The sequence below is a fragment of the Crinia signifera genome, chromosome 8 (assembly GCF_055691185.1).
Source record: "Crinia signifera chromosome 8, ASM5569118v1, whole genome shotgun sequence".
NCBI classification, from domain to species: Eukaryota; Metazoa; Chordata; class Amphibia; order Anura; family Myobatrachidae; genus Crinia; species Crinia signifera.
In genome coordinates, this window is record NC_139224.1 from 50,684,632 (window position 1) to 50,920,267 (window position 235,636).

General features: G+C 44.1%; 1 protein-coding gene and 1 long non-coding RNA gene across 5 annotated transcripts; both read right to left on the reverse strand.

Annotated features, from left to right (window-relative positions):
- Window positions 1-45,404: 45,404 nt before the first annotated feature.
- CACNG2 (calcium voltage-gated channel auxiliary subunit gamma 2) lies at window positions 45,405-168,881 on the reverse strand. Of its 4 annotated transcripts, XM_083156344.1 has the most exons (6): window positions 167,327-168,881; window positions 67,412-67,495; window positions 62,196-62,261; window positions 54,591-54,719; window positions 54,092-54,232; window positions 45,405-51,776 (listed from the first exon to the last, which is right to left on the reverse strand). In XM_083156344.1, the coding sequence occupies exons 1-6, from the start codon at window positions 167,535-167,537 to the stop codon at window positions 51,247-51,249; spliced, it is 1,161 nt and encodes a 386-aa protein (XP_083012470.1). In that variant the 5' UTR covers window positions 167,538-168,881; the 3' UTR covers window positions 45,405-51,246. The 4 variants fall into 4 exon arrangements, with proteins under 4 accessions (XP_083012470.1, XP_083012471.1, XP_083012472.1 ...); XM_083156345.1 differs by lacking the exon at window positions 62,196-62,261 and having other exon boundaries at window positions 167,327-168,871; XM_083156346.1 differs by lacking the exon at window positions 54,591-54,719 and having other exon boundaries at window positions 167,327-168,868.
- A 53,046-nt stretch (window positions 168,882-221,927) lies between these two features.
- On the reverse strand, window positions 221,928-224,111 carry LOC146026027 (uncharacterized). The gene is made up of 3 exons (XR_014454342.1): window positions 224,054-224,111; window positions 222,635-222,747; window positions 221,928-222,346 (listed from the first exon to the last, which is right to left on the reverse strand). It is a non-coding gene; the product is annotated as an uncharacterized LOC146026027 (long non-coding RNA).
- Between the last annotated feature and the right edge of the window lie 11,525 nt (window positions 224,112-235,636).

The window sequence follows — 235,636 nt, forward strand, 5'->3', positions numbered from 1 at the left end:
CTCCGCCCTAATATATATATATATTAATTAGGGATGTGCACCGGCCACTTTTTCGGGTTTTGGGTTCTGATTACCTTGAGGTTTTGGGTTCTAATGGGTTTTGGCAAAACACCTCCTAATTGTTTTGTGTTTGGATTTTTTGGGTTTTGGGTTCTGTTTTTTTGGTTAAAAAAGCATAAAAACTAGGGATGTGCACCGGCCACTTTTTGGGTTTTGGGTTCTGATTACCTTGAGGTTTTGGGTTCTAATGGGTTTTGGCAAAACACCTCCTAAGTGTTTTGTGTTTGGATTTTTTGGGGTACTTATGTAGTATCTGGGCGCCCGATTTAGAAATCAGGTCGGATCGGGCATATTGCATCGCATGCGACCAAATCGGATGCGATGCGATGGACCCGATTTTTCCATAGGATTCAATGTTAAAATGGACTGAGTCCATTTTAACATGGAATTCAATGGGAAAAGGGGTCCTTTTCATACCCCTACTATCCAAGTGGGCATGGAGTTGGATATAAACCTGTGGCGAGCCCGAAGCGTGGCGAGCGTAGCGAGCCCCGCGCGGGGACACAGAATACCGTCCCCACGCGGGGCTCGCTTCGCTCGCCACGCTTCGGGCTCGGTGGCTCGCTACGCTCGCCACAGGTTTATATCCAACTCCATGCCCACTTGGATAGTAGGGGTATGAAAAGGACCCCTTTTTCCCATTGAATTCCATGTTAAAATGGACTCAGTCCATTTTAACATTGAATCCTATGGAAAAAATCGGGTCATCGCATCGCATGCGATATGGTCGTATGCGATGCGATGCGATATGATTGTATGCCTTAAGTTAAGGCATACAATCAAAAAATCGGGCGCCCAGATAATACATAAGTACCTTTTTTGGGTTTTGGGTTCTGTTTTTTTTTTTGTTAAAAAAGCATAAAAACGGCTAAAATTGCAGAATTTTTTTTTCGCTCCTACGCTATATTAACCTCAATAACACTCATTCCCAGTCTATTCTGAACACCTCACAATATTGTTTTTAGGGCAAAAGGTTGCACAGAGGTAGCTGTATAACTATGCTAAGCCACACAAGTGTGCAGCACAAACACATGGGTCATGTAAGATTGGCACTGCAGCGGTAGATACGGCAGTACTAGGCACCAGACAGGTAGATACAGCAGTACTAGGCACCAGACAGGTAGATATTAAAGTAGAATTAAAGGGCCTGAATTGCTTAGAAATAAAGCACGGATCGCTCAGTGTGTATGGTCCCAGGCTATGGGCGGTCCCACACAATGCTATCACAGGCAGAGATCGCCTGTGCTTGCACAGCTCCCCGTCACCCCGTGTGTACATGGCTTTACATGTTAGGCATTATTGAGCCATCATGGAAGTACAACTCTTCGGAAAGTTGGTGAAATCTCTTGACGGAATCCAATGTAAACTTAACAACTAATGTATGTTAGCAACATACCTGGGTTTGTTTATTAAAATGGTGGTGATTTTTCCAGTGTCAGAATATTTAGGGGGAAATTTACTAAGATCGAATGCGTACAAATGCACCCATCCCATCCATTCAATCCTATATGCGGCTGGTAAATTTACAAAGGGCCAAATTTTCGGACAATTTGCCTTTTTTTTAAATGTTTGACAGGATCAGCCAAATTTTAACTTACGGATGAATAGACCAGTGGTTCTCAAACTCGCTCCACACATTTTTCCAGGTCACCCAACAGGTGCACTCCTTACTGACTGACACATTATAAAAGATCCACAGGTGGAGCTAATTATTTTGTTTGAGAGGAGATCTGCAAAAACATGCACTGTGTGGGGTCTTGAGGACCGGCTTTGAGAACCTGTGGAATAGACCATTGACAGAACTTGGCCGCAAATGGTCCGAGAATTCTCAAAATATGAATGGAAATTACACATTCCCCCCTCCCCCAAGTGTATCCACTCTTGGATTGGTCTTGGTTATAAATACTGGTTAACTATGTTTATGGCTAGGCCTTACTGCCGGGTGTTATATACTGCAGAGACATTACATTGGAGGTTATTCTGGTTGGTGTGTACATTTCCGAAATCTTTCGGAGCGGTCCGCACGCCACACTGTGCGGACATCGTCCGAACAAACGGCCACCGGACCTCTGCATACGGACGGACTCACACTAGAAGAACAGGGCGTGTTTACGGACGACATCCAAACCTTGCGTGTGCGGTGGACACACACATATTCTGCACGGTCTTACAGCGTTTGCACGGTCTTACCGCGTCAGAACGGACGGGAACCTGCAAGTACGCACCGATGCGGTGTAAAAGTGACATATATATTTATATTAGTGATAGGAAGTTCTGTCCATTGCTTGCAGTGTAAGGGCCTTATTCTGATCGGAGCGGCCAAACGTGCGTACGTTCGCCATTAACGTACGCTAGCTGTACGCGGCCGTTAGGGTTAGGTCCACCCACAAATCAGCCGCTTACCTACGGGCAGAAATACCGTAGAAGGGGAGTGGCGTACAAATGAGCGTACGGCAACGTACGCGGACGGCCCAGCCCTTGCACTCCGACAACAGGCGTACAACTGAGCGTACGCCGCCGTTTACGGACGTCTCTCGTCCGTCTTCCCACCGCCTTCTTGCGGAGATCTGAGCGTACGCCAGCTTGCACGGACGGGTCCCTATTGTTTTCAATAGAAAAGTCAGCTTATGTCACCGCTCGTGAGAGTGAGCGTACGTCCGTGTACGCTGACATACCCTTCATATATATGGACCTGCAAATCTTGCCTTTCAACTATAATTATGAAAATTAATTAATTGATTGAATTAATTAATGTGCAAAATAGTGGTCATGGGCTTAAAACATTGCTGAAACATCCTTTGTTGGTGTTAGATGTGGTTTATGTTATTGTATCCTAAATACAAAACCTATGTTTGTATTAGAGTGAACACGTTGACACATGTCGACTTGTGTAGATTGAGTGTGCTACTGTGTAAAGTCTATGAAAGCACGTAGTGAATGTGTCTAACTGTTTAGCAAATAGCTACCTTAGCATATATAAGCAGGTCTTAAAAAGATTCTTACCTTAAATTAAACAAACCTTTAAATGTCGAGAAGTATAGAAAGATAAGCTTCCAATGTGTTTGAGTGCTGTGTGTGGCTTGCAGGTAGTGAAATCATGGTTTGGACTTAATAGACTGCAGCATTGGTTATTACATTCAGGTGTATGTGTTTGAGTAGGAATCAGCGTTAATTACAAACTCAGGCGCACGCTGGCATGCGGTATCTGTAGGGGTGGTTTGAGATGGCGGTTGGCGGCCGCCTGTTTTGTGTCCGAAATGAACGGTGCCTTAGTCGATCGTGCGGTAGTAGCACCGCTCATTTTTGGTGCAATGAGGGTGTGGATTTCATTCTAACCACAGCCTCAATGTGTAGTTTGTATGTTCTTCTTGGTATTTTCCCGGTTGTTCCAGTTTCTACACACAATCCAAAAATATACCAGTAGGTTAATTAACTTCTGACAAGAAATAAACCTTATTGGACACATATTCTCCGTGAAGTGCAGTGAAATATGTATGGTCTATATTAACACTGGTAATAAATATTAGCTCCATCCTTTTGTCAGGAATTGGACTTGGGAATGAGTCTTATTATTCCCCACTGTAGGTTTGTCTGTCTAAAGTGTCTCTTGTGACTTGGAAAATGCTATCTTAGATTTCTAGATACATTTATGAGCCCGTTGTTTGTTCTTTATGGGAAGCTGTAAAATGGAATGCAGCATATATTTATCTATTAATATGTTATTAATATCCACCCATTATTTAGTTCAGGTAGGATATGCCAGGGACATTGAATTGGGTGCCATGTATTATTTATTGCATACTGGAACACAATCCCTTCCTAAATTTGTGTCTTGTCACAACATGAATTTGCTGTACTGTTTATTGAGCCAGATTGTAGTTTTAGTGTGGTATAGGGGTCCGACAGTCGGGATCCCGACGTCGGGATCCTGACTGGCCGGACCCAGACAGCATGGTGCCTTGCGGGCTTGCTACGCCAGCCACCTATTCTATTCTCCCTCTATGGCGGTCGTGGACCCCCACGAGGGAAAACAACAGGTGGCCGTCGGGAACCCGGCTGTCGGTGTTTTGACAGTCGGGATCCCGACGTCGGGTGAATGCCTTTTGAAATCCAAACTGTCAGGACCCCGTCCGGCACCCGTAATTTTTAAGGATTAAAAAAAAAGTAACTGGGCAAACCCATTTGCACTGCACGTGTGGCGGGTATAATATACAGAGAAAGTAAAGGCCCCCATACACTTGTGCAATTGGGCCTTTTTCACTCGATTTCAACATATTGAGCCAATAAATCAAGTGAAAAGTGTCAAAACGTATGACACTACAGATTCTGTTCTGATGCGCATCGAATCGGATCCAGAAACTGTCAGTGCTGCAACAAGGATTTATCATATTCCTGGATGGTGAATGGGATCACATGCGATACATCATATAGTAAGTTGGATGTATCGTATGTGATGCAGCCACTGGGGAGCTGCCGGATCATTTTAAGAGGTATCGTATGCGAGACTTGCATGCAATACCTTGTACTAGTGTATGGTGGCCTTTAGATCTGGGTGTGGTGTGTTCAAACTGAAATCTAAATTAAAGTGTAAAATAAAGCTAACTAACATTTTTGGGCTACATGCAAAATCAGCCATTATTAACCCTGCACAAAAAAAAAATACACATGTATTTGCATCCCCAACACAGTTTGTTCTAAACACTAAAATTACTTGCTGTTCATTACAGGTTGAGTATCCGGAATCCGAAATGCTCAGGACCACGAGCATTTTGGATAAGGGATTTCTTTGAATTTTGGAATATTTTTTGGGGCTTTTAATTGCTTGTATCAAATAATCTCTGGTTAAGCCATGAAAGGGTTCTTACAGACTTTTCCACAAGAATAACATTGAGTTCACCTCTTGCTGTACAGTATTAATCTGTCCATAAGCGTGTGATGACTGCTGAGTTTACGTCAGTGTTCCAGGGTATCAGATTATTAGTGCAACCTTCCTAAACCTCAGACGGGGAGCTCAGAAAAAGTGTTATACAAATACTTCTACTATGTTGCTAAAATTCAGGGCCTAAACCATTTTTATATTTCTAGCAAGAAGACACATTGAACGTTACAAGATTTTAGACTGAATCTGATATCTGATTGGTTGCCATGGGCAACATCACCTTTTTTGCATTTTTAGAAGCTGTAGTAAATGCTTTTAATTGCATCCCACCAAAGTATAAGCAATGTAAAAATATTCTGAATGGAGTCGAGTTGCATCCTGCCTTTCCCATGGCAAACTTTCCCTGCAAATTGTGGGATGGTTGATTTTTACCAAATTAAGAAACATTTGGTTAAAACGTTTTTTATTTTTTAAATATATAATGAAATAATATGAAAGTGTCGGATAGATAACTACCCATGTGGGCCATCCCTCCTAATGACTAATTGGGCATTTGGAAGTTTTCAATTAGCTTAACCCGGCATCAGTACAGTAGAATATTTTTGCACCGGCAGTCAGGTGGGTCAAAATTACCCTGAAATATTTAACCCCACATTTCTTTTTTTTTTTTTTTTTAAAGATTTGTAAATCAATTGGTATATTTTAGTTAAAAGACTAAATAAAAGTCTTTATTTTACTTTGAAAGATAGTCTGCTTCCTTGTGATTGCCTCTGTGTTTGTGCATGTGTGAGAGAGAAAGAGATGTAGTTTCATTCAGTCTGGTCTCTGGAGCATGCATCGTGGCGGAAGCGTCCGGGTTGCGTGTTGGGCGCACCTGTGACGTCTTCAGGTGGGCGCTGTCAGTGCACGCGGCCTGCGTTCCATAGGTGAGCCGCGTGCGTTCCAGGACCCAGAAGTAGGGATATTTAAGTGTCTGGCCACTGTAAGAGGCGCTGCTGCTTCCTAAGCATAACAACGTGGCTGCAGGATTCCACAGAGTGCTTGAGCACTAAATCTAATTTACCGCTGCCCAGGTCAGTCCTCAAGCTTGAGGACTGGTTTTGGTTTCTTTATCTTTTTAGTGCAGTTAGTTAATGGTTCTTTTTTCTTTTGTAGTGTGCCCTCGGCGGCTAAGAAGAAAATATGCAAAAATAAACATTCTACTAAGAATTTCCCTATGTGTGACAAGTCATTATGGGAGAAGAAACTCTGTGTCAGGACTGTACTAACGGAAGAGCATCAGGTCCTAGTGAAATGATGTCTTGGATGAAAAAGAAGTTTGTGACCAAGGATGAATTCCTTAGTAGTAAAAGATCCCGGTCTCAGAAGTAGTAAACCAGGCATGTCCAACGTTGGCCCTCCAGATGTTTTGAAACTACACATCCCAGCATGCTTTGCCACAGTTTTGCTAATAGAGAATGCTAAAACTATTGCAAGGCATGCTGGGATGTGTAGTTTTAAAACATCTGGAGGGCCAACGTTGGACATGCCTGTAGTAAACGATCCCGGTCTCAGACTAGTCTGGATCGTGATGGAGAAATTTAGTCTGGTTATGTTGGGTCTGATAAAGATGGTTCTAGTGATTCCAGTGCAGAATCAGGAGAATTAGTGGAAGATTATCGTTTGTTTCATCTGGAATTGGTTGAGGTTGTATTGAAGGATCTCTATAGAACTCTGAATTATAAGCAACCTGTGAAGTCAGAATATGATTTCCTCTATGGCTGAACATTGATAAAAGGGTAGGATCATTTAAGAGGATTGATCGCATATACCCTATAGATGACGAGGAATTTTTAAAATGGTGGGGTATTCCCAAGGTGGATGCGGCCGTAGCAGAGGTTACCACATGAACAACTATACCCCTGGAAGATGGGGCTACGTTGAAGGATGTCATGGAGAAAAAAATGGAGACTGCCCTGAAGAGATTACATATCTCAAATTCAGTATAAATGAAGCCAGTGGTGGCTATAGCCTCTCTGGGTAGGGCTCTCCGAATATGGGCCTTTATTCAGATCTGATCTCAGTACAAATTTGTTTGGAAAATGGGCAAAACCATGTGCACTGCAGGTGGGGCAGATGTAACATGTTTCTGTGCAGGGTATATACTGGTTGCATTATTTTTACTCTGCAATTTAGATTTCAGTTTCAATACACCTCACCCAAATTTAACTCTCTCTGCACATGTTACATCTGCCTCACCTGCAGTACACATGGTTTTGCCCATTTTCCAAACAAATTTGTACTGCGATCAGATCTGAATAAGGGCCATGGTGTGCATCGTTACAGGAGGACTTACAGGATAAGACCTCACGTGAAAAAATTAGTAAAAATTTGGCTCAAGTACAGTTGGCAGTGGATTATATCTGTGAAGCTTCACTGAATGTCTTAGGGCCAGATGTATCAAGCTTCAAAAAGTGATAAAATGGAGAGTGATAAACAACCAGCCAATCAGCTCCTACCTGTCATGTCACAGGGTGGTTTTGAAAAAAGACAGATAGGAGCTGATTGGCTGGTTGTTTATCACTCTCCATTTTATCACTTTTGAAGCTTGATACATCTGGCCCTTAGACTTCTCGGCTAAATCAGTGACAGCGGGAGTAGTCGCCAGAAGAGCTTTATGGTTGAGATTGTGGGCTGCAGACTCACATTCAAAGATGAAACTTGCCACCCTCCGATATGAAGGTGCTTTTCTTATTGGGAGCAAGCTGGATCAGATGATCCAGAGTATGTCTGGAGGCAAGTCAGTGAGACTACCGCAAGACAAAGAGGGAGATTTTCTGACAAGCTTTCAGACAAGCGAGATCATACAGTTTAGGCCGGGCAGGCCTTTTCGTGAGAGGTACGCGTCTGGTACAACCAGAGCGTTTTTTCGCCAGTTCGTTAAGCGGGGTGGCCAGAAACAGCGACGGTGTGTTTCCCGTGGAGCTGGCCCCAGTGGCAGGAAGACTACTGAAGTTTGCAGAATGGGTAATACAAGTGGTCGCCACGGGGTATCAGCTCAAATTAATTTCAATGCCAAGATGGGAAAGTTCAAGGTTTCGTCCTCCGGGTTTAGAGAGGGAAGCCCTAAAGTTAAGTTTAAAAGGGCTTATCGACTCAGGTGCAGTCGAGTTAGTTCCAGAGGCAGAAAGGGATTCAGGTTTTTATTCCCTCCTCTTCATCATAAACAAGGTCTCTGGATGTTTCAGGACCATTTTAGATTTAAGAGGTCTAAACAACTAAACGAGGTCAAAATAAGAAATTTCACATGGAAACTACAACATTGATTCTGATGGGTCTAAGAAGAAACGACTATCTGGTGTCAATTGACCTCAAAGATGCTTATTTCCATATTCCCATCGCAGTGACCGACAGAAAGTATTTAAGGTTTTGCGTAGGAAAAGGACATTATCAGTTTACTTGTCTGCCATTCGGCCTTTCCTCTTCACCTCGAGTCTTCACAAAAGTTCTAGTAGTATTAATCGAGTGTCTCAGAAAACGAAAGATTATGATTCGGGCATATTTAGACAATCTGCTAATATCGGCAAAATCAGAAAGCGAAGCTATCGCTGCAAAGGACTACGTCATTCAATTTCTACAGGAACATGGATGGCTGGTCAACTGGGGAAAAAGTCAACTTATTCCCACGCAGAACATCCAGTTTTTAGGAGTGATGATAGATACAGTGGCCTTTCAAATATCTCTAGCCAAAAATAGGTGCGAGAAGATATAACATTTGATTATGTTGGTTCAAGGAAATTTCCGAATATCGTTAAGACTGGCAAGTAGTTTACTAGGTATGATGGCCTCCACGGTGGATATTATCCCTTGGACGAGGTGGAGAATGAGACCACTTCAATGGTAAGGTACACCAAGAGGCAAGTTTCCCTGGACCGGCAAATAAAGATTCCAGATTCCGTAAAACATTCCCTAAACTGGTGGGAGGAAGATCGTCTAATGATCAGAACCTCTTCACTGATGTGCCCGCAATACCAAGTGATCACGACAGATGCAAGCGCCACAGGATGGGGATCACACAGTTTAGGAAAAACCTGTCAAGGAGTTTGGTCTCCCCTAGAGGCAGAGCTGTCATCCAATCAAAGAGAACTGATACCGGCAGGACTGTCAGTAAAATTCTTTCACAAAGACATAATAGGGTCTCATTTATGTATCTTCTCAGACAATGCAACCACAGTGTCCTACATCAATCGGCAGGGAGGCACACAAAGTCAAGCTTTGTTGGAGGAAGTGCGAGCTACTATGGTTTGGGTTGAAGAAAATCTTCAGTCAATATCTGCTCTGCATGTAACCGGAGAAGAAAATCAGGTGGCAGACTTCCTGAGTCAAAAGAGTGTGATGCCAGGAAAGTGGGATATAGAAGATTCAGTATTCCAGCAGATTGTGTGTCATTTCTTTCACCGGGAGATAGACCTGATGGCAGACAATAAGAAGCTTCCAAGGTTTTTCTCCAGGTATCCTGCCCAGGGTTCTTGCAGGGTGGATGCCCTGTCTCAGAAATGGCACTTCTCCCTAGCATATGTGTTCCCACCGTTCTCTCTAATCCACAGAGTGCTATGGAAGATAAGAACAGAACAATGCCAGGTGATAATCGTACTCCCGAACTGGCCCAGGAGAGCCTGGTTTCCGATGGTGGAGAGCATGGTGGTGGCAGAGCCATTGTCCCTCTGGGACCAAAGGAAGGATTTGCCCCGTCAAAACAAACGATCTCAAGGTGGCTCAGAGAGGTAATTTCCTTTAACTACAAGAAGGTCGGACGCATCGTACCAGAAGATATAAAAGCACACTCGACCAGGGCAATGGCGGTTTCATGGGCAAGAGAGGCGAAGGTTTCAACTCTCTCATCACCTGCAGTGCACATGGTTTTGCCCATTTTGAGAAAAAATGTGTACTGTGATCAGATCTGAATAAGGGCCTATATATGCAGGGCAAATAAACTTATCCATCTCCCTGCACAGTCGCACGTTAACTAAGCGGTGGTGAAAAACAAGAAGTGAGGGGTCTTATCTCCAGCAACTGAGAAGTTTGGCAACATCACATTACACTCTCCAAAAATAAAGACAAGTAAAAACTGCCCAGGTCCTAATGACCTAACCTGACTGACGCCGAGATAGCTGGGCCAATAATGTCATCAATGGGGCTTAGACAATGGCCTCAAATTGCCCCAAAATCAACTTTCATTTTTCATGTGACTCAAATATAATAAAAATACTTATTTTAATAAAATAATTTTGCTTTTGATCAATTTTAATTCTATTTATTTATATATTAATATATATTTGCATTTTAAATTTATTTGATTTATATCAATTTTTTACTTAAAAGAAAAATATCCGTCAGCCATTTGACACCATTTATGAATGGAAAGGAGGGTGGGCCGACTGCACACCCCAAATTTTTTAACATAATCAGAGGTGCTACCATGCTGGGACTTGTAGTACCATCCAGGAAAGTAAAATGCAGGTGCATGCTAGTCTAAGCACTAAAAATACTGGTAGTCCAAATTATTTTGATACACTCCATGTTAATTTTAAGAGTTTACCTCACTTATGCTTCATGTTAATTGTAAGAGTTTATCAAAATGATTTAGACTATCAGTATTTTTAGTGGTTAGAGTGTGCACCTGCATTTTTCTTTTACCTTTTAAGAACATCCAGTACTTTCATGATATTTACTAAGGGGCCAATTCAGACGAGTTTGTTTGGGTCCGACATTTATTCCTAACACCCCCCCTCCCCCCACTCGGTGGCCATGTGCACTGCAAGCGAGGCAAATGTGCAGATAGAGTTAAGGTCCATACACACTGGGCGACTATGCCCAGTGTGTGTGGACAGCGATGATCGCGTTTATCGCTGGGGGGGGGGGGGGAGCCGCTCAGTGCATACACACTGAGCCGCTTTCCCCCTGCCCAGCGCAGACGGAGGGGGGAGGACTGCTTTGCATAGTGCAGTGCTATGCAAAGCCGTCCTCTAAGCTGCTCATCTGCTGGTATAACCAGTAGATGAGTGGCTTTCCCAGCGATGATGCGGGAGTGCGCAGCTGTGCTCATTGCCGGGGCATACACACTGGCCGATTTTGAGCTGAAAGCTGCTCAAACATGCTGTTTTGAGTGACTTTCAGCTCAAAGTCGCCCAGTGTGTATAGGCCTTTAGAATTACTTTGTTTCTGTGCATAGCTGATTTATTTTTACACTGCAATTTATAATGGGTGTGGTACCAACAGTCGGGATCCCGACTGCCCGGACTCAGACAGCATGGTGCGGGCACGGTGGCTCACTACACTCGCCACCTATTTTATTCCTCCTCTATGGGGGTCGTGGACCCCCACGAGGGAGAATAGCGGGTGGCCTTTGGGCAACTGTCTGTCGGAGTTTTGACAGTCGGGATCCCGACGTCGGGTAAATGACTGTTGGGGTCCTGACAGTCGGGACCGCGTCCGGCACCCATTTATAACAGTTTGAGAAAGGAAAGGGCCTATGAGCAGGTGCTCTCTGGCAGTGCAGGTTTTCTCTACTGTGCATGCGAAGTTGTCCAGGAAAATGGCCACCACGTCATTGCCCTGGTGATTCCTGTCTGCAGAGAAGGAAGTATGATATATGGGTGCAGAGTACAGTAAGCCAACCTGCCTCCTCCAGAGAGGCTTAGCTGCTGGTACATCCATGTTACCTCCTACATTTCAAAACCAACAATAACCTTGCAAGTGTTTATTCACACATTCTAGGGGCAATTTATAAATAATATACATGGTTTATACCCCTTTCACACCGCACAAATAACCCAGGTTGATCCCGGGTTGTTGCCAGGTTGACCTAGGTTGGTGTGCGGCAGTGGCGTAACTATAGACCCGCAGCCCCTGCGGTGGTGGGGAGGCGCTGAGAAAGTGTGGGCACCGGGGGGTCTGAGGGGGTATTGTTACCCGCTGCCGTCTGCCAGTACCTGGCCTGCCTCATCTGTCTGCGGTCACGGCTCTCCAGGCTCCTGCTGCTAAAATAAAAAATGTAAAGTGACATGCACAAAATGGCTGCCCCCATATGGCGGCCTCCTCTGGCATCCTTAAAAATGGTCTGCTATATGGGGGCAGCCATTTTCTGAGTGTCACTTTTCATTATAGCAGCAGGAGCCGGGAGAGACAGGACCGTGACCGCAGTCAGATGCGGCAGGCCAGGTACCGTCATAATGCGGGTTTCGGGGGGCAGCAGGGGGGAAAGCGTCTACTTGGGGGGCACTGAAAAAAATTGCGGCGGGGGGAAGTGTCGAATATTCAATAGTTACACCACTGGTGTGCGGTGTGAAAGGACCATGCCAAATATCCTGTGTCCAGCAACACGGCAAACCGACCCGCGATAAAAGCAGTGTTCCGGGCTGTTGTTGTTAGACCCGGGTTTTTGGGCAGTGGGAACGGAAACCCGGGTTGACCCGGCTGCCGTTCACTTCTTTCTATGGAAATGGCAGCAGCGTCACCTCAGTGCTGCCTCCTCCCCTGCCTCCTGGATGACTTCAACGACCCAGCAATAAGCGGCAAACAGTGCAAATGCTGGGTCACGAATCCGTATCCAAATCCCAGGTGCGACCCGGCATTTGCAATGTGAAAGGGATATACAAAAGGTTACATGTGTGACTGAAATATTGCCTCTGCATTTCACAACGCAGATCTGCCCTTCACCAAAGCACACAAAGGCACACTATATCATAGTCTGACCTACAGTACAGACTGATTATACCAGCATTGGCTGCACTAACCACACTCACCCAGTATGACAGCATATTATTATCCTCCCCTCTGTACAGTATATCAAAGTTGAAATTCATTGGATCATTGTTCATCAGTATCCTGCAGGTACAGTGCTGCTGTTAGAGCCTCAATCCTATGTTTGCTGGAAGCCCAGTTATGCCCTGACTGGGATTTCCTTATAACAGTGCATCTCTGGCAGAGGTAATAGCAGATTGCATTTTAACACTGTTTCGGGAGCTATAACTGTCAGGAACCAATGTTAATGGTCCCTGACTGATACATGGGGAAGAAGCTGTATTCTGGTAGGTTGTGGTGGTGGTAAGAGGCTTTATCGGTCGCCAAAGTTTTTTTCTTTAGCTACCCCACGGACCAGTACTGTCCAGCCATGAGGAATTCCAAATGAAGCCAAATTGCTAATTAAACCAGTCTAGCATTAACTGTGCTGTTGTTACTGATACAATAAAGTTTTACCCTTTCACCTTTCATTTCCAAGATTCCTGATACCTGCTACTGTATGTTTGTTGTAATTACATTCTGTTCCCATATTAATGCTAAGGGCCTTATGGCTGATTCTCAGGGGTAAATTTATTAAAGCTTTTAAAAATAAAGAGGTGATGCACTCTCTTCCAGGCACTGCCTAGTGAATTTTATGTTACTCGCTGGAAATGTCTGGAGCCACCGGAATGGACTAGGTTAAAGGACATTTTGTTCCACCCCTCATATTGAACCCCCAAATCGCAGGCGTTTCCCTATGTTGGGGACAATAATAACGAGACAATTTAGCCCCACCTCCTGATGTGCTCTGCAGTGAGAGGTAAGTGTGTACAATACATATACTTGCGGTGTGTCACACACACACACACACACACACACATTATCGCTTGTAAAATGAAAATATGTTAGGATTTTAAGCACTATTATATAAATTATATATTTTTGCTATACACTTTGATATTCATAGCCTTTTTCAAAAAGGAAAGCTGCCAGCCTTTCAGACAGCGATGTCTTGTGATGCAATTCAATCTGTGTAGTCCGGAGTGTGATCTAGGTGGCACCTGCCTGTCAGCTATAACCAGTGCTACTTTGCACTTACAACAAGCCTCGGTATGTATAAAAAGCAGATAACATAGAGAAAAATCACTTTTCTCTATGTTATCTGCAAACATCTAATTGTTTTGCCATCACCATACTATCGTTTGGAGATATGGAAAATCTTTCAGCTGTATTAAAAAAACATTAAGTGCACTTTTGCTGCTCATATTTGTCACATATGGCCACGTCATATTTATGTGAGTTAAATTTGTTTGTAAACGTACTGTATCTAGCCACTACTGTCTACAAATACAGATATACACTTTGGCCCTTATTCAGATCGCATTGCTCGGATGCGAATTCGGACAGTGTACCGATGTTGTGCGTATATGCATGCGCATGTCTGTACGCGGGGAGCATGTGAACCTCAGCAAAGTTTTTGCTCACTGCCTTATTTTGAGTGACCCTCATCAGGACCCATTGTGCCCCCCCCCCCCCCCCCCCCCAAATGACACACATCTTCTGGATATCCTCCAGTGGCCCAATCAATCTCTAGCAACCCTTGGGAGAGGATGTATTGATTCCAGTATTGAAGTGCCCGCATACACCATCTCTCATTGGCTACTGGGGGTACCGCACCTCCAGGGAGGATTCTGGGCACCACCTGTTGGGGTTGTTTCCATCTGCCTTCCACCATCATATTGGGACACCGCACCAATAGAGAAGATCTGGAACATCTGCCTGGGACTCATCCCCACCACCTATAGCAGTGAAGCATTAGCAAGCAGCCTTGGTAAAGTGAACTTACCTTATACATCTAACTGCCTTAAAAATTAAAATTTGTTGCATTACATGTTTATTAATTAAGTGGCAAATAATATATAATCAGTAACATTTTTACCTTTTTTTACCCTGTTTTTGTCATTAATTCACTGTAGTACTAGTGCTGCTTCTTTCGTGTTTTTTTCTTGTACTAACCAACAGTGGCTGCCGGGGTCCAGGCTGTATGCTGGAGATCTTACAATGGTTGCAAGATCTTGCTTGCTCCGTTGGTGAAGGATGGAAGGTGAGACACAGGCTGCTGCGGTGTGGCGCTAGCAGGGAGCTGGCAGGAATTAGTAAGAGGCAAATCAGGAAGAGCTAGCAGCACTGTAAAGCATTGTACACACCAGGCAATTCTAGCCTATATCGCCGGGGATATGGTCGCTGAGTGACCATATCCCCGTGTGTACCGGGCGCAGTGTTGCAAGTAAGGGGGTACGGCGTGGTACGGAGTACCTGTAAGAAATATGTTGCAGGTACGCAGTACCACTTACCCTCTGACCCACTGTCAATTCTATTTTTATTTTAAGTCTAAATATAATGCATCCGCATCCCGCCCACCCAGCGTTATGATTGGTGCTTAATGCAGCTACCGGCTACTGCTGATTTAGCCTGTCACACTGACAGGCATCAGCGGCGCTGACAGCATGAAGAGCAGGCTCCACAATTGTAAGCACAAGCTGCCCGGCTCTACCCCAAGCAAGAGCCAACCCACCCCCAGTCATTCCCTGTTTCTCATTCACTATCTCCTGATGCCACGCTACTATTGTCGTTTAGTCACTTCTCTAGCTTTGTGTGACCACGCCCCCTCATGACAAATGGCCACGCCCATTTTTTGGTGGAGGCTATCAGTACCACCAAGAAAAAAATTCTACTTGCACCACTGACCGGGCGACTGTTGCCGGGAGTGCGCCCCCCAGCAGAGAGTCTTGTTTTTATCAGCGACCAGAGATCTTTCGTCGCTGATGAAAATGGGACACTGAGCAATATATTGCTCAGCGATCATATTGCTCCACGTGTACGGAGCTTAAGTTTTGCTATAGTACATCTCCCCAGAATCCTACAAGGTGATAGGGTAGAACTATGTGGAAGCCATGCATGGTTGACACCTGATACTAGTTTACGTAAATGCCCAAAAGACCATTTAAAGTCAGGGGTTATAGTGTAGTGACCCACTTCTTATTCATATTTAAAAGTTGCTTATTTGGTATATACTGTATATGTGATGTCACCCATATATGTCAAACAAAATTGATAATGTTCAGGAAAGGATGACGCTGGAGTAAAGGAGTTAATTGAGGAGTCTTTGCTAGGCTTAAGCACCATGACCGTGCAAACACGGCTACATTGTCTCCTCAGTCTGTGCCATCAGCAGACAGGCTTGCAGATAGTCATTAATCTAGCATGTTGTTGTCTTCCATCAATTTTCAGGTCTGTCTCATTTAAACTAAAAATTGTCTCTTTTTGTTACAGCCCAACACCCTGATATCCCATCTCATTTTGTTGCTGTGATATATGTCTTTCCAGAGAAATGACTTTTTAGGGCGTTTTAACTTTCTATACATTCATCACTGTACTGCAGTTTCATAGCCATGGTATTTATTGTTGAAAATGTCAGCATTTTTTATTAAATATTAGTGAGTATGGCGTTTTTAGCTTTTAAACATAATGCATTTACCGAAATCCTGTGTGCTACTGGAAATAACATTGATGGTAACCATGTTTTGCAGCAAGTCAGCAGAATTTTTGCTTTAAAGCCTAATGCTGGCCATACATTAGAACGATTTAAGGGCCGAATGCTCGATTTCAACGGCTCGTGTGATGCATTGTGTGTGTTTATGTGCACACTGGGAGGTACGATTACGATCTGATGCATGGGCTCATGGGTTGTGAGATGGATCTTATGTGATGCACATAAGATCATGTGGATCGGTGGAATAGCCACAGATACGACCAGTATGCTGGTAGTTGCAGATCTTACGATAGATCTTATGGGGTATGTTTAATTGGAGTCGAAACTGCCATCTTGTTGGAACGATGGCTGAAGGGGTTCCGATCTATTCAGTAAGGCTGTTTTTTTTCCCTACAAGTTGTGACTTCCTGACTTGACGGAAAACATGTAGATCGGTGAAATAGCCACGGATCCACGTGCTTTGGTCGGAAACCCGGCCACATCTGACAATCTCAATCTGACAGTCCCTAGCCGTCAGGCAGCTACACGGCTGAGTGCGGCTCCCTCAAGCAGCTCTCTGTGAACTCACACACGGGGAGCTGCTGACAGCAGCAGGACGGTACACCGGGAATGGCCAAATCTGACAGTTGGATTGAATGAACACATTGTTGGATCCATTCTGTGTGTCTGGGAACCCTTAAATAATATCTGTAATCTCTCTCTCCTTTTATCTTTCCTTTACTGTTTAAGCATGTAATGATTACTCCCGTTCTGAAAAAATAAATAAAAATTGGGACATGCCTACACTCGCCACACACACTTTCTTAACTTGCACAACTTTTTGGACTCGCTTCAGCCAGGCTTACGGTCCCAAAACTCCACAGGGACATCACCATAGGCATGCGCATGGGGGTGCCAGGTGTGCCCAGGCACCCCCTAATGGCTGGCACACCCCCGCCACCTCCTCCAGCCTGCAACCCAGGTCCCCCAGGCTTCCCAGCCTTCCGCATTGTCTGTATTGATGACCAGACGAAACCTCTGTGGAGATTAGTCAGACACCCCAAAGAAGAAGGGGATTGTGTGGAATTGATGACCTAACATTCTGAACTTCATTAGGATTGACACTCATACCACCTATTGTTGTTATATTCATATGTGTGTTTTCTTCCACAGGACTTGTGTGTTCACTATGTTTACTGTTTCCAGGTTAAACTCATTACATCGGTATCTCTGCCTGTATCTCTACTGTATCTCTAATTCCATTGCGCTATATATCTCTAACCTCATCTCCATTCATACACCCTCCTGCCCTCTATGGTTGACCGACCACTGTTGTCTCTCCTCCACTCTGATCACTACTTCCCACGCTAGAGTACAGGACTTTGCCCGTGCTGCACCCCTTCAGGGGAACGCACTCCCTCGCTCCATTAGACTCTCCCTGACCTTGTGAAGCTTCAAACGGGCACTGAAAACTCACCTATTCACCAAAGCGTACACTTCCGCTGCATAAACTAGTCCTGAAGCTGGTTCTCCGACCACCTGCCTGCTTACATCCTGCTATGAAGCCACCTCCTACTTGCTTGCTCCTTATGTAATCTGTCTCTCTCCCCTTCCTACTAGATTGAAAGCTCCTCAGAGCAGGGCCCTCTTCCCTCCTGTTGTCAAAGCCCTCTTCTCTTCACATTTCACTCACAGCTCTCCCATACTCAAACACTCAGTAACCATCTCTGTTTGCCTACTCAACTCCATCATTGGCCACAAGCCTCTAGTAGTACTGTATGTTGATTGAGTCCTCACTACTTATATTGAAGCTGTGATGTATATTGAACTGTGGTGCTCTTTACCTGTACTCTATGTTTGTTATCTATTCAATGTAATGCCCAGTTTTGTCTCCCTGTAATGTTCCTTTTTAAGGCGCTGCAAAACACTTGTGGTGCCTTATAAATATAATAATAATATCTCTGTAATGGCCCTGACCATACACAGTATTATTGTTCAAAGATAGGATGTGTTAGCAAAAAATGTTTAGTATCATTGTGTTTCTTATCACATTATATAAATGAAGTAGTGATTTATGTTATGATAGCTTGTTATAGATAAAACTACTAGATATTAGTCACTTTTTTGGAAAAGTGAAGTGTTTTGTGTAAGATTCATGCATTAATTTGGGCATCATCAATGGGGACAAAAAAAATGGACTGCTATCCAACCAGCAGCCAGCTTCCCAGAATGCCTTGCGAAGACTGACCAATGGAAGAACCCAAAGATGTGACCTCATCACTTTTTTGTTTATCTGTTAATATAACCAATTACCTGTGCCCTGAAGGCCCAAGCTGTAATTGGATTTTTGTTTGGATAAGTATAAGCTGTTAGGATGTAAATGTTTTTCCAGTTATGCTGGAATAAAAACCTTTATTTTGCTCAGAACACGTACCTGTTTTTTTTTTTTTTCTTTATCTATTGTAGCAATAACTATTTTTAAGCTAAACAGAATCCCCTGGCATTGAGCAATATACCTCTGACAATGAGCATGTATGTACATGGCATAATGTGTAATAGTCATTACAGTGTGTGGTATAATGTGTAATAGGCATTACATTATGTGGTATAACATGTAATAGGCATTACGGTGTGGTAAAATTTGTAATGGGCATTATAGTGTGTGGTCTTATGCGTATTGGGCATTATGGTGTGTGGTATGTGTAATGGGCATTAAGGTGTATGGAATTATGTTTAAAGGGCATTTTGGTGTGTGGCATTATGTGCAATGGGCATTACTTTGTGTGGCATTATGTGTAATGGGCATTACAGTGTAAAAGTTTGTAAATTATTTACTCTGAAGCCCATATATACGGTATAAATAAGTCACCTTCGATTTAGTTTGTATTCATGCCAAAAAGGTGGTAATAGACACGCCCAGTAGATGGTAATAGACACGCCTCTCCAATGGTGAACCCCGCATAATAAAATGTGCACGCCTATAGACATCACAGACTAAAGTAGTGAATGAGCTGGTCACTGCTAAGTCTAAAGGTCGTAACTTACTTCTTGTTGTTCTATATCTCTCTGCAGCTTTTGACCTTGACAACTCTCTTCTCACACAAACACTAAAATCCCTAGGTATTCAGGACACAGCCATTTGTTGGTTTACATCCTACCTATCTAATCACTTTTTCAGTGTCTGCTTCTCTGAAATTTCCTTGTTGTTACCTCTATCAGATGGAGTACCGCAAGGCTCAGTCTTAGGTCTTCTGCTTTTCTCAATCAATTCTACATCTATTTGCAAACTAATCAGCTTGTTTAGATTTTAGTATCATCTGTATGTGGATGATACATACCTCCCAACAGTCTCGAAAACCGCAGGAATGTCCCAGTTTTCAGGAACATTCCCGCGTCCCTCCCGCGGCCGGCAGTGTCCCGCGGCGAGGGTGGGCTGTTGGGAGTCTCCCCCTGTCGGCTGCTGAGTAGCGGGGAATAGACGCTGTGCGCATGCGCACAGCGTCTATTCCCGCAACCAGGGGGCATGGCTAGAGGCTCACAGAGCCTCTGGGTCATGCCCCCTTAGCGTCAAAACAGGGAAATTAGGCCACGCACCTACGGCGTGCAACAGTCTGTCCCTCCTCCATCTCACGGAACGTTGGGAGATATGATGATACCCAAATCTACCTATCCTCCACAGATTTGTCACCAGCTGTATTGGTCCATGTCACTGAATGTCTTTCTTCCGTTTCAACTCGGATATCCTCTCTTCACCTCAAACTTAATGGCTGGATGTAATGGGAAATGATTTTAGTGGCCTGGAAAAGGTTGCTCGAAGTCAGACGTTATAATATCCGACTTTTTCTGAGAACAATGTAATGGCATGCGTCTTTAATGCTTCAAATGCAAACCGGATCCAAGTTCTTTCTGTATTTTTAGATCATGATGCATCCAACTTTCCAAACCTATCGGAATGCATCATATAGTGTAACAGTTGTCAGCCAGGATGTAATAGGAGCCAAGTTAGAAAGACACACACAAAAGAGCTCTGTAAAGTCTGACATAAATAGAGCTGGTTTTTGTGGATAATTTGATTTTGGTAATTATGTAAATCAATAACAAGTTCACAATTAGAACACTTTTGCAAAAAAAAAAAAATGTTTTTTTTTCAATTATTTCTAACCTTAGAAATAATGACAAATTTACTGTCAAAATAGGTTATGTACTGTACAAGTCGTTTTTTCCCCTTTTTCCCTGTAAAATGCGTCATATGCATCACTATGCAAATTGGACATACAAACAGCTTCTGATGATTACAATTATATTACATGACCAGGGCTATTTTTCTGCAGGCTCCAGCAGGGACTGTGGCCCTTATTCTAGTTCACTCTTTCTGACATAATATTTCTTCGATGGACAAAACCATGTGCACTGCAGGTGAGGCAGGTGTAAAACCCCACCCAAATCTAATTATCTCTGCACAAGTAACACCTGCCTCACCTGCAGTGCACATGGTTTTGTCCATCTAAGAAATATTTTGTCAGAAAGAGTGAACTAGAATAAGGGCCTCAGTTCCTGCTGGAGCCTGCAGAAAAATAGCCCTGTACATGACTATATTCTTTTTTGTAATTGCAACTGTATCTGCATAAATATGTTATGCTTCAGTGTTTTCCAGACAAACACTGGCCCTTATTCTGGTTGGTGCGGTAATATCCGCGTGCGTTCGCGCCGCCGATGTTTTGTGTCTGCGCATGTGCAGAGGCGTCTCTGCGCATGTGCGAGCGGGGCGTATGGACAAATTCCGCATGAAATGTGAACACTCCGAACAGGGGGTGGAGAGGGGCGTGAAGGGCTATTTGGGCTCATTACCATATGCATACGCCCCTCGTTTCATGGGCGTTCCCATGCAAACGCTGGGCGTATGTATGGTAATGCGGCCGTGACGCACGTGTAGGGGGCAGTCATATGACATCGCCGGATGTCAGCTGCCCGCCCAGATCCCTGATTTTGCACGGAAAAATGTCCGTGTGGTCTGAAGTTGCGGGAGCTGGTGGACCACTCGGTCCTGCATTCGATGGTCTGCGACCATCGAATGATGGGGGAGGTTCCCTGAGATGGAGGAGGCGTATTCCATGTAAAATACACGTGCGGTCCATTCGTCCAGCTTCTTACCGCGTACGGACGGAGTTGGCGATCCGTATAGAAGGCGGGGTTTCGCACGCACGGTCCTGGCCGCATATTCGGATCCGGCCGCACCGATCAGAATAAGGGCCACTGTGACATAATTATATAATTTAGTATTCAGATATGGTGCAATTACATACAGAATATAGGCATACTGTATTTCATCGTATGTGATGGTATTTGCATACCAAACTGAGTTACAGTGCTTGGTTGAAAAACACTAGCGTAAGTTTTTTTATGCAGATTCACTTGCAATTATATTCATAATATAGACAAGATGCATATCATTTTAATCAACAGAAGCTGCTTGTGTGTGCAATTTGCACAGCAATGTGCAAACTATGCATTTTATGGGGGAAAAAGTGAAAAGAAAATGAAACTTTCAATGCATGAGCTATTTTTTTTATTAAAATGAATTATTTGTTAAGAATTTCCACTGACCAATAGTAGTTACCAAAATATATATCTCTATATCACTGTTGAGAATTTGCCAATCAATCCTACCAACCAGGTCACTGCCTGGGTGTGTTCCTTGCCATTGTTACCCACATTTAATTTGTCTCAAAATCATGTTATATGCATCTGAAAAAGGTATCCAAAAATACAACCTTACACAAGATATTACAAAAAACTCTAACTCAATGCTCTTATTATCTACTGCATTGAATTTTACAATAGTCTTCATACCAGTCTTGCTAAAAAGAGACTCTCACCACTGCAATCCATCCTCAATGCAGCTGCGAGGCTGATCTTCCTTGCTAGACTTCATCGTCTGCATATCTGCTCTGTTGGTACCTCCATTGGTTAACTGTATTCTGCTGTATTCAATATAAAACACTTTCACTCCCACACAAAGCCATAAACCAAACTACACCGACATACAACTCTTCCCTTATCTAAAAATATCTCCCAACCTGAGCTCGGTGCTCTTCACAAGATCTACGTCTCTCTTTCACAAGCATTACTCACTCCCAATCACAATTGCAGGACTTTATTCGGGCTGCCCTCCTACACACAATGAGACTTTCCTCTTGTCTACAAACCGTCACGTCTTCCCTGAAAACTCACCTCTTCAGGCAAAATCAAATTCCAGACCCACCCACATAACTTTCCTAATACAGAATATTTTCTATCCAAGTGTATCATCATACTGTATGTTTTCTCTTTCTCGCTGTCTCATGCTCCGGACCCCAAACCAATATTGCTGGGTGATCATATCATACGACCCACCAAGAACCTTTGCTTGCTGGTAGACCATTACACAACACCTATCCGTGTGTATCATTGCCTAATTTCCAATAGATTGTAATATTTCAAGCAGGACCTTCCTGCCTGTATTCCTGTCTTTATTAACCAGTTTTGTTTTATCACCGTTGTTTCCAATTGGAAAGCACAACAGAATTTGCAGACCTATATAAGAAAGGAGTAGCACGCATGTACTCAGAATGTGGCCACTGCACATTTTCCTTCTCTAGTGGTGGTACTGTGTCAGATGGAAGAAGTGCCATGCTACAGCCGGAGGAATACCCACTGTTTGTGTGAATTGGATGTGTCTGAAGAATCCTGTGATTATAAGTAACTGCATGGGTTTGCAGAACTTGCTGCAGAGCAATGTGTCTGGTGGGTGTGCATTATTAGATAGACAGTGTCTAGACAGTCAATAGGTCAATCCCAAAAGGTCAAAGTGCAACAGGTCAATAGAGTCAAAAGCTCAACATAGGAGAGGTCAACAAGGACAAAATGAAAAAGGTAAACACTTGAAAAGGTTGACATGAATGTTGCACATTTTTTTTGGTGTTAATGTCAACAACTGTCAACATGGACCCCCAATTAATGTACCACATCGCCTCACATGGCTCCCTTTGCTTGTTGTGCTTCAGGATTGGTGTCTAGCTACACACGGCACACTATTATATTCTCCCTCTATGCTGCTATGGTAAAGAACAAGCCAGTTTACAAAAAAATCATGAAAAACTCATGTTGACATTGTCATGTGTCTGCCTCTTTCATGCTGACCTTTTAACCCTGCAGACCATCTGATCCTGTGGACCTATCGCTTGTGGTCCTTTTTTAGTCAACCTTTTGACCCTGTCAACCATGCTGACCTTTTGGGGTAGACCTATTGACGGTCTATCTAGACACTGTAGATCTATCAACCGGAACCAGTGTCTGACAGTGTGGGTGTCCACACACTACTATAAATGATAGCCACATCCTGGCCGGCTGGATGAATAAACTCCTTTTAATAAGTTCAGTAAACACAAGCTGTTACAGTATGTCTACTTGCCATATATGACAGCACTACAGATCCCAACTCTCTACATTTCAAGACCCAGTAGAAAAAGTTCAGACCTTACTGATTCTAAGTAACAGAAATGCCCTAAGACTCCAGAATGGTGGATGTATGAACAGGGGCATTGCCAGTGATTCGTACGTAGCAAACTGATCTGCTATGCCCACTCTTTTGAGTGTTTTCGTCCTACTGCAAGTTTCCACATGTACAGCATTATGGATTAAGGCCCTTATTCTAGTTGACTCGCAAGGATGCAAATTCGCACCCTTTCGAGTCCACCAGAGCCTGCCCTGTGAATGGCAGGCTGGCCGCCCTCATTTGCACGCTGTGTACGTTCGCAAGGCCTGGAAATGGATGTTTTACATAAACTTCCATTCGCAGGCCGGGGGGAAACTCCCACATGTGGTGCGTGCATGCATATATAAAGTGACTCTCAGGTCACTTATATATGTGTGCACATTCAGGAGGAACTGGTGCGGTGATGTCATCTGCCCACCCATGTCACCCAGCGTTTTCATGGGAGTGCCATGAAACGCTGGGTGTTCCCATGGGCGAGTACCCTGGCTCATCGTCCCCAAAGCCCATTTTCAAGATTTTGCTATGGGGCACACAAAGTTTTAGTTATGCCCCTGTTACTACCCTAATCCTAATCCATTCTTGCCCATTTGCCTGTGTGAGACTGCCAGGTGAATACATCTCATATCTGTCCCATTGTATAGGCCATACTAATCACCCACTGCCCCTGAATGCTGTGATTGTAGCACAGAAGGGGCCAACCACCATGGAGTTATGGTTAGCATTGGCCACGTCTGGAAGCCGTACCCTGCCGGTAGCAGCTCCTCTTCCCACATCTGTGCCACAGACACAGGAGCACAGCTATAGCCAACACCAGCTGCTCATTGAGGTAACGGAGCCATGACCAGGGGAGTTGACAAGCCAGAGCTGCAGGAGAAGGTAAGAGGGGTGTAGTGAAGGTGGAGCTGGTGTGAGATCAGGAAACAGGAAAGCTATAAACAACCTGGTATGTATGATTGTATGGATGCGCATGGGTAGCTAACGGCAGAGACACGGGCTGGGGGCACTGCGGAGCTCTGGACTACCTCATGGTGTTGCTATCAGCCGACTGTCACCTCTTTCTGCAGCCCTTTTCTGTATCCTTGTTGATGTCACTGGCCCACTTGTCCCTCCTCCCGTCACTGTACAGTTGGCAGAGGGAGGCTGGTGCTCACTAACATTTTTTAAGGAGAGCTGACTTGAGGAGGGGAGCTCATGGGCATGTGCCAAGGAACCACCTCTCTGACAGCCCCACCTGTTGCTGCTGCCTAATGGGCCCCATACATCAGCAATCACAATTTATGGATTGCCAGATACAGGGATTTTTTGGCCAGATAAATGGATTTTACAATCTATCTGACTTTGCCCACACATTACAGATTTATTTCAGTGATCGGCAGATTTTTCCATCTAAAGATTGCATCTTCATATCTGGAAATTGCCCAATCGATTGCTGTTCATAATGTAAATAGATGAAGAAGACGAATTGGGAATGCCCACACATATAAAAAAGATCTGTAGATAATACCAGATTATTAAACATGTTTAAAATCCTGATTAAGCAATCGATTGGCGATTTTGATTGGGATTGCCAAAAGGGGGAGCCCACACATCTAAAATTAATTGTGGCAATCATCTCCATATCTGAAAATTGTCACAATTAATTGCTGATGTATGGGGCCCTTAACTTGCTGCTGGCAGTTTATTTACTTTTTATATAGTTCTGGCTCCGGGGAGTAGTGGTCTAACTGTATACAGCACCTGTCTCCTCCCTGACCTTCCCTGTGAGTGTGTCCTGCCTTCTGACTGCAACTGTCTCTCACATACCCTCTCCATACCTCCCAACTTTTAGAAATATATTATCGGGACACAAGCACCTGGAAAGGGGTGTAAACTCACAAAAAGAGGGAGCAGCTTTACTGCAAGCCTCATCCCATTTGCCACTCTAGCCTCATGGGCAGTGCTCTATGAGCTGCTGGCATTCCCCCAGTCCCTCTGTTTATCTGTTATTAGGGACTGTGCTAAGCTAAACAGAGCAGCAAGGGACAACAAGACTTTCAACTGCCCCCATTCCCACCCTGGGACACTGCAGCCCAGCAAAAAATAGGATTGTCCCGCCCAAATCATGCCAATTGAGAGGTATGCACTCTTCCCCTATCTTTCTCTCTCTCTCTCTCTCTCTCGGTGGAGGCGGGGCTTATGGTGAGAAGACTTGTTAGGGGATGGCCAAGTGATCATGTCATTGTGAGTCACTCCACTCGCTCCATAATGTTTGTATTCAGCATGAATCTTGACATTCGGACCTGGGGGTTGCGACTGACTGTATTTCGGGGCAGATGCCCACCTTTCCAGGGGCCAGGAAGCAGACCCAATTTTCGTGAGTCTCCTGGCCATTCTGGGAGGGTAGGCAAGTATGAGGTGGACGCTACAGGGCACTGCTGGTGGACTAACTAGAACCACGGTTGGTGTGTCAGCATGCACATAAATCAAGAATATCAATACCACTTGCAACTGGGGCACACTCCTTAGTAGTGGTAGGTACGCCCATAGGTGGAGTTAGACATACACGTTGGGATATATATGTATATATATATATATATATATATATATGCAAAAAATAGTATAACCAGCGCACTAAGTCCAAAGTCCTTGCATTTTTCAATGTCCACTAAGACTTCGAAGTCCGAACCTGTGACGAAACGTGTTGGGCGTGGCTTCCTGTGATCCTGACGTTGTGACTTCCCCTTGGTCCATGTCGATTGTGAGGAGAAGTTCTAAGTGAGCGGCTGCTGGGCTGGGTCCTGCCGGCGACTGATCACCGCGTGTACGGCTGTTCCGTCAGGGCCTTCCTGCAGTGCTGCCCTACTCCTCTATGGCAAGCTATGCTATTCATACCCCAATGTATATCAGTATTATATAAGTAAAGTTGTGTTTATTTTTATTGCTGATTGGTGCGCTTCATTTTATTCTTTTCCACATATATATATATATATATATATATATATATATACCTGTATACTGTAAATGTATACATGTACAGTATGTTGAGGTTGTATGTATGTACAATTATTAGTGTACTGGCCCCAAGAATTCTGTTGCTGGCCCTGAGGTGATGGAGAGGAGACAATAATTACAGTAACCTTTGCTTGTTGAAAATCAACTGCAACAACAATGGCAAATTTAAGTTTCTATCTAGGAGGCTATGGGCCTGATTCATGAGGATCGCATATGATAAACTGATGGTGATCCTTAGCAATGCAAATGCATACCATCTCCTGCAATTGCAGGACCCATTGTGCACATGCGCACTGAACAAACATCAGGGAACTGTGGGTTAGATCACCAACCCACAGGGTTAGTTACCAGGCTTTGCATGTTAAATTCGAAATTATTAACAAAAAAAAAAGCATCATAGTTTGTGTCTATAATATGTAACTAGAGAATTGGCTACTTTATTTAAAAGTAAAACAAAGCATACAGTCTGTGTCATTTTCCTATGCGCTATAAACCACTTTATAATCAGAGTCACTGCACTGTGGTGTTGTGAGAGTCTTATTGGCAGTAACGGATTGAAGCTAATTGCAACAGACTAATAGGATGACGGATCTAGCTGCTGGGCAGAAGTGTGACTGCCTATCCTGCAGTATTTCTCTGTAACCACAAGACGGCACCCTTGTTGGTAGATCCTTCACATTGAATGTTGTTGGACTTGTAAATGGATGAATATACACTCTATATACATTGGTTTTTTTTCCCACATAAAATCCATTTGTGTTTTTATATCTATGCACTGGCATATATCTATTATGGGTGCAAGGGGTGCGGTGTACATGAGCCCCTGGGGGCCCGCACACCCTGCAGCCATTTAAACAACATCACCGCTAGGCAGCAGCAAAAATTACTGGAAAAATAGCTGCTCTGACTATTTTCCATTCATTTGCCCATGCGATGTGTCCTCAGGTACTCGAAATGGGGTGCCATGTTTGTGGAGACCATCACATGCACAGTAGACTCTGGCACAATGTCAAAGTCTACTGCACCACCGAAGAGGAGGGGTCCCAATCCCAACTGTCCCAATTTTCACAGGACCATCCCTTTGTTTGGGACTTTCCCGCATCCCGCCCAGGACTGGTAATGTCCCACAGCAGGGGGGGGCAGTTGAGAGTCCCCCCTGTCACCCGCTGGCCATGTTCCCACAGCAGCAAAATGGGGGGGGGGGGGGTGTCCTCGCGGGAGTAAAGGGATTAGTAGACATGCCCCCTTGACGCCAGGCATTATTCTAAAGTTGGGAGGTATTCAATCGGAGCCTGCACATGGGCCCCTCCTCTCTTAAAGCAACTTGTAGGTATGTATGTGTACATGTGTGTGTGTACATGTGTGTATGTGCAGGGCCGGCTCTACCATTAGGCAGCTTTAGGCACCACCAAGTCTGCCTATCAAAAAAATCAATGATGTCTATGGGGATCCTTGTTGTACTTAATGCAGGTGACGGCTGTGGAACCTCTAAGACTTCACTTCCATACTTGGTGCATATTTCCCTACTTTGCTGCCCCTCCTCCTTGTACTCTGTTGTGGGTGGCAAAGGGGGGCCTACAGGGAAAGCAGGGGACATGCCCACCTACCGGGGGGGCTGGGAGGACCACCCAATTTTTGGGAGCCTCACCACCATTCCAAAATATTAGGCAAGTATGCCTTAAGGGGTTAGAACGTGAGTATCGGTGGCAGTGTTGGGTGGGGGGCAGTAGGTTGAACTTGTGCCTAGTGTGCTGAGAAGCCTTGCACCGGCCCTGTGTGAGTGTGTGTATATATGTGTGTGTGTGTGTGTGTGTATATATATATATATATATATATATATATACTGTATATATTTATAATTACACAAGCAAAATAGTCTGGTGTATAGTGCACATTTTGTACACTGCAGAGGTGATACAGTTAGACTATTCTTTGATTTTTGTTATCATTTTTCACATATATAATTGGTATACAGATGGCGCCGGGCTTGTCTTTGCTGGGGATGGCGGAGGACTCGCCACCCGCCATCCCCCGCCCCTCGCCATCTGTATGTCGGAAGGGGACGCGCGTGCACGAGGTGCACGCGCGTCCCGTTCCGACGGTGCCTTTCCCCGGGTCCCCGCCGGCTTCCCCGGGTCCCCGCCGGTCCACACCGCCCCCCCGCAGCCCCCCGCAGCCCTGCCCGTCTCCCTGAAGCTGGAGACGGGCAGGACTGCACCCGCCGCGCCGCCTCGCCGCCCGGCTATTGAGACGCTCGTGCGTGGGAGACGCACGAGCGTCTCATTCAGCCAGAGCGCCAGATTGCTGGCGGATCGCCAGGGACACGGTCCTGGCGCTCCGCCAGCAATAATAAGGCCCGCTCTATCTGTATCTTTAGAGAAATGAATAATGATAGAATTGTTATACACATGAATAAGCTCTGGGTAACCTTTATGGGCTGAATGAACTTCAGATCACAAGTTTTCCTTGTCTGCACTTCAGGATATTTATTAGACCAATAATATTACTGCAAAAACATACCTGGTTTTGCATTGAATATTTTATTGCCTTAGAAGCAAAACCAAACACCACTTGCTTTCAAAACCCAACCCAAGCTAAATGTATTCCATGATCTCAGACTTACCTTGCACCCCATGATCTCAAACATACATCGTACCCAGTGGCGGCTCTTACCATTTACGATGAGGGGGGCTGCCACAATGCGCACCCCCTCCACTGTCACTGCCCCTGCCGCGGTCCCCACGCTATCCCGGCCGCCAGTCCTCTGCACGTGGCCAGCGCATGCGCAGTAACTTCATACATGCTACGCATGCGATGGCCCAAGCCTCAATGGGCTGCCTTTGCTGCAGCCCCCAGAGGTTTAAGACGGATCCCGGTATGGCGCATTCACAGTATTTTCTGCTGTACTGTGCATGCGCAGAACCCGATTTGGGGGCTGCCGCACATTTGCGCAGAGAGAGGAATCCTGGAGGGAGGTAACACCTCCCAATGGGACTGCCTTGAGTGACTGGCAGGTTGGACTTCCAATAGGAAGTCACTGCCAGTCACATTGAAGCCAGAGCAGTCTGATTGTACCCAATGATCTTTAAAATTACTTTGTACCCCATGATCTCAAATATACATCGTACCCATGATCTTAAAGTTACCTTGTACTCCATGATCTGAAACTTACCTTGTACCCCATGACCTCAAACATACATCGTACCTCATGATCTCAGATTTACCTTGCACCCCATGGTCTCAGACATACCTTCTACTCCATGATCTTAAACTTACCTTGTACCCCATGATATCAAATATACCTTGTACCCCATGATCTTACACTTACCTTGTACCCCATGATCTTAAACTTACCTTGTTCCCCATGATCACAAGCATACCTTTAATCTGGGAAACTGCCAGTGCTTAGTAGGTGTAGACACTATGGAGGAACTTAAGGTTAGGCTTCAGGAAAGAAGGGGGGGGGGGGCAAGGGGATGGTGGTTATACTTACTGCACCAATGTTGGGATTCCCTGCACCGGGATGCCGGCGTCAGTATTCTGACCACTGTCAACCACACGGCCGTTCATTTGTACGTATTCCCTTGAGACGGTAATCATAAACATTGAGATAAGGTGAGTGTACAGCAACAGGTGTGTGTCTGTCTCTAGGGTCATACATGAGAGACAGCCCAGTATAAGGCTCTGTGCGCTCCTCCATAGACGCGCATGTTATGAATTTAACATGTTTGTCTTTGGCCGGTTTCCACAATAGGCGTCTATGTTAAGACTTTAACCCCCGGCTGTGGCATTACACTGCTAAACGTTGGAGCCCGGTACTGGCCGCACCTATTTCTTTTGTCCATTGTATTTTTGGAACCAGGACACATTCAAGAGCCCAGTGCTGGTTTCTGAAATACAAGGGGACCTTATACATTTTGAACCCCATATTTCAGAAACCAGCACCGGCTCAAAGAGACTGGTTGTCTGGTTATACTTGGGACGGGGATCCTATATCGTTTTATTTGTCTATTTAATTTTTACACAGGGAAGCCTGCACGGATCTGACTGATCTGTGCAGGCTTCCGCAAAATACGGATGGAACATGTGGTCTACTGTATTTGCCATTCGTATTTTGAGCTGAATTCATAAAAACAGCAACTTTTTTTAATTTGACGGCCACCAGGTAAGGTATAAAAAAGTCCCCCCAAAAAAGAGAGGGGGAAAAAATCATGTCAACCTTCTGCTTGTGTCGATCTTTTGTCTGTCAACATCTTGCATGTCCACTAAATGGTGTCGACCTATTGACTGTCGAACTAGACGCGCTCAACCTATCGATCGGATGCCAAACTATTGGCAACATCATGGATGTGTTGCAGACGTCACATAATTCAAAGTAATTGTAGTTATTGAATCTAATTGCATCAACTGTAAAAAATAATATCACATGTGGGATCTGATTCTGATTTGTGCACAATACTGTTTACACAGATGGTTGATGTTTTGGTAATGTGCGACTGAATATCCTCCTGCGTTTGTAAGTGCGCACATAGTTACGTACCGATAGAGCAGCTCTCAATGGAGCTGCTCCTGGTGATAGAATCGCCAACCGCCGCTGTTCGCCATCCGACAGAAGGGCGCACGAAAGCACAAGATGCTCACATGCCCTGATCTGTCGAAGCCTGCGGCGGCTCCCCGCTGCGCCCCTCCCCCATAGTCCATAGTCCCCCGCACCCTGCCCGTCTCCCTGACAGGCAAGGAATCTGCTCCCCGCTGATGGGGAGGCGTGAGCGTGTGAGACGTTTGCGTGTCCCCATCAGACGGAGCTCCTGTCTGCCAGCCTGCGCCAGCTCAGGAGATCTGGCGACTCTAAAAGCTGACTGACAGGCGCTTCTTCTGTACTTGACTGCAAGTACATGAGAATTTGAGGCATTTATTTTATTTTAATTAAAACCAGTTCCTTACAGTATATAGCGCACACATATTCCGCAGCGCTTTACAGAGTATATTTTAACATTCACATCAGTCCCTGCCCCAGTGGAGCTTACAATGTATGGGCCCGATTCAGACCTGCTCGCTACGCAGCATATATTCGCTGCCTAGCGAGCATATAAATGCTGCCCCGCCGAAGACACACCCCCTCCGCCAAGCACATTCCCGCACTAGCATGCGACTGGGTGTGTATGCTTACACATCCGCTCACATGCGAACCACGGAGGAGGAATCATTCGATGTTCGCCTACCATTGGATGATTTATCAGCCTTCGCTCTGAGAGTCAGTCTATACTTACTGTACAGTTATCCGCTCTTTGCCGAAGGGCGGGCGCTGATATCCTGTGATATCAACCGCCCGCCCGAGGATGCATGGGCGCACTTGTGTTCACAGGGGTACGCCCAGCGTTTCCATGGGCATGCCCAACGTTTTTGTGAGCACACCCATAAAACGATGGGTGGTCCCCTGCATCCGCCCCCTTCCTGCCCACCATTGAGCGAATGCCCCGGTGAGTGTGAAACTTGCCGAAGGCGTTCACTCGAGGGGCTTGCACATGCGCATATTCTCCCATCGGTCAGGGGAGCAAATTCGGACCTGAACGATCACCCCCTGTAATCCCAACCACATTCTGAGGTATTTTTTGGGGGGCGGAGTACCCTAAGGAAACACACACAAGCACGGGGAGAATATACTAATTCTGCACATTGTTGGGGATCGAACCCATGACCGCAGTGCTGTGAGGCAGTAATGATAACCATTACGCCGTCCGTGCTTCCCAATTAAGAATGTATTTGGGAATATGGGTGGGGACTGAAGGTAAGGTAACCAAAAAAAATCCCCAAAATAGGCTGTAATAGAAGTGTCATGGGCATGCGTTCGATCTGTGTGACCCAGTACTCACGCAAGCCAACAATGTTGTAGTGTGCACGGTCCATCCAGTGGATCTGCACACTACTCAGACACACTGTACAATTATCTGGCAGATCTGGACAAAACCTCGCAGTGACACAAATTGGTAAAAAACGTGATTAGACCAATTTTTTTGGAGCAACAGGCTTTGTCCATTTTCCAGTATTTGGGAGCAAAAGGTTTATTGTTATTTTCTCACATCAGCTAGATCTGGCAGATAATTGTACAGTGTATGCTCAGGGACTGTGGATAATTGCATTTGCATATAATGGTGCTTTAGCTGCATGTGGCAGCATTAGCGCACAAATCAGGCCCATGGTCCAATCCTGATGATCTACTGACAGGATTACTGTTTACATGGATGGCCAAATTGTATTCTGATTATCTTCATCATTCCTGCCTCCGATGCAGCCTGCCGGTATGGTGGGAAGATGATTGACAGCTTCCGTAAGCATTTTCTGCCATAGCCGAAAAGGTTAAACTTCCAGGAGATCCGTTTTGTAAATCACTGTAGTTTTCAGCCCACATACCTTGCAATATGATGTCCATTTATTGGCTGCAATTTGACAGCATGTGTGTTGGACTTAAAGGATTAATATAAAAATCGGCAAAGGTAAAAGACACAGATAAAACGGATGCAGTCAAAATACCAACAACCATTGGCAGACAGTCAGAATACTGACACGTTCAAAATGCTGACATTCATTATGGCCACACTGTCAAAATGCCAACATTTAAATTAGTGGTACTTATGTATTATCTGGGCTCCCATGTTAAATGCACCCCATTTTTTCATACCCCTACTATCCAACTACGCACGGAGTTGGTTTTATATAGTGTAAACGAAGCGTGGCGAGCGGACGCGGTCTCATAAGAAAAACGGGAGCCCAGATATTACATAAGTACCAAATTAGTTTTTCATGTTTTTTTTTCTTTGAAACCAACTTGATCTTACTTTGCAATATAAGTGGACATAGAGTTAGATTCAGCCAGCGATTATTGAACAACTGCATATGGATCCTACTGTGTATGTCCAGTGCTTCCCTGCAAAGAAAGTCAGCTTTTTTCTTTGCTGGCTGTACGCAGGGTGATTGACAGGTGCTCTGCATTTGTCGGGGGCACCTGGACATTTTATGGTAGTGTCAGGGAAAAACCACAGGTGTGGACAGCCTTCTAGAGAGAGGATCTCTGATGTCAGCTCCGGCCTCAATCTCCCTTCTCCATCACAGCCACCAAGTAAGTCCAGAGCTTCTCAGCCAGTGCACATAATGAGGGAATCCTTCAATGGTGAGTTATGAATAGATTTGCCTCTTTCCGCAGGGCTGCAATATTATCGCAGCACATTCGCAGGCTTGCACATTGACGGGGTTTCACTCTTGTGGTGCAGTGGCTACAGGATTATCTGAATCAGGCCCATAGCTCTTAGCAGTTACGTCTGCTGCCAGTGGGCTGCAGTGTAGACCAATATAAACGTACATGAAATATATTTCATTGATTAACAGTATTTTATATAGCGCACACATATTCCGCAGCGCATTTGAACATTCACATCAGTCCCTGCCCCAGTGGAGCTTACAATCTATATTCCCTACCACATGTACACGCACTCACAGCCATTCTAGGGTTAATTTTGTTGGAAGCCAATTAACCTACCAGAATATTTTTGGATTGTCGGAGGAAACCGGATTACCCAGCGTAAACCCACGCAAGCACGGGGAGATTATACAAACTCTGCACAGTTAAGTCCATGGTGGGAATAGAACCCATGACCTTAGTGCCGTGTAATATATGTGATTGATGGTTGCCCTAACCCAGGGACTGGCAATGCCACTGGTTTTCAGTGAACTGCTGCACCCGAGATTCAGGATTGGGATTTACTGCTCCATCCTCTATTAGCCTGCACCCAGACTCATGTGAAACTAGCCAATGGGGGTCTGGGGACGGGCTTATAGAAACAAACCCGAATGTTGTGTCCTGGGTGCTGCAGCGGCTGTGAAACATATAGTACTGCTGATCCCCAGAGCAGCTAGCACATACAGTTACAACTTTACATGTAGGTTTATATGTGATACTGTGCAATATGTGGCTGGTGCTGCAGTGTACGGGCAGCAGCCGCCCCTGGTCCTTAGTTTGAAAGGCTTAGGGCCTGATTCCAGGATCATATAGTGGTGATCTCACAAGCAAGTGACCAATGGTTTAAATCCACATATAATAGGTCGCACAATGCATGTGTCCTAATGGTTACCACTCTGAGATGCCGATCAAAGAGAGAGTCATTTACAGAGGGAGATAAGTGAGTCAGCCATTGTGTCAACGATGCACTGACACAGGAGGCAATAGGGCTGTTGCAATATTTAAGTTTGCGACCAACGGTGCACCAAGAAAGAATAGCCAATGGGCATCTCTGTATGCAGAGAATCGTTTGCGGCATTAACATATACGCAACTATAGCTGTATCTACGTGACCTCTGAAAAAGGCCCATAATGTGTCAATGAATAAGATATCTAGAACATGTGCAAGATAAAGATGCAGTATGCTGCATATAGTATCTGTAGTAGCATGGGGTGTATGCCTGTGACATAAACTCCTGCACGTCCTCCTTCATAAGCTACTGTGTAGGAAGAGTGGTGAGAGGGAATCATGGTGGTGAGCTCCATCAGTTCCAATAGCAGTCCTTCAGCTGTGAGTGTATGTGTGTCTCAAACTCCCTATCTACCTTCCCTGTTTCTCTTAGCCTTCCCATGTGTTTCTCAGCCTCCCCATCATGTGGGCCTCTCAACCACCCCTGTTTTTTCCAGCTTCGGCCTGTATCTGTCAGCCCCCCTCCCCATTACTCTCAGTCTCTCACTGTGCATTTCAGCCTGTCCCTGTGTCTCTTAATTATCCTGTGTCTTGCAACCTGGCTCTGTGTTCTCAGCCTCCCCCTGTGTCTTTCAGCCACACACTTACCTTCTGCCACACATTTAGACTGAGTCCACTTTTGGGGGGTATTCAATTAGGTCTCAACAATGTCCCGATCGGCAAAAAGAGGGCATGTCTGTGTGGATTGTTGAGATACGGCTCCTGTTGGAAATAGCCATGGGGATTGAATACCCAGCATAGTGTTTTAGCGGGTCCCGTTCAGTGGGACCTGCTTGACAGGAAGGAGACTGTACATATTCAGATCTGCTTGGTAGGCTGCCTATATTCGGAGCCTAGCGAGCAGGTTAACACCCCACCGAATGCACTACCCCCTCCAGACTGGCTGGATCCCCTAGCTACACTGCGAGCAGATGTGTTCTCCTACACATCCGCTCGCAAGTGCCCGCAAAGAGGAGAAATCCTGACTTCTCTTCTGTTCACAGCAGTAGCCCAGGACTTACTTTCCTGCTGTGCGATTTTCTCAGTGGCGTAACTATAAATTTTTCTCCCCCCTGCCAAAAATGTTGGCAGTGCCCCCCCCCCAAATACAGTTAATCCCCCCCCACCATGTTACCCCCCCGCACCTTACCCCTCCCGCGTCCGCCGTGTCCGGCAGCTGGTCTGGTCTGCGGTCCCATCCTGGCTCTCCTGGCTCCTGCTGTTAATAAAAAGGGACACTCACAAAATGGCTGCCCCCATACATCAGACCATTTTTAAGGATGCTAGAGGAGACCACCGCCGCCTCCTCTAGCATCCACAAAAATGGTCTGCAGTATGGGGGCAGCCATTTTCTGAGTGTCTCTTTTTATAAGCAGCAGGAGGGAGCCGGGAGAGCCGGGAGTCCATGACCGAAAACAGATCAGCCGGCAGCAGGTCATGGCGGATGGCGGCAGGTCACGGTGGATGGCAGTAACTATAACTATAGCCCCGCAGCCCCCCTGGCGCCCACACTTTCTCTGCGTCACCCCGCCATGGCGGGGGCTGCGGGGCTATAGTTACGCCACTGGATTTTCTCCAAATTGGAGGTGGGCGCTGATATCATGTGACAGCAGGCCAGGAAACGCCTGCGTTCCCAGGGGCCCACCCAGCATTTCTATGGGCGCACCCACCTTTTTTTTGGGCACATCTATTTATTTTTGTTTCTTATATAGCGCAGCAGATTCCGATGCGCTTTACAATTGTAGACAGTGATAAAACAAACTGGGTAACAACAGACAGACTTGGAGGTTAGAGGGCCCTGCTGCAAGCTTACAATCTATAGGGATATAGGAGGGAAACACAAGGACAGGCACCAGTAATACCATAGCAGTCCCGTCAAGTTGCAAGTCCAGAAGGGAAGCTATATAATACATAAGTGCCTCTGAGGGTTATGCGTATGGAATTTAAAAATGTTAGGCTTGCCTGATGAGATGAGTTTTCAGGGAACGCTTGAAAGTTTGGAGGCTAGCGGAGAGTCTTATTATGCATGGAAGGACATTCCAATGGATGGGAGCAGCCCAATGAAAGTCCTGTAATAGTGAATGGGAGCTGGTGATCCGTGCAGAAGAGAGACGCAGATCCTGTGCAGAGCATAGTGGTCGAGATGGGAGATATTTTGTGATAATTAAGAGACATATGCTGGTGCAATATGGTTAATAGCTTTATATGTGAGTAGAGGTTTTTCTTATTGAATAGGGTAAAACACAGGCAACCAATGGAGGGACTGGCAGAGCCAGTATGTGAAAGCACAGTCCTTCACCATCAGAGACAGGGTCAAACTTGAACCTGGTAGGATGAGCGATGCTGTACTGTGTCCTGCTCGTTATCCGGTTGGCAGTGGCCGGATCGTGTTCTGTAGGTTCCTGCCGAAAGGCTGTGTGTGTGTGTGTGTGTGTGACTCCACACAGCCTCCTCCTGAACGGCATCTGCTCTGGGTTACTCAGACCAGATCGCTGCTGTGTGAATTCACAAGTCGATCGATTATCGAATGCTGTGCATGCGCCCAGGGCCGGTGCAAGGCACCGGAGCGCCCCAGGCGAGTCGGGGTGGGGGCGCCCCGGTGCCGGTGGGAGGGAGGGGGTGGTACCTGTGTAAAAAAATTGCTGCCCCGGCGTCCCTGCAGTGCTGGGGCGGTCAGGGGTGTCCGTGCCGTAGGGGTATCTGCGGCGCCGTCATGTGTATAAAACTGGCTGCGGCCGGCGGGGTCCCTGTAGTGAATAGCAGATAACTAGCGCCGCCGCGCGCATAGCGCTAGTTATTTGCTATTTACTACAGGGACCTCGCCGGCCGCAGCCAGCTTTATACACATGACGGCGCCGCAGGTACCCCTACGGCACGGACACCCCTGACCGCCCCAGCACTGCAGGGACGACGGGGCAGCAATTTTTTTACACAGATCGCTGGGGGTGAGGGGCGAACTGCCGCCCTCCAGGTGCCGGCGCCCTAGGCAAATGTCTAGAGCTGCCTAGTGGTGGCGCCGGCCCTGCATGCGCCTTGGCTGCAGCACGAGTGTGCGATGGCACATAGTGACAAAGATTGGCAACTTTTTTTTTTTGCAACTCGGCCACAGTTTGATTGACAGTAAGTCGCCATTTGTGGGTGGTAACCACCCATTTTATAAGAGTGCCAGAAAAAACACAGGCATGCCCAGCCTGTATCTGTCACAGAGTTGTGGCAGGGTCAGAGTTACGCACACTTGCACAGACTGGGAAAATCACTAGATGGTGAGTGAGTGGATGGATTTGCAGCTGGCCACAGACTTGCACAGGGCGGTAATTCACTCTGGCGGTGGCAGCGACTAACTGGAATCTCGGGCCCGGTACAAATGTCCCCCTTTGTCCTCCCCTGTCACTGGACCTGCACCACCTACATGACTAGGAAAAGGAGGTCTGAGGGGGGTGGGCAAAAAGTGGCAAAATCTATGCATGATTAACCTTCAACTCTATCAGCCAAGTCATAATCGCTAGGCTGCTAATTTTTGGAACCCTGAGTTCAGGTATACGCCACCCCGTCAGGGTGAAATCCTGCCCTGTGCAAGCCTGAAAACTGTTTAGAAGGCTTCCAAAAATGACCTGTATCAGCGATTAGCTGCAAATCCATAGGCGAACCGCTCACCATCGAATGATTCCTCCAGTGTGTGCAGTCTGTGCGATGCCAAGGACTTACTTGACAGCTTCGATAGAATCAGTTGGATCGAGGCCAGAGCTGACATCACACACCTTCCCTTAAAATGCCTGGGCACGCCTGCATTTTTTTTCTGGCACTTCCAGAAAACATCCGGTTACCACCCAGGAACGGCAACTTCCTGTCAAACTATGGCTGTGTTGCGAATAAAAAAGTCACTGATTTTTGTGGCTATGTGTCGTCCTGGTGCCCTAGGCTGCAGCCTAATCAGACTATTGGTAAATCAGGCCAATGCTGGGCATCAAGGCCTAACGATGTGAAGAGTCCAGTCAAACCCTGATCAGCCGTCAGCAGCATCTCCCCGATTGGTGGATACAAAAGTTGCGTATGGGTATGAGTGTACAATTTGCGATCAATGGATCAATCTGGTTGGCTCGCTAAACGGCAGTTGTTTGCTGCTTAGCGAGCCTTTAAATGCCGCCTGCCATATGTGCAAATGCCCGTCTCCCGCAGCCCAGCAAATATACCTGCCGCACTGTGAATGGATGTTTGGCATAAACATCCATTCGCAGGGTAGCGTGCGGGCCAGGTATAATTTGATGGTCCCCGACCATCGAATGACTTCTCAAGTGATCGCAAATCTGACAGTTTTGCGGGCAGCAGACGTCCGGTTACATCAGCCGCCCGCCCCCGGCAGGCAGGTTGCTGCCTGCGTTCGCATGGGGATGCCCAGTTTTTTTCCTGGGCACACCAAACTTTTTGGTGGGTATGCACAGAAAACGCAGAGCTTTCACATGCGAACGCCCAGAATCAGGGCCTATGTGCATTTCCAGAGCTTTCACATGCGAACGCCCTCTGCCTGCTTCCTTCACGCCCCCTTCCCCCTGTGCTAGTGCCACAGAGACTATGCAAGTCTCCGAAGGTGCCTGCACAGAATCCCTGCAACTGCACATAAGCGAATATGCGCATGAGCAGAGCTTCAACATTGGTCCCCGATGCGTACACGTGGGGGACCGATCAGACCAGAATCAGGGCCTATGTGCGTTTCCAGGTCCTGTATGTAAGAGTCTTGCAAGTTGCCAGTGGCGCATACGTAAACCATAAAGATCCAAGAGGCTGTGCAGCTAGCAGGCGTCTGAGTGTTCTCCGTGCAATTATTGTGCAAAATATCCTATCCTATCTGGTTCTATCCTGTCTGCACTCTGCATTCTCTATTAAATAAAGCCAACTGATAAATGATTTAGTTGCGCTGAATGTTAAATATTCTGATGTACCTACAGGGGCCACTCTCTTACTATATAATATGTTTATAAATTAAAATACATTTATAGATTCTTTGTACCTACAGTATTCATGTAATTAAGATTAAAATCAGCATTGTGCTAAATCTCTTCCTGCAGGTATCACTAACTCACACAACACAATTTATAATTCGCAAAACCGGGAGACTCAATGGGGGACATTTACTAAGATGGGAGATCTATTTTACATGGGATGCTGCTATGGGCAACCAATCAGATACTATCTACTATCTTCTAGAAGGTGCTAAAGGTCACATGTTAAATCGAACTCCCATTTTAGCAATTTTCCCCAAACCAGTCTGTGTGTGTATATATATAAATATATAAATATATACGGTATATATAAAAATATGTATATATATATATATATATATATATATATCTGGAAGATTGGCGGGATCCTGATGACGAGATTAAATCTCAAAAGATCTTGAACCTGTGTGGTCTCCAGTTATTTCAAGTCGTCCGAGTGCCGCCAATCTTCCAGTTATATTTGCCAACCCAGTCGGGCTAGTGCTTGGGAAGGCACTGGGCGCCAATATATCACAAAGCAGAGGAGTGACGGCTATTCTACTATATATATATATATGTATGTATACATAAATTGTAGGGGGCTCTGCACTCACTAAATTAACTGATTAGTGGAGATTTAGTTAATGAATTGATCAATGCATTTAAGCCTGCAGCCCCCTTCAGGGGACCCCATTTTTCTGCAGGTCCTAACACTATTGCTCAAAATGGCTACAATACACATAGGGGATTATTCTCACAGAACAGCCGCACACGGATGGTCACAAACACCGACAATGGGGAGTGGCGTACACTTGAGCGTACGCCACCGTGTATGGACAGATCTCCCTCTTAGCCACCAATACCTGGCGTACATCAGAGCGTATGCCAAAGTGCACAGATGGATCTCGTCCGTTTTCCCACCAACACCTTCCGTATATCTGAGCGTACACCACATTGCAAGTAGAAATTGAGCCCAAAAACATCATTGTTGCTCTTAGACGTGGTTTATGTGTCTTTTCCATAATAAAAAACTGGTATGTTTGTGTTACAGTGAAAAAGTTGACACATGTCGACTCCTGTGAATTGAGTGTCCTGCTTTTTAAAGTAGAAAAAAACACTTTCTGAATGGGTGTAGATGGTTATAAAATAACTACCTTGACATATATAACCAGGTCTTAGAATAAATATTACCTAAAGTTAAACAAACCTTTACATGTTGAGAAGTGTAGAAATATACGCTTCCAATGTGTTTGAGGGCTGTGTGTGGCTTGCAGGTAGTGAAATAATGGTTTTCACTTAATAGCCTGCAGCATTGCTTATTACATTCAGGTGTAGTAATCAGCGTTAATTAGCAGACCCAGGTGTCCGCTGTCATACGGTATCTCTAGGGGTTGTCTGGAGCTATCTTTGGTGTCCGCCTGTTTTTGGTCCAAAATGCACGGTGCGTTCGCCGATCAAGGCGGTTGTGGCACCGTGCATTTTGTGTGCACACCCCCGTGTACGCCCATGTTTACGCCCAATTTTCCTCATTATTCCGGCCGCTCCCATAAAAACGCCCACATGCCGCCCACAATGACTGTGCTCTTGCGGACAGGTTTTTTTCGCACGGAGAGACCCGTCCATGAGCGGTGTGAGGTCGCCGCACATGCGCATTGCGAAAGCTACGCATGCGCAGATGTAAAAAAAAAAACGATCCGCCCGTATACGGTCCCACCATACCAAACAGAATAAACCCCATCAGCTGCAGGCTTAAATGCATTGATCAATTCATGAACTAAATCTCCACTATTTATTAATTTCAGTTAATTTAGTGTGTGCAGAGTCCCTACAATTTATGTTTAAACAATGTGGTCCCAAGCCATAGGGCACCCCAAAACTAGGAAAGGTGAGTGCCGATGTTTAGTGTATATAATATATATATATATATATATTCACCGTCTCCGTGGGACACTGCACTCCATGGGTGGAACAGTGCTTGCCATAACATCTCTTTAATACGGAACAAGTATGATTTACACAGGTGCCCAGGATGATTTAACCAAGTGAAATGCAGGCTTGAATTTATCGTGCCATGGAACCTATGTAATTTATTGGTTTTCCAGGTTAAACGGATGTTATTTGCAGTTGAATATCTATCTATGTATCTATATCTATATACTGTGTATGTATGTGTGTGTATATATATATATATATATATATATCACACACACACTAACATATATTTATATATACTGTATATATATAAATATTATGTAGTATGCATTGTAGTATGTAGATACAAGCTATATATGTCTATGTATGTATATATACCCATGATAGCAGTCAGTGTATGTTACAGAAGGCATACTCCTAATGGCAGTGAATGCTGCAGGTGGGTGGACGCTGAGCTGCCCCCACACAGCTCCTGCTGCAGCCTGACATGAGACGCTAGGTGCAGAACATTCCTCACTGTGATAGTGGACTGCAGGGGATAAACAGGCCTGCAGTGCGGGAGAGAGAGGCAGAGCACAAGGGGAGAGGGAGGAGGGAGATAAAGTGAGAAGGAGGGGGAAAGAGACAGAAGGGGAGGGTGGACCAGAGAGAAAGGAAGGATAGAAACAGAAGGAAGAGAAAGGAGAGAGAAAGGACAGAGACAGTGGGGTAGACATGGGTGCTGATGAGGTGGGACTGAAGGAGCAGGGGAGGGGGAGACAGGCAATCCCTGAATGAGACATTTTTAAGTAGTATTTGTTGATATGATTTAACCTCTTATATACATATTTTATCCAACATGTATCTGTCCTCCACCTTTTGGATATCAAAGTGTTAATATGTACAAGTGATAGACATACGAAGGGACATAATAAAGGGTTGTCATTGAGCATTTCCATTTGACCTTCTGGCACCTGATTTACCTTTTCATAAGCTGAATACTAACCCGTTGGGTCTGTGAGGAATATGATAGAGATTGTGTTCTTGGCTACAGGAAGTCCACAACCTCATATGTGTGGAAGCAGCTGCAGGACCACAGTCCCCTTTACAGCAACTGAACAGCCAAGTGCAGCACTAGCAGCAGAGCCTCTGACATCACTATAGCTGTATGCCAGGCTCCAGACAGCAAAAACACTGCCAGCCCCTTTATCTCCGCAGGTGAGCTATAACACCATGACTACCCAGACTTATCCTCAGCACACACAACTATACATCATGAGTCATAACAGGTAGACGCGGATCACAGCAATGCTGGGCTATTATACACAGGATGCTACATGACACTCATCAACTCATTGGCTCAGTACAAGCTCCTGGACCTTCACACTCATTATATCCTGAACTATACATACTCCAAAGCACAAGAGTATTGTCAGGGTTGTAACTCGGAACGTCGTTATTACAGGGCACAGTATACAGAACGCGGCTTATTCACCACTTACACATTTTGGTATGCCACGGCTGATATCTACTCAAAAGTGCTTGCACTTGTGGTGTTCTGGAGCATGGGTCCATAAACTATTTGCTCTGGGACCCCATCAGACAGCACATACATGGCAGCATTGTGGAGGCACAGAGTGATGGGAGGAGTCTAAAATAACAGACAATAAAACAGATGTTTCAGACTCCTTGAATCACTGACTAAGATTAGAAAAGTCATCAGCCTTGATGGTCAGCAACATGGAGTAGCGACCCCATGCTGAGAAGGTCAGGACCCACTTTGGGGTCAGGACCCACAGTTTGAGAACCGCTGTTCTAGAGAATCATTATTATAATTATCATTATTAACATTTCATTGTTTAGGGCAAGCATACTCTGCAGCACTTGCACCATATAGGGGTTGATCCAATAACCAGCCTATCAGTTGTCTATGTACATCAAACATCACAGAGGTATAAGCAAGATGATATCGTCCAGTGACGTCAACGGGACCCGCTGAACAAGCACGTCATTGGCTATATAGCAAAATTGATCTGAATGTTCAGTAGACGCAGGGGTTGGTAACGATGCGGGGAAGCATGCAACGTTAACGATATTGAGTGTACACACTAGAGGATATTGTAAAAAGTATTACTCAGAAGACCCTTTCTGTGCAATATCTTTCACAATATCTAGTGTGTATGGGCCTTTACAATTTCCCAGCCACCACCTGCATTCAGTACAACAAGGATGTCTCATAGGCATTCGGCATTCTTAATTTTGTGATCGGCAGACTTGGTGGTGCCCCACCAGATCCCAGCGACCTAAGCAGCAGTACAAAAGCGATGCTACTAATTCCAAACAAACTAATAAGATGTTATTTTCTGCTGTGTGTTGATTATTGAATCAGCTCAAAATATGGCTGCCTCTACTCCCTTATAACAAAGTACCACAGTCAAACAAATGACTTTAGACTTCCATGGTCATTTGGTAATGTAGCAGGATAATTCTGGTCCAGGTCTTCTGTGAAACAAATATAGAAAATCACATGGCACCTGCAATGTCTTACCTTTTCGCAATGCTACGTAGTTACAGTATTCGGTGATAGGTTGACCCTAATTAAGTTGACAGTCAATAGGTCGACTCTATATGGTTGACACACATTAGGATGACAGTTACAAAAGGTTGACAGGTGTAAATGGTCAACATGATAATGCTTGACACACATATGGTCGACATAACATATATATTTTTTAAATGTTTTACTTTTTAAAAGTTTCTTATACTCTGCCATTTACATAGACTACGATTAAACTTTGCCAATTGCCGCAAACCACCATACCTTAAGCTCGCCACACAAGCTTAAAATGGTATGTCAACTTATTTGTCAACGTATTTGTTTTGACAATTTTCATGTCATTTTATTTACATGTTGACCTAACTACCCTGTTGACCTTTTGACACTGTCAACCATGTTCATGTGGACCATAGGTGGTTGTAATCTTTATATGGTTCTACCCATTGATCCATACACGCTAATTACATGTGCTGAGTTATTTGGTAGCGATGCCTGAGCCCCTGGAATAAGCCGGATGCTACTCAATCACATCACTATCGGATCACATTATTACATCTTCAGGAGAAGACCGCGAGCATGAGCAGATAGCAAATGAGAAAGCACATCTGATTGGCTGGGTTGCTGGTACCTTTTTCTCTCCGCACCATGGCTGTTTTTTCTGAGTTGGCCTTTGTTCTTATAGGCAGCAATGAGATAACAACAACCTATTTTACACAATAAGGTAATACAAGGTTCAGATAGAAAATGTACAGAAGAGACAACAGTACAAATTACAGCCTTTTAGACACACCATAACAACTCGTACACACACCACAGGTATTGGAAACTCTCTCTCTCTCTCTCTCTTTTTCTCTCTCTCGCTCTCTCATTATTTTTATCTCTTGCTTTCTTCTTTTCACTCTTTCACTGTTTCTCTCACACTTTCTCTCAAAGACATTGCTACACCATGACAGGTATACACATCAAAGGTACAGCAAGGACAACTTTTAAACTCATCTCTTGTTTGGATGTCACAGTGTTTAGCGGAGACAAAAAAATAAATAAATAACAATCATGTTATATCCCAAGATCCCATAATGAAATAATTCACCATATCCATCTTCTCTTCAGGACGTCAGTTACATATTTACATTTATTTATATCTGAGTTTTTTTTGTTGTTTTTTTTTTTTTTTATTAAAAAAAGAACAAAAATAAAATAAAAAAAGAAAAGACTGTTTAATTGTTATTGTAAATTAAACGTAGTCAGAAAATCCCTATTATCTTCCCCAGGATTTGCTGTGGGACTGTTGCCTATTGCACCAACCGCTTCCTCCATCCTTTTGTTTCTGCAAACAATACACAAATACAGACGCTACCAGGCCAGGCTTTTAGAACCACGGAAATTATTTCGAATTAATAAATAATAGTCAAATAAATAAATGGTAAAAAAAGAAAAATATTGGGAACGATATTTATGTAGATGGTTTAAAAAAATTTTTTTTTAAATTCCCCAGAAGTAAAAATAAAAATTTGAGGCACAGTATTAATAATGGAGGTACAGATGGAAATCATAACATGAAAAAATATATATAAACAATACAATTGCACATGAACCCACAGAATTGGTTTCTCCCAATTATTATAATCCACATGTGTTGTTATATAATTCATTCTATTGTTTCATATTCCACTGTTTATAACTCTTATTACTCAATTTAAACTTCTCTATATAATCCTCTTATTATGTCACATAATCCTCTCATATAATTCCTCTTACTACTGCGCAGAATTGTTCCCTTTAACTTCTCTATAAACTGCTCCTTAATAACCTATATCTGTAATTGCAAACAATAAATAGTAATTCTGCTATAATTTAACCCCTTGCATTGATCATAACAGGCTCTGTAAGATTCTTGGCTATTGCCCTGTGCAATTCACCCATACAGCTTCTTTTAAATATTGCAATATTCCTTGTAGCCTGTGTTTATATATAACAATACTAAATTGGTACATACATGTTAACAGTGAGATGTGCTATGGTTATATTATTTTAAAGGCACTGTATACTACAGCCCAGGCTACATAGTACATCATGCCTGTGAATGCTACAATGATATTTTCTGGGCTGTAAATAAAATGTTAGGGAACCTAGTACAATACGGGTACCATGTAGAGTAGCATGGCAGAAAGAATGGTAAACCCTAATGTTGGCCACAAATGGCAATACTGTCTGAGATCTTGGTCATGTGACCCATTACTGCATTACAAGAGTCACACCAAAACAAGGGTGATGCCAAACAGCCCAGTTGTATCTACTTGGATTGATATAAAGGCATCCACTTACTGACCCTATAGGTTTCAGAACTCCAACTGCTTACACTTAGTACCTAATGGCTGGACCTTTTCCAAGAGTGGGACCAATTAGGACCATAATTCTGTTTCTTGTCCCTAAGGCAAACAGCAGAATGGATAGGTATTTTTGTTGAGCATTGCATACTGAGCCTACTTAATTCATGCTTTTATGCAAATGAAATTGCCTTTGTGGCTCTCTAGGCTAAGAAACTGCTAATGTTAGCAAGTTAAGCTGCCACCCAGGGATGAAAAGAGATGCCAACTGGACTAGCCGCAATCTCAATCGCAATTGCGTACACATTTGCAGCGTGTACACACTTACGGAGAACTTCAAAGAGTTGATTGCTCTGTTGCGTAAACATCGGCCATTGCATACAAACATGAATTAGGCCCTCAGTGCAAACAGTCTAGATACAACCCTTAATGCCACTCATCATATCCATGTAACAAGTTCACACAAGTTGTAACCTAAAGTAACCAGTTAGACATTATATTTGAATATCTAGACAATAAAAGTTAATGTTTGATTGGTGGCTTAACCCTTTGCAGACCAAATTTTTTTTGCAATTCAAATAGTCTGGTTTAAATGTTTAAATTAATTGTAATTCAATTACATTTTTTATAAAAAAAATGGTCTACATTGAATGTTGAACGATGTTAATGTTCTTATGTTAAAGTGTCTCACCAATGGATCTGCTACTAGCGCTAGGGCTGTTGAGCCTGACTAGACGTTGGACCTGAAAGGGTTAAGGTTACGACATTTACAAAATTTATAAAAAATTGCACATACTCGTGCATCCTTACAATTTGGTCTGACTGTCGCTTTGTCCTGTTATGAGACTCAAGCGTGTGTTTAATTAAGTATTACTCAATAATTTCTAAATAAAAAAAAAATCATAACTTTCTTTCTTGTGCAGCTATATATATATATATATATATATATATATATATATATATACACAGATGGAGCAGCTCTCATCAGATTCTATCGCCATCTGCCGCTTGCCATCCACTAGAAGGGGTGCGCGTGTATAAGATGCTCGCACGCCCGGTTCTGACAGGGCAGCCGCCGCTCTCCAACACCTCCCCACAGCTCCCTGCTGCCCCCCTGTAGCTGGCCGGACCCCGCACTAACCCTTTTCGTCTCCCTGAAGCAGAGGCTGAGAGGCGCTACATCTGTATATAGATATATATACACACATATCTATCTATCTCTATATCTATATCTATATATATATATATATATATTTTGAAATATGCTGTACTCTCAGACTGCATGTTAAAAGGCTTTAATTATGACACTGGGAGTCCTGTTCACAAAGAGACCCTATAATGCTTGACCTAATAATGTTACCAAAAAATATAATGCTTAATATAACACGAGACAAAGTTGTACCTTTGAACAATGCAGTCCATTAACAGCATATTCAAATATATTTATTAAAATCTTAACATATATTGCACTGGTGTACCTTTAAAATACAGTGGTATGTTATAAGCTGTACAGCTATATACTAACATAGGACGTAAAGCTGTACGGCTGTAACCTGTAGTATCCTATCAGAAATATGTTTTCATGAGTCTAGAAATATCAAATCTTATTCCTGATTACTTGCAATATGTCACTGAGTATCTGTGACATTATTCCTTAAGCCTCGGTAATGGGTTTACGTTCTTATTTCTCATTGCAACTCTGCCTTGAGTCTCCGAAGAAGCCTGGTCACCCTATAAAACTATTATATAACTAGGTTACTTTAAGACATTTAATTATTACAATATCTTCATATATTTATTCTTTGCAAGTCTTCTCTGTAAATATACAATTCAGATTACAGTGCTGATATGTCATAGAGATATGGCTCAAGAACTGTCGCTTAATCATGTTAAAGTGTTTATATTTTCAGATCAATCCACTGGTAATACACTTTCCCACAATCCTATTTCATCTGCTCTGATCTGCTGCTTTCATTATATCTATTATAGAGATCTGCTGTTAAAAATCTAAGCTGCTGAATATTTATTTTTTTAGGAATTACAATTTGTCATGGTAATACTATTTTAAAATATAAAGCAACTTTTTTTTTTTAATTTCACTCTTATTTTGTTCAGTATCAGAAATTGCCCAAGTCTGTCACATTTGCAATTTCACAATATTTTGGGGATTTGTAACAATCCTTATAAATTTAATATAATGTTTTAGACATACACTGAAAAATGTAACGGGTATAAATCAATCTATATATATAGATATATTTTACATATTTTAATACATCTCCCAAGCACTGCACTCAAACAATACAGTAACTAGCCCCTCTGTGTTGATGGAAAAAACAGAAATGTTATATATATATATATATATATATATATATATATATATATATGTATATATATTTATTTATATATAAAAAAAATATTGCTCCCTATTTTAAAGAGCTAAAACAATTTTTTCTAAATTAATTATACTGACTTAACACTATATGACTGATGCATAGAAAAATAAATATATATATTTTAAAATCTATGTACACATACATATATTTATATAGAGAGCGTTATAAATATATACATTTATATATAGATATAGCTATATCTATATATTTATATGTATAAACATCTATATGTATGTGTTTACATCTTTGACAGTTGAAGAGTTGGAGAGCAATTGACTGATACAATATTTTCTGAAGAATAAATTTATTCTTTTTCAAGTCTCTGATGTGGGACTGATTCTTGTCACAGTGCAATTTCTTGTAGAAGTGGTTTAAAAACCTGGCTTGGCATTTTCTGCATCCATTTCTATACAGCCCCTACTGATTTTGTGTAAAAGAAAAAAAATATAAGAATAAATGATAAATAAAATAATTTAAACAAAAAATAAAAATGATTTTTTTTAAAACAAACCCTATTCCCCGCCCACTTCTTCCCACCCCGCAAACCCAACATTGTTTTTTCTTACCCCCCTCCCGCATTTTTAGCCCCAATATTCTCGTCCTTTTGCTTCGATTTTTTTTTTGTTATTTAAATGAATCGATAAAATGAACGGGTACATAGAGGGATTCATGCATTTTTTTTTCGTTTGGTTCATTCTATCCTTTTTCGGGAACTTTTTTTAAATGTGTTTTGATTTTTTTTGTCTTTTTTTTTTAAGAAATCTGTTTTTTTTTCCCCATCGCTTGTTTGTTTCAGTACTTTGTTCTCTGTACTTGCTTGTTCTTGTTCAGTTTGGGTCTCTAGCCCTTTCTGTCTTTGCGCCCCACCGTCACTTCCCTATTTAACCCTTTCACAAGTTGAGAATAATGAAAGGGTTAAATGGTACAGATTGCTTGTACAGGGCATAAGATTTTTTTTATTTTTATTGCATGGAAAATAAAAAATTGTATGAAATACCTATGTATCACTACACTTTATCATGTTCCCAATACTTAATATGCTGCATTATATAATGTGTTTTTAACAGTAATGTTTTAATAAGTATAGCCCCCCCTATCATTGAAAAGTACAATACATTGGGGGTGTGGGATTTTTTCCCCCCATGGTGGGATATAATCTAAAATAGTGTACTCACCCCATACAAGCAAGGCTGTTATTGAGACAGTCTGCATCCTCAGTAAAATGTGACCTCAAAATGTTATATACTAGCATTAATGGCAGATGTTTGGAACAACCTCAATTTGTTTCCAAATCATAATGGTGTTTCACAATACATATATATATTACGTAAGTATATTTCTAGATTTCAGGTGATTCCAGTCTGGTTCTAAAGACTCAAAATAAGTGTCACTTCTTAGCAGTCTGTTTCAGATTTCAGACAGACCCTATAAAGACCATGTGGAACATTAGTCAAGATGTGGATTTGCGTACTACTGCAAAGCGGAAACACCTGTAAACATTTTAAGGAAATTTTCAAAAGGATGAGCACTGTCTTTTACACATATGGATCTGTGTATCAGACTCTGTCTAATGGCCTTGCACAATTCACTTTAATCCAGCTCAGCTGGAAGAAGCATATTGGTTTCATATTTCCACTGACTTCAAGTTTTTGAGTTAGCTTGATGCACTTTAGCAGTTCTGGTTCTTGGTTTTAAACCAATATAGATTGTGAAAATGTGTAGTCCATATCTATATATGTAAAATTATAACCCACAGTGCTGAGAGCGTGGGGCTTTGTATGTGTGAACAAAGTTATCCTGAGGGTTTGGGGTACTAGAGTCTGCTGCAGTTTCAGCTTGAGTTAGGTCCACTTTTAAGAAGAGTTTTTGTTTTAATTTTTAAAACCAAAAGATAATTAGAATTTTTTTTAAAGTTTTTGCGTCTGAATCATTACTAAAAGGACCAGTTTTGGAACTTAGTTTAGAACCAAAAGTGGTCATTTCTTATTTTACAGCCAAAAGCTTGATACACAGATCCCTTGTTCTGGACCACACTACTTTAGCTTTCAGACCCTCTTTGTTCTATCCCTCTGTGTCTTTCTTGTCTTCCTCCATCCTGTTTCATACTGGGGTGGTCCTGCGATTGGCTGTGTTGGTGTGCGCAGAGTCCTTATTATCTTTGGGTATACAGTTATGAACTTGGAGGAAGCTGTTATCCGAGTTATAAGTGGCCGTTGGGGTACCGGCCGACTTGAGAGGGTCGCGGCTCAGCGTGTACATGGAGATCTCAGTGGAGGGGAGGGTGTTGAAGCCCTTGAGGCCCACAGGCGAGGCATCTCGGGAGTGGGATGGCTCCGTAGACCGGGAGCTGGATCGGCTGCGCCTCTGATAACGGTAGCGATAGCTTGGAATGCGTGTGATTGCAGAGGACTGGAGGTAGTCTGTGGCCCGTGCTGTGGCCCTCAGCTGTTTGTGGCGGTCAATAAACATATGAACAGCAAGCACCCCCACCATTTCGGCAATAATGAAGGAAAGGGCCCCAAAGTAAAAGGACCAGCCATATGAGTAGCTGTTCTTCTTTGAGTCGCTTTTGGAAGGATCACCTGCATTGGCTGATATGTAGACAATGATCCCGATGATGTTGCTCAGGCCTGTAAATCACACACAGAAGAAACAAAAAGTGAGAATAAGGTATCAAACTGTATACAAAGTAAAATAAACTAATTCAGAGCAAAACATGAACATGATACCATACATTGAAGCACATATGTGTGAGAAGGAATTTGATAACAGCTTATACAGATGTGTCCTCATACATCATTGCAGCAGTCATGACAAACAGGCCCATTTGACGCACCAGGTCTTTACCTGGCATCTCACGCGCGAAAGGCATCTCACTCTGCATGACATATTAAGGCTAGATATATGAGATTACATCTGTATGTCTTTACACAGGGAGGCAGCCATTTTGTATTGATATTGACCCTATCAATACACTAGGAACTAGTGTTGTGAGTGAGGTGTAAGGCAAGTGGAACCATCCTAATAGTGGCAATGTAGAACCTTTGGAACCTTAGTAGTGGCCTTTGGAACCTTGATTTTTTTTTCACCCTGCGCAGACACTTTGGGTACCAACTGACCTAAATCATCTGCTCTGCATCCTGCAATGAGCAAAATGGCTGACTGCCTCCTTTCCTATTACTCCATTAACATTGCAAGTCATAAAGATAAATATAATGCATAAGACAGGTCGCTATACAGTAAAAATGTATACATATACCACACTTAACATCTACAACATTTATTAGAGATTATAATAGTTTTACACCTAATATTCCTAGGACTCAGATATGGATTAGCATGATATGGTTGAATAATTGTGTAGACTAATATTACTATTCTAGGCCCTATTGAAGGAGAGGAGAGCTGCCTGAGTCCTAGGAATATTATGTGTAGCAATTGAGCGATCTTTGCTTTTAACATCAAAACTAAAACAGCAAAATCTGTATGTACTAACTGGTAGCAACATACCACTGAGATTAAGGATTACTTCAATATTGCAACTCCACTGACCATTTGGAGTATTGTAACCGCGCCACATGTTTATAGAACTTATTGGTGAACTCATTAGCAACATCTGTTCATTCTTATTAATATTGTTGCAACTCTTTTTTTAACTCTTAAACTCTTCTTTTGGCTCATATAGATATGCGTATATTTCTGTTATTTTAATACTGTGTCTAATATATGGGTAGTCAAGTATTTTTATATTAATAATGTAAGTATTTTATATTTATACTATAGGTTATTAACCTTTAATAAAACCAAGTAATGCGGCACTCAGCCTATTGGTTAGTTATTTAATGTAGAACAAGCTAAAACTATTATTAGTTTTATTATAATCTCCACTAAAGAATGTTGTAGAAATTAAGGGGGATATTCAATTTTGGATTCCAACTGTCGGGACATCCCGACAGTCGGAATCCCGCCCGTTTCCGTTGACAATACATAAACAGTTGGAATTCAATGTACTGACGGAAAGTCAATTACTGTCGGAAAGTCAATGTACTGTCGGAAAGTCCGCAGATTGTCGTAAACGGCCGAAAATTGTCGGAAAAGGCTGTGGATTCAACAATCCGTGCCCGTTTCCGACAAAACAGGCCCACTTTATAAAAAGTTGGATCTGACAACATTCAATGCTGTCGGTAACAGCAGCATTGAATAGGTGAGTAACGATATTTCCCCTGTCGGGAAATATTGGCATAGATTGAATACCACACTAAGCCTAATATATGTATACATTTTTGGATTTTACTTTTGTCAGGTTGTGACTAGACCTTACAGAGCAAATTACAACAATACGGTAATTATTTTCTTAAAGGGCCAGGAAATATAGCGGTTCTTACTAGTTTGCTATACAGTGTTTAAAGAAACCTCGTGATTAGTGTCACATGAATGGTATGTGGTCGATAGTAATTAGGTCGACAGTCAATATGTCGACTCCTGTTGTTTGACAGGCAAAAGGTCGACACAAGAAAAAGGTCGAAATGCATTAGGCCAACATGGTCAATAAGCTGACAGAAGCAATAAGTTGACATTTTTTTTAATACTTATATAAGAATATAATAATGTGTCGAGTGCAGCGAGGCACCGCGCCCGAAGCATGGCGAGCGGACGCAGTACACTTATGCGGTGTCCATGTCAACTCATGTCGACATAGACACACGGAAACATGAAAAACTCACGTGGACCCAGACACATGTTGACCTATTGCTTGTGTCGACCTAATTACTGTCAACCCTATGGCCCATACCCACACGAATAAAGCACCATTAGTTTGTGGTGTATATAAATAGACTACTTATAATATATTGAAATACGTTTGGTGCAACAGGCATTTTCAATATAATGTTATTTCAGGTATATAACTTGGTTGTTTTCCATGATAAGGACTAACTTCAGTTACCTGCAGACACAAAGAAGATGCCAGCGCTTAATATGATATTGTGTCGGGTTTTGTAGAACTCGCTGGCTGCAATGCAAAGCCCTCCCATGAAGAGCAGGATCACACTGAGGATAGGGAATATACTGGAAGCCCTCACAGCTCCTGTAGAGAGAGAGTAACAGGTTCACGAAGAGCATATGCCTGCTTAACCTTTAAACATCCACACAACATTAAACCACAATATTGCTGCTGGGCAGTGAGGGGTTTCTTATAAGTGTTTATTAGTGGGGGAAGTGTGCGTGTGTGTGTGTGTGTGTGTGTATGTGTGTGGGGGGGCTGTTCATGAGAATAGATCTTTAAAATATGACTGAACCTTGTAGTGGCAATCAGGACCATTGGGATTAGATTACAGTGGATTAGGTACAGGGTCATACTAACAGGGTATGGCCATATCTGGGAGATGCGCTCTCCCCCCTCCCACTTTAAAAAAAAAAAAAGAAGAAAAATACTATGCACTTGCTGAAAAGGAGAGCGCTTGTGCCCCTCAGCAGATGGCCCGATCCCCTGGCGGGCGCCTTAGAGTCCGCCTCCCTCTCATGGTTCCCGGGTGAAGACAATAAAGGGACTGTGGAGGAGCCTCCAAGTGGGTCTGTGAAAAGATTTTAGCAAAAGGAGTCTTTTCAAAATGGCAGCGTATTGGTGTATCTGTGCAAAATGGCTGCCAATTGAGGAAATAAATAGTCATGTTGGGGGAAATAAGAGCGTAGCTGGAGTGAAAAACCTTGTATTATTTGTAGAGCCTGATTAATCTTTGTTTGGCCCACACAGCGGATAAAATACAGTATCTGCATAATGGAAAATGCAATGAACCATGCTTGTAGTCCTATACAGTAGCTATGCAATTATTTACACTCTGGCATTTTTTACATTTTGTTTTCCAAGATAGTGGAATCAAAGTAGATTCATTTATGAATCCATACTCCTGATTACCATTAACTAGTTAAAAGCTCATCGAAATGACAATTTCTGCCATGTACTTTCACTTTAAACTGTGACAGTTTTTACTTTCACTTAGAGCGGTGACAGTTTTTAGCCAACAAACTCTCTACCCACCCCAGTCCCTATCTGCTCCTACCTCCAATCTCTGTCTTCACAGCTCCCTCTCTCCATACCCAGTAAAGGGGCCCATACACGGTCCGTTAAACGGATCCGTTTGGGTCTTAATTAGCATGCATCGTATCGGATTGCATGTCTAGTGCATGCCTAGTGCATGCAATGCGATCCGATACGATGTTTAGCTAGTACAAAAAGTATGTGCAGCACATACTTTTTGTACCGTACTATGTGATGCGCGGGAGCGCGCATCGCATAGTACAAAACGGACGGTCCGGGAACGGACCGTCTATGGGTACCTTTAGTTTGAAACAGACCATGACCCTGCAAAAATTGCTTTCACTTTCTGTTTTGACACACAAAGGAGTAATTTTGTCTGTCAAATAGCCTCTAGTGGTCAGTGGCGTTACTTTACTTGTGCTCTCTTTTTGTCAGGTTGCATGGGGAAAATTAATCATTCTACAGATTATCAATGGGATTAAGGTCTAGGCTTTGGCTGGGCCACTTAAGGGCATTTCTTTTGTATTTGTGCCCCTCAAAAATGGCTATTACTGTAAACTTTCTTTATTGTCCTGCTAGAAGAAACATCTTATTCCAAGTTCTAAGTCAGGTGTAGACTGCAGCAGTTTTCTTGCAACATCTATCTTGACAAGTTTTCCAGTCCCTGAAGCAGAGTAATTAGCATTTCTCTCCATCCTTGCTCCACAGTAGGTGTAGTAGTTTTAAGATTATAAACAGTATTAGGTTTGAGCCAAGCATGACAGCTAATGATGACGCCAAAGGTTTCATCTTGGTCACTCTCATTTTTAACAATAGATTTAATTTAGCCTCCTACCATAGTACAGATTTGAGAAGTGCCTGGGCTTTTGTCCCATAAAGAGTAGACTGTAACACTTTAAGAGTTGTTATAGGTCTTGATTTTCTTCCTTTGCTCCATTTTAGAGTATAGAATGTTACAGACTAATTGATTTGTGCCATAATGTCCCTCATTTCTCTAATATTTTGATAGTATTATGGGATATATTAAAAGTCATGGTACTTGTGAGTTATCCGGGCGTCCGATTTTTTGATTGTATGCCTTAAGTTAAGGCATACAATCAGATGCGATGCGATGCGATATCGCATCGCATCGCATCGCATGCGACCATCGGATGCGATGACCCGATTTTTCCATAGGAATCAATGTTAAAATGATTCCTATGGAAAAAGGGGTCCTTTTCATACCCCTACTATCCAAGTGGGCATGGAGTTGGATATAAACCTGTGGCGAGCGTAGCGAGCCACCGAGCCCGAAGCGTGGCGAGCGAAGCGAGCCCCGCGAGGGGACGGTATTCTGTGTCCCCTCGCGGGGCTCGCTACGCTCGCCACGCTTCGGGCTCGGTGGCTCGCTACGCTCGCCACAGGTTTATATCCAACTCCATGCCCACTTGGATAGTAGGGGTATGAAAAGGACCCTTTTTCCCATTGAATTCCATGTTAAAATGGACTCAGTCCATTTTAACATTGATTCCTATGGAAAAATCGGGTCATCGCATCGCATCGCATCCGATGGTCGCATGCGATGTGATGCGATGTCCCGATCCGACCCGATTTAAAAATCGGACGCCCGGATAACTCACAAGTACCAAAGTCATATATACAGTACTTCCCTGATGGTGATATTTCATAACTTTGAATTAGATTTGCTTTGAAAGTTCTTTGAACTTCATGATGAAGCTTTTGGTTAGCCAACTGCATGATCTCTCACAGACTGGTGTATTTATTTTAAATCAATTAAAACTGATTGTATATACATTACTGTAAACTGGCACTGATTCATTATTTTAAAAACAATGCTTTAGATTTAATGTTTTTAGACATCATAGACTAATTCAGACATTTTTTAATCTCATAATGTAGAAAAAGAAAATGTAAAGAAAATGCCAAATGAGAGAAATAATTTTTAAATTAACTGGAGGTGCCATGGGGATCATTTTAAAAAGAATAAAATAATACATTTAGCTGGCTTTCATGTTTAGTGAATGGAAAAATTGTTGAAGGACACTGTAAAATGCATTTGATAATTTTATTACAGAATTAACAAAAACAATCTTTATTGCCATATATTTTGCATCCATCTGGTTCTTGAAAATTCAATATTCATTTGAAATTTGTAATTCAACTTAAATCAGCTTATTTACACATAATTGTAATGTAGTAATATATAGACTGCATTGTTTAAGAAATCAATTCTGGTTTATTGTACCTAAAATACAAAACAATTATCTATGGTTGGAATCGATGGGTTTTCACAATCCCATTGTGGAAGTATTATTGCTAAACGATGGCGGGATTTACAAGCTGTAAAACATGCTCCAGGGCCTGAGTCCAGGGCCTACGTATATATCTTCTGTGAACGTGTCAATTGTGCTGTGCCGAAAACTGATGCCATGCTAGGAAGCTCACCTATGTAAACACCATGTGCTACACTGCTTGGGGTTGTGATCCTTTTACGCAAAAGCTAAAAAGGCCACTTTAGAAAGTATTGGTTAGCCAAGAGACAAGAGTAGACACAGGTTTTTAGAGATGTGGTATAGCACAGTCGGGATTCCGACAGTCATTAGCCCGACATCGGAATCCCGACTGCTGAGACTCAGATAGTGGGGCGAGCAAAGCGAAGCCCCTTGCAGGCTTGCTGCGCTCGCCACGCTGTGGTCAATTCTATTCTCCCTCTATGGGGGTCATGGACCCCCACGAGGGACAATAGCCCCTGCCTGTCTGTCAGGGTTTTAACAGTGGGGATTCCGACATCGGTTTTTAGAGCTAGCAATGGATTTAAAAGATCCTATTATTGTAAAATGGTCCATTAATTGCCACAGCAGACTCTCACCCTGCTGGTGTCTGTGACTCTTTGGACTGCAGACCTGTGCAGAGAGCCTGATTATAGGTTCCAGGTGCCCTAAGCTTATACACATGTAGCTCCCCTTGTAATGCTGTAAAGCACACGTGTATGGGTGCTCAAGGACTCACCATTCATATTGCCCATGTGCACATTATACAACGTTATACAACTATATCGACAAAAATAGGAATTGACGTGATCAAGTGGTGCAAATAAAATAACAGTGAACTGATCACTTGATCACGTCAATTCCTATTTTTGTCAATATTGTTTTGTTTAGATGTGGTGACATCTACCCTGGTTTCTGATAGATGAACAGTCAGCAGAGCACCCCAATTTTGATTACTATCAATCCTTTTCACAACGTTATACAACTGGCAACCCCCCTGCTGTAGAGCACAGTGTGAGCACTAGAGGATGCAGATCCCCTGATTTAGGTTTAAAAGAATAAAAACTCCCTCATTATGCATTCTTAAAAAAAAAAAAAAACAGATAAACTAGAAATTTCACTTATGGCAAAGCAATGTCCAGTTTTCCCATAAGACCGTTATTACTTGGAGACCATATTGCTAAGCTACTAAATTTCAGAGAGAACAATCCTGGCTCACTAGATGGGGCTCAAAAGCTAGGGTTGTCTTGACTGACTGACAGGCGGTGGTATCCTTTACTTTCAAGGTCACCTGAGAGAAAGGAAAATCCTGTATGGGATGATCCTTTGATCGACAGAAAGTCTACTTTCTATCACGGAAACAGCCTAGTTTTACACCATGAGAAGGAACAGGTATATTATTTTTTATATTTACAGTTTGTTATATAGCGCAGCATATTCCATTGCACTTTACAATTGGAGACAGTGATACAACAAACTGGGTATTTACATAGATAGATATAGATTCAATCAGAATTGCGGCAGTCAGGATGCCTGCAATACCATCCAAAAGATCAAACTCCTGATGGACCCCAGTAAGTATTTTACCCTTAACTCTGTAACCCACCTCTCCTACAGCCTAACCATCCCTTCCCACAGCCTATCCCTAACCATCCCTTCCCACAACCTAACCCTTATCTCCCACACCCCTACAGCCTAACCATAACCATCCCTTCCCACAGCCTAAACCTTACCTCCCCCACAGTCTAACCCTAACCATCCCTTCCCACAGCCTAACCTTTACCTCCTCCACCCCCACAGCGTAACCCTAACATCCCTTCCCACAGCCTAACCCTTACCTCCCCACCCCCACAACCTAACCCTAACCATCCCTTCCCACAGCCTAACCCTTACCTCCCCCACCCCACAGCCTAACCCTAACCATCCCTTCCCATAGCCTAACCCTTACCTCCCCCACAGCCTAACCCTAACCATCCCTTCCCACTGCTTAACCCTAACCATCCCTTCCCACAGTCTAACCATTACCTCCCCCAACCTGCAGCCTAACTCTCCCCCTAGTACCTAACCCCAGGGGATGTGGTCAGGATCGTAGCAGTCAGAATACCAGCCAGCTGACGGTATTCTGACTGCTAGGATCCTGACCACATCCCCATGAGAGCTTGTTTCCCACTGATTACTGAACTTGTAATATTTACTGGTTTTGGTGTTGAACCCTCTTACCTAAAGTCCTTCAGAATCAGATTCTTATACGACTTGTTTTAAACATAGCTTACCACATTTAGTTGCTATAGGCTCATCAGAGTTTAGGTTAATGAGCAGGGAAGAAAAGGGTCACATGAGGTTTGTTGCTGCATATGTTATTGTGTTTTGTTTTAATGTTTAATGACATTTCGATATGTCATGCAAATGTTAACTGCTTACATTACTTTGTTATGCAAAGCAACTGTGCTATTTACTGTGCCGTATGTCCTGCCTATTTTCTAACCAGATTATGTCTCCTACACATATAGCTTCATGGAACATTAGGGTGCTCAATTTTTAATGGGCCTTAATGTTTCAGCATGTTAAAAGGCTTAGCTTGCACATGCTGCTCTTTTAAATGACATCTGGTGGTCCTGAGTCTTGGGCATCTCATGCTACTTACTCCACGCATTCCAGAGGAGGTGTCTCTCTGAGTCGAAATTTATGTTGATTCTGACCTGATTTTGGTCCACCTTGATCTGTTTTTGTAGTCAAAGTGTTCCATGATTTTCCTCATACTTGTTATGTTCCTCCCCCATTTAGGACAGAACTACCTAGGATGTAATCAGGATGCCAGCATTCAGTATACCAACTAACCACCGGGAGACCGGCCCCGGAATCGTTCAACAACAATCTTCAGTCCCCTCACCTCACTCGTTTTTTTTTATATTTTTTGGCATATTTATGGTGCTGGTCCTATGCTAGTGGTTTACCCACTTCTTAATCACACTTTTTATTCTGTGTATTTTTATACCACATGTATGTTAATGATGCAATATGTGGGCGGTTTATCCTCTTCTAGAGCACGTGGAGTAGAACACCAGTGGTATAAATCTTGTACTCCAAACAACTTTGTCTAACACTCCTCCTGGACATTGCCAAACAAACATATTTTCGATCTACCCTCTCTGCTCAAGCCTATAATTCCAAGTGATTTTTTAATACCTTAAAATAACTTCTTAGCCCTTCCACACCCAACCCAACAGCTGCTACCAATGTGGAAGATCTTCCTACTTCAAAGAAAAGATTGATAAGATATAAAATTAAATGGTATGTTGTTTCTCAGCCAGTAGCCTGCTCAATTCCCTACCTGAACCCTCTGCCACCTTCTGTTCATTTCTACTGTATCTACACTCTTTCTGTCCCCTACCCTACTACCTCTCCTCTAGATCCTATACCCTCACAAATTAGTAAATTTCTGTGCTTATCCCAAACCTAAATAAAATCTGTAATCTTTATCTACTGGTATTTTCCCCTCACTGTTCAAGTATGCAGTGATTGTGAAAACCATCCCATCTACAAACTTCCATGACTCACCTCAAACACTCTCTTAACTCATTGTGGGTGGGATGTACTAAGGGGAAAAAGCTGTAAAACCCTAATTTTACCGCATTTTCCTATGTATTAAAACACCGTTGCCACGATACCTTTGGTTGGCGATACCCTATAGAAGCCTATGGGCTTCCTTTCGCCACCCGACGCCTCCACCACAAACCCGCCGACCCCCCTCTCCCTCTGGCTTACCTGGTCCAGGTCCTCCTGGACCTGGAAAGTAAGCCCTTCCTCCCCCTAGTAAAGCAGCCGGACGTCGTTCCGGCTGCAGGTGGGAGGAGGAAGCGCCGGGGACAGCCTGCTTAGCTATCCCTGGCATAAGGGGGGAAGCAGGCGGCAGGGAGATGACGGAGACCCCTCGCACACCACAGTACAGGTATCGCGCGGGGTCTCCGTCACCGCACCGCAATGTCAGCCGCATATGTTAGTACATATGCGCTGGCATTGCGGCGGGCGGCGAAGGGCTTGCGATGTATTTTAATACATCCCGCCCTAACTTATTGAACCCCTTCAGTCAGGCATTTGTTCCCAACACTCCTCTAAGCCATTACTGACTAAAGTAATACATGAGCTGGTCACTGCTAAGTCTAAAGTCCATTACTCACTTCTTTTTCTAGATTGTTCTGCTGCATTTGAAAAGGTTGACCACTTTCTTCTCATACAAACACTCAAATCCCCAAGTCTCAGCATACCTCTTTGCTCATATCTAATTGCTCTTTCAGTCTACACTTCTCTGAATCCATCTCTTCTTTGCTACCTCTATGGGTTGGAGTACCGCAAAGGACAGTCTTATGGGGTCTACACACAGGGCAACTGTGCTTAGCGATCTGAGTGATGCTAGATTGCTCAGATCGCTCAGCGCTGTGTCAGCGCTGTGTGCTGAGTGATCTGTCAGGGCCAGAACACTGGCCCTGACTGGCGATCTGACTAGATTTATCCTGGATCTTAAATGCCTCTTAATTGCTATGGCCCCTACACACAGAGCGATGTAGGGTCATTTTCTAAGTGATCTAGTCAGATTTGCAAATGGGCTGCAATCGCCCCATCTGTAGGCCCCATTAGGCCCCCTGCTTTTCTCAATCTATAACTCATAATTTGGTAATCTAATCAGCTCTTTTGTACCTCAGTATCATCTGTATGCAGATGATAATCAAATCTACTTTACCTACCCAGACTTGTCACCATCTGTATTGGACCGTCTTTCTTCTCTTTCAACTTTGATGTCATCCCGCCACCTCAAATGTAATATTTACAAAACCAAATTAATTATATTTCTACCATCCACTAGTAGTTACCAACCTGATATCTCTATCACTGTTGATAACTCAACAATCAGTCCTAACCCACAAGCTCGGTGCCATCCTTGACTCCGAACTGACTCCGAACTGAACTTTGTTCCCCACATTCAAACTAACTTAATATTATCTGAAAAACCGCACTTTACACAAGAAACTCTAATCCATGCTCTCATACAGTATCTCCCGCACTGATTATAGTAATCGTCTCCTCATGTCGCATCGCATCTGATCGCATAAGTGTATTGGCAGCATTACAGTACATCTCCCTCCCCTGCAGTGCACATGATGTGAACCAGAATCAGGTCCATAGCCTTCATAAGCTATCCTACTCGATTACATCCCCTGTGTACACTCATACCTCATATATTTTGTCTTTATACTCTTTTATCCTCCTGACCTATGGCCAGGGCCGGCACCACCACTAGGCAGCTTTAGGCATTTGCGACGGCCACTGGAGGGTGGCAGTTTGGAGCAACCCCCCCGATGGAGGTCAGCACCGGCTTTCCCCCTGCCCCCCCCCCCGAGCATCACCCCCCGTGGAGTGACTTCACCCGCACAACCCCGCCCCCAGCAGAGGACCTGGATCGGAGGGATGCAGAGACGCCGGCAGGGACGCAGAGATGCTGACAGGGAGTAGCAGGGATGCAGATACGCTGGCAGCAGAGGTAAGTTTCCCGCAGCGCTCTCTTTGTCCGCGGGTAGAGCAGGAGAATCCCCAGGTCCCTCCCGCACCACATCACCTGGCACACCCCCCCCCTCCGTGGAGCGACAAGACCGAACCCAGGTCCCTCCTGCGCTGCATCACCCGGTACCCCGACGACCTGACACACACACACACCCCCCCGTGGATTGGGTGAGCGCCGGGGCGCCCCCCCTGCCTAGTACCGGCCCTGCCTATGGCCGATATTTCTCTGTGTCAATGGTGCTAATTCAGACCTGATCGCAGGACAATTTTTTTCACAATATGGGCAAAACCATGTGCACTGCAGGTGGGGGGCAAATGCATGTGGGGGGCAAATCTGAGTTGAGCAGGTTAGGGGGATGGGGCAAGCAGGCAGGGAGTGTTGCCGCTTTCCAGGCAGGGGAGCAGAGCTCTGTGAGGAGCTGACACAGCAGGACCACGTGGAGCAGCCGCAGCAGCACCCGGACAGGGTGAGTATGACAGGCGGGGGCGGCGGCTAGGGGGACGGGGGGAGGGGGCGACGACAATCAGCGGGGTGGTCCGGCCGTGCTGAAAGTGGTTGATCTTTCATCCTGGCAGCATACACACACAGCGATGATGGATGATAAACCATCCATCATAGCTACATCTGAACCACATTGCTAGCAATGATGCGGGAGCGCGAATCATCGCTAGTCGGCAATCTCTAGTCATACACACTAGGCGATTTTCAGCTGAAAGTGTGTATGGGCCTTTACTCTCTCTGCAGACGTAACATTTGCCCCACCTGCAGTGCCCATGACTTTTCCCATTTTGAGAACAATTTTGCCCTGCGATCTTGTCTGAATAAAGCCCTATATCATACAGTCCTTTGCAATCTGGCTAGAGAATAAATATCACCTGTCCTTATGTGTCAATGCTCATTCTCCCTATGGATTGCCTCAGGGCATAAAGTGGTCAAGCAGAGGTGGGGAACTCATTTCCCTATGCCACCTAATTACACCCCATCCCCTCCCCCCATTAGGCAGAGACAGGGCCAGTGGTAGTGTTTTGGCATCCCCCTGCAAACCAGACTGCTTTTCTGTGAGAATTCTTGTGCAGGGCCAATGTGGAGGTTCACATGTTCCACCTCACCTTTTGAAAACTAGTTTCAGGGAGATTAGAGTTGGAAATAGAATTTTGCACAGCGCCCCATTGAGGGGGCGTGTCATGCTCCACCCAAAGGGCGTGTCTAGTTAGATATATGGAGAGATTGTGAAAAGAGATTGTGAATGTGGCACCTAGAAGCGTGGGTGTGCACTACTACATCTGAAACTTTTAAAATGACTTATATTCAAATGTAGATGATCCCCAAAGCAGTTAGTAAGAGCTACAATACTTGCTAAAGTGCTGGGAAATGGTGCTGAAGATTCAATGTAAATGTATCTGTCTCTCATTCCTTTTTTCCCCCAAAATGTAACAGTGTAATGTGGGCTAGGTGAAATGAGGGAGATTGTTAGACTATAGAGGGAGAGAGGGAGATTGCTGCTATTTCAGGGAGTCTCCTGCAGAATGCAGGACGGTAGGCAACTATGGAGGTGGTGGAACTCAGTTCCACCCCATTCCCCCTCACTTTAACCCCTGGATTGCCTTCTTCCTCAGGGGACTTCCTTCAGGGGACTTAAAAGCAGGTAGGCAATGTAACAAAGCAATGAAGAAGGCAAGTCAGATGCTTGGTTGCATAGGGAGAGGTATCAGCAGTAGAAAGAAATAAGTAATAATGCCACTGTATAGGTCATTGGTACGACCTCACCTAGGAGGTTATTCTGATCGGTGCAGCCAAACGTGCGTACGTTCCATATTAACGTACGCTCTCCGTACGCGGCCGTTGAAGTTAAGTCCACCCACAAATCAGCCGCATACGTACGGCCAGAAACAACGTCTAAGGGGAGTGGCGTACAATTGAGCGTACGCCAACGTACACGGACGGATCAGCCCTTAGACTCCGACAACTGGCGTAAACAGAGCGTACGCCACCGTTTACAATCATTTAGATTTTATATTATTGTGTGAAGACATCCACCCACACTTAAGCTCGGTGTGAGGTTAACTACTGATTTGCCATACCCCTGACGAAGTCCCTTGTGATGAAACGCGTTGGGTTTTATGAATAAAAGGACTATTTGTGGGAGTCATCTTCTTGTTTGAAAAAGCGGACGGAAGAACAGTGTGTTTTTTAAAATGACTGATAAACATATCAGTGTAATGGACTAAATGTGGAAACTGGCTAGGTGGTACCCCAATTAGCGCACTCCGATAACCCTCGTTTTTGCATTTGGTACTTCACATTGCCATTTTTTCCATCTTTTCCATCTCTCCATATATTTGTCCCATTACCATCCATTACATGTGAGGAGGAGAAGGCACAGGAGAAAAGGTGGAACAGAAGAGCACAATACCGAAGATTTAAGGGAAGTAATAACCCCGTTCCCCTCTTACCCCCACTTTTCTCCCAAACAACCTCGTGTACACTCAGAATAAAAAGGGGAGCGCCCAGTTGTCTATCCCAATACCCATTTTTTATCATTTGACTTTGTGGAGTGAATCTTGGGATACACCTCAAGGGATTGACCAGGCAGATCCCCTGAAGTAGCGCCTCGTTACTCTACTAACAAATTTCCAGTGTCGACCCAATGCTTGTCGACCTAGTTGCTGTAGACAATATGACCGTATACCTTCTGAAAAAAAATATTTGATTTTTTTCAGGGTCCCTTAGTTGTCCCCTTTTAGTGGTCCCCCACAACAGTCCCTATATAGTAGTCCCACTTAGTAGTGCCCCAATAGTAATGACCACATAACAGTGTCTCCATAACAGGCCCCAGAGCAGGCCACCATCGACAGACATCAGATAGTGATTACAGAACCATTCACCACCTGGTTATAAAGTAAATGATGGCTCCATACTACCAGCACACTATATTTATGGTATATTGGAGCTGAGATCCACAATCACTTGAGAGTAGATTGTTACATATACCGAACAACACATTTAGCACACTGCTGCCACTTAGCTAAAAATGCCATGTTGTCAAAACAAACTCGTCAAAGGACCTAATTCAGACCTGATCACTGGGCAAATGTGTTCTCAAAATGGGAAAAAACATGTGGGGCAAATGTAACAAGTGCAGAGAGAGTTAGATTTGGGTGGGGTGTGTTCAAACTGAAATCTAAAAGCAGGCTGTATTTACCCTGCACAGAAACAATATAGCTGACCCAAATCAAACTCTCTTTGCACATGTAACATCTGCCCCACCTGCAGTGCAGTATGGTTTTGTCCATTTTGAGAACAAATTTGTCCTGTAGACAGGTCTGAATTAGTCCCAAAAAGTACACAAAAGCAACCGCCTAATGTCACAACAGAGTTGGACGCAGAAGCAAATTACAAACGGACAAAATAAATTGCATGATCACATCTATTCATAATTAACAAATAGCATCTAATGGTGCTTTAAACAACTCTTCGGGATGTTCTAAAATAATTACATAGGGCGGAAAAAAAACTTTAGAAGGGTGCAGGGGATTACCTGCTGGGACCTCGGGCCAGTAGTTATGCTTCAGTGTAGGGATGGCCATTGAAGATCGATGATCCAATATCATTGATTGTTTATGGCCAATGTTGAATACTTTTGTCATCGATGAGGGAGAATCATATGGTTTCCCTCTATCGATGGCACATCAAAACAAGTGTTCTGTATTTTTTTTGTCAAGGTGACAGGACAGGGAGCATAGCTCCACTCCCCGACAGCCCTAAAGCCCCACCCCCCGCATTCTGATTGGCCCAAGGGCCAGTCAGTCAAAGAAAATGGTTGACCATCGATAGGTAAAACAATGATGCAGGTTTTTGCAGTTTTGCCAACCATCGATGGCCATCGCTACTGCAGTGCTGTTTGCGTTAAAATGTGTATTTCAAATTAGTGTACCGCGTCAACCTTTTGATGGTCAACAGAGATAACCTCGGCCCATTAATTGGATACCCATCATATTCAACCACATTATCAGCAGCAATGCACATAGCCGCACAGTGAAATAAGCACCACATCTGCTCAAGATCATACTTTTCTCTTATGCCAGACTTATTTACCTCAAGGCTAGGACAGTAAGGACCATTGGGTATTATGAACTAGCTTGGCTCATATCAAATTGCTGGGATAGAGTACACGAGTAAAAGGAAAATACTGTGTCTGTGTGAAAGCATAAATATGGGCTTACTTGGATGAGTGCCGACATCTGTGAAACTCAAAGGAAAATATTTGGGAATTGTAAAGGAAGCTGATGGTGAACAGTCTGTGCAAGAAGAAGCTTTTCTTCTCCATCTATTGCACTTAATAAATGAGCATTTTCAACAATACAAAATATTTTTGTAAAAGAAATGAGGCACCGGACTTACGGAGGAAATATTCAGCAGTGTCTGCTTCATAATCTGCATCCTCAGGAAAGTGGTCGATCTGTTTGCAAACGCCTTTAAAATTACCTGGAGAGAGAAATTGGAGAAGGTTTCAGAATTTGCTGCCTCTATGTTGAGCCATCCCATCATACATTCCCATTCACCAGACATTTTAAAGCAGCAATCAATTACATGGCAAAATCAACTGTAATTGATTGCTGCTTTAAAAAACATGGGAAAACTCTCCCAAAATCTCTCACCCTATTACATTTGGCCCCAAGTCTGTAATATGACAAGTAGGAGCTGATTGGCTGGCTGTTTGTGACTCTCCATTTTATCATTTTTTGAAGCTTGATACATCTGGCCCTTGAAGAGATTTTGGCGGGATTTTTTTGTTCAATATAAACTTGCACATTGAAGTTCACCTATACCGCTATAATTTCCAGATCATCCTTATTATTCAGTATCAAAAACCAGATAGAAAACTGACTGATCCCCAATAATGGTCATATTAAAATGCCTCCTAGAATGTTATTCGTGGAAAAAGTCTCTAATAATCTCATTTATACAATAGTTTTACACTGTATGTGGCTTTATTTGATGTAATGCTGTCTTCGATATTTACATGTACTGCACACAGACCAGAACACTTTTTTATGTTTTAGTAAAAAAAATTGAGGTGAAAAATAGTAACAATAAAGTGCCATATAGATGTGTCTGCATAATCCAGCCTCCTTGCGCATTAAACAGCCCTTCTAGTTGTGCTATACCCTGGCGTGACTAGGTAGCACTAAGCATATTTACAGCCAACTTTTTCCATTACAATGCCTTTCATTTTCAAAATGATGCAACTAAGATGCACAAGCAGCTTCAGTTGATTAAAATGATATACAGCATGCCTATATTCTGTGTACGACTGCAACTATTTGCATACAAAATGTCACATTGCAGGGTTTTAAAGTGAAACATTGTAACAAAGCAATTTATCTTATTCATTTTGTGAATAAGATGCACACAAAGACACTCAGCGCTACCAAGTCACACAGAGCTCACACATTGGCCCTTATTCACATTGGCGCGTACGCATGCGAATTCGCACGTTTCACCCTGCAACCCCCATTGCGCATGTGCAGCAAGCGCACTGCGCATGTGCAATGTCATTAAAAAATACTCGCAAGCAAACTTTCGCGGAGATTTCTCAGTGCGAACGAGTGCATCGGTAGTAGGCGTGCAGTGGGCGTTAGCATGGGCGCGACCATTATAATGAGCAAAAGTGGGCGTACACATGGGCGTACACATGGGCGTTCACTATGAGTGGTGGGAGTGCTTTCGCATGAGTGCACGAGGGATTGTACCCCTCCAACGCAAAACTTTTCGCCAGCTCAAAGCAGGTTTTTCGTTTCGCACACCTTGCTCCTTGTAATGTGCTCATTCGCACGGAGCAAACACACGCACGAAATGGCTAAATCAATGGGTGAATCAATGGCACCTGCACACTATTGACACCAATACATCGTTGATTTCATGAGACAATTAACTCAGCACAACTTCTGATTGCATACCACCAGCAATCAAGTGTTAGCAGATACAAACTTCTTCTGTTGCTAAAGTTATTTGGACCAAACCAATGCGCTAAAACCAAACAAATCCCACCCTTATAAATTTGCCTTATGTAACATACCACCACTATTGTCATTTCTACTCTGCTATATTTAGCATGTTGCCCCTGTCAACATTAGTCGACATGTGTCACCTCACATGCAACATAGATATCAGATACTTCCTTTACAACACAACACATGTGCATACTAGTATTTGGTTTGCTAACATTTGGGGAGTAGAGCATGTTCGTTAGCAGCTTGAGGTGAGTGTGCGTGCGCAAATGTGTGGGCGCGTGCGACCAGTTACACGTACGCACAGCGATAGACCACCCCCCTTCTTTGTATGGTTGCGTGCAAATGATTTCGCAAGCACTGTAGGCGTGCCTTCGCCCGATGCGTGCATGTGGTTTTTTCCGTAAGAGTGCTTGCGAATGTGCATGCGAGCGCATGAACCTGATTATGTGTGACACGACTTGTATAGATGCATGTGGACACATTTGTAATATAACTAAAATGTTATACATTTTTATTACACTCAATGTAGTAAATGGAATGGATGGTTTGCCACAATTATATGCCACCATTCCAAGCACAGGAAGCAACTGCAAATCTATGGTTTACAATGCATCATCCTGACAAAGAATGGCAAACAGATGAAACAACCTGTATATGAGAATATTCACAGCAGCACTCAGTGTCTGCATTCTTTTGGTTATATTGATGAGATCAGGTCTTTATATGACATGGGCAGTGCCATGCATTAAGCAGGAAACCTGAGACTGTGTGGAAGCGATGCAGTTAGCAATGCCTGTGCTGGAATCCCCACAGACTGCATTCCGAATGCTGAGTTTGTGCTGCCAGGGAAGGGGGGCTGCGAGGAATTAAAGGTTAGGGTTAGTCTACAGGAAGGTGGCTTAGATTTAGACACTTAGAACAGAGGATTAGGGTTAGGCTATGGGGCTGGGGGGTTAGGTGTAGGCACTAGCAGGTGGACTTAGAGTTAGGCTGTGAGGAATGAAAGGTTAGGCTTAGGCTGTGGGGAGGTGGCTTAGGTTTAGGCACTTAGAACAGGGGATTAGGGTTAGGCTATGGGGCAGGGGGGGTAAGGGTTAGGCGGCGGGGTGCGGGGGTTAGGGTTACACACAACGCGTAGAGTTAGGGTAAGGCTGGTGTGGCGGTAGGGTTGGGCCACTAGAAGGAAGGGCTGGGGGGAAGGGGGGCGTAAGTATACTTACCTGACCCTGTCAGGATTCTCTCCATCGGTATTCTGACTGCTGGTATACTGAACACCGGTCACCAGCATCTATCCTGCATGGAAGAAGGCGGGCCTACCCATAACACAAGAGAGCAATGCAATCTCCTGTGAAGCTGATGTGGAATTGTGTTATCATTCACACCGCCGTATAAGAAAATGTTCATATAACCAAGCTTTTGGCTTTGTTCTACTTTGAAGGGTTATCTGTTGCTTTTGACAGTGATCAGCCTGGATAAATTTGAAAAAGGTTGATGCATTCAGCGAGAGCGGCGTGTAATTGGTTTCAGCTGCCTTCTCAAGCTCACAACCAATTAGATGTCACCTCCCTCTTTCCCATTTCTCCCTGGTCGACCATTGTCAAAAGCAGCAATTGCCATTTAACACAAAGGGAGAATAAAGCTTCTTCAATGGCTGTATCAAATGGACTGTTTTGTACTTGTGTAGCAAAATTAAGTGTCATTGTTTCCCATGAATCAAGCAGCACATTCTACTAGTTGCTCTTTCATAAAACGTAGTGACGTCTGTTCAGATACTACGAGCCAGTGCAGCTTATTGCTAACTTCTGTGAAATGAAAATATATTCTTAAGTGTCTACTGCTGATACACTTAACTTGTTGTTGTTTAGGAGCAAATTTATTAAAGTGGTTACACAGAGGCTTAAATGTGCGTCATTTACGAAGCATGGGCCCAATTCAGAACCTGCACGCTGTGCTGCAAATTCGCATATGTACGAAGACAGCTAGCCTTCGCTGGCTGCACTTAGGGTGATTGACACCCTGTAGCCATTTGGGGGCGGTAACGCAGTGTTTTCTGGGAGTGTCACAGAAAATGCAGGCGGCCTCCTTCTCTACACGGCCTTCGCTGTGCCCAGTAAGTCGAGAGGCCGTGCCCAGTAAGGAGAGAGAGATCCATTCAATGGTGAGTTTCCAAAGGGTTTTCCCCTCATGTGCACAGCAGCGAACGTATTCACAGCCGTACACATGGGTGGGATATCTCTTGTGCGGGGCAAAGTGGGGCGGAGTTTACCTGCTCGCTGGATTCTGGACACTTGCAGCCCAGTGAGCAGGTCTGAATCAGGCCCCATATTAAATACACGCTGCAAAGTGATTTGGTTTCATGCTGGCGTCAAGCGACAAGGCGCATGCTTAGGGGGAAATTTACTAAAGGAAATTTGTAAAAAATAGGTGTATTTGTATCCAGAAATACACTTATTTTTGACATTTACTGTCCCGAAAATACGGCAATTTATATTATTATTGATAGCACATCAATACGACTACGAATTGCCGTATTTTCGGGACAGTAAATGTCAAAAGTAAGTGTATTTCTGGATACAAATACACCTATTTTTTACAAATTTCCTTTAGTAAATTTCCCCCTTAGCGTGCGGACTGGTGAGCCAATGAGATCGGCTGCGTAAGGTCACACCTCCCAAGCTTTAGTGATATGCAATATGATTACTACTGTAAATAGCACAGCTCCAATCCAACAAATCTCTACCTCAATTCACCCAAACCCAGGAAGTAAGATAATAAAATGCTGCATAAACACAAAACCCGTTGCTTGTAATGATGCCCAATGTCTCAGCAATCTCACAATTAGGATATGTACAGTATGGCCCTTATTCAGATCTGATCGCAGTACAAATTTGTTCTCAAAATTAGCAAAACCATGTGCACTGCAGGTGAGGCAGATGTAACATGTATAGAGAGAGTTAGATTTGGGTGGAGTGTGTTGAAATTAAAATCTAAGTTGCAGTGTAAAAATAAAGCAGCCAGTATTTACCCTGCACAGAAACAAAATAACTCACACAAATTTAATTCTCTCTATACTGTACATGTTACATCTGCCCCACCAGTGCACATGGTTTTGCCCATTTTGAGAACAAATTTGTACTGAGATCAGATCTGAATAAGGGCCATAGCCCATACACACATACCCTCCAACAGTACCGAATTTGCCGGTACAGTACCGTTTTTTTACGGTCTGTACCGGCAAATTAAACATGGACCGAATGTACCGAATTGAGAGCAGCGGCAGCATACGTCTCTCGCTGGTTTCAAGGCATTTCTCCCTAGTCTGGAGTGGATGGCCGCGAGCCAATAGGAGCTCGCGGTCTAGCATCCGCTCATGATTGGCTGCCTGACCGCGACCTCCTATTGGCTCGCGACCGCCTAGCTGGAGAATTAAAAATAGTGAGGGATGAGGATGCTGCCGCTGCTTACACTATACAGCTGGGCAGCGCACAGACTGCTCTCTCTGCCCGGCTGTCATTTTATTAAATTGTGTGCATCCGGCGGCTCCCCCTTGACAACGAGCAATTCCCCCCCTTGACAACAGCATTTTCTCCCCCCTTGGCAACGAGCAATTCCCCCACCCTTTGCAATCGGCATTTAATTCCCCCTTGGCAACATGCACATGCACTCCCTCTTGGCAACAAGCATGAAGCCAAAGCCTCCTTGGCATCAAACATGAAGGCCCTGGTATCAAGAAAGAACCCTCTAGCAATGAGCATGTAGGTAAGCAGCATTTATGTGCATTTATTACATAATATGTAATGGGCATTATGGTTTGTTATTTAGTATGTAATGGGCATCACGATGTGTTGTGCAATGTGTAATGGGCATTACGGTGTGTGGCCTTATGTGTAATTGGCATTACAGCGTTTACTAAAATGTATAACGGGCATTACGATGTGTTGTGTAATGTCACGCCCCTTTTGTGTGATGCCACACCCCCTTCCATGTGACCACACCCCCTTTCTGAATGTGTACCGATTTCTGCCCTTCAAATGTTGGAGGGTATGTACACACATACAGTAGCACACAAAGCCCATTCACACATACAGTAGCACACATAGCCCATACACACACACAGTAGCACACATAGCCCATACACGCATATAGTAGCACACATAGCTCATACACACATACAGTAGCATACCTCCCAACTTTGTAGCTGCAGAAATAGGGACACTCGCACGGTGGGACAGTGGGACAGGACCCGGTAATCGGGACTGTCCCGCTGAAATCGTGAGTGTTGGGAGGTATGCAGTAGCACACATAGCCCATGCACACATACAGTAGCACACATAGCCCATACAAACATACAGTAGCACACATGTGATATATTAAATTGCCTATTTGAATGAGACTGGACTCTGTTAAAAGGTAAATACCCCTCCAGGATGGAGGGAATGGACTAACCCAGTGGTTCCCAACCTTTTTTCTCACCCGTACCCCTTGATTAGGCTTTTCATTTATGAGTACCCCTTCTCTCAGTTTGAAATATCCACTGTACTTACGAGTGGAGTGGAAGTGAGTGGTATGCATGTCCTTATATTAAGGAGTAGCGGAGCAGTAGTGTGCAATAAGGAATCGGTTCCCTCTGTGTACTGTCTCCGGGGCTCCCGCTATCGCCTGTAGGATTAATGCCGCTGTTTCCAACACACCGTGTCAGTGCAGGGCAGATGATCGCTGATGTCTGTGGGCAGTACAGGTAGCTCCCAGTGGATTGCTGGTCAGGGAAAAGGGAGATGCTGATGACGCTGCAGATGGAACCGGAAGTAATGCAACATGGTTTGTTCCCATGGCAATGGGAGAGTCCTTCCACCATCGGGAGACTTATTTTTCTTCTTCCGCCATTACCAATATTATTATCAACTACCCCCAACTGGTACTAGTACCCCAGGTTGGGAACCACTGGACTAACCCAGCCAAACTGTGCTTTTTGCATCCTGTTAAATAAAGTTGCAGGACAGAGAAAGGAACCAGGAAGTTGCTGAGCTCATGAGGAGAGCAGAGAACAGTGGGGAGCTATTGGAACAGCAGGTTAAACTGGGATCTCGTGTAAGTTTGTGTAAATGGACACTTTAAGAAGCTAGGCAAACATAATTCATCTTCAAGTGACCCTCTCCCAAATCTAACCAGCCACACCAAGAAAGACTGTCATGTTATTAGACTGTATTGAATAACTCCAGAATTGCTCAGTGGCAGGGGATGGAAGTATCATTGGCCCGTGTTGTTACAGCTTATAGAATAGGCAGCTGAGTTAACCAATATCCTACTGCATTGGTTTGTTTTTAATCTCTTAAAGTTGGATCCTCTTGAAAAAAGACTGCTGCAGGAAAGACATTTAGGGGGAAATTTACTAAGAATACGAATACAAAAAATCATATTCGTATTCTTAATACGAATGACTATGACTGCATACGTCTGTTTCAGCTGTATGCAAAGTCGTGTTCCGGAGGGGAATTTACAAAGCAGTCAAATTTCGACTGCTTTGTAACCCTCCGATGTCATATTAATTCGTATAAGCTGGCCGTATATATAGGCGCTAATACAAATTCGTACAGGCAGTCTGCACGGATCAGTGGCTGCAGTGTGTAAAAAAAAATAATTTTTGTGAAATAAATAAATAAATAATTTAATAAAAACGGCTTGGGGTCCCCCCACGGCTGTAACCAGCACCAGGCTGAAAGAGCCGGGCCGGTAATAAAAAATCAGGAAACCCCGCAAATAGGACTATTTTTATTACTGTGGAACTACAAGTGCCAGTGGGCCCTTTAATGCCCCGCATGCTGGGACTTATGGTTCTCCAAGTCCCAGCTTGCGGGGAAGGCTTGCTGGGACTCATAGTTCCACAGTATTAAACAATAGTTTATTCTATCTTTTTAAACTCAATCAGCCCGGTGACCACCGCACAGGGTCACCGGGGACAGCACCAGGCTTCAGCCTGGTCAGGTAAGTCCTGGAGGAGGGGGGACCCCTTTATTGGGGGGATACCCACTCCCCCAGGCTGACTGGTCAGTAGGGTTAATATTTTGGCCGCGGGACCTTATCTAATAGGTGTCCCCCGGCTGTGACATTACCCTGCTGGCTGGTTTGGCCTGGGGCTGGTTCTTAAAATATGGGGGACCCCTAGTCATTTTGTCCCCCGTATTTTGGGAACCAGTCCCGGACCTGGAGCCTGGGGCTGGTTTTAAAAAATTAACGAAGCCCTATTTGCCGGGTTTCCTGATTTTTTATTTTCGGCCCCCGCTCTTTCAGCCTGGTGCTGGTTACGGCTGTGGGGGAGACCCCACGCTGTTTTTAAAAAAAATGTATTTATTTATTTTTCTAATTTTTTTTACACTGCAGCCTGCACGGATCTGACTGATCCATGCAGGCTAAAGCCAAATATGACAGGAAAATAAAGTGTATTTTCCTGCCGTATTTGGCCGGCCATTCGCGGGCGTTTCACGCCAATTAGCTGCTTAGTAAATCTTTTGAATCTTTTGAATGGTGATTTCTGTCGTATTCTATCGATGGTGTATTCATACGTATTTGTAAATACAAATACGAATTTCCCATCAATTTGAATACGAAATGACAAAAATACGTATACGCCCATTTTTGTATGAAAATACGATATTTTAACAAATTTTGTTTAGTAAATTTCCCCCTTAATATCTCACTACGTATGACCATAACCCAGTGGATTACAAATATTCAGTACAAGTTTATAGTTTAAAGCAGGAACTGACCCTTTGGGATCTCTGTGATAGTCTCTAGACTTTTAAGGGGTGATTGAACTTTCCTCTCCAAGGATTCTATAAGGACTAAAGGTCCCCATACATGTTCCGTTTTGCCGGTCCGTTTTGTACATTTTAAAGTACACATCGTATCGGATCGCATGCCTTGTGCATGCATTGTGCATGCAATGCGATCCGACAGGATGTAAAGCTAGTACAAAAGTATGTGCAGCACATACTTTTTGTATCGTACTATGTGATGCGCGGGAGCGCGCATCGCATAGTACAAAACGGAGCCGCCGCAAAACGGAGTGTGTATGGGCTCCTTAACATTGATATCATCCAGGTACAACCAGTGCACTATAAAATATGTATTATTGAGCAATAATAATTCTCTGTTTATTCTTATGCATGCAATGACATTTCTCTGGTTATCTTTGTCTATGCAATAATAATTATCTGTGTTGTTTTGATTTATGTGAATGTGATGCCCAATATGATACTCTCAATTGAGAGTACCTCCTTGACAGTAGTGCAGTTAACAGTAGCAAGAAGTGAACGGCATTGATTATTTGTTTAACCTGTGTTTTGGAAGAAAAGGGGACGTAGCGATCCCTGTGATCGTAGTTAGATAGCGGATGTGGTACATTATTCAACTGTCATTGGGTATTAATTACTGATATTTAAACAATTGGTTGTTTAGCATGGTGGAAATAAAGTGTTAACACTTTTGAGCAATATCCAGTTTCCTGCCTTCAATTCTTCCCCAAGAAGAAGAAGCAGCACCCTCCAAGTGGCAACACCGGTAAGAGAGCACAACTATCGTACACCTGTGGTTATCACACACATAGCCCATACACACATACAGTAGCACACATAGCCCATGCACACATAGTAGCACTCATAGCCCATACACACATACAGTAGCACACATAGCCCATACACACATACAGTAGCACACATAGCCCATGCACACATAGTAGCACACATAGCCCATACACACATACAGTAGCACACATAGCTCAAACACACATACAGTAGCACACATAGCCCATGCACACATACAGTAGCACACATAGCCCATACACACATACAGTAGCACACATAGCCCATGCACACATACAGTATCACACAAAGCCCATACACACATACAGTAGCACACATAGCCCATGCACACATACAGTAGCACACCTAGCCCATGCACACATACAGTAGCACACATAGCTCATACACACATAGAGTAGCACACATAGCCCATACAGACATACAGTAGCACACATAGCCCATACACACATACAGTAGCACACCTAGCCCATGCACACATACAGTAGCACACATAGCCCATACACACATACAGTAGCACACATAGCCCTTACACACATACAGTAGCACACATAGCCCATACAGACATACAGTAGCACACATAGCCCTTACACACATACAGTAGCACACATAGCCCATACACACATACAGTAGCACACATAGCCCTTACACACATACAGTAGCACACATAGCCCATATAGACATACAGTAGCACACATAGCCCATACAGACATACAGTAGCACACATAGCCCATGCACACATACAGTAGCACACATAGCCCATACACACATACAGTAGCACACATAGCCCTTACACACATACAGTAGCACACATAGCCCATACAGACATACAGTAGCACACATAGCCCTTACACACATACAGTAGCACACATAGCCCATACACACATACAGTAGCACACATAGCCCTTACACACATACAGTAGCACACATAGCCCATACAGACATACAGTAGCACACATAGCCCATACAGACATACAGTAGCACACATAGCCCATGCACACATACAGTAGCACACATAGCCCATGCACACATACAGTAGCACACATAGCCCATACACACATACAGTAGCACACATAGCCCTTACACACATACAGTAGCACACATAGCCCATACAGACATACAGTAGCACACATAGCCCATACAGACATACAGTAGCACACATAGCCCATGCACACATACAGTAGCACACCTAGCCCATGCACACATACAGTAGCACACATAGCTCATACACACATAGAGTAGCACACATAGCCCATACAGACATACAGTAGCACACATAGCCCATGCACACATACAGTAGCACACCTAGCCCATGCACACATACAGTAGCACACATAGCTCATACACACATACAGTAGCACACATAGCCCATACACAGATACAGTTGCACACAAAGCCCATGCACACATACAGTAGCACACATAGCCCATGCACACATACAGTAGCACACATAGCCCATGCACACATACAGTAGCACACATAGCCCATGCACACATACAGTAGCACACATAGCCCATACACATATAGCGATGTGTGCTGAGCGATCTGTGCTGACTAGTGTTCTTTATGCACATGCTATGCAATCTAGCTAGATTTTGTCTGCATGTAAAGACCTGAGTGGGCAATGGAGATGTGCAGGACCATCAATTTGGGGTGTCCGCAAAGAGTGATTTGTGATTAATTTCTAAGTGTTCTCTCTGTGTGTATGGGCCTTTACGTTGATCCACTTAACGGGGGTTATTTAGACCTGAATGATGGGTTGCGAATTCGCAGCCTGTACGATTATTGATCCGCTGTGCATGCACATAGATCATAGCGGACATGCGCAAGGCCATCCTGCGATAAAATCCAGCATCTTTTTTTAATCGCAAACTGTTTTCTGGAGGTGTCAGTGAAAACGCAGGTGTGCTTAGGTGTTTTCACGGAGGGCGTGTGACATCAGCTCCCGCCCCTATCAGCCTGTTTCTTTCGGCTAGGTCCTTGATTCCCTGATGGTGAGGGTTCTGCTAATGGATTAGCAACTATTTGCCAATCTGTGACATTTTCCAGGCCTTTCACAGCCTCGCACAGAGCAAGATTTCACTGTGGCAGGGTGGCGGCTATCTGATTGCCGGGCTCTGTAAATTAGCAGAGAAGCAGTCACATCTGAATAGCCCCCCAATAGCAATACAAAACCCCAGTATGGCTGCTGGAAATTTTGCATCACAACTGCTGCTAGTTTCAGGGAGATTATAGTTGGTAGTAGAATTTTGCACAGTGCTCCATTGAGGGGGTGTGTCATGCTCCACCCAAAGGGCGTGTCTAGTTCCATATATGGAGAGATTGTGAAAAGAGATTGTGAACATGGCACCTAGAAGCGTGGGTGTGTACTGCTACATCTCAGAGGAATCTTTAAAATGACTTATATCCAAATGTAGATGATCCCCAGAGCAGTACTATAGAGCTACTAAGAGCTACAGTGCTGAGAAATTGTGCTGATGATTCAATGTAAATGTATCTGTCTCTCATTCCTTTTTACCCCAAAATGTAACAGTGTAATGTGGGCTAGGTAAAATGAGGGAGATTGCTAGGCTAATGAGGGAGAGAGGAAGATTGCTGTTATTTCAGGTAGTGTCCTGCAGGATGCAGGAGGGTAGGTAACTATGGTGTACCTTAATACCTCCCAGTTGTCAAATCATGCAGACGTGTAGTTACATAGCTGCTAGCAAGCCATCAGTAGCCCAGTCCTTTTATACAGTATAACACCATTGAGAGGCTTACCTCATTGCTTCAAATACAGAGAACCTATCTGCACATCTCTCCCTTTCACCACATACAGTTATGTATTTCTCACCTTTTCAAAGTACACTAGTATCACGAGAACAGCATTTTTCACACTTCTTAATAGAACGTTAGAAGTGAAACAAACCGATCACCTTCTCCAAATACACAAACACAGCTTCTGTCACTGTGAGCTGAGCCAGACTGATTGTACAGTGTATTATCATTACTGCAGTAAGCTGCTGCTAACAGACTACTACTAGCTGAGCGTGTAATACACTGACATTGGGCATAGCTGCCTCCCCTTCTGCATTCTGCAGGAGACTTCCTGAAATAGGAGCAATCTCCCTCTCTCCCTCATTAGTCTAGCAATCTCCCTCATTTCACCTAGCCCACATTACACTGTTACAATGTGGGCTAGGTGAAATGAGGGAGATAGATACAGTTACATTGAATCATCAGCACCATTAAAGGAATGGTGGGGGAAAGGAATGAGAGATAGATACAGTTACATTGAATCATCAGCACCATTTCCCAGCACTTTAGCAAGTATAGTAGCTCTTACTAACTGCTTTGGGGCTCATCTACATTTGGATATAAGTCATTTTAAAAGTTTCCTCTCAGATGTAGTAGTGCACACCCACGCTTCTAGGTGCCACGTATACAACCTCTTTTCACAATCTCTTTATGTATGGAACTAGACACGCCCTTTGGGTGGAGCATGACCCGCCCCCTCAATGAGGCGCTGTACAAAATTCTACTACCAACTATAATCTCCCTGAAACTAGTTTTCAAAAGTAGGCAAGAATGACATTGGGGTGTCGATCTACTGCGTCTAGATCGACAATCACTTAGTTGACCGCTCTCGGGCCAGTGCGTTTAATTAGATTCCTTAAGATATTTGCCCGCGTCTAAATCGACAGTAACAAAAGTTAGACACAAGTTTTTCATGTTTTTTTTTGCTTTAGACCAACTTGGTTCCTACTTTATCATCCAATTGGGCATAGAGTTAGATTATCATAGTGTGCAGAGTGTTGTGAGCAAAGCCAGCCATGTGAGGGGAAATGGTACATTTATTTGGTGTTCGTGTCAACCTATGTCGACATTACCATGTAATTAGTAACACAAGTGTAGTTACAGTCAGTGCAGGGGGTGCAGAGGTTTAGGGCATAAAGGGCCTGATACAAGTGTAAAAAACAATAACAAAAACAAACAAACAGGCAAAGCACTGAATATCAGTACATTTTTTTTCTATTGTTTTTTTTGTGTGCGTGTGTGTTTGCATGTACAGTACGGGTCCTGCGGTCCATACGAGAAGTATGAATGGACTGCTCCTCCACTGCCCAGCACCATATGCAGCACTATTATAGTATGAGGTATCACTGTCCTCATAATCCCAACTATGTCAGCAGGGCCGCTGTCAGGGGGGTGCCAGGGGTACAGCTGTCCCGCGAGGGGGGGTGCCACTGGGGGCCCGGGCTGAAGGTCAGTCCCGGGCCCCAACATTACTAGTGGCGGCCCTGTATGTCAGTATTATGGTTGTGTCACATTGCTTTATTCCTAGACTTCCCTTTTAATGTATGATTGCCATCACCTGTGTTGAACAGGTTAATTTATAAGAAAGGTGTTTCACCACAGGTGATGGTAATCATACATTTAAAGGGAAGTCTAGGAATAAAGCAATGTGTCCCTTCTGTAGAGGGTCATGTTGGGAGGCATGGTTGTATGCAGTGCCAGATTAAGTCTTTGGGGGCCCGGGGCACTTTAGACAGGGGGGTCCCCTTGCACTTGTCATTACTGGCCGCAAACTGCATGGGGGAATATTACACTGTCAAAACACAGAGTAATGGCAGTATAAACTTGGTCAATGGGTAACTTCAGGGGATATATATATATATATATATATACACATACATACATACATACATACATACATACATACATACATACATACATACATACATACATACCACATGAAAAGCCTGTGTTTGTCCCTCTGCACCTTACTCTGTAGGAGACCTCACAGTCCCAGTGCTGCCTCTGATTAAAAACCCTCCCATGTCTAGGCTGCTGCTGCTGCTGTTCTCCATGGGCCTGAGAAGCATGTAATGAGCTCCAACAACCAGAGCTCAGCACAAATGTCTCAGCCTCTGCCCTCTGGTGCAAAGTGTCATGGGACTTAGTCAACTCCCAGTAATGCACTGCACACTTGGCTTCCAATGCTCAGCACCATTAATCATTGTCACATTGGCAGATAGGTGAAGCTGCAGCACTACCCCACTCCCATGCACAAAACCTTTAGCTAAAAAAAATAAAAATTGTTTTTTTGAAAAATACATGCCAACCACAGGGGGCCCCTAGCTAGAGGGGGGCCCAGGGGCACTGACCCCTTGTGCCCCCATTATTATCTGGCCCTGGTTGTATGTTTGTCGCTCTGCAATGGGACATACAGTAGTATCACTGCCACACTGTGCATTGCATCACTGCTGTCTACCTTCATAGTATCACCATCAGACCTGTTATTGGTGTCCCAGTAGTTGTGTCTGTGACATCACTAAAAGTGTAATTGCTGTAGCCAGTGTCTTGTTATGTGTGAGTTTGTCACTCTTAATCATGGGATAGGAGTAACTGCTACACGCTCTGTTACATCATCAGTGCTGCTGTCAGTGCTATGCGATGTGTCTTTACATTGCAGTGAGTCACCTCCATATGTACACATCTGCTGTTTAGAAAATTTACACATTGTACATTCTACCCAACCCGACCCAGCACCAGTGACATACACTACCTCTTTGCTCAAGGAAATACACCCCACCCTACCTATCGGCCCCAGGGATATATACTTATCCCTACTCTGATCCAGGGATAACACACCTCCCCCCTCCATCCCATGGACACAATGACAGCATTGACAGTTCAGATTAGAGACAAATAAAAACACTGCAGTGCTACTAGGCTAGGCAGAAGGTGGTGAGGGATATAGAATTTAAACACAAAAGAACAATATTTGTTTTTTTATTGTTATGCATTGAATTCTAATGTCCCTCTTCCCCCCCTCTGCCTAAACTTTATCTAGCAGGAATAGTGTTTTTGTTTTGTCAATTGTATAAGGAGCACTATTGTGTTATGTAACGTGTATAAGGGGCACTACTGTTGGTTAACGTGTATAAGGGGTACTGCTGTGCGATATAACATGTATACTGGGTGCTACTGTCACGTAAGGGGTACTTCTGTGTTGTGTAATGTAATACCCCTTTTACGCCGCCTCAAAACCCCTGGTCTTCGGCGGGTCAGACCCAGTGTAAATGGAGGAAATCCCGGATCCGAACTTGCTTGGATCCTTCTTCCAAATGCCGGGTCGGATCTGGGATTTTTGGTGTAAAAGGGGTATAAATCAGTAGCACTACTACATGGTGTAATATGAATCAGGGGTGCTGCATGCAGTGTAATGTAAATAAGATTGTGAAATGAGGGTACTATTATACCCTGTCCTTGTGAGACCTCAATCCTTTTGGACAGCATGGGAGAGAGGGCACAAATTTATAGGAGGGCGTCAAATGCCCAGTCTTAAGACAGAGATAATTTGATTACCATTTTTGTCTTTATTAAGCAAATGCCATTATTCTAAACCTGCAACTGTCACATGGTGGAAGTTCATTTGATCATCATAAGTTAAGAAGATTGTCCCTTTTCTAAAAGTATAAATAAATATACATTATATTTAAAAGTAAATAACATGGCTTGTGGGACATACAGCACATACAGTATTATGTCTCAATGGAAAACCAAGCAAATGCCTTTACTTCATTCCTTATTTCTGTTATTCTCCAAACATGGACATTTTTGGACTATTTTATGCTTGAGGTTTTTTTTTTATAAAAGGCTGCAATGCAGGTGCTGGATAACCTCAAACCCCCCCCCCCCCCCATTCATATCCTAAAAGGGCAGTTAGTATGATCCCAAGACCCATTTATGAATAGATAGCAGTCTGTGCTTTCAAATCAATAATTACAATAAATGTAGCTGCTATTATAATAATTCCAGAGGGTGGTGATTAATTGCTCAGTGGTTCAGAGTCTCAGTCACAGTTCCTTAGTATCCCACTGGGGTCAGCAGCAGGAAAGATTGGTAATACATAGAATTTAGCAGCAGGGCTGATTGGGGGCTCTTCCAAAGTCACGGTGGGGAAGTGATAGAAAAATCAAGCAATGGTAAGGAAATAGAGCAAGTGGAAAAGAGAATGGAAAATAATGTATGTATGATTTTATACGCACCAGTAGATTTGACTCATTCAGTGAACAAATGTGTACACCATAAAATCATAACATAGCAACTTGTATGGGTTTATTTACTAAGAGGGGAGTTCTATTGAAGATGGGATGTTGCTATGGCAAACCAATAAGAATCAGCGGCGGCTCCTACCTCAGTGTAGGGGAGGCTGCCGATGGCTGCAATGCTGCCACCGTTGGTCCCTGCTACAGGCACATGCACAGTATCATCCTCAGTACCGCCATGCGCATGCCCCATCTTCTATGGGCTGCTTCGGCAGCAGCCCACAGGAGCTTATTCACGGTCCCAGCACCCATACAATGCAGATGACAGGCACCAGGCCTGGCACATGTCCAGTATCAGCCTCAGTACTGAACATGCGCATACCCCAATTTCTATGGGCTGCAGCTGAAAGAACACCTCCCAATGGGACTAATTCAGGTGACTGGACCAATAGAAAGTCACTGCCAAAGTGAAGCTAGATGCAGCCTCTGAGACTGCATTGGTTTTACTGAGATTGGCAGTACAGTGGCAAATTTTACCTATAATAGATAGATTCTGACTGGTTGGCCATAGCCACACCCCACTATGGATCCCTCCCAGTATGTCCCGCGACCGCCACCATCTCTGCACATGTGCAGAGGGACTCCCAGGGCACAGACCCAGAAGTCCAGACAGCAGCGTGGATTGCTACTGGCAGCTTTTTTATTGTGAGAGCTGCCATTTAAGTTGCTCTAGGCATATGTCAGTAGTGTACATATGTGATGTGCACCGCCATGATGTACTGTCGCTGGTTGGTATATCCTGCCCTTAAAGAGAGAAGAGGGCCCATGTGCAGAATCCAATTGGGCCCCCTCCTCTCCGGCAGTGCAGTAAACTTGTTTTGAGTGAAGACAACACAGCTCAAATAAGTGTATTTTGTTTATGAACTATACAATAATAGCTGCGGAAGTTCTATCATATATAAAAGAAGACATAACAGTTCCTCCACCATGTTTCCATAGGCGTGCGCACATTGAGTGTTAGGGGTGCTCAGACACACCATATTGCTGTGCCCACACTTTTCAACACCTCCCTGCCGCTAGAAATACCAGCAATACCTTTTACCAAAGACTTTTGCTTTTTAGAACTGTATTCCATTTAAAGAAGCGCCAAATAATCAGTTATTCAATATAATCATGTGTGTTTTGCATTGTTAATTGTACTAGACCATTGTCATATCCCTACATACCTGCATCATCTATATATGTTTTTTACTTTATTTGCACGTACTGTTACACAAAGTAATTAGAAGATTAAAACTGAAATAGGCAGGAGATTATGGTGTGGCTGAGAGACATTTTATATTGTAGCGATTGGAGGAGTGTCCCACAGAGGCTCTAAGAAAGCTCTAAGAAATGTATAAAATTATGAGATCCAAAGGAGGTACCACTAATGCATTGTCCAGGGGGTCTTCTCAATCCCCTTTGGAATATGTTTTAAAAGCTTACTTACATAATGTTGGGCTTGCAACAATGATAAACTTGAGGCCCTAACAAAAGGAAATTGTGCGATAGCTTCCTCGCAAGTTATATGTTTAGAAGTTTGAGGTTTTATAAGCTGGCCAATGTTATATAGTGGAAAAAATTAGCGAGGCCTCTCCATTTTGGAAATGTGAGTTTAAGACAAAGGGTACGTGCATTCAGTAATTTGATTTCAATTTATATTTGTGTTTCAATAACAACCATAATTTCCTAAAAGCCATAAGGAATGGATTGTCTAATTTACTGTGGCTTAGGGAATTTATTTTTTATTTTTTAATAAACTTTATTAAGGATTGAGCAAATTTACGTTGTCTTACACTTTTTCAGCAAGGCATTATGTTCGACAAATATTTGACAAACAACATCTTTACATTTACAAAAAAAGAATATATATACCTTTTTTTCTATGTTTTATGTCTTTCTTGATATAAAGAAGAAAAAAAAAACCCATCTTAACACAAAATGTAAAAACAATATAAATTTGGGTGGACTCGACCGTAAAGGCACCTCACCGAACCGGAAGGTCTATTGGACTAGTCCCCGTGAGGGTACGAGTCTTGTACCACTGAGTAGAGCGGAAACATTTGTAAATCTGTGTTTTTAACTCATTGGACAGTGAATCAATAAAGCCTTCCCAAATTTGAAAAAATGTCTCTGTGCGCTCTTCTTTTTGGAGGGATGTTTCCACCCACTCCATATGGAATATGTGAAATAGTTTGTCCCTAAACAAGGACACGGATGGGGGTTCTTTATGTATCCATTGGTGAATGAAATGCTGGACACACTGTTAAATTGGTAATTTTATAAGAAAAAAATACATCAATAAAATACATACATTAGATACATACAAAACAATTAATAATTAAATTTATAAAAATATATCTCGTGAAAATAATTCCTAGGTTTAGGAAAATATATCTATAGCTGGTATATTAACAGCCTAAGAGCTTGTTTTATAGGTTAAATAACCAAAGAATGTATGGAGGGTAGTGGTTATGATGGTAAGTGGAGAATAAAGTCCGGTTTATATACAGTCAAAAGATCATTTGATTTGTGAATATAAATCGCAGGATTGTATTGCTCACCCTTGATGATAAATCTTGCTGCCGTGCCAGTATTATGGGGTATCCAACGAGCTGTTACAGGTGTTAGAGGATGGTAGTTCCTTTTTCTTTTTCTTTTTAATGCGACTTACACTCCTCACGGCTTGTCGCCGGTGTAGCCTGCCTGTAGTCAGGTACGGATTCACCGCACCGACCACGGCGGTGAAGGAGTGTGTCGGACGATTGGTGGAATGTTGCGCTCTTTCTGGATTCCTGGCTCACAGAAAACTGTGGTAGCACAAAAAGAGTTCGTGCTGAAAAAGAAGTTACGCTGTTTGAGTGCACACTATATATTTTGAATGTAATTTGTACTGTATTGTAATGATGAGTACAAAATAAAATTTAACTTTTAATAAATTTATTATTAAAAAGATTTCCTCCTTATTTTTTCCTTTATACTCTTGGGACCAAAAGAGGATTTGGTTGTCTAGGTGAAATATAGGGTTAAAATCATATACATTTAGACATGGTGCTCATACAAAGAGATGAAATGAGAAAGTGTAGAAGAGTAAAGTATTTAAAAATGTCAGAGCCCGTGGTCTGCTGCACTTAATTTGATGTTTTTGATAATATTACTGTAGGTCTCTCCTGGGTCTTATCGTGTCTGTGCACTCTTGCCAATATTTGGCTTGCGCCCGGTTACCTATTCAGATACGTATAGGGATATATGCTGATTGCTTCTGTTGCCTAATTTTCTTGGCGTTTAGTTCAGCATATTCCGATTATCCAAGAAAAAAAGGGGGGGGGGGGGGAAATTTTGTGCGTGGGAATTTTTTGTGTATCTCCTCAGAGTTTGAGGTTATGCCACTCCCTCCAAGCCTGGGGGTTATGCTTGCCCCAGTTAGTAACACTATTGTTGAGATTTTCGGTTTCCAAAAGATTTTTGGGAAAAGAAGGTTTTTTTGTGTATAGTTTTTATGTGCACATATCGCCTTTAGGTTATAACTTTAATATTTAAAGAGTAGTATGGTTTCCTAGTTGGTCTATCACTGTTCACCTCAATATGTGTTCCTATGCTGCCATAAGGGTCCCTGTCTGGACCGACAGTTGGAGCCCTATTGCAGTTTTTTAATTGAATATTTATTTGGGGTTTATTTACAGTGATTCTTCAACTGAAGATACATATGCATTTGTTCTCTCTTTATTTGCACATAACATTTAGATGTTTATTCAGCGCTCACTTGTGGGTTTTGCTGGTATGTTATTTATGGTTTTTGTGTTAATTACCACACTTGTATCATTTTAGTTGCAACAAGCATCTCCTGTCAGAAGATGAAGAATCACTGTAAATAAACCCCAAATAAATATTCAATTAAAAAACTGCAATAGGGCTCCAACTGTCGTTCCAGACAGGGACCCTTATGGCAGCATAGGAACACATATTGAGGTGAACAGTGATAGACCAACTAGGAAACCATACTACTCTTTAAATATTAAAGTTATAACCTAAAGGCGATATGTGCACATAAAAACTATACACAAAAAAACCTTCTTTTCCCAAAAATCTTTTGGAAACCGAAAATCTCAACAATAGTGTTACTAACTGGGGCAAGCATAACCCCCAGGCTTGGAGGGAGTGGCATAACCTCAAACTCTGAGGAGATACACAAAAAAATCCCACGCACAAAATTCCCCCCCCCCCTTTTTTTCTTGGATAATCGGAATATGCTGAACTAAACGCCAAGAAAATTAGGCAACAGAAGCAATCAGCATATATCCCTATACGTATCTGAATAGGTAACCGGGCGCAAGCCAAATATTGGCAAGAGTGCACAGACACGATAAGACCCAGGAGAGACCTACAGTAATATTATCAAAAACATCAAATTAAGTGCAGCAGACCACGGGCTCTGACATTTTTAAATACTTTACTCTTCTACACTTTCTCATTTCATCTCTTTGTATGAGCACCATGTCTAAATGTATATGATTTTAACCCTATATTTCACCTAGACAACCAAATCCTCTTTTGGTCCCAAGAGTATAAAGGAAAAAATAAAGAGGAAATCTTTTTAATAATAAATTTATTAAAAGTTAAATTTTATTTTGTACTCATCATTACAATACAGTACAAATTACATTCAAAATATATAGTGTGCACTCAAACAGCGTAACTTCTTTTTCAGCACGAACTCTTTTTGTGCTACCACAGTTTTCTGTATACCCTTAGTTACCCTGAGTGGCACCCCCGCATGTGAATTGTAAATAGCGGGTAACACGGGTCCTTAAATAAAATACAGACGACCCACTAAGAGTGTGCAGACGAACTCCCTACCCGTCCTCTCCCCATTATTTTCTGGATTCCCGGCTCTCCTGATGTAGCGTGGAGAGCGGCTAGGTGAAGACAGCTGATTGCCGGCAGCGGGGGACGGAAAGCTGCACTTCAGCTATATGGCAGGGTTGGCAGATGGTGGTGAACCAGCGGGTGTGCTGGTGGGGAACGGCTGGGTGAAGACAGCTGATTGCCGGCAGCGGGGGACGGAAAGCTGCACTTCAGCTGTACGGCGGTGGGTCAGCGGGTATGCTGGTGCTGCGATGCGCTTGTTCAGCGCGAAGTGGCTCAAAAACTGGCAGCGTGTAGAAAGCTTCTCCTTGTATGGAACAGGCTTGGAGGCTGGAAATAGGACGGGTAGAACACCTAACCAGGTGTATAGTGACGTCAACGCGTTTCGTTCCCGTGGTCTGCTGGGCTTAATTATTAATTGTTTTGTATGTATCTAATGTATGTATTTTATTGATGTATTTTTTTCTTGTAAAATTACCAATTTAACAGTGTGTCCAGCATTTCATTCATCTTCTCTCAGCCAATTAGTGTGTTGTTTTTAAATAATTATTTTTCAGCAGCGCAATCCACTTCAAATCCCCCCCCCCCCCCCCTGTATACTCTTTTTTGGTGAGTCGAGACGGGCTCACAGGAAGTGTATGCTGCAGCTGTGGAAACTCCATATATTATTAAAATATAACTTTAAAAACTGCTAAGCGCCAGGAGGTGTGTCTCGGAGTGTTCGAACATATAGTCACTTCGATCCACATCCACCCCCTCATGTATCCATTGGTGTAGAATACATTTACGGGCCACAGCTGATATAATTAACATCATCTTTTTGCTGTCACGTATGATCGGTGTCCCAGAGGGAAAGACACCTAAGATCGCCCACTCTGCTGATGAGGGAATTTCTTTATCAGATGAGGAGATTATCAATGAGGATTGATGTAAGAAATTCTGTTGCAATGAAGTGTATAAATTTGGAAGATGTTGGCCAATCTTTAAGATATGTGAGGGATGCTACATGATTATATGTAGATCTGTTCAGAAAGTTAATGTCCCTGTTCCATTTTGGTTGACATAATTTAAATATCCCAATTCTAGCCCTTTTGTTATTACAAATAAAGTTGCAAAACAATCATGAAATGGATAAAGAATCTTTTTTAACAATTTTTTTAAAATGTCACGAAAAAAACATACCTAATAAGTTTGCTCTACCCAAGTAAGACAGCTGAAGATGGCTCAATCTTTCAAATTCTGTAGTAACTTTAGTTATAATTTAATTAACATTCTATTTGTACAAAAGAAAAATGTTCTTGGGAGAGTAATTTCCAAATATGAGATGCGGTGTTTGGCCCATAGGTTAGATAAATTTGCAGCGCATTTCAGTCTTGTATAACTCCTTTTTTAATTATAGAACTCTTGATTTTCAAAATGTATTTAAAAGCCTAAAACTGATCCTAAAAGAGAACGTAATGATATTTTGCGGTGTGAGAAACAAAAAAGGACATCGTCTACAAAGGCTGTAATTCTAATTTCGATTTTATATACTTTGATTACTTCCAATATAGGCCAAGAGTCAATTATTTGGAGTAAAGGGTCCAAAGAAAGACTTAAAAAGAGAGGGGATAAAGGGCATACTTGACGAGTTCCTTTAAAACATTTTTACAGGGTTACTTTTTGTGCCATTATTCGAAAGAGTAGTAGTGTAAAAAAGTATGTGTAAAATAATTTTAATAAATTAATAAAGTCAGTGCCAAAGGATCTTATAAATAATAATTTGAATAGAAAGGGCCAAGAGACCGTATCATAGGCCATAGCATCTAAACTTAGCATCAAATAAAGAGATTGAGGCTTAAGGTTAGCTGCAATTACAGAGGCTAACCTGGTTCGTATACCTTTAACCAAATGGCAAATACTAACAAGTCCTAATTGGTGGAAAGAAACAATAGAAGAGAAAAGGATTGTAATCGAGTGGCAATTATTTTCGAAAGTATCTTAAGATCTACATTTAAAAGAGTTATGGGGTGATAGAATCCAATTGTGCGGGACTTAGCCATGGTTTAGGAATCAATGTCGTAAAGGCCTCATTAAAAGTTGAATAAGGTGGGTTGTTTCTATGTATGTGTCGAAAAAAGTTCCAATAATGTTGGGGTAATTTCAATTTTTTTTTTACAATCTTTAATAAAACATCACCTCTAACAATGAAGGGAAAAGTTACTGTCGAAAAACAAAAAAACTGCCCGCACACCATACACCACAGTGGTAGGGAAAGGCTCAGTTCCTGCTACCACTCATGCTCTAGAATGCCTATTGCGAAAGCCAAAGCCAAGCACAGTCAAGCATCTTCTGTAACCTTGCATGCACCACCTTCTTGCTCTGAGTCTACATGTGTCACCTCTAAAACAGGCAAATCCGGTCACAAAAAGGTCACTAATGTTGAAAAACAAATTAAGCATTCAAGAACTTCATAGATTCTAAGGGGGAATTCAATTAGAGGACAAGAAATATCGGGAGTGAAAGCATTTTGGGCCAGATTCAATAAAGCCAAAAAGCAAGTAATTTTGTGTCTGCAACAAACCATACTGCTATACAAGGTGCAAATGCATTTATATTTTTTCTGTGCAGGGTAAATACAGGCTGCTAGACAGCTTTAAATTTACAGTACAATTTAGATTTCAGTTGTAACACACCCCACCCAGATCTAACTCTCTCTGCACATGTTACATCTGGCCCACCTGCAGTGTAAGATGGTGTTACCCATTTGCATCCTTTTTTGCTTGGCTAACAAAGCTGATACAGGCCCTTTATCCGATGTTTCCCTGATATTTATTTTTCAGGCTATCCAATAAGTTGGCCCACACTTTTCATGAAAACACAAAGGTTCAGTGACAACGGTAGGATTAGTAGTAAAGTAATGATCATTATGATTTAGTCATTCAAAATGACTCTGCAGAAGTTGCAAATGTGCAACAGGATACGGATGATTGTGCATTTGACACTGATGAGAATGTTGATAATTATTGTATTGAATAAGATGACGTTGATAAGAAACAGGATGATGTTTTTTTTTTTGTGTGGAAGCAAGTCATCCATCTGTGAGAGTATGTCATTCCAGTGACAAGAAGTGCATGGGCATGCCTAAAAAAGACCAAACAAGCCCCCTCTTTCATGCTACCTTACTGCAGCACACTGGCGAATATTCACACTTTTGTACAATGTATCGAAAGCATTTGAAATTGTATAAATCATTAATTAAACTACTGCTACAGCAACTAGAGAAGCTAAGGAGGAAATGAAACCAAGTGATCCAATTCTGTCCGGATTATACCAATGCAATGCAGGTTAGATTTTCTTTCAAATCAAATCTGCTTCAATGGAAAATCGTTGCGACTAAAACGCATGGAGCAATACACCGATCCGTGTGTTTCCTGACCGAGCCTATTTTTCTGAGTCAGAAAGTCATCACGGATTGAATACCCGCTATGTATCTTGGACTCATAGTTCTTTGCTATGTTTGATCCTAGGTTTAAGTCCTATGTAGATGCAAAGTGCTCTTTGCGAGGAAGTTGTCATCTCAAGTGACACATGACATGTCTCCTGCTTCATTTTCTCTGGCCAACGTTACTGATATGTACAAACTGACCTTCTTGAAGAGACCCAATGATGATGAGTTAACACAGCGCACCAGAGTGAAACATTGCTACAGCTAGTCAGGCTTAAGAGAAATGCTCACATTTATTGACATCACTACTATGACTCAGTCTGATACAGTAGGCATCAATAGAATGATGGAGGCTGCTTTAATGATAATGAACAAAGTAGCATCTCACACAATCCCTCTGAATACTGAGAGGAAACAAAAGGCAATTTTGAGCCTCTTGTACAAACTAGCTATGGTGTACTTCAGCTGCCCACCCTCCAATGTGTAATCAGAGTGCTTAGCACAGCCAGGAACCTTGTGAGCAATCGGTTTAGGAGGCTTATTTCAAAACAATGTTTTGGAAACCCCAAGTGGGGCCTTCTGATTGGGGGACCACCTCATCCTTTAGAGATAATGTTCCAGACTGTACACTTAAATTATACATATGTTACCTTATACTGCACAGGACTATGGAATATTTTCTACAGTGCATTTCTGGTATTCATCTGATATATTATCATGCATGCACTAGTAGTATTTACTCTATATGTATCAAAGGGCCAAGCCCATGCACTCTCTACTGGCTATGCAAACCAATGTGGCAGTAGGCCACACTCCGTCTGAAGACGGACCACACCCAAAAATGGGCCCCTAATACCGCATTTCCTTCATGGCCCAGGCCAACACTGTTTGTATGCAAACCCGAAGGTTTAGGTAAAAAAACAATGTTTGTGGTCTGAACACATGTGCAGAAAAGGTATTGGGATATTTCTTAAAGAATGATAGATATGCTTGGCATTTAGGGCATGGCAACTGGCACTTCTCTTCAGAAGGAGGTGTGCTGCGACCGTTTTGTACGCAGGGTCTGTGTAGGTGAATGCAGACTTCCTAGATCTGGCTGTCTGGACCCTATGCCCAGTCTGATCAAGCCATGGCTTATGCAGACTACTAGGCTTACTATCATCACGAGTCATGACAGAAGGCTGTGATTGTCTTGATGATGCTATAAATCTGTGTCCTAAGACACAGCACTCGGATCTCGCAGATCCATGCAGGAGCCATTCAGAGCCGTACAGATGCCTCCTGATGCAATTCAATGTTATTTGTAAAGATTTGCACCGATGCTTCCCTGCGGCAATGCAGTTCATTACAAATCAGAATCAAGCCAACAGACTGCAACAGTGGATTCCAGTAGGGGTGAGCTAATATTGTGTGGTGGGGATGATATTAACAACAGTGATGAAGGTGATAAGGATTAGGACATCTTCAACTTTGAGGATGATTAACACTGTAAACCTTAAACCCACTGGTAGCTTGGATTACCCAAACCACCTAAATATATTATTTTGCAGAGGCACAATAGGCAAACGCAGGGGGGTTTCCAGTTGCCCAGAAACAATGGAATATAATACGACTATGGGAGCTGCCGCCACATCATGCAGTATAAGGGACAGAGTGGAGCTGCTGCACATGCCCAGTGGTAGCAGCTTCTTCTACCAAATTTGCTGTGTGTGGATCTGAGTCCTCAATCAGTGACCTTGACCAGAGGACAGCTACCAGGAAGAAGGTACAGGTGCCTTATGATGAGGTGGGAGAATGTGTGCTTAGAAAGTGCAGTACTAGTTCTATTATGTTTGTGTATTTATTCATTATGGTATTTTTAACATTTTCCTGAAAACTTATTTATATTATTTAAAAGTTTGATACAGCCTATAATATAGTATAGACATATATAGTGTTAAATATTAATATTGTATTAAATACAGTATCCAGTGTATAGAAAGACCAATGTGCACATTAATGTTCAGGGTCGTTACTACTTATAATGCTCCCCCAGACTCCCACTCTTACTCTGGCACAGTGGTAATTTGTGTACTGCATTTGGAAACCCCCCTATAGAAATCCTGCGTTTGCCACGGGCACAAACAAAACAGGCACTTCAGCTACAAAAGTGGCAATCCCTGTTCCATGTTTGAGATTTACTTTTCGTTATAGTAATACATGCATTACCTTCCACTAAATACTCTACCTCCAATCATCTAGACTAAGGGCATAGAGGTTCTGGAGAGGACCAAAGAGCATTCTGAGAAAATTAAAGATGGAGTTATAGACATGCACAAGAGAAGCAAGGAATCCAACTATAATGAAGTCACAGAGTTCAGTGGCTGGCTGGTTCAGACTGGAGTGACAGTGCTCCAGTCAACCTTGCCTCCCAACTTTGGTAATCTTGAAATCTGGATCAGTGAGACGTTCTGAAAATGGGATTGGGCTAAGATGAGAGAAGACAGGGCATCGGGTACATGGGTCGGGGCCTAGTGCCCCGACCCTTGTTTTTATCATTTTCAGGGGCGTGCTCAGCGCTCTCCTAGCAACTTGGCAGCCCCAGGCCCCCTCTGTGCCCTCCTTCCCTCTTCCCTGCACTTAAGAAATGCCATGAGCAGGTGCACGGCTTCACCTCAATGGTCACCGCTGCTCTGCAGAACAGCGGTGATCCACTGCTCCTCCACCCGCAGGACATTGCCACCTGTGAGAGGGACAGTGCAACGATCTCCAAATAATGAGACTGTCCCGCTGTAATCTGGACAGTTGGGAAGTATGAGTCAACTATAATAAGACCTCTGTGTACAACTGTTCGTATGGGAGGATCACCAGAAGGAAACCATTACTGAAGAAAAACGCATCTAAGAACATCTGTGATTTGCTAGAAAACATCAGCAACTCCGCTAAAATGTGGAATAAGATTGTGTGGTCACTTATTGAGTCTTCTGGCCACAATGTTATATATGGTGCAAACCAAACATTCTCCATTTCTTAGGAAACACCATCCTGATAGGGAAGTGTGGGGGTGGCAGCAACATGCTGTGGGAATACTTTTCCTCGAAATTGTGCTAAAATTGGTGGACTTATTGATGTTGCAAAATACTTAGAGATACTACAAGACACCCAGCTTCAGTCTGCTGGGAAACTAAAGCTTGGGAGGAATTTCATCTATCAGCCGGAGAGTGAACTCAAGCACAAGGCCAAAGCAACATGGCTGAGCAACAAGATTGTGTGGTCTTCTTGAAAAATTGTCAATATTGAATTTACACACATAAAAATGTATATTCATTTTCTGTCTTGGCATAATTACAATACAATATTTAAGCTTTAAAGAAATCATCAAAAAGAGATTTGTTGATGCCACAACAGATGCATGTACTATGGGGTGGACACCATGTATAATATATAACACCGACTGGCTATGTTCGATCATCCCTGCACTCAGCTGGCCATTTCTTCTGTTATTTGCTTCACTAAAATCATCACTGCTCAGCTTCAGTTGGTCAAAGATTAATATCCAGGCTACTACTGATCAGCAGCTACCAGCCTTGGGGAGGGGTCGAATAAGGGATAGCGACCAAGGCAGAGCTACAAATAGGGAGAGGGGGCCAGAGAAACACATAGGGCAGAAGAGGCTAGAGGTACGCATGGGAAGGAGGGGACAGGGGCATGCTAGGGGAAGTCAGGTGCACATATGGGGAGTGTAGATCATAGTCATACATCCCCATGTAGGTGGCATAGGCACTCAGAGGCAGAGGAGGGCAGAGGCACAATTAGGGATGGGCATTTTTGGGAACATAGGGCAGAGGTACATATGGTAAGGGAAGAATATAGGTGCACATAGGGATGTAGATGGCAGAGACATGCTTGTTAAAGCAGGAGGCAGAGGTGCATATGGAAAAGGGAGATGATAGGTGCATATGGGGATGCAGGAGGCACTACCTGGGGGTGGGGGCAGAGGCACTTATGGGTAGAGGGATTAGAGGCATGATTTGTGAGGCATGATTTTCACTCATGTGAAAGACTTATATTACTGATGATTAACCACTTTGGTGTCATGCCCGGAAATTTCTTGAGCTGAGCTGTGCTGCCTGCGCGGGCTCGCCGGAGAAATTTCCAGTGCATGCCGTTGATTAAAAGGTTTGCGCCAATGGTGCCTCCAGCTGTTCACCACTGGCGCACCACCACTAGGGGCATAGACCCCCCCAGGTTGTCACCTCTGGGCTTTGCCCAGGGTCGACTCCCCCACCCCAGCAATTGTACACTGGGACTCAGTGCTGCTGCCGCCGCCGCCATTCGCAGCAGTGAGCAGGCGGCAGGCCCCGCTCGGCAAAGTTCGGGGTGGCTTGGGAGTTCGGGCACCCGAGCTGCCCCGAACATCCCAGAGCCTGCCGCCTGGTCACTACTGTGATTGGCGGCAGGGGAACCCCGGCAATCCGAGGTGGGGAATCGGCACTGGATGGCGGTGGGAACAGGTGGGGGTAGGCGACAGGGGAGGTGCTGCCCCTAAGTTCTGTGGTGGGTTTTTCTGGGGCAGGACAAACCTGCCCTGATAGATTTGTTCTACCCCAGAAAAACCCACCACTCAATGGAATCAGGTTAAGGAGGAGCATTAAAAAGAGATGGCTCAGGCACATATGTGATCTGTAATGGTTTCTTGACCTCTTCTATGAGAGCACAGCTACTGCAGTACCACTTTTGTCCCCTATGTCCTGTGTAGTGCACTACCATTCTTCCCTTACCGAAATCATCACTAAACCTAAATCGGCAAATGCTCTATAAAATGGTGGAAACCACATCAACATCTATCCTGCGGTTCTCAAGATAAGCCCAAACAGACAGACAGTCGGATATACTAGGTACCAGCCCATCAAACAACAAAACAGTCATGTCAGTACCAGTCGCTGTGGTAGGCCAAAAGAAGCAGTGCAAGAATAGCTCCATCTAGTGGCTGCCGTGTATTAGGACAGCGGGCTTCATACATGTGCATGCATGTTGTACTGGCAGAGGAAGATCAGTTGCATAAACATGCAGACTCAGTAGAGTAATGTCATCCTGATGAAAGTTCGGATGTGTAGCAAGATATGTAATGTCGGCAGGATCTCTGGCGTGTCATTCTGTTCAGTTATAATGGAAGAAAGATCGCCAATTTCTTCTTCCTTTGGATAAATTAACTTTACTCTGCTGAATAAGATTCCGTTGAGATTAATCTTATTCTGCGATAAATTGCTATTGATAAACATTAGCTTGGAATTGTGCATTTTGCACTTACATAGACCAAGTTTTGTAGTTGATAGTTTTATAAATTAAAATACTTGTGTTTCAAAATGCCGATGTGGAAACGGATGTGAGCAGATTTAGGGGTATCTTTGCTAAAGTGCCTGTTTTTCGAAGTGGAGATGTTGTCCATAGCAACCTATGAAATTTTATCTATTAACTTTTAGGAGCTGCTAGGTAAATGATAAGTTGAATATGATAGGTTGCTATGGGCAGTGGCTTTGGGCCAGATGTACTAAGCTTAAAAAGTTATAAAATGGAGAGTGATAAATCAAGAGTCTCTTTATCCAGGCCTCTTTGAAGGGTCTAGTGGGATCCCAGTACACCCCCTCCTCTCTCTTCCACGCTGTAGGTGCCAGGGGTGTGGGGAGAGAGTGGAGTGACTGCTGGGGAGAGAGGCAGCTGCAGCTGTATTAGTCAATGCTCTCTCTACATGTGTGATTTGTGGGGGAAAATGATTGCACCCCTTCCTCCACCAGTCTATGCTGCCCATCAGGCACACACCTGCACCACCTGTGGCACACACAGCACTTCATGGCTGCACAGAACCTAATACATTTCATCAGAGACAGCCCCAGGCATAGGCAAGCTTGGCAAATGCCTAGGGGAATGGCCGACACCACTCTCTTCCTGAAGAAGTGGTGTCGGCAGACACTATAAATACGTTTAAAATAAGGTTGGATAAACATTTGTTGGTTAAAAACATCCACGGGTATGAATAAGTAACAATCTGTCTTTAAAATATCAGAACATACTATACAACAAGGGATTAGCTACTATAAACATAGGTTGAACTAGATGGACGCAAGTCTTTATTCAGCCTCACCTACTATGTAACTATGTAAATGCATTCCAATGATAGGACCGACTCGTAATGACAGGGTAGGGACTGGGATGGGCATATCGTGAGTAAGGTAAAGAGGTACTACTGTGTGGTGTAACAGGAATAAGGTACACTACATATCATACAATGTGATTAATGGACACTACTGTGTGACATAACTATCATGTGATATAATGTGAACAAGGATGCACTACTATGTGACGTCCTTTGGTGTGCTACTGTCGTGTGGTGACACTCCTTCCCAGCAAGACCACATCGCTTTCAGTCCCTATTTAAAATATTGGGGTCTTGCTGGCAGAGACCACTAAAATATCCATTTACAGCTCTGTGGATCAGAATTGCTATTGGTGAGAGTTGATAGGTGCTGTTAGTTGTTGCAGTGATGTGATGCGGTTATGGATGCTGTGCTGGGTCAGAGGTGGAACTGGTGGCGGTGCTAGTAGGCAGTGGGCATCAGTGGTTAAAGTGAGGGGTAACGAGGTGGAACCGAGTTCCACCACCTCTAATTGTAGGGAGAACTGAGTTCCAACTCTATCACAGCCCTGAACAGTAATTCCAACACAAATGCCTTTCCCAGCGGCTTCTCCTGGCACAACATATGTGATGTCATGACATCACCGCTGCTGAAGTGAAGAAGAGCCAATAAGAGGAACAGGCTCTGTGCTTGCTGAAGACAGGGTGAGAGGAGGCTGGAGGGCCTCAGAGGTGGGGAAGCTGCTGGAGGGACACAGCAGCTGGAGCTGCTAGAGGGACACTGTCTATGTCCCTGCTGAGGGACATGGACAGTAAGCTTCTGGAGAAACAGAGACAGATGTGTATAAGCAGCACAACTGTGGACATTATGTGTATAAGGGGCATTACTGTGTGATTTAATATGAATCAAGTGCACTACATGCAGTGTAATATGTATATGATTGTGCTACTGTTCACTGCAATTTTAACTGGCATTACTATTGTGTGACCACACCCCTTCGTTATGGGACCATTATCGCATTATGGGAGGTAGGGCACCCATTACCTGGTACTGATCTAGGCCAGGGCCACTTTAAGCCCTGGTGGGCACCATCCAAAATCTTGTCTAGGGCATCAAATTAGTTTATTAGTGTTTTCTATGTAAGGAACTAGCCACTGAGGTGGGCATGGGTTTGATTCCCACCATGGCCCTAACTGTGCGGTGTTTGTATATTCTCCACATGCTTGCATGGGTTTCCTCTGGGTACTCTGGTTTCGCCCACAATCCAAAAATATACTGGTAGGTAATTGGCTCCCAACATGAATTAACCCTAGAATGTCTGTGTGCGTGTACATGTGGTAGGTTATATAGATTGTAAGCTCCACTGTGGCAAGAACTGATAATAATTACCAAATATTTTCTGTACAGCACTGCAGAATATGTGTGTGCTATATAAATACCTTATAATAAGAAATAATAGCAATACATTTAGAAATAAACCTAATTTATCTCCTTTAGACACTACTTACACAGCACAGTTTGGTTGAGCACTTTGGGCTTGCGTACATTGAAATGATGCATCTTTACATTGAAAAGTAAAATCGGGGCCAGAGAGTAAAAGAATGATAGACAGAAAGGAACATTTATCAGCAGTGCAAAGGATTAACATGTTAAATTAGTTTTTACTTACTGCATATCTAGGGCAAATTCAGCAATTAAAATATGTTGCAGGGTTGAATTTATGATGTGATAAGAGCTGGGTCTCCTCATTAATACTTACTACAAAACCTGACTTTCAATAACCAATAGAGCGTTTTCATAGAATGGTCCTGATTATCAACAATGGACGACCCCCAACCTAAATATATCCCTGCTGCGTTCATTAAATACAAAGAGAAACATACACATCAGGACGTGAGGTTGTGGGCACGACAGAGATATAGAACTGTGGTTGCTTTCTTTTGAAGAGCAAAATCAACAGGACAATGAATCCAGAATAGATTAATTAATTATTAAGGTACTTGTATAGTTTCATGGCGGCACCTCCCTGCAGATTGCATCGTATGCAAATTGCATGCAAATACCGCATGCTATTGGCATACAATTTGCATACGATTCGATAAGGGATGCTATTTAGCATACCCCCACTATCCACGTCACCCCTAAGCGTGGGCGAGCGGATGCGGTACGCGTCCTGGCGACCTGTTCATACCCCCACTATCCACGTCAGACTGGAGTTGATTTTATAAAGTCTGGTGAGCGCAGCGAGCCCCGCGAGGGGACGCGCGAAACGAGCCTAAAGCATTGCGTGTATTCCGCGTCCGCTCGTCACGCTTCAGGCTCGTTTTACGCGTCCGCTCTCCATGCTTCACTTCACTTTATAAAATCAACTCCACACCGGCTTGGATAGTGGGGGTATGAACAGGTCTGGAGGACTCGTACCACGTCCCCTCGCGGGGCACGCTGCGCTCGCCACGCTTCGGACTGACGTGGATAGTGGGGATGTGCTAAATCACATCGCAGATCGAATTGTATGCAAATTATATGCAAATCGTATGCAAACATCACATGCGGTCTGCTGGGAAGTGCCGCCGTGAAACTACACAAGTACCGATTAATAATATAATTATACACATATTCCACATTACATTTCTATTCAATTAAATTAGAGAAATTACAGTTATCCACTATTAACTTACTAAATGTCACAATGTTAGGGTCTGGGTGTGTTTCTAGGCCCTTGGGGTCAACTGCAACATAGTACAGAGGAGTCTTGGGACCTGGAAATGCGCGTGTGCATGTTTCGTGTGCGTGCGTCCACAGTGGACAGATTGCATGCACCCAACATTGCGGCTGAAGGGGCGTGGGACGGTGGGCCGAGGGACTCGTCCATGGGAACGCCCAGGGTTTCATGGGCATTCCCATGAAAACGCTAAGCAGGTAGCATGCACATCTAAGGTTTCTCTGAGCAAACACACACTGCAAATGGGTGTTTGCAAGGCGGGGTTCGGTGGACTCGCAAGGCTGCGAATTTGCAGCCTTGCAAATTAACCAGAATAGCCACCATTATGTATACCTCCCAAATCTAACTCTCTCTGCACATCTGTTACATCTGCCCCACCTGCAGTGCACATGGTTTTGTCCACTAGAGAGAGAATTTGCATTCGCAAGTGAACCAGAATCAGGCCCCTAGTCTCAATCCATGGCAAAAAATGAAAATATGAGGAGGAATTGGCACCCCTACTCAGAACTGCCAGCTGGCCAATGCTGCACAGTCCTTGAACTTAACCCTGACCCCAGCCATGGTACTGGAACCTGAATTCAGAACTCAAACCTGGAACCAACACACACTGGAAATGGTCCTGCAAGACACATAGGGTTAAATGTAATAGGATGAGAGATTAAGAAAGTGAGAGATTTGAAAATAAATCTCCAGGTTTTTTTTTAAAGTGGCAATCATTTACACTGCAAAACCAGTTTGATTTTGCAGTGTAAATTATTGCCGCTTTAAAATAAACTGGAGATTTCTTTCCAAATCTCTCACTTTCACCCATAGTCTGCACTAGCAACAAAACCTCCAGAACATGAAAACCTGTCACTAATCAGCCATATAGTGTGTAACTGGTGACCTCCATGGATTACAAATGCTATTGTCAGTAGGGGCAGGACCTCAAAAGCATATGGAAAGCACAGGGACCCCTGAAGCAACTGCTCAGACAATTGCTGAATACAATCAGGTATTTGCAAGGTCACAGCTGGACCACAGTTTCTTTTTACATTCTGATCATGTACACATTTCATCAGTGTTGACATGAATGTCAACAGGGCCAATATCCACATGCTCAGCATGCATGTCCACATTAGGACCATGTCAACATTCTCATGTACAGTAGGTCAACATGATGAATATCCACAAATTATACCAAACCCCAAAAAATGACTCAAGCTATGTAGTAGTCACTGTATCTCTTGTATAACACTGCACCTATATTGAACAATAGCGACTCACAACAGCAGATGGGTAAAAAATACATATATCTAAGTTTTTACAGTAAAAGTAAAATAGTACAGTACAAAGTTAATGGAGTCAGTTATTAGATTACAGTATTACAGTATACTGAAAAATATACCCATTTATAAATATTATTATAAAAAAATGCCTGTGCCATGTCCGTGCGATCTTGATTACTTTTATCACTAGAGGTTAGAACACAGTAATGGCATATATCCCAATATTTCAATTCAGTGGCGTAAGTTCATGCATGCAGAAAAGATCAGCGGCCTCTATAAACGACCGGCAGGTACGCGCATCATCTGATATATCGTTCATACACACAGAACGATTTGAGCGATTGGTCGTTTCAATCTGTCTGGAACGCCCAGATCTTTTAACAAATCTTTCCGTGTACGCACCATAAGAAGGAACATTCCAGAAATATCCAACTCCTACCATAACCATAAGGGTACTACACTTTTGCTCCCTTGCATACCAACACCATCTTGGCTTAAAAATCCATGCCCATCCCTTGTAATGCTCAGTGTACTGTATTTTGCAAAACTAGGACGTAATTATACAAAATGCCATTTTTGTGATGAGACACTGATTTTGAACTTTCAGATATGATCCTTAAGATCAGTAGTAAGAGGTATAGAAACAAACACAGATAACACTACCATCACCCTTCCTATGTGACAACCAGCTCCTATCAGTGGTGTTTTAAGAGAGGAGGAGGCTTGTGTGGAGCCTCCTCAATCCAGGCCTCCTCCTCTCTACCTGAAGCAGTGCAGCACTGTAGAGCCTGAGCACTAGAGGGCTCAGAATCTAATACACATCCATAGATCTACAGGAAAATAGCATGTCGTACATTTTTTCATTGATTTTCGCAGCGCTGTTGTTGTTGCTGAACTACTTTCTACATGATAGGGACGTGGCAATAATGCAACTTCCAACACCCACATAGAGAGTGCTACCTCCTTCATATGTTTTAAACCCATTGACTAAATGTATTTGCCTGGTAAATGATTTTGTGTTCTTGGTGTGAATCATGTATAAAACACATTGTTATATGCAATAAAGAATAACAGATGCAGTGCAGTCTGATCACTTGTGCTTAGGGTTGCCACCTCAGGCATCATTGATTCCTGGAGATTGACCCCCCCCCCCCCCTTCATGCATGCGCCGAATGCGAGTGCGCTCCTGGAAAAGTGGGTGTGGCATCATAAAATGGATGTGGCATCTTCAGAAAAGGGAGAGTGGCCTCTAATACAGGCATGTACGCAAACATCAACGTAACAATAATAAAATAAAACTTAAAAGTAAAGAAGTTATTAAATGAACAGCAGTTAAAATGATCAATAAAAAAACATGCATTCACATCATATAACAAATTTTACACTGCCTGCTCAGCAACCACAAGGCAGAAACAGTCTTGCAGTCTCGAAGGGGCTGACCTGGTGCTCGATGAACCGCTCAGCCCAGTGGCAGTCCCGCTGGATGTACTGCGGAACGAGCGGGTCTTGGTCCGGGCCAGGATCAGGGACAGCTCGGCATCAGACTTGCACTCTCTGGGGAACATGGTGTAGCCGTACCGGCTCCCTCCATCTCTGTGAGACTGCAGCACAGGAGACAATTCTGCCATCTTCTATGGAGGAGACACTCTGGTAATGAGCACAGGCTGCACAGCACAACATGCAGTGCCTGCTTTCCCATTGCCACACCGCACAGGCCGCTAGGGGGAGTGGGGATCCTGCTGTGGAGGCTTTTTAACTCACCCAGAGAATCCCGGAATCTGGGAGACTGAAAAAGCCTCTTGAAGGGTTGCCACCAAATCCTGCAGAATCCTGGAAATCCGGGAGAGGTGGCAACCCTACTTGTGCTTCTCTGCTTTTATAAGAGAAAACTATTGTCGTTATTACAATTGCTCCAGATCTTTCCAGAGGTCACAAAAGATTTTCTGGGGTAGATTAACTAAGATGGGAGTTCTATTGAAGATGGGATGTTGCCCACAGCTACCTACAGTAATTTTACCTCTCAGAGAGGGAGCTCTAACTATTGTCCTAAATAGACAATTACTTGTTGACCGTTTAAAAATGGTGCCAGATGATTCAATTATGGGATGCATGTTGGGAGGGGGAGGGGTGACTATCCCACATATAGTAGGAATCCCAGGTAGTGGCAGCTGCTGCCCGTGGGCTGCAGCACAGACCACATAGCATGGAGGGACTGGTTAACACATATAAACATACCTGTAATATTGTATGTAACTTATGTACTAGTTGCCTGACCCTTGGGATCAGCAGCGCTGTTTCACAGCCGCCACTCCTCAGCTTACACTTCCTTTATAAGCCCACCGGCATACCCTTGTGAAACTAGATAATGGGAGTGTAGCAGCGGGTTAATACAGGTAGGACAAGCTGACTGCTGTATACCGGTGCATCGGCAGCAACGGCTGTGAAACAGCACTGCTGATTCCTGGAGTCAGGCAGCAAGCCCTATAGCTACCAGTTTTATGTACACGACAGCCAATCAGAGGCAATCTTTTCTTAGACAGACTCATTTTCTATCATTCCCTAAAACTGAAATCTCTGGGTGCTTGGAGGACAAAATTTAGGAATGACTGCATAAGTATGGCCATTCAAATCATCAATGATCTATGACCAATGGTGAATACTTTTACCATTGATGGTGGAGAGCAAGATGGTTTCTGACCATCGATTGTACAAGTCTGCCAATTTTTTGTTTATTTTCATAGTGTCGAGACACCTGCGAATCCCGGTCCCTGGCTCGGATTAGCCTGCAGCTCTTTTAACACTAATGCAGGGTTGACTATCGTCGAGTAAAACCATTGATGGTTCCATAACAGATGGTTTTACACCAATGAGGTTATTCATCAATTGTACCATTGATAGATAACCCCCAGATAGCCATCCCTACAACTGCCCTAGGGAATTCAGCTGTGTGCTGAACAGGATGTGCTTAATGGCAACTTTTTGCTCTTAGGGAGGAGTCATCCTAAATTTGTGATACCAAAAGGAGATTGGTCAAGCCAAGCAGAGGGCACACCTGGCACTATAATGCTATACGATCCATTCCCTCTCCACTCTCATTATAAATGAGAATGGTCCAGTGTGGCTGGTGCCTCAGGAATGATCTCCTGACAAGTGTTGTAGTCAGGACTTAGAAATATTCAATGAGGTTTTTCACGATGTGCAGCGAATCCTGTTTGGGATTTGCTGTACATTCGCAGGGTTCCAGAGGGCTGGAACATTCGCTGCCAGCCCTCCCTGTAACCCTATTCAATGCCTCAGGGGCTCTCTGCCTGTGGCGTTCAAGCCGGGGGACGGCCGCAGGCAGGAAGATGTAAGCCTCCCTGCCTGTGCCGGAATGTGTGGGTGGGAGGAGCGCTCCCGGGGACATAGAAAGCACAAGCTTCCCCCCCCCCCCGATGAGCTGGCAGGGGCGCTGTGGAGGGAGCCGCTGCACTGGTCCCGCGCGTACATATGTAATGTACAGCGTACAGTGTGAAGTGAAAATCTAATGAGCGGCTCCTGCTGGCGAATGTGTAAAAAATAAATAAATACAATTAAAAATTAAATATATATCCATGTGCTGCAAGCACATGTATAAAAATAGCATGTCCCATCATAGAATAAAATTACTGATTTTTTTACACCAAAAAAAACAAAAACCTTTATTTTAAAAGATCACTTTCCAGTTCACCTTAAAAAGATGTTGAACGCAAAACGGTGAATCATGGCGAAAATCATCTTAGCATTGAATACACTCTCAGCGAATCCCAGTGAAAACCCCATTGAAATACACCAGCGAATTGCATTGAGCATGAAAGGGGGAACTGGCTGGCATTAACATTGAATAGGGTGAATCAGATTTTCAGTGAAAAAGATTCACGGAAGGAGTGAAAACAGCCTGATTTTCCAGGAAAAAAAACGGTGAATCGGGAGCATTGAATACTGCCCAAAGTCAAGGTTGCATGAGATAGACCCACTACATCTGGACCATTCTCCTACATATGACCAGTTGAGAGCTATTCATGCATTTAAGCACATATACAATAGTGAACAGCATACATACATACATACATACATACATACATACATGCATACATACAATAGGTTCCCATCCTGCACCATATGAATTACACCTACCCTACACACAATGCTAAGCAATATGCTTTCTGCATAAACATTACCTTTACAATCCCTAAACCAGGCTGGTAATCTAGCTGTAAACATTATATATTTCATCTTTAAATCAATCCTAAAATCTTGGCAACTATATACACTATGTAATGTATGGGTATATATATTCAGTGCTATATTCCCAGAAAAGCAGAGTGCCATGTTGGTAGTTCTATTTAGCAATGAAGTAATCAGAAACATCATTACTCAGTCTATGAAATGGCTTTAGCTACTGAAGTTAAAAGGGAACAGGCTGGGTAAGCGTGGCAAGGATGGTGCTACTATATTATAAAGAGCCACTGGCACTGCCATTCACAGTTATTCCTCTGTTGCCCTCATTCTGTTGATAGGGCTATTCATTGGTGAGGTAACCATCGATGCACACCATCGATACCTAATAACGATATTAGGAAAATCATTGCTAAGGAACCATCAATGGTTTGCACTTAGCAATAGACACTGCTATGGAAAATGGTAGGCCAATCAAGAAAGGGGATAGAGAGCTCCTGGATGGGGCTAAGTTCGGTGCTCCCTGCGCAGAGTATAATAAAAAAAAAAAAGCTTAAGATCAACTATCAGTGAAGGATAACTATTGGATAGCCGCCATTTCTATGATATTAAGACCCTTGACTGTCGGTGGCTAACCATTGAGGGCTGTTGGAATCAAAATCAGATCCTGAAAATGAATAATATATGGGGATTGGCATTTGGGAATAGTTTGTAGAAAAAAAAACACCATGCCCCACCCCTACTGTAAAAATGTCCTCAAACAATAGACTCCACCCCTGACTCCGACCCAGTGCCAGGTTATCCTAACCTAATTTTACCCCAAAAATAGCACAGGAAATGTGTTTATTTAACTAAAGCCTGCAGCTACAGTACTCAAAACATGATTACTCATGTATTATTATAACAAAGAGAGAAGATCAAGTAAGCAACATTCATTTATCCCCTGAGGTCAGTTCTGGCTCCTTTGTCAGTTCATTTCTCACAACCGTGTCATGTATCATTTCAGTTCTCACGCCCCTTTCATGTAATTCATTTAACCCTACCATCTTCCTCTCAATGAATACCCCCAACCAGTGGCGGATTCAAGGGTAGGGGGGGCACCCAGGTATGTGCCCCCCCCCCCGGTAATTTTCTGATATAGCTCATTGTATAGCTAAGGACCTGGCCCCACACCACTAGCCCCCCAGGAACTGGAGATACCGCCGGGCAAAGCTGGAATGTTTTCTCCATAGGATAACATAGCACCCGCTAATTCCGACCCCCACACGGTTCCGATGGCTGCCAGTGTAAATTTTTAATGCACGCATTAGCGCGCAATGTCCCTGTTTATTAAGCATACTAGGTGATTCATCGCGCCCTACGGGCGCTCTTCACACCGTCGTAAGGGGCTGCGCCCCCTTAATTTGTGAAGTTTGTATATGAGAAATATGGTTAGAATTGTATGAAAGATGCCCTGTATTGCAACTTAGGTGTCCGCGAATCGCGGGAGGGGGGGTCGCGGAGGGTGCCTCGAATTGCAGGAGGGGGGGTCGCGGGGGGTGCCGCGAATTGCAGGAGTGGGGGTTGGGGGGGTTGTGGGGGGGTGGATGCTGTGAATCGCGGGAGGGGAGGGATTGCAGAGAATCGCGGGAGGGGGGTCGCGGGGTGGGTTGCCGCAAATCGCGGGAGGGGGGTTACGGGGGCGGGGGTTGCGGCGAATCATGGTAGGGGGGGTCGCGGGGGGTGTGCCGTGAATCACGGGAGGGGGGGTCACGGGGTGGGGTGCCGAGAATCGCGGGGGGGGTGTGTGTGTGCCGTGAATCGCGGGAGTGGGGGTTGCGGGGGGGGGTGGGGGGGGGTGTGACGCGAATCGCCACAAGAAAAAATCAACACAGAAAGGTCAACACATGTAAATGTTGACATAAGTGTGGCACTTCATTGGTGTCCATGTCGACACATGAGAATGAATATAAAAACATTCAAAAAATGAAAAAAATAACTTCAAAAACTCATGTCAACCTTTTTCATTGTCGACCATAGCCATGTCAGTGTTTTCCATGTGCAATTTAATTCTGGAGCTGCCGCGAATCGCGGGGGGGGGGTGCCGCGAATTGCGGGAGGGGGGGTCGCGGGGGTGGGTGCCGCGAATCGCGGGAGGGGGGGTTACGGGGCGGGGGTTGTGGCGAATCATGGGAGGGGGGGTCGCGGGGGTGTGCCGTGAATCACGGGAGGGGGGTCACGGGGTGGGGTGCCGAGAATCGCGGGGGAGGTGTGTGTGTGCCGTGAATCGCGGGAGTGGGGGTTGTGGGGGGGGGGGGTGGGTGGGGTGTGACGCAAATCGCCACAAGAAAAAATCAACACAGAAAGGTCAACACATGTAAATGTTGACATAAGTGTGGCACTTCATTGGTGTCCATGTCGACACATGAGAATGAATATGAAAATATTCAAAAAATAAAAATAAAAAACCTTCAAAAACTCATGTCAACCTTTTTCATTGTCGACCATAGCCATGTCAGTGTTTTCCATGTGCCATTTAATCCTGGGGCTGCCGCGAATCGCGGGGGGTGCCGTGATTTGCGGGAGGGGGGGGTTGCGGGGGGTGGGTGCCGCGAATCGCGGGAGAGCGGGGTTCATGGGGGTTCCGGTGGGGGGTTGCCGCGAATTGCGGGAGGGGGGGGGTCGCGGGGGGGTGCCGGGAATCGCCGGAGGGGGGGTTGCGGGGGGTGTGAAGCGAATCGCCACAAGAAAAAAATCAACACAGAAAGGTCAACACATGTAAATGTTGACATAAGTGTGGCACTTTATTGGTGTCCATGTCGACACATGAGAATGAATATGAAAATATTCAAAAAATGACAAAAAAACTTCAAAAACTCATGTCAACCTTTTTCATTGTCGACCATAGCCATGTCAGTGTTTTCCATGTGCAATTTATTTCTGGAGCTGCCGCGAATCACGGGGGGGTGCCGCGAATTGCGGGAGGGTGTGTCGCGGGGGTGGGTGCCGCGAATCGCGGGAGGGCGGGGTTCACAGGGGTTCCAGTGGGGGGTTGCCGCGAATTGCGGGAGGTGGGGGGTCACGGGGGGTGCCGCGAATCGCGGGAGGGGGGTTGCGGGGGGTGTGACGCGAATCGCCACAAGAAAAAATCAACACAGAAAGGTCAACACATGTTAATGTGTGCCACTTCATTGGTGTCCATGTCGACACATGACAATGAATATGAAAAAATTAAAAAAATTACAAATAAATCTTCAAAAACTCATGTCAACCTTTTTCATTGTCGACCATAGCCATGTCAGTGTTTTGCATGTGCCATTTAATCCTGGGGCTGCTGCGAATTTGGGGGGGGGGGGGGTGCCGCGAATCGCGGGAGGGGGGTCGCAGGGGGGGTGCCGCCAATCGTGCAAGGGGGGGTCGCGGGGGGGGGTTCTTTTTGCCGCGAATCGCGGGAGGGAGGTCGCGGTGGGGGTGTTTTTTCCGCGAATCGGGGGGGGGGGCACAGGGGAGGGTTTGCCGCGATTCGCGGGAGGGGGGGTCGCGGGGTGGTGGTTATGCCGCGAATTGCGGGAGGGGTCGTGGGGGGGTTCTTTTTGCAGCGAATCGCGGGAGGGGGGGTCGCGGGGGTGTTTTTGCTGCGAATCGCGGTAGGGGGGGTCCCGGGGGAGCGGGTGTTTTTGCCGCGAATCGCGGGAGGGGGGGGGGAGGTTTTGCCGCAAATCGCGGGAGGGGGGCGCTCACCTGGTGGCTGTGGAGTAGCAGTGCTGGGCAACATGGGAAGTCAGTGGGTGTCTGGCACTGTCTGTGGGCTCACTGGGCTGGTTCTCTGTCACATACCTCCCAACATGACCCTCTCCAGGAGGGACTCAATGCTCTGTTTCTAGACTTCCCCTTAATGTATGATTGCCATCAACAGTTTTAAACAGGTTAATTTCTCAGAAAGGTGTTCAGCACAGATGATGGCAATCACACATTAAGAGGAAAGTCCAGGAACAGAGCGTTATAGACACAGACACCCACTTTGAGTGACAGATGTAGCCAAATATATAGGAGATTGTGAATTTTGGCTTAATCCATTTGGCATTATGTGAATTTTGTCTCATTCCATTTGGCATGATGTGTAAGGTGCAAGTATAATTTGGTCTAGTATTTTGTTGCATAATGTAGAGAAGTGGTATATGGTGTGGTACACTACACTCAAGGACACCCCCCATCTTTAAATGGCTCGCACAACTACATCCTTCACTTTTGTCGCCAAGGTGGGCCTATGTATTTTAAACACCAGGGCCTATTTTCAATCCCATTCCCGCCCTCTCTGCTCTCCTCTCTCTCGCCGCTCTCCTAGCATGTACACTGGCTAACACCCCCTCCCCAATCCTCTCCTATCATGGTGCCCCCCCTGTAATTTTCTCCTAGATCCGCCCCTGCCCCCGACACCCTGTGACCCATTGAATTTCTTCGTCAGCATTCCCACCCCCAGTTCATCACTAGACAACTAATTATTCTAATGGTTCCCTTGCCACGCTCTTTTCGGTTCATTTCTGCCCCAAAACCCCCTGCGTCAGTTTGTTTTCCTGAGCTTGCTTAATTTCCACACGCACGCACATGGATTTACAGTGATTGCGGACCAGTTTCCCATTGTGGGCTGCCACAATATATGCCATCCAGGGCAACCCCATAAAGCAGCTGGCACATGACAAGGTGGCACATGACAAGGTGGCACTGACGCTTCCAGCCCAGCAATAACGATGTCTCTGAAAGTCTTGATTGTGCCTAACCTCCCCTGAAGCTCCCTGAGGAGACTACAAACCTTACTTCAAGCAGAGGTATTTGTGATATATATATATATATATATATATATATATATATATATATATATATATATATATATATATACTGTATGTACTGTATATACCCCTGCAAGTCTTCCAAGGCACCCCAGGGTGCCACGGCACACAGTTTGGGAACCACTGCCCTATACTAATAATTTCAGGACAGCTTGCACTGGATGCAAAGACAAAAAGCAGGAATAACTTTTATCATTATTATTATTTATTTATTTTTTGTCAAAAACCCTTACTCTCCCTTCTTAGAAGAGAAATCTGAGAGAACCATGGAGATAGGCAGGTCTGGAAGCAAATCAATGACTGAAGAAGAAGGGCAAAATCCAGCAAGCAGTACGTACTGACCCCCCCAAACCGTCACATTCATAGCAGTGTTAAGCTCCGTACACACAGGGCGACCTGGCATCTATTGCAGAGCGACGTGCCAAAGCATGATCGGTCAGCACACATTGCAGCATACATGCAATGCACACCACGATGTGTGCTAAGCACTGTCTATCTCTGTGGGCGATAGTGTTGTGAGGGGCCGTGCATCTCCCTCGCCCGGGGCTATACACATGGAATGTTCCCTGCTTCATTTCTAAGGGGTATGGATCATTCGGTCACCAGCAAGTTGGTCAACAGTCATTAGGTCGACACCATTAGGTTGACATGCATTTAGGTTGACATGAGTCTAGGTTGACATGGGTTAGGTTGACAGGGTCATTAGGTTGACATGGGTTACGTTGACAGTCAAAAGGTCAACTTGAGATTTTTCAAAAAATTTTGTCCCGAATGTCGACACAGTCGACCTGGACACTGATAAGTAGCACCGCATCCCTATGCTCGGCACACTATTTTATTCTCACACCACGCCCTAGTGGATGGTAGGGCATGAAATACCACCTGACGGCACATGTAGGCTCAAAAAAAATGTGAAAAACCCCATGTCGACCTTTTGACTGTCGACCTAACTCATGTCGACCTAATGACCATGTCGACCTAGACTCATTTCGACCTTCCTGCATGTCGACATAAACACATGTCGACCTCAATGTATGTCGACCTAATGGTGTCGACTTAATGACTGTCGACCAACTTGCTGGTGACCCAATGACTGTTTCCCTTTCTAAGAGATCTAGTCAGATCGCTTAGAGATGTGTGTATGCCCCTTTGGATTAAAATATTTTCGAATAGAACCACCCTCACATATTAAATGTAAGGCAGTAATCTATAACAGAAGCAGATATTTCACAATTGTTATGCCTGGTCGTAAGAGGCAACTAGCAGCAATGCTTGTACGTATACTCCAAGGATGCCCAAGTGCCGCATCACACTCTATGTCAGGGATCTGATCTGTCAGCGAGGATCTCTGTTAGCAGAGGCAGTATGAATTCCACCACATCAGAAGAAGGGGCGGCTCACTTGTCAGTGTGAATAGGATTCGTGCTAGCAGTTTGAATCTCTTGATGTCAGGGATGATGTGTTGGGGGGGGAGGTAGCTCTGCTGAGAAGAGCTTCTCTCTGGTTGTCAATGACAACCAGCAAGCAGCTTAATATATCTATTACAGGTATGTATTGTTACATTATAATAAAAGAATGTAGCGGTTAGGTCTGCAGAACATATAATCCTTGAAATATATTTCTGATGGACAAAGCAGGCGAGAGGTAGTCAAAGGGGACACCTATATAGGGCCCAACCTTTTGGGGGCCCCAAGTTTCTGAGGGACTGTAAGCAAGGCTGTGGCAGTGCCGTGACTAGCAATGGTTTATAAAGGTGCTGGACGGCTGCACGCCCCCCTGGATTCCAGGATGGGAACTTACTTGGCCCCATCTGGTAACCCCCCTGGGCCTGGTCACCTGTCCAGCTACCTGTACTAAAAAGCCTAGTGACATTGCGCGACGCACTGACCCGCACGACGCACAATGTTGTAGCCTCACATCTGCCCTTCCTTGTTCTGTCTCTGTAGTGGCAACGGTCTATTCACCGAGGCGGAACAGGACTGCAGGGGAAACACAGGCAGTGTGGAGCGGAACCTGAAGCCTGGAGAGCATCGTAGGCGATACAGAGGTATGTTGGTAAAAGTGACAGTGGGACCAGATGCACTAAGCTTCAAAAGTGGAGAGTGATAAACAACCAACCAATCAGCTCCTGCCTGACATTTTTCAAACACAGCCTGTGACATGGTAGGTAGGAGCTGATTGGCTGTCTGTTTATCACTCTCCATTTTATCACTTTTGAAGCTTAGTGCATCTTGCCCTTGGTATCATGTATGAACAGACCATTATTAATTATAACCCCCCCTATTTGAATTAAATATTCACTATGCAATGTAAATGTAATCTCAGAGCGCGGGTGTTGTTATAGCCCACTGTGCTTGGCGGAAGTGCAGCAGATTTTGTTTTACATTGAATAGGGATCTGTAAATATAATTATAAAAAATAGACATTCAATAATATGCAATGTAATAAAAAATCCACTGCTCAAGGGGGGCCCAGAGATGCCAGTGTACCGGGCCCCAAGACCTCTGTTGCCAGCCCTGGTGATGGAATCGGTAGCCCGGTACTTGGAACCAATAGGACAACGACAGTCTAGCAACCACAACCCTGGCGAGACATATATTATATTCATTACATTTAATTAAGTAAAAGTGGAGTACTGGCAACGTTTCACAGATATAACCTTTGTCTGTTTATCATTGTTAACACTTGGGGGGTAATTGTAATAGGGTCCAAGTTGGCGGACATGCAGGAATTCGGGCGAGAATGTTACATTTACCCCTTAGTTTTTATGTGGTCTATATAAATCAACCGTCATCTTGCATTGTCATAAATGACAGCATGGGGTAAATTATACTAGTTTCTAAAAAAAAAGAGGGGATGTTGCCCATAGCAATCAATCAGATTTTGTCTATTATTTTCTAAGATGCAATAGAGAAATGAAAGACAGAATCTGATTGGTTGCTATGGATTATATTTGCTTTTCATGGCTACTCCCCTTTATCTCTCTCCAAAGCTTGATACGCCAAGCTCTTTTTTCCCCTGGTGTTTTAGCAAGGGGTTGTCACTGCTTCTTCCACATTACCAAGAGTGAATCCTAAGAAAATCACAGATTTTTATTGATATACTATTGATATACAGTATATTACCATATAGAACAGCTTATATTGGGCAGTACGGATGGTGTAGTGGTTAGCATTACTGCCTCACAGCTCTGAGGTCATGGGTTCCATTCCCACTGTGCGGAGTTTGTATATTCTCCCCAGCGGCGTAACTACATTTTGGGCGCCCCCCCCGCCGTTAAAGGGAGGGCGCCCAGCCACTCACCCGCCCCTCCGCCCGCCGCACCAACCTCCGCAAACCCCCCCATCCCCCGCAGTCTTACCTAGGTTCAGTATGCGCTGGTCCCGGCTCCCTTCTTCTGCTATGAGGACCACCACAAAATGTCCGCCCCATACAGCAGACAGTTTCAGAGAACTGTCTGCTAAATGGGGGCGGACATTTTGTGGTGGTCCTCATAACAGAAGAAGGGAGCCAGGACCAGCGTGTACTGAACACAGGTAAAGACTGGGGATGGGGGGGTTTGCGGGGGTTGGTGCGGCGGGCGGCGGGCGGCAGGGTGTAACTATAGCACTGCAGCCTCCGGTGCCCGCACATGCATAGCGCCCCCCCCGCGGTCGCGGGGGCTGCGGTGCTATAGTTACGCCACTGATTCTCCCCGTCTTTGCGTGGGTTTCCTCCGTGTACTCCGGGTTTCTACCACAATTCAAAAATATACTGGTAGGCTAATTGGCTCCCAATAAAATTAACCCTAGAATGTCTGTGTGTGCGTGTACATGTAGGGATATAGATTGTAAGCTCCACTGGGGCAGGGACTGATGTGAGTGTTCAAATATTCTCTGAAAAGTGCTGCGGAATATGTGTGCGCTATATAAGAAACTGTTAATAAATAATAAATAAAGAATAAATTAACAACACCTGCAAACACAGAAAAGCACTTAAAACCTAACGTAAAGGATGAATGATATTAATAAATAATGCGGAGAGTAGACCAGAAAGAGAAGAGGACAGAGGTCCTTACAATGATGGATGGTGTGTTGGACATTCACTAACATGTTCCCATATGAGATCTGCTGACAACGGGAATCCTACACCCTTGAGAGGAGGACTGGTCCATGCATAGCAGTATGTGTTGTTGGAGGACAGTGTTGTGCAGGCAAGACAGAGCACTTTGGGGTAAACCTCCGGCTCATGTATTAACCAATTTCTAGGATGAGTAAAAATTCTGCCCAAATAACAAAAGATAAAGCCAGATATTTCTATTCTGACACTGCTGTTGGTCACAGTTGCCCATTCTGCAGGAGACTCCCTGAAATAGCAGCAATCTCCCTCATGTCACCTCGCCCACATTACAATGTTACATTTATGGGGAAAAAAAGGAATAAGAGACTTTCCTATGTAATGTATTGACTGCTATCTTAGTCCCGGGGGATCGCATTGCATCGCATCGCACCTCCAGCAAAATCGCATGTGATCGCATGCGATTTGATAGGGTGTATGATGCCATTACATTAGCTATACAATATTATCATTGTATGACATACAATGAGGTTTAAGGCACCCCCACCCCCCCCCCCCCCCCACACTATCCACGCCACCCCAAAGTGTGTCGAGCGGCGCCGTAACGTGTCCTCCGACCTTTTCATACCCCCACTATCCACAACGGTGTGGAGTTGATGGTATATAGTGTGGCGAGCGGACGCGGAATACATGTAAAGTAATCTGCGGCCCCTCGCTGGGCTCGCTGCGCTCTCCACACTATATAAAATCAACTCCACACTGACGTGGATAGTGGGGGTATGAAAAGGTCGGAGGACGCGTTCCGCCGCTTCGGGGGTGGCGTGGATAGTGGGAGGGGGTGCCTAAACCTCATTGTATGTCATACAATGATATTGTATAGTTAATGTAATGGCATCGTACACCCTATAAAATCACATGCGATTGCATTCGATTTTGCGGGAGGTGCGATGCGATCCCCGGGGCTAAGAGAGCAGTGAATAAATTACAATAAATTACAGTGAATAAATTACATAGCAGTGGCCCATGCGATGCGATGCGATGCGAATTTCCTAAGTAACTGTACATATGCAAATTGGGCGCCCAGCTACTACATAAGTACCAAAAGTTTTATACAGGCAGGCCTGAACTCATTCCTTTTCCTTCCTCATTTGCACACAGCGCTAGGTATTGTTGTTATTATTATTATTATTATTTTCTTTTATTTATAGGGTGCCACAAGGGTTTGTTTTGAAGCACCATTTGCCTCCTTCTTTGGAGCCAAACCTGAAAAAGTGTACAAAACATAATTGCCCCATGTACATCAAAGGCAAACCACACATCAACCACATAGCTTAAATCTGCCAAAGTTCAAACCTCAATGTCACCTTTAAGATCAGGGTAAGAGAGTTTGTTGTTCCTTATAACTCTCTCTGATCAGGAGGATATTCAGAGGATCAAGACTATAGAAATACGTTGGCGGCTCATAATATCAAAGTGTACCTCTAATTCCTGTTCCACTGTGACTCCTATCAATGAGCAAATGGCAATTGTTTTTTTTAATATGCCACAAGGACTGAGGTTACAATCTTACATCTTTTGTGAGGTCATTTAAAATCACCCTTGATTCACACCATGGGGTTTGGATTCGAATACAGTGGTCATGGTCTCCATAAGGAGGTACAGGGGGTATACTTGTAAGGGACCAACAGAATATTTCCATTCACTCACAACGGCGTAATTGGTTTTTCACTTTGACACCAATAGACAATCCTAACATATATATATAGGTCCCTGGTATCTGGCGACAGGTTCCCATCTCCCCCTAACCCACTCATCTAAAGTTGGGTACCCACCTAGCCTGTGCCTGTCCAAATGAGGTGTCAGTCCCCTATGGTCCCTACAGCAATTGTACAGACAGCGGATGTGTTGCAGGACCAACATGATCTGTCTGTACGTGGTTCACAGATATATCAAGGGTACATACCCACCTACTGAATGGCTGATATATAACGCTTAGTGTCTAGACATTACATGCTGTAGGAACTGTAGGAAAAGTTATCCTATGTCTAGCAGCCAGTGAGAAATGGGAGGGGAGGGATCTGGAGGGACCGCCCTACCTCCCTCCAATGTGCAGCTGTTAGACACAGAACTTGTATTATATAATAGATATCCGTTAACAGAAATAGAAATACAATTTAAGTATACAACACAAATTAATGTTATTTCTAATAAAACAACTTATAACAATTTCTTTGTTTAACGCTCACTACTAACAATGCACAAAGTTATTGGTGTGCTCCTCTACCTCACCAGAGCCCTTTCCCTTGTGGCCATTTTTTCTAGTGCTTTGTCAGCTAATGCAAATACATTGAGTTTGCCACTTTATAATGGCGATGGAGGGATGACTTAGAGAGAGGAACAATCAGAAACAAGAAGCAATGTGGAGCAGCCCCAAGGCTCTGCCTCAGGAGAGGAGCACGTTAGTAACATTAGAAAAGGCTGCAGTGCAAGACTTAAGGGTAGAGGATCCCTGTATTGTAATACCAGAGACTTTCATTGTGGCAAAGTGTTCTAACGCACCTACTCTAGGGCAATTTCTAGTATTTTGTGTTGAATTGTTCCTAATTGTGTTGACAATTTTATTTTCATTTATTATGCATATAAAACTTGTGATTACATCACTTCTACCCACCTCCAACCAGGCTGACAAGTTATCTGCGTAAAACAGGAAAGTGGTCCTGATTCAGCAGTTATTGGATTTGCAAAGTCACAATGCAAGCAGCTTTGCAAATCCATCCACTGAAAATGCAAATGCAGAAGGAGGTGTCAGGCACCTCCTTGCTGCACTTGTGGTCCTGGCACTGCGACTAAGGTTGCAGGATGGGATCAACACCAGGACCGATGGTTGATATGTTTCCTGCAGATGGCCTGCGAAGTAAGTCTCAGCGTACTCAGGCTGGCCATCACAGGGCACCTTGCGATTCCAGGAAGTATGCGTCCAGAGAAGAAAACCCTGACCTTGCCACTGCAAGAAAATGGGATGAACATGCCTTCATTTTCGGAAATGCTGGGTGTCCCCACCCCCAGGATAGAAGGGGAACATAATCAGGCAGTCAGAAGGGGGACTGCGTGCAATCACCTAGGACCCATTTTGTGCATGTGCGGAACATAGTAACATAGCTTGTGAGGATGAAAAGAAACATTAGTCCATCAAGTTCAATCTAATAGGGTGTACACATGGTATGATTTAACCAATTTTCCATTTGATTTTGCTTATACAGGCAAAATCAAATCAAATCCAGCAGGTTTCAGCCGTATTTGATGCTGTTTCGATTCCGATGCGCGTTCCTATATAGTCTATATTGAACAGAAAAATAGACTCTGCAATAGACTATGTACAGATATAGTAAAGATCTGTACTATATCTGTACTATATCTATAATATAGATATAGTGTAGATCTGTACTATATAGTCAAAATGTAAGGTAGTTGTGTCGTTTCACGGCGCCAGTTTACGCCGTCAGCGTAGGGTACCTGTCAGAATCAGTGTACTGTTCTTGCGCCCAGCGTAGTTAGCGTAGTCAGTCAGAAGTAGCGTAGCGTCCCTGGCTGCCTTACTTGTGTAGTTTTGCGGTGGCAGCGCAAGCTGCGTTATCAGCGTAGGCTGGTAACTACCGGGCTGTTGGCGGGAACAGCATCTCTGTCCTTGGCATACCTGTTAAGCGTAGTCAGCGCCTCTCTCACACCAGCAGTGCCGGCATGATCCCCTCTCTTTGTCGGAGATGGGATCACGCTGGCGCCGGCGGAGAGGCGCTCCATCTGTTTGACACATAGGAGCATCTCAGACACTCCATTAATGATACGCTCCTGCGTCTATTGTTGAGATCTATGCTATGGCAGGTGTGAATGTGTTCCTGAAACACCCCCACTATCCACGTCAGCCCGAAGCGTGGCGAGGGGACGCGTTACGTGTCCTCCCGACCTTTTCATACCCACACTATCCACGTCGGCGTGGAGTTGATTTTATATAGTGTGAAGAGCGCAGAGAGCCACCGAGCCAGAAGCGTGGCGAGTGCATGCGGACTACATCTAAGGTCATCCGCGTCCCCTCGCAGGGATCGCTGCATTCGCCACGCTACACAAGTAAAGCAGCCGTTGGGCTACGCTTATAACGTACCTTAGCCTGCCGCAGGCAGCCGTTGGGCTACGCTATTAGAGTAGCTTCAAACGTAGTACCAAATGTAATGCTTTTTGCATGCCTTGCAATTCGATCCTGATTGATCGAAATGGGATCTATTCGCAAGGCAATCTGAGACCACTACAGAACATTATAATTATTATGATTATAACCCTGGATACTATTTTTAGTTAAAAAAATTGTCTAACCCATTTTTTTTATATTTCAATTGAATTTGCCATCACAACCATCTCTGGTAGAGTATTCCATATCTTAACTGCCCTTAATGTGAAGAAACCCTACCCTGGGTGAGAAACTTCTTCTCGACTAACCTTAGGGGGTGACCATGTGTCCTGTGTACAATCCTGCTGGAAAACGTTAAACAGAACACCAGCTAGTTCGCTGTATTGACCCTTTATATATTTGTATATTTTAATCATATCAAGACGTCTCTTCTCCAATGTAAACATACCTAACCTGGCTAGCCTTTCCTCATAGCCAAATTACTCTAAACCCTTAATCAATTTTGTTGCCCTTCTCTGGATGTTTTCAAGTTCCAATATGTCCTTTCTATGGAGTGGTGACCAGAACTGTACACTGTATTGTAGATGAGGCCATACCAATAATTTAATATGGCAAAATGACACTGTCTTCCCTAGCCTCTATGCCCCTTTCTATGCATGCTAATACCTCCTTTGCCTTTGCTGCTGCTTACTGACAGTCCTGCACCTGCATAATTGGCTATCTTTGTGGGCATTTGAATCAGTGTGTACTGCTGAATCAGTCCCACTGGGATTTCGGGGCAGGGGAAGAGGCATGTTGGAGAGAAGGCGCAAGAGAACCAGTTGGCAGAATGTTCTTATATTGCCTCAAGGGAGGAAAGGTATTCATTGAGATCAGATTATATTACATGAGGTCCCTGTTGTGTCTGGTATTTTACAGTCAAATTATCATACCTCCTAGATCCCTAAAATAGCTCCTAGTTGTGGAGATGCCACAATATACCAGATATGCAAATACTTGACAGAAACATGTAGAAGCGAATCAGCTGCGCAGGTGTCCACAATTCAATTCAGCTACACCACTGCTGTGCGGAGTTTGTATATTCTCCCCGTACTTGCGTGGGTTTCCTCCGGGTGCTCCGGTTTCCTCCCACAATCCAAAAATATACTGGTAGGTTAATTGGCTCCCAACAAAATTAATCATAGAGTGTCTGTGTGTGTGTGTGTGTGTATATGTATAGGGACAGGGACTGATGGGATTGTTCAACTATACTCTGTAAAGCACTGCAGAATATGTATGCGCTATATAAGAAACTGTTAATAAATAAATAAATAATTATAATTTTCTTCAATTTAGTTTGCAGTCTGCTAGCACGTGCTACCATGTTACTTTTACAGTAGAAACCATGAGTCTGCTGATCTCTGTCCTCTACTCAGCATCACTGCATTAGCTATGACGTTACAGTATCACCTTACTGGAAACGTTCTGTAAGGGACCGATTCAGACAGGGCTCCTCGGCATCCACATCGCATGCTCAGAAATAGATGCAGATCTTTTTCTGTATTCAAAGTTGGTTGCTTCTGTATTGCCGCACTTAAACTATGTAGCGGATTGTGAAAGCAGATGTCATTACTATCTGTGCGCCTGTCCACCACCCTTATCCTTGGTGCAAGAGGTCCTATCAAGCCTGATGTTTTGTATATACTCACCTCTGTGTGGCCAACAATACCATCTGCACACACACAGGATATTTTTTATTGAATGCCCTTAGCTCAGTTTTGCCATTTGAGATTTCCACAGCGCCCTGCTATGGAAAGTCGTCCACCCCCAGGGAAAAACACTTAGAAATCACTCAGTGTATAAGCACTGAGCGATTTTCAGCCCAGCAATTTTCCCCATCATCGCTGTGCATACATGCTGGGCAAAAAACGCCCAGTATTATGTATGCACTTTGACACTAATTTATTCGTAAATGTGCAATTGATACAAATCATGGGGTTTGTCCAGAAACACTAAATCTGTCCCTAAATATGCAGCAAGAATACATCAAACCCAAAATGAATTACAGAATTCAACCAAATACGAATCAAGATATGCTGCATGGCGTGCTGAGCTGTGAATATTCACACCTGGTGATCGTTACACATATTATGGACAAGCACAAGCACACTATTGGTGGGCACATGAATCGTCTCTGCTATACAGCCATATGTAAAAATCTTGGCAAAGCTGAACGTGGCTACATCTGTATTCAGATCTTTTAGTATTTCCTGGTAAGATTTGTGGTGTAGGCCATACACCATTTTAGTTGATCTGCTCTCTAATATATTTATATTCTCCTGGAGACATGGCCTCCAGAACTGACACAGTTCTAGATGACCTGTACAGTGGTATTGTTACTTATTGACACACGGGGCGAATTCAGGGCAGTTTTGAAGTGATCTTGCTGGATCCCTTAGAAAATGCCTCTACATTGGTCCGTGTGTTGGTCAAGGCCAGTGTTCTCACCGGAGAACACTGGTTCTGACAGATCGTTCCACACACAGCATTGACATCGCTGTATGATGAGCGATCTTGCTGAGCAATCCTTCTTACCGTGTCTAGGCCCCTTTACTTTTGTTCAGATGCGGATTCCTTCTTTACTGACGCAACCAAGAATCTAAGTTGCCTCTCTTATTGCTTTGTTACATTGCTTACCTGCTTTTTAAGTCACTTTGTTCAAACAGTGACTCCTAGATCCCTACAAAAAATAGATTTCAAACCAAAATATCATGCGCTAATCAGCAGCCTTAGTCGCAGATTCCAAAGAAAGAAGAACCACTTCACATGCACATACAGTACCACCAAGATATTGGACAGGCCTTCTAGCCGACCGGTTTTGATACTGTGCAGTATCTTTTTCAAGGCATCTTGCCTTGAAAAAGATACTGCACAGTATCGAGACCGGTCGGCTAGAAGGCAGAGGAGGATCCCGGGGACCAACACCATATACCATATATACTCGAGTATAAGTCGACCCGAATATAAGCCGAGGCACCTAATTTTACAACAAAAAAACTGGGAAAACGTATTGACTCAAGTGGGACCCTCACTCGAGTATAAGCCGAGGGGGGCTTTTTCAGCATAAAAAATGTTCTGAAAAAGTAGGCTTATACTCGAGTATATATGGTACCTGCATCCAGGGACGCCTGTTATGGTTACATCTTTTATGTCTATTTTGTCTGCATTTGCGTGTGGACAAATATTTATGGTGAGAGTCCGCTGTTTCTGTACTCTGCTGATGAAGTTCTTTTAATTCATTTTAATAATTAAATACATTCTGCACTATGATGTTTTTCTCATCCTTTTGAGCCACTTCGTTTTATGGTCAAAGAGGATTGGTGACAATTCTAGTCCCTCAAACAAGCGCTTTTGTCTACTCATCTGGTAGACGAATACTATTGGTACGAGTCAAACGTCATTACGTATATTTTCACTGTTTAAATTATGTTATACAGTGTTGCACTATTGTGTATTTTTCTTTTCTTTTCTGGGGCCATTTCTCCAGGATCATATTAAAAAGAATAACATCCAGCATCCTGAGAACTATCCAACATCTTGGTGGTACTCCTAGATCCCTGTTGTCCTCAGTAGTTTCCCTTATAGTGCTGTTAATATTATATTTAGCCTTTGGGTTTTTTTTGAGACCCAACTGCATAATTTAGCATTTTTTGACATTTATTTACAGTTGCCACATGCTTGACCATTCCTTTAGTAAATCTAGAACTTCACTTCTTTCTTTCACCCCTCCTGGTGTGTTTACCCTGTTGATTACTTTTATGTCATCTGAAAAAAAAGGCATATTTTACCTTGATACGATTTGCGATGTTCCTAACAAAAATATTAAAAAGCACGGGCCCTAGTACAGATCCGTGGGGTACTCCACTGGTAACATTCCCATCCCGTGAATGCAGTCCATCTACTACCATTCTATGTTTCCTATCCTGCAGCCAAGATATTATCCATTAAGCCATCTAAGAATCCAAACTTAGCTTTTGAATTTATTTATCAGTCTACGATGTTGATCTTTGCCTAAACCCTCACTAAAGTCTAGATATGCTACATATGTTATCCATCTCTGTCAAGGGACCAACTGAGGGGTACTACATTTACTAACATGGGATTCTATTGTAGATGGGATGTTGCTATGGGCTCCTAATCAGAGTCTATTCTATTAGCTTCTAAAAGGTGTTACTTTCTATTCAATCCTGATTCGATCCTGATCAAATCAGGATCGAATCGCACAGTGCCTTATATACATTCGATTTAGACTATATGGTGCAGATCTGTAGTATATAGTCTTGCCTGCACAGTCTATTTTTCTATTTGATTTTGATGCCGCGGGGCCGCATATAGGCCGCATTGAAATGAAACACATTTAGTTTTTATCCGATTTTGCTTATACATGTTGAGTACTCCTTATCCAAATATCCCTTATCCATAGTTTCCAGAATGTAATATATATATATATATATATATATATATATATATATATATATATACAACAATGCTTTCTCACTTGTAAGTGGGAAAGAAAGCACTCTCCACAAAGATTCTTTGTGGAGAGTGCTTTCTTTCCCACTTACAAGTGAGAAAGCATTGTTGTATTTACATGGACACAGGTGTACCTGTGTTCCATTAAGGCACCCCACCCCATGCATTTAGTTGAAGGTTTGAGTGCAGGCTTTGTGTATATATATATATATATATACAGGATCAAAGAAAAGGCTGGCACTCCGGGGTCTTTAGAAAACGTGCTGTATTAAGTGGCAAAAAGCGACCAACGTTTCAGGGGTAGTCCCCCTTTGTCAAGGAGCGTGGTGATAACCACCACGCACCTTGACAAAGGGGGACTACCCCCGAAACGTTGGTCGCTTTTTGCCACTTAATACAGCATGTTTTCTAAAGACCCCGGAGTGCCAGCCTTTTCTTTGATCCTGTATACTGACGTATAGACAGGCACCAGGGCAGCTGAACCGCAGCGGTGAGTGCCGGGCCGCATCCATCTATATATATATATATATATATATTATTATTATTTTTTTTATTTGCTAAAAGCACTACTCGGGCATCTGTAACTGGCACTACTGAGGATATGTTTGTAGAAAACAATGGAGGAGGGGAAAGGGGTGGTGCGAGGGGGAGGGATAAGGAGTGTATCCGCACTGATATTTATAAGGTAAGTGTAATGAGAGGAGGTGATGAGTGATCTGTAAGAAACTGACTTGAGTCCTGTTATAGGAAACAGTAGGTCCCAGAGCACTCGGACAGTTTATGTCTTGTGGTGCCTCTGTATGGGACAGTCAGTGGTGCACCCCAGAGTAACAATTGTAATGAAACAATGCCAAGGGAGGAGGAGAAGAAAAGAAAACTCTGGGTGGGGGCACCCTTATGTTACAGATCAAGGTATGTTACATTTAATTAAAATATATCCTTTATTAGGTATGCTTTAAAAAGAATAATTGGTTCCTGTACCATGAATTTTTTTTATAAAAAAGCGCAGCAAAAATATGAATGATAGTGATGTGGAGACTGACACTGGTCCAGGTCAGGGTATCAAAAATCCTCATTAATCCCCTAATTAACACCAGGTTGTGGTCTGTTGTGTTGGGGTGAATAGTTAAATCATAGGATTTTTCTGGACCAGTTCTGTCTTCCAGTGCGGCAGGGATTGCAGCAGTATGCCGTGCAGCAGTGTGACCAAGCGTAGCGAAACGTACGTCAGAGGACTCGCCGGGACACGTGGTGCACACACGTGACCGGCTCACTCCAGGCAGGGACACCAGCAGGAAGCAGCGAGCGCATACATACAGTACTTTCACTCAGCAGCAGACCTCATTCCGGCTTCCCATTACCATACCGGTGGGGTCTCCCAGGTAACCACTGGTTTCGACCAGTGGACACTTTTCATTTTTTCATTTTTTCTTTTTTTCATTACTCTGCTGTACCTCACTGTTATTATTACTATCACGCTGACTTACATGTTCACATATTGCTGTACATTATCTAACACTGCTGCACAGCATACTGCTGCAATCCCTGCCGCGCTGGAAGACAGAACTGGTCCAGAAAAAACCTATGATTTAACTATTCGCCCCAACACAACAGACCACAACCTGGTGTTAATTAGGGGATTAATGAGGATTTCTGATACCCTGACCTGGACCAGTGTCAGTCTCCACATCACTATCATTCATATTTTTGCTGCGCTTTTTTATAAAAATTATTAACCAATTATTATTTTTAAAGCATACCTAATAAAGGATATATTTTAATTAAATGTAACATACCTTGATCTGTAACATAAGGGTGCCCCCACCCAGAGTTTTCTTTTCTTCTCCTCCTCCCTTGGCATTGTTTCACTACTGAGGATATGACATGTAATTGGCACTAAATACAGTATGTGCAAGAAAATTCAGTGTCTGGGATAGGACACAAACTTTGTTTCACACAAAATATATTTCTGTGTATTCCATGTGTTTTTGATGTGTTTCTACAACATAAATGATACCTAATTGAAATATAAAAATATTCCGAAATACAAAATAATCCGTTATCCAAAATTCTTCTGGTCCAGAGCATTTTGGAAAAGGGATACTCAACCTGTATAAACAAAATCGAATAGAAAATTAGAATAAATCGTACCACATAAGTAAATTTACCCCTAAGAGTGCAAAATTTGGGAAGTACAGTAGTAGCCAGTATGGCTAATGCCATCTTTGGATGCTTCACGTTCTAAAGCTCGGTAAATCTATGATGACTGTACTGTACATTTAAAAAAGGAGATGTCTGCTGCAGGCCGGTAATCCTGAATATCCCTAATATTTGCTGGATATACCCCGACAACAGCTGTCATTGGAGGATATGCCGCAAATATTATTTAGTGAATAAGCCCCTCAGTGAACATCAGTGAGGATTGACGCAGCCAAACGCGGGTCCTGATATCCTTGTGATGCTGCAGTGCCGGTGAGCAGCGCTCACAGTAAATCACATCACACAGCTAAATGAAAGATGAGATTCTATATTTTTAGGCCTCTCCTGTTTAATTTTCACATGCAAATTATGGTTCAGATTTTGTTTAGGATTCAGCTGAGTCTTTCATAAAAAGGATTTATTATCCGCCCAAATCCTAAAATATAGATTTGGTGAATCCCTAGTCTACAGCATATCTGAATTAATGAGGAACGCTGCTGTTTTTATTTAATTTATATACGGAGAACTTATAATATTTCAAACATCTTTATGTAAATGTAAGAAGGAATAATAATGCTGCAGTTAACCAATCTTAATGGAAGTACGGAAAATAATGTACTATCTCGTCCTAAATTCCTAAGGATGAATCTTTATTTCACACCTTTAAACAGAAATGACTCCTAATGGCATGGAGATGAAACATGACCATGCTCTGCAATATCCTAACTCAAACTGGCAAACTATTATAAACCATTATTTGTATAGCGCACACATATTCCACAGCGCTTTACTGAGAAAATATGTCCATTCATATCAACCCCTGCCCCAGTGGAGCTTACAATCTATGTCCCCTACCACATGTACACGCACACACAGACATGCTAGGGTTAATATATGGTGGGAGCCAATTCACCTACCGGAATTTTTTTGTATTGTGGGAGGAAACCGGAGTGCCCCCAGGAAAGCTATTCAAGCAAGGGGAGACTATACAAACGCCACACAGAGCCATGTTGGGAATCAAACCCCTGACCTCAGTGCTAGCACCACAATACACGACCTACAGTATGAAGACTTCAACAACTGTAAACAACTGTAAATAATTATTTACTGTAATCAAATAGAGCATTTTAGGAAGCATGAATTATACCCCCGAACGTTACCTGCTGGCAGTGGCACAGAGAGGGGGGTGCGGGTACTTTTTACCGAGGTCCGGGTCACAATTACTGTAGCTTCTGTTTGTCCACATATTTTATGATTTGCAGCCATAACCATTGACCAAAAAATAATTGGAATTGGTCCTTGTCCACCAATCCAAGGCACCCCTACAAGTGTCCTGAGGCACCCCAGGGTTCCACGGCACTCAGTATGGGAACCTGTTGTTTACCAACTTGTAAACAGTTTCTGATACACACATCATTAGCAATGAAGACGTGCAATATATAGAAAATAACTCCTATATTAGAAAAAGAAAGTACCAATCATCTAATCATCTTGTCCTCATTATAAACCAAAATGTGATACATTATACAGAGTATAGCTTTTATGTGGACCAATAACTAATACATGTGACGTGATAATCTTGCACAATTCATTATTTCCTTATAGGACATTTCTACCAAGTCTATATATAATAGCATCATTTTGTCAATCCTACTGTATATGGAGCATTGAAGTTTGAATTGACATCACCGTGCCAGGGACATCTGTAATGCCAGCATACCTCTATGGCAGTGTCCTCTGGACAGACAAGGTAGAGTTTTTGGTTTTATAATGGTGAAATCTCATTCCAACAGTCAAGCGATGGAAGGGTGAAAATACGAGGTTGTTTGCAGCCACACGACCTGGATCTACAATCATTTAATCCACAACAAACTCTTCTTCACACAAGATTATTCTAGTGGAAAATGTGAAACCATCTCTCTCAAAGTAAGTATGTCCAAACTATGGCCCTCCAACTGTTGTGAAACTACAAGTCCCATTATGCCTTGCCACAGTTTTGCCACAGGAATGAGAAAACTATGGAGGGCTACAGTTTGGACATGCCTGCCCTAAGCCCACCAGCAGATCCATTATTACATGAGTGAAAAAAGTTAAGGTTCAGGTCAGAGTCCAGACCTCCACCACATTAGGATGCTGCAAGTGGACCTTCAGCAGTAGATGCAGAAGTGGAATTTCTACAAGGCAACCTAGGCGTCCAACTAGGGACCAGCAGGTCCAAAGGGGCCCCATAAAAATATCCTTCCATTAAAAACATTCAAAGAGGAGTTTTGAGCCTTACTCAGATTTGTACACAATGCCAAGACTGTAATCAGTAGCAAAAATACATCTACATACCTCTGGGTAGATATATGAATCCATCTAAAGAGGACAAGTGGATAAGTTGCCCATAGCAACCAAGCATTTATCAAGTACATTCTACAGCATGATAGTTAGAGGTTGATTAATTGCTATGGAAAATAAAATGTCCTATCATCTGATTTCTACATCAGGTGAACAGAGGAAAAACATATCTACAATAAAACACAAGGATAATTATTGGCAAGGAAAATGTAGGCTTAGGGGGAGCCAAACATCAGTCAATGTCCAGTAACTCAAGGCCAAATGCCAGCCCATCACTAGCAACCCACCATATGCAAACTCACCTATTAATGGCTACTTACAAAGAGGTGGGAGACCTCCCAACTAGGAAATCACTATAATAAATGAATCACTCTGTCACAAAACTCCACCCTTTCACTGTAACAGGAGGACTACATAATTCAGACCATAAAAAGTAGAAACCTGTTCAAATTTTAACCCTTGCTCCCAAATATATTCTGTCATAGTTCAATTCCAGCGAGTATATAAAATGCCTTCATTCTTCCTTCTCTACCTGTACCTTTTAGAAGATTTGACACATCTACCCGCTAAGGCAGCCATTAATGAACATATGCCCTCACACATCAATGAACTTCAGATCCGATCACATGGCTGAAATTCGAATGACCGTGATCAGTGATCAGGTGTGAAACGGGCACTAAGTTATAGTGTAAGACAAAGTTCCTCAAATATTCTAGGAAAGGCTGACAAATGTACACAGAAAAGATTACGTCCAAGTTGTTGCTAGTGAAGATGGTGCTACAATCTACTCATGGGATGTACTTACTATTCTACACAATGCTTATTCATGTTGGCTTATTTTTTTATTGAGAAAATAATGACAGAATAAAATATTTTATCTGCCACATGAGATAAGAGTTATCAAATTTTAGCGCTTATGAGAGCTAGGTGATGTTTAGTTATATTCCAATAATATAAGAGAGTTTTACTTATTTTTAACTAGGGATGTGCACCGGCCACTTTTCGGGTTTTGGGTTCTGATTACCTTGAGGTTTTGGGTTCTAATGGGTTTTGTCAAAACACCTCCTAAGTGTTTTGTGTTTGGATTTTTGGGGTTTTGGGTTCTGATTTTTTTGTTAAAAAAGCATAAAAACTGCTAAATTTTTTTTTTGCTCCTACGCTATATTAACCTCAATAACATTCATTTCCAGTCTATTCTGAACACCTCACACCTCACAATATTGTTTTTAGGGCAAAAGGTTGCACCGAGGTAGCTGGATAACTATGCTAATATATAATTAAATTCATTAAATATTAATAATATAGCAGCCTAGTAGGTAGAGAAACTAAACTACTAGGCAGGTAGGCAGTAGCACTGCCAGTGGCCACCACAAAAGGTAGTTACACACCACCAGTAGCTTTATGCAGTGCACCAGCAGAATTTATAATAATTAATTTCATTATATTAGGTACTGCTTGGCAGTGGCACTCAGTGGCACACGTCAGTGCACCAGCAGCATGGAATTATTTTTTACAGTCACACGAAGCACAGGTATTATTTTTTAATGAAATTATAGCAGCCTAGTATGTACTAGGTAGGTACACTTAGGCAGTAGCATTGCCAGTGGCAACAGTGGACTGAGTGAATAATACTGGCAGATTCAGTGCAGGCAGCACCAGTGGACTATATATATAATATAATTAATTATTAATATAATTTATAATATTACAGCACAGCACACCAGAGGTAGACCGCACAAAGGAGACAGTAGTACTACAAGTACACAGTTAGACTGTCCTCCTTGCTAGGGTGATCTCACTCTAAGCAGAGAGGAGAACAGAGTACACAGCAGCACTGAGAGACAGCCCCAGCGAATAAAAAATATTGCGTTCAAGGTCAAGCTCAAGTTTAAGCCCCAGCAGCAGCACCAACACACCCTCTCCCAACCCACTACTAGACTGGAGTGAAGATGGCGGGAACAGCAGCCGCAATTTAAAGCCTCGCGAAATCCGGCGCCGGGAGATGACGTTCTGACCACGCATGCGGACCCGAGTCAGGCGGGAATCTCCGAGCGCTGCTTGGAACCGGGCTCGGAATGATGACGTCCGTGGGGGCTCGGATCTCTGGAATCCGAGTCTGCACATCTCTATTTTTAACATAGCTATGAAATATATAGATAAAAAATACTAATATATATATATATATATATATATATATATATATATATATATATATATATATAGTTGAAGGAAGAGACTGGCACTCAGAGGTCTTTGTAAAAGCGTGTATTCACAACAAGTGAAAAAACATCCAACGTTTCGGGGCTGCGCCCCTTTGTCAAGGTGTGTGGTTATCATACACACACCTTGACAAAGGGGCGCACCCCCTACACGTTGGATGTTTTTTCACTTGTTGTGAATACACGCTTTTACAAAGACCTCTGAGTGCCAGTCTCTTCCTTCAACTAACCATTCCATTGGATGGGCACCGGGGCAGATGTCATATTAGAGTGAGTGCCGGAACGCATTGCTACATATATATATATACACACACAGATGGAGCCCCTGTCATCCTTGGCCGGGGCTCGCCAGAGCCTCCCCTCTGGCGAGCGCTGGCGAAAAGGGGCTACATTGAACTGGGACGCGCGTGCTTCTCACACGCATGCGCATCCCAGTCTCTTGACGGCGGCGCTGCGGGTCCCTGCCCGTCTCCGTTTCAGGGAGACGGGCAGGGTTAGGGGGGTCGGGGCAGCGAGGGGGACTGGCGGCGTCAGCCGCAGAAGAGGCGGTGGCGAACCGGGGCAAGCTCCGTTGCCATGGGGCGCGCAAGCATCTTGTGCGCATGCGCCCCCTGACGGGAGCCGGCCGTTGGCGATACTTTCGCCAGCCCCTGCAATGAAGAGGCCAGCTCCATCTGTATATATATATATATATATATATATATATATATATATATATATTATATACCAGGGGCAGATTGGCCATAGACTTCACTGGAAAGATTCCCTTTAGGCCCTGCCAGAGGCAGAACTTGTGAGTGATTGGCCGAGGTACAAAAATATAATTTGTACCCCCCTCCTCCATTCCAACCCAAGATGCTGGATCACAGAGATGCTGTGCAAATACTCATCTAAAGCGCCCATCTATATCTATTGTGATTTAAGTGGTGGTGGGAGACCATCCATATCTATTGTGATATGTGGTTGAAGGGACAGGAGTGGGTGCTATCTGGGGTTGTAACAATTTCTGGGGTGTTTATGGGATCCCCTGGGGGACAGGTTAGGATATTTGTGATAGTGTGATTGTTGTAATGCGTTGTTTGTCTGCTTGATGGAGGGTTTGGTGTCTTAGCTTGGGGAGGGGCAGTATTATTTGAAATGTGGAGGTTTGTGGTTTGTCACAGCAGCTTAAAGGTCTGGGGGCCACCAGACTGCCAACTGCTTCTGAACAGGTGCAGCAATGAATTAATCCCAAGTATTTCGGTGTTGGTTTTGCCTAAATTTAATTTGGCACCGCCCCCATGAGACCACTTTTACAGATTTTTTTCCGTATAGGAGTCGGTGACCCTTAGGCTGTGGGTCCCACCTGGGGTTTCCCCTGTGCCCCTCTGGGCTAGTTCGACCCTGAGTATGCAGCTTATCAATTCACTAAGAACCAAAGGTCTTAATATAATGGCGGTGTAACTGTTGGCTGGTTAGCTGTGTAATACAGTATTGCTTTAGCCTGTCTGTATGACAGGTGCAGTGTAAGGCAAATTGGCAGAAAATAAAGGTACATAACGGCATCAATATATTTTGCTGAAAATTTATAGACAAAGTTAAAATAAATTTGTCTTTAATTAAAAAAATGTTTGCCACCCAATAGACTATAGTAAAGTAATTGGTGGTCAGCTACTGAGTCACATGAGAATAATTATACGTCTCTCATTCTTTTTAAGTTGCCATTACACCCAATACATTGTATCAGCTGCAATATTAAACCTGGCCTAATAAACATTGTTTAATTTCAGCTGCTTGTTACTTAGAGAGTTGCTTATTTTCATTATTATAATTACCATTTTAATTAAACTAAATGGATATCCTGCACAATATCCTGATTTACCGCTGCTTGTTAATCACCTAAAAAATGGGTCAGCATAACCTGCAAGAGAGAGGAGGCGGAATGTACTAAGCGGAAAAATGCGGTAAAACACCCGTTTTTGGGGAATTTTATTGCATTTTCAAATCTACTAATACGCAGCCGCAGCATCTACACAGGGCAGGGTATCGCCACCTTTGGCCGCCACCCCTCGTCACAGACACCTACCCCGCTCCCCGTCCTCCATCAAACTCCACTTTCCCGTAGCATATGTCACAGCCGGATGTCCTTCCGGCTGCAGGGGAGAGGAGGAGGTGCCGGGGACAGCCGTGCTGAGCCGGGGATGCGATGGAGACCACAACACATCACATGTATCGCTCGGGGCCTTTGTCACCGCACTGCGATGCTAGCCTCATATGTTAATACATATGCGCTAGCATAGCTGCGGCGCCGTGGTGAAGGGCGGCAATGTATTTTAATACATCCCACCCAGGGTCTGATGCAGAGGTGAACCCAATACATTCACAACTGCGTGATTGGATGAAGTGGATATGCGAAAATATGCTAATGACTCTGCAGATGGGATTTATAAAGAGACAGCCACTGACAGCGTCTCTGATCCGCCAATTCCATACAAAGACATGTCTTTTGCCAGAACAGTGGACCTCTAAGCAACCCTATTAGACACAATGGAATGGTCACGATACACCTGCATTTTTGTAGCCACTCCCCGTTACCTCCCACAAATGCTCACTTCCTGTCACCCACTTCACAAACATATCAACACTACATCCGCCATCACTAATTGATCCCTGTATCTGCACGTTGCAATAAATGGCTTAACATCGCGTCCAACATGGAATCAGTCCCAGAGAACTTTGACACCCTTTTTAAACACAGACAGGACACTCTGTAAAGTTTGCACCACATCTAAGGTCTAGACAGGAAGCCATTTTGAATCAAGAAGATGAAAAAGCAGAAGACACTATCCTCTCAACGGGAAATGGATGAGCTTTGAGAGACATTTTCTGTCACAAAGTATGATGTTTCCACACAACTAGTCAGCAAGTTTGCTTCAGAGCGAAGTGTAGTATCAGTAGAAGCTACATGTACACCTTGCTCGCCAAGTTTAAGAATCATCATACGACAATAACTGTCAGCAAAAAAGAAAACGAATGACCGATCCCCTACAGCTTAGATTGAGATGCAAAAATATTAACCTCATGGGCAGGAATGTAGCCAGAACTTTGTGGGCCCCATAGCAACATTTTGAAGGAGCTCCCCTGTCCCAATGCTTCTAGAGAGAAAGTAGTTGTTCATTTTATACCCCATGATAGTGCCCTAATTCATTTTCTGATTCATAGTAGTGTCTTATTTAATGTTATTTACTTATTTTATCAACCATAGTAGGGCCCTAGTTAATATTATGGGGTACATTTACTAAGATGGGAGTTCTATTGAAGATGGGATGTTGCCCATAACAACTAATCAATGTGGATCGCTAATCAGAGAATTTGCAATCCAGTCGATTATCGAATGACTGCATGTGTGCAATGTCCCCGATGGTCAGGCATGGCCGTAATCAGCAAATACATATCGGTATGCTTAGAAGTCACCGAGTTGTTCACAGGAATCCAACATTTAGGGGTGGAAACATGCTGTTTTCAGGGTGTGTTTGAAAGACACAGGTGTGACCAGACATATTTTGGGAGGGTCTCTGACATCAGCAATGACCATTCACAGCCTAATCCAGCAGATTAGTGGAAGTCAAGACTGGCGCAGATGGAAAAAAATCTATTTGATGGTTTGGTTTTTGGAAATGAATATGAAAATGGTTGCTATTTGCAATGCTTTCGCAATTTTGCAAGAGGTGGTTTTTCCCTCTGGGTGAGATGTACTAAGGTAAAAATGTGGTAAAACCCCCTGCATTTTCGCCGACCAAGGTATAGAGACTTTGGGGGGGGGGAAGGGGGGGCGATACCCTATAAAAGCCTACTGGTTTCTTATTGCTGCCCGTTGGAACCCGCTGATGCCAACCCCCCTCCCCCTGGACCCGGAAGGTAAACTCCTCCTCCCCCTAGCAACGCAGCTGGACATCCTTCTAGTTGCAGAGGGAGGAGGAGATGGGGACAGCTGCCTTCCATGGGGGGGAGGAGGAGGTGCCCAGGGAGGTGAAGGAGAACCCCTGCACACCACATCACAGGTATCGTGGGGGCCTCCTTCACCACATTGTAATCACATATGTCAGTACATATATGATAGCATCGCTGCGCTAGTGTGGCGAGGGGTGGCGATGAATTTTAATACATCCCGCCCTCTATCTGGCTAGTGGCTTTCTGCTCGCAGTCCAGTGCAAATTATCTAATTATCGTATGTTGAATTAGACCCAATGATTGTTGTCCAGGTTTTTTACTTTGCATACTAAACTATGTTGCCGTCCCTGCAAAAACGTACATACCCATCAATGGGGCATTTAACACATTTCAAGTCCGGTATCATACCTCTCAACATGACCCATGCCAGGAGGGACAAAATGCTCTGCTTCTGGACTTTCCACTTAATGTATGATTGCCATCACCTGTTTTTGAACAGGTTAACTCAGTGGTTCCCAAACTGTGTGCCTAGGCACCCTGGGGTGCCTCAGGACTCTTGCAGGGGTGCCTTCGGTTGGTGGACCAAGATCAATTCATATTATTTATGGCCAATGTACCAGGCAAAACCAGTGCTGGTGGCAGCCAGTCATAATATATGTGGACAAACAGAAGCAAATCCTGTCCCTCACCAGATAACTGTGACATATAAACACAATGCACTTAATTTTATATTTTTTTTTTCTGAATTTCTGGATAAGAAGCATTTGGCCTAGGGGTGCCTTGAAAATATTTTGATGCTCTAGGGTGCCGTGATTCAAAAAAGTTTGGGAACCAGTGGGTTAACTAATAAGAAAGGTGCTTCACCACAGGTGATGGTCATCCTAAATTTATTGGAAAGTCCAGAAGCAGAGCATTGTGTCCCTCCTGGAGAGGGTCATGTTGGGAGGTATGCGGTATAAATCTTTGGAAATGTATTCAAATTTGGTTGCATGATACACAAATTGCTACAGACGTGAGAGATGATTTAAGCAATCTTTTAGCATAAAATGATACAGAAATGCCAAAGTCACAAGACAGGAAGGATTTAAGGCACGCACAAGGGGTTCATTTTTTCATCATAAGAATGCAGAACAAAAGAGACTAGATCTGGAGTCTAAATTTGCTAGGGCAGAGAATGATTATATACTTCACCAATCACAATCAGCTTGTCCTGATTGGATGCAGCTAAGGAAAGAATATTCCCTAATTATTAATGATAAAATGTAAAGAGCTTTATTTTACAGAACGGAAAAAAAATACATCATATCTGGCTATGGTGCAGGACAATGAGATTGAGTCCGCTCGTTTTACTATTTTGTCAATAGATAAATCATACATAAAATAATCGATTATTCCACCCTGTAAACATGAATTCTAGAGAATCTTTGAGGTGAATTTACTAAGATGGGTGTTCTATTGAAGATGGGATGTTGTCTTCAAAAAATAAAACACCCATATTAGTAAATTTACTCCTTTGGGGGTAAATTTCAGAGCCGGCCTTAGGCATAGGCAAACTAGGCAATTGCCTAGGGCATTTGGAATGCCTAGGGGCATCAGCAGCTTCTGCTGATTAAAATGATATGCAGCATGCCTATATTTTGTGCGTGAATGAGGCTGTCTCTGCATATGAAATAGTGTAATCATGGAAATCACTGTAACATAGCATTCCAGTATGCAGGTACAGCCACAGTCGCACACAGAATATAGGCATGCTGCATATCATTTTAATCATCGGAAGCTCCTTGTGTATCCTGGTCACATAACAATGCAAGGAATTTTCAGCAAAAAATGCACCAAACGTTAGCAGAACTGGCCAGGAGCTGCATGGCCTATTGAGGCAAGATGTATGAGGAAACATCTGTATCCAAGCAGAGGCAGAGGTCACAGTGAGCAGAGGCAGAGGTCACAGTGTTATCGGCTGTGCGAGTGCTGTCTGCAGGTGGGTAGGTTGTGCAATAGTGTTCGGCATATGTGTAAGGGGCATTATGTGTGTCATGTATAAATGCATTAATAATGTGCGACATATGTGTAACAGGCATTATGTGTGTCATGTGTATAAGGGCATTAATAATGTGCAACATATGTGTAAGGGGCATTATGTGTGTCATTATGTGTATGAAGGGCATTAATAAAGGTTGGCATAATGTGTAAGGGGCATTATGGTTATAAGGACATTAATAATGTGTGTCATGTGTAAGGGGCATTACTGTGTGGGGTACTATTGGGTGGCCATGCCCCTTCCCAGCAAGAATACACCCCTGTTTGGGCTGCACACTGAATGTGTGCACTGTTTCTATTTAAAATATTGCGGGTAGGAGCACCAAAATGATGACTGCTATGATGAGGGTTGATGGTGCTGGGAAAGGGGAGCAGGGTCAGAGGTGGAACTAGTGGCGTTGCTAAGGGGTACCAGCCAAAATCTTGCCTAGGGCATCATTTAGGCTAGGGCCGGCTCTGGTAAATTTACTATGATGGGAGTTCTACTGAAAATGCGAATTTGCGCCCATGCAATCAGGTTTGAATGACCCCCTTTGCGTCTGGAACAAACCCTGTTGCCATGCAAGGGAAGCAAATACAATATTATATTTTGTCTGTGCAGGGTAAACACTGGCTACTTTTGCATGTAGCACACACCACAACCACCGACCATGGAATGATTTCTCCTGCTTTCGCGAATATAATTCAGTGTAAACTGACATTTATTTGCATGCGGCCGGCCGAAGACAGGGCAGGCAGCTGACGTCCTCTAGCGTCAGCCGCCCCCGCCTGGCCGCGTACCCGTGGGAACGCCCAGCGTTTTCATTGGGACACCCATAAAACACTGGGTCCCCAAACCATTGGGACGGGGCCAAACTTGCATTATTGCAAGAGAACTAGATTCACCCTCATTTGGCAGTTTATGGTAGGTTGCAGTATAAATGTGATATGTTAAGAAAGTGTAAAAGTGGCAGGAGAGTCAGATGTTTTTGTGTGTGGTGGCTGTATATTGTAGGTTGTGGCACAGATTGGGTACATGTACTATAGCAGTGCAGGTGGGTTTCTGCATTCTGGGCCTGATTCAGACCAGCATGCTAGGCTGTGTATATTTTGCACGGTTTTCTCCGATTTGGGGACGGGCGCTGGTGTCATGTGGGGTCCGCCCAGCTTTTCTTATATGCTAATTAATATAAGAAAGCCCCGGGGAGTGACAATGTCACCAAAGGCATTTACATGTGCAAACCCCCACCATCTGAGACGGGGCCGAATTTGCAGCTCAACGAGCAGGTCTGGATCGGACCTCTGTTTAATTACAGTACTGTATGTTGTTAGTTGTAGCTTTGAGTATTATGTAGCGTAGGTCTGTTGTTTAGTTGTTATTGGGATGGGAAGTGTGATGTAAAGTTCAGAGATGTAACTCTGGGAGGCAGGGAGCTGCCGCCGGGCTCTTGCTACCAAGGGGGCACCTCTCCTCCCCTGTTTTAATCAGTTAATTGAAAGCTGTCAATATCGCTTCTGTAGCAGAACAATAGACGTCACACTCATTATTCTAAACATAAGTTTTGCAAGTATCACACCCTGTATTAGAACCCATGACCTGTCTTACTGGAGACAGACACCTTACTGATTGAGCTATTTGGGGGGGCACCAATATTTATCTTGCCTCCCGGCAAATGGGACGAACTTACGCCACTGATAAAGTTACTGTATGTATGAGTGTCAGTGCTGTATCCTGGCAGATTATTATGGGTAGCAATAGTAGGGCAGTAGTGTACTGGGTACATTTAAAGTCTCACCTCTTATTAAGCTAAATGTTTAGCTTGTTCCTACAGTACTGCTCAGTATATGTGCCCTCTGCTATCCATCAACCTTGGTGCATCTTCCTGGGAAATTCAGAAAAATGTATTACATGAAGTGAATTGGGTTTATATGTCAGTTATGTGGTGAGGGACAGGATTAGCTTCTGTCTGTCCACATATGTTACAATTGTAAGCTACAAGCACTGGTTTTGCCTTTTAAATTCACCATAAATCATTTTAATTGGTCCTGGACCCCCAACCCAGGGCACCCCTGGAAGCGCTCCAAGGCACCCCAGGGTGGCTAGGCACACAATTTGGGAACCACTGATTTATGTGGCTGCTTTATACTATTGCAGCTTGTAAATGACCTTTAGAGATCCGGTAGCTTAGCAGGCAAGGCTGAAAGATGTGTATGGTCACCTTTACACACAATGGGCACAGCTATTTTGATGCTAAACCAACATTCATTTGAATTCATTCTATGCACTTCAAAACATTTGCTGGACCTGATTTGGAGTTTTGCGCAGGAGAGGGGATTCTGGGGCTGCACAAGTGGAAAATGGTCCTCGTGTTGTTGCCCGTAATCCCTGTCTTCCACTGCCTGATTGACAGGGTGGGCAAGGGTGGAGGTAGGGCTGCATTCCTGAAAACACGGGAGGGGAAAGAACGACTTCCTGCCCTTACAGCCCCCCGCTTAGTTGGCCAGTTATGCAAGTTAATGCTTACTCAGCTGGCCAACTACATGGAACCATTGGTCACAATGTTGGATCCTAGATTGAGATGTCACAGGGCTGGGACTGCAGTTACATACAAGAGGTGTCCCTTCTACTGTGGTGTCTCCTGCATGCCCCCTCAGACCTGAGTCTCAGTCAGGTCTGTATTAGGCCGTTTGACAGATCCCCAAGAGTACTAGAAGACCCTTGCAGTAGCAAAAGATGATATTCAGGGAAGAATCATGAATGGCTGACACCTGTCATCTTTTACCATCAATGACCCAAAGCACTTTAACAATTCAGGATTGAAAGGTAATGATTTATCAGATGATCTGACACCATTCATACATCATACATCACATTATAACCTAGAAGAGCTGCAATACAGGTTCATCTATTGGTGTGTACACAGGTCCCATCCTAGCGGCCGTCGATATTGATGGCTGCCAGGCTCAGCGTGGTGTTGGCATCGGCTGGCAGGGAGGGAGGGACGACATTGAGAAGCATGGCCCTTCTTTCGATCAGGCAGAAATAGACTTGCCTGCATAGTCTATTTCTGCTTTCGAACAAAATGCCGCGGTGCCACACATCAGGATCGAAATCATCCTAAATGACTGTGTGTATTTATATATATATATATATACATTGAAACATAGAAAAATAGAATTTGACGGCAGATAAGAACCATTTGGCCCATCTAGTCTGCCCCTTATTTATCCTTAAGGTAATCTCAACCCCTTTTAATCCTTATTTCTTTGTATGGATACCTGAAGATGGGCAGTTGCCCTAAACACCGTTGATTAAACACAGCACTTTATTATTGATGTGGAGTCCCAGAGTGACGCTCATTAGCCTGTTCAATTTTATATATATATATATATATATATATATATATATATATATATATATATATGTATACTGTATACTGTATATATCTAAAACTACATATTCCTTGGTCCAATTTCCATGAGGTTATGTGATTCTGATCAGTGCTGACTGATGATGGAGTCTCACACAGAAAATGAACAGCTGCTGTGTGTTCTGTCCTCTTACAGAGTGCAGGTGTGCACGTAGGGGACAGCAAAGGACGCAGGAGACAATTACACAAGAGAAAGGTGCACTATGTGGCATCGTTTTATATAGATAACGAATTAGCACTTTGAAAATGGAAGTGAGAAAAGGTAAATTAGAGGTAGACTACTAAATGATCCAAATGCATTGAGGCTTTACATAACCAGTGTAGCAATGCTCCATGTATGTGAAATGTTCCATTTTCACATGCATAAATATGACCAAGCCTCATAAATATAACAGTTTTATCTAATGCTACCCGTAGAGGTAAGTCCCAGCTCACCATGAGAGCCACATGCCAGTGAGGGCTCTGGTGCACATGGCATCTGATATCTGGTATTTATAGATGAGAGGTGTTGCTAATGGTTTAATGATTTGAAAGCACTTGGGACATCAGACACCTCCAGGCACTGTCTTCTCTGAGGGTAAGGATTACCAGGGTATAAAAGGTATATGTAAACAAAAAAACAGGGGCGACACTATAAGGATTTATAAACCGATAGCTTGTATTAGAAAAATATGTCACAACCCCTCACCGACATGTCAGGCCCTATTGCCAAGGTGTACTTGTCCAACATGGGTTCAGAATGGCTCGCACTGCAGTGTAAGCTGGGTAGATGCGCCCTAGAACCCGTTTACAGCATTGGAAGATCTGACGCTAAGAGATGATCTCATCTCCAAGTACCTTCTCAGGTGCGGTGATGTCTCCAGTAATCTGAAAGGGGTCTCAACCGGGTCACACCCGGGATGTACCTGTGTACAAAATACCAGGTGTGACCCGGTATTGTGGTATGAAAGGGGTATAAATAAACCCCTTTACATTATGGGGGTTATTCTGGTTGATACGTTCAACCAGAACCCTCCCTGCAAATGATGGTACGGTGGCCCACCATTCGCATGGTGGGTACGTACGCATGGCATGCGAATGGATGATTTACATATACATCCATTCACATGCCAGTGGGAACCTCCCTTATCTTTTGATGGTCGCTGACCATCAAAAGATGTGCACACGCATATATAAAGCGACTCTCAGGTCACTTTTTGTATGCGTGTACGTGCTCACTGAAATGGGCAGGCAGCTGACATCTGGTGATGTCAACTGCCTGCCCCTGGTGCCCACGTCACTGGGCAATTACCATGGGAATGCCCAGCATTCCCATGGGTGAGTACCCCTTCCCACCCCACCCCCACCCACCGGCCACAAGGTTAGGTGCGTGCATCCAGCGAACAGTTTGTTCGCGGTGGCCGCAAACACCCAGCGTCTGCACATGCACAGATGCTAAACATCACCCCCATACAAACGCATATGCACTAACGAACAGACCTGAATAAGGTCCCATATGTGTTATAGGTGCATCATGGAAGCCGCTCCTCTTGTGTCAGCTATTTCCATTTCCAATTAGACTGTAAGCTCTCTGAGCAGGACCTTGCACGTCCATGTTTTATACATGTTGTCTGTTCCCCGCTATCTAGAACTATGGTGCACTTGTTATAATGGATTCGGTATGAAATCCCAACTATCAAAATCCCGACAGGGTCAAAATCCCGAATGGGTCATAATACCGACAAGGACAAAATCCCGACATTTAAAATCCTGACAAGGTCAAAATACCGACATATAGAATGTACAGGTGAAACAGTCAGCATGACTTTTGGTCAACAGGTCGCGAGATCGACATGGGTTTTTTCACAGTTTTTTTACCCGAATGATGACACAGTCGACATGGACACAGTTGGAAGTGAACCGCAGCCCCTCGCATCACTCACTTCGTTCGCAATGCTTCGGGCACGTTGCCTCACTGCGCTCGGCACACTATTTTATTCTCCCACCACGCCCTAGTGGATGGTAGTGCATGAAATACCGCCTGTCGGCACATGTGGGGTCAAAAAACAGTGAAAAAACCCATGTCGACCTCGCGACCTGTCGACCGAAAGTCATGTTGACTGTTTCACCTGTACATTCAATATGTCGGTATTTGACCTTGTCGGGATTTTAAATGTCGGGATTTTGACCTTGTCGGGATTTTGTCCTTGTCGGGATTTTGTCCTTGTCGGTATTATGACCCATTCAGGATTTTGACCCTGTCGGGATTTTGACCGCATCCCGTTATAATAATGGTACTGTCTTTTTTTGGGTAAGGATGAGAATACTGTGGGTAGCAACATATATAATGTTACATTTTATCCAATCAAATGTAAAAGTAAAAATCTGCATGCAAATCATCACGTGATATACTTTGTAGTTGAATCGATAATCCATGTGCTGGTACGTCTAAGGACGCACAGAATACAGACACGCCTGCTAGCCTTTCTCCTTATTAGGGCACAAACCAGAAGTTACATCATGAGAAATACTCTCCGGGGACTGGGAAAACGTGAAGGAGTGAGGTTTATCTGAGATCAGCAGGAATGATACTCGCAGGAATGAAACCTACACATCTGAGTAATAAACATTAACACCTTAACCACTACACTGCAACACCTCCGCTCACATCCACTCAGGAGAATCTTTTCTTGTTAAATGTTTCTTTAGCTTGGAGCTTTTTCTTCCCTGATCAAACCTTACCCCGTGACAACGCTAGAGACATGATGTTGGCTCCTGGATTCCTGCCTGTGTGATTGCACCAGAATTTGGGTTAATGATAACTGGAGAAACTCACATAAATATAGTAAACTGTTAATTGACAGATTTTTAAAAGTGGTTGGTAGATACCTCATTCCCATGAGTGTACCTAGTCCTTCTGGCCTTTTACAGCAGCAACCACAACCTCTAATGTTAGGATATGACATTAGTGGTCATTTACTATATGTAAACGCACTGGAGCCATGTGAATGTTATTTATTGCCTATTTTTATTATACAATGAGCCTAGTTTTCTACTATTGTGATCATTAAAGAGTGTACGGGAAGGTAAGGCCATTGCAGCTATTTCTTTCAAATCTCCCACACCTGTTTAAATCATCTAAAAGTTCACATCAGCAACATCAGCAACAGAGTGTGCTGGTTACTGTGTGCCTGAGGCAGTGGCCTGTCTACTAAATCTAATTGGGGCCTACACAAGGGGCAATTTGTGGGCATTTTCTAGTACCACTTTTACACCACAACTGCCTGGTCGCACCCGGGTCAATACCAACCCAGATTCGACGCGGCAGTTGTCTCCATTTACACCAGCGTCCCCCGGCAAAATGCCGGACGGTTGACGCTGGCAAAGGTGGGCCCCATGCTGGCGCTTGGAGATGACATCATCTCCAATCAATGGGAAATCCACCAGCCAGGACCTCTCGCGATGGCAACCGACACGCTGGGGGCAAGCCCCAGCCTCCGTGCGCCTCCAGTCTCATTCTGTGAGGTGAATGGATGCCGCACATAGGCATCAATTAACCTCCTCCCAGGCTCTGCTGCTCTCTACATGATACAGCAGACAGCAGCGGAGGCTGTACGCGGCCCCTAGCCAACCTCCAGACTGACAGCAGGACGTTGCAGTCCAGAGATACGGGCTCCCCCATTGGTGGAAACAGGTCCCCGGGTCAGTTGATTTAGGTTATTTACACGGCCCCTGACTCTGGGTATGCCCAGTGTCTGGCCCTGAACATTTGCAGGGTCGGATTCCCATGTAATAGGACCCGCGATATTTTTGTTGTCCCCATTTACACCAAACTTCAACCCGGAGTAGCACAACAATAACCTGGGTTGGGGCTCTGGTGTAAAAGGGGCACAGACGATCTCATTAAAGGGCTTAGAAAATGTTCCCAAATTCCTCTGTGTGTAGGGGCCACATAGTGATGCACCACCCCACACATCGCTATCCCCCAGCATGCTGGATAAATCTATAATCGTCGGTGTCAGGGCCAGTGTTCTTGCTGAGCAAGCTTGCTGAAGCATTCTGAGCAATCTAGCATTGCTCAGAACACTTTAGCATCTCCTCATATGTAGGCCCCAAAACTCTCTCTGCACATGTGACATTTGCCCAACCTGCAGTGCAGCATGGTTTTGTCCATGTTAATAATAATTTTGTCCTGCGATCAGGTCCGAATTAGGCCCTATATTAGTGAGTACATGGAGGTGTCATGTAACAGGGAGGTGTCATGATTTGAGAATTGGAATGGTAGGAAGCAAAGTACCATGGATGGAGAACAAACTAGTGGAAGGAGCAGGGGCGTAGAATGTAAGGGTGTAAGGCACCAGGAGGACTGGGGCGTACCTCCAAACATCACCCATTTCTGGAGGGACAACATGCTTTGGTCCTGGACTATCCTCTTAATTTAAGATTTCCGTCAACTGTGTTGACATGGTTAATTGATCAAATAGGTGTTTCGCCAGTAACGGTAATCCTAAATTAATAGGGGAGTCCAGGAACAGAGCATTTTGTCACTCCTGGAATGGGTCACATTGGAAGGTATGCTGGATAAGAAACACATTTCAGTGTACTATGAAGTTGGCCATGGGGCTCTGCAATGGAAAGGTGGGGACAGTGCAAGAAAAATGGTTTAGAGAAGAAGAAAACGTTTACACTTGAACATGACCCCAGGAGTTATTCTCTCGGAGAGGCCACCTACATGCTCTACAAATCAGGCTCCGGTGCCTGGAATATGTGGTTGCCAGTGACATGTGTCAGGGGCGTTGCACAGTTTGTGCAGTAAGCTTTCATGTCACATGACATATCTACTATAATACATTTTACTGAGCTTCCTAAGGGGCAGAACACATGGGGTGTTGCCATGAGAGAGCAGCAGACAGAGAGAACGTTGCCAGAAATATCTGTATTGTGATTTTTACATCAAATGGGGTTATTTTTAACTTGTACTGTATATGGAACTTGTATTTCCTGCAGTTCTTTCAAAGATTGTGCTTAGGGTTTAAATGTAGTCAGTGGAAGGTGACTCCACTTGCGGTGTGATTTCCTGGACTTGGATCACCTAAACGTATGTATTCTGTGGGGTCAGTTCTATCAAGAATTATGTGAATAGCGCCTGTATGGAGCTCCAGCAGATATTCTAATCAGAGCACTGTTAACGCCGGCTAGTGGATTTCTGCTTGCATCCGACCGGGTGCCAGCAAAAGTCTGTCAAAACTAGGGCGGCATTGCTGTTTTGTGTCATAGCGTGGCGCAAACAACATTCCATGACGCATTTAAGTCAAAAAATGCCGGTACTTGCGACTAAACACCCACGAGTTCAGACATTCTCTGCTGATTAAAATAACTCTGTGAGCTCCCTCCCGATGCTATTAACATTGTTTTGAATAGAATTGACCCCAAATATTTTTTTACCAATATGGCTGTGTACACACTCTCTAGCATTGGTGTTGTCTCAGTGGTGGGGCATCTGAGAGTATAGATTTACCATAGCTTCAAGTTAAAAACTTAATAAAGTTTAAAAAATCTATTCACATGACAATGATTTCCCAAGTACACATTGATATAGCATTGAGCGCCTACAAATGGGACTGTTCTCTCCCTCCAGATCTCCCGGTTTGCCGCTCATGTGTCACAACCATATCGATGGGACGTCGATATAATTCTCCAGTCGGGATAAAGTGGTAAAGATTGGTTTAATACTTACTTTAGCTGTCCTATTTATTGTGGGCAAATTAGAACACCTCTTTGAGCATTGTCTGGAATATTCCCACTTTTTAGTGCATGCCGGACAGTTTCCCGACAGTCGGGATCCCGACAGTCATTACTCAGATGTTGGGATCCCGACAGTCATTACCCAGATGTCGGGATCCCGACAGTCAAAACCCCAACACTCGGGGTCCCGACGGCCACCGGCTATTCTCCCTCGTGGGGGTCCATGACCTCCATAGAGGGAGAATAGAATAGGTGGCCAGCGTAGCGAGCCACGGTGCCCGTAGCATGGCGAGCCCGCAAGGGGCTTTGTTGCGCTGGCCCCGTTGTCTGAGCCCGGCCAGTCAGGATCCCGAAGTCGGGCTAATGATTGTCGGGATCCCGACTGTCGGGACCATATACCACACCCCTTTTTAGTACAAGTATTATTAAGTATTATTATTTATTTATTTATTGTTGGTATATGCACATTTCCTGATTAGATATATGTTCAGTTATTATTATACTCATCTTTTGTGGTAAAGAGTTAAGGGAATAATGAAAGCTCTTCGTCCTAATTCATTCTCTACATTGCTTATAAGCTATGGGGTTGAGAGAGAACTTTGCTTGAAACACGTTTCCACAGCAACAGCAATGCACATGTTACACCGCGGCAAACACATGGAGTAACTGACGGTGGAGATGCAGGATCATCAGGAAGAGAGCAGAACCCATTTTACATTGTCAATACTATATTATTGTCTTCTTCAGTGTTCTCCCTCCAAAATTTTGATAAGTAGCTGTAATCTTGCTAGGCACAGATATCATTTTTAAAACCTCTTTTAATGTAGATATTGCCAATTTGCAGGCTGAATACAATTATCAGTGTGTCCAGCCAGGGCTTAAAGTGGCCCTGGAGAGGTGGTGGAACTCATTTCCCTCTGCCACCTAATAACCCCCCTCCCCCCATTTGACAAAGCCAGGGCCAGTGGTGGAGTTTTTGGAACCCCCTGCAAACTATAATGCTTTTCTGTTAGCATTACTATGCACTGCAGGGCCATGGTGGATGTTGACCTGGTCCCACCTCACTCTTACAGGTGGTGGAACTCAGTTCCACCCCATCCCCCAACAGCAATGTGTCCAGCAATTCCTGCTGATACACAGTGCATACCTGAACTCTCCAACTACCATATATGCAATGTTCACGACTGCCAAAACTGCCTCTTAAAGATGGGAAAGGGAACCTTGTTACTGTGCCTGTCACGTAAGAGAAGCACATCCCTGATTTTGGCTGTCAGACCCCAGCAAGATAGTGCTTGCTGGCATGATAAAAAAAGCCAGGTGGAGATCCTTTGGAGAATGCTGCATTTGGATAGACATGATCAGGTGATTGGTAATACCACGTGCATGATAGACTTCAGAATAAAGGCATCCAGAATGATCCCCACTAAGTAATAGTGAAGCGAATTTTCATCAATAATGTATACAGTAGGATTGGATTTTCATAATGTTATTATACACAATACACAATATCTGGACATTATTCTGCCCGATATTTGAGCGTAGAACACCAGTTTTCTACCATTTTTCTCTCCCGTACCCCTTGATTAGGCGTTTTATTTATGAGTACCCCCTCCTCTCAATATGAAATATCATTAGTACTTAAAAGTGGAGTGGAAGTGAGTGGTATGCGTATCCTTATGTATGTCCTTATATTAAGTAGTGGAGGAGTAGTGTGCGGTTCAGAATCGGATCCCTCTGTGTCTGGCTGCTGTCTGGCCGCTGGCTGTGTACTGTCTCTGGGGTTCTGCTAACGCCTGTAGGATAAATGCCGCTGCTTCCTGCGGCCATGTCAGCATGGGGTAAATGAATGCTGATGTCTGAGGGCAGTGCGGGTAGCTCCCAGTGTATTGCTGAACAGGCAAAAGCACAAGGAGACTCTGATGACAGTACACACGGAACCAGAAGTGACGCACTGTGGTTCATCTCCACGGCAACAGGAGACTACTTCCACCATTAGGAGACTTCTTCCTCCTCTTCTGCCATTACTAATATTATTTTCAAGTACCACCAACTGGTCTGCAGTTTACCCCAGAGGTAGACATAGCCCAGGTTGGGAACCACTGCCGTAGAGGATAAAAGTGCTGTAACTGTAGTTATGGCTATTATAGTAAAATACTAGGAGGCCATGCGGAAACGTTAATAGGGTTGTCCAATAGGGTCAACTGAAAACGTTGGTGTTTTCTTGCAAGAACCAATGCCATCTTGACCATCCTATGGGAAGGAGGTCCAAGTGGATCCATGTGCACTGCAGACTTTTGGCTGTGTACATGTGGGGGCTAGCTGGGTTGTCTCTGGTAAGTATCACTTCTACTACTATAGCAGTGTTAGAAGATTGCAAGGACGGCTGCTTTTAAGAGCTGTCCCGGCACCAGATCAACACTGAATGGTGTCAGTAATTATGTGTCCATCCCTGCAACTCATAGGAAGGTGGATATTTAATTATAAAGAGCCAGATGGCCCCCTATGATGTATAGGCCCCTTAGGATGTAATATTGTTAGAAAACGCACTGGGTTGGTTACAATAATTTTATATTGAGGTTCCAGGAAGACACATTAGAGAAGAATGGATCCACAGTATGCACCATGCATGCAAAAATAAGATATTATAAATAAGTAGGCACGTGAGGTTTTTGGTGCTAAATGTGGCCCTACCCTGCCAGAAATAGGCGTGTGAAGAAACGAATCGGTATACCTCCATTCATTTATATTGATGCGTATGTTGGTATTAAGTAGCTTAATGCTGTAACAGCCTGCGTTCACCGTACTGTATTTGCACATGAGTTGTTGCTCCAGGTCATGGTTACATGCAAAGATAACATTAGCTTAATTTTGCAGGATTCAGTGTTTAGACCCTTGGTTAGTGTAATTTGGGGTAACTCAACCCCCCCAAGTGCCCATCTTCATTATGTCAGTGGGAGTCTGACAGGTGGTTTTGAAAAGTAAGACATCAAGAGCCTGCGAAGGACACAGGGGGTGAGTTCAGTAAAAGACTCTGTTAATATGTTACAGCAGGGAGCATTTGTTTTTTTTAATAAAGTATCCATCCCCTGGTCCCCAGCTCAATTCATCTCAGGTCTGAAACCAGGGGCAGAGAGAGGCGGGGATGCAAGAGGATGAGAGAGCACTGAAAGCAGAGGGGGTGGCAAGGACTTTGGACAGGAGGAAGAAAGGAATGGAAGCGAGAGGAGGTAAGCATAAGGGATCGAAGAGTGGACATGTATTGTGTATATGCAAAGTAAGACAGGATCAGTAAGCAGGCACAATAATCATAATAGCCCGGCAGCTCGAACATTTGCTTCATATAACATCCCTATAATTCCTGCCTGTCTTTATAGCCCTTATGTATGGCTCCATGCATCATATAACTGTTTTCAATGAAGTCATGTTTTGTCCTCTAATCACTTCCTATAACTCCACATTACAATTGCTTATAAATTTTACTGCTACTTCATAAAGACCATTCTATATAACATTTCCTATAAGTCAATAACTGTACAACAAGTGTCCCACGTCTATTAATTTCTCCCACTACATAGTTGCCAGCTGTGTTCCTGGAACACGGTATTCGTATCAAACAGTGCTACTGTGTAACTGCACAGTACCACTACCTCAGTTCTGTAAATTGAACGTAGCTCTGAGTTTTTGCTTTCATTGTAAAATATATAAGTAGGGGTTTATTACATATTGGTTTATTAAACACAGTAGAATAAAATGTTATGTTACTGTTCGGAGGTCATATCAGAGGCTTAACTCTGGGAGGCAATGGAGTCATCTGCCGCTGGGCTCCTGCTCCAAAGGGTGCATCTCTCCTCCTCTGCGAGTTTAAATCAGTTAATTGAATGCAGTCAATATTACTTCAGTAAGTACACTGGTTGGCTAGTTTGCAATTTAGATGGTTACTAGATCAGCTATGTAAATTTGGACACATATTAATTGCTCATGCTGAAGGCTGCATGGACAGAGCACCAGCTTTCTCCTGTGTTTTTACTGCACACAATTTATCATGAGGTAAACTGTTGAAAAATCTAAATTTCTTTCCATGCTTGCTGCTGTACAGCTACACCTTTACGTAGACAACAAGGTGCAAGTTTCATGTTGACCAATGTAAAAAGGTTCAAAGAGAAGTAATATCAACAGTACCGATTGCCCCTCAGTCCCCTAATACATTTAAACTAGGTACTACTTGGAAGAAAGAAAAATGTTAAAATGAATAAAGAGGGGTAGGAGGCATTAGTACAGTAGGTCGGAGTTTGAACTTTCAGGACAGGTTAATTATTATTGGTCAGAACCAAGGTCCAGGAATTGGGCATGCATCTAGGTTCTCAACCAGTGTTGGAACTTGTGGGTGATGGGCCCAGGTGCAAAAATATCATCTGAACCCCCCTCCTCCACTCCAACCCAAGTTCACAATACGCAGCCATGCAGTGGGTGACAGGAAGAGGCAGAGGGTTGCACAGAAAAAAAGTAGGTGACCAAGAAAGGGTGTTGGGGGCAGCAGTGGGCCCCTAATCCTGCAGTGCACCTGCTGCACCTATGGTAGTTCCACCTCTGTACTCAATCAATATGCCTGGGTTCAAATTTAAGGCTCCACAATTAAGGTTTAAGATATTTTTAGAAACAAATATTTCCATGGAGAAAGCTTCAAAAAGTGGGATTGTCCCTAAAAAATGTGTATATGGCTAGTGGCCTCATTGTGATGCATTGGCAGGAGTCAGCCGCAAATTCTATCTCATTAAACCACAGGATCACTTGAGACAAAGGCAAGTGCGTAACTATCATAGGTGCAAGGGGTGCAGCTGCTATGGGGCCCAGAGATGAAGGGGGCCCAGCTTTACTGTCTAAGTAATATGTTTTACATACATTTATCACCATCAATTGCTAAATAGGGGGCCCTTACAAACCTCTGCTATGGGGCCTACAAATATCTAGTTATGCCCCTGGACAAAGGGATTGATTCTGACCTGATCTGCAAATTTGCAGATGACTGTGAGTAAATAGCAGCCGCCTAGACAGGAAAAAAAAATCCGCCATGGTCAAATCTGTGAGTGAATTGCAAAAATGTTGCTATGCTGTCTCACATCCATACGCAAATCATGAACCATAGAATTATTTTTCCAGTCTGTGCAAATGTAAGTACTGTAAGTCTGACCCTTCCACAACTCTGCGACAGAGACAAGATGATCAAGGCCGGCACTGACATCACAGACCCTGTCCTAAGACATCTGGGCAGGCCTGGGGTTTTTTCTGACACTCCCAGAAAACCGTTACCACCCCCAAACCCAGACTTCCTGTCAGTCAAATTGCAAGGGGATTGTGATTAGATCCTTTTACTCTTTTTGGCACTATTTTGGCTCGCACATGCAAAGTCATTCGATAGTTGAACGGGTTGCAAATTTGCACATCAGGGATCAACTTTGAATCAAGTATAAACGCACAGGCCCCACCTTTTCCTATGATGCTTCTGCTCCAGAAATATTCTTATGTTGGATCTTGCCTACTATCTCTCTCCAGCCAGGAACTTATAAAAGGTAAATGCATTTTGTGTTCTTTTCAAGGCAGCTTCCGTCATGCAGGTACAGGTCGGTTCTCCCTTATCCGTGTATTCCAAAAAACTGAAACATTCCGAAAACCTTGGTTTTTCTGAATATTCTTTTTTTTTTTTTAGGAGGGGGAGGGGTGGTGGTACCCACCACCCCTTTTTTCATACTTACCTCATCCCCACGATGTCCACGGTGGTCTTCAGGATCCTCTCCAGCAGCATCTCCGGTCCCATAGGGACATTGTGCGAGTGCACAGGCGCGCCGGTGACGTCACCGGCGTGCCCACGCACTCGGGCAATGCACCCCTGGGACTCGCGATGCCGCTGAAGAGGATCCTGAAGGCCGCTGTGGACGCCAAGGGACACTGTGGCATCGGGGGACCATCGGGCACCACCAGGGTACCAGGAAAGTATGGAAAAAAATATTCCAAAATCTGGAAAATCCCTTATCAAAATTGCTCATGGTCCCAAGCATTTCGGATAAGGGATACTCAACCTGTATTAATAATTGTCTTTAGTAACCCTCTGTGAGAGGGTTATATCAGCAAAAAAATGCCAGCGTCGCTCACATTTGTTATATAAATTCAAATAAATAATGCAGTGTAAAAAAAGATTATATTTCCCATATAAGGTAAACATTACAGGTCATTATGATGAATAAAAATGTTTGTTTGCCAATTTTCACACCAATTTTGACAAGTACACCTGGCACTCAAAGGGTTAAGACATTATACCGCACACATTTATACAAGTTATATTCAGACTGTTCCACGTAGCCTATATAATTTTGCACAAAAGTATGTTCTTTTGAATGTGCCATCTTTACTGTTGCTGAAGGTATAAATAGGAGGGTGCCCAAATGATTACAGTCTTCCCACCTGGTAATTAACTTTAAATGTGATGCATATTAATAATGCCAATTCCTTTAAGTCATATTGGAGGTGATAATGAAAGAGGAGCTGTGATCCATGGATAGGGCATCTGTATGGAGAAATAATTGTCCCCCTGGGATATGAGGAAAAGAGCTGTGTGGCTTTATCTCCATTACTAGAACCAGTTTAGTTAAGATAACTACTGTACATAACATTCAGCATATCCTGGTCTGCAAATCCAAGTAAATATTCACAGGTTCCCAGTCTGTCAAAATGATGGAACAACGTATCACATTAACGCCGGCAGCTGTATGTACCCAAATGGAGCAATACTTCTTCAGGCGCCAACTAGTGGCCGCCGGTTTGCAAAATACTTGTATTCCCTTTCATAATGTTGATGAGCAGCGTTCAGCCCCTTACACACTACACAAAAGGGTTATTCAGAGTTGATCACTGATGTGCGAATTCTATTGATAATCAAATGACTGCACATAGGTATTGATCATAACGTGCATCACAAACCCCAATAACATACAAAATAGCATATAGATCTAATCACAATTGCCTCACAATTTGACTGACAGGAAGTCAGCATTTGGGGGTGTCATCCGCCTGTTTTCTGGGAGTGTCAGGAAAAAGCAGCATGTCCAGGTGTTTTCAGGGAGGGTCTGTAATATCAGCACCAGCCTCAATCACACGCGTCCCAGGAACTCAGCGGTGGAAGCCCTGCCCGTCCCTGCTTTAGGGAGACAGGCAGGGTTGGGGGGGGTTTGCGGGGAAGCGGTGGGGACTGGCGATGGCAGACGGGGAGGTGGTGGACTGCAGTGGGGAGCTCCATCAGAACGGGGGCGCACGAGCATCTCGTGCACGCGCGCCCCCCCTTCCGACGGATGTCAGGGCTTGGCAGCTACAACAATGAGGTGGGCTCCATCTGTATGTGTGGATCTGAGCTCTCAAACATCGCAGAGAGTAGCTGCCAGGAGGAAGAGACAGGATCTTTAACATAAGGTGGGAGAATGTGAGCTTAGAAAGTGCAGTATTGGTTCTATTATATCTGTGTATTTATTTATTATTATTTCTATTGTGTTCTATATGTGGGTGCCGGACAGTTTCCCGACAGCCGGGATACTAATAGTCATTACCCCGACGTCGGGATCCCGACAGTCAAAGCCCCGACACAAATGATTCAAAGTGAAGCAAACGCTAGTCACAATTGCATGTACAGGTCTTCTTACTTACATGATGTTGTCAGACTATCATTGTCAAAGCCCATTTAATTGGTTCTAAGTCAGCTTGTTTATGTTTAGAATGAACACCCAGGTATATGAAGTCTTAAGATCACAGGCAGGAACAGGTAGGGAATTACTGGCAGTCTGAAACGATTTACGCAACACCGCAGATGTAAGTCTTGATGTCTTCATGTACACAACTGTAGCTACAGTGAAGCACCTCTCATCTAAATGAACTTGGGTGGCGACATCAACCTAAATACAGCAACTGTTCATGTTATGCTATGACAAGTCCTGATTTCGTTTTTTAAATATGTTGCACAGTTCTTTGTGCACAACCTCATGTATATCAATTACAAATATTTTGCCACCACCTGTAATGGTAGGCGGCACTAGTTCCACCGCAGTGCACAGTAATTCCAACAGAATAGCCTATCCCAGCAGCTTACTTTTCTGGCACGACATTTGGGATGTCATGCTGTCACCAAAGTGACATCACTGAAGTTAAGAAGAGTCACTAAGAGGAGTAGGCTCTGTTCATCCTGAAAACAAGGTGAGGGGGAGCTGGAGGGACTCTTGGCGGGATGTTCTAACATCCGCTGCCCTGTATCGCCGAGCACCGCATTCTAAATAACTGCATATGCTCTAACATATGTGGGGGGGGGGGGGGGCAGTAGCGAGTCCAGAAATGCGGTAAAAACCCTGATAACTGGGGTTTTACCGCATTTCTGGTTTAGAGCATCCCATCCACAGGGAGATGGGGAAGCTTCTGGAGGGACATAGGAGGTGAGCTGCTGGAGTGACTGAGATGTGTGTAAGGGACACTACTGTGGGCATTACGTGTATAAGCGGCACTACTGTGGGCGTTTTGTGTAAGTGGCACTACTACTGTGGGATTTATGCATAAAGGACACTTGCATAGCATAACATGCTTAAGTTGTACTGCTTAGTAGCGTACGATTGTGCTAATGTTGCTTAATTTGAATTTGGATATTATTGTGTGACCACGCCCCTTCCTTTTTAGACAACTGTTGTGTTATACACCACCACATCAGGACCACTTTAAGCCCTGACTTTAGTAGATAAGAATATTGCATATGTTTATATTATTAACATGTATTAAATATATGTATTTGTACATTTTTACGTAAGATTCTAAATATTATAGAACAACAATTCAGAGTCCTTGTAAAAAAAAAAAATTCAAGGGCAAGAAAATACAGGATAATTTAATAAAGTGCTTCTAATTGCAAACTTTGAGTCTTATTCATCTGCATCTCCAGCACCCTTACTTCCCTATGCTAATACCAGAATCTGCCTGAGTATCCCAATAATCCTAACAACTGCATGTAGAACCTATCCTGCCCATTGGTGTATCTGTAATGAGTACATGGTATGCAGGGCAAAGCAGCAGAAATCACCAGTGAAATAGGGCATTGGCCATATTTATGAAGACATGCACATGCACAAAGCTAGAATCTAATGCGCTCAGTGCAACAGGTGTGCCATCTATGTCCACATGATCATACCCTCCAACTGTACCGTTTTAGCCGGTACAGTACCGTTTTTTAACAGTGTGTACCGGCTAAAATAAACTCAGGCTGAATGAGGGACTCTGGGAGATGTAGTTCACAACATCGCCGACTGCTCCCCAGGGAGTGTGGGGGAGCGGCCGGCCAGGACTACATCTCCAAGGGTGCATGGCAGTGGGATGTGGCAGGCCCACCTTCCCCTGCTCGGGAAAGACTCTGGTTGGGGGATGTCATGGCTGTGGGGAAACTACAAGTTCCAGCATACTGTGTGGCCAATCAGCAGTGCCAGTGACTGAATTTGTAATTCTCTCCCCATGCTGCACCCAGCCGCTACAGCACAACCGGGATCAAAGAGTGGGCAGTGTGACATCACCAGCGGGCGGCCTAATATGCCGCAGCAAGAAGAACCCGGCAGCAGGGACTAACAACGGCTGATCTTCCGGCCAGACTCCGCACAGCCAATGGGACTGACTGTTCCAGGTAGGGACAGCCAGTGCAGTATTTATTTTAAAATGGGATGCTTAAAGAAATTGGGATTTGTAGTGGAAAGTAAAAGGGTCAAGACCTTGCCTCCTTTACAAATGACCATGCCCTCTAACTCGGGCCACACCCCCAGTACCAATTTTTGAGTTGGAATTGTTGGAGGGTATGCATGATATGACCGTGCATGCAGGTTAGATTACACACCCAGGCTACTAACATACAACGCAGCAGTTCCATGCGATTGCCAGTTGACTACACCAGAATAATGTTTGGCCCTAAGTCAAACATGCCTAATGTTTCCTGTAGGCCCTGCATAATGTTTCCTGTAGGCCCTGCATAATGTTTCCTGTAGGCCCTGTCTAATGTTTCCTGTAGGCCCTGCCTAATGTTTCCTGTAGGCCCTGCCTAATGTTTCCTGTAGGCCCTGCCTAATGTTTCCTGTAGGCCCTGCCTAGTGTTTCCTGTGCCTAATATTTCCTGTAGGCCCTGCCTAATGTTTCCTGTAGACCGTGCATAATGTTTCCTGTAGGACCTGCCTAATGTTTCCTGTAGTAGGTAAACAATTCACTATAATGTGCCATGGAGTTATTTCATTCTGTGGTCTTACTCAAGACTTCATATTAATAGGGGTTTAGTAATTGGTTCCAGCTTCTCAAGAAAATATAAGTATATCCTATCACTATTGCTTTCAGTGCTAACAATGGGATGTGGTTTCCATCCCGGCGTATGGGAGGCCGGCAGTCAGAATACAGGCGCAGGCATCCCGTCTAGCATGACGTCTACATCCCGTCTAGCAGCCTGAAGACTGGTGCTAGAATGCAAACACCGATGAGGATGCCAAATGCCATCATCCCGAAAGTAAATGTTCAGGGTGGATTAGCAGTAGGCATGTGGTGGGAGTGGGGATTGCGGTTAGGCACTGGCGGAGGACTTAAGCCCCATACACACTAGATTACAATCTAAATGGAATAGCTCAGAAGGGCAATATCTTTTACTATATCGTCTAGTGTGTACACTGAATATCATTAATTATGCATGCTCCCGCATATCGGTAATGACCCCCTCCCTTGTCTAATACAGATGAGGGAGGACCTCATTAACATGGGCCGTGCTGCAGCCTGGCACCCGCTCCCCCCCCCCCCCCCGCCGTCGTTCCCAGGTTTAGGTAGTAGGTTAGGCACTAGTGGGGGGGGGGGGGGGTGTTAGGGTTAGGCTGTGGGGGGGGGGGGGGTAGGGTTAGGCTGTAATAAGAGGTTAGGGTTCAGAGAGGATAGGGGGAAGGGAAGTATACTTATCTGACCCCTGTCAGGATTTCCTTCATTGCGATAACATAAAAATGTGTCCAATAGCGTTTGATTGTTCAGGTCTATAACCTCAGCAAACATTGTGCTACACCTTGTACTTATAAGCAGAGGCGGAACCACCATTGGTGCAGCAGGTGCATTGCACAAGGGACCCTAGCAGCAATCTCCCTCTCTCCCTCATAAGTCTAGCAATCTCCCTCATTTCACCTAGCCCACATTAAACTGTTACATTTGTAAGATAGATACATTTACATTGAATCATCAACTGCTTTGGGGCTCATCTACATCTTGGTATAATGCTGGGTACACACATAAGAACGATGTAGATCGGCACAATCTGTGGAGCTCACGACCCGCTCGCAATCTGCATCCGATCCGGGCCCAATCCGATCGCGCCCCATAACCACTATAATGGTCATTTACATATCCTACCTGCTGCAGGTAGGATCTGAGAAATGACCTAACGACCCGCGGGGCCGCAGATCGGGATTGGATCAGAAATGGCCCAAAACATGCCCAATTTACATACAATCGTCGAGATTGTATCTAAATTGAGTCATTTGGGGCCAAATCGTTCTGGTGTGTACCCTACATATGTCATTTTACAAGCTTCCTCTCAGATGTAGCGGCACACACCCACGCTTCTAGGTGCCACATTCACAATCTCTCCATATATGGAACTAGACACACCCTTTGAGAGGAGCATGGCACGCCCCCTTAATGGGGCTCTGTGCAAAATTATATTACCAACTATAATCTCCTTGAAACTAGTTTTCAAAAGTAGGCAAGAATGATCATAGCACACATCCCTCACAGCCCTAAGCCCGTCACATCCACATAGCACATTTTAAACCTTCTACACAGGGCCTGTGCTAGGGTGTTCAGTGCCCCCTGTTCTACAGTTTGAAAGTTCTGAAACAAAGCGGTATATAATAACACTACAGAAATATTTCCCAACCTCGGGACTCAATGCACACTAGCTGTCCTGATTACAAGGTTAGCCATACTTTGGCACAGGTGACTTAATTAGTACCTGTTATTTTGATTTAAGCATCCATATTTAAAGCTTGAATAACTGTAAATCCTGGACTGTGAGTGTGCCTTGAGGGCGGAGGTCAGGAACCACTGCACTATATTATCTCCATCTCAGATAAACTCATAGAACTTGATTACTGACATTCATTATGTTCATTTTCATTTGTAATATAAGACAGAGAAATGAACAGAGATATTGGCCCTGATTCTAGTTTGTTCAGATCCCTGCGCCGTCGCACTGGGGACCGATGTTTGTGCCCTGTGCATGCGCATAATTGGTTATGCCCATGTGCATGGCTTCCGTGCAAGCGCCCTCGCCAACCTGCACTGTCAGCATGGCGCTTGCGCAGGGTGGGGGCGGGATGGGGTGGTGGCGGCCCTCCCACATGGGAATGCCCAGCATTTCATGGGCGTCCTCATGCAAACGCTGGCCGTTCCCATGTAAATGCGGCTGTGACGTGGCGTGCCGGGGGTGGGCAGCTGACGTCACATGATGTCAGCTGCCCGCCCTGTCTTCGGTCCAGAGCCCGCAAATTTGTCAGCCTCCACTGATTTATACTTGGGAGCCTATGAGAAGTCATTCGATGGCTCCTGCTGCGGGACACATGTGTTTTCATAACATAAGTTCAGTGATGAATACATGTGCGACAACAAGGCCTGCCGACAGGTGGGGTCTGGAGTCCCGGGCCCTCACAGAGAAGGGGGCCCGGACCTGGTCCTACAACTATTAACAGCAAATAGCTCCTTACCAGATATCTATCTGCCCTGATTTCTGTCCCCGTGGTGTGTCCATCGGCTCTGCTGCAGCCAGACTCTGCTCTGGTCTCGGACAGCAGGGGCTGCTGGGACATGTAGTTTTTTTTAAGTGTCTGGCAGCCAGGCACTTAAAAAAAACTACATGTCCCAGCAGCCCCTGCTGTCCTGGAGCACAGCAGACCAGATTAATGGATGGCTGAAGCAGTTCTCAGTAAGAGCTGCTGCTCAGGAGGCGTCAGAGTGGTGCATGGTGATGGTGCACTGCCTGTGCGGATGAGGGGAGGAGGAGGACCCAGCAAGTCACAGGGATCCAAAGAAAACACTGCAGCAAGGATCTCCCTGTCAGCCTCCACCACAGTGAGTACTTGTATGATATATTCTTGTTTAGGCTGATCTCTCTGTTGCTCCCCTCTCTTCCAATTTCTCCTTTTCCTCTCTCTCTTCTGTTTCTCACTCTTTGTCACACACTCACCAATTTCTCCTATTTATTCTCTCTCACCCTCCCGTAAATACTAAAATATACATTTGTGCATCTCTATTTTTCTCACAATTAGTTGGACCTAATATGAAAAGTATATATTATTAAAGGGGCCTGTGGTCAGAACATCTGCAGTCAGGATGCCAAAGGTCCAGAATCCGGACACATTCCAGCAGGGATGGGTTAGGCACTAGGGCAGTGGTTCCCAAACTGTGCGCCTTGGCTCCCTGGGGTACCTCGGGACACTTGCAGGGGTGCCTCGGGTTGGTCGTCCAGGACCAATTCTAATTATTTATGATCAATTATTTCTGGACAAAACCAGTGCTCGTGGCAGCAAATCATAAAATGTATACAACCAGAACCAAGTCCTGCCCTTTACCACATAACTGAGCATAAGAAGCACACATAAACACAATCTACTTAATTTGATATATATGTTTTGGGGCCTAGGGGTGCCGTGATTAGAAAAAGATTGGGAACCCATGAACTAGGGAAAGGTTTCTGATTAGGCTGCAGGAGGGGTAGGTTAGGGAGAAATATTTACTGGGATGTGTTGGGATTCTGGCCATCGGGATCGGGGGTGGTATGAGCTGCCGACAGGCGGGATTTCGATGGTCATTAGATTAATGTCGGAATCCTGACTGCCGGGACTCCAACAGGGGGGGGCAAGAGCAAGGAAGTTCCTTGAGGGGTTGCAGCGCTCGCTAGACTGTGGGCTCTTTGGCTCGCTGCGCTTGCCACAGGTTCTATTCTTCCTCTATGGTGGTCATGGAACCCCACGAGGGAGAATAGTCCCTGGAAGTTGGGATCCCAACTGTCGGCCTACTGACCGTTGGAATTCTGGGAGGCCATCCAGCACCCATTGGGATGCCACAGTCAGTGGAATTCTGCCAGGATTTCGTAACCAAATCATACAGAGGATGAAGAAGAAGAATTTCATATAAGTAGAAGTGAACTGGTTTATGTTTTGGTACTTGGATTGCAGGTTAATTATATAAAAAAGTACTCATTAACTACACAGCTTCAGTAAAGCCATTTATTGATGGAACCAATAGCCATTAAAGTACACTTATTTAGGCAGATCAGTAGAAATGAGTGATATCACTAATCCTGGCTTCACACGTTCAATGTCTGCCGTGAAATTAGTAATTCTCTCAGTATTAGATCATGTGTATTGTGTTCCCAAAACTGCTCCCATGACTGATGATAATCTGATGGAAATTCAGTCATTGCATTAATACTATTCTATTGACCTGTGAGTGAGTCATCCCTAGTGATGCTGGGAGATATTCTACTGCTTGGCCTGACTGCCAAACAGCCGGATTATGTTCAGCCCTGTCCTAACATAAATGGTCTACCTAGATATTGCTTATGTTACTCAAAGCTTGGGCCAAAGCGACAAGACCACAATGTGTGTGGACAGTAGGGTGCAACATCTATCAAGAATGATGACTTCACAGACACATCAGGCATGTAGTGAGACTTACACAGAGGCATGTAGTGAGACTTACACAGGCCTAGTCTTGAGACAGCACTTTAAAGTCTTATGCTTAGCATATTTCTTTGTGTTTTCCTATTTTCTATTTGTTCTGCACATGATGGTACCTATGGCTCAGTGGTTTCAGATAATACAACATCAACCTGCCAGATGCAAAATAGTTTTTGCAACCTTCATTTATTAGAGTGAATAAATGGTACCTTGGAGAGTATCAGTCAATCAGCCTCCAACTTTCATTTTACAGGCTTTGGGGCAGATGTATTATTAAGCCCAGTAAAGTAGAAAGTGATAATGCCATAGCCAATCAACTCCTAATTGTCATTTATCAAACACAGTTGATTGGCTGGTGTATTATCACTTCCTACTTTAGCTCCACTTTATCTCTTCACCAGGCTTAATACATATGCCCCTGAGTTTGATAGATGACAGCGAGATGTTGATTGGTTAGTACGTTATCTCTTTCCACTTTATCTCTCTCAAACGTTTAAATACATCTCAATAATCTATCCCCATAAAGAACACTAGGGCAGATTTATAAAGCTTGGTGAAGTGATAAAGTGTTTGGTTTTTATCACCGGCCAAACAGCTCCTAACTGTGAAGTTACAGGCTTGGTTTGAAAAATGTAGTAGGAGCTGATTGGCCGGTGATAGAAACCAGACACTTTATCACTTCACCAAGCTTAATAAATCTACCCTTCAATGTGCAAGGTGATAATGCACCAGCCAATCGGCTCCAATATGTAAATTGACAGTAAGGAGCTCATTGGTTGAATCATTACCACCTTGCACATAACGTTCTTTATGGGGATAGATACCACTTCTCCAAGCTATATATATCTTACCCTCAGGGCTAAATGTCTTATAGTGGCGCTTGTTGCGCCACTATAATACTTCCTGCTTAGCCTCATTAACGAGGCGTAGCAGGAAGGGACACCGACAAGATGTAGTAACATCTTTTCAGTCAAAGTGGGGAGCGCAAACTCCCCCCTCCAGTGAGGTCCCCTCCTGGAGACAGCATGTCTGCCCGGCCGGCTCACTGTGCATCCGCGAGATCTCTAGCGCAGCCCAGAGCCAGCAGCAGGGCTAGCGTTGTCCCTGCATCTGGAATAGGACAATAGTAGCCCTGTAATGGCAAAGCAGCCAGGGTGGGTAAAGGGCAATGTATGCCTAGGAGACTGGTCATACATCGCCCGCGTCACTGATTGCTGGGGGGATTGAAAGGGACAGCCACGTCGACTGTTACTCGGCGGGCTGTCCCTAGCACACGTTAGGTGTGCCAATAATACATAAAAAAAAAAACATTATTCCCCCAGACTACTAGCAGTAACTGCAGCATATGTACTTAACGCTAGTTCATACATCTGCCCCTTAGTTACTAAAGGGTCTATGTAGTAAGCCTTGGAGAGAGATAAAGTGGACAGAGGTAAATACAAGACTAACTACCCTGTTACAAACTGTGTTTGAATTATGACAGTAGCTGGATGGCTGGTACATTATGGTTGATGTTATCGGCTCAATCCTATTAGTATGTTCCAACAACTATCCTCCACCGCTTGGTGTGAAAAGGTAGATGTCTGTTATGGTTATTCTTAGTTTTACTACTATCTACAATAACTCTGATTGGATCTATCCATCAGATATACAGACAAAGAAGACGACTATGCTCACCATAATTCATATCTACCAGAAGTTCCCAACTTCGGTCCTCAAGTACCCCCCAACAGTTGGCGTTTTCCAGGTCACCCATCAGCTGCACAGATGCACTCATTACTCACTGACACATTTTAAAACATTCACAGGTGGAGCTAATTACTTCACTTGTGATTCTTAGTGGAGACCTGAAAAAACAGGAACTGATGGTGGTACTTGAGGACCGAGGTTGGGAACCACTGGTCTATAACTACTGCCATATACAGTACAGCATATAAATACGCCAATAAGACAGGTGATTTATTTTATTAACATTATAGTTGTGAGGAAGTCACGCAACAGTTAAAGCAGATAGTCATGATAAGCTTACTCCTGGCTCTGTTCTAAGAACTGGGCCTCAGTCCTTAGTAGCAGGGACCTGCAGTGCCCCTACAGATCCTCTTGATACAGAAAAGGTTAAGACTGATACCGCCTATTGTGCTATCTCATCTGTACAATTTGGTTATATTCTGACATGTGTACAACAATGAAAACCTAATGACAGGACCTCATTTTGCTATCATCATGTACAGCCGGATGCCTAAAGGTGACCTTTCCATATTTAATTCTCACCTTTATGATTCATAGTCCTAATGCCTTGAACGAGACAATCTGCCTGTTGTTCATATAAAGCAAAATCAACGTTTTCATTCACTCATCATATCCTTCCTTGATTGCTCCTACAATTGATTATCCCCATCGCAATTAATCTAAAACACTGGCAGGCTAATTTATACAACAGCTACTGAAATGATGCAAATGTCCACACTGGCATTTTATCTCTCCAAGACTAACATGCAATGCAATGTCTCTGACCTTCAAAACCCTGAATGAAACTTCTCCCCCTTACATCCCAATCTTCATCTGTAAATAATTGCTACTGGATCGGAGCATCTTCTTATCTTATTCTCATTCTGCCTGTGTTACTATATTTCTGCTGCAACCCACATTGAATTAGAAAACTCATATTGAATTTTAAATGCTACCTCCTAGAGGGAAATGGCTATAAATATTCTCACATATATTTTTTTTATCATTTACTGATCTGATTAATATAACGTCTATTTATATGAACACAGACCCTGTAATGAAAAATGTATTTTCCCCGGAAACAATTATTACTTCTCTTTATCAAAATTTGGCGATTTAACTGGCAAATCAATGGGCTTGTAAGATGTAGAGGGCATACGTGAGGGCACACAGCTGACCGTCTTCTGAAGAGCAAATATCTGCAGTCAACAGTAAGAGCACACTTGAATGCCCACAAGTACACAGGAATAGGGTAAGTGTAGGTCCACTGGCTACAGCACAGTACAAGAGGCTGATTGCAGTGGCTTTCTTACAATAGGAAGGTCTTTGGCCAGTGACAGTAAATGTTTGTGAGCCAGTCTCACTATAAGGATATAGAACTGTTCTCTCTTCCTTCCCTCTTTCTTGGTCCTCCAAGTCTCTAAAGGTCTTCTTCTCTCTTCCTTCTTATTTTCCTCCCCCCTGTCTCACACCCACCCTTCCTCCTTCCCACTTCTCCCCCTCTTTCCCTCACCCTCCTCTTCCCTCGCTCTCTTCCACACACCCTGTGCAGTCTTTGAAAATTAGACAATCCCCTATTAACCAGCCAGTTAAACGGAATTTTGCGCATGGCTCCTCTCCCCTCCACTACTCTTCTTCTCCTAAAATGTAGACACCTGCACTCTTTAACCATATGCTGCCCAAGATCCCTATAAGCACCCACCCCCCCATTCGCAACTGTAACCTGATAAGAATACCCCACCATTTCATCTGTCTCCTCTTCTCCGCCACCTTTCTAAAAGAGGTGTAACCCCTTCAATGCCAGAGGTGTTCACAACCACTGGCAATACAAAGGTTAATGAAGATGATGGCCGGCTGCCTAAACACCATTCCTACAAGCATCTTATAAATGTTTAATTGTAACCACTAGCCACTTTGGGGACACATAATAAATACGAGCATCAATTGAAAAGGTTTCCTGGAAGGAGGGGAGGTGGGAATGAGGTGTTGTGGATGGTAGCGGTGGTGGAGTGAGGGAAGGGGAGGGGGGGGGCTGAGATCTATCAGGGTGAATTCATAGCTATTGATTTTCCTCTGGCTGGGGAGGGACAGCATATTCTATTCAGTGCAATGTTCCTCTGCAGATTATGTTAAGAGGCAGGCTTGGCTGAGGAGAGGCTCAGCGGATGCGCTATGCGTGTTTAATGCGTCAAACTGTTCTCATCGCTCAATGGAGACACTTAGCAATTCAGAGCATGTCCCATCACAGCCTAGCTCCAGAGGAGGAAGGGCCAAGATGTCCCACAGGCTGACAGCCTAGGCTGGAGTCTGTGTGTGTATGTGTGTGTGTATGTGTGTGTGTGTGTGTGTCTGTCTTGTGGAGGTGATATTAAACTAAGAATATGTGTGTGATATAATAAACTTATTGTGATATCTAAGGACGTTATATACATTACACACACACATATATATATATTCTTACATGCTTATGCATAGGTTGAAGGCAAAACTAGAAACCACGATATACTTCCTTATGAACATGTTGGTAATTATGAGATATTTGGGCAATAATCCCTCAATGTACAGTACATTATGTTTTTGTTTTACAATACTGCTGAGTGGTCCTTTAAAAATGGAAATACAGTACATTAAATGGGAACTGTCATATGTGTACATGTGTAAATGTGGATTGTTTCACTTCATGGAAATGTGTTGCAAGTGCAGTAATGTTTATTTGTCATTTGCATTAGATGATTAGCATGAGCCTGTGATGTGTGAAAGGCTGATCTTGTTCCTAGTAGGTGAGTATCAGACATACAGTACTGTATGCAGCCACTGATTAGGAGTATATAGCTTGTGCCTGCTGCTTGTATGTGTTTTATATGTACATGTTGAGTGAGCAGTGTCTTAGGTTGTTATGTCTCGTTGAGTTGATTTCTGTTTCAACTGGTTTGCTTATTAGATCTGTATCTGTACACACCAGTGTTGTTTCATGCCTGGTTTGTGTGTTAGTGGTTATTGTGCATTTGTGTGGTGTGGTAGTGTCCCATATCAGTACCAGAAGCATCATATTTCCCTGCTATGTTGGTAAATATGTCATGCACTACAACTTTTGTGTTAGGTGTGTGTGTGTGTGTGTGTGTGTGATTGTGTAAATTGTGGTTGCGTTGTGGAAGTAACATGAATGTATGTAACTCACAGCCATTGTATGTTGTATATGTTACAACAGGATTCAGTATTGTATACTGTCTAATAGGGTAGAGATGAGCACATCAGTATGATTAACTCTATTTTGCACACATCTGATGAGGTAATAGGGGGTCTCCACTACAATATGGCACTTGTGAAATCATGTCCAGTCCCCTGACAATTATGCACGAGCTTACCGTACATATTAGCTGCTATTTAGCCTTGGTCAAGTCTGTCTGACCATATTTGAATGTGTGCAGTGTGGAAACTAGTATATATGTGTGGGAGGTGTCACCATTATGTTGTTTTCAAAGCGTGTGAGAACATATGTGACTACATTTTGTGTATGCAACCAGGCAAGGTCTGGACCCTGCATATGGTGTGTGGTGTTTGTACTGTATGTGAGTGTGTGTGCTTGGCATACTCTATAGAGCGTGTGTATGTCAGTATATGTTCATGGACATGTGTGCTAGCAATCTGTTCCCCCAAATAGACAGAATACACACACACAGGCACAATTGTACATATAATATCACTCACAACCAGCCTGAATCCCTCCACAAAGGCTAATGATACAATTCTTCTGTTTCTGCTTACAATCCTATGTATTGTTTAAGAATAAAAATAATGTTAAATGATGTTTAGGACATTGCATTACAGTACTGCATTTCCCATATGTTAAAAAAATAATAATACACCCGGTCTCTCCATCTCTCACACACAGATACAGTGCACACACATCTGCTGTGCCTCAGGCAGAGAGGGAGTGTGTGTGTGTGTGTGTGTATGTATGTGCATGTGCATACTGTGTGTTGTAAGGCTGGATTGCTGACCTGCAGTGATTGAAGAGGGGAGTTGTGGGGGAGGGGGGTGGGTGGTCTGTATACCACTGTACTAATCATACTGTTACCTCGCTCCGCCTGGCACACAGTTCTCGGCCCCCTTCAACAGGGATGCATTTAACCCTTTCACAAACAAAGCCGTGGATTGCAGGGCCCATGTCTAAAGGAGGGGCAGCTAAGGGGCTGCACAGAGTTGCAGTCTACCATTGATGACCCAGCCACCAGCAACACATTTAGTAAAAGAGGGGGCTGGAGTCAGGCAAGGATAAGGAATAGGCAGTCATAGGCCTCTTGAAAACTCACAACTTTTAACATAATTACCACAGTAGATCCACACCAACATGAACAATGGAACATCATTTAAATTAACAACTGACAGACATATATACATTTCCACCATACTTCTAGACCATAGCCACCTATTAACCCTATCTGCACCATGAGACCCACAAAACACACACACACACACACACACACACACACACACACACTATATATATATATATATATATATATATATATATACAGTATATATATTGCGCTACATAAATGCAATATCTGAAGCTTTGCAATGAGGAGGCTTTCATTGTTGTTCATGTGTCTTTTAGGCCTTTCTTCCATTTAAACGGCTGTCATTAATATCTTGGTCAGGAATATACAGCATGACATCCATTTTACATATGTAGGTTTAGCCAGCACAGGTATGGTTTCATAGCCTGCCATTGATTACCCTGCTGGAAAGCAAAGCATGCAGCCTCTCTTGCCTCAGACCTTGTGCAGATCAGAAACACACACACAATGGAACCATGGAGTAATGTATTATACACACCTTTTACTACACTCTGTACCCCATTGCTTCCATCTTAACAAAACCTATCATTCACATCATCACAATGAATGCCTGAAGTGGATCAGTCTCTCCCCAATAACCCTCCCCCTCCCCCCTCCAGTTTATTAGCTCAGTCTAGCCGCCCCTTGTTTAAAAAAAATGAAATGCTAAGATGGAGGAATATGTAGTTTTCTGAGTCAGGAGAGAGGGAGGGGAGCAGGATAGCAGAAGAGGAGGGTGAAAATGTAAGATAGGAAAAGGGGTCTTATCCAGTCACCAAAATACCTTCAAGGCAACATGTTCTCCACAATCCAGAATGGGTCATGACTTCTTCATTCTTTTTGCTGGTTTCGTTTTCACTTATAGATTTGCTCTTGCAGACCCCTCTAGAGTATAACCAGTAGTCTGTGCCCACAGCAATTGTCATTAAACTGAATGCAGCAAATGCTCCCACAGTGGTTAAGAGCATCTGAACACCTCTGTCAAACAGACCCATAATTCTTCATTCTATAGACATCCAACAGTCTTCTGGTTTTTGGGGGTGACAGGAGCTAAAGATCAGGGAAGGTGTGGGATTTTTAGCTAGCAATAAATGCTGGACGGTGCCCAAAAAGATGAGGTATCCATAGAGAAATATAGCAAAAGTGAAGCTGGAAGGCTTGTTGACGGATAGCTCGTTGTCTATCAGATCATGTCCAAATGCAGGTTTGCAAAAAAAAAAAAAAAAAGGAAAAAAAAATAAAATAAAATAAATAGTGCAGACAAGACACAAGCACACAGGGAACCAGCAGCGCTAACACACAAATATGGTCTAATCTCTCTAATCCCGTTTCCTAAAATTCTGATCTTCAGTTTCCATAAGTGATGGCTAATTGTGTAGCTCTTTTCTGCAGGAATAAAAATGCAGTATTTTCATCACCAACCTTCAGCATCTGGACCAAGGCAGGGGGAGATTATAGGGTTAGGAATGCAGGGTCTGCTTTCCTTATTTTCATCTGCAGCCTGCGCCATGTAAAAGGGAAAAAAATATTTTTTTCTTCTTGTTTTTTTCTTGCTGTTAAATGCTATTTCTCTTCTCCTGGTGTCTGGCGTGTGTGTGTCTCTGGTAAAGTGTGGGATTCCTCCCCTGCTGTTGATTACACCACAAGTCTCCTCTGGATGCTGTAAGGTTTGGCTTGAGACGGACTGCGGGTTTTGCAATCCATGGTTGTACAGCTGAAGATCACTCTCAGGCCCCCACTTAGATGTCCTGGGAGGGAGGCAGGCTTGCTGTGTAGGGTGGGCTGCTGCATGGAAGTGATGCTACAGCTTGGAGTCTGTCTATTGCCTTTGCCTCTGCTGAGCTGAGGACGTGGTGCTGAAATGGACAGCTCCTAGGCACCAGTGCTGCTGGAAAGCACTTTCATGTAGGACCTCCTGTACTGGAACAGCCAGCTGGTGGAAACCTTCATGTCCCTCCTCTCTTTGCTGTCCTAAGTCACCACCCCTGATCAGCTTCTAGGAGCGGGTGTCAATTTCTGCAGCCCCCCTTCTCTTATTCACCCACCCCCCTAAGTTCTCCAGCCAAAATGTATCCCAAACTCCTGACTTATGAGCATCTCAAGTTACTAGATCTGCGCAGACTGCCTGCCCCTGATTTTATTTGTTCATTCATTCATTTATCTATATATATATCCAAACTGCATTCATAAATACAACCAAGAGGGAAAACACTGGAGGCTGTCACCTACTGTATACCCCCCATCGGCTGCTATTTTATTCAATCATCCGGTGAACTCATACCTTTAAAATGCTCTTTCATAACGTTCTATAACACAGGGGGAGGGGATCGGCCTTATCCCACCCCTTTCTCTCCCCTATGCTCAATTTTAGTTAATGAGAATCAGCTGCGAAATAATACCCTTTCTGTCTCAATGGGTTGCATTTAGGTTGCCTCTTTAAGCTAAGACTATTTAACCCCAAAAACTCAAGAGAGCTGTGCAGGTTGGTTCATATACAGAGAGAGGCTTAAACCTGTTTAACTCTGTGCTGCTGGCTGGCAGCTTCTGCAGCAGCACCCCCTGTTAGAACCAGTGGGGTTATGCAAGGGAGCGTTCTCAGTGGCAATCTCAGAAGAGCACTTTCCCGTCGCTGTCCTACATTGGTAGTTAAAGATATTACGGGATCTCGCAAGCCTGTCGCTTAATTATTTCCAAGTTAATTGGGGTAATCATCCTAGTCTGCTAACAACCCAGATCCAGCATGCTGGATGCTTGGGGAGAGGTGGAAGTGGAGAGGAAAGAATGGGAATATTAACCCTTAGTTGGTGGAAGAAGCAAGAAAAGGGACTCCAGTTATTATTAGTATGCTATGTGACTTGAAAAGGGCTAGAGGAAAGAAGAAAAAAGAACAGCCAAAGTTTCCTGAATGGAGGAATGTACAGTGTCATGTGCTACAGACACAAGTGTAATGATAGATCTCAGGAACAGCTGGGGCGGACTAGCCTACAGGGGTAGCCCCTGGTGGGCTGCACTGCCTGGGGCCCCACCCATTCCTCTATGGATCAGGTTGCAGAGGTCCCAGATGATAGGTCAACTCTATCTAGCTTGACAATATGTCGAAACCAGTATGTCGACATGCACTAGTTAGACAATGACAAAAGTTCCACGTGCACTAGGTTGACATTGACAAAAGTCCCACATGGTTATAGTCGACACTGTTGATATGCATTTTTCACAGTTTGTTTCTGGGGACTTTTCCATGCTGTATGAGCCACGTGGAGTACGATTTGGGAACAGTAAAGTGTCCCCAGCGCAGCAGAGTCAACATGCATGAAGCACGGTAAACCATCGGTGGTACATGCTATATTGGTGGTCCATGTTGACAGGTGTCGACATTGACAGCAAAAATTAGAAAAATTCATGTCGATCTTTTCATGTATCTACCTTTTTCCTGTCGACGTTTTGCTTGTATCAACCTTTTGTTAATATCGACATTGTGCCTGTCGGCCTTTTGGGGATGATCTAGACACAGTTGACTCTTTGATCCCCATCCAGTTGCAGATTGTGCACTTGAGTTATACATTATGCCAGGCATGTCCAAACTATGGCCCTCCAGGTGTTGTGAAACTACAAGTCCCATAATGCCTTGCCACAGTTTTGCTATTAGGGAATGCTAAAACTATGGCAAGGCATGCTGGGATGTGTAGTTTCACAACAGCTGGAGGGCCATAGTTTGGACATGCCTGCGGATTAGGCATAGGTATACATTATACTGCATAGGGCTATGGTGTATTCTGAATAGTGCATTTCTGTTATTACACTGCTACATAATCAGTGGGACTGCTGGGACCCACCCAATGTAAAATCTGCCCCTCCCAGTGTCAGTGACACCAGATGCAGTCCGTGCCCTTACATTGGCCGAAGCGTGGCGAGCGGACACGGATACCTTCACAGGTATACGCGTCCCCTCGCAGGCTTCACAGGTGTCCGCGTCACCTGGGGGATGTGAAGTCCTTTTTGGTGCGTTTTCCTTGCATAAAACTGTAGTAAATACATATATATATATATATATATATATATATATATATATATATACACACACACACACACAGACACACACACACACACACATATGTGTGTGGGTGAGTGTGTATGTATATGTATATATATATTATATATATTATATTTTTACATAATTCACATAAACATAATATAAATTATTGCACCTGAAAACTGTTTTAATTTTGAAGGGCCGGGGAGCCAGCAGCCACTGCCAGGACAGGAGGGAGCCGGGAGGCTCAGCAGTTATGTACTGAGTAGGACTGTCCGGATCATCCGCGTGGCCACGTGGCGTATTTGCGCGTGCCACTGTGACTGTGCTGCAGTGGAGGTGTGTAGCAGCAGGTACCAGGGCAGTAGTAGCAGCTCGCCCGACTGTCTGAAGTCACGCGGCGGCCGCACTCACCAATGGCGGGGAGGCGCCCGCCGCGTAACCGCTTCCCCTCTCACACTCCCAGTCCCAGTAATGCTGTGCGGGGTGAGAGCAGTTGAGCATCGGCGGCGCAGCGGCACCCGGGCACCGCACAACTGCTGCTCTCATGTTGCATTATTATTTAGGTCTGGCCCGAGTCTTGCCGCGCGTGTGTGTGTGTGTGTGTGTATGCCTGAATCCACCAACATTTTGAGTTACTTAAAACCGTGACTTTCCGCGGGATGGGTTTGGCTAGGACGGGGGATTTACGAGTCTAAACCGGGACAGTCCTGGGCAAACCGGGACGGTTGGTCACCCTACTCTAATGCAACATTTAGGGAGTGCCCCACGTCCTGTTGGTCTCAGCAAAGTCAGCTCCCAACGGAACTGGCTTATAGGTGCAGCCATCTTAGTTTGTTCACATGATTCGTGCTGCCCAATTGGGTTACTCATTCAGGAATCCAATCCCAGTAGGCTTTCGGATTTATAGAGTCATTTCCTAAGGTTATCAGTCACCAGTGCAATGGTATTCACAGCCTGAACAAGTTATCTGTGTTCCTCATTGTGATCCAGCAGTTCTATTCAGCTGTTCACCTTGGGTATTTCCCAGATCCAGTCCATCTGGTAATTCTCGGATGCCATTAGCCACTCCTGAGTCGGTATTTCATAATAACCTCCGGTCCAGTCTGTTTGGTTAATCTACGGTTCTGTCACCAACTGGTAACTTGACAGAAGATATCTCAGACATTTGCCGTCAATGGTGTATTTTCCATTAGTCACGTGCCTGGGGCAGCACTTGTTTGGGGACAGCACTTGAATGCTTGTCTTGGTATTGTCGGCCTAATGTACCAGTAACTACAAAATATTTGTACCATATTCCATCTTGATTGGAGTGTAAATTTGTAGGACATGCACATGTTGCCATGTAAGCTGTCCTACTGTAGGTTGTAAATATGTGTGCATAATTAAATATAAAAAAAATGTATTCGCCCACACCTTTATGTGTGGAGTTTGTATAGTCTCCCCGTGCTTGCGTGGGTTTCCTACGGATTCTCAGATTTCCTCTTTCAGTCCAAAATTATACTGGTAAGTTAAATGGCTCCCAACAAAAATTAACCCTAGAATGAATGTGTGTGTACAGTATATGCGGTAGAGAATATAGATTGTAAGCTTCATTGGGGCAGGGACTGATATGAGTGTTCAAATATTCTCTGTAAAGCGCTATGGAATATGTGTGCGCTATATAAATAACTATATAAATAACTGGTAATAAATAATAAATAATACAGCATCATAAATACAAACAATGAAAGGATAAACCAGCTAAATATAAGGGTCACAAAGCCTAAATCTTTCTGATAGTGCTATGTGCATATTCATTGTGATCACAGCCTAGCTGAACTGACCCAGTTACTTCCCAGTGACCTTAGTAATTGAATGGATTATAGAAAGAAAATACAATACACTATGACCATGCCCTGTACAGTAATGCTGCCACCTAGGCGCAGTATTGGTTTGCACTGGTGTTTCCTGAGAGTGGAGGGCAGGGGCAGTGGCGTAACTATAGCACCGCAGCCCCCGCCACCGCGGGGGAGCGCTGTGCATATGGGGGCGCCGGGGGCTGCGGTGCTATAGTTACACCTCCCCCCAATCCCCCGCAGGCTTACCTATTTTGCTGGTCCCGGCGGCTCCGTTCTTCTGCTGAGGACCACCACAAAATGGCTGCCCCTATACAGCAAACAGAAACTGTCTGCTGTATGGGGGCGGCCATTTTGTGGTGGTCCTCAGCAGAAGAACGGAGCCGCCGGGACCAGCGCGAAAGGTAAGGCTGCGGGGGATTGGGGGGGTTTGCATGGGTGGCGGGGGGCGCCCCCCCCCCTAACGGCGGGGGGGGGCGCCCAAAATGTAGCTACACCGCTGGGCAGGGGTAGACCGTCATTAGGTCGATACATATAAGGTCGACATGCACTGGGTCGACCACTGAAGGTCGACAGGGCTTAGGTCAACACATGAAATAGGTCAACATGGCTAAGGTCAAGAGGGTTGGAAGGTCAACACAAGGTCGACAATGGCTAGGTCGGCAGTCAAAAGGTCGACATGGGGTTTTCACCTTTTTTTTAGCCGACGTGTGCTGATAGGTGGTAATTCATGCCCTACCATCCACTAGGGCGGGGAGCTACAATATAATCGTGCCCCAAACATGGCGGTACACTTTGCGGTGTCCATGTCAACATTCTGGACAAAAGAAAAGTGGTCGACCCAATATTGGACAACTTAATGACCCATACTCAGAGCAGGTGGGCATCGTGAAGTATGCTGGGAAGAACATCTAGGCATTCTGTGGTGCACATGCTTGTAGGTCATTGGTTTTGTTATATGGTGCTTGCACAGGGATACATATGGATGACCGCTAGTCAGGATACCCGAATTCAGAATACCATTGCTCGCACCCTAAGTTAGGTCATTTCAACAGGGGTCAGATAAGTATACTCCCTACCCCTGTAACCCTCTCCCCCCCTCACCACTGCCTGACCCTAACCCTCTTTAGTGCCTAGCCCTAACCCCTGCATCCTGAACCTAAAATCAATCCCCTCTCTGCAGGCTGAACCAACCCCCCCCCCCCTTTTAAATGCCTAACCCTAACCCCCCCTCACTGCAGCCTTACCCTAACCTCCTCCCCCAGGCCTAACCCTAAATCCCCCTCAGGTGCCTGACCATAACCCGCCACATGCTTACCGATTGGGATGCCGTCTGATGATATTCTGGCTTTGGCATATTGAATCTTTCAATGTTTCAGTGCCAGTCTTAATACATTTGAGATGCTGATATCAGTATACTAAACACCGACATGCTGACTGCCGGGATGCGGACACAGAGCTGCCTGTTTTGCACAGGTGAATGGTCCAATAGCATAAATACAAACAGCTTATACTTGTACAGGCCTCTAATCATTCCTGCAGCCCCACCTCTAGCCCTTAACTACATACATCGCCCCATATAAGACACATGCATACAGTGACACTTCCAGCGGGATGCAGTCAAAATCCCGACAGGGTCAAAATCCCGAATGGGTCATAATACCGACAAGGTCAAAATCCCGACAAGGTCAAAATCCCGACATTTAAAATCCCGAAATGGACAAAATCCCGACATTTAAAATCCCGAAATGGACAAAATCCCGACATTTAAAATCCCGACAAGGTCAAAATACCGACATATAGAATGTACAGGTGAAACAGTCAACATGACTTTCCGTCGACAGGTCGCGAGGTCGACATTGGTTTTTTCACTGTTTATTGACCCGACATGTGCCGACAGGCGGTATTTCATGCCCTACCATCCACTAGGGCGTGATGGGAGAATAAAATAGTGTGCCGAGCGTAGTGAGGCATCGTGCCCAAAGCATTGCTTATCCCACTCAGCTTATTGCCTGGCCAACTTGTTCAGCATCAGAAGCCTAGAACCTTGTTTGTGGGTAATCTTTAAGGGCGGTTTCACTCGCTCCGGCTGAAATCGGGGGCAGGGACACCCGTACGTCCAAGAAGCTGTGCAGTACACAGTAGTTAACAATGGTCAAGATTGTGTCCATTCACACGGGACGGTCCCGGCCCGGCCGCCAGATGTCCCCACTGGAAAGGACGGCTCCCGGGCTGTGGCTATCCCGACCATTGTAAACTTCTGTGTATGGCACGGCTTCTTGGCTGGCCGTGCGGGGTTTCCCCTCCTGACGTCAGCCGGAGCGTGTGAAACAGCCCTAAGACTAAGGGCCAGATTCTCTAAGCTTCAAAAGTGATAAAATAGAGAGTGATAAACAGCCAGCCAATCAGCTCCTGCCTGACATTTTTCAAACACAGCCTGTGACATCGCAGGTAGGAGCTGATTGGCTGGCTGATTATCACTCTGGATTTTATCACTTTTGAAGCTTAGAGAATCTGGCCCTAAATCTCAAGTGCTGACTAATGCCTGGCTGCTGATCTCAGTCAGCTACAAAACCCTGATCAGACCTGCCATACACCAGTGATGGCTAACATTGGCACTCCAGCTGTTGTTGAACTACACATCCCAGCATGCCCTGCTACAGTTATTTGGCCATGCTAAAACTGATGCAGGGCATGCTGGGATGTGTAGTTCAACAACAGCTGGAGTGTCAAGGTTAGCCATCACTGACCTACGCCCAGGGAACGAGTATGAAAATCATTCTGTGCCAACCTTCTCAGCCACAATACATACAACATCTTTGTGTCAAAGCCCTTTCTGTGTCGGCTGCCGTCCGTGGGCTGCAGTGCAGACCATACAATGTATGAGGGGGAGCTGTTAACACACATGCAGTGGTATCAGCTGTGAAACACACAGCGCTGCTGATCCTTAGAGTCATGTAGCCAACACATATATTACTTACAATACAGAAATGTGTTAACTGTCATTCCTTGTATGCATTGTGTGGTTGGTGCTGCAGCTACAGGTATGTTTGTATGTGTTACAGTGTTAGCTGTCCCCCATTACTGTATTGTGTGGTCAGCACTGCAGCTTATGGGCCACAGCCACCACTGGTATTGTAGGGAGCATGGGAAGAGCTATAATGGTGGTGCAGTTGACCTTGATAAGGGCATAAGGGACCATAACATAGGCGTGGGCACATTGAGTGTTCACTGGCACACCCTTATGCTGCGCACACACTTATAAACACCTCCCTGCCGCTATAAATACCTTTTACCAAAGACTTTAGCTTTTTAGAACAGTATTCCATTAAAAGAATCTCCCATAAATCAATTATTTGTATTGTGCATTATTAATTGTACTAGACCATTGTCATATCACTACATACCTGCGTCATATATATATGTTTATTTGCATGTACTGTTCCACAGAGTAATTAGAAGATTAAGACTGGGACATAACAAGGGTATAATCGGGGGTAACTCTCAGGGTGCATCAGGAATGTCATGTAATAAAATGTTATGTTGTAACAGTCACGTTACCCCATTACAGTTCTTAGGTACAGATGATCTTAGTATACGGGAAGGAGGGAAGGACAGAGGAAGAATTCACAGAATTATAAAGAGGGCAGGCAGTGTGCATGGTGGGGAGGCCTGTAGAGAGTCTATTGAAGGGGAGAGGGGAAAGAGGAAGCTAGTAAAGAATTTAAATGGGTCCTGGGGTGAAAGTAATCACAATATTAGAGCCATATCTAAAAATAAACATAAATTAAAATGCTTACTGGCTAATGCAAGAAGTTTAGTGAGTAAAATCGGGGAGCTAGAAACGGTGATCAGTAGGGATGACTACGACATCATTGGTATTACAGAAACATGGTGTAATGAGTCGCATGACTGGGCATTAAACATGGAGGGATATACACTCTACAGGAAACACAGGGAAAATAGAAGGGGCGGGGTGTGTGCCTATATGTAAATAATAACTTAACATCATGTGAGAAAAATATGAGCACAGACCTGGAAGAAGACAACTCAGAGATAGTGTGGGCAGAGATAACCGACAATAACAAAAAAACAAAAAACAAATTTGTAATAGGGGTATTCTGCCACAGATGCACGTGAAGGAAGTCTCTGATAGTTGTGAGTGGCAACCCTTATGCAAACAGTGGAAGATAGTGAACTCGCTATGTTAAGATCCCCTAGCACACCAGTTGCATGTAAGGATCCAGTGAGGAGGATACAATGGTAATGCTTTAGGTATTTTATTGCTGTACCTTGAGATGATGCACAGTTATACCTTGAGGGATGATACATAGAGGTCAAAGCAAAATCCTTTCTGCAGCTCAGGAAAACATGTCTGCTACACATGAGGCTGACACAGGAACTGGAAGTGAGCTTACAGAACAGGAGTGGTCACATGACACATACATATGGTAATTACATTAACTTATAGAGGTAAATATAACATTGGCCAGTAGATGGCAGCAAAGGATAACAAATACATAAGAACTCAATAAATCATATAGCATCCATACAAAATGGTGGATTCAACTTGAGAAACCCTAACTAGGGCAGCACACTCCCCGTCTGAAATCCTAGGATTTCACTTTACCATTTGACATTATGGATTAATGTCCATTATATAATCAACGATGGTTCTGACCTGAAAGACAAAATACAAGAATGCAAAACACAACAATACTGGAATGTGTATATGGAGTAGTCCAATGGACAAGTCTCTCAAGCACGTATCAAGTGATGAAACAAATTAAACAAAGTTCTTGAAGAAGAGTAAGGTATTCCCTTTTCCATCTGCTCCAGAAACAGTAGGCGAGATGTTGAACATGTTTCCACCTCTTCTGATATGAAAGGTTTTCAGGTGGACTAGGAACAGTTCCAAGTTTTTGAGTGAGAAAAGTTGCTGGAGTGAGAATAACAGGGGTCTCTGGATCCGTGGATACAGGAACAAGAGGTCTTGAATTGACGATAGCAGTCACTTCAGCCAAACATGTGGTTAGAGTCTCATGGGTGAGCCTTGCGATGGCGTGTACAAGATTTAGCCATCTGGAGAAGCATTTAAAGCGATGGCAGCCCAAACCAAATGTTTCTTTGGATCTTGTAATAAGGGTACTTATTTCAGGACGAATCTCTGGGTCGATGTCAGGGTCTTGGAGACTGAAGACATCTTGTAGGGAAGTTTCTTCAGGCTGGTTCTGCAAGAACTCTGGGCCCGTCAACCAAGAAGAATTTTTAGAGGCACTATAAGACGCTGGTCTGGTGGCACAATCTGCAGGATTGAGATGTGTTGGAACATAGTGCCATTGTGCAGGTTTAGAGGATTTTCTGATCCTTTCGATGCGGTTACTGACATAAACATAGAAGCGTTTCTTCTGGTTGCTTATATAACCCAGAACGACCTTGCTATCTGTGTAGAACTGAACATCATCTATGTGAATATCCAACTCTCGCTGTATAAAGTCTGCAATCTCTACAGCCAGTACAGTTGCACAAAGTTCGAGCCTAGGAATGGTATGTTCAGGCCTAGGAGCTAACTTAGCCTTCCCAAATAGAAATCCAACATGAGTTTCATTACAAGAGTCTATTACCTTCAAATAGGCGACAGCTGCTATGGCTTCAGTAGATGCATCTGAGAATATGTGGATTTCCTTTCTCTGACTTGTGGCAAGAGACGTTGGAGTGTAACATCGTTGTACATGAATCCCATCTAAGGCTTGTAGAGATTCCTTCCAAGACTCCCAGCTTCGCTGTTTGTCTGTAGGCAGTGGAGCATCCCAGTCCTCAATAGACTCTGAGAGCTGTCTTAACAGAAATTTGCCTTGTACAGTTAAGGGTGCTACGAATCCCAGTGGATCATATAGGCTGTTCACCACTGAGAGGACTCCCCGCTTGGTAAATGGCTTATCTGCACAACTTACTTGAAAGCCGAAGGAATCATGCAACAAGTCCCACTGCAAACCCAGACTTCTCTGTACTGGTGGATTGCCTTGGCCGAGATCCAAGTCTCTAAATTCTGTGGCATAATCGCTGGGTTGAAAAGCTTTCATGACAGCAGCACTATTGGAAGCAATTTTATGTAACCTTAGATGAGCCTTAGAAAGCATACCTTGTGTTATTTTAAGCAGATCTATAGCTTCTTCTGCTGTAGGTAAAGATTTGAGTGCGTCGTCCACGTAGAAGTCTCTTTCAATGAAGTGTCGGGCATCTTTTCCAAACTCTGATTCGCCATCAGAGGCAGTCCTATGTAGACCATATGTAGCGACTGCGGGTGAAGGACTGTTGCCAAACACATGCACCTTCATGCGGTATTCAACCATTTCCTGGCTGGTATCATTGTCTCGGTGCCATAGAAACCTAAGGTAATTCCTGTGATCTTGTTGTACAATAAAACAATAGAACATTTGTTCAATGTCTGCGGTAATGGCAACTGGCTCTTTTTCTGAATCTCATAAGCACTCCTACCAGATTGTTGTTTAGGTTCGGACCAGTGAGGAGAACGTCATTTAGAGATACGCCACAATGCTTGGCACTTGAATCGAATACCACCCTGATTTGATTGGGTTTACGTGGGTGATATACTCCGAAGGAGGGAAGATACCAGCATTCTTCATGCTCTTGCAAGGGTGGAGCTAGCTCTGCATGGTCATTTTGAAGTATCTTATTCATAAAGGTCACAAAGTGATCCTTCATTTCAGGCTTGCTTTTTAATGTACGTTGCAATGACATGAATCTGGATAAAGCCTGTTCTCGGTTGTTTGGCAGTCGTGTTCTAACATTCCGAAAGGGTAAAGGTGCAACCCAGTGGTTAGATTCATCCTTGCAGAATCCGCTGTCCATTATCTTAATAAACTCTTTGTCTTCTATGGACAAGGCTATTCTGTTGTCATCTTGCGTTGTGCAAAATACTGATCTTCCTAAGTCATCATAAGGTGTAGGAATTACTTCTGGCACCTGGATGAGGTCAGAGAACCTTTCTCTCACTTCATAGTGATGTGAGCATGGCTTGAAGTGAGTTGTGCGACCGTTTTTGAGCACATAAGTTTTAAAAGAGTTAACTTGAGAAGGTTTATGGCTCTTGCCCAGGCACACATCGCCCACAATTACCCAGCCTAAATCGAGTCTTTGTGCATATGGGGCGTCATCTGGACCATTGCAATATTGGCGTACCTTATGGGCTCTCAGAATGTCTCTTCCCAGTAGTAGTAGAATGTCAGCATTCATGTCCATCGGAGGAATTTCTTTAGCAAGGTGTTTTAGGTGAGGATGATGAAGTGCAGCTTCTGAAGTAGGAATTTCTTCTCTTTCATCAGGTATCTGGTCACATTCAATTAATGTTGGTAAGGGTATGTGGGTATTCCCCTTGATTGAGGAGATAACATAGCCAGTGGCCCTTCTGCCGAAAGTCTCTGTATGACCGGAGCAGGTGTCAATGGAATACGGCATTGCTTGTCCCTTTATACCAAAGATCTCAAAGAATTTAGGTTTTGCTAAAGACCTGTTGCTCTGTTCATCTATAATGGCGTACATTCTGGTGGCTTTCTCAGATTGCCCTTCTGGGTAGACCTTGACCAGACAAACCTTAGCACAGCATTTGGGATTGTTCTCTTCCCCACATACTTCCATGCATGATGAGGAAACTGTGGGTGTAGCTGAGTCTTGAGGTTGTAGCTCCCCGCCATGTTTTGCAACGGGGTTAGGCGCTGTTGAAAGTTGTGTGTTCTCTGGAGGTAGAGTGGGATGCATGGCTGTAACATGTCTATCGCTATTGCATTCGGTGCACTTGACGGTAGCTTTACAGTCTTTTGCAATGTGGTCTGAAGAGGCACAACACTTGTAACACACTCCAAGCTCTCTTAAAGTATCTCTGCGCTCTTGCAAAGTCTTAGCCCTAAGCCCACGACATTCCTTTAGTGGATGAGGCCTTTTGTGGATAGGGCACACACGACTGGAGTCCCTTTGTTTAAGAGCAGGAGCATCTTGCTTGGTGTATGAGGGCGCAGTAAGTGGGACGTTAGTCTTTCTGACAGATACTGTTCTCCTTAAATCTCTATGTTTGGTAGCAGTGTTATCATACCTTGAGGATGACGGTGAAGCTGCTGGAATAGGTTCAGTGAAGTCAAAGCTGGGATCATTCTTCTTCTGAGCTTGGTCACTGATGAATCTGGAAAAGTAAGAGAAAGGGGGAAAGGACACTTTGTGTTGTCTTTTGTACCTGGAACCCTGGTCTGCCCATTTTTCCTGCATGCCGTAAGGTAGTTTGGACACCACTGGATTCACGCCATGAGCAGTGTCAAGGTAACTCAGTCCTGTCAGACGAGGATCTAACTTGGCTAGTTCTAATTCTTTTAATAGGTCGCTTAGATCCTGGAGCTTGTGGTTGTCTTTGCTAGTTATCTTTGGGAAGGCTTGAAGTCTTTTGAATAAGGCACTTTCTATAGCTTCAGAACTGCCATAAGTCTGTTCAAGTCTCTCCCATGCTGCAGCAAGACCTTCCTCTGAGTGGCCGGTATGAACTGTTCTTAATGTCTTGATGCGTTCTGTAGATTCTGGGCCTAACCAGTTGACAAGCAGGTCAAGTTCTTCCTTGGCGGTGAAGTTAAGATCATGGATTACAGCTTCAAAGGTCGATTTCCAAGCTCTATAGTTCTCAGCACAGTCATCAAACTTTGAGAGACTGGTGTTTATAAGCTCCCTGCGTATCATGTATCTGGCAAGGTCAGACATGTCGGTTCTCTCATTCCTTGTTGCTGGATGAACTTGTGGTGCTGCTGGGGTATGTAAGTTCTCTGGCGTATAAGGCTGAGATATGTCAGGCCAAAATGATGTAGCATAAGGATTAAGCTGTGGTTTAGTTACTGGGGAATCTGCTAGCTTGTAGCTGGAAATTACCTTGTCATTGGTAGGTGGCATCACCTGTTGCTGTGTCGGTATGTCTGCATTGAAGATTGGGGGTGGCATCGGTATGCGCAACTTAGAAGCTTCTGTTTTGAGAGCTGAATCTTCATGGTAAGCAGGAGGTATAGTTGCTTTAGCACATAATCAGCAGTGCGGTCTGCTGGGTTTTCTACTTCTCCTGGGATGTAGTGGTTCAGATCAGTACCTTGGCCTAATGCTTGTTCAAGGACTTTCAGTTTGGCTAAGGCAGCTGCTTCTTCCTTTTCCATTTGGAGGATCTTTGCCTCAGCCTTCATCCGTGCCATTTTTTCTCTTACCTCTGCTTCCTTCTTAGCAAAAGAACTTCTTACACTAGCTTCTTCTGCATCTGCACGGATTTCTATAAGCTTCTCATGTAAAGCTGACCTTCTGGAACGAGACGATCTGGCAGATGAGGATGTAAGCTTGGTTGAAGTTGATCGATGTGACCTAACTTCTTGTAAGTGTGCGATGCGGAATTCTGCTTTATTTTTGGCATCTTGAACTGAAGCATTATTTCTTTGGAGTAGAGTCTCTATCTCAGCTAGCTCTGCTGAGGCATCATCAAAATCAGAATTACCCAGAAATGTGATGTATTTTGCGGACAGTCTCTGGTAGCGATCATAGGCGGTAGATAAGCGATTCAAAACCGCGGTTAACTCTGTTGCATCATTGTTAAAGCGTGGAAGAGCTGCTATGTGGTATTCCACTCTTTCCCATAAATCATCTAAATTGTCCTTAAATTCATCTCTGGTTGTCTCAAAAGTCTCTCTAATCTTTTGTGTAGGTTTGAATGCACGTTTAGGGCGTACATCTTGTCCTTCAGTAAGCTTGAACTCTGCTTCCTGTACATCTGAGTTATCAAAGGCATGATGGACTTGCTTTTGTGCAGCCACAGAGGAATCCACAGAACCTTTTGTGGACATGTTATAACTAGCTTAGAACTGCCTCTTGAAGGTAGAACTGTGTTTAACATACAGGTGGAGAGCTGAGTTAGGAAGCACTTGTGGCCAGCTCTAAACTTGCTTGCAGACTATGTGTATACATGCAGATGCTGTAGACTTAGGTTTGCTTTGACTATTCTGCCACAGATGCACGTGAAGGAAGTCTCTGATAGTTGTGAGTGGCAACCCTTATGCAAACAGTGGAAGATAGTGAACTCGCTATGTTAAATTCCCCTAGCACACCAGTTGCATGTAAGGATCCAGTGAGGAGGATACAATGGTAATGCTTTAGGTATTTTATTGCTGTACCTTGAGATGATGCACAGTTATACCTTGAGGGATGATACATAGAGGTCAAAGCAAAATCCTTTCTGCAGCTCAGGAAAACATGTCTGCTACACATGAGGCTGACACAGGAACTGGAAGTGAGCTTACAGAACAGGAGTGGTCACATAACACATACATATGGTAATTACATTAACTTATAGAGGTAAATATAACATTGGCCAGTAGATGGCAGCAAAGGATAACAAATACATAAGAACTCAATAAATCATATAGCATCCATACAAAATGGTGGATTCAACTTGAGAAACCCTAACTAGGGCAGCACAAGGGGTATGCTATAGACCACCAAATATAAATAAAAGGTAAGAGTCTCTTCTTTTAAACCAAATCAAACAAGCATCAAATCAGGGTCAGGTATTAATTATGGGGGATTTTAATTTACCTGACATTGATTGGGAAAAAACAGGTAAATCAGCAAGAAGCAATGGGTTCTTAAGCTTACTTAAAGACCAGTTTATTACACAAACGGTAGAAACTCCAACTCGTGATGAGGCACTCTTGGACTTAGTATTAACAAATAACACAGACTTAGTTTCAAACACAAAAGTAATTGAACAATTAGGGAACAGTGATCACAATATGGTTTCACTGGAAATCAACTTCAGTAAATTACATCCAAAAGGATCTGCAAAAATACTAAACTTCAGAAAAGCGAACTTTGAATTATTCAGGGAAGGCCTAACAGGAATTGGGTGGGAAACGGTTATGGAGGGAAAAAATGCAGAGGAAATGTGGGATACTCTTAAAAAGGTGCTTGATTCACTAACTATTGAATACATTCCTAAAGTAACTAAAGGTAAATTCAACAAAAAAAAGCCACCATGGTTGGACAAAGAAGTAAGGTCAGCTATCAACAATAAAACCAGAGCCTTTAAATTATATAAAAATAACTTGAATGAGGAGGTGTTCGCAAAATACAAAGAATCAAACAAAACTTGTAAAGGGGTAATCAAAGCAGCTAAAATATTATATGAAGAGTGCATAGCCACTGAAAGCAAAACCAACCCAAAGAAGTTTTTTAAATATATAAATAGTAAACGTTTAATTAAGGAAAACATAGGCCCACTAACTGATACTAGTGGAAAAAGTGTTACTGAGGACAAGGGAAAAGCAAAACTGTTAACTGAGTTCTTCTCATCAGTATTTACTAAGGGAGAGCAGACTGTGGAATGAACATTTACCACAAACGGGACAAATAAGCCAGATCTCATTGTGGATTTCACGCCGAAGGAAATAATACTGAGGCTAAGCAAACTCAAAACAAATAAATCACCAGGGCCAGATGGGATTCATCCGAGGGTATTAATGGAATTAAGGGATGAACTACCTACCCCCCTACATTATATCTTTAGCAAGTCACTATCGTCAGGTATGGTACCAAAAGATTGGAGAATAGCAGAGGTAGTGCTAATATTCAAAAAAGGAAAAAAGGAAGATCCCACTAATTACAGACCCGTTAGTTTAACATCAATTGTGGGTAAACTATTTGAAGGATTTTTAAGGGATAGTATCCAGAAACACCGTCTACTCAGTACTAACCAACATGGGTTCGTGAAAAATCGTTCATGCCAAACTAATCTACTAGGGTTCTATGAAGAGGTTAGCAAAAACCTCGATAATGGAAATGCTGTAGATGTGATTTTCCTAGATTTCGCTAAAGCATTTGATACTGTCCCACACAAGAGATTGATTAATAAAATGGAGAACCTAGGATTGGATGAAAATATCTGCAGATGGGTATGGAATTGGCTATGTAATAGAGAACAAAGAATGGTTGTGAATAGTGCCGTATCAGATATGATACCGGTACTAAGTGGAGTGTCCCAGGGTTCGGTTTTGGGGCCCATTTTGTTTAACATTTTTATTAACGATATTGGGATAGGGTTACTCAGCAATGTATCCATCTTTGCGGACGATACGAAAAACTTAGAAAAGTCATCAAATCATCAGAAGATGTCACCATGCTTCAAAATGATCTTGCAAAAAATGGAAGATGAGGTTCAATGTAGATAAATGTAAGGTTATGCACCTTGGGAGACACAACCAGTGTGCAAGTTACAACCTTAGCGGAGAGGAACTGGGTAATTCCATACTTGAAAAGGATCTAGGAGTCCAAATAGACAGCAAACTGGGATGTAGTGCCCATTGTAATGTAGCTACAAAAAAGGCCAACAAAATTCTGGCATGTATTAAGAGGGGAATGGAAACTAGGGACTCAAGGGTAATTATGCCACTGTATAAAGCATTGGTGAGACCTCACCTCGAGTATGGAGTGCAGTTCTGGGCCCCACACTATAAAAAGGACATCATAGAATTAGAAAAAGTCCAAAGGCGAGCAACAAAGCTTATTAGGGGAATGGAGAATTTAAGCTACGGGGAGAGATTAAGCAATTTGGGACTATTTACATTAGAAAAGAGACATTTAAGTGGGGACATGCTCAACATGTACAAGTATATCAAGGGCCAATATAAGGAACTGTCACACACCCTCTTTTCTACTAGAAAGGAATCTAGTACACGAGGGCATGAGTATAGATTAGAAGAGAAAATATTTAATTTAGCTGGTAGAAAGAATTTCTTTACGGTCAGAACAGTCAAACTCTGGAACTCTCTTCCCAGAGAGGTGGTAACAGCTGGCTCATTAAATGCGTTCAAGGCAAAGTTATTTACTGGAGACAAACATTTACTGGAGAAAAACATCCATGGGTACAAATAAGAAATATAATTTGTCTGTAAAATATCAGAACCTACTAAATCAGCAATGGATATCTATACCAGGTTGAACTAGATGGACGCAAGTCTTTTTTCAGCCTTACCTACTATGTAACTGTGTAAGCCTGAAATAGGCAGGAGATTATGGTGTGGCCAAGAGACATATTATCTTGTAGCGAGTGCCAATAGATGAAGGTAGACGCCTGATTGGCTGTGTTAGACACACCCAATGGGTGGTGCTAGGCACACTCCCTTGACGGTGCACCCCCTAATTAAATGGACCCTGGACCGCCTATGGACCCTGATTAGGTGTTTTCTTTTTATAACAGCCTTTTGTGAATTGAGTTGGCGGGGGGGGAGATTGAGCTTGGATAGATGAATTGTTGAAGGAAGGCACAATGTACTGACATTAAGATCTCCTCTTAAAGGAGTTCCCTCCTCAGGTAGTAGCTGATTGGACCACACACCCTCCCGCCTTTCTCCACACTCATGCAATCTTCCCCGTATACGGTCACAAGGTCAACATTGAAATGGTTGACATGCATTAGGCGGACCACTGAAGGTCACCAGTCCTTAGGTAGACACACTCAAAAAGTCAACATGGCTTTAGATCGACAGTGTCATTAGGTCGACACAAGCATTAGGTCGACAGTCAAAAGGTCATGAGATAAATAAATAAGTGCCGATAAATGCCGACATCCAATAAGGCGTGGTGTACATGTGTATTAGACTTAGGCACCTGGAAACTTTAATCAGACCCTGCCCAAACAGTGCCGTACAAATGTGAGCAGGTTTGAGGCTTCCACTAATCTGCGACTGAGACAGGCTGGTAGTGGCTGGCATTGATGTCAGAGACCCTTCTCAAAAACACCTGGGCACGCCTGCGTTTTTTTCAAACACACCCAGAAAACTGAAGGTTTCACCCTGATATGCGGCTTTCTGTCAGAAACTATGGCTCCATTGTGTTTATGATGCATATGCATATTCAGTTACTAATTCCCCTTACGCATATGCAATGTAGGCCTAGTTCCTGATTCAGACCAATTATCAAGGCAGCAGATGGACAAAACCATGCTGCCCTGCACTGGTGGGGCAAAAGTACAAGGAGATGCTGATGACGCTGCAGGTGGAACCGGAAGTGACTCAACGAGGTTCATCTCCACAGCAAAGGGAGGCTTGTTCCGCCATCGTGAGACTTCTTCTTCTTCTGCCATTACCAGTATTATTTTCAAGTACTCCCAACTGGTCCGCAGCATACCCCCAGGAGTACGTGTACCCCAGGTTGGGAACCGCTGAACTAGGGCAATACTATGTTGCATAAAGTTTATTATGGTACTACCACGATGGATAACATTGACTAGGTCATTAATATGGTTCAGAAAAAGACTAAGATCTGTACTATGAAGAATAAAATGAATAACTGCTGCAGAGAGAGAAGTCTAGAAGCATTGGGCAGAGATGGCGTAATGTACTGCTCCGGCCCCTGAGCATGTGGGGAAGGGGCTTGTAGCGCCAGTACAGATGGAGCCTTCTTCAACTATCCTTCTCTGGAGAGCCATGGTGAGCAAGGGCTCACCAATGCTTATTATCATCTATTGGTGCTCATTTGGAGTGCCCTTAGAACTCTCCGGCAGTGTTGCAACAATGATCCTTGTTGCTGGGTGCTTGAAACGGCCATCCCCAATCCTAGAACTGTGAGGTGGTGATAATGCCCCCTACAGAGCCCCTGCGCTCATGCGCAGTGTCACCATTTGTACACACCTGGATACAGCCCTAGCATTGCACAGGAGCACCTGCTTTCCAGCACTTGTGGGTTACTTGTAAAAACTGATACAGTTTTGTTTACCCTGTATGCAAAAAGGTATAATTGTAATGTTATCTTAATGTATTTGCACCCATTGATTGGCCTAGGTCAGTGGTTCCCAAACTGTGTGCCTAGTGGTATCTCGGGATGTTTGCAAGGGTGCCTCGGGTTGGGGGTCCACAACCAAAATAAATTATTTAAGCTCAAATTGATAGGCTGGTTGCTGCCAATTATGAAATATATGGACAATTAGAACCACAGCTATGTTTCCCACCACATCACTGAACCTGAGGGTGACAGTTAAGCACAGTTTACATATTTTTTTTATTTACCCATAACAAACTTTTTTGACAAGGGGTGCCTTGAACAAATGCTAATATTCTAGGGGGCCCTGGTCAATAACGTTTGGGAATCACTGGCCTAGGTGCTATTTAGTCAAGAGTTGCCAATATTATTCAATAAACACACAAGAATCCACATGAATGACTTCCAAGGGCAGGTATATAAATTATTAGCTTATATGTGCCAATGGTATGTTTGTGCATATATTCCATATTAACAAACTAAATACTGTATATTACATATTAATTAATTAAATATATTAGCTGTTACTTACAGCATCAATGAGAAAACTTCATTCTTTGCAAATGGAACCATCCCCAGATAAATGCAGTCATTAATTAAGATCATTATTCACAAAGCGATGTGAATAGGACACACACAGGGCCTGTTCTACCATTAGGAAACTGCCTAGGGGCTCGAGAATCTAGGGGGGCGCCCCTGAATCTGACTATCACAAAATGAAGGATAACTCTGAGATAGGCATCCTTACTGAACGTAATGCAAACAGAACTTATATGATGCCACTTACACTCTGTCACCTGAGGTTCTGGAAAGTGGGTATTGGTGTGTGGGTAGTGGATGGAAATCAGTAAGCTGAAAATTTGCCAATAAACCTTGTACCTTGTACCTGCCCTGGACGCACAGCACCTTTTGCTAATTAATATGATATGCGAAATGCATTCTGATGAAACTGCTACACTATCTAAGGAGAAAAATAGGTACTGCCATTCCCTGGACATACAGTGGGGCAAAAAAGTATTTTGACAGCCACCGATTGTGCAAGTTGACCCACTTAAAAAGATGAGAGAGGTCTGTAATTTCCATCATAGATACACTTCAACTGTGAGAGACAGAAAGTGGAAAAAAACAGGAAATCACATTGAATGATTTTTAAACAATTTATTTGTGTATAACTTTGTAATATAACCTCGGTTGGCAATTACAGAGGTCATATGTTTCCTGTAGTTTTTCACCAGGTTTGCACACACTGTAGCAGGTATTTTGGCTCACTCTTCCATGCAGATGTTCTCTAGATCTGTTGGGTGACATTCTATGGGATGAGATAAAAGCGCATTTTTTTATCTCGCTCCACATCGCCGCTCTTCGCACTTTCTGAAATCGCATTTTTTAGCAATAAATCGCATATTTAATGGGATGCGCTTTGGAGGCTGAATAGTGTGATGTAGTGCGATTTGCGGCGAAGTGGTGTGATTTTATGACACATAAAAGTGCGATTTCTTCCGCCGGTCATGTGCGAGTTTTGGACCAACCGGAGTGCGATTTACAAGACTGTCTCCGCATGACTAAGAACCCCCTAACCTATTGGCCCACCTTAAACTCCATTATGCATCACACCCCCTATATAAAGGGGCTGGTGCCATTTCACTCTTTGATAGGAAGTAAGGAGCATGGCAGTGTGAGCAGAGGAACAGGTGTTGGTGGCAGAGTGAGGAGTGGCAGAGTGAGGAGTGGCAGAGGGAGCAGTGGCAGAGGGAGCAGTGGCAGCAGCCAGCCAAGAGGATTCAGTGGGAAACACACACATTTGAGCAGGTACAAATAGGACAGAGAGGGTAATATGTAAAAATGTACTTACCAAGTAGCCAGGCCTCTGGCATTTGTTGTTGGTTGAATCGGTTTCAGAGGGCTGAGTGCCTCAGAATATAGGCGTCATGGCAGTTCCCAGGGAAGCCTGCAACTACACTTAAGATTTTGAGATAAGCATCACATACCACCTGCACGTTCAAAGAGTGCCGCTCACGCCGATTGACATAGACGTATCCCCGCACGTGCGGTGCCCTAATCCCAATATGTGTGCAGTCTATAGCTCCCAGCATGTGAGGGAATGCTGAGAGTCTATTGAAAGCCACCTTGTGGTCCTGCTCCTCCAACTCAGAACGAATCTGATGTATGTCCGCCACAACTTCTTTAAAGCAAGTAACACTTGAGTAAAATGCTTAGAGAAAGTGGCTTGTGATACCCCCAAGGACCATGAGGTCACAGACTGAGTGGAGCCTGTGGCCAAAAGTAGAGGGTACATATTAATTTCTGCAGCCCAGACACTGCATGGTCCCCCCCCCCCGAAAGGGTCCAAATCATCTCTCACCTGCTCATATAAGTCCAAAAGGTTGTTGCGGTTCAGCCTAACATCCCCACAACCTGTTGATCCAAGAGGGAGTCCAGGTACAGCCTAGCACGATACATACGTGGGGTATGCAGTAGTCGGGGGGTACCTGGATCTGGTGCGCAGCTTCCTCCCTCCTGCGCAGCTCCTCCAAATGGTCCACATCACAAATCAGCAACTCCAAACCACTCCATGTCTCAAACCCTCACAGGTGTCCTTAATGATGTTGGGGTATATGTAGGGGTGTTTCTGAGTGAAATTGAGGCCACCTGTGTTGAAATTAACCATTTGTGCACTCTGAGCCAAATCGCTCAACAGAACCTGGTCTGAAAAAGGTGCGATTATTCGACACCTTAAAAGTGCGATTTCCAAAAACGCATCCCATTAAATAAGCGATTTGTATACTTTTCTGTACGAAAACATCTGGATGCGATAAAAGTGCGATTTTTTTCAACACTTTCAGTACGCATGAGTTATCGCACAGAATATGCGATATCCGGCCCTTAGCGCATCCTATTAAATATGCGATTTCAAGAAAAAATGTGATGTCGCCATTTTTTTTACTAATAATCGCCAAAAAACACAAATCTCATCCCATAGAATGTCACCCGTTATGTTTTGGGGTTGTAGCCGGGCAACACGGACTTTAAACTCCCTCCACAGATTTTCAATTATGTTGAGGTCTGGAGAGGCTAGGCCACTCAAGGACCTTGAAATGCTTCTTACAGAGCCACTCCTTGGTTGACCGGGCAGTGTGTTTGGGGTCATTGTCATGCTGGAAGACCCAGACACTTTCCATTTTCAATACTCTTACTGAGGGAAGGAGGTTTTGGGGCAAAATCTCATAATAAATGGCCCATCCTCTCCTTAATATGGATCAGTCATCCTTTCCCCTTTGCAGAAAAGCAGCCCCAAAGTATGCTGTTTCCACCACATGCTTCACAGTGGGTATGGTATTTTTGGAATGCCACTCATTATTCTTGTCCAGTCTGCTGTTTCCCCTGGCTATTAGTACCTATCGCAGTATATAATTCCAGTCTGCTGTTGCCCCTGGCTACCAGTACCTATCGCAGTATACAATTCCAGTCTGCTGTTGCCACTGCCTACCTACTGCTGTATATAATTCCTCCTCAGCACAACAGAGGACTTGCTTGCATAATTTTTAGGGTCTACTTGTGTCCTAAACGAGTGCTGTAGAGTAATTGGGGCCTCCTACTGACCTCCGTGGGGGTTCCTATATACACTGTAAGACAGTGACAGGGAAAGTCATAGACGGCAGGTACCTTTCCCCTAGAATCCTGTCTTATGGCATATAGACTGCAGGCTGTTTCAATCTGTGTGGTAAGCTCCGGCTTACAAAGGGTGTTCTGTCCTGGGCTGGTAATCAGGAGAGCACCTGATTCTTTAAAAAGGAGTCAGCCCTCTCCATAGATCTCTCTCTTTCTCTCCCTGGGTGTTGGAGGCAGTAAGCTGCTGCTAGATAGAGACAAGGCTGTAAGTACTGCATTACTTGATCTATATCTGCTGTGTGTGTCCAGTGTCACATAGTGTGGCCCTGGTATAGAGAGGGACGTTTATTCTGTTTAGTTAGAGCTCAGACGAGCAGGTTTTATTTTCTGTTTTGCCTGAAGTGTAAAGGCTGTTTTTTAGTTTCTTGCTCTGAGTGCTGCAATAAACTCAGGCAAGCCCTGTTTTGGACCCAAGCCGTGATGTCACTGTCTAAGTCTGTGCCAAATCCTCACCTGTGCCTACCCGTTTGATGCTAAAACCCCACATATGGTGGAGAATGCGAGCAAGCATCTCACTTAAAGAGACATACATCGAACTATAGGACTTTTGCTACAGCAAGCTGGAAGTTGTTGCTAAAGGCAACCAGCCACAAGTGAGTGTCTGGAGTGCGCTGATACTTGTATGTCCTGGCTGAAGGCTGCTGTAACACTGCAACAGGAGACTGTTAAAATGGAGGACCTTTTAAAACACTTGGTGCAGGCAAATGAGCTGCAGCGGCAGGCCAATGCACATCAGCAAAAGGTGCATGAGGAGGCCATGCGTGCCCAGGCTGAAACCAATGTTTTGCTGCTTGAATCCAACAGACAAGCCTTAAAGGAACAGCAGCAAACTAATCTGCAATTACAAAAGCAAATACAGAATGTGGCTAAGAGTGTGGCGCAGAGTGTGCAAACACCCCAACCCTTGCTTCCAACCACACGGGCTGCAGTACAGAAGTCTCTGCAAAAGATGACTCTCACGGATGATGTAGAGGCCTATCTTGCAGTGTTTGAACGTGTAGCAGAGCGTGAACAGTTACCCGTGGATCAATGGGCAGGTGTGGTAGCACCTTTTCTAACTGGAGAACCACAAAAGGCGTATTTTGATCTGAGTGAGCAGGATGCTAAGGTCTACGCGAAACTCAAGGGAGAGATCCTTGCTCGCTTAGGCGTAAACATGAGTGTGCGTGCCCGGAAGGTGCATAACTGGACTTTTTCTGAACAGTTACCTGCGCGGTCCCAAATGTATGACCTGGTCCACCTGGTAAGGAAGTGGCTACAGCCAGAGGAGTCTACACCAGCGCAGATCGTGGAGAGAGTCGTGCTGGACAAGTATCTTTGTTCCTTACCTCCAAAGGTTCAGCGCTGGGTCGGTCAGGGCGACCCTAATGATGCCGAGGGGCTGGTCTACTTGGTTGAGAGGTACAGAGCTACTGAAAATCTAATCCAAGAAGTGCCTCCTGGACATTCCACCCTCAAGAACAGCAAAGCGGCCGGATCATCTGGTAAGACTGTTCCGTTTACTAGAGGGGTGAATAATGTTGTAAAGGGAGGTGGCCTAGATGGGGAACAAACAGTGGAGAGGCGTTCCCAAGGGACAGTAGGGTCCAAACCTGGGTCGCAAAAAGACTGGGGCCGCATACAGTGTTGGCGTTGTCATGGACCTGGGCATATTGCTGCCAATTGCCCCCTTACTTCTGAGCCAATGGAGTGTGATACAGCCAGGCGAAGCTCTTTATATGCACGTTCTGTTTTCTCTGCTGAGACTGTGTCAGAAACTGGACAGCAAATATGTCATGTAAAGGTGGATGGTTATCCCGGGAGGGCTCTACTGGACTCTGGGAGTTTAGTTACTCTCATCCATGCCAGCTTGGTAGACCCTGGGACACTCACAGGACGTTACATAGGGGTCTTGTGCATACATGGGGACACCAAGGAGTATCCCACAGCTTTAGTCCAGCTAAAGAGTACTTGTGGAACTGTGTCCCATTAAGTGGGCGTGGTAGAGACCCTGATGCATAGTGTGATCCTGGGAAGAGACTTCCCATTGTTCTGGGACTTGTGGAAACAGAATGTACACTGCACTAGAAATGCTGTTAATAATGAGAATGTGTGCCCTGTGATTAGTCCTGAGCCTTTTGATCAGGATACTGAGGTTCAAACGGTAGGGGTGACCACTATTGAATCTGACCGTTTTCCCCTAGCTGTTCTTGCAGGTGAAGCTGAGGAGCAGGAAGAAGCGTGTGACATGCCTGAACTAGAGATGTCACGTGATAATTTTGGGACTGCTCAACTTAGAGATCCCACCTTATTAAGAGCTAGGGAAAATCCTAAAGTCATAAATGGTGAGCCCCAATACCCCAATGCTGACAAAGAGTTCCCATATATGGCCGTTAACCAGGATCTACTGTATCGGGTAGATAAAAAAGTGGGAAGTGTAAATTATAAAGTGTATCAACCAGGTAAACGGAAGCCAGAACAGTTGTACCATGTGAACTTAATTAAACCCTGGAAAGACAGAGAGACTCTGACAGCTGTAAGTGCCCCCTCTAGTGATAGCCCAGAGGTGCGGGTGTCAGAGACCCTGTCCAAATCCCAGAAGCAGGAAACTAAAGAGTTAGTACAAAGGAATTATGATGTGTTCTCAGAACTTCCAGGGCGCACCACAGCCATAAAACATGACATTGTCACCGAACCTGGAGTTCGGGTACGCTTAAAACCCTATAGAGTACCAGAAGCGCGTAGACAGGCCATATCTGGGGAGGTCCAGAAAATGTTAGACCTCGGGGTTATCGAGGAGTCTAAAAGTGAGTGGTCAAGCCCGATTGTGTTAATTCCAAAACCAGATGGCTCATTGCGCTTCTGTAATGACTTCCGGAAGCTGAACGAGGTATCAAAATTTGATGCCTACCCAATGCCAAGAGTTGATGAGTTAATTGAAAGACTTGGTCATGCTAGATATTTCTCTACCCTCGACTTAACTAAAGGTTACTGGCAAGTACCTCTTACCGATAGTGCCAAAGAGAAAACAGCGTTTGTCACCCCCGATGGTCTGTTTCAATATCTCTGTTTGCCTTTTGGGTTGCATGGGGCTCCAGCAACTTTTCAAAGGTTAATGGACATTGTTCTTAAACCCCATCGTCAGTATGCCTCGGCATATCTAGACGACATCATAATTTTTAGTGATGACTGGAAGAGTCATTTACCCAAAGTCCAGGCGGTGTTGAATTCCCTCAGAGAGGCGGGGTTGACAGCGAACCCAAAAAAGTGTACTTTAGGCCTCGAGGAGGCACGTTACCTGGGGTATGTTATCGGGAGAGGTATAATAAAGCCTCAAATAAATAAAGTGGAGGCTATCCAAGACTGGCCTCGTCCTTCGACAAAAAAACAAGTCAGGGCTTTTTTGGGAATTCTGGGGTATTACCGTAGGTTCATTCCCCAGTTTGCAACCATGGCAGCGCCCCTAACCGATCTTACCAAAGGAGGTAAGGCAGTTATGGTCAGCTGGAACCCAGAGGCTGAAAGGGCATTCCAAGAATTAAAAGTGGCCCTTTGTAATCAACCAGTCCTGATCACTCCGGATTTTAAAAAAGAGTTTGTCGTACAGACTGTTGCTTCTGATGAGGGACTAGGTGCTGTCCTCTCCCAAGAAGTTGGTGGAGAGGAACACCCGGTAACATATTTGAGCAGGAAGCTCACACCTGCGGAGAGAAACTACAGTATAGTTGAGCGGGAGTGCTTAGCAATCAAGTGGGCCCTTGAATCCCTAAAGTACTATCTCTTAGGACGCTCCTTTAGATTAATCACTGACCACTCCCCACTTACATGGATGTACCAAGCCAAAGAGAGAAATGCAAGGGTCATGAGATGGTTTCTCAATTTGCAAAATTTCAAATTTACAGTGGAACACAGAGCAGGAAGGCTTCAGGGTAATGCCGATGCCCTATCCCGAACATACTGCCAGTTGGCAGACAGTGTCCGACCCCACAGGTTCGAACAGAGGGGTAGGGTATGTAAGACAGTGACAGGGAAAGTCATAGACGGCAGGTACCTTTCCCCTAGAATCCTGTCTTATGGCATATAGACTGCAGGCTGTTTCAATCTGTGTGGTAAGCTCCGGCTTACAAAGGGTGTTCTGTCCTGGGCTGGTAATCAGGAGAGCACCTGATTCTTTAAAAAGGAGTCAGCCCTCTCCATAGAGCTCTCTCTCTCTCTCCCTGGGTGTTGGAGGCAGTAAGCTGCTGCTAGAGAGAGACAAGGCTGTAAGTACTGCATTACTTGATCTATATCTGCTGTGTATATACCGCCCGTCACTCACAAGCAGAATATAAACGTTACTGACCTGTATTACAGGCCCTATATGCATGTAACGGTATCTTTAAGTCTGGATCACAGTCTTCAAAAGTAGCTCAACACCCCGTATTCACTCAGTCATAAAAACATCAATCGGCTGGTGGAACAACACTCACCTCAATATGAGGCCCTATTTGCATAGAGCGGTTTCTTTAGTTCAGTCCTGACAAGGAGATTTTCCACACCCAGGATGCTCCGTAAAAAAAGTATTTTATTCCACACGATATACAAGTAAAAACAGACGATAAAAAGTAGATTAAAAAACAAATTCACACATTGATGTGTGAGACCACACTACACTCTCTCCCTGCATCCGGAACAGGGTGAGATGCGTTGCCAGATGGAATAAAGCAAAAAGGTCTCACCATCAGATGTGTCCCCTTCTCCTCACCAACGCGTTTCGGGCTCAAGCTTCAGCCCCTTTTCAAGGTGTGAGGGGTCTATGGTGTAGAGCGGTATTTATACCTGTCTCCCAAATGATCCTAAAGTTATCCATACTAAAAACTGGGGTGGAGTGAGGGGATGGTACCGTTACAACACAACACCTAAATACCTTTGTAATACAATGTTTCATACTCACTACATTTCTATTCATGTTACACATAATACAGATGAACCTTATCCAAATGCAATACCGCAAAGATATAAATAAAGTCCCAAATACACAGACTCCCCTTCCGGGGTTATTTCCATATTTTGCGGAGCCTTCTTATACACCTGTGTATCCTCTTGTTACTTGCGTAGCGTCACTTCCGGTGCCGCGATCGCTACTTCCGGTATTCGGGTGAAACACACTGTTTGATTGTGTGGTTCCATGTTTCACTGACGGACGCGCACATCCTCCTTCCGGTTTGTTGAGACGCTGACTTCCTGTATTTGGAACGCAGCTGATGGCTCTGCTAATCTGATGTATTGCGGCCGCCATTTTGTGTGATGGATTTCCATAGGGCTTAATGATAACGCTTTTTTTGTCCTCTCATTCGGTGCCACCATACTGTAGCCTCATACGGAATATCACCACCAGTGAGACAGGACAAAACAACATAAAGAGGAGATGTTAAAATATATCACATCATAGGAAACACTTAATTTCAAATCCTATATTGAGTCCATTAGGTTCAATAGTTTTATGTGAGTAAATTTTCCTCATTTCTGTACGGGCAAGCCGTTTTTCTCTATCATTAACCCTCCAGTTCTCTTTAATGATATTTATACCACAAAAAGACAATAGATGTTCTGTATTACAATTGTGTACATTTTTGAAATGCATAGAAACATTGTGTGTCTCTGTGCCTTTCTTAATATTCCTCACATGCTCGGCCATACGGCTCTTTAACATTCTTATGGTCTTACCAATGTATTGTTTATGGCATGTGCACTCAATAATGTAAATACAGAATTTGCTGTTGCAAGTGATAAAATCATCAATAGTGTGCCATTCATAGTTACATAGTTACATAGTAGGTAAGGCTGAAAAAAGACTTGCGTCCATCTAGTTCAACCTGGTATAGATATCCATTGCTGATTTGGTAGGTTCTGGTATTTTACAGACAAATTATATTTCTTATTTGTACCCATGGATATTTTTCTCCAGTAAATGTTTGTCCAACTTTGCCTTGAACGCATTTAATGAGCCAGCCGTTACCACCTCTCTGGGAAGAGAGTTCCAGAGTTTGACTGTTCTGACCGTAAAGAAATTCTTTCTACTAGCTGAATGAAATCTTTTTTCTTCTAATCTATACTCATGCCCTCGCGTCCTAGATTCCTTTCATTAGTTTGTACAGATTTATACTGATTTATTACCCTGCTATCACTTTTGCATACTCGGCACATTGAGCAGGTGCCACACCGATAAAAACCCTTTGATTTTATGGGGTTTAAGGGGGATGGTGTGTTAATGGCACTCGTTACCAATACATTTTTCAAATTGTTGGCCCTCCTATAGATAACATGGGGATTTTCATCAATGAATTGTTTCAGAATAGGGTCACTTTTTAGGATCCCCCAATGTTTCCTAATAATACTCTCTAATTGCTTAGATTGGTTAGTATATTATGTAATGAAATTAACACCCCTATTGCCGTTGTTTCTTTCTGGTTTGGAGGTGGCTGGTGTATTTCTAACAAAAGTTTGAACATACTCTCTACCTTTTTCTTTTGCTTTTGAGATGATACTTTGTTGGTAACCTTTGCTCTGGAACTGCTTTTCCATTTTTTCTGCATGGACCTCATATATTTCTAATTCGGTGCAGTTCCTGCCTATTCTTTGGAACTGCCCGTTAGGGATGCTACGCAGCCAATTTTCATGATGATTGCTGCTGTAGCCAATAAATGAATTACAGTCTGTTTTTTTCTCGTAATTGCGAGTTTTTACAGTGTTTCCCTCCACATAAATATACAGATCCAAGAAATTGACATTGGTGTTACTCTTATCAAAGGTTAACTTTATGTTGACCTGATTCCTATTGAGTTCATCACAAAATGTATTTAAAGAAAGATCATCCCCATTCCATATAAACAAAATATCATCAATGTACCGCTTCCAGGACACCAGACTGGCACCGAGCTGCAAGTTGTTAAATATGCACTCCTCCTCCCACTTGGCCATAAATAAATTGGCATAACTCGGTGCCAGCCTGGTGCCCACCGCGGTACCAGTTAACTGCTAATAAAAATCCCCATTAAACCAAAAATAGTTGTTGTTAAGAATAAGGGCTATGCCCTCCAATATAAAGTTTTTCTCTTCTGCAGATTTGCTTTCTTTATCTAAAAAGTATTCTACAGCCTTCAGACCTACTGTGTGATCAATGATTGTGTACAGTGAGGTCACGTCTGATGTGACTAAAGTGTAACCACTTTCCCACTGTACACCTTTCAACACCTCCAAAGTGGCCGGGGTGTCCTTGAGGTAAGACGCATTTTTTTGGACTAACGGTTGCAACAATGTATCCAAATAGAAGGGGACACATCTGATGGTGAGACCTTTTTGCTTAATTCCATCTGGCAACGCATCTCACCCTGTTCCGGATGCAGGGAGAGAGTGTAGTGTGGTCTCACACGTCAATGTGTGAATTTGTTTTTTAATCTACTTTTTATCATCTGTTTTTACTTGTATATCGTGTGGAATAAAATACTTTTTTTACGGAGCATCCTGGGTGTGGAAAATCTCCTTGTCAGGACTGAACTAAAGAAACCGCTCTATGCAAATAGGGCCTCATATTGAGGTGAGTGTTGTTCCACCAGCCGATTGATGTTTTTATGACTGAGTGAATACGGGGTGTCGAGCTACTTTTTAAGACTGTGATCCAGACTTAAAGATACCGTTACATGCATATAGGGCCTGTAATACAGGTCAGTAACGTTTATATTCTGCTTGTGAGTGACGGGCGGTCACAGGAAAAACAGAAGAGACTACCGTGGAGAAAAAAACATAAAAGATAACTTTATGTGTATATAGGGACCCCCACGGAGGTCAGTAGGAGGCCCCAATTACTCTACAGCACTCGTTTAGGACACAAGTAGACCCTAAAAATTCTGCAAGCAAGTCCTCTGTTGTGCTGAGGAGTGATTTCTGTAGTGATAGCGCTGAAGTGTGTTCTCAAATTGTGTTTTGGTATATTGGTGTAGTGGGGTGTAGTGACCCACAGAGAACACGCACAGCAGCAATCCTGGGCGCATTCATCTGCCTGTCGAATCTGCTTTTTGTGTACATTGTTCTATCACTATTAGACAGGGAGGTGTTTGGCGACCTCAACTTATATTGAATATAATGTTTGCCCACAGGGGCCGGCGTAATGTGTATGCAAAGGAGACTTTCCAGAGGGAAAGTAATGATGAAGTTGTCTGCACTACCGATGAGGATCTTGAAACAGCAATGCTCAAATTAGAAAAAGCTTTGATACGTGAGGGCAAAATCTGGTGGGAACTTACCACTCTAGAAACCTACTGCAAGGAAAAAATTGTACCTCGAGGTTTGAGACTTGAAAAAGTTCCCTCATTTGGAAATGAATCTAAGGAATTCATGGATTGCTGGTTCAAGATCCTAGATGACTGTTCAATTAAATTGATGCAGTTAATTATTGATCAGAAAAAGGAAGAATTGCGTAAATTAGAGGGAGACATAGCCATTTACAAATCTCTTGTAGAACCTTACTCAAAGTCTAAGGAATATAAAGATCTAGAGGAGATGGTAACAACAAAAGTAGAAAGAAATGAGAAAGATCTAATGGCTAAGAAAAAGAGGAAATTTTGGAGGGATAAGGATGATTATAAAAAGGGTAATCAACACTGTATAACCAATAAAGAAAAACGTATGGCTAAAAAAGATGCAGTGGAGGCAGATAAACTTGATGAGCCGTTACAGAAAAGGTTCCCCAATAACACCTATAAATAAAGACCGAGAAAAAATCCCCCCAATAATTATACTCATACTCCTCGATTGGGCCCAATTAGAAACCCACCCTCTGGTGATAATAGGCATAGGAGACATTTTGCAGAACAGGAAGAAAACGTGTGGGAGAGACCTAGAGAAAGACGATGGAAAAGAAACAATTATAAACAAAAAGATAATTGGAGGGACAACAATCCATCCTGGGAAACTCCCAACCGTTTTCATGAAATCAGAGATACTGAGCGTTTTTTAGACGAGAGACCCACAACCCCGAGATACAGATAGTTGATAAAAAAGCTAGAAAGAGGGGTAAAAGGGGAAAAGGTTCTAGCCGTACTAAACCCAAAAAAAGGAAACCAGTGGAGGCCAGCATAGAGGTGGAGAACGACACAAATCACCCCTTCATAACAGAGGATCATAAGACAAAAATAGTCAACCTTAGCGCCTATGAGCTGACACATGAGGAAAGCTCCCTGTTGGAGAAAGGTTTGAAGTTTGCCCCGTCTAATAAGATTGACAAGTTTGAAGTCTATGTGGATCTTCAAAAATTCGTAAGAAAATTATCACTCAAACGTTTTTTCGAGGAAAAAAAGCAAATAGGCGATAGTGGAGGTATAGAGATTGAGATCCCCACAGAATCAGTGTCCATTTTTAGAAAAAAATCTACGTTTTATCCCGCCCATAAAAAGGGTTGTCTGGTTGAAACTTTTGAAAAGCTGGTAAGGGACGATCTTGATAAAATGCAAATCAAACCCCCCAAAAATTTAAATTTAACCAAAGGGGAACGAAATGCAATTAAAACCCTTAAGGAAAACGCTAACATAATAGTGAAGCCAGCAGACAAAGGGGGCAGTATAGTTATACTCAATACAGAAGATTATAATAAAGAAATCTACAGACAGCTTCTGGACACTAAAACTTCTAAGAAATTAAGAGGTAACCCTACAGCAGCAATAAGTAAAAAACTGGAGGTATTCTTGAATATGTATACTTTAAAAGGGGTACTAGAAGAGAAAGTCAAAGAATACATTAAAATTGAGACCCCATCCATACCTGTAGTGTACATTCTACCTAAGATACACAAGAGTATGGTAGACCCCCCCCCCTGGGCGCCCTATTGTGGCGGGGACAAATTCTGTACTTTCCAATCTGTCCCACTATTTGGATACATTGTTGCAACCGTTAGTCCAAAAAAATGCGTCTTACCTCAAGGACACCCCGGCCACTTTGGAGGTGTTGAAAGGTGTACAGTGGGAAAGTGGTTACACTTTAGTCACATCAGACGTGACCTCACTGTACACAATCATTGATCACACAGTAGGTCTGAAGGCTGTAGAATACTTTTTAGATAAAGAAAGCAAATCTGCAGAAGAGAAAAACTTTATATTGGAGGGCATAGCCCTTATTCTTAACAACAACTATTTTTGGTTTAATGGGGATTTTTATTAGCAGTTAACTGGTACCGCAATGGGCACCAGGCTGGCACTGAGTTATGCCAATTTATTTATGGCCAAGTGGGAGGAGGAGTGCATATTTAACAACTTGCAGCTCGGTGCCAGTCTGGTGTCCTGGAAGCGGTACATTGATGATATTTTGTTTATATGGAATGGGGATGATCTTTCTTTAAATACATTTTGTGATGAACTCAATAGGAATCAGGTCAACATAAAGTTAAACTTTGATAAGAGTAACACCAATGTCAATTTCTTGGATCTGTATATTTATGTGGAGGGAAACACTGTAAAAACTCACAATTACGAGAAAAAAACAGACTGTAATTCATTTATTGGCTACAGCAGCAATCATCATGAAAATTGGCTGCGTAGCATCCCTAACGGGCAGTTCCAAAGAATAGGCAGGAACTGCACCGAATTAGAAATATATGAGGTCCATGCAGAAAAAATGGAAAAGCAGTTCCAGAGCAAAGGTTACCAACAAAGTATCATCTCAAAAGCAAAAGAAAAAGGTAGAGAGTATGTTCAAACTTTTGTTAGAAATACACCAGCGACCCCCAAACCAGAAAGAAACAACGGCAATAGGGGTGTTAATTTCATTACAAAATATACTAACCAATCTAAGCAATTAGAGAGAATTATTAGGAAACATTGGTGGATCCTAAAAAGTGACCCCATTCTGAAACAATTCATTGATGAAAATCCCCATGTTATCTATAGGAGGGCCAACAATTTGAAAAATTTATTGGTAACGAGTGCCATTAACACACCATCCCCCTTAAACCCCATAAAATCAAAGGGTTTTTATCGGTGTGGCACCTGCTCAATGTGCCGAGTATGCAAAAGTGATAGCAGGGTAATAAATCAGTATAAATCAGTACAAACTAATGAATGGCACACTATCGATGATTTTATCACTTGCAACAGCAAATTCTGTATTTACATTATTGAGTACACATGCCATAAACAATACATTGGTAAGACCATAAGAATGTTAAAGACCCGTATGGCCGAGCATGTGAGGAATATTAAGAAAGGCACAGAGACACACAATGTTTCTATGCATTTCAAAAATGTACACAATTGTAATACAGAACATCTATTGTCTTTTTGTGGTATAAATATCATTAAGGAGAACTGGAGGGTTAATGATAGAGAAAAACGGCTTGCCCGTACAGAAATGAGGAAAATTTACTCACATAAAACTATTGAACCTAATGGACTCAATATAGGATTTGAAATTAAGTGTTTCCTATGATGTGATATATTTTAACATCTCCTCTTTATGTTGTTTTGTCCTGTCTCACTGGTGGTGATATTCCGTATGAGGCTACAGTATGGTGGCACCGAATGAGAGGACAAAAAAAGCGTTATCATTAATCCCTATGGAAATCCATCACACAAAATGGCGGCCGCAATACATCAGATTAGCATAACCATCAGCTGCGTTCCAAATACAGGAAGCCAGCGTCTCAACAAACCGGAAGGAGGATGTGCGCGTCCGTCAGTGAAACATGGAACCACACAATCAAACAGTGTGTTTCACCCGAATACCGGAAGTAGCGATCGCGGCACCGGAAGTGACGCTACGCAAGTAACAAGAGGATACACAGGTGTATAAGAAGGCTCCGCAAAATATGGAAATAACCCCGGAAGGGGAGTCTGTGTATTTGGGACTTTATTTATATCTTTGCGGTATTGCATTTGGATAAGGTTCATCTGTATTATGTGTAACATGAATAGAAATGTAGTGAGTATGAAACACTGTATTAGAAAGGTATTTAGGTGTTGTGTTGTAACGGTACCATCCCCTCACTCCACCCCAGTTTTTAGTATGGATAACTTTAGGATCATTTGGGAGACAGGTATAAATACCGCTCCACACCATAGACCCCTCACACCTTGAAAAAGGGCTGAAGCTTGAGCCCGAAACGCGTTGGTGAGGAGAAGGGGACACATCTGATGGTGAGACCTTTTTGCTTAATGCCATCTGGCAACGCATCTCACCCTGTTCCGGATGCAGGGAGAGAGTGTAGTGTGGTCTCACACGTCAATGTGTGAATTTTTTTTTTTTTTTTTTAATATATTCTTTATTTAAAGTTTTCAAGAAAATACAAAAATACAGACATTACAATCTTACAGGAGAATTGGAAGGTACAATGTCTCAACAAACACGGGTATGGCCAGTATACTGTAAAGCAAAGCATATCATGACTAGGAACTTCACAGCCTCTCCTCTCAACACACGCTGGCCATAAATTGACAGTCCTTCTTAGTAAGATTGATTAAAACCTTATAGCTTATATTCTCCGCTAGACAATGCAACAATAATTGAAAGAATGAAAGGCGTATGTCTGGAGGGGGGATGAACAGACAGTACGGGGGGAATAGGAGGGTGCGCGGCAAGAGAACGCCTAGGAAGGGGTGGGGTGGGGAAGAGTGTGGTGATGGGGGGCCTTAGATTATCTCAATACTCATGGGTCGGTCAGGTAGCATTATGTCTTGTGGGTCTCCAGTTCGTATGTTCTCTTTACTGGGAGAGCGCCATGATTTCTCGTGTCATGGGGCGTGAATCTGTATGGGCTTGGTCTTTGTATGTTGTCGTTGATTTAAAATCGATCCACTGTAGCCATGTCGACATGTAATCTGCCTGTTTGTCTAAAACATCAAAATAAATGTCTTCCATGGTACAATAAAAGTCGATTCTACAAAACCATTCCCATATTGTAGGAGGCTCTGTGTCTCTCCAGTGTGTCGGCACTACAGCCCTAGCTGCATTATTCAGGTGTTTTAATAGGGACTTTTTGTATTTATGTAAGGGTACTTTGGTATGTGTTAGTAGCCAGAAATCAAGTCCCTCCGGTACCTGGAAGCCTAGTATAGTAGAGGATATTTGTATAACTTTCTCCCAGAAGGGCCTGAGCTTGGTACAATCCCACCAAATGTGGATCAGAGTGCCGCTGGAAGCGCCGCATCTCCAGAACATGGGCGACACCGAAGGGTATATTTTATGGAGAATGTCTGGACATCTGTACCATCGGGTTAGTAATTTATATTGGGTGTCTATCACTTCAAGGCTCGAAGAACAACTCGCCATGACCTCTAATTGTTTCTCCCAATTTATCGTAATACCCCTGGGTGTCAGTTCTCCATTCCATCTTTCACAGAAGGCGGGGACATCAGGGAAATGGCCCTGTAGTATTATTCTATATATTGCTGATAGAGCATGCGTAGGTTCAGAGGGCCGGGAGCATAGTATTTCAAACTGTGTAAGTTCTTTTTTAAGTGTGCCTTCTAGCCTTTTCGAGTGTATAAAGTGTCTTACTTGAAAATAAAACCAAGCATCTGACTGAGCCAATTTTTTTTCTGCCTTCAAATCTGCATAGGGTTTAATTTTCCCACCTGTCAATAAGTGTATAATTCTAGTGAGGCCTTGTTGCTTCCACCCAAGTGCTTGTCGCCCAGAGGTCCCCGGAAGGAATTCTTGGTTATCAATAAAGGGGAGTAGTAGAGTATCTGGGGTTGTGATACCAAGCTTATATCTGAGATTCTTCCATATCGATAGGGTGGGTTCTATCGTGGGATGTTTGATTGAAGGAATTTTAGCCAGCCATGGGGTATATTGTAAGCTTGAAGTGGATGCATGCATTTCCAACTCTACCCATTGCTTGGGGTTAGAATCCGCCCTAGACCAATTCATCACTCTATGTAAGGCTGCAGCCTGGTAGTAAGCTAGTAACATTGGCAGTCGTTGTCCCCCTCTATCTCTGCTATAGTATAAGTATGCGTGTCTAAATCTAGGCTTCTTACCTCCCCACACAAATTGGCTTATAACTCTCTGTGCTTCTCCTAGGTATTGAGCCGGGATCCTCAAAGGGATTGTCTGAAAGAGGTATAGGAACCTAGGAAGGATATTCATTTTAATAATGTTCATCCTCCCCAGCCAAGAGAATTTCTGTGATGCCCATTGAGACAATTCTCGGCGTATAGTTCGGAGTAAGGGGGTGTAGTTAAGAGAGACAGCGGAGGACAAGGAATTTGGAATGTGTATGCCCAAATATTTGATGTGAGATGAAGCCCATAAGAAAGGGAACTTGGGTTTTAGGGCTTCAACTGTGGGGGACGGGAGGGATACATTCATAGCTATGGATTTTGAGTAATTTATTTTAAAATTGGATAATTTCCCGTAACGTGAAAATTCCTCCATGAGATTCGGTAGAGACACCACTGGGCTCGAGATTATTGCTAAGAGATCGTCAGCGAATAACGCTAGTCTGTGGTCGGTCTTTCCTACCTTAAAACCACTAATATTTGGATTGCTCCTAATTGCCCTGGCCAGGGCTTCCATACAAAGAACATAGATTAGGGGAGACAGGGGGCAACCCTGTCTTGTCCCATTTGAAATGGACACTGGGGGGGATAATGTGCCATTTATTCTTATTTGTGCCGTGGGGGAAGTGAATTTGTTTTTTAATCTACTTTTTATCGTCTGTTTTTACTTGTATATCGTGTGGAATAAAATACTTTTTTTACGGAGCATCCTGGGTGTGGAAAATCTCCTTGTCAGGACTGAACTAAAGAAACCGCTCTATGCAAATAGGGCCTCATATTGAGGTGAGTGTTGTTCCACCAGCCGATTGATGTTTTTATGACTGAGTGAATACGGGGTGTCGAGCTACTTTTGAAGACTGTGATCCAGACTTAAAGATACCGTTACATGCATATAGGGCCTGTAATACAGGTCAGTAACGTTTATATTCTGCTTGTGAGTGACGGGCGGTCACAGGAAAAATAGAAGAGACTACCGTGGAGAAAAAAACATAAAAGATACCTTTATGTGTATATAGGGACCCCCACGGAAGTCAGTAGGAGGCCCCAATTACTCTACAGCACTCGTTTAGGACACAAGTAGACCCTAAAAATTCTGCAAGCAAGTCCTCTGTTGTGCTGAGGAGTGATTTCTGTAGTGATAGCGCTGAAGTATGTTCTCAAATTGTGTTTTGGTATATTGGTGTAGTGGGGTGTAGTGACCCACAGAGAACACGCACAGCAGCAATCCTGGGCGCATTCATCTGCCTGTCGAATCTGCTTTTTGTGTATATAATTCCTGTCTGCTGGGGCATACCTACTGACGTATATAATTGCACTCCAGTGGTGCTGTCCTGTGGCATAAATTCCCCAAAATAATGGAGATCCAAAATATGGAGGATAAAAAATAGGGAAAGATGTAGTTCTAAGGCTGCTGCCACTTGTTATGACATAGACAATGAAATGCCATCAACGTTGTCTACCAAGGCCAATGCCCAGTGTCAAAGTAGAGGGCATGTAAAACCGAAGCCAAAGTTCAGTAAAAGGACTCGTTGGATGAGAAACTTAAACTTGCCAATATGCCATTTACGACACAGAGTGGCAAGGAACGGCTAAGGCGATGGCCTACGTGCATGACTAGTGGTTCAGCTTCCCTGGATGATCAAAGTCCTCCTCCTCTCCCCCCACCCTATAGTAAATTTAAGAGAGTTATGCTGTCTTCGACAAAAACACAGCAAACAAATCTGCCTTCTAAAGACATTTTATCACAAATCCCCAAGGAGAGTCCAAGGGTGTCGGTGGTTGCGATGCCGGACCTTCCCATCACTGTAAGGGAAGAGGTGGCTCCTTCCACCATTTGCAGTACGCCCTCTGCATATGCTGGTCACACCCTCTGCATATGCCCACAGTCTAGTTCCCGATTATATTAATGAAGGTATCAATGTTGTACACCAGGAGGATATTGATGTAGCTGGCGCTGAGGAGGAAGTTGATGAGGAGGATGCTGACGTGGTTTGCTTAAATGAGGCACCGGGGGGGGGGGGGGGGAACAGCTATTATCCATGGGATGAAAAAGGCCATCAGCTCTTCGGTCTGGAATTTTTTTTATCCAAATCCGGACAACAAATGCATTGCCATATGTAACTTATGTAAAGCTCCAATAAGCAGGGGTAAGGATCTTGCCCAACTAGGGACATCCTCCCTTATACGTCACCTGAAGACCCTTCATAAACCAGTGTTTAGTTCAGGAACTGTGGCTAGGAGCATCAGCAGTCCAGGGACACCTAAATCCCTTGGTCCTCCTGTTGTATCCAAGTGCCTGAAAACCACACCAGCAACTCCTTCTTTGTCAATTTCCTCCTCGATCCGGATCGGGGGAGTCCTGCAGGCCATGTCACCAGCATGACTGACTCCTCTTCTATCCGGGATTCCTTCGGAGGATCCTGCACCACTACTCCCTCTACTGCCTCTGCTGCTATGAGTCAGTCATCATCCCAGAGGGGAAGTCGTAAGACCACTACATATTTCACTAAGCAATTGACCGTCCAACAGTCGTTTGCCATGAGGACGAAGTACGACTGCAGTCATCCTATGGAAAAGGACTTGCGGCCTTGACAGCTATGCTGGCGTTAAACTTGCGTCAGTTTCTGCCATCAGTGGAGTGGGATTTAGACGGTTAATGGAGGTATTGTGTCCCCGGTACCAAATCCCGTCTAGATTCCACTTCACAAGGCAGGCGATACCCGGGATATACAGAGACGTCAGAAAAAGTGTCCTCAGTGCCCTGAAAAATGCATCTGTACCCCCTGTCCACTTAACCATGGACATGTGGACAAGTGGATCAGGGCAAACTAAGGACTATATGACTGTGACAGACCACTGGGTAGATGCATCGCCTTCCGCAGCAACAGCAGCAGCATTTCCTGCACTCCAGCTTCTTCCATGGCAGGCTACGCTGTGTATCAGTTTTCAGTAAGAGGCACAATGCCGACAACCTCTTAGAGAAACTAAGGGAAATCATCTTGCAGTGACTTACCCCACCTAGACTCTCCTGGGGATTTGTGGTGTTGTACAACGCCAGTAACATTATGCGGGCATTACACATGGGCCATGTTTTGCCCACACAATAAATTTGGTGGTGCAGATTTCATCAGAAGTGACAGGAGCATGCAGGAGATGCTTGCGTTGGCCCGCAAAATTTGTGGACACTTTCGGCATTCTGCCACTGCCTGCCGGAGACTGGAGCGGCAGCAAAAACTCCTCAACCTGCCCTGCCATCAGCTTAAACAAGAGGTGGTGACGTGCTGGAATTCAACCCTATGCTGCAGAGGATGGAGGAGCAGGAAAAGGCCATTGAAGCCTACACTGCCACATAGGCAGAGGAGCGGGGCTGCACCTGACTCAAGCGCAGTGGAGGCTGATTTCCGTGTTGTGCAAGGTTCTCCAGCTGTTTGAACTTGCCACACGTGAAGTCAGTTCCGACACTGCCAGCTTCAGTCAGGTGATTTTGCTGATCAGGCTGTTGCAGAAGCAGCTGGAGAAAGTGGAGGAGGAGCTAAAGCGATTCTGCAAAGCATGTAGCTCTTGTGGATGAAGCCCTCCATACGCTTTGCCAGGATACGAGGGTGGTCAGTCTGTTAAAGTCAGAGGAATACATTCTTGCCACCGTGCTCGATTCTCGGTTTAAAGCGTATGTTGTGTCTCTGTTTCCGGTGGACACAAGTTTACAAAGGTGAAAAGACCTGCTGGTCAGGAGATTGTCATCTGAAGGGGACCGTGACAAGGCCACAGCTCCTCCTTCATTATCTCCCACACCTGTGGCTGCGAGGAAACAGCTGCGATTTCCCACACGATGCACTGGCGGGATGCAGGGCAGGCAGGAGGGAGTTTAGACATCTGGTCCGGACTAAAGGACCTTCCAACGATTGCTGACGTGTCTACTGTCAATGCATTGGATGCTATCACCATTGAAATAATGGTGGAGGATCACTTTGGTCACAGCATCCAAGTAGACATGTCAGACAGTCCATACTTGTACTGGCAGGAAAAAAAGGCAGTTAGGAGGCCCCTGTACAAACTGACTCTATTTTACCTGAGTTGTCCCCCCTCCAGTGTGTACTCTGAAAGAGTTTTTAGTGCAGCGGGGAACCTGGTCAGTGAGTGGCGAAGGAGGTTGCTTCCACAAAATGTGGAGAAGATGATATACATAAAGACCAGCAATTGCCTCCAGAAATTAAAGAGGGACCTGTGATTGTGGAGTCCAGCAGTGGCATAACTATTAATTTTTCTCTCCCCTGCCAAAAATGTTGGCAGCGCCTCCCCTCTCTTCTCCCCCTTCCCCCAGGTAGAGATAACCCTCCCTCTTCTCCCCCTTCCCCCAGGTAGAGTTAACCTTACCTCTCCTGCATCTGCCGCCGGTCTTGTCTGCGGTCCTGTCCTGGCTCTCCTGGCTCCTGCTGCTAGCCTGCTAATGAAAAGTGACACACAAAAAATGGCTGCCTCCATACAGCAGAGCATTTTAAGGATGCTAGAGGAGGCCGCAGCCTCCTCTAGCATCCTTAAAAACTGTCTGCTATATGGGGGCAGCCATTTTTTTATGTCACTTTTAATTAGCAGGACTCGGAGCCAGGAGAGCCGGGACGGGACCGCAGACAGATGCGGCATTGGCAGGTCCCGTCACACATATGTGGCAGGCGACAGCAGGTAACAATAGCCCAGCAGACCCCCCCCCCAGAGCCAACACTTTCTAAGTGCCACCCCGCCGCCACAGGGACTGCAGGGCTATTGTTACACCACTGGAGTCCAGTGGGGACAAATTGATAATCTGTGAGGATGAGGAAGTACACACTGAAGGGGGCGAGGAATCAGAGGAGGAGGATGATGAGTGACGACAACATCTTGTCTCTGTAGAGCCAGTTTATACAAGGAGAGATTAATTGCTTTTTTTGTGTGGGGGCCCAAACAAACCGATCATTTCAGCCACAGTTTTGTAGGCCCTGTTGCTAAAATGATTGGTTTGTTAAAGTGTGCATGTCATATTTCTGCAACATAAAGGTGGGTGGGAGGGCCCAAGGACAAAACCATCTTGCATCTCTTTTTTTGACCATTATGTGCTTTGTGGGGCCTAGTTTTTAAAACTGCCATCCTGTCTGCTGCTGCAGTGCCACTCCTCAATGATCCATGTGTTTGTGCCGCCCACTTGTGTGGCTTAGCATAGTTATACACCTACCTCGGTGCAACCTTTTGCCCTAAAACAATATTGTGAGGTGTCAGGTGTTCAGAATAGACTGGAAATTAGTGGAAATTAATGTTATTGAGGTTAATAATAGCGTAGGAGCAAAAAAAAACCCAACCCAAATTCTGTGATTTTAGTGTTTTTAATGCTTTTAAAAAAAAAAAAAATCAGAACCCAATACCCAAAACGTTGAGGGGGTGTTTTGGAAAAACCCAGTAAAACCCAAAACCTGAAGGTAATCAGAACCCAAAACGCAAAAATGTGACAGGTGCACATCTCTACTCCAAACATAGCGAGTGGAGTTTATACCAAAAAGTTTAAATTTATACCAAAATCCCCCTCTGGATTATCCAGATGGTCACTGGCAAACTTTAGACGGGCTTCTGGACATGTGCTGGCTTAAGCAGGGGGACCTTTCAGGCAATGCAGAATATGAATCCATGACGACGTAGTGTGTTACTATAGGTAACCTTTGTAACTGTGGTCCCAGCTCTCTTGAGGTCATTGACCAGGTCTGCCCGTGTAGTTCTGGGCTGATTTCTTACTGTTCTCAAGATCATTGATACATGATCTTGTATTTCTTCCATTTCTTAATAAGCGCGCCAACAGTTGATCTTTTCTCATCCCAGCCTTGTGCAGCTCTACAAGTTTGTCCATGGTGTCCTTTAGACAGCTCTCTGGTCTTGGCTATGGTGGAGAGGTTGCAGTCTGACTGTTTGCGGGTGTGGACAGATGTCTTTTACCAGTTCAAACAGGTGCCATTAATACAGGTAATGAGTGGAGGATAGAAGAGCTTCTTAAAGATGAAGTAACAGGTCTGTGAGAGCCAGAAATCTTGCTGGATGGTAGGTGTTGAAATATTTATTTTCCACAGGAATATACAAATAAATTGTTTAATAATCATACAATGAGATTTCCTGTTTTTTTTCCACATTCTGTCTCTCACAGTTGAAGTGTACCTATGATGGAAATTACAGACCTCTCTCATCTTTTTAAGTGGGTCAATTTACACAATCGATGGCTGTCCAAATACTTTTTTTGCCCCACTGTAGTTGCAATTCAAGTGATATTGGACATCCACAGGTTATTTTCCTGTTCTCCCTCCCCCGTTAGCGTTTACTTAACATTGGAGCACTCATGCCTGGACCCGCCACTTACCCTAATACCCTATCCCTCATGCACTAACCCAAACCCTCAAAATAACAATCCTACCCTACCTCCAGGGGCGTAACTAGAACTCTGTGGGCCACATAGCAAACATTTTGAAAGGCCCCCCCCCCCCACATACAAACAATTGTCACAAGAGAGACAGCGAGAGAGAGAGGTTGTGAGAGAGGCAGGGGGTCAAAGAGAGTGTGAGGGAGAGGCAGGGAGTGAGAGAGGGTGCAAAGGCAGGAAATGAGAGTGTGTGTGTGACACAGTAAGTGAAAGAGGATGTGAGGGAGAGGCGGTTAGTGAAAGGTTAGAGGGAGAGGCAGGGAGCGAAAGAGGGTGTGAAGGAGAGACAGGGAGTGAGAAAGGATGGGAGGAAGAGGCAGGGAGCAAGAGAGAGTGTGAGGGAGAGGCAGGGAGTGAGATAGGGTGGAAGGGAGAGATATAGAGGACTAGAGGCAGACAGAACGAAATAGAGAGGTAAGATGGAGAGGGAGTTAAAAAGTGCTGAGAGAAAGAAGGAGCAGGAGAAGAGAGAAGAGAAGGTGTGAGAGAAAAAGAGGAAAGAGACATATGAAAAGAAAAAGTAGAACGAGGCAGAGGGAGAAAAAAAGATCAAAGAGATATGGCAAGGGAAAAATACGAAGAGACGGGCGAGTGAAAAAGATAAAAAATGACAGGAGGCGAGAGAAAAAGATGAAAGATGAGGGAGGGGGATGAAATATGGGGGTGGGGCAGAGGGTGTGAGATGCAGGGGAGAGAGAGAGAAAGAGAGAGATGGAGGGAAGGTAAGGAGGGGGTTAGTTAGGGGAGAGGATGGTGAGTCTTGTGCGGTGCCTGGTGCCCTGCTCCCACTCCCACTGGAGGGGACCCACAACCCGTGTTATATTATTTAAAAAAAATGGAAAACAAAATTAAGAGGGTGCAGGGGATAGCCTGCTGAGCTTCGGAGCCCCCAGGCCCCATAGCAGTTGCATCCCCTGCACCCTCTGTAGTTACGCCACTGCCTACCTCCTTAACTAACCCGAATACCCGAACACTAAGTTTTTCTTTTTTAATACAATAAAGGCAAGAGGCCACCTTCCCACTACTCCATACATACAACACACAAGCCTGAGCTAGTAGAGTGCTAGGCATTAGAAGGTCGCTGCGAGGTGGCATCTGCAATGGGACTGTGGTGTGCTGGGTTCAGGAGAAGAGCTACTGCAGCTTCTGCTTCCAGGGCTCCCACTGGGCAGGGCATGATTAAAGGTTCCAGGTGCCCTAGGCTAATACACATGTAGCACCTCTTGTAATGCTGTTAACACACGTGTATGGGCGCTCAGGGACTCGCTATTCATACTGCCCATGTTCATGTAATGGAGGTTATACAACTGGCATGTAGGATCTAATGCAGGCATGTCCAAACTATGGCCCTCCAGCTGTTGTGAATCTACAAGTCCCATCCTGCATGGCAACAGTTTGCTATTAGGGAATACTAAAACTATGGCAAGGCATGCTGGGATGTGTAGTTTCACAACAGCTGGAGGGCCAGAGTTTGGACATGCCTGATCTAATGCTTGTGGTGTGTGAAGGAAGCTTTGGATTTAAGCTGCCCAGCTGGTGCTGTAGCACAATGTACATAAATTAATAGTTCAGGAGGTAACATTGGCATAGCCATACCTCCCAACTTGTGACCTGAAGAAATAGGGACACTCGCGCGGCGAAGCTGCGCGAGCGCCCGAAAAGGGTGCGGGGCATATGCAAATGAGGGCGCGGCTTATGCTAATTAGCCGCGACCTCATTTTCATACGAGAATAGACAGCGTCTATTCTACTAGATTGGGGGGTCTCCCAACTGCCACCCCCGCAGCGGGACAATGCCTGCCGCGGGTGGGACAGCGGGACAGGACCCAAAAATCGGGACTGTCCCTCTAAAATCGTGACAGTTGGGAGGTATGGCATAGCCATCTGGTAGTCAGAATAAGAACTTTACCCCCCACAGTACATTGGGAAGGATGATAGCTAACAAGCATGGTATAAATTAGGCCTTTAATTTCCTCGGCTGTCACCTGCAAGGACCCCCCCTTCCCCTCTGTCCCGGCACCCTAGGCTGCAGCCTATTGGTTAATCAGGCACTGGACCTGGGCCCAGGATATTAGTACCCTCCCCTCTTGGTGCCCCTGTCTCTAACATGTCAAAAGGTTGTGAATTATCGTCACAGACAATTGTTGCATTATCACACTTACATAACTGGGTTGACAAGGTAATTTCACATGCTAGACATTGACTACCCAATTAAATAACCCTGTAATTAATATAATCACTTATACAGACAGACAGCCCCTCCCCCTACACTTTAGGATTTATGTTCTGTAGTAGGTGGGGAGTGATACTTATATTAAAGCAAATTACAAGTACCCAACAAAAACTAATGGATAAATAATGTCAAATAAATGGATAGGTATAGGAGAAGAGAGATTTGTCCTGGTGTGGTGCGCCATACAGATTTGAAAATTTTCTTTTCTGGATGAAGTTAATACATTGCAAAAAAACTGCAAAGTATTGGAAACAAAAGTGAAAACGTGTGAAAAACGTGAAGGTAAAAGGCTGGTGTGAGGGTGTCAATGCATATATAGAATCTTTTAAAATATATTATTTATATATATTATATATATTATTGTGATATGGTCTTATTAAGAGTCAAATTTCAACCCTTAAACTGTGTACCATAACTGTATTGGGTGTGGTACAGGGGTCCGACAGTCAGGATCCCGACAGCCATTAGCCCGACGTCGTGAATTGTGATCCCTACTGTCCAGACTCAGCATGGTGAGCGCAACTAAGCCCCTTGCGGGCTCACTACGCTCGCCACCTATTCCATTTTCCCTCTATGGGGGTCGTGGACCTACACGAGGGAAAATAGCAGGTGGCTTTCGGGAACCCGGCTGTCAGTGTTTTGACAGTCAGGATCCCGACATCGGGTAAATACCTGTCGGGATCCTGACTGTCGGGACCCCGTCCGGCACCCACTCTATTCAGTATACCTTATGTTTCCATGAATTCAATTCATATGGCATACGCATAAGTAATACGGAAGTAATGATCCTAAATTGGTATAGATTAAATCATTCACATTAGAGTAGAACGGACTATAAATCCTCCAAATTATATTTATGTGTGGTGAAAAACTAGTATAGCAACTCAAAGTTCATCTTCCGTAAGTATTATAATTATTGTTACACCCGAATGTTTTAATGAATCTGCACAAATGCTCTGTGGAATATAGGGTACAGCTGGATCTGAGGGCTGATGATTATATCGATCTGTCAGTAAAAGTGCCCATACACGTTACAATTATTGTATCCAATATTGTATCCATTATCGCATCTCATCGCATCTCGGTTTTGCGATAAGATGAGATGAGATCTAGTACAAAAAGTATGTGCAGCACAACAACAGCGCGCACAATATTTCAAATGTCCACTCGGATAGAGGGGACACCAGGAGGGGAGTGGGAGTGTGCTCTGCACTGCGCTCTGCTCCTCTCCCCATAGAAGCAGCTTCACCGCTCTCCATCTCTCCTTGCAGCAGCAGCAGCGAAGGCTCATATAAAAATTTGGCAGTTTTGGGGGCATTGCTTAAGGGACGCTACAAGTGGCGGTATGTGGGGGCATTTATGCATAATGTATGGCTTAATGTGTTAGGGGCATTACGGTGTGCAGCATCATGTGTAGGGGCATTATGTGTGCAGCATCATGTGTAATGGGTACTATGGTGCGCGGCATCATGTGTAATGGGTGCTATGGTGTGCAGCATCATGTGTAATCGGTACTATGGTGTACGGCATCATGTGTAATGGGTACTATGGTGCGCGGCATCATGTGTAATGGGTACTATGGTGTGCAGCATCATGTGTAATGGGTACTATGGTGCCATCAAGCAAGAACCCCCTAGCAATGAGCACGTAGGTAAGCAGCACTTATGTGGCAAATATGTAATGGGCATTACGGTTTGTTATATAGTATGTAATGGGCATCATGATGTGTTGCACAATGTGTAATGGGCATTATGGTGTGTGGCCTTATGTGTAATTGGCATTACGGCATTATGTGTAATGGGTATTACGGAGTTTGCTAAAATGTGTAATGGGCATTACTGTGTATGGTCTAAAGCAGGCATTCCCAACCACGATCCTCAAGGCACACCAACAGTGCAGGTTTTGTAGATATCCAGGCTTGAGCACAGGTGACTTAATTAGTATATGAGGGATTCTGATTAAACCATCTGTGCTGAAGCCTGGATATCACTAAAACCTGCACTGTTGGTGTGCCTTGAGGACCGTGGTTGGGAATGCTTGGTCTAAAGTGTAATACCACACCCTTTTTTGTGATGCCACGCCTCCTTCCCATGAGGCCACACCCCCTTTTTGCCGCGCAAAGGTCCTCCTGCTGTTGTACCTAGATCTGGGACCACCCTTTACCATAATTCTAGATTCGCCTATGTGTGCATGATATATCATTCCCAAACTCCCAATACCATTAACGAGATCTGTTGACAGTACACACTGAACAGGAAAGTGCTCAGTGTGTATGGGCATGCAGCAATCCAATAATGACTCCATTGGAGCATTTATGGAATTGGCAGAAGATAAAGGATCTGTGTAGCCCAGCTACTGGAATGTTTGGAAGGTACAGTATAATTATATTGTGGTGCTACTGTATATCTATTAAACGTTTAATTATTAATATTATTATTATTATTATTATTATTAATAATAATAATTATAAGATATAAGTGTGTATTAACAATGAATATCTCACTTTCTGTGCATTATTTCTCCCTATGATTACAAACTTATATAACGCGGTATTGGGGGTGAATCTGGTACGCATTTCCCAGCACACACAGGGAAAAATTATTTGATAGTCATCGACTATTGAATGATTTTGCAAGTGCTAGCAGATCTAAGACACCTCTCTGGTGATCTGCGGGTGCCTGTATGGGAAGCGGGCGGGGAGCTGACATCCGCTGACGTCAGCTGGGGAGCGAAGCCACTGGAATCACCACCTTAGTGTGTGGCGCTCAATATGGAAATGATGGGCCCATTGAGTTACTCAGTACCGATTGATGACATTTATGAAAAACTCTTCGCCAACAACCTTACACCCACTTCCCACTTATCACCCTCTTATCTTATCAATTGTCCAGATCTGGATGGGATAATTGGCATCTGCGGGACAGCACGGATGGTGTAATGGTTAGCATTACTGCCTCACAGCGCTGAGGTCATGGGTTCGATCCCCACCATGGCCCTAACTGTGCGGAGTTTGTATATTCTCCCTGTGCTTGCGTGGGTTTCCTCCGGGTACTCCGGTTTCCTCCCACAATCCAAAAATATACTGGTAGGTCAATTGGCGCCCAACAAAATTAACCCTTAGAATGTCGGTTTGCGCGTGTACATGTGATAGGGAATATAGATTGTAAGCTCCACTGGGGCAGGGACTGATGTGAATGTTCAACTATGCTGTGGAATATGTGTGCACTATATAAGAAACTGTTAATAAATAAATAAATAAATCTGATAATACTCTTAACATTGTCAATATTGTTGAACTGAACTGTATTAGTACCGAGATGCCCCCACTCTCATTAGATGTAGAAGAGGCCTGATAGCTTTATTGGCAATATACATACGTAGTTACGCTCATCGTTGCTGCGCAAAGGCCATGTGCAGTCCTATAGCCATGTGCAAGGGCGTAACTACCATAGGTGCAAGGGGAGCAGCTGCTATGGGGCCCAGAGCTGAAGGGGCCCATATTTGCTGTCTAACTAATATGTTTTACATACAGTTATCACCATCAGTTGCTAAATAGGGGCCCTTTAAAAACGTTTGCTATGGGGCCTATGAATATATATAGGTACGCTTCTGGCCATGTACATGCATCTAATTCGCTCCTGCAGCTCGTAGAAAAGTGGTGAGGTTGCAGCACGGCATTTCCATGCCATGGGTGCCATATGAGTGGCCTTATCGCAGCAACGATGAGCACGGCTACATCTGTATTATGTAATGGAGATTTTTAACAAGTTTGCAAGACTGCAGGATCAAACGATACCTTCTTTCCTTGCTCTGTATAGGGGGCTAATAGTGATGTTTTCAGCAATAGGAAGAGTGCTCTACCCAGATTCTTTCTAAGATTACTGCTAAAATTCTATTTAGCTTTACAATGGTCTTTCATGGGCGTTCACCGGCAGGGGGGTCACTGGCATGCGGGTGTTAACAGGTGGGTGGTGGGCTGGTCAGCGACTGTCTGGCACCAGCAGGGGGTGGGCTGTCAGTGGCGGATGGGCAGGCAGCGGGTGACACCTGCCCCAGGTAGCCTCACCTGGTCAAAAAACCTGGGTAAGAGCCAGGTTTAACCCGCTAAAATCCTCCTTGGTTTCCGAGTAAGAATCCCACTAGACCTGGGATTTTTACCTGGTCACCATTTTCACTGAAAAAAAACCATGGCGCGTTCAAGTGCAGAAACATGGGAGTTTTACGTCGTGGAAAAGGGGTATTAGCTGGACTGTCTTGTCCACTCCATGTTGCTTTGTATGTCTGCACTCCCTTCCCCCCTGACATTTTGCCCTTTCCCAGAGCCCAGATCGGATTATTGGTTTGTAAAGTAATGGTGAATGGTATTACTTACCAGTGAATGCACCAACGAAGGTCAACGTCAGTCTAACAGTACAAGAATGTGGAAGCAGAACAGGGCCAAAGCAAGTATATCAGTACTAGAATGGTAAGAGCTGTTAATAATGGAGTGCACTACAGTGAAGACTCCATTTTGCTACTCCTCTAGGAAAGCTTCATTCCCTGTTCCAAGATGGCCACAGAGGCCACTACTGAGCACATGTAAAGCTACAGTATCATGCGACTGAGTGAGAGTACCACAATGGAAGAGAGCAGACTTGCATTAGCTCCAGTGAGAACTGCAATCAACTGCTGCATCCCTACATACATTCAGTGGCTGGTGAGCTGTATGATAACACCGATCCGCCCAAGCTCTGCTCCAGATTGTATAGCAGTGAGTCCTGCTGCACCTATATTATCTACAATAAAACTTTTCCATTGGTTAAGTATCTAGGCTGTCATAACACCAACTTCAGGTACACAAGCCCCAAGCTACTAGAACGCCTACATCAGCACACAGATGCCATCTTGAGCACATGTAGAGCACAGAGTGAAGGCACACAGTTTCCAGCAAAGCGCAGTAGAACAGCAGCACATAAGAGCACAGATCTAGCACAATTATTTTTTTAGGAAGCATGCATACAGGATCTTTGTAATCCAAATCTCTTATAAGCAAACTCAGAAAAGATCTAAAGTTCTGTAGTTATCTCTCTATCCCCTTGATAAATAATGATGTGAAGTTATTCTCTAAAGTTCTAGGTAGTAGACAAAATCGAGTGCATCCATCATTAATTCATAACAACCAAGTGGGCTTTATTCCAGGAAGACAAGCTAGGGATAACGCTAGGAGGACCAGCTACAGTATCTTACACTATCCAAATTTTGAATACAATTGATGTCAAAAAGGCTTTTGTTCAGATGTTTTAGCATTTTATGTTCTCTAGGTAATTTTAGAATAGGTGACATCTATTAAAAGGTAGAGATAGTATAAACCATTGAAATGGGTAAAGTTTTTTCCAAAAATGGGCAAAACATTGATGGCTGCTCTGTGTGGCACCCACAAAAGGCACACGGGTAACGATCGCTGGTTGGCCTCACGCATGTTCTATGCCCCCCTCAGCTCTGGGCACCATAGCAGCTGCACTCCTTGCACCTATGGTAGTTATGCCTTTGTGGAGAGCCCACAGCTCTTCAAGTTAATACGGTATCTATTTTATGTTTACATTTTTAATAAGTAATAAAACTACACTTAGTTCATGTCTGTAATATTCATTAAGTATTATTAAGCGTGCATTGTGTACTTGGGATCTCAAGTTATTCCAGATCGCCTTCCCCCCAGAAGACCCTCACTCCCCAGGATGAGCGAGACTTGTCACGAAACAATTCCAGGAGTTTCTAGGTGCGGAAGCTGCAGTATTATATAATAAACCTGGCATGCGTTATAATTAACTTGTGCTACACTGGTTGTACGAAGGACAGAACAGAGTTTGAGTAACAGAATTATAGGTTATGACATTAGGTACACTATACATGTATGGTACTTGCTGTATATATTACATAGCGTTATGCATTGTAAGGTATTATAAACTGTCGGCATTGTGCTCCAGAATATTTTATTTACAAATGACATGGGGCCGATCCTTAAAAAAAATGACAGGCGGGGGTGGGGATGGGGTAGCGTGATAGGGGGAGAGTGGTTGTCCCACATGACCACTGTGTATTGTGATGAGAGACACCAGACAGTCTGAAGTGCAGTACCAGACCAGTCGAAAGGAGCCTCCCAAAAGGGAAATGGGATCCATTCTATATTTTTTGAAGACCTGGAAAATGCATACAGTAGACCAGGCTTTCCCAACCATGGTCCTCTAGCACACTAACAGTGCAGGTTTTAGTGATATCCAGGCTTGAGCACAGGTGACTTAATTAGTACCTGAGTGATTCTGATTAAACCATCTGTGCTGAAGCCTGAATATCACTAAAACCTGCACTGTTGGTGTGCCTTGAGGACCGTGGTTGGGAAAGCCTGCAGTAGACTTCACAAAACCCCAGGGAGACAGCAAGAACTATTTTAGCTTCTGAACTTTGGTTTTAATAGAAAACCAGTGAGGGTCCCTGTGGCATACTTGCCTACATGAGGGAGACAATGCTCTGTTCCTGGACTTCCTTGGTAATGTATTGATTGCCATCACCTGTGGGGAGCTAGGTAATTGCTAAGAAAGGTGTTTCACCACAGGTGATGGCAATCATACATTACCAGGGAAGTCCAGGAACAGAGCATGGTCTCCCTCATGGAAAGGTTCAGATAGTCAACATTCCCTGTGGGTGGATGGTAGAAGAGGACGGGCCCCATCCACAAAGGCCAGTCCAGGTCTTTTGGGTTCTGCAGCCAGGATGGCTGAGTAAATGTGCACCTGTGCGTACCTAGAAAGGACTTTATTGGAAAAAGGGGGTGAAAAGGTCACACATGGATATATAGAGTTTAAATTTTGTTAGTGGACCCTCATATATTATTTTCTGAAATATTTCTTAGATGAGATGAGAGAGGGTGTGCTATCACTGGACACCAAAAGACACAAATTTACAAAAAAGAGAAAGGTGTGTCGCTGGGTGATGCACCTGAAGAATGATTCATTTAAAATAATGGGTGACATTCTATGGGATGAGATAAATGCGCATTTTTTTATCTCGCACCACATCGCCGCTCTTCGCACTTTTTTAATTCGCATTTTTTGGTAATAATTCGCATATTTAATGGGATGCAATTTGGAGGCTGAAAAGTGCGATGTAGTGGGATTTGCGGCGAAGTGGTGCGATTTTATGACACAAAAAAGTGGGATTTCTTCCGCCGGTCATGTGCGAGTTTTGGACCAACCGGAGTGCGATTTACAAGACTGTCTCCGCATGACTAAGAACCCCTAACCTATTGGCCCACCTCTGTCCCCTCCATTATGCATCACAAAGGGGCACTGGCGCCATTTCACTCTTTGATAGGAAGTAAGGAGCATGGAGAGGAGCAGTGGCAGTGTGAGCAGAGGAAGAGGTGTTGGTGGCAGAGTGAGGAGTGGCAGAGTGAGGAGTGGCAGAGGGAGCAGTGGCAGAGAGAGCAGTGGCAGAGGGAGCAGTGGCAGCAGCCAGCCAAGTGGGAGAGGCAGCAGAGGACTGCTGAGGTCGTCCTCCATTACAGGGAGTGGCAGCATGGCCACAGCAAGGCCAGCCCCAGACCAGGCCCTGGCGGACCAGCCCCAGCAGGAGGAGGTGGAGGATCCGCTGGCATCAACATCCTATACCCAGGACCTATTCCGTACCCCAGAGCAGCTGCAGGAGGGCCACATGTCAGAGGTGGAGGAAGATGGAGGTGAGGAGGAGGAAGACACTGGCATGGAGGAGGGTACATGGCTGGAGTAGAAAATGAGGAGGAGGAGGAGGTAGAAGCTGGCCGCACAAAAAGTGGCCGAAAGGTCAGATTCTCATACGAGGAAAATGCTGCGCTTGTCCGGGCTATCATACCCGTTTTGACCGGTTACTGGGGAAAAGTCACCACAAGACCACTGCACAGCGGTAAAGGGCTATGTGGAAGGACATCACCCAGGCGGTGAACGCTGTAAGTCAGCACAAGCGCCTGGTCAGAAATGTCAAGAAGAGATACAATGACATCAAAAGGCAGCTGAAAAGTAAAATGGCCATGGAGTTGGAGGATGCCACCAAGACTGGCGGAGGAAGCCCCACCACTGTCTGCTACACGTCCTATGAGGTCAAGTTGAAGCGAATCATACCCCCTGAGGTCCTGCCTGGCATGCACGTCGCGGATACCGATAGGCCGCCGACGCCATCCAGAGCTGGTAAGTGTGACCACATGCAATCTTAAACATACATGGCAATGTTTTCAAACTGTTCAAAATGTTCACTTGTATTGTTATGCTAAGTAAAGTGCTGCTGTGGAACTACATAGCCCAGCAAGGTCAGGCAAAAAAAATTGCCTGCTCCTACTTTCAAATTGGTCATAATGCTGGGCCTTGTAGTTCCACAACTGCTGATATTGATCAACACTTTAACATTATTTCTAGCAGCTTAACATGCATGTGGCCCAAAAAACATTGGTGTACTGGTGGTTTAGCTGCCATGCCTACATACCACAGATTGTCCACCAGTTGTAATGTGTCAAATAGTTTAATAATAATCTAACAAAAAATTCAGGTGTAAAACATATGTCAAATAATGTGGGGACTAAATAATGTAGTCCTTAACCAAAGGAAGTATTGTCCAGTAATGTCATTTCAATGCATTTTTGGCATAAATGCTTATCCATAGCAAGGTAGATAATGGCTGCCCATCTTTCCTTTCACAGATTGTCCGTCCCGAAGTGCTCACGCATCACAGAAAAGAAGGCCCGTTGGAGCAGAATCTGTGGAAGCAGGTAAATGAACAAAAAACAGGCCATTACACATACAGTACACACACCCATGTCACATCAACAATATCTCACACTACATTCATCTCCTGCTGCTACATTGCAACGGAAATGAATGTAATCTGACCTAGCCATCTCACTTATTATTAATGTCAATGTTACATGCAGTATCGGGGTACATGTGTAAGTACATAATACCCCTAGGTATGTGCGTTCAGCATCTCAAGCCCTTTCAAAAACAGTACTGAAGAGAGACTGGCCTATATATGCATCAGTACTTACCTCTTCATCTGTATCCACAGGTACTGTACAACTAGGAACACAACCAACAGAATCCTCTATTATGATGTTGGACGAAATGGACATCATTCTAGAACCCGTGGAGACCTTTGCGGCTGAGGAGGAAATACAGACGTCATCACAGAGTGATCTTCCCCCAAGTGGGGTGACTCCCAACCCACCCCCACCCACAAACACACCCCATACAGCAGCTTCTGCTGCACAAGTAGCTAACTCCTTGGTAAATTTCAAAGAGAAACAAATAGAATTTATGGCCTCCCAAAGCCTGCAACTAGGTAACATCTAGGGGTACATGCGTCACACTTTTCTTCAATTAAGAAAAATTTCAAGGAGTGTACGGGTTGGTGTAGGTACTCATGTGTGCATGGCTAATAGCATTGACACCCTTTTTTCAGGTCTTACTTCTGCTGTAAGCATACCTCCCAACTGTCACGATTTTGGAGGGACAGTCCCGATTTTCGGGTCCTGTCCCGCTGTCCCACCCGCGGCAGGCATTGTCCCGCTGCGGGGGGGTGACAGTTGGGAGACCCCCAATCTAGTAGAATAGACGCTGTGCGCATGCGCACAGCGTCTATTCTCGTATGAAAATGAGGTCGCGGCTAATTAGCATAAGCCGCGCCCTCCTTTACATACGCCCGCCCCCTTTTCGGACGCTCGCGCGGCGAAGTGTCCCTATTTCATACAGACAGAAGTTGGGAGGTATGTGTAAGGGAACAGAATAGCCATATTGGCAGCCTTGTGCAAAGTATAGCTGCACTTAGCCAATCGTGTACAGCGCAGACCAATGCCTTAATAGGTATGCAGGCACAACTTCAGCAGATGGAAGGCAATGTCATAGGTGCAGCAGCATCTACACTGAGTAGTGTATCTAGCACCCCAGTAAGTGGCCCCCCCACTTCCCCACCCCGTCGGAGTATTAGGACCCGGGGTGGCCTGGGTGCAGCTTCAAGAAGTGGTTTAGGGTGGCCTGATGGTGGGAGAAAATAATTCATATTTTTTATACATTTTTAATTTGCATCTAATATGCAATACATTTTGTTACATCCCCGACAGTTCGAATGTTTGAGTGACAAAAATGCAGGTTGTTTATGACATACTATACTGCAGTAAAAATGTCTAAACGCATACCATTTTGTCTGTGTATTATTTTTAAAGCAATTGTTGTGTGAAATATGACATAGTGTAATGGTATATGACAATGGGATTGCTGAAAAGTAGTGTTGGGTAACTTCTGGCCCGTCAAAGGTTGTGGAACTACATATTCCAGCAAGCTCTGGCACTCATTGTTTGGACTGTAATGGTTATAGTGTGTCAGGGCATGCTGGCACGTGTAGTTCCACAACACCAGGTGAGCCATGTTTTAGAGCAAAATTAATTCATACATGTTACAAATGTACTTACAAGGTTGATTACAGCAAGGGATAGGTCAGCACCACCAGCTGCATCAGTTGGGCTCTGTGTATTAGGCTAACTGTGGGTGGAAACAGATGGTATTGCTAAATAATTTGTTTATGAGTACACTTACAGCAAAGGTACATGTTGGAATACAGGGCACATGTGCTTACCAGAAAAGTAACGCCTGATGATTTGTGTACGCACCAGATTCCCCCTCTGCGTACCCCTCACTACCTGAGGTGTGGTAGGTTGGGCTTCCTGCACGACTGCTGCATGTTCCTCCTCCACATAGGCAGGTTGGGACAGGGCTATGTTGTGTAACATGCAGTAAGCCTGGACGATCATCACTACTTTTGCTGGGTGGTAAAGCAGCGTACCCGATGACCAGTCCAAACACCAGAATCTACTTTTCAATACGCCAAATGTACGCTCCACCACATTGCGGGTTGCAATATGGGATTCATTATACCGGTGCTGTGCAGGGCCCTCTGGGGAGCGCAAAGGTGTCATGAGCCAGGAAACACACCCATATCCTGAGTCACCTAAAACACAGATAGGAAGTTATTGCCTTATATGGTAAGGTATGTGCATTGTGCAAACAGGAGACACTGGGACAAGAGCAATATGCTTGTGAAACTGGAAACACACACATTTGAGCAGGTAAAAATAAGGACAGAGAGGGTAATATGTAAAAATGTACTTACCAAGTAGCCAGCCCTCTGGCATTTGTTGTTGGTTGAATCGGTTGCAGAGGGCTTAGTGCCTCAGAATATAGGCGTCATGGCAGTTCCTAGGGAAGCCTGCTACAACACTTAGGATTTTGAGATGAGCATCACATACCACCTGAACGTTCAAAGAGTGCCGCCCACGCCGATTGACATAGAAGTATCCACGCACGTGCGGTGCCCTAATCCCAATGTGTGTGCAGTCTATAGCTCCCAGCACGTGAAGGAATGCTGAGAGTCTATAGAAAGCCACCTTGTGGTCCTGTCACTCCAACTCAGAACATGGGAATCTGATGTATGTCCGCCACAACTTCTTTAAAGCAAGTAACACTTAAGTAAAATGCTTAGAGAAAGTGGGCTGTGATACCCCCAAGGACCATGAGGTCACAGACTGAGTGGAGCCTGTGGCCAAATAGTAGAGGGTAAACATTAATTTCTGCAGCCCAGACACTGCATAGTTGCCACCCCCGAAAGGGTCCAAATCATCTCTCACCTGCTAATATAAGTCCAACAGGTTATTGCGGTTCAGCCTAAACATCCCCACAACCTGTTGATCCGAGAGGGAGTCCAGGTACAGCCTAGCACGATACATACGTGGGGTACGCAGTAGTCGGGGGGCTACCTGGATCTGGTGTGCAGCTTCCTCCCTCCTGCGCAGCTACTCCAAATGGGCCACATCACAAATCAGCAACTCCAAACCACTCTGCAAAATCTCCATGTCTCAAACCCTCACAGGTGTCCTTAATGATGTTGGGGTATATGTAGGGGTGTTTCTGAGTGAAATTGAGTGCACCTGTGTTGAAATTAACCATTTGTGCACTTGACCAAATCGCCCAACAGAACCTGGTCTGAAAAAAGTGCGATTATTAGACTCCTTAAAAGTGCGATTTGCGAAAACGCATCCCATTAAATAAGCGATTTCTATACTTTTCTGTACGAAAACATCTGGATGCGATAAAAATGCGATTTTTTCACACACTTTTGGTCCGCATGAGTTATCGCACATGATATGCGATATCTGTCCCTTAGCGCATCCTATTAAATATGCGATTTCAAGGAAAAATGCGATGTCGCCATTTTTTTTACTAATATTCGCCAAAAAACACAAATCTCATCCCATAGAATGTCACCCGTAACCTTTATCAGTTATATTGTTAAAAAATGTAGCGAAGTATTAGACACACAAATCACACAACACAAAGTGAATTTAAAAGGGATAATATACCCCAACTCTGTATTCTCCCCTTTCTGATCTCCCACTAATATCAGTATGGTGTTTTGTTGTGTCATACACCCACTGGTATCTGTAATGATAATTGTTAGTGACAGGTGTGGGAGTTGACTCAGCGGTCAACCTGGATGTGTATATCTAATGCAGGGATTATACCCTTATTAGTGGGGTATTGGATATTTCAATAATCCACAAATATAACAATGGCGGGTAGCGGGTGGATGCGCAGTTCAAACCTGTGCCCGGGTGCGGTATCAGGCTTCTGACGTGATCTCTCACTTCACAGTCAGTTCGCCTTACCGCTACCTCCTAGGCGCACATGGTTCCTGCTGCCGCCCGCTATATGACAGACTGGGCTGAGGCGCATGAGATGAGCACCAGCAGTCTCAAATCTGTCATGAGGATCAGTGTATCTCGGTGTGGACGCCACACACCGTGACCTCTGACGCGTGCCCAGTGGAGACTGGCGCACATGCTGTACTGCGGCTCAGGCTGAGTTACAGTTTCACAAATATTTACACATTGGTATGTGGGGAGGGGAATGAGGGAGTCATAACAGATGCTGACAGGGTCAGCGTACGCTTCGCTTAGAGAGCTTCATCAGGACCAACCTGACCTGCTCCTGGGCTCCCTTGATATACCTAGTTTCTCATGAATATTCATGACCCATGAGCAATTGAAATCACCTGGTTATCCTTAATTGGAACTTATTAGTTATTGTGTCAAGGAGTCCATTGTTAGTTTATCTATTTGGCATATTAGCCTCCTATTTACTGTATCTACCCAACTTTGGTTGTCATATTTCTATTCACAGGGAAGGGGGGTGAAAAAGGTACTTTTACTGAATTGTGCACTTCTGATAATTGTTTCCATCTGCAGTGCCATGTGATACTTGCTGGATACCCTTCCTTTCTCTCATGTTTAGAGATCCATGTGCACTAATTGCTATACAAGTTTTTATACAATAAAAATAAATAAATAAAGATAACGATGTGAAACAATATAGATCTTATCACTTGTATCCATAATTCCATGAGGAATGTGAGATTCATGATAACAATAACAATAAAAAGAAGGATAGGTTTCGCTAGCTACCTAATTGCTACATGGGTTAATGCCTGTTTCATTCATTGTTTAAGATATACATGGGAGTGTTATACGCTAATACTTATAAATGATGTGATAATATAAAGTGTGCAATATATATGTGATGTGAATTAAGTGCTGCTGAATTAGTTGAAGGAAATAAGTGATAAAAAGAATGGAAGTAAATAATGTGGGTGTGTGTTGACTTTATACACTGTGTCGACTGGTGACTTGCTGGCGCTTTAATGCTAAATATTGGTGTCAACGGTGACATATATACGTGGGGAGGATGCACAGTGGGGGTCAGAACAAAAACCAGTGACATGCGTGAAAAAAATGGTGGTAATGTGTTAGTGCAATGCGTGAAAAATCCTACTGTGTTATTAAATAACTTGTGTATATGATATAATGTGTGTTTATCACTCCCATGGTTTTTAGACAGGGTGCAGCATGATCCACAATGTACATTTCCTATGTGTTCTCGAGGGTCAGGCTGTTCCATAGAATGTGAGAACTTTAAAAAAATAAAAAAAGGCACTTCTTTGTTTTTATTGTCCTGTGGCATAGCTCCACATCATAACATGCGCGAGGTAGCGGTACAGTTTTAGTCTGTTCACACATGGATTTCTAGAATGAGTTTAACAATATAACTAATAAAGGTTACATTTTAAATTAATAATTTTTCAGGTGCAACACCCAGTGACATACCTTTCTCTTTTTTGTAAATTTGTACCTAGAAAGTAGGGTGGCCAATCCCGGGATCGGCGGGATCCCGGGATTTGGCTCCCAAAACACCGGGATTTGCGTTTCCAATCTCAGGATTTCGGGATTAGACTGCGCATGTGCAGTCTAATGCCGGGTAGCGTCTGAGCATCGCTCAGACGCTGCCCGGCTTCCCATGTACGCGGCACTGCGCAGCGTGACAAGGTCATAGGTCACACTGCGCAGGCCACACAGGCGCACAGACAGGCTTTACCTACATTGTCCTGGCCACATCCTGCACAGGTCTCGGAAACCCCGCCCACCCACCTCCCGGAGAACTCGCTTACCCATCCTGCCCGGCTCCCAATGACTCCACCCACCCACCTAGCTCCCGGCAATGTCACCATGCCCAGCCACCCACCGGGCTCCTGGCCGCATCTGCCCTGTGAGTAAACATGCGGGGCATTTTTTTTTTTTAGGGAAGCCAATCCCGGGATCCCGGGATTGAGCATTTTTTAATCCCAAATCCCGGGATTGAAAAAATGCCCCGGGATTGGCTTCCCTACTAGAAAGGGCTGCAGGTTTCACAGGTGCAACACCTCTGATGCTGACTAGAAGCCAGAACTAGGGCCTGTAAGGGAGGCTGAGGACTGTGTACTGTTTGTCTGAAGGAACATTGGTATCGGTGGTTCCTGGCAGGACGTATTCCCACTGAAGCGGAATGCTGCACGCACTGGTGACTATAACCCAGGACACTGTGTTGTGAATGTTTATTGGTAGTGCTGTTGGCACCAAAGAGGAAAACTTTACACTGCTTGCTTCAGTGTTTGTAGACTGTGTGCTTTGTCTATAACCACCTGACGACTGTGAGACTGCAGGCGGAGGGCGGCCTCTGATGGACTTGCAGCCTTTGGAGGAGAAATGGCACTGCATATCACCCCAAAATCACCAAACCAAGAGTGAAGTTTGGAGGTGGAAACGTTGTGGTGTGGGGCTGTTTCATCAGCACACTTTACTGGCATACTTTATATAATGGAAGGAAGGATAGATGGGAAAAATGTACAGAGAAAGCCTTCTTAAAAAAACTGCTGCCATCTACCAGGCAGTTATAGAGGGAGCATACCTTTTTTATACCCTTTTCACATTGCACCCGGGTTATAGGTGTTGGTGATGTAGGGACATGGGTGGAGGTGCGGTGTGAAAGCACAACAGCTTATAACCCGGGTCGACCAACCAGGGTTATAAGAACGGTTAAACCTGGGTGACCCTCTGTAAAATGGGCAACCTGGGTGTTTGGGGTTATTCTGGTTGTGTGTCATCTATGCATGGCCTGCACGTATGCCATGTTTAGCAAAAACATCCATTCACAGCCTTGCATATGGGTACAAAATCATTCAATGGTTGCGACCATCGAATGATTTTGCAAGTGCTCGCAGAAGACACCCTATGGTGATGCCCAAGAAACACTGGGTGTTCCCATGTCCCCTGCCACAATGCTAGGTGCGAATGGGCCGGCGAATAAGCAGTTTGCTCGCACCAAGTGGCTGCATATGCGCATAAAAGTGGATGCGCAAAACATCCCTCCCCTGTGTGGATGAACCAGAATAAGGTCCTTAGTGTGAAACAAACAACAGGTGACTGTGCGTGGTACCGCCTCTGCCAATCATAACATCACATTGCATGTTCCTGGGTGTCAAACTCCTATGGGAGAGAATATAGTAAAAATATAAATACAGCGCCAACTGGTAATTTAGTTATGCTGGATATTAGCAAAAATATATATATAGTTAAAAATGTAAGGGTGCGGCTGATAGAAGTAATGATTATGTATTGGAATAAACTAGAGTTCCCATGAGCCTTTGTGACCGTTACTTCCAGTTTTTACAAATTTCTAAGTTACTTTTGCATGATGCACAACACTTTTATTGGCAAGCTGCTCAATCAGAGGTAATGTCATTCAGGTGCCAACAGGGAGGGGTAAATCTGGTTAGGAAAAAAAACAGTTTGTATCCCAATTGCACACTGAATGAGAAATATACATATAATAATATGGTAATGTTTTATTTTGCTTTTTATTTAGCTATATTAAAGACTTATGAGATTAGGTAATAAATAAGATTTCTTATAACAACTACTACTATTTAAGCAGAACTGTTCATACAGTATTGTTTCTAAAATAGCTGGGGGGGAGGCTAATACCCCTTTCACACTCGCAGAGCCGGGTCATACACGGGAATGTGTTCCCGGATGCTTCTGCCTGGGAATGTACCCTTTCACACTGTACTCAGACCTGGGATCGACCCGGGACAGCCCCATTCACACTGATCCTGGGAAATCCCTGCAAATACATATGCATGTCATTAGAAATGGACTCCAGGACTCTGAAAGATGACATCAGCATTTGTGAGCCGGGTACGGGACCATTTACACTGACCGCATCCTGGGTTGATTCAGGACCTGGGTAGCAATCCCAGGATATTCTTTCAAGACCCTTTCACACTGAGCTAAATCCCGGGTTGATGCGCGTTCATGTGCAAAAACCCGGGATATTTTTGCAAGTGTGAAAGGGGTATAATATTCACAGCTAAACGCATTAAGAAACTACCTACCTTTAAAAAAACACTTACTGGCAGCTTCCAATGATACTACAGTGACTCGTCTGTACCCCATCTTCCCAACCTTGCATCTACATCCAAAACAACAGCAAGTTATCTTATCTTGCTCAAAGACAGTCTCAATCCAAGGGCCTGTGAATATCTCTAATCGGAAATGGCCTATCTGGACTGATACCTTGTTACTGGGATGTTAGCCGTTTGCTTTTCTAGCATTGACTTTTATTTGGAACATTTCACTGTTTATTTAAAAAAAATGTTGAATTATTACTTTTTCAGCAACACCATTACAGTTATTTATTGTCTATTTATATTTTTGATAACATGCATTATATCTTAATTAAGAGTTAAGCCCTAACAGCACTGTTTCTTACATATATTAGGAGAGTGGGATGGTCTGGTCACATAGATGCACATGACTCAGAATGTGCACATCAGCATTCCGTTCACAACGGGTGTCTGCAGTTGTGTCACATTATGTGCAACTCAGAATCTGCTTAAGAGCCGGATTCTAATGTAATCCCTCACTGTGAAATATAGAATTTAATCTACCCATTAATATAGGATGACCTGATGGGAGAATCCTTAGGATTCAACTGTCCTCATACTGTATATAGATCTCAAGAATATGGAAAGTATACAGTAATACCCCTTTCACACCGCACGTGTTAAACGCTATATTGCCATTTTTTCCCCATTTCAAAACGTTTAAGGCTGCAGTGGGAAAGCACCAGAGTTGATTTACCGGTTAATGATAACCAGTATTTTAAAACTTTTAAAAAGCAGAGTTCTGCTACATGTTTCAGAGCCGTTTTTTATGCAGTGAAAATGGCTCTGAAACGGTATTTAGTAAAAACAACAGATTACAGACCTGTGATAGGCTGTCCCCTGCATTCTGCCTTGAAACGTGTTATGGGGATTAAGCGGGTTGACTGATATGAACGGTACTTAAACGGTATTTAAAACGGTAATCTACTGCAATGTGAAGGCTCAGGCCCATTTTAAATACCGTTTAAAAATACCGGTTTTTGAAACGTTTTGGCAGTGTGAAAGCGGTATAAGAGTAGGATTGTTATGAAAACTTATCAAATATCTGTTCAATAAATATTGTGGGAAGAGTTTTAAAAAAATCAGAAAGAGGTAAAGGGGGAAATTGGCTACCAAAAATTTGTATAAAATAGGTGAATTCGTATCCAAAAATATGGCTATGTTATACGTATTTGTACTTTCTGCATTTACTATGCCGAAAATACGTCAACTCGTATTCATGGCACATTCGTATTTACAAATACGCCATCGAAAGAATACAAATAGGAATCCCCATTTAAAAGAATGGTGATTCCTAATTTACTAAGCGGCCATATATAATATACTGCCGGTAATTACGGGAAATTAGCGGGATTCGGCCACTAATTGCCGGTAAAATACACCTGAAAAAAAAAATTCACTTCATTTTGCAAGCATATTTGGCTTTAGCCTGCACAGATCAGACAGATCTGTGCAGGCTGCAGTGTAAAAGGAAAAATAGAGAAATAAATACATACAAAAAATGGCATTGGCTGCCCCAAGGGCCGGTCCTGGTTCCCAAAATATGGGAGACAAAAAGAGTAGGGGTCCCCTGTAATTTGAAAACCAGCACCAGGCCCAAACAACTAGCAGGGTAATGCCACAGCTGGGGAGGGGGGATGACTTTTTATACAAGCCCCCCGGCCAAAGCATTAACCCCCTGACCAGTCACCCTGGGCAGGGATCCTGAGGAAGTAGGGACCACCCCAATGAATGCCCCCCCCTCCAGAATTTCTAGGCGTAGATCGCAACCTCTTGGGTCCCTGTAGGCATCCATAGTCTTGACAAAACAAAAAAACGAGTGACTAGACACCATACACGGATGAACTGGGGAGAAGCCGCACTTTGTTTACATCCTGCGGCTCCTCCCCTGAATACCGCTATTGGCCGCCTAGCGACTCCTGATTGTCCGCTAGGCGGCCAAAAGCAGTATTCAGGGGGGGAGCCGCAAGATGTAAACAAACTGCGGCTTCTCCCCAGTTCGTCTGTGTATGGTATTGGGTCACTCATTTTTTTGTTTTGCCAAGACCATGGATGCCTTTCATGGACCCAAGAGGACATGATCTACGCCTAGGAGGATGTAAGTATGGTTTCCCTCCACAGGTACACACAGTGGATTACTTCAGGACCAGCGGATGGATGGAGGTAGACCTAACTACGTGTCAAGATAGATATGGATAGTGGTACGCTACCACTCCTCCTCTGGAGACACGCACGGACAAACATGAGAACAGTCAGTTCTCGCGAGACTCTGTGCGTGAACAGGGCGTCATACGCCCCGACCTCCTGAGAGGGAGAGAATGCGTCACTGTGCGCCGTCCGGCACGCTCCCGAGCCATGTGACGTGCACGTGACCGGGAGCGTTGCTGGGCAACGACAGAGCAGCGTTCAGGTAAGTTGACGGGTCCCGCGGCGATCGCGTCACCGATACCGGCAATCGGTGCGTGGAGCCACGGCCCAGTTCACATCCCTGATCGCCCTGATACGCGGCCACGTTTTCCACCCTATCTGATGTCCAGTTTCTATACTTCAAGGTCTATTATTATAATGTATGCCACTTCCGGGTCACGTGACCGCAAATAAAATACCTAATTGTGGATTAAGATGGTTTTCTTGTGTATAAAAAAGCATTTATATAAATTTGACTGCCTCCTTCTCAAAAGAAAAAGCATATTTTATGTAGTTAGAGACGTTTCTCATATTGGGGCAGATGTATTAACCAGCGTTAAGTGCAAAACTGCACTTAACGCTGGTTAACTGGGGGGGGATTACGATTTTGCTAATGTATTACTAGCGCACCTAACGTGCGCTAGTGACAGCCCGCCGAGTTACGCTCGGCGGGGCTGTCCCTGCAATCCCCCCCAGGGATTAACGGCCGGGGCGATGTATTAACAGCCTTCAAGGCGTTAATTCATCCCGGCCGCTTCGCCAGCTCAGGGCTAGCGTTGTCCTATCCCCCACTATGGGGACAACGCTAGCCCTGCGTCTGGCTTGGGCTGCGCTGGAGATCTCGCGGTTTTTGCGAGATCTCGCGCATGCCCAGTGCGGCCGGCCGGGGGACAGGAGATAGCGCATCAGTATTAACTGATGCGCTATCTCCAGAAAGGGACATCGCCGAAGGGGGAGTTAACGCTCCCCCGCTTCGGCAGACAAGATGTTAATACATCTTGTCGATGTCCCTTCCTGCTTCGCCTCGCTATTGAGGCGAAGCAGGAAGTATCATAGCGGCGTGATAAGCGCTGCTATGATACATCTGCCCCACTATCTGAAGTTTTTATATTGTAATCACACTCAGGTGTATGCTATGGACAATTAGTCCTCAGGTATAAACAGTGAGCTGGGAACTCACATTGACACAATTGCTCCTGAGGAAGCCGGAGGTCAGATCCGGGGAAACGCGTTGAGCTTTTTAAACAAACCCCAATTGTGCTGCTGAGATCCGGTGACTGAGACCCTGCATCTCCCTAAATGGGACCCATCCACAATCTGATCATTGAACTTTGCTGCTAAAACAAGGGACACAGCTACCAACCATCCATCGACGTCCTAATTGGAAGAAACTGGAGTTCCAGCTCTTGGGATATCTGCACGATCCCTAAATCCCAGTCTCCAAAGGACACTTACATCTGAGGGGAACGTCTAAGCCCCCGCCCACAATAGGGCAAATTCAGGACTGTGATCCCATATCTGGGTAATTGAATATCTTCCAGACCGACCAGGATGGTAATATAACCTCATAGCACCTTATTATTCTCAGCCATTTTGCACAATCGCTATCCCAGTGATCAATGTACCCCATAATATGGACTATAAGTCAGTTGCATGCCTAGTGTGATTTTTATTCATATTTGAGTGTTTTTTAATAAATTGTTGTTTAATTTTTGAGAAACGTCTGATACAATTATTTGGTACAGCCAGCGCAGGCACTATTCTTTATTTCTTACATTGTACTTTTTAGGGCTTGACCGCCCTGTGCCAGCCGCTGTTGATTTGCGCACCACACACTCTTTTCAATTTTCTAGATGCTCAATTAGTTTAGTAATACCACTCAGGTGCATGAGAGGGAGGGGTTAATACTGAGCAAATAAAAAATACATTGTTTCCCCCAGCTCACTGAATGGTATTAGTAACCAATCTTGAACACTACATGATAATAGAATTCAGAGATATTGGTTACATATACCTGCGCAGGTATATGTAACCAATATCTCTGAATTCTATTATCATGTAGTGTTCAAGATTGGTTACTAATACCATTCAGTGAGCTGGGGGAATCCATGTCTTTTTCTACTTCGGTGTCAAGATAGGTAAGGATCTGTATGAAAGGGCAGTGTAACAAAGTTTTATTTTTCTGGTGTGTTTGTGTATTTATTTAACTATTGGTTCTGCTGTGGAACGAAGAGTCCCAGCAAGCCCATTAATGGTCCGCATTCTGGAAATTGTGGTTCTCCAGTATGTGGACCAGGCTTGCTGGGACTCATAGTTCCGCGGCAGAACCCAATAGTTTCTGCTGCGGGAGGGGGAATTCCTATTGGCAGAATACGACTGGTTGCGCCATCGGCCGTAGCCAATCGTATTGATTCGTATTAAGAATACGACTGAGACATATTCGTATTGTTAGTAAATTGGCCTGTAAAATGACAGGAGCTAATTTGTTTCTCTATCCAGGGCTATTTTTCAGCAGGCTCCAGCAGGAACTGAGGCCATTATTCTAGTTCACTCTTTCTGACAAAATATTTCTTAGATGGACAAAACCATGTGCACTGCAGGTGGGGCAGATGTAACAGAGATAATTAGATTTGGGTGGGGTTTTACTTCAAAGTGAGATCTATATTGCAGTGTAAAAATAAAGCAGACAGTATTTACCCTGCACAGAAACAAAATGCCTCACCCAAATCTAATTCTCTTTGCACATTTTAAATCTGCCCCCCCTGCAGTGCACATGGTTTTGTCCATCTAAGAAAGATTTTGTCAGAAAGAGTGAACTAGAATAAGGGCCTCAGTTCCTGCTGGAGCCTGCTGAAAAATAGCCCTGTCTCTATCTCTCTCCACGCTTTGATAAATCTCCACTGCTGTGACAAATACTAACTGATGTAAACGCGCTAATTGTCGCCAGATAGCCACCGCTCGTGTCCGCTTAACGCACCACATTCGCTTCCGCAGCATG

What these genes read in the sequence shown, in the direction of transcription:
- CACNG2 (XM_083156344.1), bottom strand. Translation starts at nt 167,537, where the DNA reads ATGGGTCTGTTTGACAGAGGTGTTCAGATGCTCTTAACCACTGTGGGA. An exon ending in CACTGCTGAATATTTCCTCC is followed by an intron (nt 62,262 to 67,411) that starts GTAAGTCCGGTG and finishes ATTACATTTGAG; the next exon opens with GTGGCGGGATGACATCAAAG. An exon ending in CACAAGCGCTCTCCTTTTCA is followed by an intron (nt 54,233 to 54,590) that starts GCAAGTGCATAG and finishes CTCTCTCTACAG; the next exon opens with GAGCTGTGAGGGCTTCCAGT.